We start from the raw sequence: 288,358 nt of genomic DNA on the forward strand, positions 1-288,358 counted from the left end.
TTACACACTCCAACTAAGACTTCTATACTATTTTATACCAAGCAATTTAATAGTAGTATTTATACAGACTTTAGAGGATTTAGTGACTTCTCCCCATCCCATATGTTTTATTTCCAAAACCACTTGCTTCTAACCTGGAATATGAATAATTTTGACATTAGTGAAACTGCTTCAGAGGTGGATTGATATTAATATTATATATTTTAATATTGTCAATATGTTTATTTTTCATGTGCCATATGTAACCCCATTTTTGTCCAATTCCACAGTTCCCAAGAAAAATTTTTGCTCATAACTAAAGTTTATAATTGATAAAGGACTTTACAAACTACATATGAGTGATTATAGTTTATTTGCTGATTTTCAATAGTTATTTTGGAGTAATTAAAAAAACCATTTCTTATTCCTTGTAATACGTGCCCCTTCACTGGGAAAGTGCTACATGTATATTCTCCTGAGAGATGTGTATGTACAATAAATTCCCACTGATATTATAACAATTTTCATTTTCATGTAATATTCCATTTTTCTACAGTCACGCAGTATTTCGAACATGACTAATTGTTATAATTTATAATTAGTTTCTTTCTGGTTTTACAAATTTCATAAGAAAGTCTTGGCAAGCACTTGTCTTTGCAAATCAAAATTCCTATGTGGGCATCTTGTTTGAAGATACGAAGTTTCTCTTCTCCATGTCCCTCAATTCTCAATTCCCCACGCCCTTCAATCCTCAATTCCTCATTTGGAGATGCAATGTTCCTCCTATGTCCCTTAATTCTGCCTCTCTGGCCAGAAGCCCTTTGCCATTCGTCACACTGCCTGGCACAACCCAGCCTTGAACAAATTTTACTGCCTGCTTTCTAAGCCTCTACATCAGCGCTTCTGAGCTCTGATGGAGAAAATCACACAACTGCTTGGATCGATTCCAATTCCAAGTTAATGGCTTCCACATCCACTGGGTACTCACAACTGCCTGGCAAACCTTCTGTGCTTCCCTAGGCACCCTTTTTCCCAGTCCCAAATTGGCAATTTCAAAATTCTCTCTTTCTTCAAAACTCCAACCCCATCTCCTAATCTGTCACGCTCAGCACAGGACCTCTCCTCTGTTCAGAGAGAGAGAGTGAGCCTTTACACCCTGCTTATTGCTGAGCTGTCTCTCCTCCCATGCCTGGCTGGCCCCATCTGTGTCCTGGACCCCCGAAGTCTGTCCTCCTCAGCAATTTGCTCTCACACTCAGGTCCTCTCTATCCCGCTTCTTCAACAGCGCTCTTCTGCTTACAGCTTCCTTCCCGCCAGCACTTACCCTCCCAAGTCTCACCCACATTAAAATAAATTTTCTTGACCTTTCCTATACTAGCTACTTCCACTTACTCTCCTGCCATGCATTTCTCAATTCTCTACATCTCATCCCATCCCCGAACTACTAAAATTGCCCTTGCCAAGCCACCAATGATCTCCTTTTATTGATCCAATAAATGTTTCTTAATCCTACACTTACTTGATCTTTTGGGTCTGTGTGATATATATTTTTTTCTTTCTTTCACAAAATTCTCCTTTTTGCATCTTCTATGACACTACTCCTCCCGATTTCCCTCCCCCAGTGTTTAATGCTCCTTCTTGGTCTCCAGTCAAGGTGCCCTGCCTATCCCTTTAAGGCAGCTTTGGAGACTCTCTCCTCAGCTTGCTTCTCTTCTTATTTTCCCTGGATGATTTAATCTATTTCCATAGACTCATTTACCATCTATATGCTGATAACTTCCAGAATTATAGCTCAGCTTTCTCTGCTGAGATTCAGACCCACATAAACAACTGCTCCTAGATATTTCTACTGGGACATGCAATAGAATCCTAAAATTCACATGGTCAAAGCATCACTCATCAAGTACTTATCCAGCCTGTTGCAAACCCATCTATCCTTTCCTGGTTCTCTGTGAATTTCTCTGACTTAGTAAATAGCATCCCAAACTTTCCCAGTCTCTCAAGCCAAAAATGTGCGTATGCATGTACAAATTAAGATTGATATGTTATAGTGAGGGATATATCACTCAATTTATATATATATAATTTTTCTGACATCATTTCACATTAAACACAAAATCTGTGTAATTCTTCCTTCTCCATATACCTCGAATCTGTCTGTTTCTCTCCTTGCTCTCTGCTGCTTGCCTAGTTCACACCGCCATCATGCCAGGGTAAGTGCTGGTGGGAAGGAAGCTGTAAGCAGAAGAGGGGTGTTGAAGAAGCGAAGGGAGAGGACCTGAGTGTGAGAGCAAGCTGCCGAGGCAGCAGACTTCTGGGGTCCAGGACAGAGGGGGGACCAGCCAGGCATGGGGGGGAGGGACGGCTCAGCAAGAAGGAAGCTCTATAGGCTCTCTGTCTCTAAACAGGAGGAGAGATCTTGTGTTGAGAGTGACAGATTTGAAGATGGGGTAGGAGGTGTGAAGAGAGGGAGGATGTTTGAAATTGCCAATTTGAGACTGGCAGAGAGGGCACCTAAGGAAATCCTCTGCTAGATTACTGTCACAGCTTCTAGCTCATCTCTCTGCCTCCTATGTGGTCCTCTTACATACTGCACACTGCAGCCAGAGTGATTATTTTAAAACACAAATGTCCTTTTCAAATACTCTGCTCCCTTTCCACCATCCTCAGGAATTTCTAACCTTCTGAGCACGACATCTCAGATCATAACAGGATGGTCCCTGCTTAGCCCTGCATCTCATCCCTTGCCACTGCTAACTTCTTCACCCACTATCCCAGTCAAACTGTACTCCTTGAAATGCCCTGCAAGAGCCATGTCTCTTTCCTCGCAGGCCTTAGCACATGTCAATATCTCTGTTTAGAATGCCTGTGTCTACCTACTTAGCCTGTCGTCTTCCTCTGTATTCCTCATCTTCCTATTTCCTCAGTCTTAATTTGGAGGTTATCACCTGCAGAAAATCTTTCTGTTACACCTCCTGCCATAGGTTAGTTGCCCGCCAACCCCCAGTGGTCTCTCAGTACCCTGTGCTTTAGCCCTTTATTAGCACATATACTGCATCATGATTTTCTGTTAACCTGCTTTTTTCTCCCACTAGCGTCATGACAAGGCCAGAGTGAGTGCTAAGTAAATAGTTTTGAATGAATGAAAAATGAAGTCATCCCACAGGGAGGTATTTATTGTACAAGCGTTTATACCTTATACATGATTAACTTCCAGGGAAATCTGGAAGAGAAAGCAAAATTTCTGTCTTCCTTAGACAAATAAGAATATCCATTTTAAAACAGAGAATCAAAACACATGATAATCTCTCAGCATGAGGGGCCTGGATGTGGTTTAATACTGCTGTACTCAGGCAGCTCAGGAGCTGGGGGCCCTCTGGCTTGCCATCAGTAGTAAGGCCTATCAACCGATAGGTTGACAGTAGAAATGTCAGCAGTCACAATATACTAATGTATGGCTGATGCTATCTAGCTCATAGACTCAATCTACTACATATATATTAGATTAATAACAGAGAGCAATATAATAACCTTCTGCACAAATGCATGCCCATCATTTTTTGCAAGCAGCTGAGGATTAAGAAAATTTGGGGACAGCACCCTAATTAAACGCTATACTTGTATAACACTTACTAAAACTTTTAAATTCTTCTATTAGTTTTCTGTCTCCATGTTAGTATACAAACTACAAAGTTATTCAACTCAGTTCCTAAGCTGGACACAATTTTAGTATTTTCTGCTTTAAGTAAGAAGTCTGATAGCATTTTTTTTTTCATCTAACTCTTCATCTGGTAACTGACGTTTCCCATCTACAACTCTGTGTAGAGTCTTAGGTCTATTCAGGGATTAGCCTGGTGACTTCTCATGTCAGTACTAAAATGTCACACAGCTATTTTTTATCATAGAAGTGGTATTACAACCTGGGCAAAAAAAGAAAAACTGACACCTTCCCCACCCCATGCTGCACAGGAACCAAACAACCACCTAGCCTCTGTCTTTACAAACTGATGTTCTATTTTTTGCTAAGATGTCCTACTTGCCCAGCCCAACTTGTTGAGACAGACTAGGTTGTTAACTACTGCTATGTGCAGTTGCCAGACAAAATACAGGACACCAAGTTAAATTTGAATTTCAGATAAACAATGAACAATTTTTGCATAAGTATATTCCATGAAATATTTGGGACATGATTATACTAAAAATTTTTCGTTGTTTGTCTGAAATTCAAATTTAACTGGGCATCTTCTAGTTTATTTGCTAAATCTATCAACCTCGTGGTGAGGGCTACAATTGGGAAGAGACCTCTCAGAAATTTCTTTCTGTGTCCTAGCCAGCCACATCCCACCCACACCCACCACCATTTCACCTCCTTACCTGAAAAGTCCCACCATGAAAGCCGCCAGTCAGAGATGCAACAGGGGAAGACTTAGCTCTCCAAGTCCAGGTCCAGCCTCCTCATTTTCCGTTGAGAGAACAGAGGTTCAGAGTTCAGAGTTCAGGGCCTTGAAAAGGACACACAGTAATGGGATAGCAGAGCTGGGAGGGGTCCTAGTGTTGTAGTTGTTAGCTACAAGCATAGTGTTCTAAAGGTCTTAGACAGTTTTTTAAAAAACTGGAGTCCTTTTCTTCAGGATTCCACTAACAAAATGCAGCTAAGCTTGGTTGGGTAGGAGATGGTTATGGATCCTTTCTCAGAACGTGCATAGGTCATAAAATATCCTCCTAATTGATTTTCATGCAATATAATGCTAAGCAAACCAAGGGCTAAACCACGAATAAGGATATGGGTGTGGAGGTGCAGCAAGAGTGCACAGAAGAGGGAGTTAGGAGCTGGAGGTGTCTACATGTCTGTGGAAATAAACAAGTCCTTGGAGACCCAGACAGTTTCTCCTCAGGACTGCTCAGGAGCCTTTATATCCCAGTCATGGGCTATGTGTAGCATAGCTGATACTTATAGATGTAAAGGCAGATCAGAAAACAATCAACATAAAATGATACAAGTATATCCAAGTCTGGGCCTGCTCTTCCCATGAACTCTCATTCTACTTCCCCACAGATAAAACATCCATCTATATAACATCTGTTATATTTTCCTAAGATGTCATGTAATTTTAACACTGTAAAATCTCAGGAATATCATTCTCAAGATCACACTCCCTTGCCCCTGGGTTCCTGGAGGATGCAGTCATCAAAGAAATCAGTGATAATAATAGTCTGAACAGAAAGGCTCATCATACAAGAAGCTCAGAACCTGTCTGCTCTCTGTCCTGCAAGGGAGCTGAAAACAGGCAGCTTTCCTCAATCAGGAAGTGAGAATTTAGTAGGTAGCCATGTGTTTGGAACAAGAAGGAATAATAGGTTTACATTCTGCTGGTGGCTGGAGTGATGCTATGTAGACAGGCACAGGGACAGGCATAATCACGGGGACCCAGGATTATGTAGACCATGCAGAGGACCTGGCTTGGAACTAACCAGCCAAGCAAAGAGAAGATCCTGTCACTAGCAAACGTAATTCATGAAAATTAAAGAAGACAGGGGCTGGCCCCGTGGCCGAGTGGTTAAGTTCGCGTGCTCCGCTGCAGGCGGCCCAGTGTTTCGTTGGTTCGAATCCTGGGCGCGGACATGGCACTGCTCATCAGACCACGCTGAGGCGGCGTCCCACATGCCACAACTAGAAGGACCCACAACGAAGAGTATGCAACTATGTACCAGGGGGCTTTGGGGACAAAAAGGGAAAAAATAAAATCTTTTAAAAAAATAAAAATTAAAGAAGACAAAGAGAAATGGATCAGGGGCGAAAAGGCATAGAAACATCTAGGACTGAAATTCAGAAGCTGTCTGTAAAGACAGACATACATGGTGCACTGGAGCCGCCTCTTACTGGTTCCTGGAGCCAATGGTGCACCTCTCTTCCCCACATCACTTGTACTGTGTGCCATCATGGCGGTAGCTTGAAAGTGGCCATAGCAGGAAAATTTATACATGGAAGTTGACAAATGCTACTACAAGCACATCACTGCCCACTACCTAAAACCCAGCAGAGGAAACATGACAGAGGCAATATAGGACCAACAGTCCCAGGATCCCTTCAAAGATGTTCTGGGGCCAGAGAACGTGTTCACTGGGACAGAGGAGGCAAACCCAGAAGTAGACTTGGAAAACAGAGTCTGGCATAGTTTCCCCAGACCCGGAAGCCCTACCTATCAAAATCCAATTCAGCATAGAAATCTAAAAAGTTTATTTCAAATTATGTTGAGGCAGAGAAGAGAGAGGATGTGTGAACTTTAAATAATATTTAGAAATCATTGTCTGTAAACGTGCGCATTTTTATTTTGTTTGCTTCCTGATTTTTCTTTTGAAAACTTCAAATCCTGTGTTTGCTGTTCTAACGAGGACCATTTCTAAACCTTCGGCCTGATAGTTCCCAATGAGGGTGCTGGAACTGGGGCAGCGAAGGGGAAAGAGATACCGGAACAGGCCAGAAAGACATCAAGTGAGACTCAGCCCACCTCCAAACAGAAGCTAATAGCTATTTGACCAAGCACCGCTGTACCTGGAATTTGCAAAACTGCCTCCAGAGGCTCCCCAGGACACCCACACACCAGTGAAGGCCTCAAATGTGATAACAAGGCCTCAGCCTGCATCCTCAGGGATAGCCCTGACTTTGCTTAACGATATCAAAATTACCCATTAATTTGCTTTTCCTGTATCTTCAAGACAAGGACAAACCTTAAACAATCTGTGTTTGCATAGGCAGCAGATAATTGCTTTTGCACTTTAGCAGGAGGTAATTGCTCAGTCTATCTAAAGAACAAGAAAGGAACACATTTCCTATATTTTCTGTACCAAACGTTTTGCCAATTCTGATAAAGAATTTTAAAGACAACTCTGATTATGAAATTGCTCTGTATGTGTAAAAGAGAGTATTCATCTCTGTGGCTTTGATAAGAAATTATTTTTTTAATTAACTAATTTATTTATTTTCGGATGTACATCATGATATATTTCGAATTCTGTGTAGATTACATCATGTTCACCACCCGAAAACTAATTATAGGCCATCCCCTCACATGTGAGGTTAATCACCCCTTTAGCCCTCCCCCTCCTCCCTTCCCTATAGTAACCACCAATCCAATCTCCAATGCTATGTGTTTGTTTGTTGTTGTTTCTATTTTCTACTTATGAGTGAGATCATATGGTATTTGACTTTCTCCCTCTGACTTATTTCACTCAGCAAAATACCCTCAAGGTCCATCCATGTTGTCACAAATGGCCGGATTTCATCATTTCTTATGGCTGAGTAGTAGTCCATCGTGTATAAATACCACATCTTCTTTATCCATTCGTCCCTTGATGGGCACCTAGGTTGCTTCCAGGTCTTGGCTATTGTGTATAATGCTGCAATGAAAATAGGGGTGCAAGTATCCCGATGCCTTTGTGTTTTCAAGTTCTTTGGATAAATACCCAGCAGTGGGATAGCTGGATCATATGGTAGATCTATCCTTAATTTTCTGAGGATACTCCATACTGCTTTCCATAGTGGCTGCACCAGTTTGCACCCCCACCAGCAGTGAACAAGGTTTCCCTTCTCTCCACATCCTCTCCAACATTTGCTGTTTCCTGTCTTGTTAATTACAGTCGTTCTGACCGGAGTGAGGTGATACCTCATTGTAGTTTTGATTTGCGTTTCCCTGATAGCTAATGATGTTGAGCATTTTTCATATGCGTGTTGGCCATCTGTATATCTTCTTTGGAGAAATTTCTGTTCAGATCTTTTGCCCATTTTTTAATTGGGTTGTTGGTTTTTTTGTTGTTGAGCTGTATGAGTTCTTTGTATAATTTGGATATTAACCCCTTATCTGATATATGTTTTGCAAATATCTTCTCCCAATTGTTAGGTTGTCTTTTCGTTTTGTTCATGGTTTCCTTTGCTGTGCAGAAGCTTTTTAGTTTGATGTAGCCCCATTTGTTCATTTTTTCTTTTGCTTCCCTTGCCTGGTCAGACATGGGACTTGAAAATATGCTGCTCAGACCGATGTCAAAGAGAGTACTGCCTATGTTTTCTTCTAGAAGTTTCATGGTTTTGGGTCTTACATTCAAGCCTTTTAATCCATTTTGAGTTGATTTTTGTGCATGGTATAAGGGAATGGTCTACTTTAATTCTTTTGCATGTGGCTGTCCTGTTTTCCCAACACCATTTGTTGAAGAGACTCTCCTTTCTCCATTGTATGCTCTTGGCTCCCTTGGTGAATATTAGCTGTTCATAAATGCGTGGGTTTACCTCTGGGCTCTCAATTCTGTTCCAATGATCTGTATGTCTGTTTTTGTGCCAGTACAATGCTGTTTCGGTTACTATGGCTTTGTAGTATATTTTGAAATCAAAGAGTGTGATACCTCCAGCTTTGTTCTTTTTTCTCAGGAATCCTTTGGCTATTTGGGGTCTTTTGTTGTTCCATATAAATTTTAGGATTCTTTGTTCTATTTCTGTGAAAAATGTTGTTGGAACTTTGATAGGGATTGCATTGAATCTATAGATTGCTTTAGGAAGTATGGACATTTTAACGATGTTAATTCTTCCAATTCAAGAGCACAGAATATCGTTCCCTTTCTTTGTGTCTTCTTTGATTTCTTTCAACAATGTTTTATAGTTTTTGGCGTATAGATCTTTCACCTCTTTGGTTAAGTTTATTCCTAGGTATTTTATTCTTTTTGTGGCAATTGTAAATGGGATTGTATTCTTAATTTCTCTTTCTGCTAATTCATTGTTAGTGTATAGAAACGCAACCGATTTTTGTACTTTGATTTTGTATGCCGCAACTTGACTGTATTCCTTTCTTGTTTCTAAAAGTTTTTTAGTGGAATTCTTAGGGTTTTCTAGATATAAAATCATGTCATCTACAAAAAGTGACAGTTTCCCTTCTTCTTTTCCAATGTGGATCCCTTTTAATTCTTTTTCTTGCCTGATTGCTCTGGCTAGGACTTCCAATACTATGTTAAATAAGAGAGGTGACAGTGGGCATCCTTGTCTGGTTCCTGTTCTTAGACAGATAGCTTTCAGTTTTTCTCCATTGAGGATGATATTTGCTGTGGGTTTGTCATATATGGCCTTTATTATGTTGAGGTATTTTCCTTCTATATCCATTTTATTTAGAGTTTTTATCATAAATGGATGCTGTATCTTGTCAAATGTTGTCTCTGCATCTATTGAGATGATCATGTGATTTTTATTCTTCATTTTGTTAATGTGGTGTATCACATTGATAGATTTGCAGATGTTGAACCACCCCTGAATCCCTGCATCCCTGGAATGAAACCCACTTGATCATGATGTATGATCTTTTTAATGTATTGTCATATTCGATTTGCTAGTATTTTGTTGAGGATTTTTGCATTGATGTTCATCAGTGATATTGGCCTGTAATTTTCTTTTTTTGTGTTGTCCTTGTCTGGTTTTGGTATCAGGATAATGTTGGCTTCATAGAATGAGTTAGGAAGCCTCCTCTCCTCTTCAATTTTTTGGAAGAGTTTGAGTAGGATAGATATTAAGTCTTCTTTGAATTTTTTGTAGATTTCACCAGGGAAGCCATCTGGTCCTGGATTTTTATTTTTTGAGAGGTTTTTGATTGCTGTTTCTAGCTCCTTACTGGTGATCAGTCTATTCAAATTTTCTACTTCTTGGTCCAGTTTTGGAAGGTTGTATGTGTCTAAGAATTTATCCATTTCTCTAGATTATCCAATTTGTTGGCATATAGCTTTTCATAATATTCTCTTATTATCTTTTGTATTTCTGAGGTGTCCATTGTAATCTCTCCTCTTTCATTTCTGATTTTATTTATCTGAGGCTTCTCTCTTTTTTTCTTGGTGAGCCTAGCTAAGGGTTTGTCAGTTTTATTTACCTTTTCAAAGAACCAGCTCTTGGTTTCATTAATTTTTTCTATCGTTTTTTTAGTTTCTATTTCATTTATTTCTGCTCTGATTTTTAGTATTTCTTTCCTTCTGCTGATTTTGGGCTTTGTTTGTTCTTCTTTTACAGCACCTTTAGATGCACTTTTAGATTGTCTATTTGGGATTTTTCTTCTTTGTTGAGGTAAGCCTGAATTGCTATAAACTTCCCTCTTAGAACTGCTTTTGCTGTATCCCACAGATTTTGGCATGTTGTGTTTTCATTTTCATTTGTTTCCAGGAATTTTTTGATTTCTTCATTGACCCAATCATTGTTCAGTAGCATTTGGTTTAATCTCCCATTTTTGTGGCTTTTCTGGTTTCCTTCATGTAGTTGATTTCTAATTTCATACCTTTGTCGTCAGAAAAGATGCATGGTATTATTTTGATCTTCTTAAATTTATTGAGACTTGTTTTGTGACCTAATATGTGATCAATCCTGGAGAATGTTCCATGTACATTTGAAAAGAATGTGTATTCTGTGGTTTTTGGATGGAATGTTCTGTATGTATCTACTAAGTCCATCTGGTCTAATATGTCCTTTAAGGTGAATGTTTCCTTATTGATCTTCTCTTTGGATGATCTATCCATTGGTGTAAGTGGAGTATTAAAGTCCCCTACTATTATTGTGTTACTGTCTATTTCTCCCTTTATGTCTGTTAATAATTGCTTTATATATTTAGGTGCTTCTATGTTGGGTGCATAGATATTTAAAGTGTTATAATTTCTTGTTGGATTGTTCCCTTTATCATTATGTAGTGCCTGTCTTTGTCTCTTGTTACAGTTTTTGTTTTAAAGTCTATTTTGTCTGATAAAAGTATTGTTACCCCCGCTTTCTTTTCTTTGCCATTTGCATGGAATATCTTTTTCCATCCTTTCACTTTCAGTTTGTGAGTGTCTTTAGGACTGAAGTGTGTCTCTTGTATGCAGCATATACATGGGTCTTGTTTCTTTTATCCAATTGGCCACCCTATGCCATTTGATTGGAGCATTTAGTCCATTTACATTTAAAGTAGCTATTGATAAATATGTATTTATTGCCATTCTGTCCCTTTTTTTTTCTGGGTGTTTTAGTAGTTCTCTGTTCCTTTCTTTTTCTCTTGCTCTCTTCCCTTGTGGTTTGATGGCTATCTTTAGCAATATGTTCGATTTCTTTTGTCTTACTTTTTTTCTTGCTTGTTATAGGTTTCTGATTTGTGATTACCATGAGGATCCTACTTAATATTCTAAGCATATAACAGTCTATATTGAGTTGATAGACTCCTTAGTTTGACCTCTTTCTAAAAGCTCTCCTTTTTCACTCCCCTCCTCCCACATTTTATATTTTTGAAATCATATATAGTCTCTTGTTTAGTGTGTGTCTATCCATTACCCTCTTATCATTGAAATAGGTGATTTTAGTACATCTGTCTTTTAACCTTCATACTATCTTGCACAGGTAGTTGATCTGCTACCTTTACTATATTTTTACCTTACAAGTGATTTTATTGCCTGTTTTTTTTGTTGTTGTTGCTTTGTTTTTTTGATAATTTTTTTTATCTCTATTTGTGCTCATTGCTTTCTCACTTAAATAAGTCCCTTCAGCATTTCTTGTAGAACTGGTTTCTTAGTGATAAACTCCTTTAATTTTTGCTTGTCTGGGAAGCTCTTTATCTCTCCTTCCATTCTGAATGACAACCTTGATGGATAGAGTATTCTTGGCTGTAGGTTTTTTCCTTTTAGCACTTTAAATATTTTGTGCCATTCTCTTCTTGCCTGTAGGGTCTCAGCTGAGAAGTCCGCTGATAGACTGATGGGCTTCCCTTTGTATGTCACTTGTGGCCTTTCTCTTGCTGCTTTTACGATTCTCTGTTTGTCTTTAATTTTGGACATTTTAAGCATAATATGTCTTGGTGTGGGCCTCTTTGGGCTTATCTTGTTTGGAGCTCTCTGTGCTTCCTGAACTTGGATGTCTGTTTCCTTCCTCAGGTGAGGAAAATCTTCATCTATTATTTCTTCAAATAAATTTTCTGCCCCTTTGTCTCTCTCTTCTCCTTCTGGGACATCCATAATCTGAATCTTAGCATGCTTGATATTGTCCCAGAGTTTCCTCAGACTGTTCTCATTCTGTTGAATTCTTTTTTCTTTTTCCTGTTCTGCTTGGGTGATTTCCTCTAGTCTTCCATCTAGCTCGCTGATCCATTCTTCTGCATCCTCTACTCTGCTATTGAGTCCCTCTAGTGAATTTTTCATTTCCAGTATTGTATTCTTCATTTCTGATTTTTTTTTTATATCTTCCAGTTCTTTGCTGATGAGCTCACTGTGTTCATACATTCTTCTCCCCATATCTGTGAGCATCCACATGATATTTTGTTTGAATTCTTTGTCGAGTAGGTCGCTTGTTTCTGTTTCATTTAGTCCTTTTTCTGGGGTTTTGTCCTGTTCTCTTGCTTGGAATCTATTCCTTTGTCTCCTCATTATGCCTCTTTCACTGTGCTTATTTCTATGTATGAGGTGAGTCAGCTATGTCTCCTGATCTTGGAGAAGTGGCCTTATGTATGAGATGCCTTATGAGGCCCAGCAGCATGCTTCCCTCTCATCACCAGACCGTAAGAACCAGGAGTGACCCCTTTGTGGGCTACTTGTGTCCTTCTGCTGTGGCAGAGTTTCTCCCACTGCAGGTACCCAGAGAGTCTAGTCTTTCCTTCCCTGGCCAGCTGTTTGTAAATACGGTTTGGGGAGCCTCAGCACTGTTGGCTACAAAGTCTATCAGCACACTCCTATTGCAGTTTTCCTCTTAATTGGGTTGGTACCCAGTGTAGATGTTTGCTAAGCTCAGGGCCTTGTGATAGGCCTCAAGCCTAAAAAAGGCTGTTGTCAGTTCTCTTAGGAGTGCAGCTGAGTGGGGCCGGCCCTTGGCCTGGGGGCACTCCATTCTTTCAGGCTTTGGAAGGTGGGGCTGATCCTTTTTACTGGTATTTGTGAAGCAAAGGTCTTCTGCCACTGATAAGCTTCAGCCCCCACAGGACCACACACACCCTCAACACAGTCCTGGTCTGTGCACACTTCTCAACTCCCTGGAGCATACATGACTCTGCACTGCAGAGGCCCCATCCCTCCACCAATGCCTCCTGCAGTTCACCTGGTCCTCACAAAGGCCCTGCCACACAGAGGCAGACACCTGTACCTGCCTGTAGAGGATCAAGGCACCCAGTCAATGCAGGCTGAAAAGAAGCCTGAGGGCTTGCTGTTAGGTGGGGCTGATCCTTAGGGCCGGTTGCCTGCCCTGGCTGACCTGGATTAAATCTGTGCTCTAGTGGGTGTGGCAGACCCCTGGGCTAACAGGCCAAGGGATGAACCTCAATGGTACCCTCAGGGGTCTGTGTCAGCAGGCCTGGACCAGCTCAGAACAATGGCCCCCACCAATGTCTCAGTCTCCAGAGAGTTCCCTCCTCTCACCAAGATGAACCCAAGCCCAGGTAAGTCTTCTTTCACCAAAGGACTGTCAGCCTTCTCTCTGGTGATTTTAGGTTGCTGCAGTGAGTGTTTGTGCATGGGCCCTTTAAGACCTGGGTCTTTTCGGCTTTCAGCTGATAGCTTTTCTGGGGTTATCCTCCCTGCAGTTAAAAGCCAGACAGTAAGACCTCCGTCTCAGTTGGGCTGAGTCCGTAGGATGCTTATAGCAGTATCACCCCTGCTCCAGACCTCACTCCTCCAGGTGAAGTGGGGTCGGTGTGCCGAGGAGTTGAAAGAAAGATTTCTTAGACTCTTAAGATCTGGCAGTAGTGCTTTTATTTAGAGAATAGAATAGCATGGGGACAGGACCCATGGGCAGTCAGAGCTTCTGCTGCTGCCGGCATGGGGACAGGACCCATGGGCAGTCAGGCTGCTGCGTGGGGACAGGGCCCACGGGCAGTCAGACATGCTGCTGGCATGGGGAGCTGCTGCTGCCGCCACTGGCATGGGGACAGGACCCATGGGCAGGCAGAGCTGCTGCTGGCATGTTGCTGTTGCTACTGCCGCTTCTGCTGCCTCTGCTGCAAAGTTGGGTGGAGAGTAAGGCTAAATTTAAGGCATAGGTATGTGAGCTATCTCTTTACAAGACAAAGAAATATGTAAAACAGTTAAAATGGTGTCAGTGCCAGTAGGGTCCCACAACTTTTAGATAAGAATCAAACCAGATTGAGTAAATGGCAGAAGTCACCCCTTGAATATTATCCTCCACTAAAGACAAAGGAGGATTTGGGGGGGGGGGCTCAGTTACATGAGTTTGCCAGACAGTAAACAACTTAAGTTCTGGCCTCTGGCATTGATTAAGAGTTTCTAGAGATAAGGCCATCCCCCTTCTTCCTGGCACAGAGAGGGCGGCATCTTCACAGATAGAGGTTTTCCTTAGAAATGTAAATCTTTCCCAACAAAGGGACAAGTAAATTCCACTCCTTGGAGCCTGCTTCTCATCTGTAGTTTTAAAAGTAACCAGCCTAAAAATCCTCATCATAAACCGTTTTAAAATTAAGCAGCCTAAAAATCCTCATCACAGGGAGGGCTGCGTACCTTAGGGTGTCTCCCACCTGGCCAGCTGAGAAGCTCTGCTGTTCCCAAAGGTGGCTTTTTTCCTCTCCAGCAGGAATTTCTGCCTTTGTCAGGACTGTCCCTTGTTGTGGAGGTTCTTTTAATCCAGTTTTCAGTTTCTGATCCAGGGTAATTTTTCCAAAAATAATTGTAACCTGGTTGTGTTCATGGGAGGAGATGAGTTCAATGTCTGCTCCCGCCACCATTGTGACAAGATCCCTGATAAGAAATTATTTTGTGTACTATTACACATATAATAATCATTTTACAAAGGATTCGTAAAAGAACAGTTAAGGATAATATCAGAATTAAGTATAAGGTATATTTTGTGTGTGTTGGTTTTTCTACTTTGAGCTCATGAGAAAGCCTTCTTTAATGTTTCTTTTTAAAAATTCATACTTAAATCATAATTCAAGAAAATCTCCATTTTAAAGTAGATATATATATACAGATTTAGAGCAGAAAAATTATCTCAATAATCAATTAATTTGAAGCCTAAATGCTACAGATGAGGAAACTCAGCCAGTTTGCTAATGGAAAAGCTCAAATCCAGTCTCCTGGCTCGGAATCCAGTGTTCTTTCTAGGACTATGAAACCCTGCTTCCCTGAGAAGAAATAACCTAAGACCTATTGACTGAGGTGTATAAAATATTAAAGTACGTGATATAGTCAACAATTCAGATGGAGTGAGGGCATGGCAGGTTAACCAAAAACAAAACACTACGATGCCTGGATTATCCTGACCCTTCTCTTCAGCAACCCAGGAGAGCCTCAGCTGGCAGTTTCAATTAGGACTATCTGCAATCTCTAATCATTCCTCCTAACTTCATGCTGAGTGACTTCAACCAAGTAACCACAACTGGTAATTGCAAGAAAAGATGGTCTCAAAAATGGCTTCTATTCTAAAACGTTCATTGTTAACTGCAGGGTCACTTGCTTACCCATTCGAATAGTTTCCTATTCACTGTCTCACCAGGGAACTGGTGTTAGAGAACCTGTATTGCATTTGCCTGGTATTTTTAAGAAAATGTCCCACTCTCTTTTGGTGCCTGAAAGGTCTTTACACACACCAACAGAGAGTGTTTTAACTATGTTTCTACAGGGATAACCTTGCTTTAAATTTCTTGCCCTTAATATTATTTTATGTTTTCTGAAACAATGACTCTTGGTGCATCAAATTTTTGTATCAATCGTTTTCACAACTAAACGCAAAGTTCAGAAAGAGGTTTCTAATCCAACATCATTTATTCTATTTCTAGTTCCTTGACCTGTGCTTGAAACCACTTGTGATTGTAAATGTTATATAAATATTAAGAAGCAGCTGCATTGGATTATGCAGCTGTGGCTGTGCACAATTCCAGATGCTGCCATTCATGTTGCCATGGGTGTGGATGGTGCCGCCTCTGGAGCTATGCCACATACAACCTGCGTGGCTATGCATGGTGGCATCATCTCCTTGGGGGCTCGTTGTCCTGTAATTATTTACGGAGTATAAGAGGCAGTCTCGTGTGTTTTGCACTCTTCAGCAACTACTTAATCTTTTGCCTGGTTTTGAGATTTAGCCCATTCCTTGATTTAAGAACCACTATTCATCCATGTTAACCTGAGGGACTCAAGCAAAGCAGGCTGCCTACTCATGGAGAAACCAATGTCAAAACTTGAGGAGACTGTGGAAAAAAAAGTGTGTAAACAAATTATAATAAGAAATATAAATTAATAATAGATATGTGTAGTCAACCTCACCTGTAATTATGAGAGTGCAAATGTAAATATCAATGGGAAAATCTCTCTCACCTATCGAATTAACAAATATGAAAAAGAAATTAATGTTGGAAAAGTTGAAATGAGATACCATCACACATCACCGGCAGGATAATAAATGGCATCATTTTTTAGTAAAGCAATATGACAGCAGGACCCTGGACCATTAAAAAGTTAGTGCTCTTTGACTTAGGAATTCCACTTATAGGAATAATCCTAAAGACATAACCAGAGATGTGCACAAAAAGACATGCATGAGGATACATATGCCTGGAAAAAGTTGGCCAAAAAAGAACTTATACTTCCAATAAAATCATGGTATATCTATCCAATTTAATATAATGCAGAAACTAAATAATATTTAGCAGAATGTTAAATGACAAGAAAAATGCACCCTACACAGTGTGAAGTGAGGAAGGCAGAGTAGACTTCCAATTTAAATAATCACCATATTGAGTGTACTTTGTAAAAGATAACTATAGTCAATGGCAGTATAGATCATAAAACCATGACTGAACTATTTTTCTAAAGTTCAAAAATAGGCAAAAGTAGAGGCTGGCCTGGTGGCACAGCAGTTAAGTTCGTGTGCTCTGCTTTGGCAGCCAAGGGTTCACGGGTTTGGATCCTGGGTGCGGATGTATGTGCCGCTTATCAAGCCATGCTGCGGCTGGCGTCCCACATATAAAATAGAGGAAGATAGGCAGAGCTGTTAGCTCAGGGCCAATCTTCCTCAGCAAAAAGAGGAGGATTGGCAGCAGATGTTAGCTCAGAGCTAATCTTCCTCAAAAAAATAAAAAATAAGCAAAATTAAATTATGGTGTTAGAAGCTAGGACAGTCCTTACTTTTAGGGGGAAGTAGAAAAGGGATAGTGATTAGGAGGGGCTTCTGGGGTGCTAGGAATGTTTTATTTTGTTTGGGTGGTGGTTACCCTAGTGGCTTCACTTTATTATCATTCTTTGAACACATTTGCAGTTTAACTCATTTTTCTGTACTGTGCCATATTTCCTTAAAAGTGATACATATATTATTTGTTAAACTGCAAAGAAAAGCAAGGGAATGTTTCTTATACAATTCCTAACAGTGGTGAAAAGAACACAGAATTCCTAACAGTGGTGAGAAGGACGATGCAATCCTTAGAGCTACATAGATTCCTTCAAATGTATTGATAGTTTTCTACTTCCTAAGATGTGTGGAAGGTACATGGCTGTTTTTTTCTTAAATATTTGCTTTTTAATATATACAATAGGATTTTAACTCTTAATATGCACATTTTAGAGTAAAAAGTTTTTAAAAATATTTTTCTTAAAAAAAAGATATACAGGGGTTAGCCCAGTGGTGTAGTGGTCAAGTTCACGCACTTTTTTCAGCGGCCCAGGGCCTGTGAGTTCGGATCCCAGGCGCGGACCTACGTACGGCTCATCACGCCATCCTGTGGAAGCATCCCATGAACAAAGTAGAGGAAGAATGGCACAGATGTTAGCTCAGTGACAATCTCCCTCAAGCGAAAAAGAAGGTTGGCAACTGATGTTAGTTTAGGGCCACTCTTCCTCACACATACACAAAAAGATATACAGAACTTTATAAAGTGTATCTATGAACATCATATCTGTATAGTTGTGTGTGTGAAAGAGGCCAAGAAGAGGGAAGATCTATTTATTTTTTCTCTATCCATAGTAAAGAGACTGCAAAGATATGCACTAAAATGGTCTTAGTGTTTCTCTTTAGAATATAGCTATTTTTTATTTTTATGTACATCTTTTTGGATTTTCCAAATTATTCTTAACAATCATATCACTTTCAGAATGGGAAAGGAAAAATACAAACTTTTTTTTTTATGATTGAAAAAAACATCAGGCGCTGCGCAGGAGTTACGGGAGCCCCTGGGGCGCCACAGCTAGTGGGTGGGGCCGCGCGACAGGGCGGGTGGGTCGCGCGGGACGTGGCGTTACAAACCTGGACGCCCCGGGAGCTCCCAGACCAGGGGGCATCGGATCAGGACGCTTGGAGCCTGAGGTGGACAGATGCTGCCCCTGGCCGGAGTCCAGAGCTTTCTCACGCCGCTGCGGGGCTGAGGCACGACTGCGTGGGTAGGAGGAGATTCAGGTCAGCTCAGCTAAAACTTTCCGCCTTCACTGGCTCAGGGGGAACGAAGCGGCCTGAGCTTCAGGGGAAAGCTCGAATAAGTTGGGGGACAGCGGGAGCTCCTTTCTTCCTTCCCAACCGAGGAACAAAGAACGTTGCTTGTAGGGAACCCTACTAAGGAGCCAAGAAATCATTTCCTGCAGGCAGTTAGAAGACAGGGAATTCCAAATTGGTTCCCTGTCCCCAGTGTGCCACACTCTTGTCCCATTCCCACTTTGATGAAAAAGGAAAGGCCAGGATATTATTTGGTTTCTGAGTAACATTTTTTTTGTTTTTGTTTTGCTTTATCTTAATATTTCTTAATAAAGTGTATAGTTTGAGGACATCTACCTCTGGTCAAGTGAAAGATGACTTTCAGAGTTCAGGTTTTTTAATCAGTTGGGATATGAATTGCTGTCTCCTTAACTCTCATAACTGTGGACTGAAAATGTTGAATGTCACTTAATAGGGTAGAGAGACAATGTGAGCTCTCTTTCTCTAAGACACAGACCTTGTCTTCATCTGTGTATTCTAAGATCATGCCTGGCATAAAATGTGTGCTCTGAGGCGTCTCATGTAGGAGTGAGTGAATGAATGAACGAATGAATGAATGAATGTCTTTCACAGGAGACTGCTGTTCAAAGATGGTTCAGCATGAGCAATGCAAAATAGCTTTCAAGCTTGTTTAAAATTTGCATTTCACATTCCTTAAAATATATACCTATCAAATCTTTGTAGGTATCAGTAAGGGTCTCTGTTTTTGGAGCACCAGCAAAGTGTTTGCCATTTTTAGTAAGCCAATAATTTGAAATAAGTGCATGAAAACTTTCTTTGTATTGAGAAATATTTTTAACCTCTTATGATTGAATTTAATGTGCTAATAGTGTTATTATAAACAACAAAGTGCTTTGGGTCTTTCAGATTTCATCACTAAGACATTGGATGTCATACACATGCTCTGTTTGAAATATTATTGGAGGCTGGATGTCCTCCAAATGGAAAAATAACTTCAATTAGGACCCAATAATAATATTTTACAGGTTTTTTTTTTTCCTTGTGTGTGACAAGAGCTCAAGGATTTTTGTAAAGGGGAAGGTAAATAAAGGAAAAAGAGAAAAAGAACGCACTGGAAGCAGAGATGCGCCAGAATCCTTCACACTGCCCAATCTATCCTGTGGTTATCTTCATGGTCTTGATTGGAATAAGGAAAGAAATATTGATTCTCATATGGGGGACAGGGATACAACTGGAAGAAGGACTGTTTTGTGTAGTGTTTCAGAGACGTTTAAAATAATTTTTCAGCCTCTTTTTCAGATGCATAGAACCAGCCTAAATTGGTGAGTTGTCATGGTGTGCAACACAAGTACATAATCAAGGTAGAACTGAAATTTTTTTTTCTTCCTGAAGTGGACTTTTCATTGAAGTACCTGTTCAATCTGTTACTCATCAGTGTTATTATAACCCAATGGCTAAAACTTCTAATCTGGTCATTTTCAAAGGGATTTCCAAAGAGAAATAATTTTAAAGCCATTTAGGAAAAGTGCTCTTTTTTTTTCCTTTTCTTTCTTCTTTTTTCCACACAGTTCAGACTGGAAAATAACTGCTTGTAATAGAAATTGTCCTAAATTCATAAAGTTATTCATCTTCTGTGCAGTGAAACTAGTACACTGGAAATTGATTGCAACTTAAAAGAAGACAACAAGTAAACATGAGTCATAATCATGAGATCCAGACCCTTAAAGTGATCTCTAGGCATAAACCCACAGTTTATTCCTTACTGCTGGAGAATTTCTTCTAATTAAGATACACAATGACTAAAGCCACGTCTCTCTACACAGAATTTGACTGCAATTTCTTTCTTTCTTTCTTTCTTTTCCTTTTATGTGACACATCAGTTGAAAATAGATGAATAGGTACCCCAACAATGGTAGGCTATGGTAACAAAAGCCATGTAAACACCATATGCTCAAGGAGTTTGAAATCCTTTTACATCGGGGAGCCCAGAATATTGTCTCTCAACTAGGGTAAAATATATTGAGTCATCTTCCTGGAAAGTAACATTCAAGTTGTAACATTTCGTACCCATGAAGAGCCTCGTTGAATTTTTTCAGGGACGTTAATAAAATAAAATATTCCAGCAGTCTAGCTTAAAGATCACTGAAGTAGAGACTATAACTTATCACAGCTCTGGCTAAATTTCAAAAGATACATGATGAATGGGCGTGAGCCAGGTGTCCAATAGAAAGAGCATTTTTCTAATTGTCTACTTTTTTAAAATTGCTGAGCAATAATAAAAATGATGATAGCAGTAGCATAATAGTTCACCTTGATCGAGCACTGACTATTATCAGGCAGCCTTCTGCTGCTGCTCTTCTCCAAAACCGCATGAGGCAGATATTATCATTAGCCCTATTTTGTAAATGAGAAAACAGAACCCAAGGGCCATGACGGTTACCAACATTATTCCAAATTCTCTATATGATGGGAAAAAATAGTGTAAAATGAGTGCAATAGCAACGATTCAGCTTTACCTGTACGTTTTGAAAAACCTTAGGGGTAAATTTATTTATATATCATATGATGTGATGTACATCTGTGTACAGCTGTGGATATCTACTATGAAAAGTTCAGGATTCATATATTTGATCCACTAATATTTCACAAAGTTTAGGCAACTTTGCAAGGTAGTTGAGCTGATTTGACACACGATAGATATTAGAATGCGTCTCCTTAAACTTAATGAGTGGAAGCTGAAGCTGAAGTCACACTGCAATCTAGAATTGCATGACAATAGGGAAATTGATATAGTTTTAAGTGGATCCTTTAAAAGAGAATGTTTCAGGAAGACTAGTGTTATAATTACTAATGGGAATTAGAGCTCTTGATTTCAATTCCTTTTCACAGGTGAATTAATTGTTATTTCTGGCTATTTACTGAAATAAGATTTATTAAAACATAATAAAACATTAAAATTAAATTGTCAATCAGTAAATTAAATTTCATTAATAACTAGGATTTATTAAAGTAAATAAGATTTATTTACTTAAGTTCTATGAGTGCCGTACATTGAACCAAAATTAAGAAAGTAAGATTAAATTCTCTTCAACAGAGAAAGGAAGTTGTATATAACTTTGTTTAAGCTGATGTTTTTTAAATGTCTTTGAAGATATAGCCTTGAAAATGTTGGTCTTGCTTTTCTTCGGGCACGTTTAGTTGTTAACTTAGTAGGATGATAGCTCCACATGTTGGTTTAAAAGTTGCTGGCACTCATCCTGAGCCTGGTTTCTCTGCTAGAATAACTTTCCTTAGGAAATTCCACATTGTGGGTGTTCATCTGATTTCCCATGCATGAATGCTTCAATGCTCTCCCACCAGTTATCACTTAAATTCCTATTAGCCAGCATAACTCAAGCAGAAGAATTCAACGCTATCTTCAAAGATCACCTAAGTTGTAGCTTGAAAAGACATTGTATTGTCACCCCCCTTCCAAAACGTGTGTGCATTTAACTTGTTAGAAATCAGTTCAATTTTGTTAACTTGAAGGTGTAAGGAGCAAAACTATGACATAATAACCACTTCACATCCCTGTTGAACAGACATTTGGAAACCTAAGTTTCAGTTGTAGGAAAAAAAAGGATTGCAATGGCCCATTGCCTCCACAGTCAGCTCTCAGCAAATATTCCCAAGGCTAACTTACCTAGGCTCTACTTTAGGGAGATGTGTGTGTGTGTGTGTGTGTATGTGTGTGTTATAAGTCCATGGAATCCTACTCAGAGAAGGAAGATAATGGAGGAAGGAACACATGGAAGGCATCTAAATCCTCTTAGGTACTGGGGACAAGGCTTAATTAAAGACTCTCAAAAGTCCAGACCTCAGTGAATTCCCCCATCTTTTATATGCACTGATGTAGTTAACAGTGAAGGAAACATCATGTTAAACGTGAGGGTCATTACCAGACTGAGGGACAAGACTTGATTTACATTAAAAATGACACCATATATGAATTTAAACTTTTCAAGCTAATCATGTATAGAATCCCTTCAGATGTTACCCATACGTTCATTGGCCAATCCCATGAATGTAGAAAAGGAAGGATGATCTGCAGTTCATGGAAGCTTTATCTTCTTATGCAGTTGCCATTTCTTCCCATTTTCTTCCCTGAGATTCTACCTTCCATGGGCCTTCATGTCACTGTCTATTGTCACAGAATTTGTTCAGTTAGGGCCCATACTAAACTGGGCAGCTGGCTTTGTTCCTATCTTCTAATAGCAGGTGACTACCTCCATTTTCCACTTATCTCTCCATTTCCCTAATTCTCAATATTTTTTCATTTTTCCAGATCTTTCATATCTACAATATGCTCTCAAGAATAACGGGATGGAGTTAGGGTATGTGGTAGGGGAGAGGTGTAGTTTGAAAAACCCGCTCCAGGAGCCTGATTCATCTCTTCCTCCAGGCTTGAGAACTTCAGTCTAGGACATTCATACCAGGAGATGTTGCCCTATGCTGGTACAGTTGTAATGTGAGGGCAGAGGAAATTTCCATTCCCTGAATTTTTTTGTGTGTGTTTGAGGATGATTTGCCCTGAGCTAACATCTTACCAATCTTCCTCTATTTTGTATGTGGGAGACATGCCTCAACATGGCTTAATGAACGGTGTTGTAGGTCCCTGCCTGGGATCTGAACCCATGAACCCTGGGCTGCTGAAGCAGAGCACAAGAACCTAACCACTAAGGCACAGGGCCAACCCTCCATTTCATGAATTTTTATAGCAGAATTCATTGAGTGAGCTCTTGGACCCCCATTTCTGCTAAAGTTGGAATGTGGGAATGGAGAGAGGAACTATTTAAACTTTCCAATCAGAGATAACTCAGTAATGATTTCAAATAGCTTCTTCAGGTAAATAGTTAATAAAATTGAAATTCAAATTCTCTTTCACAGCTATTTCTCCACCTCAAGTAGTTCCCCTTTTTTTCCTCCTGCTCAAGACAGAGGACAGGGGAAACTTATTCATCTTCATGGCAACCAAAGTGGGAAGGGGTTTTGTGTCATTGCTGTCTCTGGTCCTCACTGACCTCTGTTGATACGTCTTTCTTCCCAGCTTTTCCCCAGGATTGAGTGTTGACTGAAGTAGGGTTGATCCTGAGGTCATTGATCTGGTCATCAGAAGATCATACTCACCAATGAATATAACACAAACAGTTGTAGGAAGATTGGGTCTTGAGAGAACAAGCACAGAAGGATTTTTTTCCCTTGACCATAACTGAACTTTAAAAAATTATGATAAAGATAGAAAGTAACTTCTGCATGTCCAGTTCAGTTTGTTCAGACCCTTTGGGGCCTTCAGAAACACAGGCAGAGAATCTCTTCCGTGCTACCCATCATATACACAGTTTGATCATTTCCAAGCCACTCGCATGAACTGCATTTCATTTGTTTTGTGTGGTTTTGACCTCTTGGAGAGTTTTGTAGAAAAACACTCCTGACTTACTGTCAAATTCTTTCCCTGCTGTATCACTCACATTTTCAGACAATGCAGAGATTGTAAGTGGGGGAATAGAGGACATGTGTTTAGGCAAGTCTTGCCTTAAGTAAACTCAAAGTTTCTGATATGTAAAATTTCAGGCTGTCCTGACCTGTGACTTTCTTGAGGCTTTTTTTGATGTATAACATATGTTCAGTAAAGTAGACAAATTGTAAACATACAGCTCAATACTTTTTTTTTAATCACAAGATCACACTTGTGTAACCAGTTCTCAGATCAAGAAATCAGGGTATCGGTAAACCCAGGAACTCCCTCCTGGCCCATTTCCGTTACTACCCACCTGCCCATGGGTAACCACTAGTATGACTTCTAACACCACAAATAAGTTTGCCTACCTTTGACCTTTATGTAATAAATCATACAGCATATATTCTTCTTTATCTGTCTTTTTTCACTCAACATTTTGTTTGTGAGTTCCTTCCATGTGGTTGCTTGTAGTTGCAGTTCCTTTATTCCCACTGTCATATAGTATTTTTCCATTGTATAAGTATTGCAGCATTTATTTATCTTTTCTACTGTTGATGGGCATTTGGAATATTTTCAGTGTTTTGTTGTTATGGATAATGCTGAGAACATTCCTGTCCATATATATTTTTGAGCATATGTATACATTTCTGCTGGGTATATGGGGAAAAAAATTACCCAGACATAAAATATGGGAGGACGTAGATGCTGCCAAACAGTTTTCCAAAGTAGTTGTACAAATTTGTATTCATATCAGCAGTATGTAGGAGTTCCGGTTATGCCATAGATTTGTCAGCACTTGGTATTGTCTATCTTTTTAATTTTAGTCATTCTGGTGGATTTTTTGTTGCATCTAACCTGGGATTTCAATTTGCATTTCCTTAATGATTAATGAAGTTGATAACATTTTATAAGTTTACTAGCCATTTGTAGATCCTCTTTTGTGACACATCTACTAAAATTTTTGGCCCATTTCTCTACTGGGTTATTTGCCTTTTCATATTTATTTATAGAAGTACTTTACATACTCTGGATATGAGTTTACATCAAATATATGCATTACGAGTATTTTCTCCCGTTCCATGAATTGCCTTTTCGTTTTCTTCACAGTGTGTTTTGATGAACAAGAGTTATTACTTGCAACATAAGGAGTTATTACTTATAACATAACAGTACATATTACTTGTAACATAACCCAATTTATTATTCTTTGTATCCTGCCTAAGAAATCTTTGCCTACCCCGAAGTCATGAAAATATTTTGTTTTCTTCTAAAAACTTTAATGTTGTTTTTTACATTGAGTTTTACAATTCATTTGGAATTGATTTTTATGTATTATGTAAGGTAGGAGCCAAATTCATTTTTTCCATTTAACTTAGTCAAGTACCATTTACTAAAACAACATAATGTTCCCCATTCTACGGTAGGGTCACTCTTCTCATAAATTAAATGGCCATTTATGTTTGGGTCTATTCCTGGACTTTTTATTCTGTTCAAGTGGTCTAATTGTTTTCCCTTGCATCAAAACCATACTGCCTTAATTATTTAAGCTTTATAATTATTCTCAATATCTCACTGTTTGTATCCTCCAGCTTTGTTCTTCGAGTTTAACTTGGCTATCCTTGACCCTTTGTATTTTCATGTAAAATGTGAAGTTGGTTGTGGTTTGACTTATGATTGAGCCATGGTCCAGTCTGGTAAAGGTTTCAGGTGCACTTGAAAAAGAATGTGCATTCTGATGTCCTTTGGTGCTGTATTCTGCACATATCAATTAGGGTAAGTTTGTTACTTGTGTTACTCAGAACTTCTATGTCCTTGAAGGTTTTTTTTTCTTTTACTTTTCTTTCTTTCTTTTTTTTGGGTGGGGGTAGCCCTGAAATTCCATCAGCTATTGAAATAGGTGTGCTAAGATTTCCCACTATGGAGATTTGTCAACTTCTCCTTTTATTTCTGTGAATTTTTTGCTTTGTATATTTTAAGGCCATGTTATTGACTGAATACAGGTTTAGAATTGTGTTTTCTCCTCCTAGTATAGTCTTTTTTGTTATAAAATATCCTTCTGTATCAGTTAAGGTATAGTCAGAAGATAGAAACTACATTATTCAGATTTGCTACAAAGAATTAACTGGATTAAAAAGTGGCTAACTACTAAAAGGAACAGAAAGAGAGCTCCAAGGATTATAGAGGTAGAACCCGCAGAGTGAGGGCTTCTCCTCGTAGGACTGAGGGAAAGTGAACAAAAAAGGAACCTGGAACCTTAGGAGAGGTCCTGCAAGGCTAAGATTCAGACCTCTGAGAAGAGGGCGCGGCTGCCCCTGGAATTCGCTGGCCACAAATGGTTAACTAAGATGAAATCACCTTGCCTCGAAACTAGGAGAGCAGCGAAGATGTGGTGAAGAAACTTGCCCAAAAAGACACATCCGCTGAACTGTGAGGGCCACCACCCGCAGAGGTAAATGCTCCCAGGACCCCTCCAAACCCATCCACTTGCTACTGGCTGAAACAGAACACCTGAGGGATAAGCCCATCATTCTTCCTCTTGCTGCCTTGTGGTGTTTCTCCAGTAACCTCTATTGGTAAGGTACTCCAGCCAGCTGAAAAAGAGAATTGTAGTCTGCAGAATTTGGTTCCAGCAAATGTAGGGTGAAGGGTACTTTTGGAGCTGAGAGACAATAAATTAATAACTAGGACACGTTCTCCATGTCTAGTAATGCTTCTTACCATAAAGCCTGCTTTGTCTGATACGAGTTTGAGACATCCCATTCTCGAGGTTGATGTTTGCTAGCTGCATCTTTCTGCGTGGTTTCATTTTCAACTTTTCTGTGTCCTTATATTTAAAGTGTATCTCTAAGCAGAATATAGCTGGGGTTCGTGTTTTTTCCCAGTGAGGACTCTTAATTGGAATTTTTAGTACTTTTAAATCTTGCTGATGCATTTTGGGTTATATCTACCATATTGCTACCTGGTTTTTATTTGATCTTTTTTCTTTCATTTCTTGCCTTTTTTTGGATTAGTCAAAAATAATTAATTTTCCCCTGTGTTAGTTTGTCACTTATATATTCTTTTACTCTTCCTCAATTTTCACCCTAGAAACCTGAACATGAATCCTTGACTTGTTGCAATCTAATACAAATTATTTTTGTGCCAAATTCATATAATTTTAGAACATTAGAATTCTTTACCTCCATTTACCCTTCTCATCTTTTGTCTCATTGTTGCCATTCTTTTAATTCTACAATGTTTTCAACTTGGTAGAAACACTTCTGTTGTTGTTTTATACAGTTAAAAACCAGTATTTATTTTTGTATGTGTATTCTCGCTTACTTACTTTTACAGTTACTCTTCATTCCTCACTGCAGTTCCTTCTTGCTTCTGCTTCATTCTCACTCTCTGCTCCTTCTGGGATTCCAACTCCACTTCTGTTAGACTTTTTCACTGCGTTCCACATGTCTCTAAAGTTCTTTTCTGTATTTTCCATTATTTTACTTTTCTGTTTAAATTCAGATATTTTCTACTGTTTCTTGAGTTTACTAATCCTATCTTCTACTGCATCTAAAAATCAGTTATTTAATCCATCTAATGAGCAAATTTCAGCTAGTATATTTCTCAGTTCTAGAATTATCATTTAATCCTTTAAGATTCTAATACTCTGATAAAATTCTTACATCTTTATCATCTTGCCCTCTGTTGTCTTGAACATATTAGAGTTTTTTAAATTCCTTAGTAGACTGCAATACCATGTTCCCCTGTGGGTATATTTCTATTGTCTTTTGGTTTTTTGATTATGTTATCTTTGAGGGAGGTTGGGGCATACTTAATAACTTTTCATTAAAGCCTGAATGTTGTGGATAAAAGATTGAGGGGCATCGAGATGATGTATATTCCTCCATAATGGATTCATCGTCCCTTTTACTAGGCAGATAACATGGTAGTTCATCTTAATTAAATTATCATGGGCTGTTCCACGTCGAGCTGGGTTCCAGTTCTGGAAAGAGTCTACCTCTGCTTCACTCTGGTTCTCAAGAGTTTTCAGCTAAAAGTCTGATGTTTCTCTAAGGCCCTTCCTCCGGTGGGTCCTTGTCTCACAAGACCACCAAAATTTTGCATCGCTTGTCGGAAACTTCCCAGTTAGGTCTTCAGCATCCTGCCTCATGTAGCCCCAGGAATTGGTGCTCTTTTCTGGTTGGTAAACATCTCTGCACTTGAGGCGCCCCAGATATCTACCCAGACTGTGCAGGTTTCTCTGTCACCCAGAGGTGCTCCTTCGTTAGTTGAAAGACTGAGATTCTCAGGGTGAAAATGGCTGTAATAGTCGGGTCACTTGGATGAAGGAATTATACCCTCTCCATTTCTCATTGCCTCCCCAGCATTCCAGTACACTCAAACAGATGGTTTGGTATTTTATCCTGCTTTTCTATTTGTTCTCAACAGAAGTTCTGATCTGCTACAAATGACTCCACTCCACCCATAAGCAGAAGCTTAAGTTTGAAAACCGAATAGTTTGAATGATCTATTTCCACAAATTCAGATTGTCAGAATAGTAATTTAAAAAGTACGTCTCCGTTTTAAGTTTGATACACATCAAAACATTGTTTTCCAAGCAGTCCTTTGACTTTACGGTTCTCTTTTCCTGAGATCACCTGGGAAAATATTAGCGGATGATTAATATACAATCAGTTTTCAAATATTTCTCAACTTCGTAAACCTGTAAATCTTCATCAAATGTAATTGAAACCTGATTGAAAAAGTAAAAAATATATTTCTAAACAATTTTGATATCCCCTCTATCTTATTTCTAAAATTAATTTCTCCCACAGACAAATGCCTTTCTGAAAAATAAGCATCATTACTGATACTAGAAAAAGATTCTGAAGAAATTTTAAAATAATAATATTAAAAAAATAAACTAAGAAATTAAATTATTATTTTTCTTTCTTTTTTTTTTTGATGGAGGAGAAGGGGCAGTCTAGGGTGTATGGTAAGAGAGGCCCAGAGAGCTTTCTCTGTCCCCTAACCCCCTTTTATATCCCAGAGGAAAGTAGCGGGGAGCTGGCTACACCTTGAAATAAGGCTGTGTGTTTCAAGCGTGGGAACAGGGCTAAGAGGGGATCTGTGCTTTGAGCAACCTGAGGCAGAGGCAGAGGGGTGTGGCGGGGGTGAGGCGAAGGTGCACCATGCTTACTGCTTTGTGCCTTTCACTGGGAAGGAAGGCAGCGGCCAATAGAAGCTCACAGGCTTGTCAACTGAGCCTGTTGGTTTCCAGAAGGGAGGCAATGAAGTCAAATTAAATGTAAAAGAGTCATTTGTTCAAAAACAACTTAAACAAATATATAGAAGACAAATATACAAGGTCTGTTTAGTTCTATTTGAAAGTACTTCATAATTATATTATCTTTAGTAAAATATCAAACTGAAAATCTCACGAAGAATCAGGTGAGCCCTACTTTTGGCTCAGCTGTTTATGCCCTGAAATGGCTTGTCGTCCATAGATGGGTAGATAAGTAGATCTCTTTTATTTTTTTCCTTAAAGATTGACCCTGAGCTAACATCTGTTGCCAATCTTTTTTTTTTTATTCCCCCCAAAGCCCCCCAGTACATAGTTGTATATTCTAGTTGTAGGTCCTTCTAGTTCTGCTGTGTGGGACACTGCCTCAGCATGGTCTGATGAGCAGTGCTAGGTCTGTGCTCAGGATCCGAACCAGCAAAACCCTGGGCCACAGAATCAGAGCACGTGACTTAACCACTTGGCCACGGGCTGGCCCCTCACTTTTCATATTTAAAAATGTTTGTTTTAAAATAAAAGTGCCTATTATTTAAATGTTTTAGTATACTTTTACTTAATTTGTGTTTCTTGAAAGCACAGGTTTTACTTTTTTTAGAAAAAGTAAGAATAGACAAAGTCAAGAAACAACAAAGTTTTGCAGAAAAGACAGGGTAAACATGTTTCTATCAGATTCTTTAGTGGTGGCCAACCATGCCTCTGAGCATTCTAGTAATACCGTGAATTGGGAAGGTAAAATCACCATTTTGCAATTATCATAGTTAACATTGGTTCAAGCAAGAACTATCAGTGCATGCTAGTCAAGAGGGAAGTTTGATGAGGAGCAGAATAATTGCATAGTCTCAAAGTGTCTCCTCAAGACAGAATATAAATTGCAATGGGGGAATCTTTAACTAGTTTGGAGAAGCTAGATAATGTCTTCACCATGTGACTAAAATGAGTATCACCAAAGAAAGGCAAGTGGACATTGTTTACCTCCGAATGTGATACCTAGAGAAAGACATAACATCATTCTGTAGTATTCTGACTGGGTGTGCTTGACCTAAATCTAATCATGTGGAAATATCAGACAAGCCCAAATTGAGGTAGATTCTATAACACAGCTGGCTCATACTCTTCAAAAGTGCCAATGCCATGAAAGACAAAGAAAGGCTGAGGAACCATCCCAGAATAAATGAAACTAGAGAGACATGACAGTTATATCCAATACGTTATCCTAGACTGAATCTTACATTGGAGGAAAAAATATTAAAGGACATTATCAAGAACACTGACAAAACTGGAAAAGGGACGATAGATTAGACAATAGTATTATGTCAATGTTAACCTCCATGCGTTCGATAACTGTATGTTATTGAATGATAATGTCCTTGATCTTAAGAAATGTGTACTGAAGTAATAAGTAATAAGGAGTAATGAGACATTATGTATGCAACCTGCTTGAAAATGACTCCAAAAAACCAAATAATCTATTATAGATGTATATGTGTGTGTGTGTGTGTCTGTCTATACCTATTTATACTACACATACGCATGCACACACATATTAGGAAGAGAATTATAGATGTGGCTAACATGTTTAAAATTGGTAAACATGGGTAAAGGGCAATTGATAGTTTTCGATATTATTCTTGCAACTTTTCTGTAAATTTAAAATTATTTCCAATAAAAAGTTGGAGATTTTTTGTTTATTTTTTTAAAGATACATTTCCCACCTCTGAATAGATTTAACTTTAAAACATGTTTGAGAAAATATAGTTAAGTAATTTAAAGAATAGGTCAAAAGATGAGAAGTCTTCATGGTTACTGTTCATTAATTTTGTGGCTCTCTGCAAGCAAAGCACTGAACTGTCCAATATATGTTTCTTCATTTGGAAATGGCAATTGTGATAACCATTTACCTTGTGTATTGTGGTGGGAAGCAGTGGAGTGAGGTAGAAAGAATTCTGAGAGCTGCAAGATGTGGCTATAAGCACTGATTTCCTATGTGACCATGAGCAGGCCATTTCACCTGCCCGTGACGCCATTTCTTCATCAGCAAAATCAGGAGATTAGATTAGAGTATGTTGAAAGCCTCTCCATCTCTACCCTCCCAAAAGTCTGAGTTATGGTTTAAGAAATAAAATGTGAAAGTCTAAGAATTAAGAACTATATCAACAGAATTAAAGAGTTGACCAAAGTTAAAGGAGAAAAAACTTTTTCTTTAGACCTCTGTACAGCCTCAGCCTCTTAAGCAAATAGAAACTTGCATCACTTTTATAGAGCGACAGAGCAGTGTTTGCAAAGAAACAGAACAAGATTCAGACTTTCTCTCAGGATGCCCATGAATTTGGCAGACTGATTGCACTTATGTTTCAAGAAGAAACGTAGCCACAGGTCTCTGAAGTACACTGAAACATTCCTTCCCTACTCTCATATTCCTGCCACAGAAAATGAGTTATTGTTTTTACAATCAAATTAGATGAAGGATTTTAGAGAAGAGCCGTCATGTCCTCATGGACCACACTTGTAAAGAGAGCAAGTTGTACCGTTATCACTTCCCAAAAATGTCTGATTTTTCTTATGCTTTTGGTTCTGAATTAGCCATACTTTATGTCAACAAAGAATCAGTGGAATTATTTACTCCCTAACAAAGACTAAAATAAAAGAGACCAAGACAGGTGCATCATAAATATTGTTGACTTAGAGTAGCAAACAATAAAAATGGAAGAAAAGAAAGAATCAGGATGCCACACTGCCTAGAGAAGCTTTCCATGGTGAAGCCAATTTGTAAAAAGCTAGCTTGTGTTTAGGTTACTCCCAATGAAACTGTCTAAACTTTTATAATGTGGTGCAGCAGGAACAAAAGAGATAATTTTAAATTCTTCATTAAGTACGCAATAAGATAAGATACAATCATCCAGTTGTCCAGTCAACAAATATTTATTGTGTACCTACTCAGTTGAACACATTCTGAATACATAGCAGTGAACTGGGCATACAGGTATATTCTCTCATGGAGCTTATATTGTGGTGGAGGAAGCTAGATATTAATGAAATATATATATATAAATAAATAGCACTAAGTGGTATGGAGAGATTTAAAATTGATATATGACTGGGAGGTGATTACTTTAATTGATCAGAGGAAGTTACTTTGGGAACAGTCATTTCGGGTATGATCTGAGTAATGTGAAACATAGTGAAGGGAATATTCCAGCTCAGCTAGTGCAAAGGCTCTGACGTGAGAATGCACTTGTTAAATTAACAGAACAGAATAAAAGTCAGGAGGTGGCAACGTAGTAGAAAGGAGGAAGGACATGTGATGAGTTTTCAGAGGGAGCAGAGGCCTGTGGGATTTATATTCTATTCTAGATGTTATGGGCAGCCATTGAAAGGTTTTAAGCTAGAACTTAGTGAGATCTGATTTTCATTTAAAAAGGATGACTTGAACTGCTGTGTGTGAAGAAACAATTGCAATAACCTAGGGAGGAAGTCATAGGGCCTGGAGGAGGATGTTGTCATGTAATCTTGTAACTCCAAACTGAATGCTCTTTCCACTACATAATACCTTGATGAAGATGCCTTTCTAGAGCTCTCTCTGATGCACCATGGCAAATGTTTACAGCACACGAGGGACAAAGAAGTACAGTTGCTTTGATGCCATTATTCCCATTTGGTGACTTAGTGATGAGCAAATGGTTAGGTAATTTCAAGTTTGAAATCCCTGGCAGCCATCCATGTGGAAATGTAGCATTCACATGAGTTTTTTCCTGAATTTAACGACTGCCAGACTATAACGTGACCATACTTAACACTTGCAACTAATGATCTTATAAAAAAACACCTAAAATCGAATGCCTTTCTCAACAAATTTGGTTCATTTACTTGTTAACCAGAAATTGCCAATTCATTTTGTTACCATTTTAAAAGGAGTCCCATACAATAAAACAGCGTAAAGTTAAATACATGGTTATTAAATTTTTAAAAAAATTTTTAATTAAGGAAAGTACAAATCCCTGTCAAATGGTGGTGCAACGCATAGGAAGATGTTATCCTGTGGTGCAGAAGTTCTGGAATTTGACATCACGTGTCCTGGGTTTAGGTCTTAGGTCCGATAAGCTCTCTTGGTAATCTCTTGCAAGTGGTTTAATCTCTTGATTTCCTCGTTAGTAAAACGAGAGCAATGATATTTATGCAAAAGAGTAGTTGTGAGAAACAAATGGGGTAATCCAGTGAGAGGACTTTGTAAACAGGGAGTACCCATTGGTTCTTATTATTTATATAATACTACGCATTATGTCTTAGTTTATATTTCTTAACATCGTGAGCCAAATTCACTCCCACTTCTGAAAATGGTGAACTATTCTTTATGGGTACTTGAATAAAAAAGAAGAAAAATTGCCCGATAGGGACACCACTCATTCTGCCTCTTCTAAAAAGCAAATTTCTTGAAACTGCATCAGTTCCACGTTCCCATAGAGGCATGCCCATTTATTGCTACCATAGTACTCACTTCAGCCACGCACTCATTTGAATAACAAATGTGCTTTGAAGGTCTATTACCTTCCAGGCTCTGAAGGAACTAGACATCAGAATAGAAAAAGAATTGTAATATATTTCCGCCTCTCCAGCAGTTCAGTCTAGTGAGAGAGTGTCTCATCTGTATAAAGTTATTTATCTAAACACCATCCTTCCCATCCTCCACCCCTAGCCCCAGCTATGAGTTCTGGAATGCCAAGACCCTGTTTGGTCATCTTTAGTTTCCTTCATATTACCTAGCACAATACATTGCTCTTAGAGGGTGTTCAATAAATAATGATTGGATTGAAGAAATCTTTTGTGATGTGTTTTAAAAAATATCAAGGTGTACTAGTGGACTAACAAGCAAGATGTTTTTCCTCATAATGTCTCTCTGGTTACATTTAACTGCAAGTTAAAATTAGATCCTTTTCTTTTTTTTGTTTAAAGAAAGAAAACCATAGCAACTGTGATGTTGAATGTTTCAGACTGCACATTTTAAGGATTCTCTTTTTCTGAATTGCCCATGTTTGAACTACCTATTTCAATTGAAATTGTAATAAATAATTTGTGGTACTAATAGCCATGTAAACTACTGATTGTATCTGTGAAGTAATAGAAATTCCCACATAGAACAGAATGCTTGATGAAATGCTTGAAGAAAAAAATAAATGCGTTGAAAGTCCATTGAATAAATTTTAAATGGTTATCCCCTAGAAATGATTGAACATTAACCTCTCTTTGCTTCTTGTGCTGTATTTATTATAAAACCCTGGAGATTGTTCAAATGTCTCCTATCAATATTTGCTGGAGATCTTTTTTCAAGGCATGTCTCTGTGAGGAAATCAATTTTATGGTGCTGTCTTCTAAATTAAAGAATGGACATTTTTACAGAATGTTATCAGTGAATACTTCTTTGACATACATAATGATTGTCTAATAGTTTTTTCTAAAAGTATTTTTATTGAAGTAATGATTAAAGTGTAACTCATTGCCTCAGGAACACTGACTAATGTCATGTTAATCAACTTGACTACTAAAAAAAAATGAAGAGGTTGATAGTTTAAATCTACTTGGTACATGATTCACTTGAACTATCAGAGAAGAAAATGTACTTTATCCAGGACCAAATTTAAAACAAAACAAAACAAAATCTAGCCAAACACCTCAGAAACAACTTCTACAAAGTTATAGTCCATAGCTTTAGAAAAATCCAATTTTGTTTCTCTTAAAACGTGTAAATTAGCCTTTGATTCACAGCGTCCATATTGATCAACATCTATTGAATGCCTACTCCATGCAAAGCACTGAACTAAAGTCGATATAAATAAAGCATATTTCTGCTTTGGGGGAGCCCATTGGAAGAAATAAGTCCTTCACGCATAGCTGCAATGTGGAAAGTCAGGGCTATAAATGCTGCCGGTATTCTGAGGAGGGAGAGATGGATAACTTCTGGCTAGGTTTGGACAGGCAGGATGAGGCAGGAGCAAGAAGATGGAGAATTCTTAGTAGACAAACTAAAAACAAGTACTTTTTGGAAGTAACAAGAAGTTCAGCTTGACTTCAGAGCGGTTTACAGAAGGAGTGCTAAATAAATCTGCAAACACACATTGGGCTAGATGGTGAAAGGCCTTGAATTTCAAATTATTTAAATGGAGTTTTATAATTTGTTTAAAAAGCTGTAAGTGAGCAGTTGCATAACTCTTCTGTAGACGTGCAACAACTTTTGTAAAGAACAGGCTCTAAATCTGAAGCTGAAATCACCTGATTTGCAACCAGTGTTGAAAAATATTTGTTGAGTTTGCCCATGGTTTTTCATTTACGCCACTTTTAAACCATAGGATATTTATTCTGGGTTTTTGAGGGAGCATGAATTATTGTTTCTTGGGTAAATTTAGAATAATTGATCTTCCAGGTGTTTGAAAATGAGACGTTTGCTTATAAATTTATTCCCCTGAGTGCTCTAGGCACCATGTACACTTTTTCCTCTCTATCATTGTTTCTTGTACAAAACTGCACTGAAGACCAAAGTTATGATTTCTAGAGTGAGGTTTAAGGACTGATGCAGAAATACTCAGAAGCCTGTTTCTTGAAAATAATAAAACCTTCCTTCTTACAAAGAAAACAGGCACAAGGAAGGGTGGGAGACAGCTAGGAGGAAGACTGGAGTGGAGGAGTTTGAAAGAAAAATAGGCAGAGGAAGGGAGAGAGAGAGAGACAGACAGACAGACGGAGAACAATTACCCTCTGGAAGAAGTGGTTATAAAGATAAACTTAATTTACGTGTGTTTAAGAGATGTGAAATAAATACAGAAGAGATAGGTAGTGCTACCGTCGAGGCTCAAAATGTTACTAATAACAACCAACTACAGATATTCTAACACATTTTAGCCACTGGTGCTTAAAGTAGAGAGAGAGTTTAGAAAATATACCTGAGAGGTACCGTGAAAATTTTGGAATAGCTCACCCACCAACATTTCCTTTTTAGAGTTTTTTGCAGTCACTTGTAAGAATGAATATGAATCTGAGATCCTTCGAATCAAATATTTTGAACTTTAAACAAGTTTCAAGAGCTTCACATCTCTTTTACTTCACAGGCAACATTGGACAAAGAGGGGAACATAAATATAATTTCTATAGTATTCATAGGAATCAAATTTTATTTGGAACTTAGCCACACTGTGGAATATAAATTTTACTCAAAATTTCACGTGACACTAAAAAAACCATACAGCATATATATGGGGTGTTGGAGTTGTGCTACTTCCGTTTCTGCATCTCTGCTACTGAGAGGAACTTGTTGGTGTAGACACATAGCCCTAGCGTCCATCCACCAGAGATCTCAATTCAAGGACTGAAGCTAACTTTTACTCAATCCGAATCATGTGTGGCACAAGAGCAAGCATAACATAGAGTCATGGTCAAGACAGTTTTCTCCTTCCCACTCTGAGTAGCCACATTAGTAGTCCAAAAGATGCAAGAATTGGATGTCAGGAATGATTCTAAGAGAGGAAAAGAAAACAGGGCTTTGCCCAAAGTAAAGCTGTCTTGATGGGGCCCATCATCCCCAGCCTTGATGGTCTCCTTCAGTACTGAGTATAACACAGATGCAAAAATTTCAATCTTTTATGTGTTTTCCCCCCATATACACACAACTCTAACATGTTAGTATAAATCAGTGGGGAATCCAGGATAGTTGTTATTGGAATTACTGGAACTCAGTCTTTCCTGTGAGATAATATGAGATCATCATAGCAGAATTTCTGATATGTCCATGTTTGACCTAAACCTTTCTGACATCACAAATGTACAATGGCAGGGAGGAGGCAAGTGCCTCAGAGGTTAGAGTCTTATGTACCATTTTGTTTCTTCCTTTGCTTCCCTTAAGAATTACTGAGTCAAAGTTCAGGGTGTTTTAAAGGGTTTCTGTAGGCAAACTGCTACCTTTCAAACAAATGAAAATAATCAACAACATTAACAAAAGCATAAATTTTGAGAAGCTACTCAAAGACTTTATTTTGAGTCAGGCACTGTCCTTGTGGTAGTTGAAAAGAAGCAAGCGTGTTAGCTTTAATCTCATTGTTGTCTTATATCATACTCAGTCCTTCTTTCTTGCATTTTCTCTTTTCTTTTTGTTCTGATATAAATTTGCTATTCGCTATCCTGAAGAACAGCATGCTTTAGAGGAAGAACCCTAGGCTAGGAGTTAGTGAGTGGAAGTCCCAGGAGAGAAATAGCAATCCAGGTTCTGCTAATGACCAACAGTGTGACTTGGATGAGCAACTTAACCTGTCTATCCTTTAGTTTCTTTGAAAAATATCATCCTTATTCCTATCTACCCTACAGAGTTGTTTCCAGGACAGAATACGATAGGTAAAAGAGTCTTAAAAAATCGGCACTAACCATACTATATAATCATTAAATCTTAGGACGTTTTATATTTTGAAACTAATATAGAAGCAGAGATAGAATGTGGAAAGCTTTGACTCAAAAGACTGTTAGTTATTATGTTGTTCTGAACATTAGTGATTTAGGAAAATGCCTCATCATCATATAAGGGACAGTATTGATACCACTGCTACAAAAATATTAATACAGTAGACTCAAGATGAATATGTGGCTGCACATCTAATGTGAGATTGAAGGTCATGTTCTTCTACTTTCAAGTCAGTTCTGAATAATAGTTATCTTTAAAGCTGCTTAAACTTGAGATTTTCTTTGCTAATAGAAGAAACTAATCGAGGAAACATTGTGCTCACAACATTTCTGGAAGCTTTTCACGGGAAGCAGCTGTGGTTTCTTTAGACTCCCAAGTCTATTATGCAGGTTAGCGGTATACTTTATAATGAGTTCTAGACCACCTGCCTTTCTGAGGAAATTAATATCGAGATGGATTTTTTTTTGTCTTTTTTGACCTCAGTGGCTAAGTATAAGATTTTCCTATGTGATGAATTTGAGCACCCCCTAAAAACGTTCATTCAATATTGTTCAGCTATAGATGATCATTCTTTAAGACATTGTCTAAATGTGTTTTCGACAAATTCTTGGTGAGTTTTGAGATGGAAACATACACTTCCTTCGTAAAACAGTCAACAGATGATGCACATGCAGCCTTACTTTAAGGTGATAAATACCTATAATTGAGTATTACAATTATAAATTGTAAATGAGTACAACAGTGTTTGAAATGAATTTCACTATAGTCTTAAACCATTGGAATTTCAAAATATTGTTTTAATTCTTTTTCTTCTTCTCACCCTTTTCATCCTTACAGGAGTTTCAGGGAGGAATAAATGGATTCAGGAAGCAGTAGGGGTTTGGAGAATACAGTTAATAAGGTCTGTCCGGATCAGCTTGTTCCAAAGATAAACACAAGCAAGAAAATGTCCACCTTAGCAAACCCACCCAGTATCCTGGAAATGTCACAAGAGATTAAGAAAACCTGTGGGGATAAACAGGTAGAAATCACAGTTGAAAGAATAAAAATGGCAAAGAGCATCAAAGAAAAACAAAGCAATGATTTAGAGAAAGTGGCCTTTAAAAGGAAGGCAGAAGGTGAAGAAAAGCCAGCTGGAAGGAAAGAGGCAAAGATAATGGAACTTGACAGCCCGTTGATGACCATGCCTCTGCCTCACATCCCCTTAAAGAACATCATGGATGTGGAGGGGAAGTTGGTCTATGTCGATGAAGAGGATGTGAGCTATGAATTTGTAGAAACTTTCGTGTCCACTGGGATTCAGCCAACGTGTCAAGCTGCTGAAATAGTAGACCCCTTGCATGTACCTCATTTCAGCTTTCTGCCTCAGATTGACAAATGGCTTCAAGTAGCCTTAAAGGATGCCAGCTCCTGCTACAGACAAAAGAAATATGCCGTGGCAGCAGGACAGTTCAGAACAGCATTGGAGGTATGGAATTAAAGAAAATATAAATTGGTGATGAGAAGCTGTGAAATGGAGAGTTGGGACTACATTGAGCAGCTCTGATCATACCATAATGAGCAGTGATTATGGGGTGAAAATATTGAATAATAACAGGATTATGTGGTTCTCGGTTTATGTAAGCAAATAAGATATGCTGAAATTAATATACCTGTGTGTACTTGACATATAGAAATCACCCCAAAAGTATGCCTTATGCTTTTTCTCTGTTAACAAACCCTGCGGTGAATGGTAGCATATATAAAAATGTAGCTGGTTTTGTAATTTAGATGTACACCTATAAAAGCCATAAAGTTTTAGTGAAACGGTGGTGGGTAGAATATAGATGCCCTAGAAGTAGGCAGTTAATGAGTATATGAATTGTCCCCTTTTAATATGTAGTCTTCATGATTAAATGTAGCCATCTTTACTTTTTAACATGGGCTGATAATTTATACATGATACTTACTAAAAACAAAATAACACCATTTTACTTTATCATCAAACTTCCCTTTCCTTCCCATTCTAGTGAGCTTTATGAATCATTATTTTTTTTCTTTGGAAACAGGTAAGTTTGCCAATATCTTGGCATAAAGAAATAGCCCATGGACTAAAAGAAACTTGAGAATCACCTTTAAAACACAAAATAGTTAGTGGGAAAATTTCTCCCTCTCATGACTCACTGAACCTATAGAAAGACCAAAGTGTATAACTAGAAGTCCCATTAGGCTGGCAATATTGGTGATTGCATATTTCATTAATTACAAGAAATTTTCAATGCATTCTAGATATGCCTGGTGGCCACTGGAGATATAAAAAATGAGTTAAGACGTGGTCCCTTTCCTCTAACAGTCTGGTGAAGGCAACAAAGCAGGAAACAATTAAATAGAGATGGCATAAAGGAGTGATTGATCCACCATGGGAAGGGGGACATGAGCAGGAGTCAAATGTGAGATGTTTGTGATGGAGATTTAAAGAGTAAAGTATTATTTCCATGGTTACTTGCCAGTTAAAATGACTGCCTCTACAGTGAATTACTAATGGACAATACCAGACAATGGTGCCCTGAAATATTAAAAAGAAAGTCTAAGAACAAAAAAGAGGCCCCTAGATATATGAAGTGATGAGCTAGCAAACCAATAGATGTGTCTAGAAATACTTGTGTCCTCGTAAAGGGTCATCTACACAAAGAAGAGAAGAGTGATGCACTATGTAAACTTGTGAACGATATAAAGCACGCCCACTCAGATTAAGTTATTCACAAACCACCGAGAACTCTGCTATTTTTTGAGTGAAAGTTCAGCAACCTCTGACTGAGGAAAGGATGCTAAAGAAGGTTGCCAGGAAGGACCCTTGGCACTTCTGCTAGGGCCATTTCCAGCTGAAATTTTTTCGAGGGGGGTAAAGGGCAGGGTTAAAGGTATAATTTTATAGATAAAGAAAAGTAATCACTTGGGCAATGAAAAAGGCATAAAATAAAAGATATATATTAATTTAACACATACTTAATATCTATAATAATGATGTAAATTTCAATATATATATGATGATACAACCTTCATATTAAGTCTAGGTAGAAGCCAAAGATATCTACATTAACTGGAAGAAAATATCCAGTTTTCCAAAATACCCAGTGTTCAAAATTGTAAAATTTGAATCAGGTTTTAATGGCCCCAAATAATTGTACTAACAAATGCTCGTGTTCTGAGAGAGTCAGAACTCTCTCTTGTGCACATTCTCTCTCTCTGTCTCTCTCTCTCTCTCCCTCTCCCCCCTCCCAAGGGTTTTTAGGAAACCTTTGGATGCTGACACTAATTATTGGTAATTAACAAAGGTAATTATTTCGGGACCAAAACTTAGCTTAGACATCTGCCCTAGCTTTTGTCTAATTATCTCGGAAGTTAACTTTGAAATCTTACCTAGACTGTCTCTTAATAAACCAAAGCTACTGGGAATGGAAAAAGATTTTTAACTCCTTTAACCCTTTCTTCTCCTAAATTTTTCTCCTAAATTTAACTTCTTCAATACTGAATGTTCTCAGGTATTCTTTAATGGATCTCTCCCTTTTAAAGGCTTTGAGTAAGACAGGATGGATGACAGATACCATGGCATAATGTTAAGTATCACACCTGAGAGACAGATCATCAACAAATATTTGAGTGTGTATAAGTTACGATTAGCTTTGTCTGCAAGTGACAGAAAATTCAAAATAATGGTGTCTAAAGAAAGATAGGACTTTATTTTTCTCACATACAAATTTAGGTTGTTAAGTGCTGGTATGATATGATCATCAAGGTGCCAGCTTCTATTTAGTTCCTCCAGATGTGGTTTTGACCTCATGATCCAAAATGGTAGCTCCTTAGTATCATCATATCCACATTCTAGCCAGGCAGAAGAGGTAAAAAGGAAGGAGAGAGGCACACTGTGTCTCTATAAGCACACTTCACAGAAGTTGCACACACCGTTTCCATTTTTTTTTCATTGACCCAAATTTAATCATGTGGCCACACAAACCCACAAGGAAGGCTGAAAAATATAGTCTATTCCTGTTGGCCCTAACATTCAGAGTCCTAATACTGAGGAAGAAGGGGTCAATGGATATTGAAAGATAACCAGCAACTTTCCCATAGAGTGCTTATTACGTGGGAGAGATTGTAAGGCATACAAAATGCTTGCCAACTGGGTGGTACAAAGTCAGCTGTACGAGTACACAGAAGGCTGGTTATGGTTAAAGGTAAGACCAGAGAAAAGAAATAGGAAAGTAAAAACTGGGAAAGGCCCTGGAGATTTATGAATATTTATTAATTGACATGATAATTTCCAATGCCTCTAAGAAACCCATTAGGAATATTCTGCTTACATGTTGGTTTCCTCGTGCTCTTGACAAAGTATTAATTCCATGCCTTCTTTTCCCTATATAAAGTTGAACCAGTTATGTAGGTAAGATTAGTCCTTGTCTCATCAATCTTCGTTAAGTTTTGTCGTTTGCTCTTGTGTTTGTATTCACGTCAGAAGTCACACCAATAGAGCAAAAGGTATAAGCTGAAGATAGAAACACAAATTCATATTAAATCATGTTTTCATGCCTAGATGCTATTCCGTGTAATTTTTAAAGGACAACTATATAAATTCACCCACCATAAAAATAGTAAGGGTTCTACAAGGAAAAATACAGAGCACTGGTCTCATGCAGTTGTATTTGCATATTAGGCAGTACACACCACTATTCAATAAATTGCTTGGCTGTCAATACAAATAGGAAGAGATTAATTAATAAACGCTCTAGTTGCACTTTCATGAGGAGAAGAAAAATTATTAACAAAGTAAAGACTTATAGAAAACATAAAGGTCTGAGAATGTGCTAATCAGATTTTTCTTGCCACTAATAGGAAAAACACTCCAAGAAATTATCAAAGGTTCTTCTAAGTTTGTACCATTCAACCTAAACAATACCATCATTTCAATCTTACTCATAGGATCATAGTAATTAATAGGCTTCCACCTTTCGAATTAGAACAGATCTATATACACCCTTCAAGATTCACAGCTTCAAACAATCTCACTGAACTAGCCAAAGAAGACAGCACACAGCTTATCCCTTACCAACCAGAACTTTCAATTCTTCTGATTTCATCACGTAGGAACCCCTGGAGGTGCTAATCTTTTTCTAATATCTTGGTGCTCCAGTCACTGATCTGCAAAGTCAGAGTAATAACTCACATTTATGGAACTCTTTCTATGTGTCAGGTACTGGATTTTACATTCTGGGAATGTCGCATTCATGGTTGCATTTTATTATCACAACAAACCTATGAGATAGGATTATTATTATTATTATTATTTTGTTACTAATGAGAAAACCAAGAGTTAAGTAACCTGCTGAGGGTCAGCAGCTGGACATGGTAGATCGAGGAGCTGCACCAGGGTGGTGTGCTTTCAGAGCGCACCAGCTTAACCACTATGCCTTTGCTACTCTAAGTGTGAGTGTGTTGGAAATACAGAACTTTGGACTGTGCCGGGCCTGCAGAATCAAGATCTGCTAAAATGCAGTGCACAAGAGTGGTCCTTGTGCATGTCGCAGTGTGAGGAATACTCTCCTCTGTCATACGTCAACATTGAACAGATTGGCCCTCTAATTAGAACTCTGTACTAGTTTGGTCCCTAATTTAAAATGTTCTATGCCCAACACTAACTTCATAAAAAAGCATTTCCTTTTAAGCAGTTGTTTCTATAACAGTGATTCAGAATTTTTGGATTTCAAGGACCCATAAAATTTTTTTAAAAATTGGGGGAGAGGGGTGACATTGTATTTGTATTGTGTAAAAACATTATAAAAATTATCACCTAATACCATTATTATTTATAAAAATCTGGAGCAGTTTAAGACCAAAAATAAAAAAAGATAGAAAACAGAAAGGGCATACTCAGAATAAAGGGTATTTTTTAAATAGATTGTATTTTAATTTTATGAAAAGTTGACTAAATTGGCTTTATTATTTTTCCCCCTTGAATCAGTAAATCATTGGTCTGAGAACCAGTTTTGGGAATCATTGTTCTAGAACACATTCCCTTTATGGTAAACATTAGGTATCCAGGACGATTGAACCCACACCAGGGCCTTATAAGATTATTTCCAGTGTAATGGAATTTGATATGAGGCAGGTCCATTTTGGAGCCCATCCAAGGGGGTTTATTTAATGAACTAGCAAGGATATCTCATTATAGGGCAGCCTCACCTATAATTGCTCTGCTGAGAATAATTCTGTAGCAAATCTCTAGGGCATGAAATGTGGATATCCCAGAAAGCTTAACTTAAATGGATTCTAACACAGTTAGTTTTTAGTGCAACATAATCATGAAATCGAGAATTCACCAAATTCTCTGAGTGCCTGAGCTGTCTTTTTATACATCTGTGGGTTTGCATATGGATTCAGCATACCTTTCTTAAACATCTGCTGGGGTCTGGGCACTTTTATTCAAATAATCGTCACAAAAACCTTTGGGATAGATATTATCGTCCCCATTTTACAGATGAAGAAACTGATGCTTGTGGAGGAGGAATAAATTTTCCTCTACCCTCTAGAGGCTGGTCTAAGAATTAGATTGACATGAGACAGAATAACAGGAGAAAATCAAACAAAGCTTAGTAGCAAGTATACATGGGAGAAACCCAGGAAAACTGAGTAATCTCCAAAATGACCAAAGCCATCACCTTAAATATCATATTCAGCTAAAGACCAAAGAAGATGTTGGGGGTAATAGTTTGGGATTTCAAAGGGCAGGAAGGCAGTTCACATGGAAATGGAAAAGCAAATGTTTGGTAAACAACTGTTTGCCATGCCTTGCAGAGACAATGGGACATGGAAAGGACTTTGATCAAATGGACCTTGCTAGGTTCCTCCCTGTCTACCACACCTACTTCATATTATACTATAGTTATCTAAGGTGATAGCTCCTTCCTGAAATAGGCCTTCTATTTTAAATTCTTTTAGCCAGTTAGGGGGAAGTTCAAAGTTTCTTCCTGAGTCTTTTGTTCTTAACAATAATCAAGCAAGAGACACATTTTGGATAGCAAATTCTACTCCCCTACATGCTCTAAAAAGTCTTAAAAACTTACTTAAAGTTCCACAACCAGTTTGTGGTAGGGCTGAGGTTGAATTCTAGTGCCCTGATTTCACATCTGGAATTCTTTACACTATTGCTTTTTATACTTTAAAGTACATAAAATTACATAGGAATATCACTAAAAATGCAGATTCTGATGTGTTAGGTCTGTAGTAAGCACCAGATGCCTCTTTTCAAATAAACTCCCAAATGATGTCCATGCTGGTGGGACCATTCTGCGTAGAAAGGATTTATGCCACACCACTGGTCGGTTCTCAAATGCCTGCCGTTGCCCCTCCATCAAGTTAGCAGTAAGCACTTCCATCTATCTGGCTCATAGAGCCATAGGTGGCCAAATGGGTCCAGAGCTGTGATGAGTGGAGCTGATGAATTTAAAGTCACACTATGTATTTGATGCCACTTCTGGTGATGTGTGACCTTCAGCAGCTTTCTTAACCCCTTAGAACATAGTGAAGTAGGAGTGATAATAAACAGTGCCCAACTACAAGGTGCTTTCCCATAGGATATCAGAATTACTTGTTGGAAAACTTGAAGAACTCTAAATTTATATATAAGTTGTCATTGTACTTCTCAAGTACCTCATTTCCCTGTACCGCATGTACTTAACTTAAAACTTTAGCACCCCAAAGGATTTTACCCAACTCAATGTTTATTATCATTGTTTTAATTCATATCCCACTTTCTCTTTGATTAACATTAAAAATTTAGTCTTCTTTTAATGATATTTGGAATTCAATTAAATTAAGGGGCCAAAATAATGCATTGCTTTCTACACTATACCCCCTTTCAGAAGGAGTAATCTCAATCAAACACTATTTTGAACCATTAGCTGCTTCTGACAAAAATATAAGCTCTCACTTAAACGTACAAATTATTATGCGAGAAATACTTCATTTTTTTGTAGTTGTCAGGTATAAACTGACTGCTGAACTCTGTATGTTCAGGATTAAACATTTCAATTTTTAACTTGATTGTTCCCATCTTTGTTCCATCCAGGGATACCATAACTAATAATTACTTAATGATAAGAGATGTTTTTTTAAATGCTAGCAAATTTACATAGCAGGAAAATACAAAATGAACGCCTCTCTTAACCTCAAAAATAAAATAATAAAAGTAGATATATCCCTATAATTAAATGCTAGTTAAATAAGACAAATCTCTAGAAAAGCAGGATTTGTGATTATAAGAAAAAGTGTGTTCATACCACTAACATATACTGGTTGTTTCAGCCTGACATAGTGCTAAATGCAGGGGATGCAAATATAAATAAAACTTAGTCCCTGCCCTCAATAAGCCAGAGTTAAGAGACAAGGAATAGGGTCTTGCTGCCTAAGTTCCCAGATTTCATTTGCATTTTCAGGTTATGTATTTTCTTACTTTTAGTTTAGTGTTGTTATTGTTTATATCCTAAAAGATTTTTTTTCCCTGAAATGTATCCTTTAAGTGGCTATTTAGAAGGACTTTACATATTTCATTGTAATTTAATTAACTTCAGTGGTCATCATCCTGACCCTAGTGGAATCAAAAAGATTAAATGACTCAAGTTACACAAAGGAGAGTTGATAACTGGTTTAAAGGAACACAATATTTTTCAGGCTAAGTATTATTAAAAAGAGACGAGAAATGGGAAGACGATCTGAGATGTTTCCTCAATTTGAGGGGCCCCTGTTACTATCAAGTCTTTTTATCCGGATGGCCGTGGCTCCCCGGCGCATCCACCCTCTAACTTGTCTGAGTCCTGCTAAGCCCCCCTCTGTTTCCTGCACAAGAGCAGCCATTGACGCAGCAAGGAAAGGAGCAACAATTCTTATTTGTATGCGGTGCCCATAAAATGGGAAAGCTTGTGCAGAGGGGTGTGGGGAGAACCAAAAGGAGGGGAAGTGTGGAAAAAGGGAGCAAGTAAGGATTGCAAGGCAGGCATTGGCTATCTCAGGGAGAACTGAGCTTTCCCATTACGTAGATAGTGGTAGAGTGTGCGGGGTGAAGGGAGTAGGAGAATTTTTAGTAAATAAGACTATACTATAATTTGTATCACTTTACAAATGAAAGGAGAATCACATTCCATATAAAAAGATCATGAACCTCATAGATTCTTGACATAATTCCAGTCACCTGGGGGAGCTATTAAATATATATGGATGCCCAAACTTATCCTCAGAGAATCTGATACAATTGTCTGGGGTCCAGACAATGAGCATGCCTGAGGCATTTTTAAGTTCCCACGTCATTTTATTAAGCAGCTAACAATTAAGAAGTGCTCATGTAGAAGATGCTCAACTCTTCCTTCTTCTTTAAAATCACCTACAATAGGTCTTAACCCACATATGCCTTTCTAAAGGGCATAAGAGAAGTAATATCTAAACATTCTAAAGCCATTAAAAAGCATCAAGAAAAATGTAAACGTCATTGTCATGAAAACTTATTCTTTGGCAATTTACACTTATAACCTTCTCATATTCACTCAAAAAGCAAATTAACTTAATGCTTACTTTCCTATTAACACTAAGAAATACATTTATACTAAATTTCAGCCAGTGGTTAGTATGTGTCTCTAAAATATTAAATTCATCCCATGAGTGAAGATTTGATGAAAAATGAATTATTAATCCATAGGAAGCTGAGAGAGATCTTTCTAATGAGCAGGATCATTTCCATAGTTTAGAGGTGGTGGTTATGTGTTTGATTCAAATGATAGTAAAACAGAAATCCTCTCTTTCACGCCACTCCTTTCCAGCCTTCATACACAATATAGTGTGATGTTCAAACTGATTCTGCAGGTACCGAGTAGATGAGATCCTCTTGAATTTGTTTGCAGAAACGTAACACAGAGTGAGGTTGTGGTTACTCTTTTGATTCAGATTATCGAGAAGAAAGGGGAAAACTTTTATTTCAGCATCTAGTTATTTGTTTAACTCTTCTGTTGCCTCATTTGACATTCACTAAAATAGAGAAGACTGTTTCCATCTGGGAAATGATTGTGTTCCTATCATAGAATAGGATGTAGTTAGGCAGGGGGTAAGAAAAAAAGGGAAACAGACAGATTTTCATTGCGCTGTCTCAGTGTGGTTTCCTTATTTTGTATGAATTGTTATGAGTACCAATAATATTAGATTCATACGTACTTGAATGCCACTACCAAAGTATATTTTATATCCAAAAATAAACAACTTCTGGAGTACTTGTTTTGGTCTATGATGATGGTGATGATGAATAATTCAACACTGATTTTGTGGAGTAAGTTATACCAAGAAATCAAGCACAAATTACTAACTGACCACTTTCTCACTTTTCTCTCAACTTTCTATCTCTTCTCTATCTCTATTTCTCTCACTTTTCTATCAACTTGCTGGGTGACATGGGGTAAGAGCACATTATATGACAGGGGTTTGGTTCTCAAGGAATTTAGAGTCAAGCTTTAGACAGAAGTCCTACAACTGTAAGGCAATTAGAAATCTATCAAGGGGCCAGCCCAGGGCCGAGTGGTTAAGTTTGTGCGCTCTGCTTCGGCGGCCCAGGATTTCGCTGGTTTGGATCCTGGGTGCGGACATGGCACGGCTCATCAGGCCACACTGAGGTGGTGTTCCACATGCCACAACTAGAAGGACCCACAACTAAAATGTACAACTATGTACTGGGGGTCTTGGGGAGAAAAAGCAGAAGGGAAATAAAAAGATTGGCAACAGTTGTTAGCTCAGGTGACAATCTTGAAAACAAAAACCAAAAAAACTATCAAGTGTTCAGTGATCTGCAATGGTCACATAGAGCAAAGGTTTAGGATGGGAAAGTTCAAAGGAGTTTGCAATACACGTTTATGAGCATGAATTATGTGGCAGGCACTTTATCTGTATTAACTCCTCTAATCCTCACAACAACCCAGTGGGTCAAGAACTATTATCCCCTATGAAAGATAAAGAGAGAAAAATGCATAAAGTACTCATGGAAATGATGAGACAACTTTGGGTGAATTTAGAGGTATAACTGGATCTCAAAAATAAATAGCTGAATGGAAAAGTGGCGTGGGTAGAAGGGATGGAAAATGAGTATAAAATGTGAGAGAAACATTGCTAGTAAGATGGAGAACTTGAGGAAAGAAGCATGAAACAGAAGAAAGACAGCAAAGAGATGGGCAGGCCAGGGAAGCTGTTATTATGAAATGAGAATGGATACACAACCAGAAGGACCATAACTACAATACACAATTATGTACTGGGGGGCTTTGGGGAGAAGAAGAGAAAAAAAGAAGAAGAAGATTGGCAACAGATGTTAGCTCAGGTGGCAATCTTAAAAAAAAGAAAAAGAGTGAATAGATAGAGCCACATCTGGGTGGTCTTAAAAATCAGGTAGAAGAAATTGGAATTGGTATTGAAAGCAAAAGATTGGTTCTTAGATAGGGAAGTAATAATGTAGGGAAGAAAAGATTAATTGAGAATCAGTGAAGGAAATATTGAATAGTTACTATTTTATCAACACTGTGCTGGTTACTACAGGAGCTACAAGGAAGTATACGATTTCAACCCCCAAATTATAGTTCTTTACCCTTTCTTCAGTTATCTCTGAAATCTTATTATACTCCTGTTATGGTAGACATTTTATTTGCCATGGCCCAAGTGTTGATTTTAGGGGAAAATGGCGATGGAGATGAGAGCATGAGAAAACCAGAAAGAGAAAACTCAAGGGTAAAATAGGAAGGAGATGAGGGTTGCTAGGGTAGACAGTGCAGGACAAAATGGGGAGAAATGAAGTTTGAAGAGCTGGCAAGTTGCCAGAGGGTCATGCATGCCTTGTCAAGATCTTGGACATTATCCAGTAGGCAATAGGAGGTCTCTCAAAAGGATTAATGTGGGAATGGTAGAGTCAGGTTTTTGTGTTTGCTATATCACTTTAGCATATAGAGAGAGCACAAAAATAGTGCTCAATCTCTGGGTTATAACCTATAACAGGATTGTGAAATCAATTTAATGGGTTGTGACCAGCGTTATGTTTAATTGAAATCAATAGAACAGAATAGAATAGGAATACAAAACAATAGGAAATGTCAGAGTTCATGGAAAACTGGAAGATGTTTTACTTTGTGAAAATTTTGTTTCTGTTGTGTATTCAGGTATATCTATATCTATCTATAAGTGGAAATATAGATAGAAAGAAGAGAGAAAAATAAATTATGTGTGCTCCCTATCTAAATGTGTGTATGTGTCCTGGTTGTGATGTAAAATATATTTCTTACTTTTTTTACCATGGATCTTGGTCAAAAATATCTGAAAGCCACTGGTTTAGAGGCAAAGTTGAGAGGGAAAAGACTAGAGGCCACTGAGAGATTATACTCATTGTAATCTAGATGAGAAAAGTAGATGGCAGAACCAGATGAACAATAGTAAGTATAAAAAGGAGAAACCAAAGTAAAGGAAAGAAGGAAGGAAAAAAGGAGGAAAAATTTTTACACCTTGGTGGCAGGGGAGAAACAAAAGAAGCATTTTCTAAGGATCAAAGTGCCCCTAACTCAGGAACATGAGCACATTTAGAAGTAAAGTGGATGAATGCAGTTTTGGTGTGCTTTGTATGAAGGTTGGTTGCAAGCTCAGTTGGAGCAGCACATTTGTTAGCTAGAGGCATGTAAGAAGCACAGAGGAGAGTTTATGACCACGGATGTACATTGAGGAATCATCCATACCTGATGCCACCTGAAGTGTAATAAGCAAGAGGGATAAAGAAAGAATCCTGGAGAATGTGAACAATTAAGAAAAGACTATCTCTCAGATTAAGAAATAATGAGACTACACAAAGGGTGAAGGGGTGCACCTACAACATGACTGACAACAATAATGTACAACTGAAACTTCACAAGATTGTAAATTATCATAAACTCAATAAAAAAATAGAAAAAAGAAATGAGACTAAATTAATTAAGAGGAAACTCTAAGAAGTTACTCCTCATGGACTGAAGCTTTGGGAAAATATCTATTTACGTAGGTTCTAGAGGTAGCATTAAAAGTGAAAAATGACCTGTTTGATTGTCAAAGGTCCATGGAGAGAAAAATTTTAATGGTTATTGCCACAACTCAACTAGGAAGCCTTGCTTCCTCAAGAATGGAACTGGACAGAAGGTTGGATCAAGGTGACTGAGTGGGAAGATGCTTAGTTCATCTCCTCCCACTGACACGCCAAAACGACAGCTACGTATAGAGCAATTGTCACTGAGAGCAATCTGGAGACTCGCAGAACTAAGGATATAAAGAAAGAGCCACCTCAAGAGGCAGAGATGCAGTCTAGTCAGGACCCACATACCCTTCTCAAACTATTCCAAAAAATTGAAGAGGAAGGAACACTTCCAAATGTATTCTATGAGGCCAGCATTACCTTGATACCAAGACCAAAGAGAGTACAAAAAAAGAAAATTACAGACCAATATCCCTGATGAACACAGATGCTAAAAATCCTCAACAAAATGCTAGCAAACTGAATTCAGCAATACATTAAAAGGATCATACATGATGATCAAGTGGGATTTTTCCAAGGATGCAAGGACGGTTCAACATCCACAAATCAATCAACGTGATAAGTCACATTACCAAAATGAAGGGTAATAATCGTACAATCATCTCAATAGATGCAGAAAAAGCATTTGACAAAATTTAAGATCCATTTATGATAAAAACTCTCAACAAAGTGGGTATAGAGGGAAGATAACATAATAAAACCCATATATGACAAAACCACAGCTAACATACCCAATGGAGAAAAGTTGAAAGCATTTCCTTTAAGATCAGGAACAAGACAAGGATGTGCACTCTCAATACTTTCATTCAACAGAGTATTGGAAGTTCTAGCCACAGTAATCAGACAAGGAAAAAAAAGCACCCAAATTGGAAAGGAAGAAGTAAAACTATCACTATTTGCAGATGACATGATACTATGTAGAAAACCCTAAAGACTCCATCAAAGAAACATTAGAATTAGTAAATGAATTCAGTAAAGTCGCAGGATACAAAATCAATAATCAGAAATCTGCTGGGTTTCTATATGCTAATAATGAACAATCAGAAAGAGAAATTAAGAATACAATCCCATTTGCAATTGCTTCAAAAAGAATAAAATACCTACAAATAAATTTACCCAAGGAGATGAAAGACCTGTACTCTGAAAACTGTAAGACATTGATGAAAGAAGTAGAAGGTGATACAAATAAATGGAAAGATATACCATGCTTATGAACTGGAAGAATTAATATTGTTATAATTTCCATACTACCCAAAGCAATCTACAGATTCAATGCAATCTCTCACAAAATACCAACAGCATTTTTCATAGAACTAGAACAAATAATCCCAAAATTTATATAAAACCATAAAAGACCCTGAATAGCCTAAGCGATCTTGAGAAATAAAAACAAAGCTGGAGGTATCATGCTCCCTGATTCAAACTATACCACAAAGCTATAGTACTCAAAACTGTGTGGTACTGGTACAAAAACACACACATAGATCAGTGGAACAGAATCGAGAGCCCAGAAATAAATCCATGCTTGTACAGTCAATTAATCTATGACAGAAGAGGCAAGACTATATAATAGGGAAAAGACAATCTCTTCAATAAATAGCTTTGGGAAAACCAGACAGCTACATGCAAAAGAATGAAACTGGACTACTTACACCATCTACAAAAATAAACTCAAAATGGATTAAAGATTTAAATGTAAGACCTGAATCAGAAAGCCCCTGGAAGAAAACATAGGCAGTCAGCTCTTGACATCAGTCTTAGCAGTATTTTTTTGGATCTCTCTCCTCAGGCAAAGGCAACAAAAGCAAAAATAAACAAATGGGGCTGCATCAAACTAAAAAGCTTCTGCATGGTGAAGGAAACCATCAAGAAAACAAAAAGGCAATCTACTGAATGGGAGGAGATATTTGCAAGTGATATATCTGATAAGGAGTTAATATCCAAAATATGTAAAGAACTCACACAACTCAATATGAAAAAAACAACCTGATTTAAAAAATGGGCAGAGGATCTAAACAGACATTTTTCCAAAGAAGACATACAGAGAGTCAATAGATACATGAAAAATGCTCAACATCATTAATTGTCAGGGAAATGCAAATCAAAACTACTCCGGTTAGTCTATTTGGTTTTCAGTTCCAAGAGCTCTGTCTTGAATTTTATTCTCTTTTCTTAGAATCCTGTGCTTGTTTCTCTTATTCTCTTATGTTTTAGCATCCTGTCCTTGTGTTTTTCATTACTCTTAAGGATATTAATTCTAGTTTTGTTTTTAAAGCTTTTCTTCTATTCTTTGCATTGTTTTTGTTTCTTTTGTGTTTGTTTATTTCTTTATTTTGGACAAATGAGCTATCACGTCACATCTGTCAGAATGGCTATCATCAAAAAGGCAACAAATAACAAATGTTGATGAGGATGTGGAGAAAAGGGAAACCTCATAATTGCTGGTGGGAATGTAAACTGGTACAGCCATTGTGGAAAACAGTATGGAAATTCCTCAAAAACTTAAAAATAGAACTACCATGTGATCACTTCTAGATATTTATCCAAAGAAAAGTAAAACACTAATTTGAAAAGATATACGCACCCCTATGTTCATTTGCCATTATTTACAATAGCCAAGATATGGAAGCAACAGAAGTGTCCATTGATAGATGAATGGATAAAGAAGATGTGGTATATATGTGTATATGTATATATATATATATATATATATGTGTATATATATATATATATATATATTCCACTTTGTGTGTATATATATAAAAACACAGAGTGTAATATTACTCAGCTATAAAAAAGAATGAAATCTTGCCATTTGCAACAACATGGACGGCTCTAGACAGTATTATACTAAGTGAAATAAGTCATACAAAGACAAATACTGTACGATTTCACTTATATGTGGAATCTAAAAAACAAAATGAATGAACAAACGAAACAGAAACAAACTTACATATACAAAGAACAAACTGGTGGTCCCAAGTGGGAAAGGGGATGGGAGGATGGGCAAAATAGGTGGAGGGGATTAAGAAGTACAAACTTCCAATTAAAAAATAAATGTCACAAGGATATAATATACAGCATAGAATATAGGCAATAATTTAATAACTTTCTATGGTGACCGATGGTTACTAGACTCGCTGTGGCGATCATTTTGTAATACATACGAATGTCGCATCAATATGTTGTACACCTGAAACTAATATAATAGCACATGTCAACTATACTCGAATAAAAAAAGAATGGAACTGGACACACTCTAGCAAACCTGGGGACAAAACTGTTTGGACTTGAAAAGTTAGACTAACTATGTTCATATGTCCCATGTTTAAGATGTGGACCAAAATTTAGCAAGCATAATTTGAACCTTGAAATTTCACACACTGGCACACTTAGTCTTTGCACTTGTTATATGGTTGAGCATATGATATAATCTCAGCAACTTCTGTTAAAAGAATAAACCATAATCTGAAAGTAATACCTGATTTCTCTGCTTGTAATCAAGGAAAAATTGTGCTCGTAGGACACAACCTTTCTGAACAAAGCCAACTGCCAGAAGCAGAGGTGAGATTGGAAAGGGAAGAAGTGGGCACAGTATCCAAAACATTTAACTTGAAAGGAAGAGTAGAAATGGGACGGTAGTTCAAAGAGATTGTAGAGTGATGGGCTGATTTTTACTTTTTTTAAGAATATGAGCACTAGACATGATTTTATTGGACGAGCCCACAGAGAGATAATAAAAGTAATGCAAAGATGACTGAAGGTATGAGACCCCCAAGGAAGTATGAAAAGATGGGGGTCTGGAGACAGATGGAAAGGTTAGATTTGAACACAGGGAAACTCGTTCCATTGAGACAGGAAGGAAGAATTTTTATGGGTGGAGGGTAAATTGAGAGAATTCTTAGATGGCTTTAATTGAGTTGGAATCAGTTGAGGAATTGGAGACTTGAAACCAAAGATTGGACAGACAACAGAGACAAATTAGATAAGGGCCAAATAGGATTAAGGCAGAGGATTCAGGACCTTTCTAAGGAGAGGGATTATGAATCTATAATGACAACAAACTGCAAAGTTATATGATTTTCTACAATGTGTCTCTGAGACTCCAAAATTTTTGATTAACTCAGATTTGAGGTTTTGATGAGGATGAGATGAATGATGAGAGAAGGGTTATAATGGTGGACCGTAGGGCTGGGCTGAGTAGGAAAGACAGAAGAAAGCTGTCAGACTGAGAGAGTGCACAGTGGTCCAGGTACTGATGGTTCAAGGAAAGCATCTGAGGATAAGAGAGTGAAAGAGCTGAAGGCTAGGAGGTTTGGTCAAGAAGTAGTACTGGAGTATAAGATTTGAGAAGTTAAAGAGTTCCATGGGATTGGGTCTCTAAATAAGAAGAACTGAGGAGTAAAAAGAAATGAGAGGCCAAGATATTACATGAATCATCCACACCCATAGCTGAATTCACTCAAGATGATGTTGGGACTAAGAGAAAAAAGGAACCATAATCCAGGTGTCAACTCTTGGTAAATGTGGGGAAATAATCAGGAGTCTGGTAGATGACAAAGTTCGAGAGGACAGAATAGCTAGATGATGCGGTGTTCTGCCACACTGTGCTAAGGGACAGGAAGGGACAAAACCCTCCATGTGACAGAGGCTGTAGGGGACAGATGTGGGCTCCTTGGAGGGCCTAACTGAAATTGAAAAACCTGGAAAGAATATTCAACATCTTTGTTAAGGGTCCAGAGTAATTGGTTTGCAATGAAGGGACCATCTACGTGAGAGTTTGCAGCAGAGGAAGGACAGATTTCAGACGAGAAACCACAGAGCAGAACTGGAAGGAGACTTTGGGAGTATCTCATTCAAAGAGGGGTTGGAACTTGCTTGAAGCAGCAAGTATTAATTACCCCCGCTCCATTCTGATGGGTCAGTGGTCTAGCCCAGTATGGTCAGTATGGAACCCACCTGTCCTCAAACAGTCTTCTCAGAAAGCTCAGCAGGCCTTAGTCTGAACGAGGAGAAGACAAAAGGGGGCTTTCAGACCCAGCAAATGTAAGGGTAATTTTCTTCTTTTTGTTACTTGTACCTTTCCTGTATCCTTTTTTCCTATGTATGTACAGCACTAATGGAAAACCAGTAAGGGTTATTAGAATTATGTTAACTGCTGCAATGATAAATTGCTTTTATAATACACCTTTAAAGTTAGTCAGCAAGGTTGTTTGTATATTTTGGCATGTTCATTTATATTTATTGGATTTTTCTCTTATTTTTGATATTTGAAATATTACTGAATAATTGTTTATGACTACTTAGGAGGAAACGTATCAATACATATAGTGGTAAGTACATCTTTTTAATGAAAGAATCACCCTAATTTATCTTGAGTGTTTAATAGATTAATTTAAAATATTGATAAATAAGAATTCTCAGTGACTTTATTAACATTCTGTGTGTGTGTGTGTGTGTATGCTGTTTTCTCTTTTAATTCACTCTATTTTGGGATGTTTCCTAGAGCACTGGCTTTGAGATAAGGCGATAATTATTTGTTGGCATGTAAAGTTTTAAACACAACAAATAAATGTTTTTAAATACCAGGCAGAATGGTAAAAAATGAAAATTAATGAAACAATCAATATTCTCACTTTCTGATGCCCTCGTAAGGTGTGAATGTTGAAAGCTGGTAACTTCACACCAGTTGGTTCCTTTGTTTTTGTTTTAACCATTTTGTAACTTTAAAACTTCACTCAGCAATGGACCAAAAAAAGATACCCAAAGTAGTTTGAAGTAGCTCAGCCCTGATATTCATCTCAAATTAGGAATGAACGGAACGTTCTACCATTTGTATGGGTTATGGGAGCAGCAATCAAGCAGCCACTTAAGCAAAAAAAGAAAGTAAAATATTATGCTTTCTAACGCCAGGGACATATGTCATCTTAGACTACAGGAAGCCATCGTTGGCACTAAGGGGCCTGCTCAGCTTTTCTGGCTCCCACAGAGAGTTGTCCTCACAGCTACTTTAAAATTGAGTTATCGTATATTTCTCTCCGCTTTAGTGTCATGAGCACGGAGGGTGCATTCTAAAGCAGGTCCTGACTGCTAAGTGATGGGTTTAGGCAGAGTTCTTCTCAGAGGGGGCATCCAGAGAACACGATCTGACATGTGGGGATGTCCATTTAAGGGATCACACAGTTGCTGCCACTGCTACTTGTTAATTTAGGCTGTCAACAGAGGAATATGAAAAAATGAAAATGAATGCCAAAAGGCTTAGCTGAAGCTAGAGAGAGGTGTAGGTGGCTGTGATAGGTTTTTGACCTCCACTGGGGTGCGTCCTCATGACAGTGGCATGCACAGTGGAATCCTCAGGTCAGTCATCAGTTCACCCACACACAGTGTGACTGTCACAAGTGGGAGGTGTGCTATGCCACTCACTACGTTAGTTTTATATGTTTTAAATTTCTCACTTAGTTTTTTGAATTGGTAATATAGTCACATAGTTCAAAATTCAAAAGCTACAAAATAGTATGCAATAAAAAGTCTCCTTTCCAGCTGTATCCTCCAGCCACTCACTTTCCCCTCATAGGTAACCATTGTTTATCTTTTAAGTTAATAAATATAAGCAATATGGTAGTAAATGATATTCTTTCTGCAACTTGATTCTTTCACTTAAAAGTAAGTCTCAGAGAAAAAAGAACAAAGCTGGAGGTATCACAATCCCTGACTTCAAAACATACTTCAAAGCTACAGTAATCAAAACAGCATGGTACTGGTACAAAAACAGGTGCACAGATCAACAGAGCAGAATTGAAAGCCCAGAAATAAAACCACACATCTACGGACAACTAATCTTTGACAAAGGAGCTGAGGGCATACAATGGAGAAAAGAAAGTCTCTTCAATAAATGGCACTGGGAAAACTGGACAGCCACATGTAAAAGAATGAAAATTGACCATTCTTTTTCACCACTCACAAAAATCAACCCAAAGTGGACCAAAGACCTAAAGATTAGACCTGAAACAATAAGGCTTCTAGAAGAAAATATAGACAGTACATTCTTTGACATCAGTATCAAAAGGATCTTTTCGGACACTGTGTCTTCTCAGACAAGGGAAACAATAGAAAGAATAAACAAATGGGACTTCATCAGACTAAAGAGCTTCTTCAAGGCAAGGGAAAACAGGATTGAAACAAGAAAACAACCCACTAAATGAGGAAAAATATTTACAAGTTATATATCCAACAAAGGGTTAATCTCCATAATATATAAAGAACTCACACAACTCAACAACAAAAAATCAAACAACCCAATCAAAAAATGGGCAGGGGACATGAATAGACATTTCTCCGAAGAAGATATACAGATGGCCAATAGGGACATGAAAAGATGTTCATCATCGCTGATCATAAGGAAAATGCAAATCAAAACTACACTAAGATATCACCTTATACCTGTTAGAATGGCAAAAATAAACAAAACAAAAAGTGACAAATGTTGGAGAGGTTGTGGAGAAAACGGAACCCTCATACACTGTTGGTGGGAATGCAAACTGGTCCAGCCACTATTGAAAACAGTATGCAGATTTATCAAAAACTTAAAAATAGAAATACCATATGACCTAGCCATCCCACTACTGGGTATCTATCCAAAGAACTTGAAATCAGCAATTTCCAAAAGTCCCATGCACCCCAATGTTCATGTCAGCATTATTTACAATAGCCAAGACACGGAAGCAACCTAAGTGCCCATCAACTGATGACTGGATAAAGAAGATATGGTATATATATATATATATATATATACTATGGAATACTACTCAGCCATAAAGAAGGATAAAATACTCCCATTCACAACAACATGGATGGACCTTGAGGGTATTATGTTAAGTGAAATAAGCCAGATAGAGAAAGACAAACTCTGTATGACTCCACTCATAGGTGGAAGTTAAACATGCAGACAAAGAGAACTGATTGGTGGGTACCAGGGGAAAGGGGAGTATGGGGGGTTGGGCACAAAGGGTGAAGTGGTGCACCTACAACATGACTGACAATAATGTACAACTGAAATTTCACAAGGTTGTAAACTATCATAATCTTAATAAAAAGTAAAAGAAAAAAGTCTCAGGCTATTCTGTATCAGTGTATAACACATTTCCTCCTCTTTATCATTGCATAATATTCCATCATATTGAAGATATATATTCCCCATTGATGAACGTTTGGGCTGTTTCCACTGTTTTGCTCTTAGAAATAGTGCTGCAATTAATAACCATGTATACATGTCATTTTTCACTAATGCAGGCATGTCTGCAGGATACATTTCTTGAATTAGAATTCAAGAGTTAGCAAATTTGAATAAATATGCAAGGCCTTCTCGGCTGTGTGAGAAGACCTGTTTTCCTTTACTCTCACCAAATCACAGTGTCATCAAATTTTTTTATCTTTTCCAAAATAATAGATTAACAAAATCAGAGTATAAGACCAATGTGCATTTCTCTGATTATGTGTGAGTTGAGAATCTTTTCCTATGTTTAAAAGTCATTTGCTTTTCTGCGTATTTCCACTTCTATATCTATATACCCCAATTTTCTAATGAGTTGTTGGTGTTTGTCTTAGGAGTGCAATGGTTTTAAATTCAAAACAAATTTGAAAAGGTCCTTTTGAGCAAATAAGTTTTTTCCTATATAATTCTGGTAATTCTCTGCAGAGTAGGAAAAAACTACTTCCCTTTAATTTGTGTTGGGTTATAAACTTGCATTAGAACCCAATTACCATCCTTTAGTAGCACCAGTGCTGACCTGAGTGGCCATTTCTTACAGTGTGAGGTAAATGTCTCTAAAATGAAGTGCATGCTCATATTTTCAAGAAATGGGATAGTAGTTAAGGAATAACATTTAGAAAAAATATTCCTAGTCTATAAAAATCAGAAAGCTCTTTATTAGTAGTAAGGTTCTTATATAAAAGCATTATTTCTCTTATGTTTGGAGATTGTAAAATCTTTGGCAATTTAGGAATTGTTTATTATTTGAGATTGCAACATGTTAGAATTTGATGTTGTTTCTAACGTACTGAGTCTAGCATTGTCATCTCTCCTAGAAAATTCTAAGAGGAAAAATAAATGTGGTAGAGGTTAATAGCTAGCTAAAGGGAGATTTCACCTGGAATGTTCATTTAATAATGCGTTTTATAGGTAGCATATGGTAGCACAGTTATATTAATTCTGGGTGAATTTTTCCTTGTTAGACTTTGTTGAAAGTGTTACATTTTAATTACCATCTAGTATAAACCATTGATTTCAAATAGCAAAATAATTTGATTCCTCCTACTACATATTTACTCTAGAACAGGAAATATGAACACTGTCAATAATGGCTAGGTCAACCAAGATACCCAACTTGGAATTCTTTCCAACTGGTGGCAGTGATTTGATAGAAAGCCTATTTTTCCTTCATGACATCAGAAGACTAGGCTGGACTAGTCTAGTAATACTGTTTAAAAAAAAACCCTGAAATTTATAGATGGATTATAGATACATAGGTAGATTTTAAGATTCTTTTTATTCATTCTTCATCTCTAATACGTAAAGGAGAGGAAGTATTTCTTCACTTTCATATCGAGTTGAAAAAGAAAAAAAAGGATAGTTTTCTATTATTGTCCTAAAAATGCTTCCATTCAAATACTTAGAGGACCAGCCCCAGTGGCCTAGAGGTTAAGTTTGGCACACTCTACTTCGGTGGCCTTGGTTTGGTTCCTGGGTGCGGACCTACACCATTCATCAGTGGCCATGCTGTGGCAGCAGCTCACACACAAAAAGAGGAAGATCAGCAACAGATGTTAGTTCAGGGTGAATCTTCCTCAGCAAAAAGAGGAAGATTGGGATGTTGGCTCAGAGTGAATCTTCCTCAGCAAAAAAAAAAAAAAAAAAACAGACTTCAAGGTATGGTCTTAATTCTGATTTGGTTTTCTGTTTGTGTGCTTAAGTCAGTTAAGTGGTTAGTGTGTGTCAGCAGTTTACTTACTACATCTCCTTGAATTATCACAACAACCCAGAGAGGTAGGACTATCATTAGTCCCATTTTGCAGATAATGAACCTAAGGCTCTGGGAGGTCAAATAACTTGCTTAAGATCATCCTACCAGTAAGTAGCAGAGTTAAACCTTGACCTTAAGCCTCTGTGATCCCAAACACATAGAAACTATAACCACTAGGCAGTACTGCCTACTCAGCAGGGGAGCCATTTTGCAAATAAAATCTTACATAGAACCATGAGTGATATGCGAAATATTCTGTAATCAACATAGCCAAATCACTGAACAATCATAAAAAGGGCACACACTAAACTGAACAGCCTCTAACCAATGGCTGAATATGAGCTCCATACATTTAGACAAAATGGAGCAACTCTAAGGTGACTGTGGAGTGCCTATGACTCACCCCAGGGGACTGCCCATCACACCCTTCTGGAGGAAGCTTCTTTCATCCTCATTTCCCCTTCCAACCCCCACCTCACAGAGACTGGGGTTTGATATTAAAAGAAAAAAACTCTCATAAAGCCTCGCGCTGTTTGTGTTAACCCATAATCTAATAGAAGAGCTCACATTCCTCTTCTTTGTACTCCTCATGAGTGACTGGAGATAAAGATTTAGATTCAGTCAAATCCCTTTAAAATATCTTTTGACTAGACCTAATTCTAGTATTTCTGGTATCATTTCATAGGGAAACCTGTCCTTGTACATTTTAGCATACACCTGCTGGGAAATATATGTCTGTTCTTTATGGTCATTTACAGAATGTTCACTTCTATATGATTACAGTTCCCCTTTAGCTCAAAATTACTTTCCTTTTTAAAACATTATACAGAGAATGTAATGTCCAAGAGGTGATTTGGCTTTAAACATTTATGATTCATTTATTTACATAGTTACCAGGTGAACTACACAGTGGGAAGATGACCCTTGGATAGCTCTTAACACAAGAAAATCAGACAAAGTCTGGAGGAAAGAGGGTAGGACAAGCCCAGCAATTGTGAGAGTTCATGTATTGGGCCTCAATATATCAGTGGTTGAGTCAGTTAGTGCCTTAATTTTTTTTTTCCAGAAAGTACTTGTAGTGGCTTACTATACAAAGAAATACAGCTAAAATAAGAACAAAGGAACACAAGTTGAAAAGGGAATGGAATAGAGAAGGGGCAGAGGGAGTAGGATAGGAAAGAGGAAATGGAGTAAATCAGAAAGCCTGTTCTGTGCTCCCTGGTACTCCAAATGAGCACAAGGAGGAGCCGAGGTGGAAAGAGAAATGGAATTCATTTAGCTAGCTCACATCTACCAATTTTAAATAATACTGATCCATGAGAAAAGACCATTTTTTTACTACTACTGAGCTCTAGAAGAATTTTATTATATAGGAATCTATACGAGAAGCATCAACATCTTTTGAAGTCACTGATTTGGGAAAATAAATATAATTTTAGGAGCATGCTATATGCAAAAGCAATGGCTCTGTTTTTGTCTCAAATGCATAACTTTTGCAGGTTTTTATCTTCGGGTGTTTGCGTGGTGAATATGATCTTAATACTTAGAGTATCATCATATACATGTTAATCTCTTGGAAATTTTTATTTCCCAATTCAGTGTCACTCAACAAGTTTTTATTGTGTGCCCATTCTGTGCCAGGCACTGTGTTAGGCTCTGCGAATGTAATCCAAAATAGTCATGTTCTCTCCCTTTATGAGGATTCTAGTTCAGAAAGGAAAAAAACAATAAAAGTAAAATGTGGTGTGTGTTCCAATGAAAGAATAAGATGTTATGACAGTACATGGCATTTGACAGCATCTAGAGCTGTGGTTTCCAGATTTTTTATTTCATGAATCAGTACAATTTTTTCAAATGGGGATCAACATAGGTTTCCAACATTTTATTAGCCAAGAAAAGACATTTAAAAGAGAAAAAAAGAAGGAGCTACTACCTTCTAACAACATCATTTCATTTAAAGGATGTTTTAAGTTAAAAACATAGGAAGTACATAGTCTTAGAATGAAGGGCAAACCTTCACCGAAAAAGACAATAAACGAAGACAATTGTCAATCTTAATCCGAAATATTATAACATTTTAGCTGCAGAAAAATTACAACAAAACCTGATTTTAGTTACGATTTGCAGAAAGTGCTGCAAAAAGCATAGTGCTATGATAGCTAATAACAGGAGGGACCACATCAGAAAGAGAACAGGGACCTCTCCTTAGAAAAGGTAGGACATTGACACTGAGGCCCAAAGGATAAGCATAAACCAGACAGGCAACAAGATAAAAAGCAAAATTTTCCCTGTCAGAAATGTTTAACTCTTTCCCCCTGTGTTAGTGTGCTGTGGTTGCTGTGAAAAATTACCACAAACGTAGCAGTTTAAACAACACAATTTATCATCTCTTGGTCTCACTGCATGAGACTCATTGGACTAAAATCAAGGCATCTGCAGGGCTTGTTCCTTCCAGAAGCTCTGGGGGGCATCTCTTTCCTTGTCTTTTCCAGCTTCTAGAGGATGCCTGCAGCCCATGGCTCATGGCCCCTTCCTCCGTCTTCAAATCCACAGGGTAGCATCTTCAGCTCTCTCCCTGACTCTGACATTGCCTCTTCTGCCTCCTTCTTCCACATTCAAAGAACCTGTGTGATTACATTCAGCCCACCCAAATAATCTAGGATAATCTCCTTTTCTTAAAGGCAGCTAATTAGCAACCTTAATTCCATCTGCGACCTTAATTCCTTCTTGCCATGTTACATAACATATTCACAGGTTCCAGCGAGTAGATGTAGACATCTTTGGAAGGCCATTATTCTGCCTGTCATACCCGCTGACTAATGGAGAACACTGTATGTGCTAAATTGCTTCCTTCTCAACTCCTGGCTTGTCAAGAACTGTGAAGAGTCTGAGGTATTGCTGCACACGCAAGCTAACAGGATAGCCTGCCAGAGTTCATGGATGGCAGTGGAAGGCATGAGACTCCTGGGTCACAAACAAAGGATTTTATTTATGGCACAGCAAGGAACATGAGCATCATCATATTTGCATCAGCTCCCCTTGTCTCCAAGTCCCGTGGGGTGATACGTATGAGACCCGATGGATGCCCAGACACATCATGGACTGTGTTACAGGCAAGGAACCTCAAGCTTAGGGAAACTGAATCATTTATAATGGACAGTAAGCATGCTTTCCCCTTTTTCCAGAGGGAAACACTCCAGTTTTCTTCCAAGGTGTTCATTATACAAACATCCTTGAAAAGATAAGCCAGAGCAAAGGGTGGTTCCTTCCTTGTTTGCAAAATGTGCAAAAAAGCTGGAAACCCTTCGAATATTGTCCTCCACTATCTTTATGCTGCATCTGCATTTGATAACTTGGTCTACAGCTTCTCAAATGTAGGGGCTAGTTCTTCGAAAATCATTTCAAAATCACTGAGTGTGAAGTTAAAAGATTTGGTTGTCTCTTTTTGAATACCATTTCTTCAACTTCTTTACTTGTTCAACGGAACCTCCATTTATTTATACATTGTATTTAAACATTTTTCTAGTGCCTACTCTATTCTTTGTTATTGTCTTATCATTAGATAATTTTATATGAAAATGTTGACTTTTTCGCTAATTTAATAAGCAAGTGACTAATGCAAAAAGTCAACTTGACCTCAGTTCGTAATGAAGAAACAAATATTAGCAAATTTACTAATTACAGCCCTGACACAAACAGGTAATTACAAGGAAAGAGCGGGTGCTCATATTACCTTGATGCGAAATGTCATTGTATGAAAACAGCAACTGAGAGGGGGCCTTCACTAAGAGGTGGGGGATAGACGTCCATGTCTATGTCCTAAATTCAGACTCATTCAGGGAACAAATAATGGCTTCAATGAGTTCAAGAGACCCAGTTAAATAAACAAATGATTGTATTTGACATTAGAAGTATCAAAATTTATGCATTTGCTTATGAGTCTCTTCCCTTTTTTTCTGATATTCTCCTAAGTTAAAGCTACTGACTACATATGTTTGTAGTGGTTTTTTTTAAACATTTTATTTTTTTTCCTTTTTATCCCCAAAGCCCCCCGGTACATAGTTGTATATTCTTCGTTGTGGGTCCTTCTAGTTGTGGCATGTGGGACGCTGCCTCAGCGTGGTTTGATGAGCAGTGCCATGTCCGCGCCCAGGATTCGAACCAACGGAAACACTGGGCCACCTGCAGCCGAGCGCGCGAACTTAACAACTCGGCCACGGGGCCAGCCCCCATATGTTTCTTGTTTTAAGGGCAAGGAAGGCTACAAGGAAAAGAGTAAACTATCTAATGATAAAAATGAGCTAGGTCACAAGAAAAGATAAATAAAAAGAGATACGTTCTATCCTTTATGTGCAGAAATGACAATAGTAGATGTGTATCAATAAAGACACCTTCATTGAGCAACCTTTTCCCCAGAAAAAAATATGTAAAGTGAGTCGTCAATGTCCTCTCATGTAATAGTCCTGAGACAACATTATGATGTCAGGCCAGGGGAAGGTGGCAATCCTTATTCATGAAGGAGAGTCACTCAGAAGCCAGCTAGGTATTTATACTTTACATATGTAGTGACTATAATCTTGCCACTCATAATTTTTTATCCCATTAATGGTTCCGAAAAACTCAAGTAAAGCACCCTCCCTACTTTTCCTCTATCCTTGTGCTGTAATCGATCATCGCTCCTATGTTAAATTTGTCCATGTGGATATACCGACGAAAGAAGCACTCACAAATTGCCGAGGAGCGTGACAAACTGCAGCAGCTCTCCTTGACAGGGAAATCGCTGCAGCAATTCAGGGGAAGGCATTTAGGAATTGCAATCGGAAAACCTGCGTTTTAGATCCGGCTCCTCCCGGTCCAATCTCTGTGAGCTGTAAGCCTCAGTTTCCTCATTTGTGAAGAAAAGATGAAAATATGTCGCTCTGTCTCTGATCTCAAGGTGACGTGATGTGGTGTTTGCGAAAGCACCTTAGCATATAAGTGTAAGGCTCTTTTTTTTCAGTCTGGGTTTTATCCCCTTCGTTTTATTTTTGTTTTGGAATTTTCTTTGAGGGAGTTCTTCAGCACCCATTAACAGTAGGCCTTGTAGTAGATAACACAGTTGAAAAGCAAGGAGTGTGAGTCCAATTCAGAATTTACGACGTGCTTAGGTCAGGAAACTCCCAGTGAGCAGGTCTCACAATCCCAGCCCCGCCTCAGACCCTGCTGGGCACAAAGGGCTGCAAGTGCTGAGTCAAGGAGGTGCCACACTTCTGCAATTTATTGGCACCTTCCCATTTCCTCCTGCCTGGTGTCCCAATCCCTTCCCTCTGGCTCATTTTCCCATTAGTGTCTTCCTCACTCCCCATTTTAACAAGGCTCAACATAATACACCCCTGACTGTGACAGCTCCTCCTTCTTTCCTTTCACATTCTGACACAAACTGCCACCACCATTTCTTCAGGTCCCCACAAGTCACAGACTCTCTCCTCTTTAGAGCCTCCACTGCCTGGCTTCCTGCAGAAACTAATGGGCCCTTATCCTTGTCTTCACTGAGGGCTGTCACCGATACAGGCAATCACACTCTCCATCTCAGCCGTTAACTCCACAGCCTCCTCTGCCTCCCACTTCTTTCCTGAAGCTTACTTTTAGGTACTGATTTCCTCAGTCCTCCACATTTCGATAGCTAAACTGAGATAAACTTGCAGGGGGCATCTGATGTGGCCTTCTGCCTCTGGAGGAGGAGAGAACGCGCCACACAAGATGCGTGTTTCCACGTCCTCTCGCCGTGTTTCCTGTAACTTGTAGTCACAACGTGAAGTGAATTATTACTCTGAAAAGAAGTTCTTCCCTTATGTCCAAACCACTTCTCTACTGAGGTAGTTTAGTCTTATTGCTCCTCTTTGATCTGCTCTAGAGAACTCGTTTCTGATTTGGGCATGAGATAATGGGAATCTCAAAATTCGAAAGTCATCTGATCCAATTACACATCTACTTTTTAAAATACCACCACTGCCAGTGAGTCGTGCAGCCTGAAGGGGATGTAGGTGTCTGTCCGTCTTTGAACAGCTCTGACCAGGAGAAATGTCTAACCTGAATTTACTGACATCTGCCTTCCTGCGTGCTCCATCCTCTGGCTATACTCTCTAATCAGGATGTGACAATGGCTTCTGTCTAGTACCATTCGTCACTGCTTCTCCAGCACCTACCACAGGCTCCTAAAACAGAGTAGGCTCTTAAGAATCATTTTTTGAATGAATGAATGAATATTTGTGGTCTCTTCTACAGGATACTTTGTATCTAAGCCACTTAAGAAATATAAAATATTTCATAAGGAAGAGTTTCAAGTTCAACGCAATTTCCTTTTTCTGATCTTTCTCCAGCGTGTCTAAATTCATCTAGGTAAATTCATCTAGGTAAAAAAGATATGAAGTATACATTTATATATACAATTGTATATAATCATGTGTGTGTGTGTGTATCTATATAAAATTCAGTTAATCTACTTTTCTAAATAAAGCTACATCAAAGTGTAGTGCATGAGTAAACAAAAACTAATTAAAAGCAGTCTCATTAACTTATTAAAAATATACTTTGGGGCCAGCTTGGTGGTGTGGTGATTAAGTTGGCATGCTCTGCTTCAGCAGCCCAGGGTTCAAGGGTTCAGATCCTGGGTGTGGATCTACACACTGCTCATCAAGCCATGCTGTGGCAGTGTCCCACATACAAAATAGAGGAAGATTGGCACAGATGTTAGCTCAGGGCCAATTTTCCTCACCAAAAGAAAAATAAAATATAGATATACTTTGGCACTCAAACTCTACTCACAGCTAGGTGGTTTTATTTATATTATTAAATTAATTTTTATTTTTGGACAGAAACTTCGTTATATCATTAAACTATTTTTAAAAGAAAAATTTGAACCACAATTCTACCACCCTACTGCAGCTGTTACATTTTTCTGCTTTTCCCTGTCTCGTTCATATACAAAAATAACTTTAAGTTACCAAATGCAGAGATAAACATTTTGCATGGTACTTTTTTCACTTAGAATTATATTGTACATATTTTTTGTATTATCATTAATCTTCATTATTGTAATTTCATTGGCTTAATCATACTCCATCAATCTGATATACCATAACCATTTCTCAATTAATAGTGATTTAAAATGTTTTCAGTTTTCTTTCTTACAGAAAATGTTCTTAGGAATATTGCATACCTATAGATTTTCTTTCTAAATCTCTTTCTATATTTAGAAATATTCCCATCTCTCTATTGTCATTTTAAAGGATTTTTCAGTTTCTACATGTATGAGTTTTGTTTATATGTATGCTATTTATTTCTAGTTTCATATCAATGTAGTAAAAAGTCAAAGCCTATAAAACTTGACTTTTAATTAAAATTATTCATTAAGCCCTAAATCCTTATAATTTTTATAAATGTCACAGGTACACTTTAAAAGATGTAGTCCCATTTAAAAATGAGTAGCATTTTTTTTATTTCCAAAATATTTATGAATATCTAATTGATGCCAGCCACTCTGCTACGAACTGGTGATGTGAGAATGAACAAGGGAGATCTCTGCCCTTGTGGGGTTTAAAGTCTAGCAAGGAATAAGGAAGTGAAAATAAACTGCAGTAAGTGCTGTGATTGGACAGTCCAAGGCACGCCTACCCTTAGACCCAGGCCAAAAAGGCCTTTGCCCTTGGCCCCAGGTTTCAGGGAACCGCACTCTGGCCCTCCCACAGCTGTACCCCTTTTCACCAGGCAAAGAGACTGTGGGCATCTGTGGGGCATCCTGAACACGCCCATCTGGAACCCACAGCTCCCGACAGACCCACCTCTGGGTAGCAAGGGTGCCAGAATTCCCCGTTCAAACAGTTCAAACCCACTTCTATGGCCAGCACAGACGTCTTTAGATCTACTCTCCTAAAGATGGACACATAAGCACAATGCTTAGGGGAGCTTGTGAACAGGGTTTGAATGTGTCATCTGGGTTGTCCCCACACATGGAAGAGAAGCCCCTCATAGTTCTGGATGGAGGCAGGAATGGAAAGGGAAGGAGAAGAGGCCACAGACTGAGGACAAGGGGCTGGGGCCGCTTCTCCCTGAAGTCATATTCTAGTACAGAACTCTGAAGATTCTGAAAATTCTAATTTGAATCCAGTTTTCCAGGTGGTTTTGAGGATATATTTGTCAAGGTAGGAAGATGGAACATATTTTATTTAATGGTTTGTTAGCTTGATTTATAGTTTTAAAATATTTAGACATATGGGATGTGGGCCTTCATTTGTATTCTCGCCCCGGGCCCTGCAAATGTTGGGGCAAGCCTGGTACCCAGAGCTATTGGGACACCTAACAGGGATATCTAAACTTATATGAAGGTTGCGTAGAAGGCCTCTTAGAGTAAATCTGTCTTCAGCAGAGTAGGCTCAGCCACAGGATATTCTATTTATGTAATCCACTACATTTATAGGCATAAGGTGGACAAGTCATATGCTCATCTTAATAAATGCCAAAAATGCATTTAATGGAATTCAAGAAACAGCCATGTTCAAATTAAATCTTACGATTCTAAAATAACAACATGCTTATATTATCTATATACTATTCATATAATATCTATATGAAACTAAATATTGACATCTTACTTAAATGGTGAGTACTGGCAGAGTTCTCTTTAAATTTAACCAAAGACAAGAATGCAACTATAACACAATTATTTAACGTGGATCTTAAATTTCCAGCCAGTTCATTTTGGCAGATGTTAATTTCTTTTTCCTTTTCTGGTGGTTTAATGACAGTTTTAAGTGAGAAGAACTGTGTTTTCATTTACTCCACCCCTTTTTTACAGTCTTTTACCTTGTTCTGGTTTGTCGTCATTGTTGCTGAAGGTCTATACCCTGTCTTGAAGGCATGAGTTCCATAAAATTACTACCTACTTGTTAAAATACATTTTTATTTGTCTTGAATTTTCCTCTTTCAAGATTCAATGGGAGCCACCATTTTCCTCTTTATGATTTTGTATTTGTTTGGTCAACCATCGCCTGGAGCTGGTGTTTAGACCAGGGAGTGACTCATTATTCTCCCAAATAGTTCCTGTGTCTCAGGTATTAATCTGCATCAGCTAGAGGCAAATAGCGTTCCCCACACCCTCCAGTCCTAACACATAATCAGGAACTTGGCATCGGGAGAGGAGAGTGGTGGTGGAAGTGCTGGCCTGGCTGGCTAGGAGGAACAAGCAGTTAATCGAATATAAACAAGTCATATGGCATTTTTAATTTGAGTAAGAATACAAGTCTATTTTAGAGTTGTTTGTCTGGTCACTGCCAGGCATCTGTTAGTTAGTGTGTTTGCGGATTTATTCTCTCTCCCTCTCTCCCTCTTTCTCTCATATTTCTAAACTAGAAATCCCCAGATGCGATTTTGATATTTTGGTATTCGATATTTGATAAAGGGTTGTTATTAAGCAATGACTAGTGGAAAGATAAGACATCTTTATGAAACAGTAGTTTTGGTGTTGCTTTCCAACTCCTTCTCAAATTTTACAATAGAACCGTTGCAAACTGGGACACTGCCTCTTCTCACAGTATATTTGGAGAGAAACTATCCCATTCCAAACTTGTGTAAGATATAATTCTTTTCTCCCCAACAAGTTAGGAGCCGTGTTAATGTTTTGGCCATCAAACATGTTTACGCAGAACTCTCCTACGTTAACGAGAAGGCAGGACTTTAGGATGCTTGCATTTGATCATCCCTGCAGCGTCGTTTTATAAGTTCATAAATCAGGGAATCCATTCAGGATTTGTCTCCTGGTGCCCCACTTGCTTAATGTCAAACACTTGGAAAGATCAGAAATTGCCTGAAACTGATTCCTCCGTTACTCATGAAGGACGATTTTGACAACAAAAGGGATCTCAAGATACTGTTTCCATAAAATAGCAAAATTCTCCACGTGGCTTCCCAATGTGTCTCCACGGGGCCTCACCTCCCATCGCCCTTGTCCTTCATTTCTCTCCAGTCCCGTCACATCCACAGCTGTAGGTCTCAGAACAATCAAACGACAAGTGAAGAGCACCAAGATGGCTTCACCTAGCGTTCTAGAGTTTGAACACGAAAAGCCCATCCTTGGTTTCTCCTCCTCGAAGGAGAGCTCTACAATGTGCTCGCCTGCCTTCTGACGCTCTCCAGTCTTTGCCTGATCTGTACCTGCTTGATCCTCTGAGGAATTTCTTCATTCTTCTTTGACTCCTCCCTTCTGAAGAGTACGTCAATGGATTCTGGTTAAAGAAGTCCCGGCCTGGGCTTAGGAAACTCCTTACCTTAGGGCAGTCCCATAACGCAAAGCTTGTGTTCTGTCCTCCCCCAGACTTCTGTTCTAGAAAATCAAGTTGCATACAACCCCACACACTGAGTGGACAATCAAAAGAAAGAAACAAAATCTCAAATAATCCCATGACTCAGCAATGATAAACATTGTTGATACATTAGGGTCTGGTATGGCATGGTGTGGTGTGATGTGGTGTGATATAGTATAGTATCATATTAAGCAATTATTCATTGTTTATGTAAAATTCAATTTCAACTAGGTGTCATGTCTTATATTTGCTAAATCTGACAACCCTATAATAGCTCTAATCCCAGCAGGCTTTTCCTTTACACATACCCTCACTAATAATCTCACATTTTCAAATGTTAAAAATCAGTAAAATAGCATTTCGGGAATAATTTTGCTCGGGAAATTCATAACATTTTGCTACTCATGCACTGGGTGGAAAAATTTTCTCTTTTATTAACTAGTAGTATGTTAATGAAGAAAATGAGAGTGATGTTACTTTACATTCTTGTATTATTGATTGGGAGTCATGGCTTCAGTACGTACTAATTAGCTGATTAGTGTAGACCAGTTGTTTCAGTTGACTCCGAGTACTAAGTGATGAAAGCTTTCTATTTAAAGGTAAATAAAAGACGAAGTTGCCAGACTAAAATCTTACAAAAAGGCGATAGAGTAAGTTTATGTGGAAAAGATATAATAATAGCATTACCTTTTCTTCCCTAATGCATGAAAAATGTGAGAAATGCAGTTTCTGTAATCCTCTACAAAGGAACAGAAATGTTATTTTATCAATGATCATGGGGTTCCATTTTTGGGAAAGGGATTGCAGGTTGTTTTATTTTATTAATTTTTTGGCTTATTTTAAATGAGGAGCTCATTATAGACACGAGTTTTCCTATTTATGTTCACCATAATATTGTCAACAATGCACTTGTTGAAACTAGAAGTGACTTCAAGTCATAATGAGGACTGCATATAAGATATTTGTGACTTGTCAAGCTCACAAGAAATACAGAGAATTGCACCTGAACTTCTGCCCTATCTATATCAACTCACTGTCAATCTTTTGACAGTATCATATTTCAGACAGTAACTTTGTAAATTTGGGCACCTGGAGAAATTCCTTTAACAAACTAAAACATTTTCAGGGTGACATTAACTACAGACATTTTTAGTTACCACATGCAGGCAAGAATTGCAAAATGTGTTTGTACCTCAAACTCTTCCCAGTACTTGTAATTAGGGTAATCATAATAGATGGAAAATAATATGAAGATTTCCTCCTGCTCATCTGCAGACCTGTGTCCTTCTATTCATCACCAAAGACCACTGTGGAAGACAGTCATACAGGTTGGACGTTGGAGAGAGTCTGCAGCTGCTCATTGGGTGTTTTTGCAAAGTGACATGGCATCAGGGCTCACAAGGAGCCTAAAGGAAGATCTGCAATACTAATTAGGGAAAAAGTAATTCTCATTCATCTGGCTTCTTCTGATGTCACTTCTTGGCAGTAAAAGAGACTAAGAAAATATGCAAATCTGACAACTGGGAAGTTGATGAGTTACAATGGATACTTGATATCATCTCTCCCTTCTGGTCATCGGGCATCTCTGCTATTTTGAATATCATTTTCAGTGTTGAAATGATTTTACATGGTCAGAATCACTCAGGTATGGTCCACAGTAAATATGTTGCAGCAACTAAAATCAGAACCAAGGCGTGTTTCTAGTTGGTTCAGTCTTCCACTGTATTTAACCAGACTATATTTTAACTTTTTTTCCTCAATTCATCTGTCCTTTTGACTTTGCCACGTGGAGGAGATCCTTGAGAGGACATGACTACCAGTTGACCCGCAAGCTGGACCTGGGCCGTCAGAGGCTCCTCACCCCCTCCTCTGTTCTTGGAATATCTGTTCTGCCCACTGTTCCCATAGCTGAAGCCATTTCAAGGATGCAATCTCAAGAGAGTAATGCGTTGTTGAAGCCATCTGGACTGAATATCTGACTGAACCCAGTGAAGGCCTCTATATAAACTTTTAAGATTCTAGCAGGTAGATGCAGAGATCTCACCTTGCGGCCGCCCAAAATAAGCCCTGTATGTAAGTTCCCTTGCTTATTAAACCTACCACTTCCCTATCTGAAGTGGTCTGCCTCTTTCTTCTGTCTCTCCTTGCCTTGGTTTATGGGACACCAATTTGCAAACCAATAGCCTTGACTGATAAGGGGCAGATTCTTATAGAAAGATGCATACATTTCCTGTCTGGGAGCCCATACTGTGGTACCAGTACTGTAGTAGCCTGTACTTAAATACAAGAGTATTTAAGAGTGGAGTGGTTGCGAGAATACTCTCTGGGCTCTGAGCTATGTGAATTTGAATCCAAGCTTAGTTGTTTACTATAGCTTTGTGACCTCAAGGAAGTCACTTAAACTGCCTAAGCCTAAATTCTATCTGTAAAGTGGGAATTATATTAGTACCTATCTTGTGTGGTTATACAAGTAAAGAGTTTACCACAGTTCATGGCACATGTAAATATTCAATAAACAATTGCTATTATTGTTACTATAAGAGATATTAACAAATTTAAGTTACATTATAGTATAATTCACTATAGAAGTGTTATAATTATCCTATTTCCTCATGAGTTTTCTCCCCTTACATATGACTAGCTGAAATATTGTGGCCGAAATATTTGTTTCCTTCAGATGTTTTCTCTCAGGGGCTGACACTGTTCGTAGCATAAGGCAGACAGGAGATGGGAAGCGATGTCTTCATGTTAAACCCCTATTTCCTAGCCAGGTCAGTGCAGAAACTCACTTCCAATTTGTCGGGGTGAATCTTTCCCTTTCTTTGAGAAATGGAAAACATTTTCACAGAGCCTTTAGGAGACTCTGATATGAGAGTCTTAGTTGGTGAGAGAGAGTCGTTCCCTTCTTGTTCACTTGGACTGAGAGCCATCAAACTAAGTTATCACCTGTTCTCATATCCCTTGAAATCCTGATTAGTTCTCTAGCAAAACTACTCCTTTCTGTTATGTCTCACCACCAGTTCTGGGAAATGGCATGCTGGCTTTTACATCGAAACTTCAGTGGTGGTGCTTTAAATAAAGTTTGATCCTGGTGTGGAGGAATGACTCGCATGTACTATAAAAACTTATTTTCCTCTGCATGGATCCATAAATATTGCTTTAAAGTCCCTTTCAGGATTCAGATCCTCTTATCATTGCTTTTATGCCTTTTTTCTCCTAAAATATTTAAATTTGAAAGCAACACTTTTTTTTAACTCCCAGCCCTTCTTCCATTTTTCAACTAAAGTCATGAGAGAGAGATGAAGTGTAATTTATAATGTGAACTATATACTTGGCATCAGAAAACAAACCTTGTGAACAAAACGTTTCAGAAAGAAATGCACAAATATATGGGGAAAGCACTGAATTTGAAATCAGAAGAATTATTTTTAATTTCTTCCTCGGCTGTTTATGAACTGTGTGCTCTTGGACAGGTCACTAGATCTCTCTGAATCCCGGTTTTATTACCCACAAAATGAGAGTCAGTGCTTGCCTGACCTGCCCCTTAGTGTTTCAGTTAAGAGAAAGTAAGATAATATATAGAAGTGTTTTATAAATCCCAAATCTCATTCAAATATTTTTAGCAGCACAGGATTAACTGTCCAGCTGCTCTTCAGAAACTCTCTTTAAAGGTTCTGAAGAGTTTGCTGCCTTTTATGATTGGGGACCAGGCACGTCCCCCCATGTTGGAGGACTTGAGTTCACTACTGCAGAACATCCTACGCCACACAATCTTCCTTTGAACATTAGGATTTATCGATAAAAGAGGGATTATGCAAAAACATACTGACATTTTACCTGAAAGATTAGTGAACAATTTTCCTTTATCCTATTTTTAAGAACAAGCTCTTAAAAAGTCACAATGTTGACTAATATATTCTCCTCATCTACATAATATAATATATTCTTCAAACTTTTTATTGTCCCTGAGTGGCTATAAAATCTCAGCTGTTTAAGATTTTCTTTTCAGATTTATAACATTCCATAAAAATTTTAGGTGTTAAAAAATATTTTCTACTGTGCTAAAACCGTCCTAGCCTCATGAGTATATTTTTTAAAGTGTTATCTCCATAGCATAACATCAAGGTGTTAATTTTGACATGCATTCTGGAAAGAGAAATATCCATTGGTATTGCTGATTAAAAAAAAAAAATGTATACTAACCGGAATTTTACACCTGATATAACAGTATGGATTAAATGACCCCAGAACTTCATTCTTTCTGGGCCTAAAGGTAGAAATCTCTTAGGATCCGTAAATGTTAATCTGTAGTATCCTTTAAACATGCACATAAACATCCCTGAAATATTTAAAAAGGGAATTTTAAAAGACAGATATGCCTGGATTTGACCAACTTGAAAGTAACATGAGTAACATGTAAGTTGAAATAGAGTATACTAGCTCCTATCCATAATATAATTATATTGTCTTGTGATCAGATGTGCTAAACCTGTTTCTTCCCATCCTCAAATACTTTTTAGAAACGTTTATCTCAAAATTGGGGCATTAGCCAGATGCTAGCCCCATCTGAACTAAGAAGTAAGAAAGATGGAAGTTGCCTTAGGACAGCATTTCCCAAAATGAATTCCACAAAACTCTAAGCCCTCAAGATGTTCTTTAAAAAAAATGAGACTGTTGGAGAAAAGGGATTCTACGGTCAAATAGGTCTGTGAAATATGTATGCCATATCTTCTTCTTGGATATTTACCATATGCATTAGTATGTTAAGTAGTCTTACTAGCTCTGTAGTCTAGCATATCACGAGCTTATTTGATCTAAGAAACTTTTCTGATATAATAACTCCTCAAAATCCTGTAGAACATACAATTTCAGAACTGTTTCTGTCCCAAAGGAACCTGTGGTACTAAAAGAAAAGTAGTATAGATCCAGACTTTTACCTCATGTCACAGCCCATGCTGCACACCTCCACGTGAGGATGTATGGATGAGGAATTTGGAAAAGAAATTGAGACATAGATCTATTTCTCTGCTTGTAGTAAATTAAGCTGTTGGTCCCACCTCTTCACCTCCCACCCTGACCCAGTCATAGCATTATACATCCTCACCTTGACGATGGTCTCAGCCCCTGCTGTGGGACTTGGTCACGTGACTTGCTTTGGTCAATGGGATGTTAGTGGACCTGAAATGAGCAAGGCTTCAGATGTATTTGTCCAGTTGTCTTACCCTCTTCTACTGCCTTTTCTATGAGAAAAACATGCCTCTGTTGACTAATGTTACAAGTCCTAATTAACCCGGAGTTAACTGTCATCTGAGAGCTCAGCCTAACTGAACACAGCCTGAATTGACCAACCTTAGCCAACCTATAGATGCATGAACAAGAAATAACTGCATATTGTTGTGTGTCATTGAGTTTTGGGGTGGTTTGCTTTGCAGTGTTTTTGTGGCAATTCCTGACTTATATACTGCTCCATAAGAGTTTGTTCCAAAATAATTAATACTGCTATAAAGGTCCATGACAACTGAAAGAGAACATGAGAGTCAAATCAAGTGATGTATCACAGGGCATTGAATTTGTGGATTATTGATTTTTTTAAATTCCCTTAATTCTTAAGTTCTTGAAAACTAGATCTTTCAAAAGCATATAATTTTTTGATATCTCACTTATCTTAGAATGGTTTTCCCAACATTTCTAAAGACACCCAGCTTTCCCCACTTAAACACAAAGAGGTTATGAAAAATATTTAATTAACATGAATATGAATTAGAAAAGAAATAAATCTGCTGTTTATATATTAAGACCAAGGGTCCCAATTATTATCAAATGTCCTCAAAATGTTCATTTTAATTTTACTGCTATTCAGCAAAGAGGATGAAGAAATAGACCAGAAACTCCCCTGCTTGGGGAACAACAATCGGCCCAGCAGGCTCCTCACTGCTACCAGCTGAGGCCTTCATCACTGGACCCAGACAGGGACCCCTGTGGTCTTGACAAGAGCTGTGCTCCCTTTCTCCCTCTAGGGCCTCCACCGTCTGTTCTTTTTCTCGTTCGTATGCACCCTCTAGTCATTCTCCTCTCCATTTCTATGTATTCTAGCCTCCTCTACTTCTTGAATTAGTCAACTCTCTGCCGTTGGAATTAAATGACTCACGGATGTAAAAGCATATTACCTGATTGCTCAGCAAATGTTGACCTATCTCTCTCTTTTCCTGCCTATCCTACCTATCCTACTATTTCTTAAGGGGAGTCCAGTGAGCTAGAGATATAGGTATCTGTAAAGATGAATGCAATGGCATAAATAAGAAACCAGTGTTATGATAGCTCTTGGGATTCACATTGATCCTTCTAGGATTTGACTGTAGCTAACATCAATGGCCAGCTGACGAGCACACTATCTCAGGAACACAGGATCTAAGTGAGACAGCATATCTGGATTTGAATCATCACTCTAGAACTTACTGTCTGATAAGTTAGTACCCTCTCTTAAACCTAAACCTCATCTGAAAATTGGGAATAATAATATTTAATAAGATACCATCTATAAATGATGGTATCTTATATCTATATCTATAATATCTAATGCAATACTATATATAAAGAGCTTAGCACAAGGCCAGGCACATAGCGCTCAATAAATACTAGCTATTACAGTTTGTATGTGATAATATATTTACTTTATGATGCAAATATATTTACTTTATGATAAAATAACTACCTTAAAACAAGCATACCATTAACATTATCTTCATTTTAAAATCACTACCTTTATGATCTGAAATGTAAGGACAAGAAGGAAGGAAGATTTATTGTATTAATTCATCTCACTCCTGCCACGTTTCTAATCTGCTTTACACATCACATAGCTGAAGTTTAGGGGTATCCCTGAAAAAAACTGAAGGTTAATGTGTATCATCTACATGCTTCAGAGCATAAACAAATTACTGGCTGGTCAGATCAAGGTGAAACACAGTGGAATGAACCTACTGAGGCCACACCTCTATTTTAAGGCTACCTGGGAAGAAAAAAAAAAGACTGAAACATGGCTATTTTAACAAATACAAGTAGGAGTGATTAATTACTTTTTACTGTCATTCAACACCTTGTCACCCAGGGAGTAACCTCATTTCTCCAATTCCCATAAATTTAATAGAGGTCACATCATGGCCTACTTGGCTGAAAAGCACTGCTCCTGAAACCCTGATGGTACTTTTAAGTCTGGTGATGTGTGAACATAATTCTCTGCATCTCTTAGCCCCACACACTCTGTCTCTCCCAGGGAGACACTTTAGTAGATCTATGTGGCACCATGTGGAAAGTTACAAGTGATGGGCTCTCTGATTCATTCCTCTTTCGTGTAACAAGGCGAGAGAAAATTTAAAACCAATGGGTGTTATCCTACAATGTAGAACTTCTTTCCACACTGTTAGGGGAGTATAAGAAGATATTTATTGAAATTGGAAACTGTTAGTTACAAGACCCTTGCAGTCTGAACATTTAGTTTGGCATATAAAAAGGAATTTTAAAGATCCAACTGAAAAATTTGCATGAAAAATTTGCAGGATGGAAATGATCTGTTGTGCCTAATTCATATGTGTTAACCCACATGAAGAGATTTCTAAAAAGTAGAATAGGGGCGGGCCTCACGGCCTAGTGGTTAAGTTTGGCACACTCTGCTTCGGCAGCCCCAGTTTGGTTCCCAGAAACAGACATACACCACTCATTAGCAGCCATGTTGTGGCTGTGACCCACATACAAAATAGAGGAAGATTGGCAACAGATGTTAGCTCAGGGAAAATCTTCATCAGGAAAAAAAAAAAGGGATAACTGCAAAGATCTGCCAGACACTAGGTAGAATTTCCAAAAAACAAAGCCCCAAGGAAGAACATGATAAAAAGCAGATTATTGCCTATATCTATTGCATGCAACCAGAATGCCAGTATTCCCTCACTTTGTTCAAGGACTCATTTCCAGGGCTGTCAGTGCTATTTCACCCCCTAATTCCACTATTAGTAACTTTCTTTTTGTATCTTTGCACAAATGTTAATCCCTTTAACATTTGGGGAATGGAAATTGGAAATTGACAAGCAGTGATTTACTTCACCTTGAGATATGAAGTTGATAAGAAGAGGTAGCGAACGAAAGAGCAGTGAACTCTGAAGGTTGAAGTTTGTTTTGGTTTAGTTTTGTCCCCTTTCAGTTCTCCTGTCAAAGTGCTATATGTAAGTTCTAACAGCACCGGGATGAGCTGCAAGGAGAACCTAGAAAAACCACCAACCTAATCTCTAGCAAACGTGTGGCTTAGACCAGTCTCTTATACAAAGGCAGGCCTTTGGGAAGATTCTATACGGTGAGAAAAGGAAAACATTAAACTCAAGTGGAATCCAGAAGCCATATTTTTCAAAAGAAAATCATTGGAAGTTGTAATAAGAAGATCTACTGAATGTCTAACAGAGGTGATAGGTACTAGGATGTTTTTTTTAATTTTAGTGAATAGACTAATTTAGGACAATGAGCCTGATGTAAAGCAAAGAGAACTTTCCATTAAAAAGAAAATCAGTTCTAGACTCTGCTACTAACTGGGGGCAAATCACTCGACTTCTTTTAGTATAGACTTTAATACCTGCCAAATGGGGCAAATTGTTTTATCTACTTCATGGAGTTCCTAAGAAGTTAAATGTAATTGTATACATGAAAATGTCTTAGAAATTATAAAAGATCACTAGTAATGAAGTCTTTAATATTTTTCACTTTTTAGAGATTTTCCTCCACATATCTGATTTGATTTTGTAACTTACTGATTCTTTACTTATTGCTTCCAGTTTAAAATTCGTTCTGCAATATCATTTTTAATTTCTTTATAATTTTATTTATTTCCTCCAATTCCCTAATCCCACTTTTTCAAAATAACCAAAGAATACTGCCTTTCAAATTATCTTTCATATTTTGATTCAAGAGATCATCCTCAGGATTCAGTGTTGGGTTTTCCAGCTTCTCCATCTTTGGTTTCATTCCTTCTATACTGGCTTCATTCTCAGACAGATGTTTGTCCAATGTAGCAAAAAAGGGTCCCCAGCACTGGGTTCCTGCAGTCATAACATCCATGCCTTGAAAAAGGCTACCACATGGGGTACAGGCAGTTTTCCAAAGGAGTTCAAATCTGCAGGATGGAGAAAAAAATGCAGAACATGCCAAAACACCAGGCTTCCATGACTGAGCTCATAGAAATTAACAAGAGAAATAGTAAGAACATAGAAGACAAATGATAAAGGATCTGAGCAGATAATTCATAAATGATGAAATAGAAATGACTAACAAATATGCAAAAAGGGTCTAGTCTTACAAGTAACTAAGGAAAGCAGGTGGTAAAGTTTTAAAGAATAATAATAAGCCCACACTTTCTTAAACAGCTGTTGGCAGAAGAGATAGAAATAAAAGCTGTGATTTTTTTCTCAGTAAAGCACAGAAGCATATAACAACCTTTCTTTTTGTTTTGAAGATTGGCACCTAAGCTAACATCTGTTGCCAGTCTTCTTTTTTCTTCTTCTTCTTCTTCTCTCCAAAGCCCCCCAGTACCTGGTTGTATATTCTAGTTGTAGATCCTTCTAGTTGTGCTACGTGGGGCGCTGCCTCAGCGTGGCTTGATGAGCTGTGCCATGTCCACGCCCAGGATCCAAACCGGCGAAACCCTGGGCTGCCAAAGCAGAGCACAAACTTAACTACTCGGGCACAGGGCCGACCCCACAACAAACTTATACATTAGAAAAGCTAAAATAAATGAGCTACATATTCAACTAAAGATGTCAGTAAAAAGAACTACGGAAAAAAAAAGCTAAGGAAAGCAAGAGAGAAAAAATAACAAAGCCAACACAAAAACCAAAGTCAATGAATTAGAAATTAGAATAGGAGAATTGATCAATTAATCTGAGTTTGTTGTTTTTAGAGGAAACAAAATAATCAAACCTCTGGCAATTCTAGTTAAGAAATAAACAGAGAAAACAAAATTACACAGTACTGAACGTGAGATGGGGAATGACACCGCTAGTAACAGGCATTTAAAATGTTCTAAGAATATAATGTTCTCCACTGTCATGACAGATTTTAAAATCTGAGTGAAACTGATAATTTTCTAGGAAAATATAAATTAACAAAATTGATGCAAAACATCAAAAACCTGAACAGAAAAATAATCAAATAAGAAAAAAAAAAAAACAGGTGAAAGGAGCTGGGCTCAAATTTTTTTCAACTATTTATTTCAAAATGTTCCAGAGTATTCAAAAAGGTAGGAATCTTTCCAATTTGTTTTACAAAGTTAGCACAGCATAAGCCTGATACCAAAATGTGATAAACAAAACTCAAAATAAATTGCATATTTGGAAAAAATCTAATTATATATTTACCAAATGAAAATAAGTCAATAAGAATTAGAACAGCCCAATTTAAAAATGAATAAAATTCTTGAACAAACAGTATACACATACAAATGCCCAATAAATATAAAAGATTGAGCTAGTAATTAAACTAAGATGAGGTGCTATTTTTGCCCATCTGACTAGCAAAGAATAAATAGGTTAAAACATTGCTAATACCCAGTGTGGGCGAGGCTATAGGGAAACAAGAACTCAATACCTTGTTGGTAAAAGCGTAAAACTTTTCTGGGAAGCACTTTTATGATGTATATTCCAAAATATGTTTTTGGGATTGTAATGTATCCTCCTGACTTGGCAGTTCCAATATGTAAGGATACATTATAACAGATAGAATATAACAATTTGGAAATGATCAAATGTGTGGGCAAAGATGTATATACAAGGCTGTTTGATGTACATTATTTACGACGTTGAGAACTTTCAATGTCACTAGAGGAATTTCTCACTAGGGAAAACATTAAATGGGGATCTAGTAAAATTAGGCAGCCATTTTAAAAATTTAAAAATAAAAATCTTTTTTTATTAATGTCCATAATGTATTCAAAGAAACAAACAAAAACGCAGGTTACATGATAGTATGAATAATGAGTAATATTTTTGTAAATAGAAGGGTAAAGAAATTGATAGATGATAGCTAGATAGATATAGGTAGATATGGGTAGATAGATATATCCACACCCCTATCTAACAGGGGTCATTTTTTAATAATAGAATTGTGAATGTTTTTTCTCTTTATAATTTTTTAATCATCTAAATTTCTAACAGTTTAGTAGCATTCTTTTCACTGTCTGTGGTGAAGAACCAGTTCTGTTTGATTTTGTTTTTGTCCCAATCTGTTGTCTACTGATACTTTATTAAATATAGTAAAAATAAATTACCAGGAAAAAGTGAAGAAAAAAAGATATAACAACACAAAACCTAATTTTTTATTAGGAGATTCAACAGATACAATATTTCTCTGTCGAATTGGTACAGAAGTTTCTAAATGCTTACTCTCTGCTTCTGTACTCGTGATGGATCAGCAGTGCATGCAATGCCGCTATGCAGCACTGGTGTGGTAGCTAAAGACACAGCCTCTGGGACCAGACATCGAGGCCTAATTCCCAGCTGTGAACTCTGTAGTATGAGCAGATTATTTCAGCTCTTTGAACTTCAATTTCCTTATCTGCAAAATGAGTGCTATGGACTGAATATCTGTGTCCCCCCAAATTCATATATTGACGCCTAATCCCTAATGTGATGATATTTGGAAGTGAGGCCTTTGGAGGTGATTAGGTCATAGGGTGGAGCCCTAAGGAGTGGGATTAAGTGCTCTTATAAAGCAGCCCCTGGAGAGCTTTCTGGCTCTTTCTGCCATGTGAGGTTAGGATGAGAAGTCAGCCATCTGCGACCTGGAAGAAAGCCTTCACCAGAACTCAACCATCCAGGGACCCTGATCTTGGACTTCCCAGCATCCAGAACTGTGAGAAATAAATGTTTGTTTTTTAAGCCACCACATCTGTGGTATTTTGTTATACCAGCCTGAACTGACTAAGATAGTGACCATGAAAATAGTGCTTTGTATTGTGATTATTAAATGAGATAAGAGATGGAGAGCACTTAGAACATTGCTTGTAACACAGTAAGCACTAGTTAAATGTTTGCATTTATTATCATGAGTATTGCTGTTATAAAAAGAAGTAAAGTTAATAATGGGGAAAATATGGGCCAGCCCGGTGTCACAGCGGTTAAGTCCGCACGTTTGGCTTTGGCAGTCCAGGGTTCACCAGTTCGGATCCCAGGTGTGGACATATGCACCAGTTGCCGTGCTGTGGCAGGCATCTCACATATAAAATAGAGGAAGATGGGCACAGATGTTAGCTCAGGGCTAATCCTCCTCAAAAAAAGAAAATAATAATGGGGAAAATAAAGCCAATGATAGACAATCTTGAGACACTCTCCTAGAATGGAGAGGAGAAAAAAATCAGGAAGCCTTAGAGGTAGGAAGAATAGAAACAGAAGGTGCAACTTAAGAATTGCTTTCTTGGGGCCAGCCCTGTGGCGTAGCATTAAGTTTGCATGCTCCGCTTAGGTGGCCCACAGTTCTCAGTTTCAGATCCCTGGGGGTTCAGATCCAGAGGGGACCTCTGCACTGCTCCTCCAGCCATCCTATGGTGGCATCCTACATACAAAATAAAGAAAGATTGCCAGAGATGTTAGCTCAGCGGCAATCTTTGTCAAGCAAAAAAGAGGACAATTGGCAACAGATGTTAGCTCAGAGCCAATCTTCCTCACCTCCGCCTCAAAGAAAAAAAGGGAATTACTTTCTTAAGAAAGAAAACATGGCAGTTGGAATAGTATCAGTAGTCAAAGATGTAACTGAAAGGAGCGTTTCAAAGTTAAAAAAAATACCTGAGTATGGAAACATAAAGATCTTACCACTTTCCAGGCAAAATAGATGAAAATAGAGCACATCTGGACTCACGGTAGCAATAATTTTTAATTACAAGAAGATGGAAAAAAAATACTACGTGCTTGAGGAAAGGAAGAAATTTCAACATAGGAAGTTCTCTTAAATTATGTCTATTTTTATTGAAAAATCATTATAATTTTTTCTCCACAAACTAAATACAAGAATATAAATGGAGAACTATGTATTTACAGAGAAATAGTATGTTTCAAGAAATGTATACTCAGCTACATTCATTTACAAATGTAAAGTCAACAAAAATACTTTCTCAGCTATGCACAAGCTCAGAAAAGTTACCATCCACGTAAGCCCTCTTGAAAGAATTACTTGGAAGATGGATAACAGCAAACTGAAAGATGATTAAGAAGAAAACAAATCTTGAAGTCATTATGCCAAAGGACTTGCTGACTTCCCTCTGTGACTATCAGTTAATACAACCCTCATCTTATGGCAAATGTCCTCAAATAAGAGACTACGATAATCAGAAGGTGGAGGAATTGACGCATCCTTTCACAATGGCTTCTGAATAAAACTTCAGAGCAAACCTCATTATAAGTTATTACCCTTCTGTATAGGAATCAGTCTATAATTTGACAAGAAAAACGCTATGGAAAACTCTTTCCCTCAGATATAGTTTATGTTCTCATCCAAAACCCTAGTTAAACATGATCATAATTGGGCTAAAAAGAAGGGGGGAGGGGAATAAAATGAAAGACGTCTAAATCTTAACACGATTATTTTTAGTTAAACTTTACTTTGAGATAATTGTGGATTTGTATGCAATTGTAAGAAATAATGCAGAGAGATCCTATGTACTCTTTATGCAGTTTCTCCCTAAGGGAGATCTTAAAAAACTATAGTACAGTGTCATCATCAGAATACTAACATTGATACAATCTAGCGAGCTTAAGATTTCTCATTTTACCTGAATTTGTGTGTGTGTGTGTGTATTAGTTCTGTACAATTTTATGATGTATAGACTGTCTATCCACCCACCAAAGTCAAGATACAATACAGTTCTATGGCTGCAAGGATTCTTCCCTGGTGTTCTTTTATAACCACAACACCCATCCTATCCGCAACTCTTCACAATCACTGATCTGCTCTCTTTTCCTATAATTTTGTCGTGTCATCATAAGGTATATAACCTGTTGGGTTTGCTTTTTTTCACTCAGCATAATTCCATAGAGATTCACATAAGTTGTTGAATGTTTCACTCACTTTTTCCTTCTTATTGCTGAGTAGTATTCCATGGTATGGATGTACCGCAATTTGTTTAATCATTTACCCATGGAAGGATGTCTAGATTGCTTCCAGTTGGGGGCTATTATGAATTAAGTTGCTATAAACATTCATATATGGGTTTCTATGTGAACTTAAGTCTTCATTCCTCTGGGATGAGTGCCCAGGGGTGCAATTGTTGAGTTGTATAGCAGTTGCATGTTTAGTTTTTAAAGAAACCGCCGTATTGTTTTCTCCACCGGCTATACCATTTTACATTCCTATCAGCAATGTGTAAGTGATCCAATTTCTCACCATTCTCAGCTTTTGATGTTGTCATATTTTTTCTTTTAGCCATTCTGATAGGTAAGTATTGATATCTCATTGTAGTGTTAATTTGCATTTCTCTGACTAATGACGTCAAACAATGAACATCTTTTTATGTACTTATGTGCCATATGCATGTCCTCTACAGTGAATGTCTGCTCACATCTTCTGCCCACTTTCAAGTTAGATTGTTTTGGGGGTTTTTTTACTGTTGAATTTGGATTCCATTATGGTCAGAGAATATACTCTGAATGATTTCAATTTTTTCAATTTGTTGAGGTTTACTTTATGGTCCAAGACATGGTCCATATCAGTAACTTTTCCATGGGTACTTGAGAAAAATGTGTATTCTGCTGTTGTAGGGCGGAGTGTTCTCTATATATGTCAATTACGTCCTGTTGCTTGATTGTGTTGTTTGGATCTTCTATATGTTTGCTAATTTTCTTTCTAGCAGTTCTATCATTTGCTGGGAGGTATTTCAAATATCCATTGAAATACTCAACTATAATTGTAACAAGAATATATTTTAATGTTTTAGATTTTTAATTGAAAACATATAAAAAGAAGCAGAGCATATGAAAAAGGAATGCAAAAGTTATAATATACAATTTATTACAATACAAAAATATGAAACATATAAAAAGAAATATGCCAAAAATTAATGGCAATTATACATGGTGACAGGATTATGGGTAGCTTACTCTCCAACCTTAGGTTTTTTTGTAATTTCTAAAAACAGTGTAAAAACCTCAAAAATTACTGATTGGATGAATGATATGTACTCTTAATTGTAGAAATTTTGTAACTCAAATAATGCCACGTTTTTCAAGATATATTGTTATCTCCTAGATCTTTAGGGATCACTCAAAGTTATGTCCCAGAAATATAGTGGGAAAATACTCATCATACAATTTTCTAATAATGGAGAACCTATTAGTAACATTAATCTTGCTTATGATGATCCCAATTAAACAAAAATATGTGGTTGCGTTTTTAAGAATGGGACTCACAATACAAAATTTAATATAATACTAAATACACAAATATGTAATATAATATTAATATTTAATTTAATATTAGTTATTTCTGTTATTATTGGGGTTTCTGTTATTTTATGTTTTCAAACAAACTTTGAAATTGCTTTGTGCCACAATTTCTGAAAATAGGTTTGATATTTATTTTTTAAAACAACTTTGAGATACCTTAGAAAAAGTGTTTTGTAACTCCAAAAGATTATTATTTTGTTTTCAAAAAATAAGTGAATGTATTTTGTAAAATATGTATTTTCTTATTAAAATTTGTGCGTGTGGTTCTAATTTACTACTGAAACCTCATTTTAATATCTAGCTTCTCATCAAAACAACAATTATACTCATAAGAGTTTTCACTACATTTTCCCTTAAACATTATGTTTTTAATTTGTCTATGCTTCATTCAAAAATATTTTAGGCTTCCTTTTGAAATAAAAAGTTAACACCTTAAAAACTAGATTATTGGTGGTGAATATGATGCAGTCTATACAGAAGCCGAAATATAATAATGTACACCTGAAATTTACATGATGTTATAAGCCAATATGACCTCAATAAAATAATTTTTTAAAAAGAGATGGAAACAAAAAAATTAATGCCTAATATTATTTTTTCCTAATTCAAAGTCTTCTCACTGACATACTGTAATAGGTAGTTTAAAAGTTTTTATTCTAGCTCAGTGACTTATTTCACCAAAGAGGTAAAGTGTATAGTTTTAGACAAACATAACTTGAACAAAGTCACCTTTCCTACATTCAAACAAATTCCTTTCCTACATCCAAACAAATTCATACCACATTAAAGTCCTTCCTCCTCTGCAGAATTAACTTCTTGGTCTTTACAAATATCTGCATGGAAATTTAAAAGTTCAGTAAAATATCTGGAATGTTTTTTATAATCCTGATACCAATATTATATATACATTTAACTATAATTCTACTTTCAACTTCAACTTATCTTATAAGAATTTGCCTTATTGCAAAGCTTATTTTAAAGATGCACCATTTCGGCAAAACAAAGCAATCTTTGATAAATGGCCGATGCATTCATCCCACAAAAAGTGTGCCCAAGAAAGGAGGCTTGTCCATTTCATTGCATCAGAGAGAAACACAGACAGCAAGGGGCAAAGAATACATATAATATGTGTCTTGTTTGTTTCTTTGTTGTTTGGATAAAATTTTATATGAAGAGTCCAGGAGGTTTGGATATTTAAGACTTGAAAAAAATGCTTATTTCATTTAGAAGATGAAATTAATCAAGAAGGAAGGTCTGGAATTTTAATACTACGATATACTAACAAATAAAACTACACCATTTCTACTCATTTTGTTTTGTACTGATTTGGGCTTCATAAAGAGCTATGCTATCCAAAAATATTTTTTTCTGAAAAACTTTCTCTTTAGGTATTTCTAGGTCCTGTGGGATCAGATTAGTGGAAGAAGGGAGATGTTATCTCAAGCTACCATGTTCAAACTACAATGCTCTCTTACATTATTTTTTAAAGTGTGTTTACAATCACGTTGACATTTGTTAGGTCACACTTCAGGAATAGTTCTGAATCAGTGTTAAATGTTTATCTCTTTTATTACCAATTTTATAAGGTAATCTTTTTAAAGCATCCAAAATTAGCATTGACTGAGGTCATTTACATTGTATCTTCCACAAATGGTCTTTGCTTTTTTCTTTTTTCAAAATAATTAAGAAAAATGTTTTATAGTGTGTATTGAGAGTCCTCTTAAGAATATGAATAAAAGTTGACTCTTTTCTAAAGCATAATTTGGAGGCGAAAAACTCTTACATTTGATCGTGTATATATAGTTGTTACCGGAAAAGGGATAATTGCCTATATATAAAGAACTCATAAGTAATAATAAAAAGATTAACACATCAATGGAAATAAGCAAGGAATAGAAAACAGAAATTTACACGGAGCAAAATAGCCAAATTTATGAAAAAGACGTATAATTCAAATTAAAATATGTAAAGGCAGTAATTTTTGTCTGGAAATTAGTAGTAGACAGTCAATAAATATTTATTGACTAAATGAATGAAGTAGCATTTTTCACCCATCAACTTGGAAAAGAGTTTAAAAAATAATATGAATTCGCAGAACTGACAGGATATTCAAGCAAAAGATACCAGCACCATGTAACGACCAATTCAAACTAGGGATGTTAAACATGTAGATTCTAGATTCTCTTTTAGCTTATAGTTTTGGGATAAAATTAAGAAGAGAAATACATTTTAGAATAAATAGCCCTTCTCAACCAAATTGCCTTAAAAATATAATTGACAATAATGTTAACGTAAATGGCAAGCCAATCTTGGCTTAATCTATAAAAGAAAAATTAGTTAAACTATATCATTTAAGCAAACAAGATTTAGAATAGGGGAAATTTTATATTAAGGTATATATAAACAGGTATTAACTCCAAATATTACTATCCCCAGTGAGAAAATTTCCCCCAGTACATGCGTAGAGGGAGATAGAAAAGAGTAAAGAAGCGGATATCCTGAAGAAGGTCATTAAACAGAAGCTGGGGTTTCTCCTGCCCCATCAGCCTTGATTCCAAAGAACAGTAGGAAATTCTGAGGGGGAAGAGAAAGTGCTGATCTATCCTTGTTATATTATGGACACTTCTTAATATTTGGGGTTCGCCAAAAAAAATAATTATTTTATTCCTCTACAGTTTATCTATGGTGCCCAGAAACAATTGACTTCCTGGAATTTTTATTAAGAATTTCACATTCTTGCCATTTTTTTCAGATTCTGTGCTGTCTGCCAATAGATTCTAATAAATTTTCTCTTCTTTTCTTTCAATAACATCCTAGAGAATATGATTTAGATTCAAATTAATCACCGATCATGTTAATGGCTCCTAGGAGTTTACTTCCGATACCCCTTATTATATTAAATCAAACTTGATAGTATGCTAGATCATTGCTCAGCTGGGTTTTCATAAAAGCACTGGTATTTAATGTGATTTATACCTGGTTTTCTGTTAATATCTTTGCTTATTGTGTGCTTTATTTTTAAAACAGACATTGTTAGCAAATAGCAACTCTTTAAACTATAACATACTTTGAAAATATTTTACAGGAAGCATTTTAGAGTAAAATGTGTTACTTATTTTATATTATAGTCACATAATAGTGAAGAGAAACAATTTATTTAATTTACAATCAAAACATTAATATTTTACTTATAGTTTGGAAAAGTGTATGTACATATACATGTTATGCTTATTTACAGGATCAATTACATGCCAAGATGATTAGGAAATTTAAAGTATTGTAATTTTTTTTTAAGCTTTGCAGCAAAGGGGCAGCTCTTGGAAAACCATTTGAAGCCTCTGCTGAAGATATAGCAAGTGTGGCAAGCTTCATTGAGACAAAGCTTGTTACGTGCTACCTACGCATGAGGAAACCCGACCTTGCCCTGAATCACGCGCACAGGTAAAATGAAGTATTAATGACTGTAAATAAGTACGATCCATGCAAGGAGAGAGGACACTACGTGAGCTTCTATGACTAGCTCTCATTCCACGTAAATTTAAAGACAAAACAGAAAACAGTTCTTTACTACTTGATTTGTGTTAAGCTAGACAATCATAGAGATCACAAAGGGCGTCTCAAAACCTAACGGAAGAAATAGACCTAACTATTCATAATGCGGGGTAAAATAAGTGGCAGATAACTGTAGTAGTAAATTACTGCAGGGAAAAGAGGGAGCAAATAAGGGAAGTAAGGGGTGAGAAGGATTTCCAAAATTGCACAAGATATGGAGAATGGTAGAAGGAGACGACGACTGTAGCCATCAGCAAAGACTTGAAAGTTCGTGGCTTATTTGGTGACAGCACAGCTGATTCAAAGGACGCAGTGCAGCAGTGGGTGTGACAGCTGTCCAAAGGTGTGAAACGCTTTTTATCTATGTCCTTAAAGATTTCTTTTTCATATATCTATTCCTCTTCAGAACTCTGTATCATTACATTATCTTGTGGCTTCTTAGAATCCCCAGAGTTACTCCTGCCTATCTTTTTTTCTGTAAAAATGGACCTTTCCTATGTCCTGTTTCCTAAAGGCCTTGCTCTTATAGTAGGTAATATTCAGTTTAATCTACAGCAAAGATGAAGTGATTATATTGTGCCTTTCAAGCAATTCTTTCCTTAGAATTATGATGCTTCTATCCCTCCCTGTCTGACTTAGAGCGATTTACCTAGAGATTTTGTTTCGTCCGTTCTCTGTTCTCACACATCCTGTGCTTCTTTTGGATACAAATAACAAAACTAATATCTACATGAAAACATGATGCCTGCGTTGTAAATAATCACTGGGAAACATAACTATCAGTTATATTAAGACCCATTACATAAGTGGAGATCTTCCAGCATGGCGACAGTAACTTACATGTCTACATCGACGAGGATGTAAAAGTTCTACCCAACGTTCTTCACAGCCCTATGGAGACCTCAAGCTTATAGGCTTAAGCTTGACATCAAGGACCTGCAGACAACAAAATCACTTTGAAATTCACAAGATAACCGTGAAACAAACTTTCCTGTTTAAGTAAACTACAGAACCTAAAGGCAGATGCTTTTGGACACCAAAAGAAAATTCAGCTCTATATTTTCTGGAAAAATTTTATGCAGCCATAATTTCCAAACCAAATATCAGAACATATGGTCTGTCAAAGAATTTTATTCCATTTCCATTTGAAAGGACCAATATTGGAAACGTAACATGTATTTCAGTATATCAAAATACTGGAATTTCTGGGCTACTTGGGTGACTTGTGAGCACAATGGGAAAAATATTTGAAATTACAACTAGCCCAGGAAATCGACAGGCATAGGTAAACAATAATGAATTGAGATGCATTGAAAGTAATTATATATCACCTTCTTCGTGGCTTTCACTACACAAAAGAAGGGCCATCAACATGGCCTACATTCTAGGGAAAATATCTCCTAGATATCAGAATGGTTGGATGGGTTTTCAAATCTTTTTTCTTTCTTTCCTTTTTTTTTTTTTTTTTTTTGCTGAGCAAGATTGGCCCTGAGCTAACATCTGTGCCAGTCTTCTTCTATTTTATATGTGGGTAGCCACCATGGCATGGCTGATGAGTGGTCTAGGTCCATGCCCTGGATCTGAACCAGTGAACCTGGGCTGCCAAAGCATAGCAAGCCAAACTTAACCACTCAGCCCACGGGACCAGCCCCAGAAACTTTTTTTAAAACAGAAGTATTCTTTTAAGACCTTGAAAACTACTGAGGGGAGGATATAAAATGGTGAATAGTAAAATGATTTTCCCTATTATGCTAAGATTAACTTTTGTATAATTTTTTTCCTATTGTAAAATAACTTTTGCTTCTGTTTCTAAGTTGAACATTAAGTAAGAAATGCAAATCAATAGAGGTTAAACAGTCAATTCGTACAATTAATAATGCACCAAGAGAAGTAAATCATTTTTCTGGGCTTGTCATATTGCAGAACTGCAGAAGTCAGTGCATATGATTCTAATATTAAAATGTTGTAAAGACCTCAGATTTAAAAATAGAACCTGAAATATAATCAATAAATATATTTCTCAAAATAAATGAATTAATTAATCAGGATACTCAGTCTATAAATAGCTTACAACCACTGAATGCAAAATTTTGCTTTTGTATTATTACCACATTGTGATGGTTGATACTAATCATGGATCAAAATTAAAATATTCCTTTTTTGCATTTATTTGCATTTGTTGAAGCATCCTTTCTTTAATTTTATGTAAATGTGAGGTCTCCTGCATATCTTTAGGGATTTGTTAACACAAAAATTAGCTTAAAACTATCGTATAGTTTTGCCTCTGATAAAAATAAGTGCATATTATTTTTTTCATGTAAAAGACTACAGGAACCATAACTTTATGGTTTTAAGTTCAACAAAGATACATTTTGAAATTAATCAGCTGAGTATTGCCATTTAAAATATGATAATAAGTGATACAAAGTCTCTAGAAACAACTATTAACAAAAATGGTTTTTCTTTTTTTCTAATAACATATCCAAAATGGCAAACATGGAAATCATTATTGTACTTCAACCTAGAGCGATGCCTAGATTCACCAAACCCATCAACTCTGTGTTCACTTCATTAAACGACTGCCCTTGTTTATCAGCAGGTGTTTTGAACATTCCTAAGACTGATTTCTAGTTACTGCTTTCTCATCAAGACTAGAAATCCTGCTGTAACTCTTTTCTTAGCATATAACTACATTTTGATGCATGTAATGATAATTCTAATGATGCATATCACTTTTTTGCATATTTCTCCACCTTTAGATTTTTGTTTGTTTTTGTTGCATAATTTTGATGCCACAAGGTGGCAGGCAAGATGAAGTGTAAAAATACCAAATATGTGGAATGGATTCTATTTTCAAAATTATTTTATAATGGTGGCATCTACATTCATTCATTCAATAAATATTTATTGAATGCCTACCAAAAACCTGTGATAGGTAATGAGGAGGCAGTTGTAAATAGGAAATGTATGGTGTTTTGTACAGTAGAAGAAGTAGCAAGTGAAATGTAAAAAGCAAATAATAAATATATGAGAAAAAGAGAGTGTGACAAATGCCATGAAGGAAATAAAAATAATTTCATGTTGCAGAGGCAGTGTAGTATTTTGAATCGGAACACAGAGTCTGGAATCTATCTGCCCAGGTTCTGACTCCCTGACTCACTAGTTAGCCTGAGGTTAATTCTCTATAAAATTGGTTATAATAATAGTACCTACTTCACAAATACTCTCTCACAAAGTTTTGTGAAAATTAAATATAAACCCTTGGGTTTTTTATTCCAGCCATGACAGAGTTACTGGTACTGGACCTGCCTTCCTACTGTAAAAACCTATAAAGCTGGACAGAGTATATGAGGCAACTATTTGCAGGCATTGGACAATGGTCACAGCAGGACTGTGATCCTTGGGAGAAGGGAAATATACATAGTGAGCCTCACAATTTTCTCAGCTTTTTGCTGGCATTATTTTCCTGCCTTAATTCAGAGTTGAAAATCAAGTTAAACTTCATTCCCACTGAGCTGAGGAGGCAGAAATTAGAATACTAGAAAAGCTGTAATTTACAGGGAAGGTGGCAAAAGAAGAGGTAGCTGTGTGAGAAGATTGGGGATAAAGGTGTGTGCATGAGTATGTACTGCAGATCCTTGGTCAGTGTGAGGAGTGAAACTTCATGTAGCAGAGATTGCCTGCTACCGGACTAAGTGCTAAATGTAAATACCAGAAGACCTGCTGTGATGGGAGATGCTGAAGTACCAGTGTGAAGAGACCTCACTGAGTACCTCGGGCATTCAGGTGAGACCCCAGATAGGCCATGCTTCAAGAGTAAGGACCATGACCTCCAGAAAGGATCACACATTAAGACTGAGCTCAAAACCAAAATAGATCTTCCCTAACAAAGACTAAAACCAAGCATGTTTCATCATTCAATTACCTGATAGGAAAAAAATTCAACAAGTTTCTAGGGATGATGTCAAAATCCTGATTCTCTATGATGTCTCATCCAAACTATCCAGCATAAAATTAAAAATTACTACAGATGCAAAGAAGTAGGAAAATAAGACTCATACTTAAGAAAATAAGCAGTTCATAGAAACAGATTCCTAGATGACCCAGATGTTGGAATTGGTAGAGAAGGGTTTCAAAGAAGCTGTGAAAAATAGGTTCAACGACCTTGCTGTAAAGACAGTGATAATAAGTAAAGAGATGAGAATTTCAACAGAAAAATAGAAACAATAGAAAAGAACTAAATGGAGATTTAGCATAAACTAATAAAATATCTGAAATAAAAAATGTGCTAATTGACCATAACATCAGATTGGAGACTATTAAAGAAAGAGTTAGTGAGCTTGAAGACAAATCAGTAGAAATTACCCAATATAAAAATCAGAGAGAAAAAAGAGATTTTAAAAAATTAACAAATGCTTCAGTGACCTATCTTCAGGGACAGTAAAAGCAATATAGCATACATGTCATTGACCTCTCAAAGAGAAGGGAAGAAGAGAATAGGACATAAAAGTAATTTCTGGAAATTTCCCAAATTAGGTTAAAAGAAAGGAAGATCCAGTTAGTCCCAACTAGGATAAATACAGAGAGAACCACATCTGGAAACATCAAAATCAAACTCTTGAAAATCCAAGATGGAGAGAAAATATTAAAGGCAGCCAAAGGAAAACAAAACGTTACGTACAAGGGAACAATGATGCATATAGCAAGTGACTTTTAATCAGAAATAATGGAGGACAAATAAAATGAAACAACTTGAAAGTGATAAAAGAAAAATGATGTCAAACCAGAATTCTACATTCAGCAAAAATTTTCTTCAAAAATGAAAGTGAGATAAATACATCTTTAAATAGATAAAAGTTTAAAAATTAATCTTTAGCAGATCTGCACTTTGAGAAATGATAAAGAAGGTATTTCAAGCTGAAATAAATGACAATAGGTAGAAATTTGGATCTACAAAAAAGGATGAAGAGCACCAGAAATGGTAAGTAAGTAAGTAACTATAAAACGCTATTTTTCTTCTCAAAAGTTATATTTAAAGATGAATAACTATTTAAGGTAAAATAATAGCATTTAATCATATTATCTAAAGTAAATATAATAAATAATAAGATTACATATTTCAATGTGAAATATTTGAATAAAATATCAAAAAGTTCTGTGAAAGGGAGCACAAATGGAATTTTACCATTGAGGTTTTTATGTGAGGTAGTACAATATGAACTCCAAGCAGCCTGTGTTAAATTAAGGATGTAAGTTATAATCCCCAGGGTAACCATTAAAAAATATAAAAGTATAGCTGAAAAGCCAATAATGGACTTAAAATTATATACTAAAGAATATTTAATTAACTGAAAATAAGTCAGAAAGGAGGAAAAAATAATGAATGGGACTCTGGAAGATAATAGAAAGATGGTAGAGTTGAAGCAAATCATACTAATAATTATATTAAAAATGCATTGGTCAAACACTCCAATTGAAAGGCAGAGATTGTCAATCTGGATTAAATCACAAAATTCAACTATATGCTATCTACAGAAAGGCATAGGTTGAAAGTAAAAGGAAGACACATGATATACCATACAGTAAATATATAAAACCAGTTTTTATTTCAGGTTTGGCTATGTTAATATCAGAGAAAGGAGACTTCAAGGAAAGGAGTATTACAAGAGATAAAAATAAGGCTCAATTAAATTCTGAAAATGTGACATCTGACACATAGAGTTTATTCTCTAGCCACAATGGAATTAAATTAGAAATCATCATGGTAAGATATCTAGAAAATCCCTCCAGATACTTGGAAATTAAACAATACACATCTAAATAACCCATAGGTCAAAATGTAAGAAAATAAAATAACCAAAGGCATGGATTTGAATCTCTGCTTCATCACTTACTACCTTTGACTTTCACAGGTAACTTAACTTCTCTTTGCCTCAGTTTTCTCATCTTTAAATCTCAGTAAAATGCTTAAAGTCATTCTTGAATATCAAAATATATGATTTGTATTTTATTTCAATCTCACCACCAATAACAAATGCAAATTATTTTCAATAGTAATGATACCACTAAATTCTATATACGCATAGAGATGATTATTTTTTACATACCCTTTTTGAACACAACAGATACTCAATAATGTAGACAATTTGAAAACTTCTATGAAAATTAATTTTTTTTTTTTGAGGAAGATTAACCCTGAGCCAACATCTCCTGCCAATTCTCCTCTTTTTGCTGAGGAAGACTGGCCCTGAGCTAACATCCGTGCCCATCTTCCTCAACTTTATATGTGGGACGCCTACCACAGCATGGCTTCCCAAGCGGTGCCATGTCCACACCCGGGATCTGAACTGGCAAACCCCGGACCGCCAAAGTGGAGCGTGCACACTTAACCGCTGCGCCACCAGGCTGGCCCTGAAAATAAAATTTTTGAGGTGTCATTTTCCACAACTTTGAGGATAATCAAAATGCTTAGAGGTGATATGAGTTTAAAGTGTTATAGATATTCATGAGTTTTACGATGAACTGGTTCATAGTAGAAGTAACAGAAATTTTGCACATTTCTTGCAGATCTCATGAAATGAGATATCTTAAATAAAACATTCTCTTCTTTACCATAACTGAAAGTTTAAAATTTGGCCAGGTGTGACATCAGCATGATGACAGAACAGGAGGTTCTCAGCTTGTATACTCTCTCAGCATCAATAATTTGGCAGCCATCCATAGACAGAAAAGTGTCTTTGTATTAGCTTTGGGATTCAGGTAGGAGACTGTGAAACCCTTGGTGGGGTCCAAGACCAAGGAAGGCTGTTTTAATAAGGCAGGCCCACACCAAGGGGGCTGACTTACCTATAGAGGTCCCAACTACAGACTTGGGAACAGCTCTGACCCCTGGGGACTTGGGTATAGCCCCATTTAGTCTTGATCCTTTGACCAGCACCATATACCACAGGACCCAGGAGGAGTCACACCTGCTTATGCCTCAGATAATAGGCCTGCAGACCTTGGTCCTGGCTGTGGGCATTGAAGTGACTCATAACCCAGTTCCAGCCCCTCTCAGCCACAGTCTATGAGCAGTCTTGCCAGCCCAGAAACGTGGGGGGAGACACACTCATTTGCATCCTCAGAGATCCTGAAATGTTCTTGTGACACAGCTTCAGACCCTCCCCACTGCAATCAGGCAGAAGTCCTACTCACCCAGAAATCTGGCAGGAGACATGACCTTCCATGCCTCCAGAGCCAGGACCACAGACCTCAGTCCCAGCTATGGACCCTGAAATGGTGCTGAGACTCAATTCCAGCCCCTATCAGCCACAGTGTGGAGCCAGCCTGCCAGCCCAGGAACCTACCGAGTTATCCAATAGAAGCCCTCCCAAGAACCTAGAAGAGCCAGATCTCTCCATGTACCTGGTAACAGGGCCACTGTCTGCAGACCCAACTGCATATGCTATCTCAGTTAATCCCTCCAATAACTTCCTGAGATTTCCTTACTACCATTTTGCAGATGAAGGAACTACATCCCAGCAAACCTAGGACATTACAGTAATTTTTCTTTCTCCTAAAAATTCTGACTGTCACCTCATTTCATCCTGAAAATGACGAAAATCATAGCATCTTTAAAATCTGGAGGAGTTCCCATGCAGGTTGAGGTGGCAGTGGGATGCAGTAGGCATTGTCCCTGAAATCATACAAATCTAGGTTCCACTACCACTTCACTGATTGTTTTGAAAAAGCCTTGCTTTCCTCTTGCATGATTTATAGCTAATAATATTTAGCAAGTCTACTGTACAATATCTATGCAACACAGCTTTTGAATCACAAGCCTCTAACATACATTGCCACCATTTTTCTTCCTTCCTTTTACCTGAAGCTCTACCTTTTCTTCGTGATTATCACACGAACTAATGAAATAGTCTTGCAATATAAACACATAGCCTTACTTCTGTTAAAAAAAAAAGCATTAAGTAAAAAAAAAAGATAATGAAGATTAAAGCAAATAAATTCCAGAAAATAATTAAATATTAATTAAATAATTCGACATGAAATTGTACATTATGCAAAGAATATAAAAGGAAAATATAAAAGTATCATCATTTGCTTATCTTAGTAGAAAGAAGACCCTGATGGCTCAGACATCTTATTAGAAAAAGAAGAAGGAGAAAGAGAAGAAGCAGAAACAAGAGAAGAAGAGAGGAGAGAGGGAGAGGATGAGGAGGAAGAGAGGACAGGATGGGAGGAGGAGACAAGAGCGAGGAGGGGCTGGATCCGAAGCTGGATCAGATTCCTTGAGATGCTGTTCAGGAGGCAAAAGATGTGATAAAAAGACCATACTCTATTTACATTGAATGTATTTACAAGCTTTCATGCTTATGTGTGTATTTTTTTCATTATAACAAAGCTTGCAATAAATTAATTAAAATAACCCTGCCTACAGCATTCCTGTATTGCCTCCAGCACACTTCACCATTCCTCCCACGTTCTTCACCCAGACATGTCATCTTCTATCCTTATACTCAAGCTGATTGCATTCTAGTTTACAATCATCTTCTTTGATGTTTTATGTCTCATCCTAGCTTCCACTTTCTCTTCTAACAATGCAGCCTCATCTTAACTCTGAGGTCAGTATCCATTGGCTTTTATCTTTCCTTCCCATTTACTCATTGATATAAAAATGGTTAATAAATGAGGAAGCAGTATATTAGTGTAATGGAGTGACATTCTCATGCAAAAATCCATCTGTCTATTGGGACCTCTTTAGAATGTAAATTTACTGGTTATTGTTGGTTTGTTCCCCTGCTTTTGAAGTCCATGTGGTTCTCGGAAAACAGACCAAGGGTGCTAATGCGCAGTTCCTGTGCTGAGTACTGCCTTCAGGAAAGGTTCATTTTGTTCTTCCAGGCTGGCAAGAAGGCTGCATAGACACTCCTGGTGGGTTGGTATATTCCTATGTTATTTTAAGATGGTCCTCTTATATTTGCTTCCGACTTTCTAATACACCAGCTCTAAAATCCATTCTGATATGTTGAACAGGTCACTTAGCCTTTCTGCAACTTCTTCCTCTGTAAAGTCTCACTGGAATATGAAAAGCATTCACATACTTAAGATTTTCAAATATTCTAAAACATGTAAGTGGTTTGGCCTGAGGTAAGTACAAATAATGAAAACAGAAGAGATATGTTTGTTTCTACTTCCTGCAAGGTGAATAGATTTTTTTTTTTAAGCTCTAGACTTTCCAAGATTAATTCTGTAACTACAAATGAAGAAAAGAAGAGAAATTATAAGTTCCCTTGTAATGTAGTGAAACAAGCGTCAGCAAGCGAAGGCTTAGATTGAATCCCTGCAACATCACTGACTAGCCTTGACTTTCACAAGTCACTTGACTCCTCTTTGCCGCAGTTTCTGCATCTCTGAACAAGGGATAATGGCAATATCTTCCTCCACACTTGTAAAAGGGAGTCAAATGATATTATAGATGTGAAACTGTTTTGCAAATAGAAAATATTTGTGCAAACCTTAACCTTAAGGTCACCACTGTTTTATTTTCAAACACATCAGATGACCAACCTGAAATTTTACAAGATTCTAGAATTCACAAACTTCTTTTCATGAGCACATTTGTTCTGGTTGACACTTTGAGTGTTATTCTATCTAATGCTCATCAACAAAGTGAAAACTATTTTGATGGTCCCCATGGGGATGTTTGTTTTTAGCCTCCTAATTTGTTGCCTCTACACACAAAAAGATTTTCAGACAAGTAGTTAGAAAATGGAATAGGTCAAGACCAAGACTAATACTGAGGAAGTCTAGCGAAATACAAGGAGCTGGTGAGTACTGGATGTCCAAAATTGTTAAAAATAATTAACTTTGAGGAAAAATGGAGGACTACCCACATTTCCAAATTTAGCCAACACAGTTTTAAGGGACTAAAGCTTATTCCCACTGCATCTGCCTCAACCAGGCTCAACTGTAAAATTGATGTTTGTGTCTTGTTCTCAAAGCAACTTTCCTCGATGTTTTCCCACCCTTTCAGTCTTAAAGATCTTTTCTGGGGTATTTGGCGTGGAGAAGTCACCTATATAGGCTACCACATATAGGGTGACAAGTAGCAAGAGACAACCTTGGAGCAGACCCGTTTTTGTTTGAGCAGGTAAAAAACATGGCCTAGATGCCAACTCCTCTTCATTTTATAGCTCTTGCCAGCCTCTGTTTGATATTTTGAATTTTCTCTTTGCTGCTTTTCCAGAGAGAAATCTCTTGTTGAGTGTGCCTGACTTGCTCTCACTCTACGAGTTCACCTTAAAGAGCTGACTACCTCACAGATATAAGTACCACCCTACCATCCATTTTACTTTCACAATTCCTTAATGTATATTTCATGGCTATGGATATTTTCATGGATATTCCATGGATACTTTATATGAGTGACAACATAGTGCTGGCCTCACTAGCATTCAGAAAATCCTGGGGTTATACTGTTACTGCTGTGTTTACCTAAACTCTCCCTTATTTCCCCCTCTGTTGCTATGGCAAGAATTCCTCATGTTCACCCTCTATTGGGCCTGTGACCTTTCTTCAGTTTTCATAGAAATCTGAAGAGCAACCATATGTTCAGTTATAACACTTTCAGTTTGAGAAGAAATGTCTCCTTGATGGCACTGCCAAAACTTTGCTCACAGGTTATATCTGTGACATACATTTCTTATGAAATCTTCCTCACTGGAGGAAATGCAGACCATGTGCCTTTCCCAGGTTACCTGAGGCAAAATAATCCTGTAATTGGATATAAATGTTCTTATGATATTGCCGATGATTAAAGCTTTTGTTAGCAAATATGACTTACACACAGACGACAGTTGATTTCACTAATAGTTTTTTGTTTGGTTTTATTTTTGGTGTTTCACAGTAAGAGATTAGCAGATGAAAGGAGTCTACTACATAACTTTACTGTATATTTAACCTCAAGCTTTCTGCTCTTTTAGACTTTTAGTTCCTGTAAACTTTCCTTGTAGATCCTGTTCAACACATAGAGGGTCTGAGAAAGTTTTTGTAGTAAGAAAATAATGTGAGAATAATGTTGAGAAGTCACATGTATTTACCCTGAAAAAGCGGAGAGAGGTATTTTGGTTTTAGGAGAGAGAGCAAAAGGATGGTATGATGTAATGAAAATTATTAAACAAGTATGTCCCATGTGCCTCTTCATCTTCCTTCTTACAGTTAGAGCCTCCATACAAATTTTGAGTATTTACTTGTACAGTGATCCTCAAACTGGTCTTATGACCCCATTATATTTTTAAATATTATGGAGGATCTCAAAGAGCTCTTGCTTTATGTAGGTTGTATCTATAAATATTTACCATATTAGAAATTAAAAGGTAGAAATTTAAACGTATTTACTTATTTGTGTAAAAATAACAATAAACATTAGAAATAACATTACGTGTTAGCATAAAATACATATTTTGTGAAAAATAACTATATTTTCCAAAAAAACATGCAAAGAGGAGTAGCATTGTTTTACATTTTTGCAGATGTCTTTAAAGTACAGAATCATAAAAGAAAAGTGGATTCTGATATCTGCTTCTGCATTCAATCTGTTGAAATATGATTGAACTATATTAAGAAAATCCAGTCTGACACAGATGTATAGTTAGAAAAGGAAAGAGAATGTCATTAGACTTTTCAGATTACCCTGAATATTCTTCTTTGATACTACACCAAGAATTGACAAGTGATAGCTTCTTAAAGATTAACTGCAATTTGGATTCTGAAACATTATCAATTAACTTGTACTCTGTTACATGAAAAGCAAAGCCATTGGTCTTCCTTACACTTTGAATGGATTGTTTACCTACGCATGAGTTACTAACATTTTACCTTGGTTAGCTGGAAAATACTGCATCATTTGAAGATTTCTATTAATTATGCAATTGTAAAGTTAAAAAATTGCACGTTAGTATCACCAATCTCATCAGAAAAGTCTTTAAGCATTGGGTGGCTGTCAAGCTCACAGTGACAGATGTAAGTTTTCCAAAATTCTAATTTTTGCCTGAAAGCTCAAACTTTTACCAGTGGCAATAAATACTGTCAGTTGTGTTCCTTTAAGTGACAGGAACACTTATTTCATTTTGGAGAAACGTCTGCCAAATTCCAAGTCTGATCATCATAGTTTCTTAGTTGTTCTTCCAAGGAAAGCATGGTGTTCCATAGAAACAGCGGGTAAGTCAGTTCACAAATGCAAACAATGTCACAAGTGCACAAGTGCTTTTCTGCAAGACAGCCATCGTACCTTGCTATGTAGGAAAGAAGCGCTTTATGCATATATCCCATCTCATCATACCAAGTCTTAAAAAGACATGCTCAAGGGTTGAGATTTATAATTGGAGGATGGGGGGCAAATGCCTACAATGGTGAAGAATATGCTCAATGACTATTAGAACGTTTGGCATTACTGATCTGATTCCTGCAAAAGAGCCAGCAGTCTTACCCATCATGGCTTTTGCAACATCACTGCAAGTGTCAACACAGTGAAAAAGGAAAATAATATTTTAATGTTAGTATGAAAATAATAATATTGTGAGCCCCCTCAAAGTGTCTAGGAACCCTTGGGAATCCTCAAGCCACACTTTGAGAACCACTGTACTAGATTATAGCATCCTTAATATCCTCCCAGCTTTTGTATCTCTCATCTTCCTTCAGAGTAGTTGTAATGATTGTCTTCTTAAAAAATGTTTCCATCATGTGCTTGCTTAGCAATCCCTGTAGCATTAGTAATTTCTTCCATAAAATTACAAATCTTTTAACTAATGAACAGATCCTTAATAGACTCCTGCCTTCCCCGATGGTCAATTTATTGCTTTAGTAAAACAAATTTACATGGCAGCTGTTAATATGGTCTACCATCCTCTATCACCAAGTCATTTTGGGGCCACTCTTGCGGTCTGAATTTTCTACCTCTCATCCCTAAATGTCACGATTTCCAAGTGCAGCTCAAAACTCACTTTCTCCTGATTCGTTTCCAAGTTTTACATTTTCTAGTCATTGCAGACACTTTTCACAAGAACTGTTCTTTTTTCTATCTCCTTTGCATGCATCCCCCAGTTTAACCGGTTCAAGTTTTATTCACTTGTTCTTCATTATGTATGTATTTTAATGATTTTTCACAATTGGGTTAATATGTCTATTTGGGGGCTAGTCACTTAGTATATAACATAGCTTTTTAAACAAAAAAGCACAATATATGCTGTTGTCATCATATTCATAGAAATGCAGCACTTTTTAAGATATCTGGAAAACGTATTATTTCCAAAGTAATGTGCTATGACACTTTGGTACAAATCACAACAGGTTCTGTGACTCATTGCTTTGAGCCAAAGAGGATGCTACGTCAAATGGGAAATTTAGTCTTCTTTGTCAATAAAGGATTAATACAAACATTAGAAAATCCCTTTGTATTTCAAAGAGAAACCTTTAATATTCTCATTTATAGTATTAGTAATCAGCAGACTTCTCTACCCGGAGTCATTTTGAGGAATGGTAATTTGGTCTATAACTAAACATTGAACCCAACACTGAGAGCTTTTCTCATAATCAAAGTCCATATCCAATTCAAATTTTCACTTTAAACTTACAAATTACAGTACATAATCTAGGGATTCAGCTGGGATGGACGTTGCATACATCAATACATTGCCCATTGTGCTACAATCCCTCTAATTCTATTAACTTAACAAAGGGAAATCACAGACAATTGTCAGCAGTCCAATTGCTTTATAAAGCATGTGAGTTAACATTGATATTTCTCCTTTGGCATAGGCTATAGTGGGCTATATTTATAGTAGTCAAAATAGTGTTATCTGGATGTCATTTATTAGTCTCCAGACAGAAAAATCATGATGTTAATATGAGCAATTGTTTTTCCTTTTTTTTTTTTTTTTTTTGGCTTGAGGAAAATTGTCCCTGAGCTAACATCTGTGCCAATCTTCCTCCGTTTTATATGTGGGTCCCTGCAACAGCATGGCTTGATGAGTGGTGCATATGTCCATGCTCAGGATCCGAACCTGTGGACCCCAAGCTGCTGAAGCAGAGCATGCAAACCCAACCACTATTCCACCAGGCTGCCTCCAATATGAGCAATTTTAATGCTTGATAATGAACAATTGGTTTTGATTTAGCTATCAAAAATCCCTCTAATTTTCAGATTCTATAAGAAATAAACATCGTATTTCATTATCCAGTGAAACTACATAGTAGAATCCACTATAATTTACTTCAGTTCATTTTAAAGATTCTCACATAATTGCCAGTTAAAGGCAGCATAAAAAGATAATAGAATGCAGGCAGACATTCTATTTCCATACAATAGGGCTATTCAAAATATTAGTTTAAGTCTGTATTTACCCTTCTGGCTCTTTTCTTTAGAACCTGTACAGTGTCTGGAATGTGGCTTCCACTCAACAATTGTTGCTGAATGAATCATAAGTAATTTCTGGCAGGTTAGAACAGAGGGGAATTTATTAATTGTACTTTTCAAAGTAATCATTCTAAAATGCATCCCACCCAAGTAACACAGAGAATAGAAAAAACTTGTGAAATTCGTCATGCTGTTCTTGAACCACCACTGCCACTGCTCCACCCCTCTCCCCCTCAGTATTACACAGACAGATGAATAGGGCCTTACATCTACATCTTTGTTTCTGAATCTTGATGGCTTCTCTACAAGAGAGTTCACAGCTGGTATTTGGTTCACAGACCCAAAAGAAAAGATAATAGGGCCAACACTGTATTATTTTTTAAGAGAAAATGTCAAGAACAAAAAATGAAAATGTCAAAAGATAGGTTGATATACTGTATTACTTAAAGACTGTTTTGCTGGGAGAACTGACCAAGTGATTTACTAACAGCTTTTACTGGACAGTCTTTGGATTACAATGTAGATGAAAAATAAATGGGAATCCATTTCATGTTTACCCTATCCGGGCATTTGACAGATGGAGAGAATAATGGGAAGATACAACTACAGTCTACAAAAGTGCAGGGGTTTATTCTTGTCTTCAAATTATGAAAAATTATTTTTTATTGGAAATTTTTTTCCAAAGGGCCTACTTATCTATCTCTCTCTGTATATCCTTTAATTACATAAACTGCCTTTCATTCCTGATCACATCTGCATACAGCTAGGGATTAAGAGATTGTAGAAATCTGACATTCAACAGGGATATAGGTGCAAAAGTCAGCAGAGAGAGGCCTTTGGTATATTTAGGTCATCATAGATGTAGATCTCACTGGCGAATCTTAGGTAAGATTAGGTTCTCTGGTGGTTCCTGAGGAAAGGTGTCTGGAGTCACTCAGTAACGTCACTCTATTCCATCAACACTCCTCAAGTGCCCATTATGTGTCAGGCATTTGGTAGATGCTGTGCATATAAAGATAAATAATATTGCTGAGCGTTACTTCTCATTAAGGAGAGGTCTCCAATGGATACAGAGTAATTAACCAGGTAAAAAAGTTAAAGAAATGTAGAGAAAAAGAAGTGCTCTCCATTGCTCAAAAAGGCATATTCCTGCATGCTTCTAAAGACCCAATAAAGTGTCACACTTATTTTTGATCATTATTTGATGCACATTGACTGACAATATTCCTTTTTTTTTTAAAGATTGGCATCTGAGCTAAAATCTGTTGCCAATCTTCTTCTTTTTTTTTCTTTTTCTCCACAAAGCCCCCCAGTACATAGTTGTATATTCTAGCTGTAGATCCTTCTGATTGAGCTATGCGGGACGCTGCCTCGACATGACTTGATAAGTGGTGCCATGTCTGTGGCCAGGATCCGAACCTGCGCAACCCTGGGCCACTGATGTGGAATGTGAACTCAACCACTCAGCCATGGGGCCGGCACCCTACAATATTCATTTTGATTAAGAATATGGAAGACCAAAAGCCCTAGGAGGCATTCTCCTATAGGTTCCTATTTCTTGGTGCTGATGACCCATTAAATTTATTTGCATCCCTTAATGTTCATTCTATTTTTCTAAACAAAGAGATGTCATACTCAAATTCTAAAGTGAAATATACCTAAACATAGATCCTAAGTATTCTTTAGGGTGTGTTCCTTATTAGCTCTATAAAGAAGACAGACAATATAATATCTCCATTCTGACTATATATTTTTCAGTACTGTGACAATATTGTAAAATTTTTTTTTAAGATTTTATTTTTTTCCTTTTTCTCCCCAAAGCCCCCAAGTACATAGCTGTATATTCTTCGCTGTGGGTCCTTCTAGTTGTGGCATGTGGGATGCTGCCTCAGCGTGGTTTGATGAGCAGTGCCACATTTGCACCCAGGATTCGAACCAATGAAACACTGGGCCGCCTGCAGCGGAGCACAGGAACTTAACCACTCTGCCACGGGGCCAGCCCCAATATTGTAAATTTTTAAGTATTTATCCTATTGACTCTTGGTCATGTCAAGAAATAAGGTATTTGTTGCTCACTTGAGTAATTCCATAATTTAATATTTTCCACATATAATTGCTTGTAATTTGGGGAGCAAAACATTAGGCATGATATTTGAGTTACTCTCCTGTTTGGCTGCTTCTCTAAACTTGCTCTCTTCTGCTATGCCATGTACATGTCGGAATCTCAAGAAATATTTAAGAATGATTTCTTGTTATTGTTTCCATAAAAAGTTAGATTTTACTTTGATGCTTTTGCAAAGACATACTTTGCAACTGTTTTGGCAGAGGTATATGCTTTATGACAACAATCTACTGTAATTTTCTTGTTTCAAAAAGCAATGCCTTTAATTCTAGTTTTATGCTCTAATACTTTGTAAAATAGTTCCATTTTTCCCATGCAAATCAAAGTGGGTCATTCCATTGTTCTATCTTACTTGTCAATGTAAGATATTTAAAGTGAGTAGATGGGCTTCTCACTTCTCAATAAGTTGAAGACTGTTATACTTTATTTTAGTTTTTAATTCTAATCAATCTTTTTGTAGTGAGCCAAGTGACCAAATAAGACACAATCACTAAGATTTCACTGAATCCTTGTGTAGTGACAGCACTATTGCGTAAGTGTCCTTTACTTTCCTATTCCTTCCATCTACCCCAGAATGTATGTTACTAGATTGAGATTTTCAATAGCCCATGTTGAAAGAAGCTCTAAGAAGCAACCGTATGGAACACTTTCTGATTTTTCTATAAATCTTTCACTGAGGACACAAATTGTTACATTATACAGCATCTTTGGATAAGGTTATCTTTCTGATTACACTACAAGAAGTATCTGAATTGAGAAATTGGCTTGTTTAAAACAAACTACATGTCCCTCTTTCCATCAGCTACTACAAAACCTAGAAGAAAATGTATAGGCCATCTCAACCAAACTCTTAGGATCTTATGACATATATTTTCTGTACTAACCTCATCCAGGCTTCATCTTAACTCCCCTACTTATTTATTTACTTATTAGTGAGGAAGAGTGGCCCTGAGCGAACATCTGTGCCAATCTCCCTCTATTTTGTATGTGGGATGCTGCCACAGCATGGCTTGATGAGCAGTGTGTGGGTCCGTGCCCAGGATCCCAACTCAGAAACCCCAGGCCACCGAAGTGGTAGGTGTGAACTTAACCACTATGCTGCTGGGCTGGCCCCTTAACTCCCCTACTTTTAATCTTGCTTTCCTCATTTAGGTATTTTTTGTTTTATTTTTAATCATGATAAAATACATGTAATATAAAATTTACCATCTTACCCTTTCTTTAAAAGTACAGTTCAGTGGTATTAAATACATTCACATTGTTAAACAGTGAATCTCCAGAACTCTTTTCATCTTGCAAAACTGAAACTCTATATCATTGAACAACAACTCTCCATTCCCCTCTCACCCCAGCTCCTGGCAACCACCATTCTACTTTTTGTCTCTATGAACGTATTTACTCTAGGTACCTCATAAAAATGGAATCACACAATATTTGTCTTTTTGTAATTGGCTTATTTACCTTAGCATAATGTCCTGAAGGTTCATCCATGTTGTAGCATGTGTAAGAATTTCCTTTCTTTTTAAGGCTGAATAGTATTCCACTGTATGGATATACAACCTTGTGTTTATCCATTCATCTGTCAGTGGACACACGGGCTGCTTCCACCTTTGGGCTATCATGAATAACGTTGCTATGAACATGGGGATAGATCTTCAGAACCCTACTGTCAATTCTTTGGGGTATATACACAGAAGTAGAATTGCTGGATCACATTGTAATTCTATTTTTAATTTTTTGAGGAACTGCCATACTGTTTCCCATAGCAGCTGCACCATTTCACATTCCCACAAACCATGCACAAGGGTTCCAATTTCTCTCTATCCTTGCCAATACTTATTATTTTCTGGTTTTTTGATGGTATTCATTCTAATGAGTGTGAGGTGGCATCTTAGTGTGGTTTTGATTTGCATTGCCTCAGTGATTATTGATGTTGAGCATCTTTTCATGTGCTTATGGGTGATTTGTATATCTTCTTTGGAGAAATATCTATTCAAGTTCTTTGCCTATTTTTTAATTGGGTTGTTTGCTTTTTCATTCTTGAGTTATAGGAGCTCCTTATATATTCTGGATATTAACTCCTTATCAGATAGATGATTTGCAAATATTTTCTCCCATTCCACAAGTTGCTTTTACACTCTGTCGATAGTATCCTTTGATGCACAAAAGTTTTTAATTTTGATATAGTCCAATTTATCTATTTTTCCTTTTGCTCCCTGTGAGTTATTTTTATTTTTATCTAACCTTGTAAGTATTCTATAAGCTGCCTTAGACGCTTCCCAGAACAGAATATAAATAGATAATAATTTAATCACTCACTCTTTAATATTAGTTATCCTGTCATATTCCTGTGATATTTTAATTTTTTGTATGTTGTGATGAACTTTTTTCGTTTGTTAATAGCATGACTATAACAAATAGTTCTTGCATATCTAAACAAAAATTATCTCTGTAGGGAGACAATTCTCCATGGGTCTCCTGCATTTTTGCCTGTTCAATGAACAAGGCGCTGACTGGCCTTTGCTTTGGAATATCTTTTCAAAGATGATTGTGTGGTAAACAGCTTTAGAAGAAAACGTAAGTCTGCTTACAGCCTTGGAAGATGGAGATAATGTCTCCCTCTAAAGCTAAGGACAGGCATGCTTACAGTCCATTCTAAAAGATTTACATTTCTTAAGCTCAGGATTCTTCTGCTGTAACATAACCTACTGCATGTGAAGGTGTCACCTGGCCTTCTTTCACTGCCATCTGGGAATTGTGGCACAAGGAACCAGGACAACAAAAGACTTATACACTGGCTACTGCTATTGCTGTGAGTAAAAAACTTTCCTTTGTCTCTGGCCCTGGAAGTTCATGTCTTCTACAAGCATCCATGAAACTATGTCAGGCTAACTCATTAGCTTGTAAGTAGGGAAAAACTCAGACCCTTCACAGTACTCGACAATATATTACAAGGTATTTTTGTGAGTATACTTGAAAGTCATTTAGCCTAATCTCCCACTCAGTCAAGAATTTCTTTTACACATCCTGACAGATGGCATTCTAAATGTCACTTAAGTGATTCCAGTAAAAGGAAACTCCTCTCAAAGCCTGTTGCATCATTGGTAATTAAGTCCCTCCTTATGTTGAGCTGAACTATTTATAGCTTCATAATATTGATTTTTTTGCCTGGTCTTCATCTAGTATTACATAGAATAGTTATTCTACTTTCCACATGGCAGATCTTTGTATTTGAAAGTACTTACTTAGTCTCCACTAATCTTATTTAACTCTCAAAGCATATCGTTTTCATTCCATTTTCTTCACATACTATCTTCTCCGAACCCCTTGGAAACTCTAGACACACTCCAACAGTGATTATTCTCATAGACTATAGACAAATTCAAGAGATTATATGGCTAAGGCACAATTCAGTGAAAATATCATTTATTATTTGGACAAATTACCTTTGACTGATTTCATGTAAATTTGATGTGCAGTTTTTGTAGCTCTATCATATTATCCTGTCACATTTAGCTTGTGATTAGTTAAAATATTCTGACTTTTTCCATATGGTCACACTCAAGCCATGATTATATTTGTAAAACTGATTTTTTAAATCCATAGCATAAGATTTTTATTTTTAACCAGTCCTGATCATTTTGAATTTTGCGTCTGTAATCATTGATATTAGTTACTCATTAGGTAAACTTATGCCATCTGAAAATTTTATAGATATCCTTTCAATCTCTTAATCCTGGTCATTAATGGAAATATTGTCCACAAAAAGGGCCAAGGACAAGCCATTAAATTCTTCTTTCTTTATAATCCTGACCACATTTCACTAGTATTGATTAGTTGTTCAACTAGTTATAATCTACTGAATGATGCCATTATCCAGCATAAATGTCACCATCTTATCACAAGGTTATAATGCTTTAGTGAAATTAAAATATTCCATATTCCTGGCATTTTCTAGATCTACCACTATTTCTAAAGAATATGTCAGCACTTTACTAAGAGAGTAAGAAGAGTGTCATTCAGGAGGATGAATCAATTCTAATTTACTTTGCTAATGACCAAGCAAGGTAAAGGGAGCTGGACTTAGGCATCTTCACCTAAACAAGAATTTGCTTCTCTGATCTCTAATCTCACATAAAGCCAAAGTCTTAAGCCCCTGAAGGAGTGATAGCTAACATTCTCATTCACAGAGTCCAGGCAAAAATCCATGGCACTGGGTGGAGAAGTACAAGCAAAACACATCTGTCTCTGGGGGAACAGGTAGGAGACTCTCCTGCCTCCTTTGCCACGTTTTGGTGTGATTGGAAATATTCTGTATCTTTATTGTGGTGCTGGTTATAAATTTGTCAAAACACTGAACACTTTAAAAAGATCAATACAATACCACTATATGTAAATTATACCTCAATAAACTGACTTAAAAGTATATTAAAATAAGTTAATTTCCTAAAAATTAGAGATTAAATGTAAAGGTGAGAACAAAGAATATGAAATCAACGTTGCCTATTAAAACACACTGGATTTTGAAATGGTAATAATGACCATTTAAAATTTAGGTCTAGAAAGCCCTCCTGAGGAACTTAAGTGAGGTAAATGTGTCTATCCAGCAGTTTTATTTAGATCGTTGAAAATCGTCCAAGTTCTCTTCCAGAGGTTCCAACAATATCTTACAAATGAAAATGTATTTTCTTCCACATGCCATTAAAATAGTTGAATACCCCATCATTTATTACTCTTGATGTATATGAAAAGCAGAAATGAACAAGATGTTTTCTATTTACATTATAATAAAGTGAGAAATTAACAATAAAAGTTATGGTAAGAAAAACTACTCTTTGGAAATCAAACAATGCTATCCTAAGTAATTTTTCAATCAAAGAGAAATTAAGGTCTATAATTAAAGACTAGAGAAAAACTATGAGAATGAAACATAGTCTATTATTCTTATGCATACTTGTGGTCAAAGCTACAATCAGTAAAAGAAAAACATCATAGCTATAAATGCTTTCTTTATTTAGAAAGGAAACATAACATAGATTGAATATTAAGTTAAGAATGAGAAGAAAAATAATAAAATAAAATCCAGAGAGGACAAAAATGTATTAATAGATGTAAAAGTAGAAAGGAGTGAATTGAAAGACAAGAAGAACAGAAGAATGTAGTTTGGTTGAAAAGACTAACAAAATGCAAAACCTCTGGCAGCTCAATTGCAGCATAGTATTTTATAAAAATCACAGTATATAAAAAAAAACCTTTATTTTATGTTTGTTCACTTTTTGTCCTGGATGTAGTTCTGTTTTATTATTCACTTTCTTAATCCTGACTTTAATACTCTGTTTATTAATTTTAATGCTTTTCTTGAATCAGTAATTAATCCAAATCATTCCTACGAAAGATCAAAACACAAAGTCCACAAGATCATGTTGACAGATCCAAAGGGTATTTGAAAAAATTAAACATTTATTTCTGATAATAACTCCTGGGAAATAATAATTTTTTTCTCAAATCAATCAAAAATCATAATTATCAGTGAAACATTGAAGCATTCCTTGATCACCTCACTTATTTAAATTCCTTTTAAAAACAGCCTATACAGTAAGAAGATGTAAATATTGAAAAGCAGTTACAAACATCATTATTTGCAGATGATGTGAATAAGTAAATTATTGCAGTGTTAAGTCAGAAAGATACAAAAATAGGTATTTTTAAAATACTTGTCTAAATGCTAGCAATAAGAAGTTAGGAAATATAATGGAAAAAATCCCATTCTTATTATGCATATATGTAGTTCCTCTCAAACTTTAATGTGAATACAAATTACCTGAGGGTCTTGTTAAAATGCAGGTTCAGTTGGTTTGGGGTGGGGATCAAGATTTCACATTTCTAATGAGCTCCCAGTTGCTGCTGATCATACTTTGAGTAGAAAGGTGTATACATACACACAGACACCCACATAAACATATATACATACATATGAGCATATACATATGTACATATATATTCTCATGCATAATTTTAAAACTTAAGAATTAACAAGAAATTAGTAAAATTTTTATTTTTAAAAGGGTTAGAGGAGGGGTAAAATATTACTGGGTGATATAAAAGAATGTTTGAATGCAGAAAAGAAATGTCACATTCCTGGATGGGAAGACAATAGAATAAAAATGTCTATTCTTCCTAAAATTAATCTAATGCCCTTATTTTAATACCAGTGAAAACCACGAAATGCTGTTTTTTGCAACTTTAAAAAATGAAGGTTTTAAAGTTCATCAGGAAGAATAAATATGCCATATTAGGTAAATTTTTTCACAAAGAGAACATTAAGCAATTCTTTTCCTTCCAGAAATTAAAGTACATTTTTAAATGACAATAATTAAAACAATTTGTTTCTGTCACAAAAATGGACAAATCAAAAAGTGTGGACTACAAAGTCCAGCCACTGATCCAAGGGCGCATATGAACTTACTGTATAATAAAGGTGGCATATCAAATCACTGACAGAAGGATAAATTATGTGACAAGTGAATTGAGACACCTTGAATAATCAATAGGCATATTTGGTCTCGCGCATTATGAACTTAAGACTTAGTAAAGCAAACGTACATGCATGCACACACGTTAACTTACATAAACTTTAATATAAAAGATAAATTTTAAAGGAGTCACTAATAGAAGTCATAAAAAGCATAAGATATACCACAGGTAACAAATTGATGAAGAAAATAAACTTTATCTATTATAATATTTATTATTTTACATGATCCCATTCTCTTAGAATAGGGCTAGTCAATCAAGTGAGCAGTCATGGCCCATTAGTAACAGTATCTCCATTCTTCTGATGAAAATTCAATTACCTCTGTTATTTAGCTGTTCTCTCTAACATGATTCGTGTTGTTTTACCAAAAGCCCAATCAGCATAGCTAAATCACAGTTATTTCCTCTTGGATAAAATCAGACCAACGATCACAGAGATCTTCTCTGATTATAACTGTGGGAGTGTTTGTTGTTTTCACTCCAGCCCCAGTCAGAGTGGCCCTTTTGGTCTTAGACTGCCTCCCGCAGTTCTCTAAATGGCATCAAATGATAAATGATTAAGAACTCTTTAAAGCCTAGATCAACATTTCCTCTGCAAGTTGTACACAACATAAAACACATCTTTAAAAGGGTATGTCATTTTAGAAAGCATCAAATAAATTACTAAAAATGTAAAAACTAGGCTTCACAATCACCACTAGCATTTCCTTGCCAACTGTCTCATAGGACATATTATAAGCACACAGAGAACACTCCAATAATTACAAGAGCCAAAAATAATAAATTGCCAAATATCTCACTCCAAATTTCTAAACATTCTTTTATCATCATACCTCCATCCCTCAGGGTAGACGGGGTCTGGGTCTTCTTTGTGTCCCTCTTATGAAGCTGTGACTCACGTGGTTCCAGGAAGGGTGGTGTGATGGTTAAAAGAACCTAGTCCAGTGTAGCAATAGTGATTTCCAAACTCATGCCCTTTACTTGTATTTCTTCAACACCATAGAAAGGATTTTTAATTATAAGCAATTTTTAAAAATCTATCCTTTTTTAAAATCACACTGAAACATTGTTTACCTCACCAACTCTCACTACCCACAAAAATCTTCTCCTCCACCTACTTCCAAAGCCACTCTAATGACTCTTCCTCTCTCTCCTCCTTCTCTTTTACTAAACCCTTCCCTCCCTACTTCTCCTGCCCACCACACCCCATCCTTCTCTCAAGTCTAATCCATCTTTGTCAAAAAAAACTTGTCTGGCAAAGCAAGATTCTTGGAGAATAGCGCAGCAAAACCATAACACTACAGCATGGGCAGAGATGTCAAAGCTAGAAACATCCGTTCAGTAAGGATGTTACCCCTTCACATTTGCAGGCATTTACTAAAAATGCATAAGTGAATGAATGATTACAAAGTAAGAGGGGAGAATTAGCTGTAATGTGGAGGAAAAAGTTCTGGTCAGAGTCGGAAGACCCAGGCCCCTAGGCAGAGCTCTGTTCTTTTCACTCTGATCTACTTTTACAAGATTACTTTTACAGGGATAAAACATATAAACATGCTTTGAAAACATACTTTTTTCCTGAGTCAATATAAAGTATTAGTAATAAACATTAATAGTTCAGTATTGATATGGAATAAACTATGTAATAGGTTTTAAATTTCCAACATTTTAATCAGAAATCACCAAAGTAAATGATCTGTGTTCTTGGGGGATTAATGTATTCATTTGTACAAATGATTAGTCATAGAATACAATAAACCTTCATTAACTTAGGCCCCCTAATTCAGAAATCATCCTAGGAGAGGCAGGAACATATAAAACGAAGTGTTGTGGCTAAAGATGAGAAATACAATAAACTTGAAACAACGCTCCAACTAACTAGTTGTGTTTGATTTTAGAAAGGTCCCTTACCTCTCTAGATTCTATTCACTTATGTTTATAGTGAGCTAAATTATTCATTCTATCCATCTCATCATCATATAATCTATGATTCTACATGGACCAGACAGATATTTCTTTTCTGCTTTATTCTTTCCTTAAGCAATGTTTCTGGGAATGGAAATTTTTGCCTCCATGTTTTTTAATCTGGAGTTCATCAATAGCTTTACAGGGCTATTCCCTAAATTTGGGCAATTATATTTATGTGCATTTTTCTGGATAGAGGGCCGTAGCTTTCATTTGATTTTCAAAAAGCTCTGTGAACTTCTCAAAAAAGATTAAGAACCACTTACTTCAATAATGAATTAATTCCATGTGATTCTCATCAACTTGTAAAAACAGGCTGACAAGAAATTTGCTTGATCATCCCATGTTGGTTCTATAACATTTTGTATCCCACATCAATAACACAACACACTCTGCTACTATAAGCTACATTTCAGACTTTCACTAATGACTGTCTCCCCACTGGGTGATGGGCAATGGCCTACATCTGTCTAGTTTGTCTCATTATATCAAACGCCTTGAATAGTGCGTGGCTCTCAGTGAACCAAGCAAGGGGAATGTCTACCCGCTTATCTCTGGGGGAAGAAGGCAGCTGTGGAGTGATCATCTTCTCATCTGGACTTGCATTGAAACTTCAGAACTCTATGAGATGATGGAAGAATCAGCAAGTAAGGATAGATAGATCATCTTATCCACATATCAAGCTTTGTAATTTCACTAACAGAAAATGGAAGCCCAAAGTGAATAAAGGCCTTACCAGAAGTGGCAAGGTCAGGACCAGAGTCCTTAATGAGGGATCCTTCCATTTTACTACATTGCCCAGGTAGAGGAAAAAACAGACCCAATTATGGAGTGCAAATGAACATGTCACCCAAATGCCAGTTCCTTTCTTTTAACTGAAATTCAGCAGCTAACAACCTCCTCCCTCATTATAGGAAGATATGCCATAAATAAACCGGGATTTTTGCCTGATTTATTAACGTAAGCAAATAAAACAACGTCGTATCTTATATGTAATATAAGTTGGATTCAAATTTTTTGTCATTTGTCATAACTACAAAAGATATCCAGTGCTATAAACAAAATTGCTTTTACCATGCAAACTTAGTTAGTTTTTCAATAATGCTTGTTTATTTGTCTTAACTGATAATTATTAGAAGAAAAGGGCTTCAATCATTAGTATCTTTTAAAATATATAGTATATAAAATTGAATGGATGCTATTTCATTCCTCTAGACTTCTGGTAATTGACTTTTCAAACCTAATAACATTTGCATTTCTTTTATCTTTTTCCAGGAGCATTGTTTTAAACCCAGCCTATTTCCGAAATCATCTTCGTCAGGCAACAGTGTTTAGATGTCTGGAGAGATATTCAGAAGCTGCCCGGTATGTTTGTTATAACTTTTGTGAAGATTGATTTCAAGTTAAATTAATTTTATTCTCAGCTTCTGGTAATAGCATAATACAACTTTCCATTTCTCTCATGGAATATGATTTTACCAGAATTATTGTCTTATAAACGTCAAGCCAACAATTATTGACTATCTTTTTCTTTAATTAAAGCCATTCTGTGTTCATAGCTCTTAGTAAAATTCAAACTTTCTAGCCATGAGGTCACTGATAATGATGGGAAAACTTCCATGGAAGATTAGAAATGAACTTGACCTCTTGCTTTCAATACATTCCTGATCCTGGTTGTAATGACACAATTCTGTGCCTATCTCTTTTTTGAGCTCTGGAAATAAAATCCAACCACATAAAAAGGACCCCAGGAGCCCATTTCTAGAAAAGATGGCATCAGTTATAACACCGAGGGTTGTTAGAGGTATCCTAAAGTATTGCCTCTTGGACTCCAATATGTTTCATAAAAACCTAGTGAGGCAATTCTTAATGTTCTCATGCCCAGAACCTAGACTTATGGCAAATACTTGTAAGAATTATGCAGCAGCCTCAATGTTACACTCAGAATTCCTCCTTACCTATGACAACCAAGGCTTATTTCTTCCTGGATCAAGCTCATCGTATCAGACTCCCCTTCCCTTTGTTAAACTCTCTCAAAGAATTTTCCTCATCTCCCAATGTATAGGTACCTGCTGTTTCTTGATCATCCACTTTAGCACCCCAGGAATTTATCAAGAAATTGTGGGTGATTTTCACATTTGGTCCAAGCATAACTCCTAAGAAATCCACAGTAAATAGGGATGAGGGGCCTAGGGTGCAGGTGGCTACTGTCTCTAGAACATTTGCAAATAACACTTTCTTGGAAAATGGAGTTTAAGGAATTTAAGTGGATAATAAAATGGTTCCATAAAATTGATACGATGTGGTTAACAACAATTGCGTCTGTATCAGATGGCCCTAGAAGTTACCTGAATTCAATTAATCTTTTTATATAGTCCATTTTTCCTTGTGTTCCTTCTCCAATATGTTTTAGCTTACATACTCACATATGACTTCTTCCTGCTTTTTATTTTCTCCACTGAGTTGTCCCTGTGGCTTACTTTCTGTTCACACACTTTTCCTAACTATGTGAATGAGAGGGAACTTACAACGATAGTAAGCTTCCTTCTGTCCCAGCTGTTTAAAGATCACCAGTTATAAATGAAGCTAATATATTCAGCAAAAACAGACAGTTATCTGTAAAATAGTTTTCCTTAAGAGGTGGTTTATTAATTGTCTTCTGAATCTAATCAAAAGATAATAGGAGAAGGCTAGATGCAATGTCAGAACTAGATTGCAACTAGTAAAAATCTGCTATGGGTGTTCTGGAATCAGTTTGCACAAACTCTAGAAAGCTGGTTGTTAAGTATTCAGGAATTTTGGGAGAGCTAGATGTTAAACTATAGGAGAAATTAGCAATGCTGGGGAATTTACACTATGGAAATGGCAAATGCTGCAAATCCAGGCTTTTTGGGTTTAGGGGAGAGCCAGATGACTAGCATATCATTGACTATAACAATTATTATCAAGACTAATTGTTTGAGCTAAAGTGGTGAAGACAATTCCTTATGGGTTCTAAAACAAATAAACAATGAGAACTTGAAAACTAGAAAATTGTCTGTATTTACCATCTAAAATTAACACTGAATATCCATTGTCCTTGACATGTATATTTCTGCAGTAAAATAATTACATCTGTTTAATATCATTTGATGACTGACCTGACAGTGCTCCTTGAGAACATTCCCAATAACTCTTGGTTATGCTGGTATGGACTTTTAGCAGAAAAGCAGATAGAATGGCTTTCAGATACAAGTGTTTTTCATCTTAGTTTCCTTGGCTATTAGATACATCTTCAACATGTGGTTATCAGTCATCCTCTTTTTCCCCCCAAGGGAAAGAATGCTATGAACGATGAGCATGAATATCTTAGTATCTCTTAGCTATTAGATTTCCAATGTAAAACAATAAATACAATTCAATATATAAAGTATTCATGTTTATCAACCAATTTCTTGGAGATTTAGGTAGTTTGGTTCAGGCTTCTTACAAGTACATTATATTAAAACTCAATGGAAAAGCCAACGCATCAAGGTTATTTCCTCTTGGATGCCAAGTAGTCACGTTTCTGAGGTTGAGAGGCATCTACCACATACAAAAAAATGCGATTACTATGTGACTTAGGAAGCCTTAAACCATGATTCTCGTGGAACTGGATCGTCTTCTATCTGATCCAAGAGAGAGTATTTACAATCAGTCCCTGGAAATTGGGCTAAGGTTTCCTGAGCCAAACCAGCTGTACCCGGGAAGGAATTCCTAGTGCATAGGCCAGAAAAGAGTCTCAGGACAGACTCATAAAAGTTCAGATTCTCAACCAGACAGGCCAGAAGAAAGGCTACTCCCTGTGACTGAATAGAAGGTATCAGTCTGATTTACATCAATGGACAGGTCCTTTTATTTTAAGGGGAAATATCTTTTTAGTAACAGCCTACCAGAAGAAAGAGCAAAAATATATCGATGGTAGAAAACTGAATAAAAATAAGGATTTTTTTTTTTGGTTTAGGCTCTACAGGGATGCTGGTCATCCTTGAGGAGACAACTGGCACTGGTAAAATTGGTGAAATCATATTTTCAGACCGCAAATCTAAATTGAGATTTCTGTAACGCCCCAAGAAACAGCCAACCTGTGAGGCCTTAACCGAAATAGCAAGCAGCCTAGCTCTTTAACATCTCATTGCTTCTACACATGCAAAAGTATATGTGTTGAAGTAGAATGTCCTTGCTCAAATCTGTCCCTCCTCCCCAACACTCACACTTATATGCGTGCGCACGCACACACGCACACACACACATTTGGCCTACTTTCATAAGAAAGATGATAAGACAAAAAACAATAAGCACAGATGTGAAACAAAAGTCAAGAGTGAGTGTTTTGTGAAAAGAACTAATGACTCTTGATAATATGAACGGCATGATGTCGCTCATCTCTATATGCTCATTGACTTAAGCATAGCGCTTGGCATATACCAAGCACCAGTTCAGGTTTGAAAATTAAATTACCTAGTTTTTGAGTTTATGGTTAATAACAATTTAGCTACATCAATAAGGAGACATTACATGAAATTGTTAGTAGAACCCTGGTTGAAAGATAAATATGAGAGTGTGCACACAGTAAAGTCATGTGATAGTATCATGCCTCCTATAATGGAGATCCGTAAGGCAAAAATAGATGACATTGCACAGAATCTTTAGTTAAGACCACGCTGTGTAAGAGGACAAACAGGAGGTAACACTAAAGGAGAAAGCACAACAAGGCCTCTTTATCCATCACTGAGGAAGAACAAGCTGTGTTTTTCTACATACATGAACTAGGATATACTGGAGCAGGAATAATGCATTCAAATGCTTACAAAGCCCAGGCAGATGGTGTGTGAACGAGGCCAATTATAAGATTAAAGGATGTTGTTTGAACCACAAAAAACTGGAGATAACTAACTAGAGTGACCATATAATTTATCTTTCAAATTGGACACTTGTGATAGTGAAAGTGAGCACCATTAAGGATTATAAAAGGAAAACAGGCATAAACGGAGATTGTCATGAGCACAGTGGCTACATGGTCAACCTACCACTGGCCCTTCCGAAGGGAGTGGCCGTATTCAAGTCCAGCTAATGTTGCTGTATAGGAATGTAGTTGCAGTGTTGCAGCTTTTTGAGTCTTCAAGAAACAGTATAATAATTCAGAGCTTTCCAAGAAATTTCTTCACTTTTAAATGTTGGCAATTATTTCAAGTTTTTCAAACACAGTGTCGTCTTAAGAAAACTGAAGTAGTCCCATTCATGAAAATTTGATTCACTGAAGAATCAATTTGCCAAATGACCAATTTGTAGAATTCACCAAATTTAAAGTTTACTAAAACTTATTTTAAGAAATAATCTTATTGAATAATTAATATGAATATATTTTCTTATGTGCATATTCCTCATGAATACATTCAGCAACTTTTTTTTAGTTTTGGAGAATTTTCCAATTTTCAAAAGCTAAAGTCATAGCATGGTTTATTCTCATGAATATGTTCTTCCTGTGTTTATAATTATTACTCTACTGTTCTTGAATATACTCTATGACTATTTTCTCAAGAATATAACCAAAATTTTAATTTGGAAGTCTAGCAACTTATACTCATTTCTTTCTGAAATTTTAAAAGTCATTTTTTGTTTTTAACCTTGTATCATTTATAGGATTCTTTCCCCAATTTTTGGAGAGTGACCAAATTTACCTATTTGATAAAATGTATTTTTAACTGTTTATAGCATTTACAACAATTCATATTTAATCAGACGATTTTAACAGCGTTCTTCTTTATCTCCTGAAGATAGAAAAGCCAAGATAGGGAAAAGGGACAGGAAGCAACACCACACAATCTGGGGAGACTGAAGAACAGAGAGAAAGTGAGGGCCCTAGAACCATGGAGTTCTAGTTTCTTTCAAATCCATCTGTAGGATTGCTGTAAATTTTCTAAAGAGTTAAATAAACTAAGTTTAGTAAGTAAATATATTTATAAATTTGACAAATTGGTCATTTGACCAACTCATCATCCGATGAATTGACCTGGAGCCCACAGAAGGCTGTGGACCACATCAAATCTGAAGCCTGGACCAAGTCCTCTTTTCCAGCTCTAAATGAATACTGGAGTTGAATCCCTCCAGGGTAAATGCTGAGCTTCCTTCTACCAACATGAGGTTTCCTTCCCCGGTCCAATTTTGTGCTAGGCCACTTCGGGAAAGATTTTAGTCTAAAACCAGCAATCCACTGTCAGAAAAAGACGGTATTTTACAGAGTTCAGTAGCTTCAGTTAATTTACTTTCTGCAACAAATCTGATCTATTCTAAGTTTTATTTTGTAATATTACTATTTAATATCATGTAATATATGTAATATTGTGAGAAATAGATTAACTAATAAAGTAAGTAGTCTTAAATTTTTCTTTATCTTCGCACTTAAAGTAATGCACTAAATGACAAGCTGAATTTCAGAACTATTTTATGTTACACGTGACTTTTAGAATTAAAAAAACAAATTGATGAGATGCCGCCAAGTTGTATCAGTCCGCTTGTTGCTAGGCTAAGAATTTTCTCCCTCATAGCTAATTCTCAGCTTTGCCTCTCTCTCTCTTCACCTCTGACAATGTCTTTTAGTTTACTCCTGTTTTACATTTTGGCTACCTGCCACTCTCATCCTGCTTCTCTGCACTCACCTCTTGTTTCATGCCTCTTCCCTCTTTCTGAAAAATTCCTTCCTCCCTTGTGAGCATCCCCTTCCATCTGGTCATTAAGATGCCATCCCAATGCATTTCATTCAGTCTGTAAGACTTTGGCTCTCCTTGGTGATCACCACTGCTATAACTGATCAGTGATTACATTTGCTTTATCTTGTATTTTATACTTGGAATTTGAGACAGATTAGGATATTTGAATTTTCTGGAAATCTGCTCTCCAGATGAGGATACAATGAAAACCTCAAACCATAAATCCCTTGAAAAACAGATTCTTTTAGAAATGAATGATCAGCCATGCCTAAGGTGTGACACATTAGAGCATCAATTTTTGAATGAGAATTAGTATAAACACTTAGGGTCTGGGCTCCGTATGAGCATAAAGATGTCCCAGTGTTTTTCTTTTGCCTGGAAGTATGTTTCTGCTAAGCCAAATCAAAACACAATACTCCAAGATGCATTGATTCGTGGCTACCCTCAGTGACAAGTAAGATGGTAGAGGTTAGTAGAGGTGAGAGTAGGTGGGTTTCTTGAGACCCAGCGTGGGATTTGAGGGTTTTGTTCTTTGTTGCTGTTGTTTTCTTATGAAAGTTGATCCTACAGGAAATTGGGAAGAATGCATATATAAATCACAATCTGCCGAAAGAAAAGAGATCCAAAAATAAACTGAAGTGTTCGTTCAGAAATCTGGTAGCATAAAGTACTGGTGCTGTCTTAGACAAGCAGTCACTCAGGAGTAGTCCTACAGCAGCAAGCAGGAAGAAACTGTGTCAGCTTTTTTGGTGTCATGGAACTCTATGATTTTAAATGAGATTATTATGTATCTTGCAAGGGAGGAGAATATACTGACAGGTAGACTCGAGACAAGTGATTCTGAAAAGATGATAGTAGTGTTGGGAGTTTATTTTAACAGTTCTGATTCAATTTGAAGTGTAAAACCCATTCATTCACCATTCAAGGTGCTAAAAATATAATCACAGATTTTTTTGGTTAAAATAAGTTCTCATTTATGTCTACAAATAGATTAAATGAAGACTGTAGGATAATTTTTGTTCTTAAACTGGTCATCTGCCTAAAGGGTTTTCTGTCTCTTTCTTGGAGGTAGTTCACCATTGCCAGAACAGCTTTAGTGTGGTCTGGCATTAGTCAGTCATATATGACATATAGTTACATGTTGGAAGACGGACATGATCATTCTACCATTAAGTGACCGTCCTTTCTCTAGATATAATAAGGCTATGTGAACCCTAGACACTGTAAAAATGTTGCTTCTTGGTGTATGATTTCTAAAACTGACATTAGTAAAGAGATACCTAGTCATTTCACGTGGCTTAGGTTAAATATCTAAGACTACAGCACATCCTATTTTTATGTGTGTAAGTTGTACTGTTTGTGATTTCAAGGAAAAAAGTGAAGGTTAAAATACACTGGAGCTTCAAGTTTCTAGCCGTCCCTTATAGCTTAAGGATTTAAAATTGCAGACTTATAAATGGCTAATTTCATAACAAAAATATTAATTTTAGGGACCAGCCCTGTGGCATAGTGAGTTCGGCGTGCTTCACTTCAGTGCCCCGGGTTCACAGGTTCAGATCTCCAACACAGACCTATACCACTTGTCAGCCATGCTGTGGCAGCAGCCCACATGCAAAATAGAGGAAGATTGGCACAGATATTAGCTCAGGGCTGACCTACCTCAAGGCAGAAAAAAAAAAGGAATATTGGCAATGGATCTTAGCTCAGAGCTAATCTTCCTCAGCAAAAAATAAAAAATAATTTTAAGGCTGCAATGACATCAGGAGGCTAAAAAGTAATTCTGTTGCCTTAAGAAGAGTTGAACCTTTTGGACATAATCCAAATTATAAATAAATTATTGCAAAGATACATAATCTTACATAAAAATAGAAAAAAAAATTATTTAGCTGAGACTGTTGAAAACAACATCTAAAAATTCATGAGAGAAAAACAAACATTGACTGGCCTTGTGAATCCCTCCATCTTGCTGATGTTTATCATAATAATTATTTTTGTCCCTTTTCTCTTTTGTATGCTATGCTATGTATTTGCATTACGTTTAAACATTTCTAAAATAATTTATAAATGCACAGTTCTAAATGGACTATGTGCTTTTTCGGCAAATATTGGTCTAGAAAACTGTGGCAGAGTATAGAGAAAGATTTTTTTCTTTGTCATGGATCCAACCTTGCATCTTAAAAAAGTGGGTGGACGGTCCACTCCAGTCACATAGCGGTTAAGTTGCACACTCCACTTTGGCGGCCAAGGGTTTGTGGGTTCAGATCCGGGTCATGAACCTAGTACCCCTCGTGCGGCCACACTGTGGTCGCATCCCATATAAAATAGAGGAAGATTGGCACAGATGTTAGCTCAGCAACAATCTTCCTCAAGCAAAAAAAGAGGAAAGTTGGCAACAGATGTTAGCTCAGGGCCAATCTTCCTCCCCTGACCAAAAAAGTGGGTGGAGCAATGATGAGTACATAAGAGAGAATGCAGAAAAGCTCTAGGATGTGACATTTTAAGTGTGAAGAAATAGAAATCTTCTCTTTCCTCTCTTCTTTCCTTCAATCAGATGTCCACCCAATTCCACATTTTCTACAATAATAGAATGTAGAAAACCAGTTAAACATTACAAAGCTTAGTCCAAAGGAGCTGAAGTTTAACTCTGAGAGTTCTGTGCAGTTTTCTAATATCTAAGTGTTGCCAGGTGAATGAGAGTTTAGTCTGCAGATGCTAAAATTATGACAAATGGATCAAAACCTCCATGTTTTTAATCTATAAATTGGAGGTAATAATAGCATTTATGTCACAGAGGTTATTATGAGGATAAATGAGACAATTTATGTGGTGCACTTAGCACAGTGCTTGGCACATCATAAACTCAATAAAAAATGAGCTATTGTCATTGTTTTTGTTCTTGTTGACAATTAGAGCTCTTTGAAGATAGATGAAGTTACCTCAAGAGACAATGAGTTTCTCAGCATTGAAACCAGAATATGTCAAGCAGTCATTTAGCTGAGGTATTGCACTACATGAGGTAAGACTATGCCATGGGCTCTTTGATCCTGTCTCCCTCGGAAAGTCAATGTCAATTCTGTATTTCTGGAAAGCCCAGCGTTAACATAGGGACTGAAGGGCAAGATTCTGATGGGTTTAAGGTGTTAAAAGGGACAAGATTTTGACTTTTTAAAAAATTCTGTGTAGGACTAGATCATTAATTTTAGCATGCTGTTTCATTCTGAGTGATGTTCCAGTTATTCCTGAAGGGTAAGTTAGAGCATCACGTCCCCTGGGGTGGGCAGGTGGAACTTCAAATTACGTAGAGAAAGAGAAGAGTTCAGGTCACCTGATCCTAACTCCAATCCTCTCTTTTTCTTCCTTTCCTCATTTCTGTCAAAAATAGCAAAACCTTGATAAAAGATTAGGCTGGAAATCCTAACAACACACTGCCAGAAACTCTGAAGTTTTTCACCTTTTTTTTTTAATACCGGCATTGGTTCATCACACTATTATGCACATAAATTAATCTTGATGCCACTAATTGTGAAAATTGCTTCTAAGTCAAAAGTTCTGTTTCTGTCTCTGCCTGCTAAAGAGGAATCATCTACACTAGAGAATTATAGTCAAGCCCGAGAGACCTGGGTTCTACTCCGAGGGCTACAAATGACTAAGTATGTGTGACCTTGGGCGAGCGAATTAAGTAAGCTCTTTGAGTTTCCATTTCCTCAACCATAAAGTGGAGATAATAATACTGCTTTACAAAGTAAGCATAAGGATTAAATTAAATAATGAATATAAAACTCTAAACTCAGTGCCTGGCACACAGTAAGCCCTCAATTCATTATTGCTGCTGCGGCTGTTATTGCTCTTATTGTTACAAGCTTGGAAGAATGATGTCTAAAACCCTAATACATTCACTCTGAATTAATTCTGTTAAGTGAAACTTTGTTATAAAAATTATATTCCTGGACTTCTCCCTCAATTTATCTCAATTTTAGCAGCCATCATCTATGACCTCCTGCTCTTTGCCAAGCTTTATGTCAGATGCTTGTTGTGCATATCTTTGTTCCTCACAACTCTGCAAAGAAATTATATTCTGCATTTTGTAGGTAAGGCAACTTAAGCTAGAGTTTGAATAATGTGTTAAAGATCATGCCATTGATAAGTAGCAAAACTTGGATTCGACTTTAATTTTATCATCAAGACCCCGACTCTTGCACAAAAGGATACACATGATATTATGAGACTTTGTATTTGCCATTTGGGTGAGTTTGAAATGGTGTTACTTTGTTGTGATTTACATTTTCACTTTTTTTATTACTAATGAGCCTGTGAATTTTTAATATATTTATTAGCCAATCATGTTTCCTATTCTGTAAAATGCTCATTTGTGTATTTATCTTTTGCTCATTTCCTATTGGATTGTTTGTCTTTTTATTATTGAATCTTAGGATTCTTTTTTTTTTTCCCAAAGATTTTATTTTTCCCTTTTTCTCCCCGAAGCCCCCTGGTGCATAGTTGTATATTCTTTGTTGTGGGTCCTTCTAGTTGTGGCATGTGGGACGCCGCCTCAGCGTGGTTTGATGAGCAGTGCCATGTCCGTGCCCAGGATTCGAACCAATGAAACACTGGGCCGCCTGCAGCGGAGCATGCAAACTTAACCACTCGGCCACGGGCCCAGCCCCTAAATCTTAGGATTCTTTATATATTCTGAGTGCTAATAATTTTTGGTAATATGTGTTACAAATAATTTCTTCTAATTTAAGGTTTATATAATCATACTCATGTATCTTTTGATAAAAAACACAAGCCTAAACACTTAATTTTAGTTTAGTTAAATGTAGTCAAATTCCTTTAGGATTTGCACTGTTTGAGTTTTAAGAAATACTCTCCTATCCCAAGCTCAAGAAGATAGCTGCATATATTATCTTCAAAAATTTTAAAGTTTTCCCTTTGCCTTTAAATTTTTGACCCAATGATAACTGATTTTTATATATAATGTGAGGTAGGAATCTATTATCATGTTTTTCCCTCAATGGATAGCCAATTGTCTTGACATCATCTTATTAAATCCTTTTGCTATTGATCTTCAATGTTGGCTCTGTCTCTATCAGTTTTCCTTATATGAATATGTTGATTTCTGGTCTCTATTCTATTCATTCATCTATTTGTCTGTTGCACTGCCAAAACCACACTATTCTATATAGGCTGGTTTTGTAATAGGTCTTGATATCTGGCAAAGCAAACCTCCCTAACTGATTCTGTTTTAAGAATGTCCTGTCTATTCTTGGCCTTTTGCTCTTCCACATAAACTGTATAAAGTGTGAATTTGAATTCCAAACCAAGGAGTGTAGGTTCTGGTTAGGAATTCCCAAAGAAGGCTTTCTTACTTTTTCTTGTGCTCCACCATCTTCCAAGGTCAAGACTAGCCTGTAGTTCCTCTATTTTGCTCTGTTAGAGTTTCTCCGAGTTCTTTCACTGAACATGTTATTTCTTAAAGAAACCGTGATGGAAGTGGTCTTCCATTCGATCTTCACTTTGCTCAGACCTCAGGCTTTGTCTCCTTTTCCCCATGCACATGTCCTGTTAAAAGACAGTTACTAGACCAGTAAATATTGACAGATAACCTCAGAAAAAACACCAACTTAGTGCTTGCTTACCAAACTCCTTTACTTATATAACACTACCCAAACATTAAAAAAAAAAAAAGCCTATTTGACACAAAGGCACTCCCAATTACCAGAAATGAAACAATTTGAGTAACAAAGTAAATATTAATAGTATCAAAGGTAAACCCATAAAATTACATGAAGTTCATACTAACATAAAAATGAATAAATAAATAAATGTATAGGGAACAAAGAAAAACTCTTGCTTACAGAAGAATATCAATTAATAAATGTGGAAAGAATGGGAAAAAATCAATATAAGCCAACAGCACAGTAATAATTGTTGCAGGCAAGATCCAATAATGGACTTTCAGTTTCTAGTCCAGCATATAAGGAGCTTAGAAGTTGCTACTCGATCCTAACAACAAGAAAATAGCTGAACAAACTGAAAAATCAACAACTCTTCTTAGATCTGTAAGAGAAGCGAGGTCACAGGGTAAATCAGCTATCCCAAAATTGGAGAGACAGACAGAGACAGAGAATCACAACTTACTAGAGGATAAATCTCTGATTAAAACCTCTGTGGGCGGGGCCGGCCCAGTAGAGCAGCGGTTAAGTTCCCACGTTCTGCCTCGGCAGCCCAGGTTTCACCGGTTCAGATCCCGGTGTGGACCTTAGCAGGTGCACCGCTTATCAAGCCATGCTGTGGCAGGAGTCCCACACATAGAGTAGAGGAAGATGGGCACGGATGTTAGCTCAAGGCCAGTCTTCTTCAGCAAAAAGAGGATGATTGGCAGCAGATGTTAGCTCAGGGCTAATGATCCTCAAAAAAAACAAAAAACAAAAAAACGAAACCTCTGTGGGAACCAGTGCTGGAGTAGAAAAACCTGAACTATAATTGACAAATTGCTAGAGGCTCAATGTGGACAACTCTGAGAGCTAAAAGTTCCAGGGGGATTCAGTCATAAGGAGGCCCCTACAGTTTTGTGAGTTTTACCTCCAGGATCCCTACCAGGTCCTCACAGTGAATATGGGAGAAAATTCCCCTCACACTTCCAGCAGAAGGAGGGAAAGAGGAACCATTTTGAAATATGCCAGAGCATTCTGCTCTTCTTAACAAGGCCTGCCCTCAAGAGAAACTATTTTATCAGAATCTGACATAGCTGGAGAAAGGGAAATACCCAACTCTAGCCTCCTCTAGCCACTTTGTCACACCTAAGGGAGGGGGACTGAGCAGCACTATGAGGTCCACAGCCCAGGGGCACAGACTCACCTGATGTAAATCATTGACAGAGGCTTAATCTAGGACTTCATGATGCTTCCCGTCCCCTCACACCTTACCACTACGTGGCTAAAAGTCTATTTACTGCTCTTCCTTATACCCAGTACATCATGTCCACCTTTCAATAAAAAGTTAAAAAGCATACTAAAAAGCAAAAAAAAGAAAAAACACCCATAGTTTGAAGAGACTAAACAAGCATCAGAACCAGAATCATATGTGGCAGGAATGTCAGAATTATCAGAACAGGTATTTTTTTAAAACTATAATTAATGTGCTAAGGGCTTTAATAGAAAAATAGACAACATGCAAGAAAAGATAGATAATGTAAGCAAAGGGATAAAATTCTAAAAAAGAGAATCAAACAAACACTAGAGATCAAAAACACTGTAATAGAAATGAAGATTGCCTTTGACAGGCTCATTAGTAGAATAGATAGCCTGCATAAAGAATCTCTGAGCTTGAGGACATGCCAATATAAAGTTCCAAAACTGAAAATCAAGGAGAAAAAGGATTGAACAAAGAAAAAGAGCAAAATATCCAAGAACGCTGGGGCAACTACAAAAGGTGTACATACATGTAATGGGAATAGCAGAAGGAGAAGAAAGTGAGAAGCAAGATTTGAAGCAATGACTGGGAATTTCCAAGTATTACTGTCAAACAGCAAAACACAGATTCAGGAAGCTCAGAGAACAACAAACAGGACAAATGCCAAAAATCTATACCTTGGCATATCATTTTCCAATTATATAAAATCAAAGATAAAGAAAGAATCCTGAAAAAAGCCACTGGAAAAAAAATCTTACATATAGAGGAGCAAAGATAAGCATTGCATCCAACTTTTCCTCAAAAACCATGCAAGCAAGAAGAGAGTGAATGAAGTACTTAACGTGTTGAAAGGGAAAAAAAAAACCTAGAATTCTGTACCTTGTGAAAGCATCCCTCAAAAGTGAAGGAGAAATAAAGACTTTCTCAGGCAAACAAAAATTGAGGGATCTGCCTCGCAAGATATGTTAAAAGAAGATCTTCAGAGAGAAGGAAAATGATATAGGTCAGAAACTCTGATCTGCATAAAGAAAGGGACAGATGAAAGAATAAACAACTGAAGGCAAAATAAAAACTTTTATTTTTCTTATTCTTAATTGATCTATCAGATATTTGTTCAAAATAATGATAGCAACAATATATTCAATTACATAAGCATATATATGATTATGTATATGTATATAGGCACTATGTGTGCTTATGGATAAGTGAAATGAATGACAGCAATGATACAAGGGATGGGAGGGAAGAATTTGGAATATTTTGTTATCTTAAGGTATCTTCACAATCTGTGAAGTGGTATAGTGTTATTTGAAAGTGTGTGTGCATTAGTTGTAAGTGTATATTGCAAACTCTAGGGCAACCACTAAAAAAAATTTTAGAAGAAGTTTAATTTATATACTAAGAATGGAGAGAAAATTGAATCATATAAAATGCTCAACCAAAACCACAAAAGGCAGAAAAAATGTGGAAAACAAAAATAGGAACAAGGGCAACAAATAGAAAACAGTAATGATATGGTAGATATTAATCCAATTATATCAGTAATCATTTCAAATATCAATAGTCTAAATATACCAATAAAAGACAGAGATTGTCAGAGTGGATCAAAAAATAATACTCAACTGTATTCTGTCTGCAAGAAATTCAATTTAAATATAAAGGCACACACAGATTAAACGTAAAGGGATAGAGAAAGATATACCATGCTATCACTAATCGAAAGAAAGTGAGAGTATCTATATTAATTTCATACAGAGCAGACTTCAGACCAAGAAAAGTTCTCAGGAATAGAGAGGATCATTACACAGTGACAAATAGGTCAATACTCCAAGAAGACATAATAATCCTTAGTGTGTTTGTGCCTAACAACAAAGGATCAAAATACATATGACAAAAATGACAGAAATTCAAGGAGAAACACGTGAACCCATTATTATAGTTGGAGACTTTAACACCTCTTAATTAGACAATGAACAGATTCAGCAGGCAGAAAACAAGTAAGGATGTAGTTAAACTCAACAACACCATCCATCAACTGGACATAATTGACATCTATAGACTGCTTCATCCAACAGCAGCATATTATACATTCTCCTCATTCTCACATGGCACATTCACCAGAATAGACCACTTCTAGGCCATAAAATACACCTTAACAAATTTGAAAGAATAGAAATCATCCAATATCTTCTCTCAGACCACAGAAGAATTAAACTATAAAAATAAGAGCAAATTAAATCTAAATCAGAGAAAAGGTATAAAAAAATTAGAGCCAAAATCAATGAAATTGAAAACAGGAAATCAATAGAAAGATAAATAAAATCAATAAGCCATTAGCCAGGCTAACTAAGTAAAAAAAAAACAAGGATACAAATTATTATATCAGAAATAAAAGAGGGAACATCTCTACAGCTTCCATGGACATGAAAAGAGTATTATGAACAACTCTGTGCCCACAAGTTTGATAACCTAGAGGAAATGGACCGATTTTTTGAAAGACACAATTTGCCAAAACTCACAAAGGAGAAATAGGCAATCTAAATAGGCCTATACCTATTTAAAAAATTGAATATTTAATAACCTTCCAAAACAGAAAGAACCAGGCCCAGATGAGTTCATTGCTGAATTATGCCAAATTTTTTTTTTTTTTTGCTTTTTCTCCCCAAATCCCCCCAGTACGTAGTTGTATACTTTAGTTGTGGGTCCTTCTAGTTGTGGCATGTGGGACACCACCTCAACATGGCCTGATGAGCGGTGCCATGTCCATGCCCAGGATCTCAACCAGCAAAACCCTGGGCCACTGAAGCGGAGCACATGAACTCAACCACTCGGCCATAGGGCCGGCCCCAATGCCAAATATTTAAGGACGAAATTATACCAATTCTCTATGATCTCTTCCAGAGGATACAACCAAAGAAACTACTTCCCAACTCATTTTATGAAGCCAGAAATCCTTAATCCCAAAATAAGACAAAGACATTACAAGAAAACTACAGTCAATATCTCATGAACATAGATGCAAAATCCTAAACAAAATATTAGCAAATTGAATCCAACAATATATAAAAAATCTATACACCATGACCAAGTGGGATGTATCCTAAGTGTACAAGGTTGGTTCAGAATTCGAAAACCAGTTAATTTAACCCATCATATCAATAGGCTAAAGAAAAGTCACATGATCATATCAATAGATGCAGAAAAAGCATTTGACAAACTCAAACATCTGCTCATGATAAAACCTCTCAGGAAGGGGCTGGTGACGTGGCAGAGTGGTTAAGTTTGTGCACTCCTCTTTGGCGGCCCAGAGTTTCACTGGTTCGGATCCTGGGCACAGACATGGCACAGCTCATCAGGCCATGCTGAGGCGATGTCCCACATATCACAACCAGAAGGACCACAACTACAACATACAACTATGTACTGGCAGACTTTGGGGAGAAAAAGAAGAAAAAAAATAAGATTGGCAACAGATGTTAGCTCAGGTGCCAAACTTTAAGAAAAAGAAAACTGTCAGTGAACTAGGAATAGAGGATAATTTCCTCACTCTGATAAAGAATATCTACAAAAAACTTCCAGTTAACATCATACTTGATGAGAAACTTTAAACTTTCCCACTAAGATGAGGTACAAAGCAAGGACGTCCCCTTTCACAACTCCTTTTCAACATTGTACTAGAAGTTCTAGCTAAAACAATAAGACAATAAAAGGAAATAAAAGGTATACAGACTGAGAAGGAAGAAATAAAACTGTGTTCTTGGATGACACGATCATCTGTGTAAAAAATCTGAAAGAAGTGACCAAAAAAACCTCCTGCAACTAATAAGCAATTATAGCAAGGTTGCAAGAATCAAATTGAATACATACAAAATTCAATTTCTGTCCATTACATCAGTAATAAACAAGTGAAATCTGAAAATAAAAACATATTACCATTTACATTAACATCCAAAGAAATAAAATACTTAGGTATAAAACTAACAACATATATACGAGATCTATATAAGGAAAACTACAAAACTCTGGTGAAATATATCAAAGAAGAAGTAAATAAATGCAGAGAGAGTCTGTGTTCATGGATAGAAAGATACAATATTGTCAAGGTGTCAGTTCTTCCCTCCTTGATCTATAGATTCAACTCATTCCCAATCAAAATTCTAGCAAGTTATTTTGTGAATATCAACAAACTAACTCTGAAGTTGATAAGAAGAGCCAAAAGACCCAGAATAGCCAACTCAATATAAAATGAGAAGAGCAAAGTTGGAGAGCTGATACTATTCAACTTCAAGACTCACTCTAAAGCTGTAGTAATCAAAGACACTTTGATACCATCTAGACACAGACCTTACATCTTTCAAGAAAAATTAACTCAAAATGGATCACAGACTTAAATGTCAAACACAAAACTATAAAACTCCTAGGAGATACTACAGGAGAAAACCTAGATGACCCTGGGAATGGCAATGAGTTTTTAGATACAACACCAAAAGTATAATCCTTGAAAAAAAGAACTGATAAACTAGACTTCATTAAAATTAAAAACATCTGCTCTGTGAAAGACGTTGTCGAGAGAATGAGAATTCTTCCACAGACTGGGAGAAAATATTTTCAAAAGACACAGATAATGAACAGTTACCTAAAACATACAAAGAACTTTTAAAACTCCACAATAAGAAAATGAACAATTTGATTTAACCAATGAGCATAAGACCTGAACAAACCCCCTACAAAGATGACATATAGATGGCAAGCAAGCATATGAAAACATGTTTAACATCATTAGAGAATTGCAAATTTAAATAACAATGAGATACCACTGCACACCTATTAGAATGGCCAAAACCCAAACACTAACAGCACCAAATGCTCATGAGGATGTAGAGCACAGGAGCTCTCATTCATTGCCGGTTGGAATCAAAATGGTACGACCACTTTGAAAGACAGTTTGGCAGTTTTCTACAAAACTTACTGTTACCATATACTCTTACCATATGATCCAGCAGTCACACTCCTTGGTATTTATCCAAATGAATTGAAAACTTATGTCCACACAAAAACCTGCACACCGATGTTTATAGCTGCTTTAATCATAATTGCCAAAACTTAGATGCAACCAAGATGTCCCTCAGTAGATGAATGGATAAATAAATTCTAATACATCCAGACAATGGAATATTATTCAGCACTAAAAAGAAATGAAAAAACTTAAATATATATCACCAAGTGAAAGAAGGCTGTCTGAAAAGTCTACATATTGTATGATCCCAAGTACACAACGTGCTGTTAAAGGCAAAACTATGGAGATAGTAAAAAGATTAGTGGTTAACAGGGGTTAGAGAGGTGGAAGGAATGAATAAGCAGAGCACAGAGGATTTTTAGGCCATGAAACTATTCTCTATAATACTACAATGGTGAATACATGTCATTATACATTTGTCAAAACTCATAGGATGTACAACACCAAGAGTAAACCGTAATGTAAACTATGGACTTTGAGTGATAACAATGTGCCAATGTAGGTTCATTGATTGTAACAAATGCACCTTATGGTGTGGTATATTGATAGGGAGGGAAAGTGTGACTATATAGGGACAGGAAGCATATGGGTTATCTCCCTTTAATTTTAAAAAATTTTTGAATAAATTGTAAAGAAGATCCACTAATGGATGCTAAATTTAGTAGGCAAATGTTTGAGGAGATGTATGATGTTAGCATAACCCCAAAATATCTCCCCCAAATATTTATCAATTGGAAAGGGAAACCTGGTAACTTTATAGTGAATAAACTCAGCAAATATCACCTTAATCAAATGATGAAGGTTAATATCACCAGTAATAAAATATCAACATGGTACCCCCTGATAGTATGCAATGAGAAGGATACCATATCACTTCTATAGTATTCTTGCCTAAAATTCATAATTTCAGTCATAATTAGACTTTCTCAGGATTAGAGAAAACATCAGACAGATTCAACTTGAGAAACATTCTACATAATAACCAGTCAGCATTCATTAAAGGTCAAGGCTGTGAAAGACAAGGGAAGAATGAGGAAATGTCAAAGATTGGAGGACACTAAGGAAACACAACCAAATGTATTGCAGGATCCTGGAACAGAAAAAGAGCATGAAGGAAAAAAAACTAGTGAAATCTGGAAAAGTCTGTAGTTTAGTTAATAGTAATGTACCAATATTAATTTCTTGGTTTTATTCATTGCACTATGGTTATGTAGGTTATTAAAATTAGAAGAAGCTAGGGGGAGCTGGGTGTAAGGATATACATTAACTCCGAACTATTTTGGCAATTTTTCTGTAAATTTGAAATTCTTTCAAAATGAAAAAGTTTAAAATAACACTTGTTTGCTATGTTTGTTTTTAGTCCATCTTGTTTAGGAGTATCAGCTGTTCTGGGTAGAGTTTTTCTGATCATCTTATCCACCGTAGTCCCAAATTTGAAAGCCAAGACTTAACATTTTACAGACATTTTCATCATCTTTCTCTCTCAGCCTATTTTGGGATATCCTTTGCCTGCTATAATTTAAGAACATGTTCCTTTTCTACATATTAAATCTCCTACAGATTCCATCTTAATTTTAGCTTCTGAAGCTTATTCTGTTATTCTTTTATATTCTTCTTTAATTACCTGAATCATAAAATCCGATGCTAACCCCATTAGAATTGGGGCTAGACATTCAGGATCGGCAATCCAGTTTTCTCCCTTACAATTATGTTGGCCTTGGTCAGACCTTTAGCTTCTCTGGATAGGGAATAATAATAATAGCGGTACCTAGTCTCATCTCTCCAATAGTTGTTATGAGAATCAACTCTCCTTTCCCTTGGATTCTCTGACATCACACTCTGGATTTTTTCCTACCTCTCTGACTTTTCCTTCCCAGTCTCTTGTTCCTCAACCCACTGCTTGAAAATCAGTATTTCTAAAGGTTCTATCCCCTCTACTCTTTTTTTCAATTGTGCATTTACTTTTCCTTGGCCATTAAATCCCCTCTTCTGGTTTCAACTAATCAATATACTAATGATCTCAAATTTATGCCTACATTCTCAGATCCTGCTTCCAACCTCCACATTTATATTTTCAAGCACCTTCTGGATATCCCCATTTGGGTGTATTATAAGTGTCTCAATCAAAACATGTTCCAAACTGAACTCTTTATTATATCTTAACTGTCTAACTTAAGGGATTGATTAATTAAATAGTGAAAATACCCATGGAATACAATGCAATTATTTTAATTAATGGACAGATAAATATTTACTAAGTGGAAGGTATCCTCACCATATTGTTCATTTCTAAAAGCAGGTTAAAAAAACAATATATGTAGTGTGCTTTATTTACAGAACAAATTTGAACACATCTCTCTCCAGACTAATTACTTTAAATGGCTCTCCATAATCTACAAAATAAATCCTGGCAAAAAAAATTAAAAGGTCTCTTATAATTAAGATCCTGTTTGCCTCTCCGGCCTCCTCTCCACACACACGCACACACACACACACGCACACAGATACTTTTCAATATTGAAACACTACCCAAGCACAACATGCTATTTCACCCTCACACACATTGGCATATCCCATCTTCTCTGATCAGAATAGCTTTTTGCTCTTTGGTCAATTCTCATGCTTTTCTTGGGGCCCACCTCCTTGGGAAGGTTTCCCTGACTCCATTTTCTCCCAATAAGATTACTCTTTTTTCTGTACTGCTTCTATGCCTTGTCTTTGCAGCTACTAGTGCATATACCGGCTCATAAATATTTCCTTAAATGTCAATTTATCTTAAAAGGCTCTTGGTTTCTTGAAGATGGAGAACTGACCAATTCACCTTTTTTACCTTCACTACCTGTATTCATGACTCAATAACATTGGTCACAATGTAAATATTTGTTGAACTGAAATTAGAATGCATATGAAAACACATAGCACAGATAGTGTTCTGAAATGACAAATAGTATTATTGCTGTTTAAATTCATACTATGACACTGGCATTTTAAGTCAGCATTGTAAAGAATAAATTCTTCAAAAAGGGGCTTCTTACTTAGATTAACATAATCTGGGTGTCAAAATCTTGAACCTAATAGTAAAGTAGGTGAGATCCCCTTAGACCAGGTGTCTATATAGAAAAATACAGAATAGAAAAAGAAACTTTTTCTACAACCTTATAAAAGTTAACAAAAGAATTTATTGGGAATAATGTGGCCCAGATTCTGTAATGAAAAATTTATGTTTTTACTTATATCTTACATGACTTGAATTTCCCCAAGTCTTATCAACCCGTGAACACAAATCAAGTGATAATAATGGCAACAACTCAATATACTGGCTTATATCCCCACAAGACTTTACCTCTCCCCTAACTCACTTGGGATTCCTGAGGGCTGACTCACACGCACTCCAGAAAAGGATGGAGTGGAATAGCGTGATATAAAGAGGTTAGTTTTTAATGTCAGCATCTAATGCAAAAAAAAAAAAAAAAACAGGTAAAATCAGAAATATCCTTAAAAGTCCTTTGTATCATTCACTATCATCATGTACATGATTTTGTGTATACAATCTATGTGCAAATATGCTCACAAAAAATTTAATGTTTATTATAATGTCCAGTATATAATTCCACCAGATATTGTAATCAGAAACTGTCATTCAAGGATTTCTTTGCTTGAAATATTTCAGCCAGTTAATGATTCTATTTCTGTCGGCCCTTGCTGTGCATCGTCATCATTCCATGTTCCGTTGATAACTTTACCAATCCATCTAATTCTTCCTTAGCCCTCAATTAATTATCAAAATTCTTCCTGTATGGCCTGAAGGACCATCCACTTGCCTGGCAGATGTTTGCTTTCTTTGCCATTGATCAGGGAAACCCTTAACATGTCTCTCACGTTTTAAAAATGGGTTTAAAACTTGCAATGATTATTGCTGATTTGACTGACTCCATTCACTGCCTGTGGGCTTAAACTTATTGAATAAAATGGTCAGCTGGCATTAGGCACTATTTAAATTTCCATCTTCCCTTTTGTCTTTTCATCAATATTTTGGAATCCATCTAGGTCAAATGCATGCATGATGTGACCTTGCTGTTACTGAGGTTTCACATCAGTCTTCAGTCTCTGGGTTCCTCACCAAAGGACTGGAAACAAGCCCCAACCCCAGGGTTAAGGGAATTCCTTCTCTGCTGTCATAGTCTGGATACTCTCTTAGGGATCCCATAGCATTCTTTCCCTAGATTTGTTGTGTTTTAAGTGTAATTGCTCAACAGTGTACCTTTGAGTCATGAGATTCTATCAATTGACTTTTGCCAAAGATTTTGTCTTCCTCAAATAAGTTCCGTAAAATCCTGGCCATGGCAGCAGATTCCTAAATCCCCGCCTCTCCCTGGGCTACAAATGACTGCATTGTGTCTTCAGGGAAGCAAGTCCCAGCCCTTTGCTAGGAAGAGCCCTTTCCTGAATCAGGAAGAGCTGAAATGGATCCCATTTGTACAGGGCCTTGAGACTTCTGGTGTCTCACCTTTGATCATCCCTAAGGCAGTAGTAGCTGCTCCGAAGTACATTAACAGTGTTACTAATAAATCTCTTCTACCCAGAATCAAGTGGATTATATGAGCGCAGTAAGAAGCAGGGTCTCCCCTACACTCACCGTGAGTATTTATCCTTGTAGTGCGTCTAGCCCTCCGAGATCTCACTCCCCCTACAAGCCCTAGACACACCCTAGAGTCCCACACCTTCCTTCAAGGGATACACTTATTCTCTTCAGGTTTTCGGAAAATTTAGAATTTTAAGAGGCTTTTGCTGCAGTCTACTCTTCTGTGAACTTGTATGGTTTGTTTCTTCGTGCCCACAGAACTGTTTCTTTCTTTCCTTAAAAACAACTCACATGAAAAAATACTTGCCAGCTGTTATTGCTTTCCAAAATTATTTATTTATTTTTTAATTTATAAATATGCTACCATTACTTAATGCCTCTGGGCACATTTGAAAAATTAAAAACACAATTAAAAAGATAAGATAAACATCATGCAAACTGTGGTTTAGGGAAAAAAAAAAGAGCATCATCTTTGCCCACATTAAACCCCCTTCAAACAAACATCTAAATAAACAGATGGATATTGTACTGTGCCCCAAAAGGGATGTAAAAGTTTCCTAAAATCAGTACTGTAAACCAGTTCAAAGATGCAAAAGCTTCTCCTAAGAGTGAAAGGGTGATTACCTTGTAAATTCAACAGTTGTAGTGCTAGACTCTAGCATCTGACTTCTAAGGCCTTCCATGTATTCTGTCCCAAAGGGGCAACAATGTAAAAATTACTCAGAATGGGCACATAGTAAGGACTCAATAAATAAATAGTTGTTTGCTTTTAATATGCATATCATTTTAATTCCCAGCTCCATAGCTTTCCTTACACTGTTCAGATCTGGAATTCCTCATTTTTTTTCTTCAACCAAACTTGTGTTCCTTTTTCGTCTAAGGAAGTATATAGAAATTTTACTTTATGTTAGTGTAGTTTTGTGTGTGTGTGTTGGATAATCTGTGAAGAAGAGAAAATACGTTAGCCAGGCTTTCTGATTCCAATCTATAAAGCAAAAGCCACAAAATGACCATCGCAAAATGTGCATTGCAGCATAAAAATTAGGGTTTCTATGGATTACAGTTCCTGATAAATTCTATAAGAAATCACCCAGCAAGTTGACTGAGGATAAATACATGTACTCCAATAAAATATATATCTTATATGAGAAAAAAGTATACATACATATGCATTTTTCCATAGAATCTTAACTCAGGGAAAAAGTTGAATATAATAAGAATTTATTGCCACCTGCTATATAATCAGTTCTTGCCAGAAAGAAGGAATAGAAGCATAAAATGAGATTCCTACCCTTCAAGAGCTTACAATTCTGCTAGAGACAAGATAGACAATTCTCTTTACAGAACATTAAACAGGTTTACTTAACCATGAGGATGGCTATGCCACACGTGTTTGTGCTCTAAAACATCCTCTCTGAGAGAACAATGGGGACCACATCGTTTACCGTCTAAACCACGACAGTTTTGAGGGTGAAAGGGACCCTATTAATTACCCTAGGACAACAGGCATAGACTAGGAGTGTCTTGGGAAAGCCTAGGTGTATGTTCACACTAAGCATGGAGCCAAGAGTTTGTGTATCACGGTCTGACCACTCTCTCCTGATGTTTTCTCCTGAGCCAGAACAACCATAGCAAATGGATTCTCCAGGTGTTTATCCATCAAGGCAGCCTACAGTGAAGAGGAAGATGAAAGAGAGGGAACCTAGAAGGAGTGGAGATCACTTTGTTTTTCTTTTCCATTCTCCTCTTGCTACTCACTGATTGTTTTTTTTTGAATGCCCTAGTTCTTATATATCTGTGATTGCTAGTCATGCGTGTTTTGGCCAAGATATTTGGCCTGGGTTATGTCATCAGTCTCTATAACTTGACTGCCCATCCTAGTCCAAATAGTAAGGAGGATCATGATTACCTAAACCTGCTCCTTCATCAGGAGGCATAGGCAGGCCATTTCTCTTAGAAGTGAACTGGATGAGACTGTCACACTGTATTCACAATGGGCAAGAGCACTACACTTTATTTCAGCTACTCGGACATAAACTCTCTGATCAAGATCTTTGTGGATCCTTCCTGCCTCAGGCCACCCATCATCAGCCACAGAGTCTTTCATGAACCAAGGGGTCAATAGCTTTAGGTTGAATGAATGAATGAATGAATGAGGTGGTAGCTATGGCTAGAGACAAAAGAATATAGCTAATGGACAGCTACTATTACTACCCTCCCCTACCTGCAGAGAAATAATCTCCAAGCAAATGTCCTAGCCTAGGTGCCATAGTTTGCTTCCCCAAAGCACATTTTTTTCAGGAGGAATAGACTTCAAAATGTTTAATGTAATTCAGTGGAAAACTTGGTTTCATATATAGAATCCCATTTTAACTTCAACCGCACATCTGTTTCTCCCTTCATTTAACAAAATCATCAGCAAATATTTATTGACTGCCTACTATGTGCCAGTCACTGTTCTAGATGCTTGGGGATACAGCAAACCTTCACGACTCTCTGTCCTTATGGATCTTCAATTATTCATTCATTTGACAATCACGTAGCAAATGCCTACACAAGCAAGTCTCCAGTGAATCCATAATAATGAATGAGATGTGATCCTTGCCCTCCACAAAATTATCCTATATTGGAGATGCCTTTAAAGAATACCAACATTTAGTCTACCAGGGAGAATTAAAGGGCTCTAAGAGAAGACATAAGCAAAGTGTCACGACAGGGTGGGAAACAGAATAATTAAGTATAGTAAAGGTTAAAGAAGATTGCACCAAGGGAGTGGCATGCTCATTGTAGGCTTGTATAACTACACTACCTATATTGGTGATAAGCTTCTACAAGTTTTTTAAGTGCAAGAAAAAACTAATAAAAATGAGGAAATCAATATACTTTTGAAGCAGTCTAAATAAGTCTAAATAAGCCTGTTTGGGTATAAGCTTCTCAACAAAGCAATGTGTATTTCATTTTCCTAAATAGCAGTATTAACACCTGGGCAGAATAATACTTTGCAAACTAACACTTATTGAGTGCTTCCTAAGTATGAGGCATTGCTTGACATGCGTTACATATAAGAGAGCGTTTAATCCTGCCAATCCTATGAAGTATCTGTGTGATAATGTGAAGAAACTGAGGCACAGCGAGGTTAATTAACTTGCCCAAAATCATACAGATGGCAAATGGCAGAGTTGGGATTCAAACAAAGGCAGTCTAGCTCCTACATCTGAGTTTTCAATCTCAGTGCTGTATCTCCATTAATCTGATTAAAATAATTCATTTAAAGTTATTAATGAGTGATAATGCCTTTACCTTCAGCGAAAACACGGATGTGCAATACCATTTAATACCTCAACCTAAAGATGTGACTAATGTGTTTTTTACGGCACTTCAAGTCATTGAGGGAAACACATTTGGGTCAGATCTGTCGATGCCTCACAAATTACTCTTTATCTCTAGATGTACAATTGCCTCAAAAAAATTAGAAGCAGAATGGATATGCTTGAAGGAAGGAAGGTATTGAAAAAGGGAGAAGTTGAATCCTGTAATACTGACCTGAGGCCAGTGGAAGGTGCATTTCACCGTGGGAAATCTTTGGCAGCCAGAATACAAGCAGAGTGCAAGTGGAAAAAAAGAAAAGAGATGCCAGAACAGAAGCATGGACTACTGAAAGGGGCTAGGAAAACTGTAGAAAGCAAATCTGAACGTATCATAATTTTGCCTGTGTCTACCCCAAATATGCATCACTCATAAAAATCAGCAGATGTTTATATATTAGTCTTAGAGCCCTCAGCGATCTCAGAAGAGTGAGCCAGTCCTCCACCAGGGAGCTGTTAATACTTGGAGAACAAACTCATTATTGCATCTTCGTGGGATTTTTATAAACAGGTTTTATTGCTAGTGGTGGTGTTTCGTTGTAGTGGTTCTCCTAGCTGGATTAAATTGAGAATGCTACATTAAAAGTGTTTTAAAGATCCATTCTCCTTGTGTCGCAAGTGTCCTGTGTAACAATTTTGACCATATTAATATGGAGACATTCCCAGGTATAAGCTACCTGTCTCCCAGCTCTATATCCAACTCATTCTGACTTTTTACACCATTCCTATCTATCAGTACAAGCACAAAGTTTGCCTGAGTTGGGAAGCTCTGACTCAGCTTCTGACTCTCACCATCTCCACGTTCACCCTCGGGTTGATAACCACAGTGTGAATAACAATAGTATCAACCTAAAATGTGTAGATCATTTCATAATTTCAAATTATTTTGTATGTAAAATTACTTACACACACACGCATCCCTCCAGAATATAGGTATTATTAAAATCATCTCCATTCTAGAGATAGACCATAGAATGCTAGGATGAAGACTTGGATTAAGTGATTTGTCCAAGGTGAAGCATGTGATGAGAGAATAAGAGGCATGGCTCCACGGCCTGGGTTTAGCCTTCACATAGGACCATGCAAACAATGCTTCCTCCTTGTTTTTTCTCTCTCCCTGTCTGGTTCTTAGGTTATTACACCTCAGGGAACCTTTTCTAAGATGTGCATGCTCTTCCAGCATCGGACAGTTTTCTTCTGGCTTGTCTCTTCCATTTCATTTGGGAGCCAAAAGGTTTTCTGGTTCAAGACTGATAAGAAAAATGCTCTTGATAATATGGTCTCAACTAAGAAATATTATGAAGTAGAACTTAACCTAAAAACAAAAATCAAAATCTGTTCCACCAACCTTTAAAGTGCCTATGGTTTCATTTCAGAATCTCTGTAAACATCTGCGAGTGGTTCTCAGTCCCTCTCCATGTCATGGAAAGTGAGTGAGGGTGTTTGGGTTGTCAAAATAACTCGCAAGCACTATTGGCATGTAGAACGGGGTTCCCAGAGATGCTGAATCTCCTGCAATGCACAGGACATTCCCACACAGCACAAAATGTATCTAAAATTGCCAGGAGTGACCACTGTTGTGAGATGCTGAAAATGACACCTGCTTCTGCTCAGTTAAAAGTTCAGAAATATTAAGCCACTTAACTCTTTTAGTTAGGTTTATTTTATTAATAAAACATTGCATAATTGTTAAATGTATATCATTTCAGTAAACCATGGTTTAAATGGGCGTCTGTAGGCTGCCTTGAAGACCTCACCACAGTGTATGTATACTTTGGTTCTATTGGAAAATTCATTCCAAGTTCCAAGGAACCAGCTCACCACATTGGAGCCTGCCTAGGCTCACTAATCACTCTTTTCCTCACTCTCTCCCCCTTTACCTGTAGGTCTCAGGCTCTTGAGAAAGAGGCAGCTGAGTTTATGATTGTGGTCCAATTGCACAAAGTGCTAAATAATCCAAATCTTCTATCAGACACTATAATCTGTATAGATTCTGGGGCTTTTTCCTACCCACGCAGAGATCAGGAGATAGAATGGCAAGCAGTAAGATGATACGTTTTCCTTACTTCTAGGGATAACATGACAGTTCTGGCTACTTTCACTGTAAACTGTTCCTCTGCCGTGAATGGGTTTATTTTCTACTCTGGAGACTTTCCTTTCCAACTGCTTTACATTTTACATGGGCTCCAGGAACTGCTGGTGTGAACTACTGAGAGTAAAATTAGATTCAGGATTGCCTGTTTTTGTACAGCTAGACTCTCTAGTTTTTGTCCCTTTTCAGGATGACCTAAAATGACGTTCTTTGTTTTTGCCACATCTTTCCCCTTCCTTTGATACCACAAGAAGTTGGATACAACATTATAATCCTGTTCAAGATGAGAGAAATAGATAATCTAGATTTTCACACATACCAAAAGGTGAGGATGCCCTCTGCTGGTGAAGACGTGTTCCAAGGATGAGGGCTCAATTCTCTGTCATGGGAGAGTGACCTGGAATATTGGTGGGGCGGGAGACAAGTCACTGGCAGGAACATTGCCCAGAGGAATGCTCCAGAAGGAACCCTCAAGAAAAAGCACTGAGAAATCTTGTCAGGTGTATCAGGTTCCATAAACGCTCTTGAGAACGTCAGGGCAGCATATTATTTGATGCTGGTTTCTGATACCAGTCAGTCTCCACCCTAGCGTTATATTGTTGGCTTCAAGCCAAGCCCATTATTGTATTATCATTATTTATGATCTCCTTGAGACTCAGATATTAGTTCATTCATCTGGAAAAGGAACGAATTCGGTTTTAGATTTATCTTTTCTCACATGACTAATAGGATACTCCTTTATGGAAACTGCCCCTAGTGTCTGAATCTGGGCCACCGCTGGGCCTGGAATACTCAAATGCCTTCTCACATACCTTTGTCATTTGACTTTGTCCTTAGGCATGGTGCCAATATCTTAATTTCCTATTTTCCTATACTCACTGTCTAGTTTAGGCTGGTCCATTATCTCTTAGAAGTTCTGACAATGACTTCTTCTCTCTGGTCTTCTCACTCTCAAGTGCAGCCTCTAAAGAGTTGACAAGGTTCTGTCTCTAAACTACAGAACTGCCCATGTCATTCTGCAGTTGAAACCCACAGGATAACATCCAAGCTCCTTTGTGCCTTCTCCTTGCCTTCATTGCCTGCTCCAAACTCAGCAAGATGGTCCTGTTGGGGTTTCCCACTCTCCCTCCTACTTCCAACCTCTGCACGTGCGTTCAAGCTGAACCCTATACCTAGAATAGCCTTCTCAGTCTTGTTCTCCCTCTGCTTGGCTAACTCCTGCTCATCATTTTAGGCTGGTCCAGATTCTCATCTCCTCTAGGTCTCCCTCCCTAAATGCACCAACTCTCTCAGCTGCCTTAATGTGTGTATCAATTATTGCACTTTACTCATTGTGTTATAATTATCTTTGTGCATGTTTGCCTTTCCATGAGACCTTAATGATGGGAAATGCCTTATTCATTTTAGATTCTCCATCTTTGTGTAATGAATGAACTTATGAAGTATGCAAATATGAGTATAATAAAAACATATACTCAGACGTCTTCCTATATTCATATGGCCCTAGCAGGACCCAGGTTCCCCAGACCATCTTCTGTATCCTAGAGAGTGAGTGGAGTCCAGATATCAAGGGATGCTGCTTATAAACCCTTACTTAAAAAGCAATGAAGAGACACCCCTAGAATGTTTCCATTATGGTCAGAGACCGTCACTGTCTCTGGTAAACACGAGCCTGAGAGATCTTGACTGGAAAAGATGTCCTCCTCATCATGGAATCCAGACAGGTAGTGGCTGAGATTTTAAAATTAGAAGTTCTCGGGGTGGCCCCATGGCCAAGTGGTTAAAGTTCCACACACTCCACTTCGGCGGCCTGGGGTTCACAAGTTCAGATCTCAGGTGTGGACCTACTCCACTCATCAGCCATGCTGTGGAGGTGTCCCACATACAAAATAAAGAAGGATTGGCACAGATGTTAGCTCAGAGCTAATCTTCCTCAAGCAAAAAAAAAAAAAAAAAGAGGAGGACTGGCAATGGATGTTAGCTCAGGGCAAATCTTCCTCACCTCACCAAAAAAAAACCCAAAAGACAAAAAAAAATCCCCAACATAATCTCCAGACAATCCCCAACATAAGCACCTGGCCTTTTCTCTCCCTCTTCTTTTACACAAACCCTCTGCTTCTCCTCAGATCCTGCATTAACATTTTCCATCTTCAATGCTCCTTGCATGTGATATGTTTCTGGTAACAAAATAAAATAAAATAAAATAAAATGCTCCATTTTCTTCATCAACACTTAAAAATAATGCCAGCCATTCTTCAGGTCTCAGCACTGAATCAGTCTATTACAGCCAAAAGTAATCATTTCAGCCTTCAAAATGCTCTAACACTTATGCTCTGTACTTCTTAGTTAACATTATGTACTTAACATTTGCATAGTTCTTTATGGCTATAAAACTGCCTTATATTTTGATTACTCTTTTCAAATATGGATGTCAAATCAATAGACAAATTGCTCAGAGAGTTCAGCATCATGTTCTTATACTTTTGCATGTTGCCATGACTCCAAACATACACCCATTGTAACAAACATAATAAACATTTGCTGATAATGTTGATAGCCCCATTTTTTGGCTCCACACAGGAAAAATAATAATCAAAAATGAAATCAAACCTTCATGGATAATCTGGAATGAGTCCTATTCATCTAGGCCTCTTCAACCAGCCATATATTTTCTATAAAAGTAATAACACGTCTCTTGACATTGTCGGGCAAAGAATCGTTGGCTGTATCAGAATGAATAAGCCAGAAGTAAGAAGAAGACATGTCTGCTGGTGAGACAAGCTTGAGATGGGGATAGGGAGGAAGATCAGCCATCACTAGGCAATAATAATTACCCCTCTGTTTAATCAACCATAGAAATATGGTTTTTAGAGAGTGTACCAGTGGTCAACAGTTTGGCAAGAAATTAGCATCAGGGAGGTCCAAGAAAAGATAATAGAATCTCATAAAAGATTCACACGAAAAGAATGGCAACATGGAAGTAGTGTAGAACAGTGATTAAGAGGCCAAAACTTGATGACAAGTATATGTGCTTAGATCCCAACCCTGCAACTGACTTGTCGTAAAATTCTCCTCAATTTGAGGAACTTCATGTTCTTCGTTTCACAGGCTTGATTGTAAGAATTAAATAAAATGTAAAAGCATTTACTATATATATGGTAAACACTCAGTAAATATTGGTTGCTGTTACAAATAGTATAGTAATGCTATTATTGTTATTGCTTGTTGTTGTTATCAATTGAGAATCTAAGGATAGGCAATATTTGAAATGCCAGATTAGCAGGCAGGTAGTGAACTTCAAGAAAAATTCTCATCCATTCCTGGACAATCTTGCTGGAGCAAGCATGGCTAGAACCTTAGCAATAAAAATCTGGAACTACAATCAAGGCAGGAACACATTAACTAGATTTGGTCTGCAAAAGGTAGAGACTTGGTCTCAGGGACAACTTTTAGCTATTAGAATTTGGCAATTAGTCACAGAGGCAGACTTGTTACAAAGGTTCAGAGACAAAGCTATAACTTCTTCAATGTCCATCAACTACTGAAATGCATGAACCCAGAGCACGGTAGGGACTGAGCCTGCTGATGAACATCAAATGACTAGGGGTAGTGGGGTAGGGGGAGAGGATGACCACGACAAAGTTGAAACAAAAGCACATAAATAGAATTGGATCCATATACCCAATAGATGTGTAGCTGGCATGTTGGAGACTCAGGAGAGGCAGGGGTATAGTCCCAATCTGAATCCGAAGGCCTGAGAACCCAGAGAGCTGATGGTGTGAGTTCCAATCCAAGTTTGTTCGAGTCTAAAGGCAGGAGAAGACTGAGGTCCCAGCTCAAAGGCAATCAGAAAAGCAAATTCTCCCTTACTCAGCCTTTTTGTTCTACTCACGCCTTAAGTCAATTGAATGAGCCACACTCACATTGAGGAGAGCAATCTGCTTTACTCAGTCTGCAGATTCAAGTGTTAATCTCACCCAAAAACACCCTTACAGACACACTTAGAATACTATTTAATCAAGTATGTGGACATACCATTGCCCAGTCAAGCTGACATAAAATTAGCCATCACAAACACCTACCATTTATCAGGTAACGTGTGAGGCACTACAATGGTAGATTCCTGTGGCCTACAGTTTAGACAGTGCTGCCAATAGGACTTCCAATGTTGATGGAGCTGCTCTGTGTCATTCAATATAGTAGCTACTAGCCACATGTGGCAACTGAGCACTTGAAATGTGCCTTGTGCACCTGAGAAACTGAATTTTAAATTTTAACTTTAATTCATTTAAATATAAACAGCTACGTATGGCGAGTGGCGACCATATTGGATAGTGCAGGTCAAGGGAAAGAAGTTTGCAAAAGAGTAACCCAACGAGTAATTATAAAATGTGAGACTTATGCAAGAAAAGGTTAAGGTTCTGGTTGAGGGATGGTAGGGCAGAACTTACTTAGATAGAATAGTCAGAGCAGTTCTCACTGAACAGGCCATCAAAGTTTAAGCTAAAGCCTAAAGAACCAAATCTTGAGAAGGCGCAGTCAGATGGAAAATTGAAGACTAGATTCCAGGCAGGAAGAACCACATACACAAATGCCCCAAGGTAGGAAAGTTTGTGTTTGCTTTGAGCAACTGAATAAACCATAGTCGACTGGAGAGTGATGGAAAAACGTGTTTAAGAGGAAAACAAGGGCAGCCTCTTACAAGAGTTGCAGGCCGCAGTAGGAGCTTGGATTTTATTTGAGGTAATTCACGTTTACATTTTTTAAAAGATCATTGTGGCTGATTGCTGTGTGGAAGATATATGAGCCTTTGAATAAACACTTCATGTATGTGCGCGCACGCATGTGTGTGTGTGTGTGTGTGTGTGCGCTTGAGTGATTTGCTAGTTCAGTTCTCCCAATCAGAATATAATCTCTTCAATATTAATGTGTATTGTATTCAAATGAATATACACTTTGCATCAATATTAATTCATCTATAATTAATGACATGTATATACATATGTTCTTGAGCTTTTTTTAAGTATAGAAGGAAACAACCTCCTAAGTATGTCGATAACAGGGAAGGATTCTGTAGTTAGGACTATCGACACACTTCTAAGTACCTATACCAGTTACATAAATGAAATAGCTGCGTAAAAAGACCACAAGATTATCCTTTGACTCTTGAGAGAGGTCAATTTCTGGCTGTAGAAGAAAGAAAAGGAGGAATTTAACAAGTTAAAAACGACAACCGTGAAACTAATCTCAGGTAAAGGGGACGCATGGAGAAAGATTAAAGCAACTGAGGTTAATTAATTAACCCAGAGAGGAGAAGATTAATGAATTATTGTGAGGATGATGTAGAACTACCATTCAGAGGATAACGTCTAGTTGGGTTGCATTAACACCCAAGAGAGAACCGAAGCCAGCAGACTCCAACTGCAAAAGGTGCTGTTTATGGCTGTGAAACTCTGGAATCGGTGAGGAACGCAGAGCCCTGTCCTGTGGAGGTCTTTAAAACAGGGTAGATTCTCATCAGTCTCATTTAAAAGGTTTAAGTGTGATCCTGCCTAAAGGCAAGGTGCTGAAGGAATGACTTTTCAAGGTCCCAGCCAGTCAGCCTGATAAGACCACACACAGCTGATTCTGTGCTGATTTTCTTTTGTTTACCCATATCTTATTGTTTTACACCACCATGTGGCCGCGCTGAGTAGAAATGTTATAAATTTTGAATCTGAACATAGGCCTTAAGAAATATCAATAGCGTATTTTCATACCATTAGAATTGCAGTCTGGTTAGAAATATTCAATCTGTAAAGTCACCTGGCATGAATACGCTTATGTATCATGATCCTTTCCTGGTATTAGTTTGGAAAACAAAACTGGTACCTATCCTATTAATAATAACACGTCAAATTCTTTTATTGTGCATTTGCCATTCTATAGGAATGGGATTTGATTCACAATAAGCTGAGTTCCTGACATAAAAATCTTTTATTTTAGATGCATATATATTTAAAAGCTGGATTCTGAACCTTTTACATTTAACAGATGTATTAAGTAAATTAAATATGACTTCAGAATCAATTTTGTAAAATGAATTCAAATTTACTATGAAAAGAATAGTAGATTTTCTTGCAGGAAAACAATAACCATTGACAGCTGACTGAGGGCATCATGTTAAAAATAATTTTAGATATAGCACATTAGGCCACTGTGCTTCCTGGTACCCTTCCTCTTTAATTTATGCAATAAATACATCAGCATCCATTAGCATATTAAGCTCCCATATGAGCTAAATGTTGCACTGGGTTCCACGTTGGACAAATTGAATTGACAAAGCCGTCTCTATCACTCCACTCCCAGGCCGCCTCCACTATAAAAGCCTTCTGTGAAAAATGGGCAATGAGGTAACCCTAGGGCAGACCGCTTGTCTTAGAATTCTAGTCACTCTGTAGGCCTCAAGTTCTTTGTAACAAGAATTTCATTTTTTTTATTTTAAATAAATAAATAAGATAATGTTTGGTTATTAAGTCAACAGATATTTGTTGGGTAACTACCACACCAGGCACTGTTCTGAGCACTGGGGATAGAGCAATGAATAAAATAGACAGAAATCCCTGCCCTCGGGAAGCTTACATTCCAGTAAAGAGCCAGACAGTGAATATTTTAGGCTCTGGTATGGATAGTATTGGAGTGTGATCAGGGCAGTCCTCACTGAGAAAATAACACCTGATAAAGACCTGAAGGAGGTGACCAAGGAGGTGAGAGGGTATCTAGGGAAAGAACATTCCAGGACAGGGACTATGAACTGCAAAATCTCAGAGACAATGGTATACTTGTTCATTTTGAGGAACAGCAGGTGGACAGTTTGTCTGGAGCAGAATAAGTGAAATGAGATTAGAGAAGCAATGTGTGACCAGATGGCATACGGCTCAAATGCCATTTTAAAGACTGATTTTTACTCTGAGTGAAATAGGAAGCCCTTGCAGTTTTAAGCACAGGAGTGACCTGCTCTGACACACTAATTTTAATGGAATTGTTCTGACTGCTGTGTTGAGAATAGATGATGGGGAAGCAGGGAGTCCAGTTTGGAGGCTGTTTGCAATAATCCAGGTGAGACCTGATGGACCAGATGGTATGCTAGAGGTGATGAAAAGTGGCAGGATTCTGATATAAGTTAAAGGTAACCTGACCAGAATTTTATCTTGGATTGGATAGAGAATGTGAGAGAAAGAGAAGAGTCAGTGATGACTGCAAGATTTTTTGCCTGAGAAATTGGATAGATGGAGACCACTAGAGACTGAGGGAGGGGAAGTAAGGAGAATCAGAGTCTTGGGTATGGGTATGCTAAGTTTGAAATACTTATTAGGTGTCTAAGTAGAGATGTTGAGAAGCCAGCTTCTATAAGAGTCTGGAGACCCAAGAAGAGGTTTAAACTCAGCATGTAAATCTGAGAGTTGTCAATCCACAGAGGGCATTAAAACTATAAAACTGATGAGCTCATCAAGGGATTGAGTATAGAAAGAAAGAGGAGTCCAAGCATTGTGCCCTGGGGTGCTCCAAAGTTAGGAATCCAGGGAGATGAGGAGATACCAGCAAAGGAGACGGAAAAGAGCAACCAGTAAGACAGGAGGGAAACCAGAAAGAGCAGAGTTGTGGAAGCGAGCGGGAAAGCAGACACTGCAGGGGGGAACAAGCAGTTGCATCTCTTGCACCTGAGAGTGTGTGGAAACTGAAGACTGAGAACTGAACCATGGCACGTACAGCATGGAGACCACTGGTAGCATTGACAAGAGCAGTAGCGTGTGAGCAGAGTGAACCAGGAGGAATGCGAGCCTTGCTGGAGTAACTTCAAGAAGAGTGTTTTGTTTTGTTTTTAGAGAAGGAAAGAACTAAGATGATAACTGGAAGGAAGGAGATCAAGAGAGGCTTTTAGGGTGTTTTGTTTTAAGTTCATAGGAAGAACAGCATTTTTGTGTGCTGGTAGACAAACTCGAGGAGAAAAGGAGAAATTGAAAGAAAGGGAAAGAGAGGGAGGGAGAGACAGGGGCGAAGAGAGAGAATTGCTGGAGCAGATTCCATGGGCAGGCACAACAGGCTGGGATCTGGTGCAAGAGTGTGGGTGGGATGGGTTTATTCTACTCTGTAAAATGCTTTACATGGTGTTTAGCACTTAGTAAAGGCTCAAAACTGACGGATGTTAAACCACCAACTGTCAATTAAAAGGGTTTGGCTAACATGATCTTACAGTTCCAATGCAGCTACAACATTCAATAGGTAAGTGTAAGTAAGTTGAATAGAACAATAACAACAAAATGAAACATTTAGAGGCAACGTTGAATTACACTGACTAGCATCTAGGACATTGGTCTAAAAGGTAAATAGAGATACCTGAAGGAAAGCGGGAAGAATGATGGGTTACTGTTTGCACTCGAGTCATGAAGTGAATCAGCCAGAAGCACGATCCCACTAGGTACCTGACTCCTTGTAGATGCCCTGCGCTGATTAATTAATTACTTTGCCCTTTGTAAATTCAGCATGATGAAAACCTCTATCTCCTGCCTCACAAATATCACATGGTGTCATGTTATTTCCATGCTATTTTCATGTTCTTCCACTGAATTTTATGCTGATTCATAAAGTCTAAGCTGTAGGGCAGAGCTCTGGTGGGACCCAGACAGAGGAAGGTGGGGGGTAAGTCATAAATGCCATTTCCACTGGGAAGAAAATGGAATTGGAGCAATTACAATCTCAACTGTGTTCCTAATATGAACATAGCTTTCCATAAAAAGTATCTCAGCAAACATGTAGCTTCATGAAACCATATTTTGTTATTTAATACTAGCACCTTTTTACTATTATAATAATTGTGCTTCCCTAAGGGCAGGTAATAATTTCAATGATTCTTAATTCGTCACTTATTTCAATATAAATTTGGAGATATGTTCCTTTGGAAAAAGATGAGCCCCCAGGTGTAATAAAATCATCCTTAAGAATGTAATAATTTGACAACACGCCATTACAGTAAAAGCAACTTTGGAGAAATATTAATAAAAATACTAAAACTTCTACTTTTACGTTGGCGAACTCAAAACCAAATCACTAAAAGCATTAAAAATGCAGGAAAGCCCTAGAAACCCACTGTGGCTATCTATCTCCCCTGTTCTCACAATCATTCCACTCCAAGGATGGCAATCACTAACATGATAGAAGCAATCAGTTTATGTTCTACCCAACTCAAGCCAGTGGGTCTGCCATCCAGAACTACCTTTCCTGTTTTCTGCATGTTTCAAAATTGCAAAGTTTCTTTCCTGAACTCTGCACAGTAATTTTAGTACAACGTATGTATTGTCCCTGAAGAGGAAACAGTAAACTGAAATATTTAAAGGGGCCTGTGGCCAGAACGTGTAGAAGCTGACGTCTGACTATTGATTGACAGTTATACCAGTGCTTTTCACCTGTTGCTCAACCTAATAATTTGTTTATCTTAGAGAAACTATGTCAAATCTGGCCCACCACATATTTTTGGAAATAAAGTCTTGCTGCAACACAGCCCCACTCATTTGTTTATTTATTGTCTATAGCTGCTTCCGCAAGGCGAAGTTGAGGAGTTATGAGACCACATGGCCCACAAAAGCCTAAAATATTTACTATCTGATCCTTTACAGGAAAAGGTTGCCCAAGCCTCGTTTAACTAATGGCTGGTGTCCTCATTAATTGTTGGGCCGTAGTTAGGTATCCAAATGCTAACAGAAGGCGGAATCAGAGTACAGAATCAAGTCATCACCTAAAGAACCCAACTTCTATAAGTACAGTGTGTGCTGTCCTTGAGAGTGAGATTTTTACATTTTTCATTGATTTCCTAAATTCAGAATTTATTAAATGAATTTCTATTAGGTGACAGGCACCCACATGTCAAGCAGACTTCCTTTTGAGGTTATCATGGGAAGACAATTTTTCCAAGTGTTTCTATCAAAATGCAAATGTTTGAAATTCATTTTTGTCCCTCTTTAGTCTATGATTTTTATAACTTGTTTTCTACCTCACACATATTCACACAGCATCAAAACCTCCTAGCTCACTTTATCGTATTGTTAAATTAGGGTTTTGAAAAATATAAAAGGATTCTTAAAAGATTAGTTATTCTTAAATTATTGTCATTTATTTTGAAATGTCAGTGGACAGATGCTTTCCTATACCACATGTGTGAGAAGAAATATATTGAACTGAATAATCCTCCAAATGGTGGTATTTTTTTTCCACTGTTAATTTTTAAAGTCCTAATTTTTGTCTGTCCTGAGCAAGAATCTAAACATTTTAATTTTTTCAACAGAGTACCATAGTAAGTTTATAGCTGCTGTGCCTTAGACAACCTATATTTAGGGAAGGAAAATTCCTAATGCAGTTTACAATGATGTCAAGAAACAACATGTATCTGCAGGCAAAGATAAGAAAAACATTCAGGGGGTACACAGTGATAGCTCTACTTAAATAAATAAACTTTTGGTACTAGTGATTAGGTACACAGGATTATTATATGTTTAATTGGCCAATGTGACAATTTGGAATTACTTCCAGTCTCATTTAATTGGATTCGGAGTCTCTGGGGAAAAGAAATAGAGAGGCCTAGCAGAGAAACAGTCATAAAAGTAAACTGTTTTTCTAAAGGGTGCTAAGCAATGAATTAATATCCATTTTTAATATCCCCTCAGCTTAATAAGACTAACGCAATGATTCTACAGACTAGATACTAAAACCAATTCAATTAAACAGAAAGGTTGGGGGAGGGGAGTGTCTGTTGAATTGGAAAGTTTTTATTTTCAATTTTAAGGAGGCTAATTTAATCAAAGGTGAATAATCTTTAACTCAAGTAAAGTCTGAGATATGCTTAAATACCTGCATAATCGTTAGCTATACATGCTGTGCTAGGTTTGAAGGTATTTTGGAGTCCATAAAATATGTTACTCTATAAATGCTTGGAAGCTTAATAGGAAGCCACCAGAACAAAGCGTTCTCCCGCAGTCTTTAAATATTCTTATACTGTACAAACAGAAAAACCATCTAGAAGACAAATGGCTTGTTGCTACTCTTACAGTTTTAGTTTAGCTACCAAAAAACAAAAAACCTACTTTCTACATTCTAAAACATGCCTTATGCTTTGCTCAATATTAGTCTAGTCAGTACATTAAAAAATCTTCTTCCTGAGTATTTATATATACTCGCTGTTGGGTTTTCCTTCTGTCCCATAAATTTGTTTTTTAAAAAAATCTGTCCTTGTTCTTAGGAGTGCCATGATTGCTGACTACATGTTCTGGCTCTGTGGAAGAAGTGACCAGTGTGTAAGCAAGCTCATCAAACTGTATTGGCAGGTAAAAATTGATGCCCCAACCAGGGAGGAGGAGCCCGTCTCATTTTTAGAACCAAAATGAAGGATTGGTGCTTAAAAGACTGCTGAAAAGGTAGCTCTGGGCATATCAATCAGAAGGACACCACTCAGTAGTAATGTATTTATAATGAAGTAGATGTTCTGAGACTAATTTTAAGGGCAAAATTCAAGGTTGTTAACCCTTGGCCCATACTTCAGTTTTACAACCCAATAAAAATTTGAGGCATCCCAGGAACTGTTTTCCCAGGCATGCTGCTGTAATGACATGATCTTTTAAAATATGAATATTGTATTTTCATAGATTCTTCTTGATCTATGACCTATAAAAGCAGATGCTAGAAGTAATACTAATTACATAATAAAAGAAAATGCAGAGGCCAGTCGTATTTCTTGGGTAACATTTAGTATTTGGAAACATAACCAATAACAAAGTGCAGATGTTCTTTCTTCTTCTTATTCAAAATGGCAGCAAGAACTCATCCCAAAGGTCAATGAGATGTCAAGAAGAGAGTCATTATTTCTTAGAGTTATAAGGAGAATTTAGAATTTACTGGTTCAATCTCCCTCACAACATACAAAACTGTTCTCGTGCTATCCTCCCCCCACAAGTTATCAATGACTTTCTGCTGAAATATGTCCAAAATGAAGAGCTCACTTATCCCCAAGAAATAACATCCAATTTGCTAATTATTGAACTGTTTTCCTCATTTAAAGTAGATTTCTACTCCCTTAAAACTTCCATCAAGTGGGTCCCCAGTGAAACCACATGCACCAAATGGAAATTCATTTCCAAATAAAATATTTCAAATATTTGAAAATCGACAACAAAAGCCAACTGCCTCCTCTGTGTCTTCTCCTATCCAGACTGTGTGGGGTGTTTTCTTCCTTGTATTTCAAGATGATTTAATTTAATTCGATATGAACCTTTTGAAACAACTAGAATAAGATCTGCTAAAATAGCAGTATGAAAGTAAGAAATAATCAGCAACAGTGACACACCCTGATTTTCCTCACATTTTCACTGTTGTGTCTTGGTCCCTAGTATTCTCTCTATATATTGTGTGTTATCCTCATTAGACAGTAAAGTCTTAGGTTTACCATATAAAATTCTCTGTAATTTGTATGGTCTATCTAAATATTTGGAGCTCAATTTACATACTACAAAAAATAAGCATTTAAATTAGTCCTAGTATACTTGAGACCTATAATTATTATGAAAAAAAAAGTTGACCGTCAGGTAGACAAAACTTTAATATCAAAAAATTATTAATTTGCTGATAAGTTTAAGATTTTCCTAAGGGAATCTAGAACAGTAGTAGTTGCCTATAGGCATGTGAATAAATAGTTGTAAAGAATTGCTAGATATGAAAAATAAGCAAATCATATGAGAAGTAGATATAGTAAAGGAAGGACTTTTCATTAAAGGATTTCAGAGGCTTCTGGAGAGAGGTGGGGAAGGAGTTAAATCTTGAGGATTAGATAATATTCAGCAGGCCCAGCATAGTCTAGGTCCCAAATGATCGCTTGTTTTAATTTATTCATTCATTAAACAAACATATATTAAGTACCTATTGTGTTTTCTACATTGAAATAGGAAAAGATGTGTCCAATGTTGGTGCAACCCAAGACAGATTAAGAGCTTAAAATTTGGGGCCAGCCCTGTGGCTGAGTAGTTAAGTTCGCTCAATCCACCTCAGCAGCTGGGGGTTCATCGCTTCGGATCCTGAGTGTGGACCTACACACTGTTCATCAAGCCACGCTGTGGTGGCATCCCACATAGAAAAACTGGAATGACTTACAACTAGGATATACAACTACATACTGGGGCTTTGCGGAGAAATAAAAAGAGGAAGATTGGCAAAGATGTTAGCTCAGGGCCAATCTTCCTCACCAAAAAGCATCAAAAGAAAAGAGCTTGAAATTTTTGTAAATAATTTTTTTTGTTTCCTTCAGCTTTCAAAGAGCATCTCTATTTTAAAAGAGTATCTCTATTTTATTTACCTCAAACTAAGAAAAAAATCTCCACTTACCAATACATGCATGTTTGCTATATAAAAAAGGAATAAAACAAATACTATTATTTTACTACTGTGCCTTAATAATAGATAAGAAAAACATATTTCTCTTTGTGTTCTCTTTTTCTCCTTTAATCCGAAGCAATTTGGTATATCGGGAAAAAGCCCTATTCCGGAAGTCAAGCCTGATTCAGTCCAAGTTCTAACACCAAATAGTTATCTAATCTGAGGCAAGTTAGTCTCTAGAGGAGTTTCAACTAGAAAATAAGAGATCACTAGCATAAAGTATTTGAGAAGGTCTATTCTTTAGCACTGAATCTCATATTTTTAGGCACATCCAAAAATGATGCCACAAATTTCAAGAAAAAAAGAAGTAATGTAATTAGAAATTGCATCCTGCAAATAAATTCCATAAGCTACATCCCTCTAGCCAGCCCCAACATCAGCACACCACACCATTGTCTCACCAGTTATGTGCTTCCTTCTGCCAGCCAACCTCTCCCTGATGTCACTTCAGACATATACACCTTCCCCCCAAACTTTATTCTGTCCTAAATCCAAGTGAGTTTGGGGGCATTGCCAGAGAGTGCCTAGTCCATGTCAACTTTAAAGACAGGGATGCCCCACTACCCAAACCGCCATCAATTACACTGGTGAATTTAAGAATGTCCCCAAACATCACAGACTGGAAGTTGTATCTGCATGTATAGACATTTATAGACATCCATTAAGGCTGAACAGACAGGGGCTATTTTCACTACCTTTCTAAGTGGAGAAGTTACTATACATCTTTCTTTCAACCACATAAAATCCCAACCACTCTGGCCAGTGATACTTTTTAGAAATCTTAAACAGGAAGTGGAAAATTTCAGAATGTACGAATTTGAGAAGCGGTCTACACCTACTCTCATAGACCATTGACTTAAAAAACTCTTAGACGCAAAAGAACAGACCTTTGCTTTGGTGAGCAATTTGGTGAACAATTTGGTGAACACCTTTCAATTATATTAAGAATATTTTTCATATCATCAACCCAGCAAGAAAAAAAAGGCATAAAGCTCTATACTATATGACAGCTCACACTGGGATACAGCCCTTTGAATAAAAGTGTTTGCACATAGTATTCTATAATAGCATCACTTCTTCTAGAGAGGGTTGGAAATAACTTGTTACAACTGTACTTGCATGCATGTCTCTGCAACCTAATACCTGTCTTCTGTTATCAGCGACCTTCCTCTTCTCAAACACACCTCCCAAGACCTTAGTACAATTCTGAACTCATAAGCAAAATGGAAAGTCCCTAGTCAGACTTAGAATTAGCTATTTTGAAGCAGCAACCCTTATTTATTTATATGTTGCTCCTAAGTAATAATATTATTCCAAGAAGAACTTTATCATAAACTCTAGTCCTCCTCCCAAGCCCTCTTAGATCCATGGCTAGATTCAGGAAATAAGCCAACAAGACTCGATCTTCCACTCTTATTTTCCCGCCTTCACTTTCAGCCATGCTCTCAGCCATGTGGGTTGTCTCATGCGTGGCTTTATCTCCTGCAGTGTGAGTAACAGAGCCAACTCTGGTCCACATGGCTCAGAAAAGTGGAATGAAAAAAGGTGATAACAGCTAATTTTGTTGCAAAACTCCCACAAGATGATTGCAGAGGAACCCCACTAAACAGAGGCAAGCTACCTGATCTACTCATTCCCTATCTTAATTGTTCTTATTCCTTTCTTTTCCTTTTTTGAGTCAAAAGCCTTCTAAGGGGGCCAGCCCCATGGTGTAGTGGTTAAGTTCAGCACGCTCCACAGCCTGGGTTCATGGGTTCAGACTCCAGGTGTGGACCTACACCACTCATCAGCCATGCTCTGTGGTAACCCACATATAAAGTGGAGGGAGATTGGCATAGATGTTAGCTTGGGTCTAATCTTCCTTAAACAAAAAAAGAGGAAGATTGGCAACAGATGTTAGCTCAGGGCTAATCTTTCTCAGGAAAAAAAAAAAAAAAAACTTCTAAGCATCTAATTCAATTTACAAGCATCCACCTAGAAACAATACTCATAAACACACAGAAAAAAGTGTGCTTACTATTTATCTGATTGCATTGGAAAGTGATCTCCTACACATAGTCAGAATACCAAAGCAGCATTTATAGAGAATTATGGCTTTCTCACTCTTCAAGAAGGTTGTACAATTCTTCTGGAATAAGAAATTGAAATATCATATTTGACATCACATCAATGACAATGTTTCATTTTAATGGCAATAAGAGGTAAAACCCTGATTTACAGTCTCTAATAGCAAATGGACTCAGAGCTCCTACAGCTCACAATCTCTCAAATGGGTAGGTATGTGTCAAGAAATACCAAAATTTGTATTACATCATTTCCCTTGTCCTCAAGTCAATGAGATTATCTTTGTTAAGTCCATATCATCAAGACTGTGTCAGCATTTTGTTTCAATTTTAAAGCCATCTGAACAAAAAGTGACCTTCATAAAAGATAATCCATTTTCTGAGTGTCTGTAGATTTTTGTCCCTAGAAACTCTCAAGACTGTCTGTCTCACTCCCAGTATTGGAAAATTCATGTTATTATTTGACTCCAGCAACCTCATTTAGAGTAGGAGCTTGACTAAAAAAGCTCATGGTTTTTCAGCAGCATCTTTAGGAGTAAATTCAGCATTTCAATCAAAAGATTTGCCTCCTTTATGGGAATAAGATATCAGCCATGATACAGCTAATCCTGGAATGAACTTCTCACTATCAATTTATTCTAAGAAGGGGTTTTCTTTTCTGTTAAAAAATTTTAAATAATTAACCAAACCAAATCACTTCTGAATCTCTTCTCTGGGTTACCAACAAACTTCTCTAATAGAAAAGAACTTCATGGTATGCTCTTCTATCTTGACAAAGATCTACTGAAAAGGCACTGATTTGGGTTCTTGGCTCTGAAGAAGTTGAAGACTTTCACAGGAGTAAAAGACCTCTTTTGGGATTGTTGGAAGGGCTGTTGACACCAAAACAGGCCCATGTAGAAAGCCTGACGTGCGGAGCATCTTTCCTCAGTGAAGCAGCAAAGGCTGAGACAGTGCCAACTTCACAGGTCCTCCATCTGTGCAGAGAATACCAAGACTTCCCATCCAATTCAAGTGGTATTTGGCATTGAAATGTTCACCATCTTAAAGATAGCAATGGCTTAAATGGTTTCCAAAGAGGGATCACCAAAAAGAAATACTTCTTTTGTGTAATTAGTCTACTTTCAAAGGATAAAATCAGGAGCTTGTTGCACTGAAAGATAAAAAATTTACCCAGCCACGTGCTTGAGGAAGATGGTGCAGTCTGTGGGTCCCTAAAGCCCTCCTGTGGCTTTCAGGGGTTCACAGACCACAGGTTAAGACTCTTGCACTATTCCTTCTCTTTGCAGCAGCCCTTTTTCCCTTTGGTATTGGACCTCACAGAAGACACTGCTTCTAGCACTCAGAGCGAAAAATAGCACCCAGACTGTTGGTGTCATATATGCTTCCTTAAACTGCGCTGTGGTCATTCAAGCTTGAAACCTTCCCATTCTAGTGTCTTCAGGCTCCTCTTAAATTAGTGGACACCCTTCTTCTTTACTCTTCAACTGTACTTGTCACTGATACTCATTCAGCAAATATTTATGGAGCACTTATTAGTGACTATGGGTTAGACACTGTGCTATGTGTTGGAAATACAGCAGTGAACAACACAGACCCACCCTGTCTTCAAGGAGCATGGATTCTCCAGCGCAAAATATTTACCAGGAAAAACAACTCGTACTCAAATTAGATACCACTGCTTCTTAATCTGTTGTACTTCCACGGTACCATCAAAGTGAATTGCAAAACATCTCAATACATATTTGCTAAATTAAGCAATCAACCAAATTAAATATCGGTTTGACATAAAGCTCAAACCAATAATGTAGAGAATATTTTGGAACAGTTTTGTTTACAATTAAAAAATTCAGTGCTCGTATGAATTCAACAAGTATTTCTGTGTGTGTGTGTGTGTGTTTTAAGTTGACAATTGTGGACAAGTTTTGTGCTTTAGTGGAGTTTGGGATTCCTCAGAATTTTTGAGGTTGCAGATGTCCAAGAGTCTTTTCTCTCATTGGTTTAAGTGCTCACAGATATCTCCATGCAAATGCTAAGGTCTTAGCTATTAGCTTCTTCTTTCCAATGTGGCAATTAAGACAGCAGCAAGCTAATGGATTTCTCTGCACTAACCAGAGAATGACGTAGGATAGCTTAACACTGAACGTACATCAATCCCTTATACTAATAACAAAGACTAACTTTTTCACTCCAGTTCTTTGTTTTTCTTCTGGATATTGCAAAGTCATCCTAACATTAGTCATATACTTGGTAAAAATTTGTGATATTTCAATGTCAGAATAAAAATAAAATCTTAAATATGAAATAATAGGCAAAATAAGGTCAAGGAACCAGAATTTTTTTATTATCTTTAACAAAACACCTACATATTCTAGAGAAGAAAGATGTATTCTCTCTAAAGATTTGCTTCCATATGAAAAATTTTCCACAGAAAGGAACAAAATAGAAATACTATATGAACATTTTTCTTAATGACCTATATTTATGATCTATTTATCTATTTATTTGGCCTTGTCAGGCAGAGAGTTTACAAAACATTTGGACAAGGAGTGTCTGAAAGCAGCCCAGGTCTTATAATATTTAGATTAGATATAATTTGAGAAGCACCAAAGCCACTCACCTAAAAATATTTTTCCTGTGAATTGCCATGTATCATGCTTAAATTCTCACCATTTAGCATGGAGTCTCTAGTCATCCCCAAGTCATATGGAAAAGAAATTTTATTTGAAAGTGTTTAAGTCATTATTGAATGACCCCTGAACACAGTTGTGTGAATTAGTTTACATGAGACTTCTTAGTCTCTTTGGAAACATGAAAACAGAATCCTGAAGGAACAAGATGGAAGGAAAGGTAGGCTCTGATGAGGAAAGGTGACAGAATGTTCTGGAATATAGGGAATGTAGGCTCAGCAGAAGGACCTTATGAAGGCAAAGGATATCTGTGCTTAACACTGTGAAGGAAAGGAAGCAAAAGAATATAGGCAATAAAGAGCAGTAGAAAGAGGTCGGGCCTGAAATTCCCAAGATGTAACTTCTAGTTCCAATGCTAGAATTTGATTTGGGATAAGTCGTTTCATTTCTATATTAGTCAGCTATTGCTACAATAATGCTGTGTAAACAATCACTCTAAAACTCAGTGGCTTATAATAATAAGCAGGCTGGCTTGGATTTGACTGATCTAGACTGGTCTTGGCTGGGCTTGACTAGGCCTAGCTCCAAGCTGCAGAGAGGCCCAACTGTGATCCACATGTCTCTCATCCTCCTTTGACCAATGGCTACCTGATGTCTGCTTTTCTTATGGCAAAATGCAGGATTCAAAGAGAGAAAGCAAAACCGTATAAGCATATTCCAACCTTCTGCTCATACCATGCTTGCTAACATCCCATTAGCCCCAAAGCAAGCCTTGTGTCAAGTCCAAGGGCAAGGGATAAGATTCTTCTGCTCACACAAAGCCAAACAAAGGTGTTGGCTATGATATTGCTACAGGTAGGAGGAATACTGAGACCAGCAACTCAATCTACCACAGCTCCTCTAGACTTCAATTTCTGCTGCTGTATGCTGAAGAAGTTGGCCTAGGTCAGTGGTTCTCAGACACTGCTCTAGTGACCAACTGCATCAGAATCACTTGGGAAAACATTTACAATATTAGATTCCCAGAGTTGGATGAGGTCTTAAAAACTGTGTTTGTCTACTGATTCTTAGGTGATTCTGATGCATGAATCTTGGCTAGATGGTCTCTTAGGCCACTGACAATTTTTTAAGTTGATGACCATAACGTTTATCTGGGGCTTCCCTAGGTACAAAAGTAGAGCATCAGATGACCTGCACAAGTAATGCTGCCTGACAAGGCAACTGATAGAAATCCATAAGCCCCAGATTCTCCCCTTAGTCTTCCCACTATGTAGATGCCTCCCGTAAGTGAGACAACCTGTGCTTCCCATTTTTAAAGGTTAACAACTGCTCCCCTCTTATCGCCGTGATATAGTTGGTTTTCTTGCCCACCTCCTATCCCCAAAGCAAACTCCTTGGCTGTTTCAGGATCCTTCCCTGTGTTCAGTGTTACATCTAGATAACAATGAGCATTGCAATATTTTCTAGTCACTTGCCTACAAAGAGATTTGTCCATTAAGCTAGGCAATATTAAAATTCTCATTTCATGAATTCTCATATTTTTCAGTTAGAAGACAGGCTAAAGAGGAAGTGTCCAAATTGAGATGAGAGCTTCCTTTCCTGGATCTTGAAAAAGATAAATGTAGAAATGAATTTCTCATCTAATTATTCATTCCTGTTTATATAGTCTTTAATGATATGTTTCCATGGCTACCAGCATTGTTAAATGCTGCCTGTGTTTCATTTTGCTTTGATGCTATTTGAGGTAGTATGCCAGTAGGAGAGGTTCACTTTTAAATGAAAGATGTAATTGAAGCATATATTTGATCCAAGGTTGAGTGTTCCTGTGAAGGAGATAGTGACCGTGACATTATTTTCTGTTTATATAGCTTTGTATAGTTCTTCTACTGATGTTCTGTTGGTGTACCAGGCAATAGGAAGGAAGAAAGGAAGGAAAGGAAGGAGGGAAGAAGAGAGGGAGGGTGGGATGGAGGAAGGAACCTAAACCACACATATTAAATTCGTGTGTACATTTCAGTACTATTACATATATTTGGTGACACTCATTTGGCCAAACTGTCAAGTAGGTGAGATTTTCTTCTCCCCTCACTGTCCCTCCTCATCAACCCCATGTGTACATGCCAAGGGCCAAAGCCTTCTTTCAAAAGTGAGTTGACTTCCGTTACTTCACCTCAGTGTGAATTTTGGTCCAAGTGCCACCTTTCCGGAGGTTGTCTGCTTTTGAAGCCCTAATTCTGGGTGAGAAACAAACAGCTTTGTCTCCTGCTAAAACAGTGTCAGGCATCCAGATCATGTAAGAATTGGGGGACAGTGCCTCAGAATGTGCCCTGCAGGGGGCAGCACACTTCATTTGTACGTCAGCGTTCTATCTGCAAACTGACTATTGAAGGTCGCTCGTTAGAAAATAGTGGCATCATATCAAGCAAGAAAATTAATCCGCAGGCACTCCTAAGAAATATTTACTTAGTACTCTTCTTCAGAAATGTTTGTAGATATATGTGTGTGTATGTATATACACACACACACATATGTATAAGTTTTGTAAAATAGATATAATTTTTTTAACAGCGCTGGCTTGGTTTTGCGGTAATCTCAGTAGGTGCTGGAGGAAGCCCACACCACTTAAATAGAGTCAGCCTTTCTTTTGCTTTGTTTCCCTTCTAAAAAGCTTTTTGGGTTTCTGACAGTTCTTAATGGAGAAAAAAGTAACCTCTAAATTTCTTTTCATTTTTTCTTATTTGAGAATGATACAGGTGTCAGAGATTTAAGGCAGTTTGGGCCGCTTTTTACTTGAACAAATTTAGGTTTAGCAGTTGGATTCCCAGGAGTCCCATGGCCATTCTGCTAGCTTGCCATGAGGATGATTTTGTTTACATAGAGGCTTTGCCTTCCAGCTTAAATCTGAGAACATGTTGATTCCTTTTTTTGTTTTTGTTTGCATCTAAAAATCAAAAATTGTTATGAGCAAAACCAAACTTAGAGGGTTTTATGGTTACCTTCTATATTTCCCATAGATTTTTATGGGTTATTGATTTCTAAGCTTGCAGAGAAATTGAGGTCACTTTTCTTTAGCAGTGGAAGATATGGAATAACTATTCCATAAAATCATGAAATTTTTTAAGCTGTGTTCACCCAGGTATAAGAAAATCTGTAAAGCTCAAAGCTTTTAATGTTTTTCATTTATATTCAGCCATCCTTTTGATGGTATTGCAAGCCAATTAAAAATAAATTCTCCTCTTTTCTTGAATTCATATGACTGCATTTTCCTCCCTAATTTTTGAAGACTGCCTACTCTACCTGTGCTATAGTTCCTGGATGAATCATTTTCTTTTTCATAAGCTGCCCTCTTCCAGATAATGAGAGCTTGGCATTTTAAATGTCAACCTTTAACATGTGGCATGATTGGCTTTTTTCTCAGGATCATAAAGTAACTGTTAAGCTAACCTATTTTTATCCAAGAAAGCATGGGTGCTGTTTTGTAGAGTGCAGTCTAAACTGGGAGTCAACAACCTATGAGAGACAGTAACCTCCAGAAAACCTCGGGAGGATATTTCAAGCCTAAACATAAAGGGATAGAAAACATCATCATTAGCATGGCAAGTCCACATTTTATTCACTCTTCATCGGGGGGGGGGGGGGGGGGGGGAGGGGGGGTTGACCTGCTTTAACATCCATATTTAAGACACAAATCAGAGATAAAACTGGAAGCATAGTGGCAGGTCTCTTAAAGATAGCACTTCATTTTATTTCATTTACTATCACGTGAAGCTGTAGTTTGTTGTTGCTATCACAGATAAGTGTGTGTGTGTATGTATATATATATGTATGTATTTATATATGTACTTTAGCAAGTCCATCACATTTCTCACAGGTGCAGTTATCCCCCTCTGAGTCATCTTAATGATGGGAAGTCACATATAGGAGGACACCTGCCCCATAATATCATCCTCCTGCAATCTGTTACCTTCTAAGATACAAAGTCTTCTGGGAGGAGCCACAGCCTGGAAGATGTTAATTACAGGCAAATGAGTGAAACAAGGAAGAAAAAGAGGTGTCTGGCTGCCAGGAAAGCTAAAACTTGAAAGAGAAAAGAAATTATGGGGAGGTACGAGTACACCACAGACAAACGCTGAGTAATAGACTCTAGCACTATAAAGACACCTTTTCTTTACAGTTGCTTTTACTGGATTCCAGACAGGCCATCATCCCTCCTTGGTCTGTGTACCACCAGGGCCATGGGGCTACCAGCTTCCAAGTTGAACACCTCTCTCACTGGAAGGCTCTATTAGAATTTTTTTTCCTTCTGCTAGATTCTGCTTCTGCCATCTGAAGCTTAATTGAAGAGCCCTTCTTATATTTGGAATCCTCTCGTGGTGCTGGTCAGGACGATAGGCCTCATTTATGAGTCCACATTGCATAAATGGCTCAGAGCAGGAGGCTCTGAGAGAGAACTGACTTCAATCCCAGCTCTGACACAAAGTAGCCATGTAGCAAAGTAGCAAAGTAGAACTACTACATATTGTACATATAAAAACTGAATTTTCCTCATCTGTAAAATGGGATAATATTGCCTCTTTCTCAGTGTTATCTTAACAAATATACAGAATAATTTATCTACAGCACTTAGCCATTGCACAATGAACACTCATTTGATTAATAAATGAGTTTTACAGATTTATTAATGAATTAAACCAAGTCTACGTAGGCAGAGTATAAGAGCAGGTTGCTCTTTGACGACAGAAAGTTAGTCCCTGCAACTCACATCTTGCCTCCAAATTAAGCATCTTTGGATTCTATCAATTTCTGCTCAATATACCCTTTTCAAGGGCATCCTTAACTTTTCCACTCAGAGTCATCTTGCGTAGTGGCCCAAAAGATAAAACAAATGCTTGGTGGAAAAAGCAGTACAAGTCTGGGTTATACGAGTCTAGGAACCAGGTCACCAGGTTCTTGTCCCAACCCTACCATTAATAAGCTGTGTTCACTGACAAGCCATACCCAAATCTAAATCCACCAGTCAAGAAATACAAACAGGAAACAACATACAGTTAGGGAAAAGAATACCTACCTTCACATAACTAAATGAAGCATAGAGATGAAACGTACAATGACAAAAAAGGGGCCCAAACTGTGTTGACATTTACCACTGAACATAGAGGCTGAATCTCATTAGTAATACCCAGTTGTGCTTATGAAATAATTGTGGGTAATGTAGCTATTTATTCCTGTAATACCTTTTGGTGATTCATTTTAAGTCACCAAGAATAAAAGCTCTGTGGCGTCCTAAAGAGTCTGGAGGCTGCTGAAACCCACACTTGTAACTCAGTTTCTATCAGCTGGTGTTTCTCTAATGTGCAAGCAGAGAAGTACTCAGGCCTTTAGAACAAGAATGTACTTTAAATTCTATTTATAAATTATATGTGCTTTGCCATTAAATAAGCTAGACCAACCCAAGCACATTATTATTTAAGTTCCCCCATCAGGAAGCCTTTTATTTAATTTTTGTAAATGTTTCTCTTTGAGACGGGCATGCTAATTGTTGGCATATCCTAAATCTAATGAGTGGCTGGTGGACAAAACTGTCTTATTGTGCCCAGTAGGTGTGAAGGGTGACTATTCTGTTTTGTGTTAGGATTATTGCTGTGAAGAGGATCTTGACCTGATTTAGGTTTGATGTGGTCCATTTGTTTCTCTGTTAGGTGTTAGATTCAAATTCTTGCTGTCTGTGAAGACAGGAATAAGATAGTCACGGAAAAAGGAAAAATGAATGTAATACTAGATCTTATGCTTCTAGGAATGTACAATCTAATTAGAAGGATGAAGAGTCGCTCAGCGTAACAAAGCATTGGTTTAGGAGACTTGGGTTCTTGTTTTGCTTCCATCTCTATTTTTGTGACCTCAGGTGAGTCACCAGAACTCACCAGGCCTCAATTTCCTTGGTTATAGAGTTGTGTGACTTTAAAATAATATCTTAGATCCCTTTCATATTTTTAGTTCTATGCTGATGGGACATGAAATAAAATTTTGCTACAAAATATGAATGACTAAAAATTAATACAGGATAAATTTTAGGCATTAAATGCTGAAGTTATTCAGCTAATGGAAACATCATATATAATCAAAACCTTAATCCTACCCCTACCCAGACTGGATAGTGGACAGCAGTGCACACACTCTTACACATAATATATAGAGATATATATATATATATATATATATATACACATGTTCTAAAATTCTATAGCATTCACATACACTTCAAAACTAAAGTAAATTAAATACTTTAGAATTTAAAATGATATTTATTAGGACTGTTTTTAAACAGGACGGGTTGCAAAAGTAGAGAATTCAAAACAACTATATAAAAATTTCCTTACCTTGGTACAAGTAAACTGTTCATAAAATCTTTGGTCATTTTCAGACAATGCAAATAAAAATTTAAATATCTTTATTCAAACTACATGAAGATATCTATAACTTTCACGTCAGTAGGCTGATAAATGTAATGGCAAAGCTGCCAATTATTCCCTTCTATTAGAAAAATACAGAACTCACAGTGAAGGCTGTTTAATAAAAAACTCCTATAAAAATCCAAGGTAATATTTCAGCATTAAAATGTTGATCATCAAGGCAAGGGCAAACAATCAATTATTACATATTTTATTCTGACATACCGTTACATTAACAAAGTCAACGTAAGAAATGGCAATCCTGGCTCTTGCATAAATGAAACAGTGAATAGGTTTATTCAAGGAAAGTCTCAAGGTAAGATATTCTGCTCTTTAGGAAAATCTGCTCTTTAGGTTAATTCTAAATTTCAAGAAAATTGAAATCTTTCCAATTAAATCTACATATGTTTAAATGGATTAAATTTGCAAAATATTTCTCATGAAATTTTATCTTTCCCTTTTCTAGAAAGTTCTAGTCATCATTCAAAATTGCATCATTATTAATGTAGTAACAAAGTGCCATATTAGCCACTAAAGGCTAAAGTCTCCCATGTCAATCATTTATAACCTTGCTTCCTTTGAATCTAATAGTGTTAACTCAAAATAAAACAGTCATAATATTCATGCATTAGTAGTACCTTCTTAGATGGATTTTATGGATTAAAGGAAATAGGATATATGAAAGCATTTATCACACTGCTAAATGAAGAGTTATTTTATCTCTTTAAATACCACTTTCTTTACTTTTTTTATGATACATAAGGCTTAGCAGAAAAGAAAGACTACGAGGGAGATTCCAATTTTCCTTTATTATTGTTTGCATATTAGGGTAGACTAACTGCTACAACAAACAACTCCAAAATTCCAGTAACTTAAAACAATAAAAGTTGATTTATCTCTCAAACTGTAGTCCAGTGTGGGTGTTCCTGATTGGTTCTCCTCCAGTCAGCAACAGGAGGACCCATGCCGATTCCATTGTGTAGCTCCATCTTCCTCCATGTCCTAGGAGCCCTCTGTCTTCAGGCAGCTGATACTGAAAGAAAATATAGGGACGTCCTAGGCAGGGCTTTATGGGCTAAGCCTGGAAAGGGTATCATTCCTGCCTACATTCCATTGGCCCACACCCAACCACATGGCCACATGTAACTACAAGGGAGTCTGAAAGATGCCTAACCATGTGCCCAGGATATACATACACATCTACATTCCAAAATTCTGTAGCGCTCACATGTACTGCAAAACTAAAGTAAATTAAATATTTTAGAATTTAACATGATATTTTTATTACTGTTTTTAAACAAGAGGGTAAAACCGGGAGATAAAACCATAATTTTCAAAAGAGAACGTGGAATATAATAGTTGAAGTCCTAATTCTGAATTCTATAAAATTAAAAAGCTGTTCACCCTTAGAAAAGTCACTTAAACCTCTCCAAATCACTTTAGTCATCTCCAATTCAGTGAAGTGGGCTGGAAAATTCCCAAGGTTCCTTCCAGATCCAATCTTGTAAGTAAAGCAATTTACTGCAATTATGGTCAGCCCTGATATTGGGAACATTAAAGGAATAATTTGATAATAATCCATAATAATTTGATCACATTTTCTAATTAGAAGTGACAGGACTTCTACTTACTGAATCACCACGACTGGACACATAGTTAAAAGGTTACAATTTGTCCAAATCCTCCAGCAAAAAGATAGAGGGGGAAAAGTCATAATATCATCATCCTGAAAATGGTTGAAGTTTATAGTTTCTGCCAGATTTATCCTGGGCAACTTGAGTGCTCTTAAAAATTTACCAGGAAGAACCAACCTCTTGGGTTTAGAAGAAGGAGATGAATTTTGTTTCTTTCTTTTTTGCTAGTCGTCTTTTCCCTCTACTTTGATTCTTTTCCTTTACCATTGATGGAGTAGCTCTCTCCCCCTGTCTCTCCCATGGTCTTTCTTGTTATACAATCTTCCTGAGCAAGTTGATTTCTCAGGTAGCAAGTAATTCTTTTGGCTTAGCTAAAGTACAAGGAGAAATTATTATAAGCTACTATTTGGAGAGGAAATGAGTTCCCCACATACACTCTTTGTTTATGGAACTATAAGCTTTAAACTTGATAAATATGAGGCTAACAACAAAGAGTTATTAGGACCCCCAAAGGTAAACACCTAATTTCAAAGCTTCTTTTTCTGTAACAGCAGAGAAAGCATAATTAATACTAGTGCACACTTAACAACAGGACACGTGGACTGATTGTTTTCCCCATTCTCTACATGACACTAGAGAAACTCACACATTGGGAAAGAATGACTCAATTGCAGAAAATTTTTGTCAAATTAAAAACTATCGTTTGCAATCCACCTTCATTTTTAGGACTGCTTACTTTTTTACAAGCTTTAATTCCTCTTCTGGGCTCTTCCTCTATTTTCAAAATGAAGAAAAATCTTTGATGGTAAAAAGTAAATTAAAATCTATATTTTAATATCTATGACTATTACAAAATATTCCAGTTTTCAAAAACACAAGTATAATTTTTCATATTGCACATATTAGACTCTTCATGAAAGATAAGCCCAACTCTAAATTACCAAATTATTGCCATCACAAAATGGAAACCTGATATTTTGGTGTCTAACCCAAAACAATAAAAGATTCCCATTATTTTAACTAGGCTCATTTTTTTCTAGATTGTTTCGCTAATGAGTTATTCAATAATATTCCAGAAATGTTATCTATATAAAATGTTACCCCAGTCCTTTACAAGAGCAATGCAGACAGGTTCAGTGCCTCAAGCTTGTCTATCTCCAGAAGAACAAAAAATATTAATACATTAAAACACCTCAAGGATGTGTCAGGATCTGGTACAAGCATAATCTGTGTTCTCATTTCTGCTCTATATTGCGATATTTCTTCTTGGGGCTATAGTAACTTCCTTTGGGAAAATATCTCCATGGAGACTTCAAACAAAACAACTCTTATTCTTCTGTAGACACTTTACTCATTCACTTCCTTACCCATCTTCAAGATGGGGGGCCGAGGCCACAAAAGAACCCCATTTCTATTGACTCTGCGTGGGGAGGGAGGTTGCACTCCAGCACATGCCCTCCTGAGTAGAGAACTCTGTGAAAGCCTGAAGGCAGGGCCTTGAGCATCAAGCCAAGAATACAGAGCCTTAAACAAGCAGATCAAGGCACCACACAAAAACTACGTTGTTCCACTTGCAAAACAACTGGTGTAGGCTCTTGGGCACAAGCTATGAGATGGCTAAGCAAAGCTACCCTGCCAGCAGTCACTTAAGCTGCCAGCAGTTGGAAAAGAAATGGGACGGAGAGAGTGTTTTCTTCTGTCCTGGCCTTACTGGGATACTATTAATGTCCTTCTCGAAACAAACTAGAGGATTAAATACCTTCACTAAATTTTTTGATCCAGAATTTAAAGCAAAATACTCTTCACCAAGATGTTCAGAGGGAGCATCCAAAAAGCCATTTGGGTGTTAGCAACTGTTATGGGCTGAATTGTGTCCCCCTAAAATGCATATGCTGAAGTCCTAACCCTGTGCTGGAGATTGTGATTGCATTTGCAAATAGGGCCTTTAAAGAGGCAATTAAGTTAAAATGAAGTCTTTAGGTGGGCCTTAATCCAACATGACTGGTGGCTTTATAAGAGGAGATTAGGATACAGACACACACAGAGGAAAAGGCATGTGAAAAACACAGAGAGACGCTACACTGCCATCTACAGGCCAAGGAGAGAGGCCTAAGAAGAAATCAACCCTGGGGAAACCTTGATCTCAGATTTCTAACCTCTGGAACTATGAGAAAATAAATTTCTGTTATTTAAACTATCCAGATACTTTCTTACGGCAGTCCTAGCAGCTAATACAGGAACGAATAGCTTATAAAAGGCAGTAAAGTCAGATCGTGACCTTAAAACAGAGATCTGGCATAGCTTCCCTCTTCACACATCACTCCACACGCATCTAGGTATGAGTGCTTACTTCTTTGGCCTGGACAGGCCATCCAAGGATTGGTTCCAGCAGCAAAGATATGTAAGCACGAAGCTGGAGAAATTCTTCTCCTACTCCATATAAAGGATCTTTATTTTTGCTGGAGGACCAGAATCTGGTGCCTAAACACCTTGTTTGGGTTCTTAATCCACATCTCTGGATTCCATAACTGCTGCCTGCATTACCCTTGTTAGCCTTCCAAATTGGCATCCAGGCCTCAGCATGCAGGCCCTGCTGCATGCTCACAATTCGTTGCTACCTCCGTCGGAGTACTGACTCTGGGTTTGGCATCACAGTCATGTTCTTTGTCCCCCTTTCGGTTCCTCAGACCTGGAAAGGACAGTGTTGTGGGCAATGTAACTTCTTTCACTTAGCTATTTAGAAATTATCCCACAACAGATTTAAAATGTAGATTAGGAAATTTACATAATTTTTTACTTAAAATCTCAGATAAATCCAGAAAATTCTTGCAAAGCTGCTCTTCTACACATAATATGGATGATCAAAGAGGCTATCTGAAGTCAATGAGGAATGCAGTGGGCAATGAACAAGTAAAATTAGGCTTCTCAGTTTAAAATCAACTCCTTATGGCTTTTGATATCAATCTGAAACTTATTCACAAAATTCTATGCAGATAATAATATAAATTGCTATTTGTTAAATGATTTTTTCTTTGTTGCAAAGTTCAAATCTGTTATTTTTTCCTCTTGGTTGTTGGCACTCATAGTCATTAGAAAAATAATTTATTCTTATAAATAAATACAGATTTTTATAATATGCTTTTATGCTATTTTCAGAAACGAGATAACTATAAACACTTCCACTTTTTATTCAATGTTCAAGGCTCATTAGAAGGAAAAGTTGTAGGAAAAGAATAAATCCTTTTTAAAACTTTACATACCTTTCTTCTTGGTCTGTTTCAAATAGTAATGGACCTAGTTAAAACAGGAAGCCCAGGGTGATGGCAGGCTTCATCAAGAATGGTACATGAGCAAAGAAAATTTAAAGAAATTCTTAAACAGCCGAATCCAAATCAAATGGCTCTTGTGATCTGGAGGGAAGGGAAGCTTTGCTGGGAGGAAGCGGAGAAATGTTCTTTTTATTCTAAAAGGCTTACTCAGGTATGGGAGGAAGAAAAAAACTTGGTTTGTCTAGTTGGTCATGTTATTTATAGAAAAATTCTTAAATCTAGATATTTCAATTAGTTTCTTAAAGTACAAATTGCTCATCAATGTCTGTTCTTGAGCAAGATAATTATGTTAAACTTAAGAATTTGATTTTTAAAATCAAGTGAAAAGTGACACCTTAGAAAACAGAATTTTTATTTTTATCTTAAAGCAAGCTCAGATTAGAGGTATCTGTTTACAAACTTTCTTCATTTAACTGGTTTTCTTAATATGAAATAGTATTTCCAGAACTAATTAAAATTTCATTCTAATGAATATTCAAGACCAAAATGTTATCTTTGCAGTACAGTATATAGACTTTTAAATCATCCATAAAGGTAATTATGTTTTTTTACATTCTTAAAGAACTATATATTGTTATTGATGCCAAATGAGTTGTTTGCTTCCTCTCAGGCTATGCTTGAAGAAGCCATCACCAGAGCGGAATCTTTCTCGGTTATGTACACACCATTTGCAACAAAAATCAGAGCTGATAAAATAGAAAAAGTAAGAGAAGTTTTCACAAAAACTCATCCTGCATATGTGGAATATATCTATACAGGTAAGATTCAATGTCTTTAAGTTATCAGCTGATACTTTATTTCCATTAAAACAATGCAGGGCCATGTCTGTTTATTTGTTTATTGTTGCAGTTTTAGAGGTATGTTGTTTTAATCTGATAAGTTGAAAGGGGAAGTTATTTTAAGGTTTTAAGTAGGGCTCGCTGTATGGGTCTAGCACAATATTCCTTGTGCCATCATGTTTCTATATTTTAAGAAAAGGAATAAAACTTAGAAATGCTAAGATTTTAAAAAGTGAAGGAATAACCTGTGGTGAAATGGCACCTTTCTCCATATCCTTCGTCAGTAAGCTAGATGATTATAGTATTTTCCTGAAAATGGACTTTCTTTTCCCAGTGCCTGCTATTTCTACTTTCTTTCCTCCATCCACTTCACACAGCAAAGCTGTCATCCAGATCTCCCTCTTTCCTTGTGTTCCTGAATCACTGGCTTCCAAATGGGGTCTGGATAGCCAAGTGTACACGGAGGACACAACACTGGCATTATCCTTTCTTTTTCTTTTTGTCTTGGAAACCACTAACTTTTATTCATTCATTCAAAAATACTTTTGCTATCTACTATGTCCCAAGTGTTACTGTGAACTAAGACAAGGATTTTCTTGTACTAAATTAAGAGCCACTCAACAATGACTACCATGTTAAGCTCAATCTCCAAATACACATACCAAATATCCACCATCCTTTGAAAGCTCTTTTATTCCTTTTTCCAGGGCTTTGGGGCCAAGTCATTGATTTTTATGATTAATAATGTACTCTGTTAATGATCACTTTTAAGGTGCCAGCCATTCTACGTTCATCATCTCTTATTACTCCCATAACTTATGAAATGAATAAGATGATTCTCATTTATAAACAAGAAAACAGCAACCAGAGAACACAAATAACTTTTCCAAAGATGCACAGCAAATCAGTAGTGGCAGGCCTTGGATTTGAACCTATGTCCTTGCTAGTGAGCTACACCATTTCCATCTGATAGAGCAGAGGTGTGATAGAAGCATTAAATTTAGGTCCTAAGGATTCCTTATTTTTCTCCACAATGCCTCATGCTCTTCAGAGGAAAGATATTAAGTAATCTAACTAGTGATAGCTGAGCAGCGAGTCCCTAAGGAACAGTAAGAACTTGAGGGCAGAGAAGGGGAAGAGAAGAAAGCACAATGCAAGTTATGATGACCATTAATGCTGAGCATTAGTTTGAACATTTTGTAAGGAAGTATATAAAAATGTTTCAGAACTCACATTTTCTGCTAATTGTTAGAAATCATTTATTATTTTGTTATAGATATCTTAAGGGTTTGGGGGGTGGGGGGGACGTTAATAGCACACAAATTTGCGTCTACATAGCGTCATAGAAAGTTAGTCACATTCAGCTACTTCCATTCCCACTCCCAGATCCATTGGTAATGAAGACAGATTCATTGAGAAGATCACCAGTTTACCAATTCCTCTACTAGGAGAATGAGTTTAGTTATATTTAACCTACTTCACAGAGAAGTCATGAAGATTAATTAATACTTAAGAAGCACTGTTGCTGCTGAGAGTTTAAAAACAATAATAACATTAATGAGCCAGATTCGTGTCTCATGTAACTCCATCAAACCTGTTATCAAGATGAATTATGATCTGTTGGCAAGACGATTCGTGCTAAAGAATCTTATGCTTTGGAAGAGAAGATAATTATAAGTTACTAATTATTGTTTCTATTATTTTATAATTACTAATTGCTGGAGTATGACAGTGCTATATGAGAACCTAGAGAGGAAAGACACAGCTTCTGGAGGGAGAAGGGGAGGTAGAGAAAGCAGTCTAGAATTTTAAAGTTCGTTTAGGCTCTTTGCTCTGTAGAACCTGTACTTTGGTCTAACAAGGCTGTTGCATTGATGACATTACTTGCCTCTGTTGCAAATGATTAAAGGGTCTTCCCAAAGCCATTGCTGAAATGATGGTGAAACCACTGTTGCTAACTGTATGGACACAGTCTTAGTGGTATGGTTTCTATACCCCCAGGCAATTCCAAGGTGAATGAGAGCACAAAGCACAGAAAGAGGGAAGGTCAGATGTTATCTTTAGTATCCAGATATCTCCAACAAGAGGTAGAGTGGTGATTCGGGCAGGCATCAATAGCCAAAGGCAGTAGCTAGAAAGTGAGTCACAGGAAGAGAGATAGGGCCTGGAAGAATAGCTACCTTCCCTTAGCACTTCCTCAAAACCAGGATTCTCCTCTTATCTACCTTGTAGATAGAATTTAAGAAGCTTCTATCCTGCCAAAAATTTATTCAGTTATTTATTTCAACAAATAATCGTGCAGCATGTATGACTGGACAATCACACAGCAGACGTGTAGAAACTTTTCTTTTTTTTACTTACACTTTTAGGTCTTCAGTCTACCCAGAGCCAAACATATATTCTATCCCATCCCAGGGGATTCAGTCCTATCCAATCATTTCTAAAATTTAGTCTCACTTCAGTAAGTATCTGATCAAATTCACCACTTCCTCCCCCTTTTCACAGGATTTTCATCTCCCTCTGGTCTGGTTTCAACTTTCACAGAGCTCAAGCATACCCAATGTGCAAAGGGGTCAGTAGGCATGTGAAGAAAGAGTCCTCTTTCAAAGTCTGGTACAGTCTGGTACAGCTGCTGATTATATGGCTACATGAACTTGATTACATGAACTTAAGATGAGCTCTGTCGGCTTGAGCGGGATCTGATGGGCTCATTTATGTGACACGTTAGGTGACCCAGCGGCACCTGTATGAGTTCCCTATGCTGCCTCTTGGTGTAGATGCTTCTCTATATGTACGCCAACCACTCCTGCCACACAAGTTGGCGCAACCTAGAGCCATTCTCTGAGACTCCCTCTACCTGCCAGAATGGTGGCTTGTGAACTCAGTCACCTTCTGGGTCTTACTGCAGAAGTCCCCTCTGCTCCACTGGCTACTGGAAGTAGTTTGTTCTTGATATGTTAACTGTTCTTGCTATATTTCAACTTTCTGTGTTCTTCTACCATTTCTTCTCTCCCTTTCTCCACGCTTCAGAATTCCAAGATCCTCAGGACAAGAAGAGGATCTGCAGTGGAGATGGATGCTTTGTTCACCTACTCATTTATTCGTCAAAGATTTATTGAGCACATATATTGCAGACACTGTTCTAGGTAGTGCTAGAATATACCTGCTCCTAAGAAAGGATCTGACTTTAGTAATTTATACTTCCGGGTAAATATCAGACTATATTTTTCCTCTCTTCTAGAGAATATTTTCAATTAAAACCTAAGCTCTAATTGTGGAATGGAAAGTTGACTTTAATTAAAAGAATGATGGAGGAAAAAACAGACAAGGGAGCAATTAGGAAATAGAAGTCCTTTCCGCTGAAAGTGGCAGAGACTGTCTAGTTGCTTACCAAATTATTTTCTTTTCCCCTCATGCATGTAACTAGAATACAGTTAGTTACAGTTAGGTGAGGCTTGTGACTGAGTAATGGCTAATGGAATGTGGACAAAAATAACGTATACCGCTTCCAGGCCTAGCCCGTAAAAGCCTACCATGCAGAATTCTCTTTCCCTAGCCACTGACTGAGTGGGTAGGACCATGGAACTAAAGAAGCCCCAGGACAAAAGAAGCTTGGATCCCTGCCGACCATGTGGAAGGTCACCACTGAATACCCATGTGTGCATAAACAAAATTCTCTTGCTTTAGATGGCTGAGATTTGGGGGTTCTTTGATAAATCAGGTAGCTTTACTCTAACTAATACACTGCCTTAGAGCATGACAGCTTCCTACTCCATCTACAGTGTACACAAATAAATTCACGCAAACTCAGTGACTGAATAAACACTCTCCATATGCAAGCAATTCCATCCTCAGAAACACTCAGTTTGTGCCCATTCTCTTCTACCTAACACTCACTCACCTTCCATGGACAACTACAGGTGGTTGCTCTCATATGCATGTGTCTGTACTCCCCACAGAAAGATAACATTTCAGGAGAGACACTGATGCCCCATGGGAGACAGAACACAGTTATTTAGTTTTCATTGCAGCAAGAGAAATTGAGGCCATAAGTAAGAATTTCTAAATTATAGAGGTCATCTAAATAAACAATCAGCAGATGAAGGTCATAAAATCCATACCTTGAAGATCTTGGATGAGGAGTCTACCTATCAAAGTTTTGCTGGATAAGTAGTTCTTATCATTAAAACTTGGAGACTAACACATTTAATTCTCCCAGCAGGGGCTGGCAGACAAACCTCCAACTCAGAAACTCTTTCCAACTCTAGGTCACCTTCATCAAGCCTAGATAGTACTGAGTTCATTACTCTTTGGTCACGTGATGGTGCTGTGAGCCCAGCAATAGCTGGCAGAGGTGGTGGTGATGAGCAGGAAGAGTATTCACCATAGAGATCCTCCAGGCAGTGTATTCTCACTAGCCAACCCCGAATTCACAGTCACCCTTGTCAGGGATTTCCACGTGAAAAACAGATGCAGGGGGAAAAAGCTATAAAATAAATTCATTTTGAAATCCAATAGGCCTAAATATTTTTAGTTTATTTATTGAATGGACCAAATAAATTAGTGATTTATTATGAGAAAAACCCACTTCATCCTCAGTGGCAGGCACTAGGACTATAAAATGCCCTTGTAACTTCTATAAGACTGGTTGGGGGTGGGTTAAAATTCAAATTGGCCTTGTGGGACAACCAGGCTTATATATCCTCAGGAACTGTGCATCCTTTGCTATTTTGGGAATACAGTAAGACCCTCCAAAATCTCAAAGCCATTTTATAATAGAGCTGTATTGTATTATGTTTCACGGAGAAAAATTACTGAATTTTTAGCAGTGTAGCTATCCATTTTTCTTATTTAAGGAAAAATTCAGCTTGATTCATGCAGAGTAGTCAGGGTATATAAAACAAATAATAATTCACCAGCCCCAGAATTATTATGTTTTCATTTATAAAGATTTTTCTTGAGATTTTTATTCATATATTCCAATGAAATAATGCAATTCTGTGTAGTTCTTATTCTTGCATGGTTGTATTTTAATAATAATAAAGCAATACAATAAGCATATCCTGTCTTCTCTTGATGAAAATATCAAGATTTATTTGCTAAATAAATAAATATTCAGTAATGGGTCTGTGCTTAGTAATGTTTAATAGAAAAGTTTTCTGGATCGGATATCAATTACTTCAACACTTAGGTGGGTAGAGTCATATTTTGTCTTTCCAATGCAATTTAACTCCCAAGAGTAAATATGTATGTTCAGAGGAATAATATATTGTTTTAAAATAGACCTTTAAAAATTGCTTTTCACTGAAATTTATAACCTTGTTCTTGTTCAGTCATCATTTACCAGTAAGGATAATACATTCTTGTGCTCTCTAAAACAGGAAGTTAAAATTCCTCATTTTACTCTTTCTACTTTAAAATATTATAATTTTATCATGATCAAGAGTTTTCAAGATCAAGCTGTTTTCCTCTTGGTAACTCACTTTCTCAAATGGAAAAGATTATAGAATTAAAGAGCCTACATCCCCAATATTATTATGAAAGTATTAAGGCCAGGTTAGTTGTAAAGATGATAAATCATCTCAAATTTGTACCACGGAATTCTTGTTAGAAACAGAATCATTCCCAAAGTAAAGAAATCCCTCATAAATGGGGCTAAAGTCTCTGTTCTTAAAATATTAAAATCTTGGCCTTCCCAATGGGTGGTGCGGCGTTCTGGCACTGTTCTATCTAATGAAAGTAAACCTCCTCAGTGAGCAGTTCTCTTGTCCTTTGCAGAAGCAGGTTACAGCCCTGATTGCCTCTGGTCTCCATCATCTACTGACCCTTACCTTCTTTCATGGCATTTCTCCTGGACCGCCCTGGAACTATAATGCATCCTGCTTAGTATGTCTTCTTGTGGGATCTGACTAAAGAAAGACAGGATGGTAGTTAAAGAAATACCATTCAATAATCCAAAAATAAGTGGAAGTAATGTAAATTTTTACTGCAGCCTCTCAGGAAAAACCACTGGGTCAGGGCAAAGTGGAACAGTTGGAATGGACTATGTGGCAAGAAGCAGGTATTATAGGTCTTGTATCCATAATGCTCAGCAAAACCTTGTAATGCACACACACACACAGAAACACACACACGCTTATGCAGCAGCTCCCCTCCAAGTCTCCTCTTCCACTCTAAGCTCTCAAGATACACTCCACAAATGTATTCCCTCATAAATAGGTTAGTCCCTTTCCAGTGTCAGTCTTGGTACCAGTTTCTCAGGTTCTTATCTATCACCAGTTACTCCAGTCTGTACAGAAAAGCTTCACAGTCATTTTAAAACAAACACAGCTCCTCTTAGCAGGTAAGGGAGTAGTGAGGTAAGTACTCATGTTATGACATTATTTTTCCTGAAACGCTTACTTATGCTATCTAGTCTAGCCACTCTGTAGTATTATAGCTAATTATTAGACCCTGCCGTCTAATAAATCGTGCAGCTGAGCATTAAAATCCCTGAGAATTGAACTCCCAATCATATAAAACAATGTCTCCACTTTGTCAATTTTAAATTCTACATGTCATTTTTGTGTAGCATTAGAAATTTCTGTTTTGTACTGTTATCCTTTTTTAAATTTAACTTCATATATTCAACATTCAAGTCCTATTTATTTCTGCTTTAATACTTGGCTGACAGTTAGCTTACATCTTATAGGCAGGAGTGTTTCTTGACGACCTTGGGTCCTCAGATAATCACTGCGTTTCACACCTAAAATAGAGCGCCATCCAAGCCATTTGTAGCTGTTTCCTTTTGTTTGTTCTTAAAAAACATTTTTATTGTGAAATATCACACATATATAAAAATACATAAAACAAATGCACAGCTTTAGTAATTATTACAGAGTAAACATCTGGTCAAAAAATGAAACGTTGCCAGCTCTCCAGATACCTCAACTGGTCCCTTCTCAATCCCAACCCATTTCCTACCTCTACCAGGGTAAATAATCTCCTGACTCCTAGAATAACGGATTCTTTACCTTTCCTTACCTATCACCTAACTATGCATGCCTAAACTCTGAACTTTAATTTGCCTGTTTTGAAACATTATAAATATGAAATCATAGAGTAGATATTCTTTTGTGTCTGGCTTCTTTTGCTCAATATTTTGTTTATGAAATTCATCTATGCTGCAAAAAGCATTCGTTGGTTCATTTTTATTGCTATATAATATTCCATTATATGAGTAGTCCAAAATTTATTAGTTTATTCCACTGGTGATGAACATTTGGGTTGTTTCCAGTTTGTGGCTATTACAAACATTTCTATATATTTTTTCTATTGCAATATATCTAGGCATAGAATTATTGAGTCATACGGTATATATATGTTGCCTACACTTGTTATTTTCTCTTTTATTTTGTTTTGTTTTTAATAGCCATCATAATGGGTGAGAAGTGATATCTCATTGTAGTTTTGATTTGCATTTCCTTAATGATTAGTGATGTTGAGAATCTTTTCATGTGCTTCTTGGTTATTTGCAAATCTTCTTTGGAGAAATGTTTGTTCAAGTCCTTTCTCATTTTTTAATTGAGTTTTTTATTGTTATTGTTCAGTTGTAGGAGTTCTTTTTATATTCTGACATTAATCCCTTATCAGATATATGATTTGCAAATATTTTCTCCATTTCATAGGTTGCTTTCTCACTCTTTCAGAGTGTCCTGTGATGCACAAAAATTTTAAATTTATCTGCTTTTTCTTTTCTTGCTTGTTGTTTTAGCATCATATTCAAGAAATCCATTGCCAAATCCAAAGTCATGAAGTTTTTCCCTTATATTCTTCTAATCTTTTTAAAATTTTAGCTCTTACATTAAAATCTTTAGTTCACTTTGAGTTAATTTTTGTAAATCATGTGGAGTAAGGATTCAACTCCATTCTTTTACATGTGGATGTTCAGATTTCCCAGCATCATTTGTTGTAAAGACTATCCTTTCTCCATTGAATGGTCTTGACACCCTTTGTTAAAAATCGTTTGACCCACACATGCAGGGTTGGTTTCTGGGCTTTCTATTCTATTCCATTGGTCTGCCGTTATGCTAGCACCATTGCTGTTTTGATTACTGTAGCTTTGTAGTCAGTTTTGAAATTAGGAAGTGTGAGACTTCCAACTTTGTTCTTTTTCAAGATTGTTTTGGCTCTTCACGGTCCACTGAGATTCCATGTGAATTTTAGGATGGGCTTTTCAATTTCTGCAAAAAACCGTGTTGGGATTTTGATAAGAATTGAATCTGTGGATCGCTTTGGATGTTATTGACATCTTAAGATTATTAAGTCTTCCAATCCGTGGCACAGGATGTCTCTCCATCTATTTGTCCCTTCTTTAATTTCTTTTTCTTTCTTTCTTTCTTTTTTTCTTTTTGCTGAGGAAGATTTGCTCTGAGCTAACATCTCTTGCCAATCCTCCTCGTTTTTCGCTTGAGGAACATTAGCCTGAGCTAACATCTGTGCCAATCTTCCTCCACTTTTTGTATGTGGAGTGCCTCCACAGCATGGCTGATGAGCGGAGTAGGTCCCTGCCTGGGATGCAAACCCATAAACCCGGGCCACCAAAGCAGAGTGCACGGAACTTTAAACCACTCCACCATGGACCAGCTCCTCTGCTTTAATTTCTTTCAGCAACATTTTGTAAATTTCAGTGTACAAGTTTTTTCACTTACTTGGTTAAGTTTATTCTTAAGTATTTTATTCTTTTTGATGTTATTGTAAATGGAACTGTTTTCTTAATTTCCATTGTGTATCCTACTTATACATACATTTTACTATATACATATATGGATATACATATGTGTATCTTTAAAAGATATGCAGAATTGTCCTCCAAGTTTTTTGAAATTCTTATAAATGCTATTTTTACTGTTTGCAGATTCCTACAGATTTCTTTTATTCAATATCATACTTATAAGATTCATCTATGTTTATATAACAAGCTCTAACTCATTTATCTTCAATGTTTGTATGATTTGCCAAAGCTTCTATGTGAAATCTAATATCATTTAAGTTGTTTCCGATATTTTCTTATTACCAACAAGAGTGATGGGAACATTTTTTATGGTCTTCTTTTGCACATGTGCAAGAGATTCTCTGCAGCATGTACTAAGGAGTAGAACTGTTCTCTGTGTCATAAAGCATAAGCATCTTTAACTTGTGAGACATTGCCAAACTGCTTACTAAAGTGCTTTATTGTTTCACCATCCAAATGCCGGTGTACAAGCTTGCCTGTTGCTATACATCACCATCCATTTAGTACTGTCAGACTTTTAAAATTTTGCCAATCGGTGAGTGGGAAATACTATCTCACATTTTTTCGAATACATATTTCTCTGATTATTAATCAAGTTGAACATCTTGTCATGTCATTCGTTGACCTATGGTCTCACTTCCTTAAAGGAGATATAAAACTGTTCTCAAAATTTTTCAAATTCACAAAAATGGTATTTTTACTGTTTATATATTCCTGTAAGTTGCTTGCTCACATCCTTTGCTCATTTGGTTTTCTGAATAGTTTTGTTTATTGGAGTATTGTATATCTTAGCCCAATAAGAGGCTTGCCTTTTCTATGGTGTCTTTTGATGAACTAAAGTTTAAATTTTAATGACATTTTATAAAATTTTAATTACTTGTGGCTTCATATATTGTTTAAGAATCCATCCCTAATTGAGTACATAAAGATATCCTTCATTCTTTTTCTTGTCCTATCGTTCTGCCTAGGACTACAGCACGGTCTTGAACAGAGGAAGTGATAGTGGACATTCACATGTTGTTCTAGATTTTAAAGCAAAAGATTTTTAAGTTTCACCATTAAATATAATTTTTACTGTAGGTTTTTGAAAAACATTCTTTATCAGGTTAAGGAAGTCTCCATCTACTTATGTTATGCTAAATGTTTTAGTGTTGGTGATCATCTCTATATTATCTTTTTTTTTATTTCATTACTTTCTTCTATTTATTATTTCCATTATTTCACATTTTGAGTAGTTATTCTGTTATCATCTAGTTTCTTTCATTGCATTCTGAGCTCATTAATTTTTCACTTTTTTACTTTTTTTAGTAAAGACTATAAATTTCTTTCTAAGAATGATTTTGGTTACATCCCACAAATTTGGGGAAACATTTTCATTATATTTTATCCTAAAACATTTTCTAAGCTCTAGTATGAAATCTTCTTTGAGCCATGGCTTACTTAGATATGCCCTTCTTAATACCTAGATGTAAGGCAATGTTTTGCTATCTTCATTATTGATTTTTAACCTAATTGCCTCATTTTCAAAAATGTAATCTAAATTATAATAATTCCTGAAATTGCTAAGACTTGGCTTATGGACTAGTATACAGTTAACTTTCATTAATATTTCATTTATGCTTGAGGAGATGTATTTTTCTCATTGTCAGATGCAGGGTTTCTATGTGTCCATTAGCTCAAGCCTGAAAATTACCTGTATCTTCTAAATATGCCTCTAATTTTTTATCGCCTTCATCTGTCAATATATATAAAAAAGGTTAAAATAATCCACAATGGTGGGTGGATTTTTCCATTTATCTTCATAATTTTGCCAATTTTTACTTTTTAAGTTTTGGCTTAAAAGCATATACACTTAAGATTGCTACACTTCCCTTATGAATTGAATGTTATCATTACGTAATTATACTCTTTAGCCTTAATAATGTTTTTTGTATTAAATTACATTTTGTCTGATATTAGTATACAAACACTAGTTTTATTCTGACTGGTATTTTTATGGTACTTATTTTCACATCCTGTTACTTTCAACATTTTGTGCCTTTAGATTTAAATGTTCTCTTTAACACATAGCTGAACTTTTATTTACTTGTTTACTTAGTCAATCTCTGTCTTTTAACAATTCCTGACTTGCTTGAGATTTTAACCAGAATACAAGTTCCTCAAACACAGAAATCTTGTCTGTTTTGTTCACTGATATATCCCATTGGGTTAAATAGTGCCTGGCACATGGTAAGTGCTAAATAGATCTTTGTTAATTTAGTTTATTTCTACCATGTTATGGGCTTTTATTCCATGGGCTTTTCCCTCCCTCCTAAATTGCTTTCTTTTATATTATTCAAGGTTTTTTCCTTCATCTTCCCTTTTTACAGTTTTGCAAATTATAAATTATGCTTCTACTTTTGAGTTACCTTTCACATTTTAAAATGCATAGACAGCTTAATAGAATTGAAATTTAATAATTCTTTTTACTGAACAAGATACAAGTCTTAGAATATTTTAACTCAAATTACTCCCCTAACCTATAGATCCCATATTTTTATTCTAGTTTGATTTTTTCCCTTACTCCTCCAATTAATTATTGTAGTCATAATTGTTTTCACACAGTCGACATTTATCTATAGTTATCTTATACACGTCTACCAATTTTTTCTTAAATTTCAGTCCTTCTGAGTTTCATTTCCTTCTTTCTAAAATACATCCATTAGAAGTGCTCATAGTGAGGGTCTCTTGGTAGTAGACTCTTCATTTCTGATTGTCTAAAATATCTCTAATTCACCCTGGATAATAGTTCAGCTGGGTATAAAATTCTAAACTGAAAAATTAGCACTACGAAAATATTGTTTTACTATCTTCCAACTTGTATCATTGCTGTTGAGAAGTCAGATCTCATTCCTTTATGGATGTTCTTCTTGTCTTTCTGGTGCCTTTAAGATTTCATCTTTGTTTGATGTTCTACAGTCAACTAAGATGTGTTTAGTTGTAATTTTTTTTTTCTCTTAACCTGCTCAGAAGTCATCGTGCTTCATAATCTAAGGAATCACATCTTTCATAAATTCTGAAAAATTGTCAACCATTTATTTTTTCATACTCCAGTCCCTTAATTCTTGCTATTCTTTCATTTAAGAATTTTAACTGGACATTTGTTGCTTCTACTCCTTCTATCTTCCATATCACTGAAGCTGTTTAGTACATTTTCTATCTCTTTGTCTGTCTATGCTGTCCCTTTTACTTCTCCCATTTCTTTTCTGGGTTTTTTTTTTGAGTGCCAATCCTCTTCTTTTTGCTGAGGAAGATTGCTCCTGTTCCCATCTTCCTCTACTTTATATGTGAGATGTTGCCACAGCACAGCTTGATAAGCAGTGTGTATGTCCACACTCAGGATCCAAACCAGCGAACCCTGGGCCACTAAAGCAGGGCACATGAACTTAACTGCTACACCACTGGGCTAGCCCCTCTCCCATTTCCTAATAACTGTCTAAAAATTTTCACCCTCCTGACCTGAGTCCCTTCATCCTCCCCGACTTACCCCCTTGTTTCATTCCTATCAATGTTTGCTTTATTCACCCCATTTCTTAATAACTGTTAAAAACTTTCCACTCTGCTGGGATGAGTCCTTTGACTTTCCCTCTGTCTCTCCCTATTCTCTTGTTAATTATTCTAATGTTGTGGGAAAATAATAATTATGATATAAATCAAGAAAAATTATGCTAAACATTTATTATTTTCCATTATTATCTCATATAGTTAAATCTAGTTTTCAGTAATAGTATCATAATGTTATCATAATAATGGCATCACCAAGATGTATTCGATTTTCCTATCTTTTAATTTTTAGCTGTAAAAATTAAAAATTCCTAATCCTCAAACTGTTATGTTTCTTAATTAGGGAAAGTATTTTTCCAAGATAGTCAGTTTGAAGAGTTTATGACTGTCTTACATCTCAGCTACGATATTTTAAAGATTCCATCATATTTGTAGATACACTGAACTACTAGCTAAATCCCTCTATCAGAAAGCTTTGGTTTTGAGTGGTGGGAATCATAGCTCAAAATGATTTCAGTACATTTAGGTTTTAAAGGGGGAGGGGAGGCATGAAACTCATTGATTTATATAAATGAAAGATCCACAGGTAAGACTGTCTTTAAGTACAGCTTGATTCAACAGCTCACTCACTGCTCTATTTTCTGCAGTCAGCCTTGTTCTCCAATTCTATCTGGTATTCCCCTATCTGTATCACACCCTCAAGTGCTAGGATCTTGAGGAATAGAAAAATGCTCAAATGTCATTATAGATTTCAAATCACACTGTCCAAGAAACAGTGAACGCCTTTTCCACACAATTCCTAGGACTCACTCTTTCTCATTGGCTCAAATTGCATTATATGCTTATGATTGAAAGAAAACTGAGGTCAAAGTAATGCCATGAATTGGTTGGCCTAAGTCAATTAGGTCTCACTTTTAGAGCAGGTAAGGATTGAGAGAATTCTCCAAGGGAAGAAAATGGGAGAAGGGAATGCAATAAGAATTCCAAGTAAAATGAAAATGAACTGTGCATAAAAATTCTATGGAATTACTTGCTTTTCAAATAGATGGGTTATGAGAGGAAACTTAAATATACAAAGATTGGTTTTGACAAAGTAGACCAACAGCCTGAAGTGAAAATTAGAAATCTTAGGAATGGAAACCAATTTTTTCCATTTCCAACTTGCATCTATAATTCTGAACTTACAAGGAAGGTCAAAGGGAAAATTGAATTTATCATATGAAGATTCATTATACATATAGCTTTCTCATACATCAAATGTAAAAATCAAAATATGCTATCTATGTTTTTAAAAGTAGAAACTGTTTTATTATTTATGGGGGGCAATAATGATAACTTAGCTAAAAAGTTGCTGCCTTTTGCGGTATTCTTGCTGATGTGAATTTGTGGATAACTTCCAAGATAGAAGTATTGACATTAAAAAGAGTACAAGAGTACAAGATAAAACTCAGAAAATGATTGGGAAAGAAGTAATGACAAAGTGTTGGCATTATGAAGGTACTGTAGACGCTAAACTCTGAAACTGATCAGTAAAAAGAAGTCATATAAAGCTGACATGGTCCCATCTCACACTGAACAATTGGGACCTTTAGAAATGAGATTTTGCTCTAACCCAAAATGTCAGAACATTTTGTTATGGACAAAGGGCAGAGAAATGACATAGACATCAGAAAATAGAGAAGGAAATGAAACTTAAAGAAAGGTGTTGCTAGAAGACTAACAAATTTGCATATTTCTTAAAGAGTTTTAAAGTCTCTATGATTTTTCTTTTTAAAAAATTTCTTTGAAAACTTCACTCGCAATCTGTTGGCTGTGGTTATGATGAGGTGTCTAACAGAAAATACTGATGATGACGGCATCTATATTTTTTTACTTCCAGAGAGCTCAGATTTTATTTTACAGATATTTAACTTCATAACAAGTAAAGTTATCCCTCATCTATATAGATGAGTCTGCTGATCTACAATAAATATTTCAGGTTTTTGCGAATGTTTTTCTGGTGCTGCCGACAGTTTCACGAAGTCAGACTCTCTCTGTTAATCCAATCTTCTTTTGTGACTAAGAGTCCATATTTCCCGGAGAACAAGCTGCAGCAAGGTTTCAACCTGAATATGAAACTCATTTTTCCAGCCAGGCAAAGCTGCTCTGTTCATTTGAGCACCTACTCCACCGAGTTATCGGATACAGATTATTTTACTTGCTCACCCTTTGTAGGTTGAACAGAAACTTCTTCAGGTTTGTGTAAAATAAAGAACAAAGACTGTGTAATATTCTTTTCTAAGCTTAGTGACCAAGAAATAAATCATATCTCATAAACTCTGAACATTTCATTAGTTTTGATTTTTTGAAGTTCTGTTTCTTATTTGGATGATTAAAAATTCAAGATTTGGAAAAGTTTGTTTTTAGTTTCAATTCAGGGATTGATTGAGCATCTACCAAGTGCTTGGGGCATGAACATAACTTGAAGCTGTGATCTTCAAAAGGATAAAAACTTGTTAGAGAGATAAGACATACCTCCATGACACTTTAGGAGATTCACTGTGGAATGAATGGTATGGACATGCTGTAAGAGTTTGGAGGGGTTACTGAAATATTTAGGAAACCCTTAGGCACAACGTGGAACTTAAATTAGCTACACCTGGATGGGTAGTGATCAACCAAATAAAAGAAAGTTGGGGAGAATAAGTAGGTGTTTCTGGGTGGAAAACCACAAAGAAAAGTTCAGAGGCAGGATAAGCACAGGTTGGTGCAACTTAGTGAAATCAGCAGAGCTGATGATAGAAGTTTATGTTGGAGAAAACAGAGGAATTAGGTGTAGGTTGTGAAACACATGCACACAGTTGAGAACCTTGAATACCAGGAAGGAAGTCACTGTAGTTCCTGAAGAAGGAGATGACGATGACAAAGGCGATGCTCCAGAAATATTTATTGGGTGGGGGTGTGGACATACAGTGGCATAAAACAATACTGGTGGTGGTAAGGCTGGTTGGGAAACTTTTTCTGTAATCCAGATGTTAGGTAATCAAAAATTTTCCCAGGGTGGTAGCAATGATAATGCAAAGAAAGGAGCTAATATGAGATGTATTACAATGCTCAGATTTAATTAGTTTTTGAGACTCACTAAATATCAGGGAATAAGAGGAAAGAAAAGTCAACAATGGTTTCAAAATTTTAAGCCAGAATAATTGAGTGAATAATGGCTACCCTTAGAATATATTGGTGAAAAGCAGGGAAAAAAGTTGTGGAGATTATAAAAATCACTTTTGAGGAATATATTTGCTTTATTTGAGGTCACTTTTTAAATGATGAGCAAATAGCAATGTCCCAATAGGCATTTGGAAACGCTGTGTTTGAATTTGGTGAAAATTTTCAGATGACACTATAGCTTTGATCCTCAATATTTTGGTTAGAAGCAATAGTTAAAGCCACAAGAATAGAGAAATTCCCCAAGAGTGCATGTATGAAGAACACATTAGTGAGCCAGAGACGGCTTTCAGGAGCACTGAATGAGAAGACGTGAGCAGAGAGGAAGAAAGAAACCAGTATGTATGTGTGCGCGTAGAAGAGGGGAGACAGAGAGAAAGAGAGGAGAGACAGGCAGAAGGGAGAGAAAGAAAAGAGACTCTCACTGAACTCCGGGGAGGTGACTGGAAGGAGGAGGTGGGCATGAATAACTTGAGGACCTCAAAACTGGTCAATTCCAGCCTTCTGTGGCACAATAAAAGCTTCTTGATAAAGGGCAAACTTTAACCTCTTTTGCAAGAAATAGACATCTTTCATTCGGGCAAAAAAGATTTGAGATTATTATGTTTCTGCAAGAAGTTTAATCTGCGTCATCTATCTTTGATATTCTTTTTTAAAGCATCTGCTTCCCGAATGGTAAAAATTTGGAACTGCATCATACCTGTAAACTGATTTTTTCTTTTTTCTTTTTTTTTTTTTGCTTGAGGAAGATTGTCCCTGAGCTAACATCTGTGCCAGTCTTCCTCTGCTTTTTGTATATGGGATGCTGCCACAGCATGGCTTGATGAGTGATGTGTAGGTCCGCGCCGGGGTTTCGAACCCATGAACCTGGGGCCGCCAAAGCAGAGGGCCAAAACTTAACCACTATGCCATCAGGCTGGCCCCTAAACTGATTTTTTAATAATAAGTTCAGTCATAGTCATCTACATTTTATCTCTGTCACAAATTGTAAAGGAATGCGTTAAGGGAGTTATTTCTTCCAAGTTTTCTTTTGACATGACAGAAGCAAAGAAGACATTTTTAATCAATTCAACTTCCCTACCAAAGGACGATATAGTCTGGTTAACTTTCATATCTGTCAGAGGCGTAGGGCTTTTCGGACGTAGGTAGAGGTTTATGAGCATAAAATTGAGAACAATTAGCACTCAAATTAATGTTACATGAGATTCAACATCTGGTAAGCGTGTCGTCATTTTGGGTCATAGACCACCTGCTAGGCTAAATGTTCATACAACTGCAATTTGCTCGGCATACAAATCGAATAAAAATGATACTTTAAAAAATATTTTTTCTAAATTTATCGGTATGTACATAGGTGCCTCTCACATTTTAAAACTTGACCTATAAGTTAATAATGGGTTAAACACTCACAGGATGAAACATATAGGATCAGAAGAAACAGAGGAAACATATTTTTGAATGATATTTTGTAATAAATTAGTTAAAGGGCTAACGTTAGTTTCTCTAGTCGATCAAATCACTGCCAGTATTACTATAGATCTCTTTATCCACCAAATATTTAAGAGCAAGAAGAGGTCATCTCAAAGTCCTTGTGTTATTTATATAATAGAGCCCTCAAACTTCTGGCTGCTTCCGGCAATAGAGCTGCACCAGAAAATGCCAAATCTCATGATGCCTCTTGTGACCCACTGCAAACACCAGCCCGTAGGCAGCATGCATTACTCTATTCAGAACTTTAGGCCTCGAGGGCCTCCAAGATCATTTCAGTGTAAGCCTTAAAGTCTTGGAGGTGTCCTGCAGGAAACCTCTGAGCTGAAAGCTTCAGGGTACTTGAGATCCAGAAGCTTCTATGTCAACAAGCTAGATACACTCTGGGTCTGTGTGGAGGTCAAAGCAGCCATAAAGCCTACCCCCCTTCATTCAAGGGGCCTCTGGACATCCAGAGTTACCCAGAAAGCCAAGGACCTGTACCAGACTTTGAAAGACGACTCTTTCTTCACATGCCTACTGACCCCTTTTCACATGATTGGTTATTTGCAATTTCAGTAAAACTGGTAAATTCTGCCCTTATTCTACAGAGCCAGAGAGTGTTAGGTTGGAAGCAGAGGGTGTGTCTGTGATTGTCTGCCGCAGACTTCAAAAGCAGAGAAACTTCCTGCACTTTTGCAATTAAAATCCAAAAATCACATTTTTGCCTTGTTTATAGAAATGAGCCATCCTTTAAAAAGAGGCAGTTTGTATTCAAATACCAACTAAAGAAGCATCTAATTCTGCAGTCTGTGCATTAAGGTGCCTAAAACTTACTCTATTAGTTCTTTGAACTCGTGGACCTTTGCTATACTTTTCTGGATAGAGAGTAGGAAGTGCTCTATCTAGAACTGTGTCTGTTAAAACCGTCTATTTATTGGCATTGCCCTGCTTCCATAACATGCTTCCCACTGATTTCAGAGGTCATGGCTAACCTGTCACGGAGATAGTTTTGCGAGTTAACTTTAGCTTTGATGGCCACTGCCTGGCTTTCAGTTCTGGCCGCTACATTTGCTCATGGTGTGACCTTGGGCAAGTTTGTAACCTCTTGAAGCTTCCATTTTGTCACCTGTAAGGCAGGCATAATAATATATGTGGGCATAATAACACGCCCTGCCTTACACAGTTGTTGAATGAAAAAGATAATCCCGGAAAAAGTGTATGGCACAGAAAAAGTGCCAGATAAACGTGAGCCCTCAATACTATTAAGGGCTTACTTGATCCTGGAGTCACCAAAGTAAGACTAAAGCATGTTCCATGTATTTTTGTTCTGTGTTTATGTTCAAAACATATTTTGTGATAGTTTCCTTTTTTCAGTAATCAACATACACATTAACTCTCTGACAGGCATATGCTATTACTTAACTAAAATGTGTCAAATAGCTTACTGCAGTGTTTTCCAGACTATGCCTTGAACAACTGGGACCCCGTGGAGGGGTTCAAGGTGGCTACTGCGTGTGGGGTGTAGAGTGGGGTACAGTGATGAGGGTGATGCTCAGTGTTCCAGGCTTCAAACAGCTCTACTTTCATCGGCTGTAAATGTGGGGACTCCTCAGTACATTTTAGTTTGAAGAAAGGGTTCTGCAGCTTAAAGGGGAAAGGGGAAGTGGGGAGGGAGGCGTTAAAACACTTATGGTTTACTATGTCTATTATTTTTTAATGAAATATTACAGATAAATAGTGAAGGCTATATTTGAACATTACCATTTGAGATCTACTTCTATATTAAAAATTGATCTTTAACTAAACCACATCATTCCAGGATATTTGGAATTTCATCTTTTTCCATTTTTGGCAAACTTAAGTAGGAGGGCTCATTAAACCCTCTGTTCATCATCCTTCATTTGAGAAGCCTGTTACAATAAACCAAAGCATTATCACTCAGAATGGAAATGAATTAAGTGAATCAGGCTTCCACGCCCCCATGGCTGACATTTGTCCCTATCCCAAAAGTAATCCAGAGCCAACCGAGCCTCACGCGGAGTGCAGAGGTTCTCCCCGTGTCTCTGGAGTCAGGCTGCCTGGGTTTGACTCCTGCTTTGTCCGCTTACAGCCTGTGTTCTTGGGCAAGCCACTTCCCATCCCTGTACCGCCACTTCCTGTGCGTAAAATCGGAACAATAGCACCAATTTTGTAAGGTTATTGCAAGGATTTAAAAAGAATGCACCCAAAATACTTAGAAGAAGGGAAGATAGAAAATAAGTTCTCAGTAAACATTAGCTCTTAAACTTAACTAAGTTTGTTTTAGAACCATTTTCATGACACTTGAATTATCTCCACGTCTAATTACAAAAGTCAGTACACTTATCCTTCCAAACTTCCTTCTACAGCTATAGGAGGGATGTAACTAAATTAATTAGCATTATCTTTTAATTCTCACTTGGTAATCTTTCTCTCTGCTCGTCTGTAACATTATTTCCTTATATCTTACACTATGAATGGAAAAATCAAATTCTATTGAAAAGAGTCACACAGAAAAATATTAAGCCTGAAAGCTGCTCTTGTATTTTCCATTATTTTGAATATGGGGAAAGAAGACTACATAAGCTAACTATATTTTATGGCTATGCTTTGTGTGTGTATACATTTCAAGAAAAATATAAATAATGAAACATAATTTTGATATATCATCAATTTGACCTTCTGATGTACATAATTTTACTTTGTATATTTAATGTTTGTATTTATCATTTTTTCCAAGAACAATTCCTGAAATCTATGGAAAAAATACCCTGAAAACAATAAAATGGTAACAAACTCTTTAGTTCTTTTTCTGTCGTATTTCAGATCTTCAAGGACTCCATATGTTGCCTCAGACAGTTGACTGGTCATCTTTTCCTCCCCAACAATATCTCTTGACTCTTGGATTCAAAAACAAAGAAGACGGGAAATTTCTGGAAAAAATATCAAGTAGGAAGCTGCCAACATTTACAGGTAAGTCACCTGGACTTATTATGTCTTTCAATACTGTTAGAAGGCAGCAATTGTGCATTATTCGTCTGTCTTATTCATCACAAAGCCTAGCATGTAGTAGGGCCTGGGCCCCAAAGAATATTTGTTGAGTTATAGTTAACTCCTTCCCATCTTTTTTGTGGGTTAGTTAACAATACCTGGAATCAGGTTCCCCCAAGACCACACAAAGTCCTAGAATACCCACCCCCCTCACTCCCACCACCTCACCCCAACCACAGTGTGATCAATGCCTAACCATAGGACACTGAAAGAATACAAGCTTTTGTCATCATCAACTAGCAAACGTAGGAGAAAATTATGCAACAAAACTATTATATGAAATCAAAAATATAGCCAATGACAACCTTAAGTCACTTCAGTTATCTGCCATTGTATTAATATCTGTTCTACTCTTTTCTTATGTAATTAGCCAAAAGCTTAGCTCTCCTGAAGAGTATTTATTAAATGGTGTTCAGTAATTCTAGTTGAAACTTTCAAAAGTCAAGAAAATATTCACACGGAGTTGAAATGTCAGACCTGTGGGCTGAATTCATGACCACGTTGAATTTATTCCTTCAGCTCTACTTACATAATTAAGGATTTGTGTTTTGTCTGGCACTGTATCCTCTGAGGCTTATCTCAACTTCGAGCTACATTCAAAGTCAGTGGGATCCGCACACTTGAATAACACCTGGGAGGAACAAGACAAGAATCAGACACATTTATGGCAACATTTTTTTCACAACTCAGGAAAAATGTGCTCTGCACAGGGAGGTGAATTGTTATAGGCTGTCTCTTAGATCTCTCAATCAGGGAACACAACAAAATGAATAAATGATAGTCCCTAAAGGGCAATGTCTCCTCTGCCTTTCTCCTCATAGATCTTTCATTGTTATACATGTGGGCTAGGGATGGACTAGTTTCTATACTAAAGATTTCAAATCTGTTAACATTGAGATCTGTTTATAGCTTGCTAAAGAAAGCACTTTGATATGGAAGTCTGGAAAAAATAGTAAGAAGTTTTATGTTACAATTTTTAGAACATAAAACTCCCTTCGATCTACTGACCAGAGAAGACACAGTGAGACACATGGAGACAATGGGGAAGCGAATCTTGCCAATACTGGATTTTATTAGAAGCACCCAACTGAACGTAGGTATATGAGTTTTTATATTTGTCCAATGTACGAATTTTAGACAATTCTAGACGTATGGAAAGGTTATGGTGTATATATTGCAAATATTGGAAGATTTTAGAAACTATCAGTAAATCTCATTTGTAAAACCAAGCAAAGTTTAGCTAGTGATTTTATTCCTTTTATATTTTAAAATGTATTATAATGCTAAGCTTTGCAATTTCCAGCATTTATTATGCTAGTGTCTCTTTCAAGAGCCTTTTTGGGGGGTCTTCCTGATATCTAATTCCAGTTGGCAGTGAATTTCTCAATTCAAATCATCAATTAAATTTTAGCAAACACGATGTTTTGCCTATTTCATATATTGGGCTATTGCAAATAACCATCTCATTACCCACACAAGGACTCAGAGCTTTTCAAGCTAGTGCCTCCGTACCACACTGGTAAATTAGAAGCTACTCTAAACGTTGGCAATTGATCTTTGTAAACCCTTAAGGTAAATTATCTGATCCCTTTCTCTAATCCAGGGAAAATATGTCCTTTCTACTTTTCAATCTTAAAAAGCCCAAAATAAGACCTGAATTATGCTGTGCTATTTCACAAAATTTAAGCCGTTGTACCAAAAGTACATAAAGGGAACTTCTCATAAACAGGCTAAAAGGCTGCAGATTCCCCTCTTTTAATATTTTTCAAAAGCTCTGTAAGCTGGAAATTTTAAAAAATTTTCTTTTTGTGGCTTTTGTATTACATCATTGATTTGATGTTCTTACCTTACAAGGAGAACCAAGGGGGTCATCACAGAGAGCGACTTAACATCTGCTCAGCAGTTTATCTGCTCAATAACATTATTCGGCATTTTAGAAAAGCTATAAAACCTCTAATCTATTTGCATGATCTGTAATTCTATGCATTACAAATACAAAAGCACATTTTTACTGATATTCCGACTACTTAGTTTCTCCCTCCCCACAACTGTGTTCTATTCAATTCTCCCTCCCATATTTTTATTAATAAGAAATCCATCTCTGGCTTAGTCATCTCAGACTGTCATAAGAAAATACCATAGACTGGATGGTTTAAACAACAGAAATTTATTTTAAGATCAGGGTGCCAGCATGGTCAGGTTCTGATGAAGGTCCTCTTCCTGGCTTCCAGTCAGCCAGCCACCCTTTTTCTGCGTCTTCACATGGCAGACAGCAAGCTCTCTGGTGTCTCTTCTTATAAGGGCACTAATCCCATCATAAGGGCCCCACCCTCATGAATGACCTCATCTAACCCTAATTACCTCTCAAAGGCCCCAACTCCAAATTTCATCACCTTAGGGGTTAGGGCTTTGATACAGAAATTTTGGGTAGACACAAACATTCAGTTTATAGCAATCTCATTGGCTCTACTACAAATTTTGGGTCCTGTTCTCCAATTCAACTTCTATTGCAATCTCTTCCAGACACACACACACACACACACACACACACACACACACACCCTCACCATTTTTCCCATCCTAATTAGAGGCCCACACATATCATCATTGTCACCTTGAAAGCAGTGGAAAAGTCGCTAACAAGAACCGTCACTATGTAGCATTATTTCGTCTCAACTGCACACGGTTAGCCTAGCAGAGCCAGTGTGCTGGATGTTGTGCAGGTGACCTGGCTGTGACCTGGCTCCTTGGGGCAATACCTGCCATACCTAGTTACTTGTCAGGAAACCGACTACAACATCTCTTGCCAGCTCAGTCTCACAGTGTGTTGTGAATGAAGGTTGGGCCTCTCTAGGTATTGGACACTTTTCAAATGTTCTTAACTTGTTTCCTTCTCACCTTTCAAAGGGCATTCTAGCCACGTGGACATTTGTGCATGTATCTTTATGTGTGTATAAAAGAGACTTGAAAAACATAGGAAACAAGATTCTTAGCATATAGTCGACAACTCAATCCTCTTCAGAATGAGTCAGTACCCCTTTGCTAACTGCAAGGAATTTCATCAACTTTCCTATGTTTGATTCTATGAGAAATAACAGTTTTTGGAAGATTATCTCAGAGTTTTAATGGAATTGAAGTGAGCAAGCCTGAAGGGACCACAGGTATATGCAAATATTGGCCTCTAGGTTTCTTATAATATGCCCAAACACAGCTTCATAAAGCAGAACTAAATAAAATTGGCTGCAAAGGTAACCTAGCTTAATGAAGCAAGTAATGAGTCAGTAAGTAGAAATCATTCCTACGTGGTACCATTAACTGTGACCGAAGCAGCCCTCAACAGTGTTTTTAAGATCCCCTGAGGTGCATTTTTTCTTGTCAGGTATGAAATGCTATCCACTCAAATGTTTAGACACTGCCTTGTCCTTATTAGCTGTTATCCTAGTTTGTGACATCTGTAGATGAAAACTTCTGTCCAAGGCTGTGCTCTGGCTGTGGAACCCTCGGGCAAGTCATTTAACCCCTGAGCTCTTTCTTTCCTATTTATAAGATAGGCTGATATCTGCCAGGCACACCTCACAGAGTTGTTGTGAGACCAAAAGAAGGTGATCCATGTTGAAGCACTTTGTAAAGTATTATGAATTTTAGAAGTTTTAATTATTTGAATCGGTTTTAGTTAGTTTGCTTTGACAAAACTACTGTTTCATAGACTTTTCTTCTCCATTATACAAACTGTGTTCTTTGAAATTACTTATTCTTCTAAAGTGAAGATTGTGCAAATGTCCTGTGGATTTCAAACTTTTTTCCTTAGATCACTGATGTGCTCAATGTCACAAATGTTAGGTAGCTTTGTGTCACAAAGACAGAATTAGAGGCATCATCTCCAGCCATGGAATAGATCTACTGCCCAGAGTAGAGCTTCCCTGGGAACATGAATGTTCACCTCTTGCCATGAGGTGGTAGACATAGTTGTGAAGGAGACAAAGGACGTTCTGGTGTGAGAGAGGTTTCTATCTCTCAGGCAATGATTCTCTATAAACTCTGACACCAGTTTCTTATCTTTATAGATTCCTTTGCTAGGCATACGACACATGGCCAAACAAGAATGACTCTGGCATTTTAAGAGTTATAATCTAAAATATTCTACCATCTTCCTATCTTGTGGCTTTTAATCCCACTGAACATCAACCCCATTCAACCAGTAGCTCTGCCCTAATGGTATTTTTCCTTCTCTGGATCTTTGTCCTAATTATTTCACATGCTGCCGGATGCCCCTATGCTTTTCCCTTCATTAACTTTATTGGCTGCTGTCAGTTTCAAACCTTGTGTACTGTGCTTCCTGGGCTAAATGTTAAAAAGTTAAAATAATAAAATCTCTTGCATGCATGAAGCCTCTTTCACAGGCTGACTTGCCAAAAGATGACCTAACTAACCATGTTTTTAATATCTCGTTAATTTTACTTTTAATTTCCTCCAAGTGAAGCATAAAAAAATGTTTACATATGCGCATTTGAAATGAACAATAATATGTGTTCGTTACCCCTTTTTTTTGCAATTAATGTTTCCACATGTTATGTCAAATGGAAATATATTCCAAATATTTGGGCTCTGCTTTTCAGCAGCATTATATAGTGCCACTTATTTGCCAAATATTTATCCATACCCACTTTTGGATCTAGGAACTTCTCTGACTGAAGCCTGCATTTGAATTTACTGTTTACCCAGCTTTCATTGTCCCTGTGTGAGGTTTCAGCTTCAGTCTTGGCTACTTTATTACACTCTCTTCCACAGCTAAAGAGCCTTTGATCACTCCTGAAGACTCCTTGGGAGGGCTACTTCCCTTTAGATTTGGCACTTGCTGGCATTGCATGTTGAAGCTAATTCCTTCATTTTTCATTATTTCCTTTATTTTCTTAAAGCAACAGCATTAAAACCTTCCTGCTGGCGTTACCTATTGATTTCTATTTCTTTTTCACCTCGTCTCTCAAAAACCCCTATCTTGTATGGGTAAAATATTAATCTATAGCTTCCTAATAACCAAAAGTGCATTTGGCTTAGGGCAGTGGGAGGCTGGGTGACTATTAGCAGTCAACTCTCTTCTTTCCCTAACGTCTTATTTGGATGGAGCATTTCCTGTTTTGTTATGCATCTGACAATCAAGCTAACAAAGCACCATTGCTTTCCACTATTTCTATTTTCCTGATGTTTTGGAAAATTACACTGATTATGTTCCTGAGCAGGCTGCCGTTGTTTCTGCTCCTCGGAGTCGAGTCACTACACCACTTTCCTACAACTAGCCCCATTGTTTATTTTAAAGAAGGACAAAGAAAGCAATTTTTCTTCAGAAAGAAAACTGTTTCTCCCGCAACCTGCTTTCCTCTATTTGACAGAACCCCATTGTTTAGCCACATCTTAACACTAAATGGGCAGGCTGGCTATTTCATCAGTTCAGAGAAGGGATCCCAAATTCACAATTTGCAAGCATCGCTCCTATAGGTTTATAGATTTTCAGATAAATGATTAATCAGAAGGAACAAATTAGCAGGGGCAGAGGGACATTAGTCAAATGGCATAGATAGGTATTAGAGAGAAATAAAGCAAATACAATGCAGCGGTGCTCAACCTTCCTTTATTACCACGATTCTAGAAATGTGCCAACTTCTAGAGGTCGGTGTCAATCAAAATATGAGTAACATTTCAGAAAGAACAGCTTTCAAAATTCAAGTTGAAATTCACATGCTCTTTAGTAATGCTAGTTTCTAATAATTTCTCTCTTTGGAAGAAATTCTATTTTAAGACAAAAAAAAATGTCTGCCTTGTCTAATTTCTGGGGGGCTGGGAATCTGTTTTACAAGTATGCACAAACTAAAATAGTCCTTGCTCAGATACTAAGCTTTAAGGTAGTGGTTTGTTCTCCAATTTCTGTTTGAAATATTTGCATATTTTCAGGCACACCTAGCTAAAATCCATATTTCTAGGGCCACATATCAAGAGATTGTGATTCACTGAGTAAGGCCCAGTACTCTGCCTATTTAACAAACAAGCCTAGCGATTGTGGTGCCAGTGGTCCAGGAGGAACCCTGTCATAAAGGGATGCAGGTCATCCAGGCTTCCACTTCTGAGCACCAGCATGTGGAATACAAGTGCCAAACTAAATCCTCCTGCGACTTCCCATTTCTCATCACACTCCAAATGTAGCAGAAAGCCAAGGCTTTTCTTTTAACTCTTAGATTCCACCTATGTCAAAAGTACTTTTTCCTCAATATAAATGTGAGAATTTTATGATAAACTTTGTCTCTCCTATGAAGCATTACAATGTGTATTAAACTTTTTTAGAGAAGGTAATGTCTCCCCTTGTGTGATTGGCAGCAAACGCATATGTGGGCCACCTTATTATAAGTGTGCTTCGTTTTGAGAAAGCCGAAAACACCAATAGATTCATGGGGATTGGTGGTCCTTACAAATGTGCACGATAGTTATTTCAAAATGGATCATGTCAGTTGCTGGGATGGTCCTAGAATGAAGTACTGTAATGATAGAATAAAACACTATAATGCCACAAGGAGGAGCCAGAGTCCAAAACCATCCAATGAGAACTAAAGATGAAGCAGAACTGGAGGTTTAATGTAAGCCATTGGGGTAAATGGACTTCAACTTGTATACAGCAGACAACTGTTAGCTCTTATGATGGCTTGGTGATGTGGATAAAGTCACCCCTTTAAACTAACACAGCTCTGTGGATCAGCACCGGGAGAGTGGAGCACAGGTTCAATTCCAGTCCCCTCTTTTCTCCTCAGCCCACCTTCCTTATGCAGGGCCCCCTGCATATCCTTCTCAATAGTGCTGTAAAGTGTTCCCTTTTATACATATTCATCTATTTGAAAGAAGGGTACAGACAATTCTCTAAAATGGTGGAAGGAAACATTTATTTGTACTACATACCATTGCTTCAAAAGAGGTAAATACTTTATAACAAGCCCTGGTTTCATTCCCCAGGGAGAGGTCTTTTTCTGTGTTTTTTTCCTAAAACATTTCTTTTCCTGGGAGACTAGGGGAGTTTCTGCGCGTGCTCAGGTGTGGTGGAGCAGTTGCAGTACGCCAGCCTCCTCAGCCAGCTGCAGAGAGTAAAGGAGCAGTCCCAGGTGATCAATCAAGCCATGGCGGAGCTAGCCACCATACCCTACCTACAGGACATCAGTCAGCAGGAGGCGGAATTGGTATGTAAGTGTTTTTCTTTGTTTAAGGCTTTCACAGGCCGTGATACAACAGAAGAGTGATATGGTCTGAAAAACATTGTGATAATAAATGTAGTCTGAGGACGAACTCCCCAACCCTCATGAAGCTTTCTAATGAAGAAACTAGAAAATGTAGAAAGGGGTGTGCGTCTGTTTTTTAATTGCTCACATTCGCTAGCATCCATTTTTTATAGCAAGAACTTCATCATGTGTAAAAACATCGAAAGAGGATGATTATTCTTATTGTGTTTAATTGTTTCACGTTACTTGAAACAAAAAGCTTCAAGTAAGGTGAAATTTTAATAAATTGTTTTGTAAACTCCAAGATACGTTAATATATGATTCTCTTCTATGACAAAGTGACAAGTCAAAAGAGTTAATTGCTGTTTAGAAAACCAAGCCTACAAAATAGTGTTTAGAGTTTCTTATTCACTTACAAGGTCACATATATGTTAGCAGTGTCAACACACACACACATTTGTACATTTAGATTAAAAAGTTGTTTTATTTGAGGGGAAAATATGCTTAGTCAAATGGCTGGTTTTTGAACTGAATTGACCAGTTAATTCAGAAAACACAGAGCCAGTCAAAAACTAGTTGAAAGACTATCTCACAGAAACAGTCTTCAAACAGATGTGTATATTATAATCATAATTAATATTAGAAATGATAACACCTTGTTTGAAAAACAATTTCTGAACAGTTGCAGGCCATTTGGGGAAAGGTAAAATTTACTCCATAGGGAGATCCCAGTGTATTATAGGACAGGGCTCTTTACATTGAGGCTTTCATTGAAAGTAGGAGAAACTAGTTATAGACCTGAATTGAATTCACAAAGCAAGGATGAGAGCAGCCCAGACCTAGCACCTGTAATTTTCAGATAACCAAAGGAACCCTCCCTCTTTGAACTTTTAAAGTTGTAATAGCCCATCAAGAAATGAACTATCAACATTCATGTTCATCTGAACCTGTAAAAGTGTAATGAATACATTCTCATATTCAAAGTAAGTGTATAAAATGGTCTGACTAGCCAAATAATAAAACTAGGCATACTAAAGATGAAAACTATGAAAAAAAGAAAGTCTATTAATCAAGGAATTACTAAGTCAAAACTGGCAATAATACTTTCTCAACTTTTATGGTGTGTGCAGCAGAATGCCTTCCAAAAGGCTGCTTACTTATCCTGCCATTCATAAGGCATGCAGGAGTGTGGTACATGGAGCTTTCAAAGTGCATATGATAGCCAATTTTAGATGCTTAACGCTCCTCTGAGATAAGAAGAAGCAATGAAAATGTTAATTTAAGAAGCTGCCACAATGTTGATCCTGTCTTCCTGAAAAGCACATTCGAGATTTAAATGAAAAATACCGGGGAGTTTTCTGCACTTACGTCTTCTTAACCACACATCTGTGGCTTTCTTTTTTCTGGAAATACTTATATTTCAAAATGTACACAAAGAGCACCAAACTAGCATTATTGACATCCCTCACGACCAGGTTACTGCAATATTCCACTATCCAAAACCTTAGAAAATAGGATTTCACGGGATATTTTCATAATTTATAAGCCTACTAGAAAAAAGTTTCAATGTATATGGATGTATACGTGCAGGTCAAATATTTAAAAATCAGGTCTCTTGTAAGATTTCATCACCTTAAGTAATAGTTTGTAGTTTCCAACTTCCAAGCACGGGTTAACCTAGAAAATAAATCCTCGTAATACTTTTTGTGGTGCTATATACACAGTGACTGCTCAAGAGAAGAGTTTTGAGTGACTCAACTCTGCCTTCTTCCTTAAGCTCTGCAATATCTAAGATACAGAAAGATCATCTAAGAGTTCATACTGTTTGATGACGCGGAACTGAGCTGGCATTTGTTCTTTTTTAGAGAACGTCCTTTTTTAGCTTTGAATATCACAGGCTTAATGTGGCTTCTTTACTTTGCAGCCACATATGTGTCATGTGTGCAGGATTGTCTTAAATTGGCATAGGGCAGTTTGGGGCAAAGGGTGGAATTTTAAAACTTGCCTTTGAATGGAACCTAAAAAGAAAGCTTGGTTATTTTGAAATTTTAGGAAAGAATAGTAAAAGAACTGAAATGAGCTAGTTCCTTTAAAAGGCAATAAAGCAGTACAATTTTCGTATTGTCCTCTAGTGCGCTTTTGCACGATGCCTGGAATTATGATACATCAGCCTCAGGAGGAAATACTAAAAGGCATTCATGTACTACATGCCATTTCCTGAGAGAATTAGCTACCGCCTTCATTCTTTACAACCCAAATCTGTTTTTACAAAACATCAACACTTACTACGTTAAAACCTATACATTTTCTACAGATTTTCAAGAAGTACCTTTTCATTGTTTCAGTATTTTATATCTGCAATAATACTCGGTAATGACTGAAGCAAAGATGAGGTGGCAGTGTTCATTGTCGCAAAGATGAGTAATAAAATCATCCGCGTACAAATGATTTTTTAATTAGGTTTTAATCTGTGTATTTAGAGAAGTTATTTCTGTGTGAATTCCACACTGATAATTTTTATCTTGGTGCCACAGCTGCAGTCACTAATGGCAGATGCTATGGACACCCTTGAAGGAAGAAGAACCGATAAAGAACGTGTGTGGAATACAATCCAAAAGGTAAAACTTTCAACTGAAGGAAAAAGATATATTGTTCTCAAAGAAAATGTCTATCTTGGGTCAAATCTGTTTAGAAGATAAAGGGAGTTCTTCAGTTCGTTTTATTGTATGTTTTCTTTTTTTAAATAAATGCAGCTCTCTCGACGGAAGTGTAACCAAAATCAAATATGCATTTATTTAATCTGTTCCCTCAGGACTGCTTCTTTTCCAACAGACTGTGGTCATATGCTTTCAAGAGTCTTCTTATCATACTCATTTTCGTATTCTATTTTTATTATCTGCTTCCTCATTATTGGTTATTATAGATTTTTTTTAAAGCCCTTTTATCAGTGTTTTAGTCCACTCCCCAATTCTTTCCCCCAAATTTTGTCGCTTGAGGAATAATGGCTACATTTCAGAGAACTACAAAGAAACTAGCACATTGATGTTTTGGGTGGAGGAGTGACATACTGGTGGTTAGAAGTAGAAGAACATCCCCTCACTGGCTACTGGAGTTTAAATAAAACAGCACTGAGAGGCGCTTGGCTCAGAAGACTTGTGTGACACTACAGGGCCCTCTGGCAACATAGCAGGGAGTAATGTCAGGTGTCCAGTCCAGCTCAAGGTAATAAGTTCTTGTCAATCTACTCCGCACTCCGTCTCCTCCAATCACTGTAAGAACCCACAAAGGGAGAACTTGTGTCATGGGATGTGAGAGGAGCAAACCAAAGAAACCTTTACTTTAAGAGGTAAGAGTCAGCTGTGAGGGATTCTGGTGCATCTGAGGAAATGTGTGTCTTCTGTAATCAATCCAGAGGCCCTATGATAAATTCATATTTATCATAGACATCAACTGAAGTCAGCAAGTATTTGTTGAATAGCCACTGTGCCTGAAAGAACACTAGGTGTTTAAGGATATTGTGCTGGGCAAGACAGACCCAGCCCTGCCTATATGGGCCATACCATCTAAGAAAGAAGACAGTCATCAAACAGTTACTTATAAATCTACTGAATATCACAGTAAAAAATTGGATGTTCGATGATCTATGGAAACAAATAGGGGAACACAATTTGGTCTGGGAGGTCAGAAAAGCCATTTCTGAGAAAATGATATTTATACCACATTTAAAGAATGTTAGTAGTTATCCAGGTGAAAAGGGAGATTTCAACACAGAGGGAACAGTTTGTACCAAGAACGCAAAGGAAGTAGAGCATATTCACAAACTGACAAAGGAGCAAGGAACTTATTTCAAAATGCAGGGGAGAAGCAGAAGAAGTCAAACCACAGAAGGGCTTATCAATTACCTGGAGGATTTGGAGTGTTTCAGAACCTGATTTTCAGACCTCTCTAGGGCTGTAGTGGGGGAACCGATTGAGAGGCTACAGAAATGTGAGGAAGTCAGTGGTAAGGTGTTGGCTTGATCTACAGTGGAGGTCATACAGATGGAGAGAAGCAGACAGATATAAGAAATATTCAGGAAGCCAAATCTGCAGACCTTGAGTTCACTGATTGTATATGGGAATTTAAAGAATAGAAAAAGTTAAGAGTGTTGCCCAGATATTGGGCTTGAGCCATTGGGCAAGGGATAGGGAGAGGTGGGCTGGTGCCATTTACTAAGGAAAGAAACACTGTCATAGGGACAGATTTTGGCTGAGAATATAAATTCCTTCAGAGTCCAGTTGAGAGACTGAGACCATGCCAGATATTTGAAAGGGAATTTAATATAAAGAATGGTTAACCAGATATGAAACTGTTAGTTAGGTAACTGAGAAAGCAAAGTCAAACAATGATTTATCACAGAGGAAGCAAAGGAAGCAGCAACCACCCCTTAGCGCTCAGGAATCAAAGAGAAGAGGTTGGAATTACTAAAACTTTAGAAACTTGGAGCAGGGACCCTGCTGGGCCAACACTCAGACCTCCCAGTAGGAGGCGCTGCTCAGCTGGTACTAGTGTCTCTGAGCCTGGAGGAGGGGTCCTGAAGGGCTGAGACCCAGACTTCTGAGGAGGTGGCACTACCCCACTGTGCTGGGCAGGGTGGGGGCGGTGAAAGCAGAGAAGAAGTGGTAATGAAGGTAATTCTGCAACTTTTGGAAAAACTAGATTCAACTGCTACTATAGAAAAGAACGTATGTTTCTATAGTAAAAGAGCTTTGCTGAAGAGATGCTCACAAGAACCCCAAGCAGAGAGGAAGTCAGCAGCAAGTAAATAGGAAGCAGCAAGTCCCTCCTTTCTCCTTTGTCATTGCAGTGTCCCTCTATCGCCCACTATTGACAGAAACCCACAGCTGGCAAAATGGAAATGGGGTTTGCAGTGTTCCAGCCCCAGCATCACAGAGTTAAGGTAGAAAATGGTGGTTTTGGAGTTGACAGACTAGAGACTAATAAATGGCACAAAAGTGCATTGAACTTAGGATGCTGGCAAGATATGAATTACAAGAGTCTGGAATTCTGGATAAAAGACTGCATGAAGATAAAGATTTCTTAGTCATTGGCAAATTGAATATTAACTGAAATCATTTGAATGGATGACATGGCAGAGAAAGAGCTTAGAATAAGAAGAGAAGAGAGCCTTGAGGAGCACATTTCAAACTTAGGAGGAAAACTCTACAAAGGCAACTAAGAAGGAATGACAAGAGGAATTGGAACTAGAGGTAAACCGAGTCCAGTGCTGATGAGAGTCAAGCAATATAGTCAAATATCTCTGCTGGCTATAGAAAGAATTGTTTAGCACAGGGGTCAGCAAACTGCAGCCTGCATGTCAAAGCCAGCCAACCGCTAAAATAGGTTATTATTTACAACAATATGTAAATAAAGTTTATTGTAAACAGACATGCCATTCGTTTACATATTGTCTATGTCACCTTGACCAAATTGAGTAGTTGCCACAGACCATATAGCTCACAAAGCCTAAAATATTTACTATCTGACCTTATACAGAAAGTTTGCTGTACCCTGGTTTACAGCATTATCTCTCCCAGAAATATTTACATTTGTACAGTAAATATTTGTATTTACAAGTCCAAGTGATAACAGAGCAACAATCCAATTATGAAATTCCAAGGACCAGCCAAAAAGATGGAAGAGAGATTGACATTTGTCTATATTTGTCCACATCTTGCAGACAACCACCAATTCCACATCACTCTAAGCTAGTGTTTTGATGCCCACGTTCACAGGAGCTCTCAGCCTGTGGCTTCCCACTTTGCCCCTATTGCAGTCATCCATCGCTGTGTTACAAATCACCCCAAATATAGTGGTTCGGAACAACAATTTGATATTCCCTCTCACAGTTGTATGGGTTGATCAGACTCAGCGAGGTGGTTCTTGCTCAGTGCCTCTCATGTAGTTCAATCAGATGGCTTCTGTGCATGGGGCTGGGTTATTTGAAGGCTAAAACGGACTGGACTCCAAGATGGCTCATTCACATGGCTGACAGTTGACACCAGTCAGCTGAGACAGTTGACAGAAGTGCCTAAACGTGTCCTCTCTTTGTGAATTAGGCTGGGTTCCAAGAGGAAGTATTTCAAAGAAAGGAAGTGGAAACCATCAGTCTTCTTAAAAACCAGGCCCAGAACTAGCAGAGCAACTTCCACCATATTCTATTGGTCAAAGCAGTTACAAGCCAGCCCAGATTCACAGGGTTAAAGGGATAGACTCCACTTCTCCCTGGTGCAGGGTATGTGCATTCAGTGAGAAAATGACATGATAGCGCCCATCTTGGAGACAAGCTCCAGCAGCAGACCTGTGCTTCTGTGTCCGGGCTGGCAAATATACCTGCAAGCAAGCAGGAGTCAGGAGGATAGTCAAGTCAAGGCCTTCGAGGCCTCCAAGGCCACTGAGATTGGAACACTGCAGAGCCACTCCAACCAATGACTGGGCATCTAGAACGACTCACTGGTGAGCAGCCAATCTCTCCAAATTAAAAGCCCTGATAATGATCTTAGCTTTCTAAATGGAAGCCCCTGAAAGGCCTTTAGGAAGATGTGGATGGGAAGGAACAGGGTGCCAAATTTTTCCCAAGGGCTTTTAATTTGGTTAATGTGACTCTACAAAGGATGATTGTATCACTTCCAGACAATTCCAGTAGCAAGTAGGTAATTTCCTTTTACTGCTACAGAGTTAATTTGCATGTGCAGAAAAAAAAATAATTAAAAAACTAATCGTACAAGCTACACTGTGTTCTGAGCCGACTAGAAGTTGACATCCGTATCACCACCTCTGAGCTCTGTTCTCTATAATAGAAACAGCTGTCGGACCTGATGAAAACACTTGAAATTTTCATCTGAAGCCCCAGAATTCTAGCAGCACCTTCTATTCCACGTAGTGAAGGGGTCCGTCAGAAGCCCTATTACCAGCACAGTTTGCAGGGCTCCACTTTGTTATAGGTCTATAAAGAGCCTATCAAGATGAAATCTGATTTATGAGTGCTGACCTCCTATTTACGTTTTGTTGTCTTTGAGATTTCTCTAAGAACCCAGAAAGAGAAAGAATGAGACAATTAGGTTTTTTCCTCATTCACTAGAACTAAAATATATTCTTTATAGAGTTTTAGGCAAGTGGTCCTTGTTTTGGTTTGGCTTTACAGAGCGTTTCCTTTCCGGTAATTAACTCAAGAAAGATATATGTATGTTGGCTTAGCTGTGCACACACAAAAATAAGCAGATTATGTCCAAAAAAACGGTAAATTTTCTTGTGTTGGAAAGTCCCATGCCACAACAGGACTCTTTAAAGAAGAGCATCACACTTTGCTTAGTTTTAGTCTGTCGCAAAAATACTTGAGAAAACAGCCTTTTGAACATCACACCGGTCCTGCTGACACACTGCTCATTCACGCACTCCTCAAGCATTCACGCCACGTCCTCTTCGCCGGATACTGTTCCAGGCATTGGAGATCCAGCCATGAAAAAGCGATGCCTTCATGATGTTTGCGTTCTACTAGAGAGAAGGAGGCAGTAACCCACCTAAAGAAATATGGAATATGTGATAGGTAATAAAGGCCGTAGCGGGAAGAAGCGGGAAAGGGAAATGGAAAGTGCCAGATGATTGCAACTGTGGAGAAGAGTCAGACCAGGATTCACTGAGGTGACACTTGAACAAAAATTTGGAAGAAATGAGGGAACCAACCATGCAACTATCTGTGGAAAAGCACTCCAAGTGAAGGAAACAGCATATGCAAAACTGAGATTGGAGTGTGCCCAGCATGTGCAAGGAACTGCAAGGAGGGCAGGGCGGATGGAGCAGGACAAACAAGAGTCATAGGAGATGACTGCAAGAGGAGAGGGTGTAATGCTTTGTCAGACAAACCAACAAGAACCCTCTAGGCTCCTGAGTTGAGAATAGATTAAAGAGGGCAGGGAGACTAGTTAGGTTATTGCTATGATACAGGAGGTTAGTTATGGCAGCTTGAACCTTGAACCCTGGTGGTGGCAGTGGATGTGAGAAGCTGTCAGAGTCGGTCATCCATCCAGAAGAAGAACAAAGGCTTATTTAGAGGCAGGATAATACAGTAAAAAGCACCCTGACCTAGCCATTCAGAGGCTTGGGTCTGTCCCAAATTAGCTCAGAAGCCACTGCCTTTCTCTGGGCCTCACGTTTCTCACCTGTAAAATAAAGATATTGAACCGGAAGATGTAAGTCCCTTCCAAGCTCTGAATGAATGGATCTGTTGAATCCAGACCATCAAAATAAAAAATTTGAGGTAGTATCTACTGAGCTCTTAATAGGTGCCTACTCTCTCTTATCTACTTTACATCCACCAATTCACTAATCCTCACATGAAGTAAAAGGTGTGATTTATTAAATAGAGAAGTTTAGCAATTTGCTTAAAGTCACACAGCCAGTAAGTTCTGGAGCCAGAACTTGATCTTGCCCTAGAGGCTAAACTCTCTTTTTATTTTATATATGTGTATATGTACATATATAATTATTAGACAAGGTAGTGCATACCTGCTTCCCCTTCCCATTTACCACCTGTGACAGCCTGCTGGCCCAGCCCCTCCTGGCAGTTTTTACTCCTTTGCTGGAGCCATGCCCACATGCACTGGGAGGGAATGACATTTCCCTCTGTGTGAAGACGCACAGGGCTTTTTTATTACTGTGATTGAGGTACAATTGACAGATAATATATTTGTTTCAGGTGTACAACATACTGACTCAGTGTTTGTATATATTGCAAAATGATCGCCACAGTAAGTCTCGTTAACATCCATCACCATACACAGTTACAAGATTTTGTTTTCTTGTGATGAGAACTTTTAAGATCTACTCTCTTAACAACTTTCCAAGATGCGATACATTATTGTTAACAATAGTCAGCGTGCTGTACATTTTATCCCCAGGACTTATGTTATAACTGGAAGTCTTTCTGACTCCCTCACCCATTTCACCCACTCCTCTAAATTCTTTCTTGCTAGAAGCCCAAACTTTGTGTTGCCTGAAAAAACCTGACTGGCTAGCGTTGTTTTACATATAGTTGAGCACTGGTGTGAGGCCAAACTGGGAATAACAGTGACTTCCAACCAAAGTGGAATTTGGCCATAAACTAGCCCAGCTTGTATGTCCAATTCTCGAAATGAAGTTCTTTCAATCTAAGCCAAAAAAGCCACTAAGGAAGGATTTTTTTAAAAAAAAAAAGATTGGCACCTGCGCTAACATCTGTTGCCAATCTTTTATTTTTTTCCTTCTTCTTCTTCCCAAAGCACCCCTGGTACATAGTTGTGTATTCTAGCTGTGAGTGCCTCTGGTTGTGCTACGTGGGACACCACCTCAGCATGGCTTAACGAGCAGTGCCATGTCCGCGCCCAGGATCCAAACTGGCGAAACCCTGGGCTGCTGAAGTGGAGCACACAAACTTAACTAAACGGCCACAGGGCTGGCCCCAGGAAGGAATTTTTAGTCTACCTTTGTAATCCACCTGAATAGGATCCTCCTCCTCTGTTCCTTAGCACTCCATCTATAACCAGAAAGAATATGGAGCCGAAATCTGCAAATACTTGATTGTTAATTTAGCTCCCACTCATGGGATCTTGGGCAAGTCACAACCTTCTGAGAAACATAATGCATCCAAACCCTTACCACCTGCATAGTCTATGATTTTGTGTTACTTAGCATTGAATCCTAAGTCCCACTGAAGCTTTATGAGCTAGGCCTGAAAACAAATAGAAAAAGGAGTCTTTAAAAAAAATGTGCCAACTGTTAAGTTGGAACATTCTATTTCTTCTCACCAGAGAGTCAGTTAAGAGAAACAGTTAAGCAACACTCTGACTGCAACTTAGAAGAAAAAGTTATTTGCTATTCATTTACAGAGCCTAAATTTCACACTGAGGCTATCAGAGTTTAACCTGGTATAACATAAAGTATTGTCTTATTCTGATATGCCTCTGGATCACTGATTTGAGACTAAATGAGGAGAAAAGAAGCTTTGTTATTTTAAAAGTAATGAGAGAAATGCTCTAGCATATAATCGTGGCCCTGTGAATTTTCATGAGAAGAAATGCTACTTTAAAATTTCATCAAATATTATAACATAATACATCATAATCCTCAACGAATCCAGGTGATGGAGTATAGGTGGATATCTTTAAACCACCCATATGAACTTATTCAAAATTATTTAGCTTTTTATGCTCCTTTTTATCTCAAAATCTTCACTTAAAAATCATGCTCAATCATCATACAGAAATGACATTCATTGATATACTAATTTGATCTTCTAAGGTGAAAATGGGATAGAATTGTATGTCACTTAGCATCTCTGTCATGTTCAAGGCTTTCGATGGAGGCAGACAAGCAGGGGAGAATGCAGATTTTGGAGATGGGCCAGGGCAGTTGGTTGAGGAGCGAGAGGGCCAGAGCAAATTGGAACATTTTATTTACTTTCCACATCAGCATTCAAGACTGAATCCTTGAATCCAGAAACTCTTCTGAGAGAGATGGCACATGTGGCACTGTGATTCATTGGCTGGGCATTTGGGCTGCCTAATACAGGGTGAGGGGGCACAGTTGTGTCTCTCTGAAAGGGCTGCTGTCTTTTCAAAGATTCAGCCACCGTACCACTCATTTGCGAAGCAGTTTTTCCAGCAATCAGGCTTTTCCTGTGTGTCTTGTTCTTTAAGGAGTCTCCACAGATTTATTGCAATTTGATTATGAATCTTCTCAGCTTCTGGTTATGGGCTTCCTCATTAGCATATCCCCAAATTCCTTTACAGTGTGTGCTCCAAGCACTGCCAAGCAGTTCTGTTCATGGCATAATGCAGATCGTGTAGAGAAACCTAAGTGCTGTTGTTGCTGACCATGCTTGGGGGAGGAGGGGAAGAGGCTCTGTGGACAAGGAGGAGCAAAGCAAGGCTCAGGGCGCTGAAGAGGCCAGATGCCTGGGATAAGTCATCATGGTTCCTGGGATAAATGAGTCCACACCAGTAGGTGTCCAGGCGGCAGCTGTAGTGAAGGAGCATCCACCAATAGTCCTAGGAAACCTCCTGACTGTGGTCAGAGGCTGGGTCCTGGGGCAATCGGACCTGGGGGAGGTCCTCCTCCTCAGAAGTTAAACACTGCAAAGCCAAGTCTAGCCTGGGAAGTAGAGAAAGCCAAGAGCCTTGGTCTGGCCATCCTCTCCCACCACAGTACAATGCTCCAAGACTAGAGGGCAAATTTCAATTATCATTTAAGCCAAAAAAACATTTTTCTTCTCTGACTTAAAGGAAAAACTTTGTGGTTAATTTGCTAAACATTTTCAACAGCTGTATTGCTAATCATTCACCTCTCACCTGTTCTTTGTTTTTCCTCCAATATTGGGAATACCTCTTAGATACTTTGTTGGCTGAAAGTATTCTAAAACTGATGATTTGGCAGGAAATTTCTGCAGCAGAAGCATTTCTGTGCAGGAGTCGAATGCCAGCATGGTCCTCATCTAGGGAGCATGTATCCAGAAGCTTTGTCATGTTAAACCAGAAGTTTATCAAGGAGCAGATGAAGCTAACTGCCATTGTGCTCACATGCCTAATAAAATACTGTGTTACCCCACAAATTATGAGACTGTGTTAGTCTGTTTGAAGCCTGTTTTTGAATAACTATCACAACCAAAACTAGCTATAGAAAAACTTATTTCAGATAATTAATGTGATAACAAATATTATCATAATTACTATTGATCTTTAATATGTGCCAAGCACTTGAACAAGTTATCACATTTCACGATCGCAACTCTAAGAAAAAGAGGTCATTATCTCTCCTTTGAAAGATGAGGAAAAAGAGCTTTGAAGAATTAATAAGGAAGCAAGCCCAAATTTGTAGTGACGGTTTGGTTTTGATCAGATTCATTTGGGTCAAAGGCTCTGTTCCTAATCATTAGTTAGAACACTTATGTTAAACCAAATGCAGCTACTAAAAGTCAATGGCACCAAGAACATAACCTTGCCGAAGCTCAGATTCTGTAAGACAGAATGAGATAAACTTTGAGTCTGTTTTGAGTGAGATAGGAGCATCATAGGCTACAGTAGCCATCCTCCATCCTTCTCTAGATCACAGCTGTCTAGCCCAGGTGGGGACTTATCCAGACTGCTGTGTGGCAACTGCCTGACCAAATCAGAACCTGGCACACACTATCCCCTGGATCATGCTGCTCTTACTTCCTCCTTCACCATCCCTCCCTTTATAGACAGACCATGGTTAGGTTTGCCTTAATAGCTTAGCTTCCGTCTTCCTGCACTTTTAGAAGTTCAAGAAAACAGCTTGGCAATCTAGTCATCCTTGTAGTGTATTTACTGTTGCTCTGCACATCATTCTCGGGGGAGGTATCTGAATTAGCATTCTATAATGCACCAAGCAGGCTCTCAATGAAAACATAATTTCAGAAGCACATGTTACCATAACCCCTCCAAGCTTTACCCTCACAGCACAGAGCCCTCAAGCCTGGGACAGGACAGCACATTTACTGCTTCACTTCCTGGCTCTCTCCCTGCCTGTTCCACCAGTGAGCTAAAGTAGAGAGGGGACTAAAACAGAAGTTGAAAATGCTCATATTACTCCAACCCTACTAGAATTTTTATCTTTATAGAAGCTTTTCAAAATGCCTCTTTCAGAAGTTCAGTGAAATATTCTGAGATGAGGGAGGGGAGCATATATCTCGATTGTAGTTTGAACTGAAGAGAGAGTTGCAGTTCATTCTAAAAGTTACTCTCTTTAAATTACCAAGAGTGTCGTCTTTGCTTGGCAGCCCAGCATTTTATTGCAAGTACTTTATACATTAAGTTTTGCAATCCTTTATAATTCTGGAGAATAACAGAATAACAGCTTACACCACTTGGTAGCTAAATGAACCATAGGACATCTTCCATTCTGTATTGAAAGTGGGATTAATACAGAGTTCAGAGCAAGTGACTTGCAGCTCATTCAATCATTTATGGTGTACTCATTATACCTTTCATCTCTTGGAGAAGGGCAAAAACGAAAACACCTTTACGTGCAAGCCTAAGGGAAGGTGTGAGTCATTTATCATTCTGTTTATTACTTTCTTAAAATGGTGCACATGGAGGAGGGGACAAAACTGTCATCTAAAACACATACAAATGCCATAAGCACAAACACACCCATATCTCTTAGCATCGGTAAAACTCTGTGCATGTAAAACTTGTGTGTACTCTGCTAAAATGGCCTTCTTCTGGAGAAAAGACTGTGGAGAGGAGTGTGAGATGGCTGGTGAAAAGACGAATATGGACCTATGTTAGATCCTTACCTAGAGATAGGATAAAGTTAGGTCCCTCTCTTATTGAACTAAAAGGAATTCAAGAGGCTTTTAACTTCTCAAGTCCTCTTAATTGGAGAGAAGATGTCTTCAGCTTCACAATGATTCACTTCATCCTACTGATGAAGATATTTAGAAGCAACTGAAAACTGATTCAAGAAATAAAAGTACATCTCCCTAAGGTACAAGAATCAAAAATTACTCTTTAAAAAGTCATGATAGAGGACTTCCTCTTCCAGGAATATGGAGTACACGTGCTCTTCCCCATTCCTCCCATTAAGTACAACTAAAAACACTGGACATTATATGTAAAATGAATATAGGACTCTGAAAGATAGAATGAAAAAGCAGACAACCTAGGGACATGGGGACCCAAGGAATGACATGGTGGTGAATTCACTTGATTTTTTGGGGTGGGGGGCTTGTATATCCCACACTTGTACTGAAAAGCCAGTGACCCAGAAACAGTAACATGTGCAGATAAAAAAAAAAAAAAAAAAAAGACAAAAGCCTGCTTTCTCAAGCCAAAGGAAAAGGAAAGGGGCAGTCTAGGCAGACAGAAAACTCAGACAATAATCATTCCACTCCAGCCAAATACCACAGAAAAAAGTGGTGGTCCAACCCCACCCATGACAGGGTGTCTTAACCTTCCCACACTAATAGGGTGGCATCACAGAATAACAAATAGGGAGCCTGTTTTTCCATCCACACTGGGTGGTTGGCACCCTTTCCCACCCCACTAGTGTGATATCAGAGGAGGTCTAGTAGAAAGTCAGGATTCTCACCACCCACCAACAATCATGAGCCTCCCTCCTCAACGTGATGTGAGTGGAGGCCAATGGGGAGCAGGGATGAGGTACTACCAGCTGGACAGGTATCATTGGAAACCTAGTGAGGAGTTCAAATGCTCATACCCACCCGGAAGTAATGAGAAGCCCCTCCCTCAGATGTCAGTGTAGGCTAAGCAGAAAACTTGAACTTTTATCCTCACATGGCAGTAATGAGGCAGTGCTCCTCCCATTTCCTGCCATAGCAGTGTCAGAAAAATATAGCTAAACCCGAAAGTTTAAATAAGTCCACAGTTTCATAACATAATACCCCAAATGTCCAGATTTCAACTGAAGATCACTTATCATACCAAGAACCAGGAAGATCTAAAACTGGAAGAAAGACAATCAACAGATGTTAACTCAGAGATGTTAGTGATATTAGAATTATCTGATAAAGCTTTTAAAGCAGCCATCATAAAAATGTTTTAATAAGCAATTACAAACACGTTAAAACAAATGAAAAAAATAGAAAGTCTCAGAAAAGAAAGTATCAACAAAGAAATAGAAGATATAGAACCAAAGAGAAATTTTAGAACTGTTAAATATAATAAATGAAATAAAAAACCTCAGTGGAGGGACTCCACAGCTGAATGAAGGGGAAAGAAGAAAGAGTCAGTGAAATGAAGACAAGACAATAGAAATTACCCAATCTGAACAACCAGGAGAAAATAGGCTGGAAAAAAATAAACGGAGCCTCAAGGACCTGTGAGATTATAACAATAGATCTAACATTCCTGTCATCAGAGTCCCAGAGGAGAGGAGAAAGAGGATAGGACCAAAAAAGTGCCCATAGAAATAATGGCTGAAAACATCCCCAATTTGGCAAAAGACATAAAACCATAGGTTCAAGAATCTGAGTGAAGCACAAACAGGATAAACTCAAAGAAATCCCCACCAGGATATCTCATAGTCAAACTTCTGAAAACTAAAGACAAAGAAAAATCTTGAAAGCAGCAAAAGAGAAATGATACATTACTTATAAGGGAAAAGCTATTTGAATGACAATGAATTTCTCATAAGAAAATATGGAAGCCAAAAGTAAGTGTAACAATATTTTTCAAGTACTGAAAGAAAGAAATTGTCAACTCAGAATGCTATCACCAATGAAAATATCTTTCAGAAATGGAGGAGAAAATTCAAACATCCTCAAAAGAAGGAAAACTAAGAGAATTTGTCAACATCCAACCCACCCTAAAAGAATGGCTAACGACACTTCTCTAAATAGAAAGGAAACAATGAAAGAAAGAAGCTTGAAATATGAAGAAAGCTGAAAGAATACAGCAAGCAAAAATGTGAGTAGAAACATTAGACTGTCTTTCTCCTCTTTGTTATGTTTAATGATGGAAGCAAGTATTATAGCATCATATAATGTGGTTCTAAATATATTCAGACTTCCAGTTTCCAAGTCCTCATGTAAGCAGCTTGGAAGTCACCACTCTGTCCTAACAACAAGTGAAAAACTGAACAGACTAAAGAATCCAACTCTTCCTGGATTTATAACAGAGGAGAGGACACAGAGCAAACCACTGCCCCCACGATCAGAGAGACTGACAGGTGAATGCAGGGAGACGTGGCTTCCCAGAGTAGAGACTCACCTGGGGACACTGCGACAGGAACTGGTGCTCGAGTAGGAAAACCTGAACTGTAACTAATAAACTCCTGAAGAATCACTGCGAAAAACTCTGAGAATAAAAATTCCAGGGGAACTCAGTCATGGGGGGTTCCACACAATATTATGAGATTTACCTCCAGGAGTTCAACCAGGTTCTCATAGTAAATATCACACAAAAATCCCCCTGGGCCTCTAGCAGGAGGAGGGGAAAAGGAACCATTCTGAAACATACCAGAGCACTCTGTTCTTCTTAGCAAGGCCTGTCCTCAGAGGAAACTAGTAACCAGAGCCTAAGTGACCCAGGGAAGAAAAATACCCAACTCCAGCCCATTCTAGCCATCTTGTCACACCTAAGAGGGGGGAGAAAAAACTGAGAAACACTTGTGAAGTTCACAGTCCAAAGGCATAGGCTCACTAAAAGACCTAATCATAGCGCTATAGAATGCTTCCCCTCACCTCACAGCTCACAACCACATTACTAAGGCCCTATTTGCAACAGTTCCTTTTACCCAGTACATCATATCCAGCTATCAAGAAAAAATTACAAAGCTTACCAAAAGGCAAAAAGCACAATTTGGGGGACCATCCCCATGGCCTAGTGGTTAAGTTCAGCATGCTCTGCTACAGCAGCCCAGGTTTGGTTCCTGGGCGCAGACCTACACCACTTGTTGGCAGCCGTGATGTGGCAGTGACCCACATAGAAAACAGGAAGATTGGCACAGATGTTAGCTGAGGGAAAATCTTCCTCAAGCAAAAATAAAAACCAACAACAACACAATTTGAAGAGACAAAGCAAGCATCACAACCAGATACAGCAAGGATGTTGGAATTATCAGACCAAGAATTTAACACAATTATTATTGACATGCTAAGGGCTCTAGTAGACAGCATGCAAGAACAGATGGGCATTAATAATAGCAACAACATACAGGCATGCCTCAGAGATATTGTGGGTTCAGTTCCAGACCTCCGCAATAAAGCAAATACTTCAATAACGTGAGTCACACAAATTTTGGGGTTTCCCAGTGTTTACACAATACTGTAGTCTAAGTGTACAATAGCATTATGTCTTAAAAAATGTACATACCTTAATTTAAAAATATTTTATTGCTAAAAAATGCTAACCATCATCTGAGACTTCAGCGAGTCATGATATTTTGCTGGTGGAGGGTCTTGCCTCAATGTTGATAGCTGCTAACTGATCAGGGTGGTAGTTGCTGAAGGTTGGAGTGGCTGTGGCAGTTTCTTAAAATAAGACAACAATGAAGTTTGTAGCATCAGTTGACTCTTCCTTTCAAGAACGATTTCTCTGTAACATATGATGCTGTTTGATAGTTTTTTTCAGAATTCTTTGAACTTTTTTCAGAATTGGAATCAACCATCTCAAACCCTGCTGCTGCTTTATCAACTAAGTTAATGTAGCATTGTAAATTGTTTGTTGGCATTTCAACAATCTTCACAGCATCTTCACCAGGAGTAGATTCTATCTCAAGAACCACTTTCTTTGCTCATCCATAAGAAGCAACTCCTCATCTGTTGAAATTTTATCATGAGATCACAGCAATTCAGTCACATCTTCAGACTCCATTTCTAATTCCAGTTCTCTTGCTATTTCCACCACATCTGCGTTACTTCCTCCACTGCAGTCTTGAACCCCTCAAAGTCATCCATGAGGGTTGAAGTCAACTTTCTCCAAACTCCTGTTAATGTTGATGTTTGACCCCCTCCAATGAATCACAAATGTTCTTTGTGGCATCTAGAGTAGTGAGTCCTTTCCAGAAGGTTTTCAACTTACTTTGCCTAAATCCATCAGAGGAATCACTGTCTATGGCAGCTATACCCTTATGAAATGTATTTCTAAATAACAAGACTTGAAAGTCAAAACTACTCCTTAGCCCATGGGCTGCAGAATGGGTGTTGTATGAGCAGGCATGAAAATATTAGTCTCACTGTACATCTCCATCAGAGTTCTTGGGTGACCAGGTGCATTGTCAAGGAGCAGTAATATTTTAAAATGAATCTCTTTTCTGAACAGTAGGTCTCAACAGTGAGCTTAAAATATTCATTAAGCCATGTTGTAAACAGATGTGCTGTCATCCAGGCTTTGTTGTTCCATTTACAGAGCACAGGCAGAGTAGATTTAGGGTAATTCTTAAGGGTCCTAGGATTTTTGGAATGGTAAATGAGCTTTGGCTTAAAGTCACCAGATGCATTAGCTCGTAACAAGAGTCAGCCTGTCCTTTGAAGCTTTGAAGCCAGCATTGACTTCTCCTCTCTAGCTATGAAAGTCCTACACAGCATCTTCTCCCAATAGAAGGCTATTTTATCTACATTGAGAATCTGTTGTTTATTGTAGCCACTTTCACTAATTATCTTAGCTAAATCTTCAGGATAACTTTCTTCAGCTTCTTATCAGCAGTTGCTGCTTCACCTTGCCCTTTTATGTTATGGAGATGGCTTCTGTTAAACTGCATGAACCAATCTCTGTTAGCTTCAAACTTTTCTTCTGCAGCTTCTTTACCTCTCTCAGGCTTCACAGAATTGAAGAGAATTAGGGCCTTGCTCTAGATTAGGATTTAAGACAAAAGGAATTTTTTGGCTGGTTTGATCTTCTATCTAGACCACTAAAACTTTCCCCAACTCAGCAATAAGGCTGTTTTGCTTTCTTAATTTGTATATTCACTGGAGTAGCACTGATAACTTCCTTCAACACTTTTCCTTTGCATTCACAACACAGCTAACTGTTTGACACAAGAGGCCTAGCTTTCAGCCTGTCTTGGCTTTTGACATGCCTTCCTCACTAAGTTTAATCATTTCTAGCTTTTGATCTAAAGTGAGATATGTGTGACTTTTCTTTCATTTGAACACTTAGAGGCTATTATAGGGTTATTAACTGGCCTAATTTCAATACTGTTAAGTCTCAGGGAATATGGAGGCCTGAGAGGAGGGAGAAAGATGGGAGTATGGCAGGTCACTGGAGTAGTCAGAACACACACAGCATTTATCAAGTTCACCATCTTATGTGGCTGCAGTTCATGGCATACCAAAACAATTACAATAGTAACAAAAAGATCACTGATCACAGATCACCATAACAAATATAATAATAATGAAAAAGTTTTAAATGTTGCAAGAATACCAAAAGGTAACTCTTCAAGGTTACCAAAAGGTAACACAGAGAAACAAAGTGAGCAAATGCTGTTGGAAAAATGGCGCTGATAGACTCGCTCAATGCAGGGTTGCCACAAACCTTCAATCTGTAAAAAATGCAATATCTCTGAGGTGCAATAAAGTGAAGCACAATAAAATGAGGTCTGTCTGTATTCAGTTATGTGTGCTTATGTATATATCATATATATCTGCTTATGATTGCTTATATATAAGTAAAATGAATGATAGCAATAATACAAGGGATAGGAGAAAGGAATTAGGATTATTTAGTTAGTGTAAGGTAATCACACAACGGTGTAATGTTATAGTGTTATTTGAAAGAGAATTTGGATTGATAGTAACTGTATATTGCAAACTCTAGGTCAATCACTAAAAAAAAGTGAAAAAAGAAGAACTGATATGCTAAGAAAGGAGAAAAAAATGGAATCATACAAAATGCTCAATTAAAACCACAAAAGGCAGACAAAGAGTGGAAGACTGTTATGACTTTGTTAAATTAACATTTAAGTAGAGCACAAGGTTCCAGATGATAAGCCCTGGTTTAACCAAAGACCCCAAGAAAAATTGAAATAGAGAAATTTATTACTCATAGGTCCTGGAGGAACCACGAAAGGACACACAGAGAGATTGAGGCAAGGTACAGGCAGGGAGAGAGATAGGACCTGGGGCAAATACATTTATTAGGGTCCATGGGTGAAGTGCTTTGCAGGTGCCTGGCTAAGTCCAGATTGGTCAATTCAAACCAAAAAGAAATGGGTTCTGGTAAGCTCCATAGAGGTCTTATCTAAGGAATGCACAAAAGGAAGGCCCTGGGAAGTGGGGGAGAATGTTGATCACAAGGACTGTTGGGAAAGTCTTATCAGGAACTTACATTTGCTTGTGATTCTGTGGACTATTATCTATGACATGCACTTGCTTGAGGAGGCTAGTGTCACTTTAAAGCCCCCCACAGGCCACTTGGCCAAACAAGATGGATGCCAAAGCAGCAATACCATGGAGTAGCTTAGCCAAACTCTCGGCAAAGATAAAGATAGGAACAAAGAACAAGGGAAACAAATAGAAAACAGTAATAAACGTGGTAGATATTAATTCAACTATATCAATAATCGCTTTCAATGTCAAGAGTCTAAATGCACCAATTAAAAGCTAGATTGTCAGAGTAGACCCAAAAACATGACCCAACCATATGTCGTCTACAAGAAACTCAATTTAAATATAAAGACACATTTTAAAAATAAATAGATGGAGAAAAATATGACATGCTAACACTAATCAAAAACAAGTGAGAGTAGCTATATTAATTCCAGAAAGAGGAGATTTCAAAGTAAGGAAAGTAATCAGGGGTAAATAATGGCATTACATAATGATAAAAGGGTCAATTCTCTGAGAAGACATAATGTTTCTTAATGTGTATGTGTCTAACAACAGAGCATCAAACTACATGAAGCAAAAACTGATAGAACTGCAAGGAGAAATAGATAAATACTCTATCCTAGTTGGAGACTTTAACACCCTCTTTCACAAATGGACAGATACAGCAGGTGGAAAATCAGTAAGGATATAGTTGAACTAAACACCATCAATCAACTGGATATAATGGATATCTATGTACTACTTTATCAAACAATAGCAGAATACACATTTTTCTCAACTCATGTGAAACACTCACCAAGCTAGACCACTTTCTGGGCTATAAAACACACTTTAAGAAATTTAAAATAACAGAAATCATATAATGTCTGCTTTCAGACCACAATGGAATTACACTGGAAATCAGTAACAGAAAGATAACAGGAAAATCTCAAAATACATGGAGATTAGACGACACACTTCTAAATAACATGTAGGTCAAAGAAGAAATCTCAAGGGAAATTTAAAAATATTTTGAACTAAACAAAAATGAAAACACAGCTTGTCAATTTGTGAGATGCAGTGAAAGCAGTGTTTAGAGGGAAACTTATAGCACTGAATGCATATATTAGAATGGAAGAAGTATCTAAAATAATCTAAACTTCACCTTAAGAAACTAGAAAAAGAAGGTCAAATTAAATCCAAAGTAAGCAGAAGAAAATAAATAATAAGTATTAAAAATCAATGAAAATGAACACAGGAAATCAATAGAGAAAATCAACAAAACTGAAAGCTGATCTTTGAAAAGATTGAAATAAAATTGATAAGCCTCTAGCCAGGCTAAGAAAAAAGAGAAAGGACACAAATTACTAATATCAGAAATGAAAGAGGGGACATCACTACAGATCCCATGGAAATTAAAAGGATAATAAAGGAATACTATGAACAACTCTAGGCCCACAAATTTGATAGCCTAGATAAAATGAGTCACTTCCTTGAGAGACACAATCTCCCAAAACTCACACAAGAAGAAATAGACAATCTGAATAGGCCTGTATTTATTAAAGAAATTGAATCAATAATAACCTTCTAAATGCATGTAGAGAAAATGAAGGCAATTATAAATGAGTGAGGGTAAAAAGACATTAAAGAAGGTAAGGTTTCCATACTTCAAATGAAGACACCAGTAGACTGAAAAATTATATACATGTACATAAAGGAATTGAACTATGTGTAAAGATACATCAGAACACTCTGGATAAATCAAAATGGAATTCTAAAAAATAGTCAATACCTATAGGAAAGTAAGGGGAAAAAATGGAGAAGCAAAAACCAAAGAGAACAAAAATAAAACAAAAAATAAAATGGCAGACTAAGTCCTAACATACCAATAATTATATTAAATGTAAATAGTCTAAATATACCTTTTAAAAGACAGAGATTAGAAAAATGGATTTAAAATCATGATCCAACTATATAATGTCTACAAACTCAGTTCAAATATGACATAGGCAGGGTAAAAGTCAAAGGACGGAAAAAGATATATCACACAAATATTAATATTAGTTAAGTAGTAGTGGCTATATTAATATCAGACAAAATAAACTTCACAGCAAAGAAAATTACCAAAGACAGAGAGGGGCATTATATAATGATAAAACGGTCAGTCTACCAAGAAGACATAGCAATTCTGAATTTGTATGCAGCAAACAACAGGGTTGCAAAATATATGAAGTAAAATATAGGATAAAAGGAAAAATAGACATTTTCACAATTATGTTTGGAGATTTCCACTCCTCTCTTTCAACAGTCAATAGAACAACTAAACAGAAAAATCAACAAAGATATAGAAGTCCATAACACTGTCAACTAATAAGATCTATTTATAGAACAATCCATTCACCAACAGCAGAATACACATTCTTTTCAAGTGCCTATGGAACATAAAACAAAACAGACAATATCCTGGGTCATAAACCTTGACAAATTTTTAAAAACTGAAATCTTAAACAACGTTTTCATCAACTGCAATAGAATCAAACTAGAAATGAAGAACGGAAAGGTAACAGGGAGATCTCTAAATACTTGGATAGTCCATGGATCAAAACAGAAGTCACAAGGAAAATTTTAAAAATACATTGAACTGAATGAGAATGAAAATACAGCGTGTCAAAATTTGTGAGACACAGCTAAAGTAGGACTGAAAGACAAATTTATAACACTAAATGCATACATTATAAAAAGGAAAATATCAAATCAAAGATTGAAGCTTCGCCTCAAGAACCTAGATAAAGAAGAGAAAAATAAACCCCAAACAAGTGTAAAGAAGGAAATAAGAAATATGACTAGAAATCAATGAAATTGAAAACAGAAAAATAGAGAAAATCAATGAAACAAAGAGCTGGTTCTTTGAACAGATCAATAAAATTTATAAACAGATCAATAAAATCCATGACTAATGAAGAAAAAAAGAGAGAAGACACAAATCACCCATGTCAAGAATGAAATGGGATATCACTATAGACCCCTTCAGACATCAAAGGGATAATAAGGGAATACTATAATCAACTCTACACATACAAATTCGACAAATTAGATGAAACGTACCAATTCCTCAAAAAACACAAACTACCAGAACTCAGCCAATATGAAATATCTTAAATCACCCTATAACTGTTAAGGAAGTTTAATTTATAATTTAAAACTCCCCAAAAAGAAATCTCCAAGCCTAACTGGTTTGACATCAATTCTACACAATCTCTTTCAAAGAAGATAAGAGGATGAAACACTCCCCAATTCATGTTATGAAGTTAGTATTATCTTGATACCAAACAGGCAAAGAGTACCAAAAAAAAAAAAATCCTGGGGCTGGTCTGGTGGCATAGTGATTAAGTTCACACACTCTGCTCTGGCAGCCCAGGGTTCGTGAGTTCAGATCCCAGGCACAGACCTACACACTGCTCATCAAGCCATGCTCTGGTGGCATCCCACATATAAAATAGAAGAAGACTGGCACAGATGTTAGCTCAGCAACAATCTTCCTCACCAAAGAAACAAACAAAACTTCCTGTAAACCAATATCACTTATGATTACAGATGAAAAAATCCTTAAAATATTAGCAAATAGAATTCAGAAATATGTAAAAAGAATTATATGTCATAACTGAATGAGATTCATTCCAGAGATTCAGGGCTGTTTGAATATTTGAAATTCAATGTAATCTACCATATTAACAGGATACAGAAGAAAGAAAATCATATGATCATATCTATTGATGCCAAAAGAATATTTGACAAAATTTAACACTCATTCATGATAAAAACTCTCAGAAGTCTAGGAATAGAAGGGCACCGCCTCAAACTGGTAAACAGCATCTGTGAAAATCCTACAACTAACCTTATAACTTTAGTGAAAGACTGCTTTTCCCCTAAAAGGAAGAATGAGACAAGGATGTCAGCTCTCACCACTCTTATTCAACATTGTGCTAGAAATTCTAGCCACTGCAGAAAGGCAAGAAAAAGAAATGAGTCATATAGATTAGAAAGGAAGAAATAAAATGTCCCCTACTTGCAGATTGCATGATTGTCTACATGGAAAATCCCAAGGAATTTACAAAAAAACTCTCAAAATGATAAGTGAGTTCAGCAAAGTTGCAAGATACAAGATAAAGGTACAAAATTCAATTGTTTTCTTTATACTAGCAATGATCATAGATGCTGAAATTTAAAATACAGTACCATTTACAACTGCTCAAAAAAAGTGAATACCGTAGTGTGAATATGACAAAACATGTATAGAATTTGTATGCCAAAAACTACAAAACAGTGATGAAAAAAATCAAAGATCTAAATAAATGAGGAGACATACTGTATTCATGATCAAAAGACTCAACATAGGATAGATGTCAGCTTCTCAAAATTGGTATATAGGTTCAATGCAATCCCTGTTAAAGTCCCAGCAAGATTTTTCATTGATAAGGACAAGAATATCCTAAAATTTATGTGGAAAGGCAAGGGAAACAGAATAGCTACGACACTTTAGAAAAAGAACAAAGTGGGATTAGTCAGTCTACTTGATTTCAAGACTTTTTATATAGCTATAATAATCTAGACTTCATGTCATTGGTGGAGTGATACACACATAGCTCACTGAAAGAAAATAGAAAACCCAGAAATAAACCCACATAAATATGTTCAACTGATTTTTTTATAAAGATGCAAAAGCAGTTCAATGGAGGAAAGATAGTCTTTCAACAAATAGTGCTGGAGTATTTGGTCATCCATACACCAAAAAAAGAAGAGCTTGACTTAACTCTTACACTTTATATAAAAATTGACTGAAAATATGGAATTATAAAATTTTTATGGAAAAAAAAACACAAGAGAAAATCTTTGGGATCTTACTCTATGCAAAGAGTTCTTAGACTTGACATCAAAAGCATGATCCATAAAAGTCTAATTGATGAATTAGACTTCATCAAAATTAAAATTTTTGCTCTATGAAAGGTTATTAAAAAGGATGAAAAGGCAAGCTACCAAGCAAGAGAAAATATTTGCAAACCCACGTATCTGACAAAGGACAAGTATTTAGATTATATTTAAAAACTCTCAAAATTCAACAGTAAAAAACAGTTAATCCAATTTGCAAATGGGCAAAAGATGAACAGACATTTCACCAAAGAGAATGGGCAAGTAGGCTCATTAAAAGACATTTAACCTCATTAGCCATGAGGAAAATGCAAATTAGAACCACAATGAGATAAAGCACTACACACCTATCAAAATGGCTAAAATAAAAAATAGTGGCAACACTAAATGCTGGTGAGGATGCAGAGAAATTGGGTCACTCATACATTGCTGGTGGCGATGTAAAATGGTACAGCTACTGTGGAAAACAATATGACAGTTTCTTTGTAAAACTAAATATGCAACTTACGTGACCTAGAAATTGTACTCCTGGGCATTTATCCCAGAGAAATGAAGTCTTATGTTCACACAAAAACCTATACACAATTGTTTATAGCAACTAAATTCATAATAACCAAAAATTGGAAGTAATCTAGATATCCTTCAATGGGTGAATCGTTAAACAAACTTTGGTACATCCACACCATGAGATATTACTCCACGATAAAAAGGAACAAACAGTTGATACACACAACAACCTAATAAATCTCCAGAGAAGTATGAAATTATATACTATATGATTCCCTTTATATAACCATCTTAAAATGACAAAATTATAGAAAAGGACAACAGATTATTGATTGCCAGGGGTGAAGGAGGGTAGAACCAGGATGAAAACAGATATAGTTACAAAAGGGCACCATGAGAGATCTTTGTGGTAAGGGAGACTTTCTGTATCTCGACTGTATCAACGTCAGTATCCTGGCTATTGTATTCCACTATAGTTTTGCAAGATGTTACCATTGGAGCAAACTGCATAAAGATTTCGCAGGTTCTGGGGCCAGCCCAGTGGCACAGTGGTTAAGTTTGCACATTCCGCTTCTTGGCAGCCCAGGGTTCACCAGTTCGGATACTGGGTGCCGACATGGCACCACTTGGCAAAAGCCATGCTGTGGTAGGCATCCCCTATATAAAGTAGAAGAAGATGGGCATGGATGTTAGCTCAGGGCCAGTCTTCCTCAGCAAAAAGAGGAGGATTAGCAGTAGTTAGCTCAAGGCTAATCTTCCTCAAAAAAAAAAAGAAGAAAAAAGATTTCACAGGTTCTTCCTGTATTGCTTCTTACTCAGCTTGTGAATCTATAATTATCTCAAAATAAAGAGTTAAAAAATGTATTATATATTCAAACCTTCAGATAAATTATTCCATTAAATGTTGAAAAATAATTTTTTAAAAAGCCGTGATACATGGTTTCCTGGACAAAGTGATAGCAAGGTGTTATAATTGTTTTTAACACTATACTAAGCATAATAAAAAGTGTTACCATTATTGGTATTTTCACTCAAGAGTTGGTAATATGGTTTAGCAGAAAGGTTTTTTGCATGGTTTGTAACATCTTGGGGGTAGGTGTGTCAGATTTTCACATTGTATTTTTATGACTAAAATACTGAATAACATACCAAATTCACTAATTGAAAAAGGAGAAATATGAGGTTTGTTTGTCTGTTTGAATGCTAGCCAGAAGCTAAAGGAAACTGCTATATTATGAATAGCAGAAACAACTCCGTTTCAGAAACTGTTTATTTTAGAAATTAATTTCAAGCCTGTTTGAAAACAATTGTCATTCTAATAAGAATGAAAATTCAAAACATTTTGGATGATAAATATTTAAAAGCATTTGGTTTGGAAACTAAACTGGAACAGAGCAGGGAAACTAATGTTAGCAAATCCACTGTGGTGGAGTGACATGTCTCGTTTGCCGAGAGGATTTTGGTCCACACTGCTAATCGCTGGACATGCATTCTCATTCTATAACCACCATCACAGTTGTATAAACCTCATATTTGTCCCTGAAGAATCCAATTCTCATTTCATCTGCCCTTTTTCTTCTTAAAAAAATCTTTAGAACTTTACTAAAAAAAAATCCTTTGAGTACCCAATTCCTGAGTCATAAACATGTGCAAACAAACCCCTATAAACATTCCTAATCCTCTCTCCTTGGTCCAGACTACTTGAAATCCAATAGGAAGTCCCAATTCATGCCCAGCATCTTCCTTCTCAGTGTAATTTACCCAGGCTTTTGTGTTCAAGGTCAACTTTCTCTTACTGCCTTCACCGGAAAGAAACCACCTTAGTTCCCAAGGTGTGCACTAAGCCTGTGCTGGAGGCACCAACAAAATAGGGAGCATCAACCAGTGGGGAAAGTGAATTTTAGAAAGCATCAAGGTCATGTTTGAGAGGAGAATTAGAACTTAATTGAGCTTCCATTCACTATATGGCTTAGTAGTTGTATTAGTTTGCTAGGGCTGCTGTAACAAAGTACCACAACCTGAGTGACATAAACAACAGAAATTTGTCATCTCACAATTCTGGAGCCTGGGAGTTAAGAACACAGTGTCCTCGGGGTTGGTTCCTCCTGAAGGCCGTGAGCAACATCAGTCCCATGCCTCTCTAGCTTCTGGTAGTTTGCTGGCAATCTTGATGGTACTTTGGGCTGTTGGAGTATCACCCCAATCTCTGCCTTCATCTTCACATGGCACTCTCCCTGTGTGCATGTCTGTATCCAAATTTCCCCTTCTTATAAGAACACCAGTCATTTTGAAGTAGGGCCCACCCTAATGACCTCATTTTAACTTAATTACCTCTATAAAAACTCTGTCTCCAAATAAGGTCACATTGTGAAGTATTGGGGATTAAGATTTCAACACAAGAACTTTGAGGGAACTCAATTCATTCATCCCAGTAGCATTTGATTTTAAATGGCTTTGGGAGGAAAAGGACCACCCAGATCGTCACAATGAATCTCCTTCCACTCTACCACATCTGAATGAGTCCCTTTCAAAGTTCTATTAGGCCACTGCCGTGTAGTCCCTTGTGATCATCTCTCACCAGCGTTGCTCATGTTGAGCTTCTTTTCATTTCTTTCCTTAGTTTGCCCCATTCCTAACTCTATTGGCCTAAAATTCAGTTTCTTCCTCAGGAACACCGTTGGTCTCATGGCCAGCCTTCGCATAATAAATGGAAGGCAATAGCGTTGTTTTCACCTCTGGCTCACATGCCTTCAGTTTTGTTGTTGTTAATGCCATCAAGTCGATTCTGACTCCTAGCGGCTCTGTGTACAGCAGAGCAGAACCCTGCCTGGTCTTTTTGCACCATCCTCTCACCTTCTGCTGCTCTATCAGACAATGCTCCACTGCCATCCATAGGGTTTTCATGGCCAGTTTTTTCCAGAAGTGGGTGACCCGGTCCTTCTTCCTGATCTGTCTTAGTCTGGAAACTCCCGTGAAACTTGTCCACCATGGGCAACCCTGCCCTTATTTGAAATACTGGTGGCATAGCTTTCAGCATCACAGCAGCACGCAGACAACACAGTAGTCATCCTATGGGTGGTGTGGTTCCCTGACTAGGAAACGAACCCAGGCATGGCAGTGAAAGCTTGGAATCTTAACTACTAGATGGCAATGCCTTCAATTACCGAATAAAAATAGGTTGAATCTATGTGCAAATGAAGCCACAGTCAGCACCACAAAATGGAGGAGAGTCAATAGCAATTCTCCTTCACAAGAAAGTTCTCAAATGAAGAGAAGGTCACCTGATCCAAAGACATCCCCCATACTTTCCACTTACACGTAAGATACAAACCAATTTTACAGGTAAAGGTTATTGGAGTAAATGTTTGAGTACCTTTTAGCATACCTATATTGAAAGTGATTATGGAATAGTTGTATCTGGGAAAGCATATGATTTTAATCTGTAAAAATTCTTGCATTTTATCCTGGAATAGAGTAGAAAAATCATAAGTTTTGATATCCTGAAAAAATATAAAATCATTAACTGAAAAGGAATATTTTAGTTCCAGTGAATAACCTGGTGCAGTTGTAAAACAAGAAGGAAATGAAGTGTACTGTGAACTACCTTCTGCTGTTAAGCTAACCTTAATAGGGGCCCGTTGGATGCAAGATAAAATTTTGATACATCTGGAGAAGAAAATATAGGTCTTATAGATGTGATAATTTTATGCCTGGGATAGAGGGGAGGCCTAAGAAGCCCAGTATCTATGGGTGTTTATATTAACCAGTTCAGTACCTTTCATTCCGTACAAACTACAACAGCGGAAGTGATTGGATCCCTCTCGTTTCCACAGTGCTTCTCCACGTGGTACAAGGAAGATTGTAACGTGTCTTCCTCTCATTGAGCATCTTTCTGTAGAGTGAATCAAGGCCAAACCTACATCATAAAATTAGTAATTTAAAGTTGGAATGGATTTTAAAAGTTTATTTAATCCAATCCCCAGCTCACACACAACTCACAGATACTTCCTGCCTCCAAAGGTGTGGTCTAGGGTTTGATTTTCAGTCTCTGGTGATGAGGGTCACCATGCCTCAGCCTGAAATCCCTTCTGTTTTTATACAGTTGTGAAAAAACAGTTATACCTAATATTGATATAATAGCTACTTTTCGATTATTTGACTACTCATTCAATTATTCGTTGATTCAACAAATATTTATTGAGAACTTACTATGAAACCACCAGGCACTGTACAATGTACTGCTGTTACAACCTTCATGAGTGCTTAGCCATTTATGAAGAGATTTTCACAAACATCAAGCCATTTAACCTTCACAAAAACCCTGTAGATTATGATTATTATTATTAATTTGTTATTTACACTAGAGATGAGAAAATTAGAGTTCAAAAGTTAAGTCACATCACTAGTAGAAGAATTGAGTACCAAACACATCCTCTCATTCTGGATAGCACTCTCTTTCCAATATATAAGCTACACAAAACAAATCCATCACTCTTTCCACAGAAGAGCCTTGATATAACCCAAGACACCACAGATTCCTGATACATTTTCTCTTCTCATATTAAACACCCCCATATCTTTCAACTTTTCTTCCTATAATTTGGAGTTAAGACCCAGGGCACACCCAGAACTGAGCATGATAGCCCAGATGTGATATGACCTGAGCAGAGAAGGGAGAAAACCATTGCCTCCTTTGAGACAGACATTGTCGTCTACAATCAGATCGGATTTAGGGGAGGGAACCAGAGAATACTGTGATTTATGTTGAACTTGCAGCTAACATATGCTCTCAGAAACTCACATCTCTCCCCTCCTTTCTTGGCCCCCTCCTAATTCTGCCTTTTGTATAGTGGAATTTTGAGACCTAATCACAAGACTAATTTCTGTCAAATATCTAGACTTAGCACAGTCACTGAGGCCGTATCCCTCACAGAGTAGAGACCAAAACACAGTGACTTAGGTAAAGTTGCTTAGCTTTTTATCTTATTTCACTTTTCTATGTATTTTTTTCATTTATGTTTTTCCTATTTGCTGGGCATACAATTCCAGATTCAAGTATTAATACTATTACTGAATAATAGCAATTCAGACTTATGCAAATGCTTCACATAAATTGTTTGATTTAATCCCACTAGAACCCTGCGAAGCAATTGACAGATGAGAAAACTTAGGTTACAAGAAGTTAAATAAGTTTATCCAAAGTCTCACACCAAGAAATTGCTGAAACTGGGATACTAACCCAGATATATCACTTCAACCCAGCAGGTCATATCTCTGCCATGACCACTTTTTTGTTCCAAATAACTAAAAGCATCATTTTTTTGGCTTGTTTTCCTTAGCGCTTTTTAACTGCTAGAATGCTTCTCACGTGGTGGACTACAAAACGGTGGGTTGTTTTTTCTCTTCACTTTGGAGTTTTGCATCATTCTGCCTTTTAGCCTAGTACTAGGCTATTGTTACAGGTCCGTTTTTTAACGCATTCCTGATTATGTGAACTTTTTTTGATCCCTTGTATTTGTCACTAATCGAACTCATTCTTTTTCCCTAAAACTGTTCATCTAGCTGTATTCCTTGCCTCAGTAAGATATCATCATTATCTCAAGTTAGAAACTTCACAGTGATTCCTAATTCTGACTGTCTTCTTATCCCAACACAGACTTTTTCATCAAGACTGCAGCCCCCACTTCCTAAATGTCTCTTAAATCCTTGATGCAGGCCCTCATAGTATTTTTCATATCTTATTGCTCTGGTCCCCTAATTAAACCACTGGCTTCTAGTCTCCCTGGCTGCATGTCACTCCACAGAATGGCACCAGATTGCTCTTTCTAGCCACATAGGTAAATATTTTTCAACTTTTTGCAAGCGGACCCCAATCTATATTTCCTGCTGTATATATCTCTACTCCCAGTCCCCTCATGCCCACATCTAGGCTATAAGCAACTCATCCCTATCAAATAACCCATGTTCTTTCACAGCCTTGCTTCTATGGATGACGTTTCCTCTGTCTGGAATGCACTTCTTGTCCTGACAAAGACCTGGCTCCTCTCACCTCCAATATACCTTCATGTTCCTTCAGATAGAATTCACTATTCTGACATTTTTGCTAATAGAACTTTTGTACGTATCTTTTTTTTGAGGATGATTAGCCCTGAGCTAACATCTGCCTTCAATCCTCCTCTTTTTGCTGAGGAAGCCTGGCCCTGAGCTAACATCCATGCCCATCTTCTTCTACTTTATACATGGGACGCCTACCACAGCATGGCGTGCCAAGTGGTGCCATGTCCGCACCCGGGATCCGAACCCGTAAAACCCGCGCCACCAAGAAGCGGAACGTGTGCACTTAACCGCTGGGCCACCGGGCTGGCCCCTGTACATAATTCTTATATAAACATTTATGCATTGTTGCAATCATTTTTTTCATTAACTGCCTTTCCTACATGAATGTGAGATCCTCACAAAAATCATCTTGACATTTTTGTTTCTCTCTCCAGTATAGCGCCAAATACATAGCAGATGTTCAATAAATATTTGCACGAATGTACTTCCTTTGAAATCTGCACTGACTAGAAATTTTCCTGTAATATATATAGATCTATTTAGTTACCTCCACATTTCTCCCTAATTAGCATTATTTGTTTTTATACTGTTAGAATTTCAATTTTGAGATCTCCTGTACTTCTCAGCCTGTCTTCTCTTTTAGAGTTTCATATTCATCTTTGTTCTGAACTTTTTGAATCTACACTAAATTCTCACTGATAGACTTTTGTGTTAATGAATTAAAAGGTCCTGAGAAACTAGTTGATGACAATTTCCTTACTTTTTGATGTGGATTATGACTGATAGCCATGTGGTACATGAGAATCCACCCTTCTTCTGAACTTCAGTTCCCCTCTATCATCTGACATCCCAAAATTCTCTGAAAGCTCATTTGGTCTGACGTCCATGTCTCTGTAATGCCAAGTCAGCTTTGACACATAGATACACGAGAAAATGTTACGTGCTCTTCTTGTAAATGGGAAAATTAGATCTAGAATGACCAAGTAGCCTGTCTTATATAGTTAAGCAAGTAGATTCTGTATGGAAAAGAAAAACTAATAAAACCTCTGCTCCAAAATCTGGCTCATTTCCTTCCTGACATGCTTACATATTTCTTTGTATTTTATTTCCCTAAGGGCTTTATAGGACTTTCTATCACTTGCAATCTGTTCTTCTTAGTTATATGAATCTATTTTCTCTTCAACCAGCATTTTTCTTTCCTTGACTTAAAAAAAGAACATAAAGAACTAGCTTCACTAAAAACATGTCGCAGCTCTCCCACACGTCAGTAAGTACAGAAGATAAAATTGGCTCACTTTACTGCATATTGTGTCATTCATCTAATGGTATAATCTAAGAGAATAACCTCTGATTTGAAAAATGTGAGGGCTCATCCTAAGACTGGACTACTTAGATCTGATGTCAGTACAAGTCATGGAATTTTTGACTTGGTATGTCCTTGGAAATTATCCAGGCCAACACTGTCTTCACCAAAGCTGGGTGAAAACTAAGCTCAGAAAGGCCAAGTGGCTTCTCTGGGGTCACAGATTGGGGTTATAAGCCAGGCCAAAAGCAGACCTCAACACTCCTGACTCCTTATCCAGTGCCCTGTCTACCTCTGTATGTTTCAAGTATGGAGACCACACTTGGTTGTTACTTTACCTCAAGAGTCTCAAAGCTAAACAATGGTAATAGGATGATGGCATATGAATGTAGTGATTAATTTGTAAAAGAAAAGAAAGCCTACTGATATGCTCCCCACCAGGCAGCACTTTGATTGGGGAAACACACATTGGTTTCTGAATGTCTTCACTCTGTTATCAGAGAGTGGGATTGTTGAGGATCTACCATATCCTAGGTGTTGGGAATAGTGAACAACGTGGACCTAGTTCCTGCCTTACGGAGCTTAAAACCCAGATGAGAAGACAGTATACAAATTATTGTAAACAGTTATGTAAAAAATTCAATATGCAAAGAGATGAATGAGCTGTTACTGAGAGAACCAACCCGGTGTGGGTTATCAGGGAAAACTTCCTTGAGGCACTGATATTGAACCTGAAATGCAGGCGATGGGTAAGGGTTCCAATGGACTATTCCACCAGAGGCATAGCATTAAGAAAATACACTGTGCAGAGAACACTACACAGCTGTGCTCAGATAACTGAGAGACATACCACATGGCTGAGGCAGATGGAGTGATAGGAGACAGAATTAGAGATGCAAGTGAAACCAGATCAACCAGAGCTATGTAGGCCATGTTAAGGACTTGGGAATCCACTTAGGTATTTTAAGCAAGGGAAAAATGTGACTGGATTCACATTTTAAAAAGATCATTCCAGTGTCCTTAGGAGAATGGGTTGAAAGGACAGGGTGTAGACAGACCAGGTAGGAAGCAAACACGTGGGCCAGGTGAGCCATGCATGTAGCGTGTACTCTAAACCCCCCAGCTTAATTCAGTGATCCTCTCTATTCCAAAGACACGTTGTGTTTCTTCTTCTTCCTCTTTTTTAGTGAATAGCAACCCAGTTAGTCAACACTGCTCTTAATAAACACAATGAAGAAAAAAACAGCAGCCACCTAATGGATATTTAAAAACAATTATTTTTCTGTATCATTGAAGGAAGCCTTTTTGTTGCATCAGGATTGTAATTTTAAATTGTATTTGGGCTAATTGCAAATATTCTAATTGTAAAGAGCTTTGATTTAAATGATACATTTTCAGTGCAAATAACATGAGTAAGTCATCAACTTTGAAGTAACAGTAAAGTGTCATCCATTATGTTTGTTTTGATTGTGCTCTATGTTAATTTGTTACTTATGATTTTGGTGTAATTGGATGGTATAAATGTATGGAATACATAGAATAAAGCATTGACTTCATGACCATCCAAAAATATTCTGTCAAATTATTTTGATGATTGCCGCAATGATTAGACATCATAAACAACAATGCGCTTTTGGAAAAATCTAGCTGAAGTAATTTTAGGTTTTCAAAAGAATTATTTTCACATAAATAAGTTACCTTTTTTTCTTAATGAAACCAGTGGACGGTTTACGTCACCTAGTGTGATATAAGACCCAAGTGTAACATATAGATGAGTGCTACCATTTATTATTCTCTTTCTGACAGTCTGAATTATCTTTTGGATACTACTCTGAATGATAAATCAAGTGATTTAACGGTAGAACTCAAAATTGGAAAATTGAAGTCGTAAGTGCTTTTATCTTAAGCAGATGATAAGTTCACGCACCGTGAATAGTAAGTGCCCCAGCTTTGAGCTACCTTTATGACAGTGGGCTCTTCAGTGAGCGACTTGAGGTTAATACAATATGCAGGTCCTGGGAGTCAAGGTTAAGTATGAATTGTTACATCTGCAGCCTTTCATGAGGGCCCAACTCAGCATATATGTAAACTGTTTTATTCTGTAGTTCTTTCTGACAAATCGTATAATACATTCAACCAACTGTCATTAAATAATTCCAAGTTTCCTTTGGAGAAAAACTAATAGTTTATTTTTAAGAATTATTGTTTTGTATATCATGATTTTTATCTTATTCCCTAAGGTGTGGCATTTTTTAAGGAAATGTATTTTTTCAAAATTTCCTTTTGATTTAAAAGAGAAATGTTTCTTGCTCAGAAAATCTGGAATATTCATTTTTTCTCCCAAGTTGGCCAGGGGCATACAAACGCTAGAATCTCTGGCTTTGAGTAGGGTGAATTTGTTTGTTTTCATTCTTCTGTTTGATAACAAATTAATTTTTCACTATTCATTTCTTTTGGAAATCCCTGGTTTACCAACCATTAAAGACAGCAAGTGATAAGAATCCTCATCCCCATACCCAGTACATAGGATTGTGTGATAAAGCAAACTCCTGGATCTCTGCTTCAGGTTCTGAAAACAGGGGACCTGAAATGGACACAGGAGGTTTTTATGTTTAACTGTGTCTGCCTGTGCCAGTTCTGTTCCCACGTGGACCTGTATGTGCCATTTAATTTTAAACACCTCACCATTTTTGTAAGTATACAAAACCTGGGAAAACAACAAATCTTGTTGTATCTGTTTATTTCTTCTAGGTTGGACAAATTGAAGACTTTCTATACCACTTAGAGGATAGTTTCTTAAAAACTAAAAAGCTGAGAACAGCTCGAAGGCAAAAAACAAAAAGGAAGCGGCTTCAAACTGTGCAGCAAAGCTAGTCACCAGGGAACAGGTGCTACCACCAGGACCACCCAGGATGCAAGGGCGTCCCCCAGCCTGACTGTGACAGCCCCGTGACAAAGGCTTAAAGAGGGAAGAGGTGACACTCCCCTCGGCTCATCTTTAGCAAAGATGTTCTATACTTCATTAATCTCGACTGGCAGCAATAAATGTTCTCAGCAAGTTTGTCTCGGCTCTTGTTCGAATTCATCTTGTTTACTTAAATAGCTTATAAAATAACCATTGCTCCCTCTTCAATCTGCTTTGTTCTTTCAAAATTGGCTAAGATATACCAGGTTTACCCAAATATGCTTACAGTGTATGTATATATTCAAGTATATTTGTTAAGAATTATTCACATGCCAAATACAGATATGCACAGACAATATAAATAGAAATGTAAAAAATTATAAAACTGATAATATGCTTTCTCGATCTTATAGAGATAGTTATGTGGTATGGCTGATATTGTCAGTTATCTCGTTATTCTTTCCTCTGGACCCTTTTTATTCCCTCCCCTTCAATGACTCAGCACAAACGCACATATATGAGAAGGTGGTGAGTCGATAGCCATCACTCAAGACCTCAGCTGACACCAACAAGGGGCCTTGAAGATAGGACAAGAAGGAGGAGCTCAGATACAGAGTAAAATAGACAGGAAAACATAATTTTTAAAAATACTGGAAAAAAATGAATAGGATCTTAGAGTACATTGATAATAAACAACATGAAAAGGAAAAAGGGAATAAAATACTTAGTGCTGAATTTTTAATTATGTAGTGAAGTTGTAAAAGAATCAATAATTTAGTCTTAAATGTATGTTAATTGTATAGTCATAATTATGCAGGATATAAATATTTAAAAATTTTGACATAAAATAGGACGTTGATTTCCTTGGGGACTATTTGCTTAATTCTTATCTTTGTCAAATTGTCCCCTCTTTTCTACCCCACTGCACCCAGAGAACACCACCGTTGCCACCACCTTTCCTCAGGTTAGTTATTAATACGAATATAGTCAGTTAAAGACAATGGAGTTTAAGAAACTCATGTTTCTAAACTCACACTAGCATGATGTCTCAATTCTGTTCTCATAAGTACTGGAAAATAATTTCTTTCTGTGGGTGCTTGAGTCTAGCCAAATGTGGGAATCTACGATAAATGGCTCAGCCTCCCATCTGACCACTTCTGCTCTTATCACTTCTGACCATTGTCCAGAAATTTCCCGTTATTAAAAAAAAAAAAAAATCCTTGCAACATGTCTAGGAAACAAATCTTGTCAGCTTGGAATTTTAACTTAGTGTTAAAATTTTACTTTCCAAAAGGATTTCTACGTTCCATGAGCAACAGTTGTTTTTTTTTGTAATTGGGTTGGAATCTTAGTACTGCCTGTTTATTTACTCAGCTATTTTCTGAAAGGCCTGTTGATATTCAATAGCTGTTCAATTGCTTTATCTTTGTTCTTTGAAAATTAGGCTCTCTCGTTCCACAGTGCCTAAAGATTGTATTTGAAAATAGTATAATTACAATTATTAGATTACGGCTTTACTGTTTGACTATTTCCCCCATATCCAATACTAAATATCCATCGGTTATTTTGACCGGGACTTGGGTAGAGAAAGTTAGCTGGTCTTAGGAAAGATAATATAAAATGGAAATTCAAAACTTTCAAAAGAAATTTTTTTCCAGAAAACAAATAAATACTCATAGCTCTTCAACAAGGCATCAAATCTTTAGAATTCTTAATAGGTTCAGTAGCAATGTCCATAAAAATGAATTTTGTTCATGGTTTCAACATTAGTGTCAAGCCTTGAATAGCAATAATGCAGCATAATTTCCTGCACCTGGCCTCCCATTCCTTATTTGTTTTTAGGCTGTCTACAGAGGAAGGATTTATAAAGCAATATGATATTAGTAAAAAAAAAAAATTAATACCAGAGAAAGCAGAGTTTACAAAGTACTTTCAGAATGCTGGTTTTATTTCAACTTGACAAGAATTTCATCATGCATGCATTTTCTCCATTTTGCAGTTGAGGAAACCAAGACCCAAAGAGGTTAATGCCTTGCTTGACTCCAAAGACGTGTTCTGTCCCCTACTTGCTCTTTGAAATGTGGTCCAGGGTTCAGCAGCATCAGGACCACCTGGAAATATGTGAGAAATGCAGAATTTTAAGCTCCTTCCCCAGATCTACTGAATCAGAATCTGCATTTTTAACAAGACCCCTGGCGAATTATCTGCACATTAGAGTTTGAGAATTGCACCCTTACCATATTGGAAACTGTTTTCCTGTCATCTCAACATTAACCTGACACAAGGGCTGATGACGTAGCCACTCTTAGGTTTTTGTCCAAATAAATGTCTCCTAATATAATCATTTCTGCAAAGGTTTATGCACCAAAAGAACCAAAAGTTAAAAGTTTAGTGATATATGTGCTCTTTCTCTGCCATTTTCTTGAAGATATATGGGATTTTATCTGTAACATTTCAAAGACAGTAAGTGAAACAAAAGGAAGACATATTGGCTGAAAAGGAGAAGTGATAGACACTTGATGATCAGACTGATTTGAATAGTATTAATTGTTTAGCTAGTCCATGCCCTAACTGCTTCAATAATCTCAGCTTCCTGTGTCTCCCACTGCTTCCTATGTCCCTCCATCATTTTCTGATGCATCTGGATGGGGAACGTTGCTCTGCTGATCTCTACTGCTGGGAGCAACTTGTCTTTCAAATATCGAAACAGATTCTTCCCAACTTATCTACATTCGGGTGATAAATTGTCTATAAAATGTATTTCGAGGGACTGCCACTGGATATTCTTCTGTAAGAAATAGTTTAAGCTCTGAAGTCCCACCCCCAAAAGAGGAATCCCAAAGGAGGTCACCCATGATCACATGAAAATCATATGTGATCTGATCCATGTCTACCTTAATGCCAGCCAGTTGATTGTGCTCCATCATTCCTTGATCATTCTTCAAGACATTTTGGTGTTGTTTGCACGTGTAGGGGTTAAGAATATACCACCCTAAAATGTACCATGTTGGCATATTGATTATTGTGAATTAAAGGTACTCGAGAAACAGCCAATGCAAGAAGGACACTCTGACCTTCCTTTGTCCTCCTGAAAGCAGGAAATAAACCTCCTATGTGAAACGTACCCTCCCTGTGCCAGGAGAGTAAAGGACATCTATATCAACTGAGACTGGGAATTTAAGGCCAAGAAGGCTATAAACAAACCTATTAATTCTTCACCATTTACTCCCCCTAGCCGAAACCCCTCTGCCGTGTCAACTTCACACAAATTTGTTATTTCTTTCTTTGTCTAAAAACTTCCTGCTCTGGTCACTTCTTTGAGTCTCATTTCTTTGTGGGGCTCCCGTACGTGTGTACATAATTAAATTTGTTTTTCTCCTGTTAATCTGTCTTTTTATTACATGGGGGGCGGTCTCAGCCAAGAACCTAGAAGAGTGGAGGGAAAATTATTTTCCTTCCCTACTGATGTTTGTTTTTCTCAGCTTTTCAGTTTCAAACTTTTCAAACCTACAGAAAAGTAGCAAGAATAGTACAATATAACTAATATACCCTTCGCATATATTTCCCCAGTTATTAACATTTTGCCTCATTTGCTTTCTCTGCCCCTAGTATCTCTCTCTCTCTCTCTGTTTCTCTCTCTCATCAAATAAAATCCATTATCACAGCATAGAATAGCACAGAATTTGTAGAATAGCATTCCATAGGAAAAAAACCTTTTTTTTTTAATAAAATTACCTAACCATGAACACACTATGCTAATACCCTGTTTGCAGGTCTAAATTTGTTCTCTGTATCAGATTAGCCAAGTGACCACAGTCCCTTAGAAACAGCCAGGGGAAGAGGCTGTGGACAGCACACACCACACCACCCCTCTCCTCCTCCTCTCTGCCGGCCTTTCTGTGGCATTTCTTCCATGGTCACAGCAGCACTGAGCGGGGCAGGGTCCTTAAAGAAGGAAAAGCAAGTAGCAATTGTTTCCTAATTGCTGGCAAGATACAGCCTCAGAGCTGATAACACACAGCTTTTGGATATCTTCAAGGGGGCCAAACCTTTATTCTTTGAGAACTGACGATGCAATTTTTAAAAACAGCCAAAACTTACTCAGAACCAAGATTAGTGAATAGAGTAGATGGTCAACTGAGTAATGCTACTCTGTGTCCAAGATCACGTGCAGCTGTGAAGTGGTGTCACACACGAAGGCGACTGCATTGAAGAAAGCCTAGCTTCCCAAGGTGCCTCCTCTGAAGAGAACCACATGTACCTTGGTGTCGACATGCTAGTGTGTTTGTTTAAAAAATATCTTGCCAGGCACTTCTATATGCTTCTGAGGGAACAGAAAATTGAATAAATTAAAAAACCTGCCTAGAAAGCAATTTGTCAGTGCGTATCATGAGCCCTAAAGATGTTTATAAGTTTTGCCCCAGTAATTCCACTTTTAGGAAACTATACTAAGGAAATAATCAAATTCGTATTAAAAGATAAAAGTTCAAAGGTGAGGCGAGCCTGGTGGCACAGTAGTTAAGTGCGCATCTTCTGCTTTTGTGGCCCGGGGTTCGCCAGTTTGGATCCCGGGTACAGACATGGCACCGCTCATCAAGCCATGCTGTGGTAGGTGTCCCACATATAACATAGAGGAAGACGGGCACAGATGTTAGCTCAGGGCCAGTCTTCCTCAGCAAAAAGAGGAGGATTGGCGGCAGATGTTAGCTCAGGGCTAGTCTTCCTCAAAAAGAAAAAGTTCAAAGGTATTCATTACAAGCTTATTTTAAATAGAAAAATAAAATGAACTCAACCAAAATTTTCCAACATAAGTAGTAGACTAAATGATTTACAACAGTCTATCCAATGCTTAACCTAATAACATAAAAAATTTTGTAATATTAAAAGAAAAACTAAGATATAAAATTATATACAGCACAATTATAACTAGGTCATAAAATATATGCATATAAAAGACGAAGGAAATACAATAAGATATAAAGAATAGTTATCTCTAGTGAGGGCAGTTATGGGTGATTTTATTATCTTTTTCTTAATATTATGCAATAAGTGTATATTCCTTGATAATAAGAAAAAAATCCTCAGAAATATTCTCATTATTTAGTATCACTCTGTAGAAAAAAGCCGATTCATATCAGCTTTTCCTTGCCTATTTGCAAGAAAAAATTATATATTCTGATACTTGCATCCCAGATAATTGCTGTTGCATAGACAGAGGTCAGTGGAAGCATTTTATTTACAAGATTCTTTGTGGCGAAAAAATTTTTATGACTACCGCCACCAAACAGCCCCAGGACATGCTGTCCAGAAGGTCACTGGAGTAGCTATTACACAGAACACCAATTAGGGTGTTTTACCTGCCTTTACAAATAACAGCATGATACCACATGTGGGTTGACCCTCTCCCCTGCTTGTGTTCCTCATCACTTTCTCCTCTGATTGTTTGGTTTCATTCTTTCTCTGTACTCACAGGATATCACCTAATAAAATATGGGATGATCACAGACCAAACTCCCTTAAATCAAAATGTATTGAAAGTTGAGAGACTACTGGCAGAGCAGAGCTTTGATTTACAGTGGCTTGATCCGCTGAGATGGTGTGATGGAGTCCAAGTTCAATCAGATATTTCACAAGTTGCCTGATCCACTCAGCACTTCCCTGGGCTCCTGGGACATGGATACAAAGGATTATTGTGCAACTTTGACAAGCAGCTGTTGTCAAGATGTTAATGGAATACAATGCCGCCTTGGGGTAGGCACCTATTTTTAACAAGTTATCAAAGAGAAGGAAAATCAGAAAACAGACCCAAAGAGCATCCCAAAAGTTATAAATGTAAGCATATTCTGCTTGTGCCTTAATGAGACGAAAACTCAGACTGCTTGAGATATCAGAGTTCAAAATCACTCTGCGTGTACACTCTTTAATAAATGGTATGGGAACTTGAAAATTAAATATTGAATATGCTCTTTTGTTGTGATCGTCTATCAACCCAAGGCAATGTGCAGAACTAATATGCATTAATAATCAAGCCTTAGCTTTCTTTTTAAATAAGTGTTTGGGGAAGTAGAAAAGCAAATATTTAGTGAGAAATGGGAAGATAGAATCCTTGGTATCGATAGCAAGTCAGCCTTTTCTCTAAGCCTTGTATGGCAGGTTTACAGATGTGAGCAGCTCTGTCAGGCCCCCTTCCTTAAAGCCACAAGGAGGAAATTGGTGTAGTACAGCTATTAAACATAAAGCCCTAAGAACAGATACCGCTCAGTTCAAGTTAGCTGATGATGAGGGTAATCAAAATATGGAAAACAAAGCGGGCGTAGATTTTGAAGACTTGGGTTCAAGTCCTAGCTCTGTTGTAAAGAGGGATAAGAATTCTTTCCCTACCTAATGAGGTTTCAGTAAGGAGCAAATAAGATAATGAAATATAAATACTTTTTAAAAACTGACGCAGTAATACCTTGCCGTTATTGACAATTCACTATAAGCTAGGTGTTGTCCTATTTAGTCGTCACTGCAAAGCTGAGACAGGAAATATTATTATTCCCTTTACAGAAAAGTAGCCTGAAGCCTAGGAGGTAAAGACTATCATAGCTAGAAAGCAGCAAAGCTGGAGTTCAAACCCAGGTCCCTTTACTCCAGAGTTGGGACTTGATAAAGGGGCTCTCTGTTTTATTCTTAGATTACTGTTTCTAAGACCTGGTAGCTCCCAGGTAACGTTAGCATTATACATACCTGGGATTGCCCAAAAATGACCCAAGGAGCTTGCTCTGTGACCAGTACAGGTGCAAATAGTCACATAGGACTACGGAGCCCCTGAAATGGGCCCAGTACAACCAAAGAACTAATTTGAATTTAAACTCCCGTTTTTTTAACTTAACTTTATAAAGTTAAATTTAAAAACTGATAATTCAGTTATTGGAAGAATTTGAAGTATATTTGAAACAACTTGGGCATTAAAATCTACTTCTTAACTGTAAATTCTGTGAAATCTAAATACAGATCAAGGATTTCCAAAGAAAATTTAGCATTCAAGTTGAGAGATTCTGTAAGTGTAAAATACACACCTGACTTCAAAGACTTAGTATTAAGAAAAGAATGTAAAATATCTCAATAACAATTTTTTATATTGATTACATATTGAAATGATCATATTTTGGATATAGTGATTCAAAGAAAATATATTATTAAAATGCATTTCACCTGTTTCTTTTTTCCTTTTTCTACTGTAGCTAATAAAACACTCAAAATTGCATGTGTGGCTCACCTTGTATATCTATTGACCAGCATTGGCCTGGGCAATAAGTCAGCTGGAACTGGGAGCTCTCCCCTCTTCTCTGCAGGAGGGGCTGAAACAGGAACTTAGCCTTCCTGCCCTGGCTGTAAGTTAGCTTAGGCCCCAAGGTCCTCAGAGGCAGGGCAATGGGCTTTCCCAGACAACTGTCTATGAAAGCCCTGGAGTCTGTTGGTATCCACCGGAGAGTTTGTTCTCCTGCTTGCCCTATAAGATGAGAGATCAACAAGGAGGAAGGTCCTGCTTCTGGAATGTACACCCTCAGCATGTCCAGCATAGTGCCCCACACCCAACACACCTTTCTGTAGATGTCATGAATGCCACATCTTGCTGAACCTTGCTTTAAGTTTCCCTAATAAAGCCTTTCTAACCCGCAGAACTGTAGAATTTGCCTTGGCTCATGATGTTGACCACAAACGTACCCACCTTGCACAACAGGGGCTCTGGGGAATACTTGGAAGGAAGATACTCAAAGAGAACTGAGATTTGTGGCCTTATTGTAAATGTGACATGTGTACTGACCACAGGAAAGCCAAGGACATACTGGTTACATCTGTAACCAGTGTTAGTTCCCTGAGTCACATTATCCCATAAACACTTAAGTGGCCTCAAAGTGAAATTCTTATACTAACACACAATACTGCGTTTAACCCAGAATAAGGCTGAAACACACTACCATTTATATACTCCAAGGACAGGGGAATCCCTATCCACTAGCAAGCATGACAGAGAGCTACCTATTGATGAGAAAATCCACCAGTGTATAAACGCTAATTAAACATCTCCTGAGAGCATCCAACTAGAGCATCCAACGTAGAACAGACATTCGGACAGTAATATAAAGTAATAATAATAAATTATGTGATCCAGGTCTCAGTTGCCTAATCTATGACTAGATGATAACAGTCCTCATTTGAGTATTGAGAGTGTTAATTTATCAGAATTCTAGATTTTTGTAAAGTAGAAACATCCCTTCTCCCTTATCCTTTACAACTAAGCATGTTTCTTTTTCCATTCTATCTCAAAATCTCAAATTTGTCCACCCCACTCCCTTGATTCTCATGGTCACTGCCTCAGTCCAGGCTTTTTATCATCTTCCATGAGTTACTCTTACTCCTGATGGGCCCCATTCTCGCAGTCCCTCCTCCCTCCAATCCCTCTTCCACAGTGTGACCAGAGCAATCTTTCAGAATCCCACAGGTGTCAGTTGCTGCACTACTTTTCACACCATCAGCAGCTCCCCATTTCACAGAATAGGCCAGACCCCTTGGAATGCGCAGAGACTTCAATAGCCAGTGTCCATCTCTAGAGCAGCCCAACCGCAGACCACTCCATATTTCATTGATGCTGGGCATCACTCCTTTACAATCTCTTGCCTGCATTACCTTTCTCTCACTCTTCCTTACGTCCTTTCCTTTCTTCTCTACTCAGCCTTCAATGCCTCAACTCAAAATGTCACTTATTCTTTAGAACCTTCATCCATTCAATTCTCCTTCTCCAACCCCAGAGAGACTTTATCACACTTTTCTCAACATTCAGATGACAACTTTGTTCATACCACTGGCATAACTCTAGTCATATCATATCTTATAAGAATGAATTGTATACACATCATTTTTCTCCATTACGTTGTACACTTTCCGAGGAAAGAAACATTTTTTTTAATCCCCAAGTCTCCTTTGAAGTGTCTGGGATAGAGTGAGTTCTCTGAAAGTATTTATGGAAAAGAAGGAAATAGGGATGGCAAAAAAGGAGGAAAGAGAAGGGGGATGTTTAGCGATCGAGCTTAGAATTTAACGCAACTGGTTTTTAGTCTATTTCCTAGAGCTAAAGTTTCTCTGCTGTGACCAAAAACAACCCACATGGTTTCTCTGAATGTCACTCATCCCATGTGCAAAATGGAAATAATAATAACAGATCTCACCTCCCTGGAACTGTCATGGAAGTATGTAAATGACTTGAAAGAGTGGCCATAAAATTCCAATTTTGAATTGAATCCAAGGTCATCCTATTTTTTAAAAATGTATTTTTCAGAAAAGGAAAATTGGAAGTTTGCTCTAAAATTTTTATTGAAAAAATGTTCTCTTTTGTTGAATAATGATAGGAGATAAAACATACCACAGTTCCAACTCATCCCCCTTTATTAATGAATTAAGCCACATCAAAATGCGATAAAAGGGTGTAAGAGGCTCCTAAGAATCATTCACATTTTTATCAGTCATTTTTCCTTCATGAAATGACCATTTCTATTAAAATGATATTACATAAAAATGGAACTTTAATGTGTGGAGATTCTTTAAAATCACAAGACCACCTGGTAAAAGGCAGGCAAAAAACTATTTTTCCCTCCACAGAAATTAGAAATGAAAGAAACACAGAAATGAATGAAATTGGAAAATGCAAAACCAAAATAGCCACCAAATAAGATATGCCCCCCAAATGTGGAAGTGTCAGGACATCCATCTCAAAGTGCACATACTTAAGAGTGTTAGGCTCTTGGTCAGCAGTGACCACAGGAAATGAGAAGTTCTTCATGCAAAGAAAGACCAGATGAGTTATGCAGAAAGACTCAACTGCAGGTGAAGGAGCAATGTGTGACCAGAAAACAAGGATGTTGACCTCACAGCACAGTCAAAAATATGAATTACTTGCCAATAAGGTATATGCCATGAGAAAGAGTCACAGTAGGCAAAAATGCAATAAAGTCAAAAGGATGGCAGCTCTAGAGAGAATTGGGCTCCTGAAAGGACAGGAAAAGGATGCATTTGATAAATATGTATCAATAGGCAAGTTTTGATATGATTTTCAAAATATGAGTATGGTGATGAATAGAAAGCATTTCAAATTAAGAACTGTTCAGATAATAAGCATAAAACTTCATATACTGTATTTGTAAATATTTGGGGATGTGAATATTTATCTTGATTATCTCTGAAGAATTTCAACTTGAAAGAAAAAATGGAAAATGTATATGAGAACAAAGGACCCAACAAACAAGATTCTTCCAGGGTACAAACTCAGCACCTTGGAGAGTGCATCACCTCTATTGTTCCCTGGGACACAGCTAAGGGAGTAACTTTTCTCACTCCTGTCTCCCAAGTGTACCAGAAGAAGAACCGGGTCTCCCAAGGGACTTCACTCACTGCTAAGTCTTTTATAAACAGGAAAAATCCGGCTCAAAGCATTCAATGTACTTAAGAAATCTACAAGCTTCAAATCACTCTGTCTATTATCTCCATTTTGGCTTTTTCACCTCACTGCCAGATATCAATACTGACAACATTTTACATTTGAAAAGCTGGTCCCAGCTCCCAAAGCACCTTCAAATGCATTAGCTCGCTGGATCGTAATGCAGCTGGTGCAATAGGTAGTGCAATTACTTTCTACGTGAGAAAACGAAGGCTCAGAGAAGGAAAGTCACATTCCTGGAAAGAGACACATTGAAGGTAAAAATCCAGGTCTTCTGAGTCTGAACCTACGGCATCTCCTACTTCCATTTTAAACTGCATAATGATCATAAGCGTGGTTCAATTCTGTGAGAAAGAGAAAAACCCTCAGCAAGGTCTCCTAGAATTTTCCAGAGCCCTTGGAGGAGTAGGTGCTGTGTTTTAATCTCTTGGCGGGGAAGAGAGCACTGTGGGCTGAAGGTCTGTGTGTGACCTTCACTGGCAGCAGGCTCAGGCTGCAAATGGGCAGAGGGAGGGCAGACCAGGGTGCCTGCTCCAGGCGGGGATTAAACATCCAGATCGGAGGAGAACAGCTGCAGCCCCTTTACATTATAGTTTTAAAATTCCAAGCGCATAAAGAACTATAAAAACCACAAGTAGGCCCCGGATCATAACAGAATGAATAAGGGATTTATAATCTTTAAACTGCAAGGAGAATGGCTTACATTTGTACCGTTTCCTATTTTGATTACAATCATTGTCCTGAGAGCAGATTCACGTTGTGCCTTTTCTGATTCTTTTTGCAATCTATCACAAGGAGACAACAGAATGGCAATGCTGCTGTACATTCTTTGAAAGACAATAAAAGCCAATGTAACTTCAGACTTTCCCATTTTTTTCCTTTTGTTTTGTTTGTCATAATTTGATCGGGCAGTCATTTTCTATTGTGGCCTGTTAGCCACCTCATTAACCTGGAAGGGTGAGATGGTCTGGACAATTAGCTTCCAGAATATTTAAAAGGTTAAAGCAAAAAGCCTACTGCTTAATGTTTTTCATAAACTAGCTCGGGTATTAAATGCTGATATCTTGTTCCAGGCTCCCAGCCTGTAATCATAAGAAATGGCACAAAGCAAGCCTTTTCCTGAATTGTTTTAAAATGACATTCTTCTTCTAATGCTTTCTGGCCATATGTAGTTTATATGTCAATAAACCTGGGGGAAATTTCTATCCCTCCCTCCCCTACAACACCCTGCTACAACAGAATGTCCTTTATTCCTTAGTAGGGACTTTTTCAGCTCAATCAATTTTCCTTTGTATTAGAGGAACTTCTGTAAAATTGATAAGTACCACTATAACAACCAAAATTCTCAATTTTTCTAGAAATTCACCATTTACTAAATGCAGTGTGAAGATATCAAAGCTCACACGCAAAGAAACAAACGTGAAAGTCTTAGAACTAGTGCCTCTGGGCTCCGGCCTGGCTATTAGCTGTGTGCGCCGACCTGTATTGTTGTGCTGTATATGCAACCATCTGGAAAACCACAGCCACACCTATGCAAGAGAGGTGAAAAAAGGAGACACGGATTACATTACATTTTTCAGGTGTTCTTCAAATCCGACAGTTGGGTAAATGCAAGGATGACGTGAAAATCCAATAATTTCTAAATTAAAAAGGAAACATTAATTTTGTCTTCTCTGTGTTGATTATTTTTCACTCTTGGTCCAGCTAGAGTGCCTAGGCTTTTATAGCATAGAAAGTATATGGAGCATAAGACACTGGGAGCATGCCCACAACTGACCTGACTTTACAGAACGGCGCTCCTATCCCCATCACTTAGATTATACTCCAAGTGCCCCTGGGTGCCTTTAGACGCAGGCAACATTTGGGGCCTATCGGAAGTTTCCCCTTGGAGGCCACAAAGCTTGGGGCAAATTATACCACATGTGGCATATCTAGCAGCTCGTTAAAGCGTTTCCACTCAGTGCTTTATGACGGATTTGGCAGCCTCAGGAATTCCAGTTGGATATGTAAACAGCCTCTTCTTGTTTGTTATTCTAATTGTGGTCATTATACAAACGTAACTGAAATGTACACTCTGCCCTTCATTTGCGTGTCGATTTGGCAAGCAGTATTTGAAAAAAAAAGTCTTGTCACCCACTTCTTTTACCAATCACTACTCTTCTCAGATGATAGATTAACTCATTCATTCATCCATTCAATTATTCCACAAATATTCAACCCGCACTTACCATGCACTAAGCAATGTGAGATGGTAACAGGCATGGGATATACAAAAAGGATAAGGAGATAGTCCCTGCTCTTAAGGAGAGTATGATCTGGTGGGAGAGAAATATAAACAGATGAATTACAGGTACTATTTGTTTGTTAAATGGCAGAATTCGGGTAGAAATAAAATTCTATGCCAGGAGACCCAAGCAGGTAGGTTTAACAGAAACATTATTTGAGTTGGATTTTGAGGGACGAGTGGGACATTTCCAAATGGAGACAGCTCAGAGGACATCTTTAATAGGAGAAAGAGCAAAGGCATGGAAAAGATATGGGTGGAAGGAATGCAGTTTTAGTTCTGGTCTAAGTAAAATATAATTAAGTAAAGGAAATCCACTTTCCATTGCCTTCCCTCCCCCTTCCCTCAATCTCATAACAGGAAAACTAACAGAAATAATTTGGAACTTTGCTTCTGTTCTCTACTGTTATAAAGAAAGAGAGGATTTTGTTACTAACAACCACGAAAACAGCAACTAACTTGGGTACCATGCTATTTCACATCGCTATCTCCCTTGATCTCACGAGTCGTAGAAAATAATCAAACCAGACTTGTCGAGAATTGCTGGCTGACTGAGGCCTACCTGGAATAAGGAATATGTTTGTGCCAGGGCAAGAGAAGTTTTCCAGGAGGTCAGTCAAAATGTCAGCTACAGTGTCCTCAGCTATGCAGAAGTATTACAGGGACTGGCTGAGTACATGGTGCCTGCCTTCTCGGGTCTTATTGGACAACTCCCATGGAGTTGTGCCATGAGGTTGAAAGACAGACGACTCCTCAAGGGGCTGGTTACTGTCCCAGCAATGAAGCGGTATAGGGACTACATTTTCTAAAGACAAAATGAAAACTCGTGTCTGGTAATGGGACCTGATACCTGAATGCAAGACCCTCTAGAAAAACTGCCAAGATGGAGGGGAGCAGCAAGCATTTCCTTGAGAAGGATTCTGCTCTCTATATGAATGCTGTCCAATAAAAATGTAATATGAGTCACAAATGTGAACCACACATATAATTTTAAACATTTTTATAGCCTCATTAAAAAAGTAAAAAAAAAATACAGGTGAAATTCCTTTTAAAAATATATTTTATTTAACCTAATCTGTCTAAAATATTATAATTCCAAAATATAAACAATATTTTAAAAGTATTAACACAATATTTTACTCTGTTTTTATACTAAGTCTTTGACATCCGTATATATTTTCCACTGACGGCACATCTCAGTTTGGACTAGCCACACTGCAAATGCACTATGGCCATGGGTGTCTAGTGGTGACGGTATTGGACAGCACAACTCTATACTAAAGGAACTATCTGTGGCCCTCCCCTCCCTGCACCACTCTGTATTGGTAATAGTCCCCAGATAACCAAAGGATAAGTCATGGTTAATCAAGACTCTGGCTAAGGACATATGGTAAATCTCCTTGGTTCTTTCATTCACTTATTTATTCACTTAGTAAACATTGGTTCAGTAACCATTATTGTTAGTCAAGTTATGTACATCATGTCGTAACACAAAACGAAATAAGACTTGGCCTCTACTTTCAGAGTCTAGTTGAGGAGAAACAAGTAAAGCAATAATGATGCAAGGCCTTGAATTCTTTGACAGTGTGCTCAGGGAGCCTTGGGAGCTCAGAGGCAAGTCAGAGAATGAGCAAATAAGGGGGAAGAACTGGGGAGTCATTCACAGGGCTGCAGGACCAGTGAAAGGTTATTTGGATGGTTGTAAAGTGAAAGGGAAAACATACTTGGAAGTAAAAGGAATATGTGCAAAGATCTAAGGAACCATTCTACAGAAGTCAAAAGTAAAATCTGTAATAAGGAGGTTCCAGGGATGTCAGAGAATATGTCAGGAAACCTTGCGTGTCTGTATATGTATATTGTATATGTATATATGTATATGTATATTGTATATACCCAGCTACAGTTGGCATATCATGGAGCCAGAGAACCTGCAAGCATCCAGCACCTGGTTTAGAGTCTTCTGATAAGTTCCAGGCAAATCCCTGCAACTTGTTTTTAGACAGGGACAGTAGATGTCTGTTATCAACATTTCAGAACCAAACTAAAAATCCAACAAATGATGCTGCAAATGTATATCCTGAATGTGAATGTACAGTACTGCCACAGATGTTCAGACTTGCAGTATTTTCAAACCACAGGCTGGGGGCTTACGGTCAGAATGTCTTGTTTATAAAATAGAATTTTTTCTACCAAATCAGAGAACGCTTTGCCAAAATATTTTCAGCCACCAGCAGAATTACACTTACCTTGGCTGACTCCTTTTGACTTTAAGCGGGCAGGCAATGGGGCTGGCCCAGTGGTGCAGCAGTTAAGTTCGCATGTTCCCTTTCAATAGCCCGGGGTTTGCTGGTTCAGATCCCAGATGCTGACCTACGTACCGTTCGTCAAGCCATGCTGTGGTAGGTGTCCCACATATAAAGTAGAGGAAGATGCACACGGATATTAGCTCAGGGCCAGTGTTCCTCAGCAAAAATGAGGAGGTTTGGTGGTAGATGTTAGCTGAGGGCTAATCTTCCTCAAAACAAAAAAGAAGACAGGCAAGATTCCCCCCTTGCCTACATCTCCAGCCTCGCCTCCACCTTCATCCCATCCTGACACACACCCAAGTCCACTGCACTCCCGTCACAGTAGATTCCCTCTGACTCCTGGAATGTAGAACTGTAGACTCTGTCAGTTGTGTACCTTTGCACATACAATTCCCAAAATGCACTGCTAATTTCTTCCTGACCAGCTCCTTAACACTCAGTTCAAGCGTAACCTCCTTGAGGAAGCCTCCCATCCTCTCCACTCTCCACCCCTCTGGGCGGGTGCTACCCTCACGGGCTCCCATTCATCCTCCCATCGTGAATATCTCTAACAGCTTTTTCCTCCGTTTATTTATTATCTTCTCCCACAAGACTGTTAACTCCTAGTGGACAAAGCTTTTTTTAAAATTTCTGTATCCCCAGCACCTACTCAAGTGCTCAATAAGTGATTGATAAATGGATGAATAAATGAAACCATCAGATAATCATGTGGTCTTTAGAACAAGATGACTCAGGTTGGAGAAGTTATGTGTCGTGAATAACTCAGATACAAAAGACAGAGTAGTGGCTAGTCATTCAAATTTTTTTTAAGCAAAGTAATGCACGGTAAAGGATATAAAGGGTTGTGGCTAATTAAAGGGAGGCAGATTTTGGCTCAAAGTGGAGCTTTGTAACAACTAGGGCTGTCTCACAGAAGAATGGTCTACCTCGGGGTAGGCAAAATAGACCTGTGGACTAAATCCAGCTCACCGCCTGTTTTTGTAAATAAAGTTTTATTGTAACACATCCACACCCATTTATCTACATATTGTCCATAGCTGCTTACACACACAAAGGCAGAGTTGAGCAGTTGAAACAAAACCCTATCGCTTGCAAAGCCTAAAATATTTACTATCTCTCCCTTTACAGAAAAAGTGTGCTGACCCCTGGTCTACTAATGAGGTTGTGAGATTCCTATTATAGGAAGTATTCAAGTAGAGGCTAGACCTGTCCAGGATGTGGAAGGAATAGGTTGCTTAAAAGTGAGAATGGTAACCTTTACATTTCCTCCCCTCTGGGCAGGTCTATGATTATAGGCCTGCTTTTCTAGGACAAAAACAAGTCATACTCTCTAATTTGTCTTTGACTGACAGCCCTATAATGGGCAACATTACTAGTTGTAGAAAAGGAAATCATCACCTTTACAGCCATGGTTTAGGCAATGCACCTGGCTTCCTAAAGACACTTTACTGCCACTCTGAATAACGAAGAAATATATTTTCAGCTTTAAGGGTCACCAGGGCTCTATCATGTGAAGAAGTCAGGAAAGATTCAAAAGAAACCAGGAGGACAGTGATCTGACCTGCTGCTGACTCCTTTGGACCACAGGTGTTAATCAGGGGGCAGCCCTTTAGCGTTGGCTGTTCTTTATGATGCTGGATGCTCATTGGTGGGAAGGGAGCCATCTATGAGATTACCTCTTCTGCTTGTTTTATTCTTATTGACTCCCCTCCACAGTGCTCGAGGTCAGGTCTCCAAAACTGCTTTTTCATCTTTTGGCAGGTTTATTTACTAGGAATGAAAAATTCTCAAACTGAAGCACTCTGGATGGAAAAGGATTCCTTTTCAGAAATCCTTGCATTTTCACATATTAAAATGACACTATGCAAAATGATTTTAACGTTGAATTAAAGCCACGTGTGCACATTCATTTGTTCTTCATTAGGAGGGTTGAAACGTTTGCATGCTTCCATACTGTCATTTCCAGAGGATGTACCTTTAGGTAGGTTAAGGAAGGAGCTGCTGCACCAGGAAGAGAGAAGGAATTCCTGTTTCCCATCACGCTGGAGGTATTGCTGCAGGAAACTGGCCACAGATGGTAGGTTGGGAGGCAAAGTGTGTATTTGCTCCCACTACTGCATCAGTAAAGCTCAGCAGTCATCTGAGCACATTTCTGTATAGGTTTATTGTTCTACAAATAAAAGAGGGACAGAAGCAAGTCCTGAAGACTCCATTTTAAAATGGTTACATGAGCTATCCCCAAAGATACTTATATTCATTCCATCCCTCTTCAAATATCTCCTCACCAACCATGTCCAGTCCCGGAAGATGCTCAAAGATGAAGGCAGCTGAAAAGACCACAAAACCTTTGTGGTAGGAATTATTTATTGCTGCTGTTTACTTCTTTCCTGTGGTCTCCTTTGAAAATGCTTACAGGTTTCTAGTCAACCCTCCTCCTTTCTTTCCCGTCCTTTTACAAAGTGATTCTCTCTCTCCTTGTTTACCGTGGCTGCTGTGCCAACGAGCGGCACCCTTGCTCTCAGCTTTCTGCCGACTCTTGTTATCAGTCTGGAGGAACTAGCTGCTTTAGAAGGAAAGAGAAGCAATCTCTCCACCATTCTGTGTATAAAGGGAGGATCACAGAAGTTATAGGTGTCTGGGGCCAACTTGCACGGACACTTGGCTTTCGTTCTTTCCCTCCCCTGTGCTGGAGGATACCCGCTGTAATAAAAAATGATGGAGAAAATTTGCTCCCATAAAGCCTTATTGAAGTGCTTCGCTGGAAGGAGTGACTGTAGGTCGGGAAGGGAAACGTTGGGTCAATGGAATGCAGAGCCATGCTCCCTCTTCTAAACTCCCATGGCACCAACTGGCTAAACCATTCATGGCTTTTATCAAATCCTGCTCTTCTCTGTTGTCTGTGCATGTCTGTCTCATGCATTCAAAAAGTGTGTAAAAATTCCTTAAAGGCAGTATAATTCCACATACACTCCTTTGTACCTCTAATAGATCCTAGCCCAGGGCCTTGCACTGTGAAATCATCAGAAATTTCTTCTTCTGTTCTCTTTTTGAAGCCTGTGAACTACATTGAATATATTTTAAGAATTTTTAAAAATTTGAAGAGTAGGGGCCAGCCGCTTGCCCGATTGGTTAAGTTGGTGTGCTCTGCTTCAGCAGCCTGGGTTTCACCTGTTCAGATCCTGGGCGCGGACCTACACACCGCTCATCAAGCCATGTTGTGGCAGCACCCCACATAGAGGAACTAGAACGACTTACAGCTGGGATACACAACTATGTACTGGGGCTTTGGGGAGGAAAAAAACAAAGAGGAAGATTGGCAACAGATGTTAGTTCAGGGCCAATCTTCCTCACACATAAAAAAAATTTGAAGAGTAATCAGAACACAGAAGAGAAAGGGGCAGAGTTTTTCATCCTTCCTCACTGTGATAGGCAGAATGATTGTACCCCCAAAGATGTCCAAGTCCTAATCCCCATGACCTGTGAATATGTTGTGTTGCATGGCAAGAGAATTACAGCTGCAGACAGAATTAAGGTTGTTAATCAGCCGACCTTAAAATAGGGAGATTTTCCTGGATTATCCAAGTGAACCCAATATAGTCACAAAGGTCCTTAAAAGCGGAAGCAGGAAGCAGAAGAGGACTTGGGGCCAGAATGATGCTATGTGAGAAAGAGTATACTAGCCATTGCTGGCTTTGAAGATGGAAGGGGATACATGCCAAGCAATGCAGGCAGCCTCTAGAAGCTGGAAAAGGCAAGAAAACATATTCCCGGGGGCCTCCAGAAAGAAATGCAGCCCTGCTGATCCCTCGCTTTTAGCTCATTTCTGACGTCAGAGCTGTAAGATTATAAGTTTGTGTTGTTTTAAGCCACCAAATTTATAAAAATTTATTACAGAAGCAATAAGAAACCAACAGACTCAACTATCCAAGACTTACGTAAAAGGAAGGGAAGTTTAATGTTGAGGCATTTTCTTCCTGATAGTTTCTGCCTCAAGAGGGCCTTCGATCCTGTTTTACCAGAACATTTCTAAGTGTTAGGAACTAAGAAGGAGTCAAGAGACCATAAGGAAAAATCTCTGGCCTCCGAGGCCCTTGTATGTCTCAGGTAACACCTTCTGTGGGAGGCAGAGCTGGCCTTGCTCCCACATGAAATGAGCAACTGTTTCTGTAGTTTTACTTCATGGATAAGTTTCCACGACCAACTTCCCCAAACATATCCCTCCCACTTCCCAACTAGGTCCTGAGAACTGGGAGAGTAATATCACAGCCAGCTGAATAGGGCACCATCCCTGTTTTTCTGTAAGGAAATCTTATATCTGTAGATATCAAGGGTCTAGTTTTCACAACGGAAAACCACTTGCTACAGTGCCTGGACAACAAAATGTCACCTGAAAGTGGTGTCCCCAAACCTAATAAGCAGTGGCTGTTGCCAAGTGAGATAGGCTCAGAGCCAACGATGCTGGCTGGAAGCACAGAGGGACGCATGGAGACATCGGTGTTTGCCAAGCCAGGGAGAAAAAGTGAAAGAATTGGGTTCCAAAGACCATCTTTGCTAATATCACAATTTTGCTTACTGTCAACACTTAAAGGGGCAGGCTCCCCAATTCAGTCTTTATCAAGTTCATTAGCCTGGAAGAGCTGCAAAGGCTGCCTCTGTTACATCCTCCAAGTGAAATAGGAGCCTCCAGGGTTCTTGTAATTGTTCAGTACTGAGGTACAAGTTGAACACATTTATGGGAGTTGGTCTCTAGCCCACTTCTTATGAATGCACATAAACACACCTTTTATTGCTCAATAATGTTTTCCCTTTTGCAACTTTTTATGAACCACTAAAAAAAAATGGGCTTATATTTTAATTTTTTCAGGAGCAGAAACCACAGAAATACCAAATCTTCCAAATGGGAACTTCTCTTGCCTGCTGCCTCAACCAAAAATTATATGTCAAGGGAGCGGTTGAAGCTTCAGCATCAACAACTCAAGATATTAATTCGATCCAAATCCAACCAACTTGCTCTCCAGACTGAGTTTCTGCATTCCTGTTTACGAGCCCAACCTTGCTCTCTAGGGTGCCTAAGGTGCAATGCAATAGAATTCATCAGTTCTATATGCCTATGGGATGTGCTCCCACACCAGCTCTATTACAAATCAGTATTCTCTTGCCCTGGCTCCTGTCTGGAAGAGCAAGGAGCTTTTTCATCCATGCACACCTTTTCATTGCCACTTCCACACCATGAGTCCAGGCGTTTGTGATCTCTTGCCTGGACAATTGCAATAGCTTCCTAAAGGGTCATCTTGTCTCCAATATCCACATTCTCCAATGTTGCTGTTAGACTAATCTTGAAGGAGAGATACAATCATATCACCCCAGTTTAGATGCTTCAATCGTTCTCCATTTTTCACCAAGTGAAGTTCAGTCTCCTTAACCTGGCATTCAACCTCATCCAGCCTGGCTCCAAATTACCTTTCCAGATGTTATCTCTGACTACTACTCTCTTTCACGCATTCTGCACTGCTGACAATCTGGACGGTTTGGCACTCTGCAGGGTACTCCACACGTTCCTTTATTCTTACCATTTTGAGTTGTTTGTTACAAGCCACAAAAAGTGACTTGGCCACCTTAGGAACAAGGAGATGTGCTGGAAGGATGTGTGGAAATTCACAGAATCTGAAGAGCAAGGCACAGAAAGGACTGGAGCCAGAGTTGTTCGGGGAAGACTGCGCTCAGTAGCAGGAACTGTTGGACAATCTCTTCAGGGCACAAAGTGAATAAATAAGCTCCAGATTTTTGAGTTTCTTGTTTTGGCCTGGTTTTTTGTCATTCTGCTCATATTCCAGCTCCAGAGAGTATTCAATTGACCTGGCTTTGGCTAGAGAAAATCAGAGCACCTTGATAGATAATTTTATAAACAGTATTCGATAGGAGAAGAGAATTCCTCAAAAGTAAATTACAGTGGGAGTACCAAAAGAACAAATAATAGAGGCTGGGCAGCCAAAAGCAACAAATATCTGTGACACATTATATCTCTGGAACATTCATTTTCCACCTACCATTCTATGCCTGTCCTTCAAGAGCCAGTTCAGATATCATTTTGAACCCTCAGCTCATCCCTCTTGTCGTGAACTTCCGGTTCAGAGTGTGCTCCTTCTTTCAGTCTTCTTTACTTTCTTCCTTGTTTTATAATTTTTATGTCTTATCCCCTTCCTTGCTAGCTTGTAATGAGAAAGTCACATCCCTTCTCGATGCTCCAGTTTCTAGATCTACAAAAAGGAGATAAAATAACTATTTCACAAAATCATTGTGAGTAGGATTAATGTCTGTGTGTAATGGAATTAATTCAGTGCCTGACACACAGTAAGACCTCAATATATTGTTGTTGTTATTTTTATTAGCCTGCCATTATCATCATTATCAGTATATAACTCTTTCAGACTGGGAACCATAGTTTATTCATCTTTAATAAGCAAGGATTATCATAGATATTCCAAGAAATAGACCAGAAGAGAGCTTTCTACTGAACATTTCATGGTTCTGAGGCAGCTGGAAATACAGCCCCAGTTCTGTTCTTTTGCAGCAATAACCTGTGTCTGCAGGAGGTTTTAAAATCGATAATCAAAAGAAGGACAGAAGGAAAGAAGAAAGAAGAGGAAGAGGAGAAGGCAGGCAGGCAAACATTAATAAGAACTTTAGGGTGACCCACAGTGATAGGAAACAGATATCCCCAGCCGCAACTTAGTTTTCTAACTCTGTCAGTGTTTCCCTCAAGAGCCATTCTTGGTACTGCTACTATGTGCAATAGTTAGGGATGCTCCTTAGGCCCCCTTATCTCCCGAGGTTACCACTGTGGGTCTGTCATCTGTGAATTTATCTAAACCTATTCAAATCTATTTATATGTCCAGCCTTTGTCTCTTTCCACTTGTATCTTAAAGCTTTGCTTTAAGTCTCATATAGATGGCTAGGGAAAAATGAGAAAAAACTAGCCCTTCCAACAGAGAACTGGAGACAGTTCCATTTTAAATCTTGCCACCCACTCAACAGCCTTAGGCCAGGCATTTACCCTCCCTGCTTCACTTTGATCCATTTAAAATTGATATAATAATCTTCAGATTAGGGCATTAAAGGTTAATTAGATTTTAACTTTTTCATGCCACTCAGAATATGAAGGAGATTATACAAATGTTACATCTTATTATAGATTCTGGATAAGAATCCTTTTTTAATTTGACTAAATTAGTATCCGTCCCCATCACTCCCTTGTCCTCCACACCACTATATTTTTTACACACTTTTGATAACCCCTGTAAGGCCACAACATATGGTTGTATAGATTATGCATTGCACTACGCTAGGAGGGTGGCATTCATATCCTGTTTATCATAGATATGTCCATTCATTATGAAAATTTTCAGACGAACGTCAGTAACATGTCTCAAGGAAACATTACCTTTTTCTACTTTACACAAAGATATTAGGAAGACATTATGGCTAGATTTGAGACATCAGTATGTCTTCCCCCCACTTTATCTTTGAGTCCTTAATAAACTTCCATTTATTAAAGAGATTCAACAGAGCCCAGTGGTATTTCAAATATAATACACATGTAGTAGTTACCTCCTACCTCAGACTTATCACTCACAGTATACAGCCCTTTGATCCAAGTTGTTCCTCATAGAGCTGGTTTTTGAGGCCCAGCACTTCCTCTTCTAGCCATAGTTTAGGATCCAGAAGATACACACTTTAACACAGTCTATAAATTCATCAGGCTTGAATGTCTTCTCTTCAGATCCCCGATGTCTGGCACAGGAATCTGTCTCAGGTTGAGTGTGAAGACACCAGGCAAATCAACAGAGCAGCGCTAAATCGTGTCCCAATTAACAGCATCCTTTGTTTTCTCCTCAAAACGAGGTTGGCCCCTGGATTTGGCTCCTTTTGGGCACTGAAAAGTGTATTCTTAACCCTCAGTGTGGAGCCAAGAAAAGCATCTCTTGTTCTGTTTCTAGATTTAATATTTCCAGGTGGGTTTAAGAAAACCACTATTATTTTGTTCCAGGTACATGCATACACACACACACACACACACACACATACATAAGATCATCTATGTAAAACAAAATTTAACCATTTTAACAGAAATGGTTATGCATTTCACAGAATTGGGAATCAGAATTCTCAGGATGACGCAAGCAATCATCCATCAAGTATTCACAGGGTCTTATGTAAAACTCTGCTTTTGTTGAAATCACAGGGGAGGCAGAATTCTTGCCCTAGGATAACAGTGGAAAGATGTCAAGTTACTTACTCTACTAAACCTCATTTTTCTAATCTTTAAAATGAGAATAATAATATCTACCTCACAGACCATTAGTTAATTGAAATAATAGACATAAAATCTCCTAAGTGGCCAATAAATATTCAACAAATACTTAGGGAAAACCTACTGCATTAATTAAAAAGACAAGCATTGTTCTTGCCTTCAGGAAGCTTTTACTCTTATTAGAGTCTTTCTTTTCTTTGAGAGGTTCTTGAGCAAGGGAGCAACCAATGGTGTGCAGCATGTACTGGCTTGCAAGAACCAATTATTAAATGTTCAGAACTAGTTGCCAAACCATTGGTAGCTTGAAATTTGAATTGGTTGTTAAACCATTGGTAGCTTGAAATGTGAGAGTATTTACTCCACAGAAATTGCCAAGTACTATAAATCAGGCTTTTTTTTTTCCCAGAAAGCCAGTTTTCTAGCACACCATTGGGAGCAAAATATGAAAGCATGAGGAATTCACTGCAGTGGTTAAGAACAGGAATCTGGAATTGAAGAAATATGAATTAAAATCCTAGTTCTAGAATCTGCAAGCTGCAAGAATTTGAGCAAGTCATTTAGCAGCTCTGATCCTTGTTATAAAATGGGATAATATTGTATCCTACCTATATTAGCCTGCTCAGACTGAGATAATGAAAATGGACTGCATGGTTTAAACAATGGTTTTCTCACAATTTTGGAGGCTAGAAGTTCAAGGTCAAGTTGTTAGCATAGTCAGTTTCTGGGGAGGGCTCTCCTTCTGGCTTGCAGATGGCCACCTTCTTGCTGTGCCCCCACATAGCCTTTCCTTGGTGCATGTGCACGGAGGGAGAGAAAGAGAGTGAGATCTGTAAAATCTTTTCTTAAAGGACGCTCATCCTATTGGATCAGGACCCCACCCTTATGACTTCAATTTAACCTTAATTACTTCCTTAAAGGCCTTATCTCCAAATATAGTTACCCTGGGGATAGGACTTCAAAATATGAATTCTGAAGGGACACAAATGTTCAGTCCATAACACTATCTTGTAGGTTTGTTGGAAAAATAAAATGAGACACAATATGTAAATGCAATGCCTAGTGCTTCACAAGTGCCCGATAAATATTAGCTATTATTACTATTACTTGTTAGAAGAGTGAGTCTGGCTTTGTGGGGTGGTGGAATGGGAGACTAGAGAGAGAAAGTCTACAATTAAGAAGATCATTGAGCAGACTGTTGGAAAACCTCAGACAGAGTTTCAGCAAACACAAATCCTATTTAAATGAAAACTTAAGAAGATATAGAAACTGACTAGATATGGAGGCAATAAGAAGAAACTATCAGAGATAGCTCTAAGGAGTCTGGGTGAAAAATAATTGATGGAAAAAAGACACTGTAAGATGAGAATCAGTTTTAGGAGTTTTAGACAATAAACTAAAACATTTGAGAACTTCAGATAACAGCCAAAAACATCCAAAACCCCAAATTTCAAATTCAGAGAGTATGCATTTACTGACTAAATATTTCTTGAGTTTTTACTATGTTCAAGGCAGTATAAAATATACAAAAATGGTCAGTATATGGTCTCTGTTTTTGATATGCCTATGGCCCATTAAGGGAGAAGACAAGAAAAGAAAATTGTCACACAGCCTCGAAAGAGATTCAAATTAGGTGCAATGGATTTTCAAAAGAAAGGGAGATGGCTTCTTGCTAGGGATAAATTAAGATTCCATGAAGGCAAAGGGATGGAGCATGCAGGATAGATTGGATTTAAATAAGTAGGAACATGGGCATGAGGGTAGAGAAAGGCATCCTCATAAAGACTCCTGTCTAGCGTAAGAAAAGACATTGAGTTGAGAAAATGTATTCAGAGGGCAGTTCAGTTCACCCAAAGCACAGACAGTCAATTAGAGAACAGTAGAGAATAATAGTAGAGAACCTAGAAAGTTCGCCAAAGACCAAACCACAGAGGATCTTAACATCTAGGTTAAAGAATTTGAACTTGATAAAACATTTATGAGGGAATTTAAAGAAGACACAGATAAATGTAAAGATAGCAATGTTCCTGGATTGGAAGAATTAATATTGTTGAAATGTCCATATTACTCAAAATGATCTCCAGACTCAGTGTAGTCCCTATTAAAATCTCAGTGACATTGCTCACAGAAATAAAAAAATCCTAAAATTCTTATGGAACCACAAAAGACCTCAAATAGCCAAAGCAATCTTGAGCAAGAAGAACAAAGCTGGAGGCATCATACTTCCTGATTTAAAATATATTGCAAAGCTACAGTACTCAAAAGAGTATGGTTCTGGCAAAAAAAAAAAATAGACATGTAGACAAATGGGATAGAATAGAGAGCTCAGAAATAAACCTACACATCTACAGTCAACTGATCTTCAACAGGGGTGGCAAGAACACACGATGGGGAAAGTATAATGTCTTCAATAGTGTTGGACAAACTGGATAGCCACATGCGAAAAGATGAAATTAGACACTTATCTTACACCATATACAAAAATCAACTTAAAGCGGACCAAAGACTTAAATGTAAGACATGAAACCATAAAACTCCCAAAAGAAAACAGGGGAAAATCTTTTTGGCATCGGTCTTGGCAATGATTTTGGGATATGACACTAATAAAAGCACAAGCAACAAAAGCAAAAATAGATAAATAGGATCATATCAAACTAAAAGGCTTCTGCACAAGGAAACAATCAACAGAGTGAAAAGGCAACTTACAGAATGGAAGAAAATACTGTAAACCATATATCTGACAAGGGGTTAATATCCAAAACATATAAGGAACTCATACAACTCAATAGCAAAAGAACAAACAACTCAATTAAAAAATGGACAAAGGACCAGAATAGACATTTCCCAAAAGAAGACATGCAAATGACCAATAGGTATGTAAAAAGGTACTCAAATTCACCAATCATCAGATAAATTAAAATCAAAGCCACAACGTTAGAATGCCAATATCACACCTGTTAGAATGGCTATTATGAGAAAGATAAAGTATAACAGGAGTTGGCAAGCATATGGAGAAAAGGGAACCCTTGTGCACTGCTGGTGGGAACATAAATTGGTGTAGCCACTATGGAAAACACTATGGAAGTTCCTCAAAATGTTAAAAATAGACCTACCATATGATCCAGCAATCCCAAGTCTGGGTATACATCCTAAGGAAATAAAATCATGATCTCAAAGAGATATCTGCACTTCCATGTGCATTTCAACCTTATTCATGATAGCCAAGATGTGGAAGCAACCTAAATGTCCATTGATAGGTGGAGGATAAAGAAATATTACTATGTACATACAATGCAATTTTATTCATTAAAAATAAGCAAGAGAGGGGCTGGCCCAGTGGCATAGTGGTTAAGTTCCCATGCTCCACTTCGGCAGCCCGGGGTTTACAGGTTCGCATCCCGGGCGCCAATCTAGCAGTGCTCATCAAGCCATGCTGTGGTGGCATCCCACATAAAATAGAGGAAGATTGGCACAGATGTTAGCTCAGCAACAATCTTCCTCACACACACAAAAAAGAGCAAGAAACCCAAATAGACATTTTTCCAAAGAAGACACACAAATAGCCAACAGGTATATGAGTAGGTCTCGACATCACTAATCAACAGGAAATGCACATCAAAACCGCAGTGAGATATCACCTCACACCTGTTAGGATGACTCTTATCAAAAAGACAAGCGATAACATGAGGGTGTGGAGAAAAGGGAACCCGTGTGCGCTGTTGATGGGAATGTAAATTGGTATAGTCACTATGGAAAATAATATAGAGGATCCTCAAAAATTTAAAAATAGAACTACCATATGACCCAGCAAACCCACTACTGGGTATATATTTAAAGAAATGAAATCAGTCTCTTGAAAAGATATCTGCACTCCCGTGTTCATTACAAGATTACTCACAATAGCCGAGATGCAGAAACAACCTAAGTGTCCATTAACAGATGAAAGGATAAAGAAAATGTAACATATACAGATGTACAATGGAATATTATTCAGCCATATAAAAGAAGGAAATCCTGCCATTTGCGACAATGTGGATGAACCTGGAGGACATTATGTTAAGTGAAATAAGCCAGACACAGAAAGACAAATGCCATTTGATCTCACTTATATGTGGAACTTTAAATACTCAGTCACACAAGATGAATTAAGTTCTGGAGATCTAATGTACAACAATGTGACTATAGTTAATAATTCTGTATTGAATACTTCAAATTTGCTAAGAGGGTAGATCTTAAGTGTTCTAACCACAAAAAAAGAAAATTTTTTTAAATGGTAACTGTGAGGTGACAGATCTGCTAATTAACATGATTGTGGTGATTATTTCATAATGTAGATATATATCACATCAAGTTGTACACTTGATGTAGATATAAATATATAATTTTTAATTGTAAATTATACCTCAATAAAGCAGGAAAAAATTTAAAAAATAGAAACTGCCTCCCAAAAAAGAATTTGAGCTTGATTCAGTAGGAAGTGGTGAGTTACCACCACATTGTTCAAGTATAAGCATCTTTCACCCCACCCACAATGGATTTACTTAGACTCTTACATTCCCCAAATCTCTGAGTAACCTTTTATCAGCTGTGCTGACTTTTAAGGTGCCTAATTCCTGGCATTAATCCTCTTGCAATCCCTTTAGCAACCAGGCTGTCCAACATCCCAGTGCTCCATTCTCCAATCTCTGGAAAACTAAACCATCTCTAGCCTTTAGCTACGTTAACTTTCAACCTCAGAATTTTCTCAAAATTAAGTTTTGCTCCTCTCACTTCTGCACATATTCCTGCGTGCAGTATAGTTCACTGCAGTATCAGTTCATAACAGTTATTAAGCAAAACAAAGAGAAGCTAAAATATCCAGGTGACTTACCAAGAACAATTGGAAGGTCTTCTCCGAGGCCCTACTCCTCTTTTCCTCTTCACTGGGAGTATTTGGGAAGAAGAGAGTCAGGGGAAGAGCATGCAAGCAGAAGTTTTTGAGACTCCAGACCACACACATGTACACACCTGCTGTCTCCCTCACAAGCATTTGCACCTCTGCCTCTTCCTTCCTCCAAGAGAGAGACTCCCCTAGGAGACCGCAGGTCTCTACAGAACATGCCCTTCTTTGTATCTGTACCCTCATGTTGCAGGAGGTCATTGAGAGGGCGTGACCACCAGTTGAACCACAAGCTGGGTCAGGGCAATCAGAGGCTCCTCACCTGTACCCCTGTCCTTGAAATGTACACTCTGCCCACATTCCCACAGTGGGAGCTGTTTTCAAGGATGCAGGCTTGAGAGACCAATGTGTTGTTGAGACCATCTAGATGGTATTCATGACTGAACCCTGTTAAGGTCTTTATATAAACTTTTAAGATTCTAGTAGGTGTGTAAGGAGATCTACTCATCTTCCGGCCACCCAAGACAAGCCTTGTTTCTAAGTTCTCTTGCTTCTTATACCTGCCACCTACCAATCTGGAGAGGTCTATCTCTTTCTTCCATCTCTCCTTGCCCTCTGTATACCTGGGCCAGTTTCAGATTTCACTCAGGGAACTCCAGAGGTTGCAAAATAACAGCCCAGTACCTGGCTTTGGGCCTGACACAAAATCGGTCCTCAGTAAATGATTGAAGAAGGGATGGAGGGAAAGAGAAAAGAGAGGGAGGGAAGGGACAGCAAGACGACTGTGCACAGGGCTTTGGCACTGAGACATACCAGGCTGTTACTTGAGAGCAAGTTTACCTCCATTTTTAGATTTTGAGCTTAAGAACAAAGACCGTAATCTAGAATCACCTTTATTTTCTTCCAGCCAAAATGCCCAATATAGGATTAAAAACAGACTGAACGTTGAGTACATATTCCCTAAACTGAATTTCCTCAGTGAAGTCAGTCTGCTTTCTCCTTTCACTTTCATGGAGGCCAACGTGTAGGTTAGCCACACTTTTTAAAATCTACAGACTTTAGGGGGCCGGCCAGGTGGTGCAGCAGTTAAGTGCGCAGATTCCTCTTCTTGGCAGCCTGGGGTTCGCCGGTTCGGATCCCGGGTGCAGACATGGCACCGCTTGGCATGCCATGCTGTGGTAGGCATCCCACACATGAAGTAGAGGGAGATGGGCACAGATGTTAGCTCAGGGCCAGGGTTCCTCAACAAAAAGAGGAGGACTGGCAGTAGTTAGCTCAGGGCTAATCTTCCTCAAAAGAAAAAAATCCACAGATTTTTGAAGATAGGTAACTTCTAAATCCAAAATTATAATGGGTTTATTATTATTATTATTATTACTACTACTGCTGCTACTACTACTACTACTCGTGCTATTCCTACTTCTTATACCCAGGAATACCTGTAGATCCCTAGGTTAAAGGAGACCGGAGTCTTTTAAAGACTCAAAACTAAAGCAACCTGCCTTCACCTTCTCTCCAGCACACCAGCAAGAATTAATTACCTACATGGGGGAATGAACAGAAGCATCATCCCATCCAGAAGGGGAAAACTACGCCCTGGGGAGTCAGAGGGCTGCAAAGCTGAGCCTGCTAAACTGCATCAATTTAAGGAGGATTAAAATGCTTTACCTTGCTTTCTCTCTGTCAGAAATGAATCACATTGCAATGAAGAGGAAGTCTAGCAACGACAGCAAGCCATTGCATGAGGTCAGCTGGCACAGTCTATCCTAGTAAAATGAAGTCTGAAGATGGCAGCTCGGTCTCCGGAGTTAGCGCACCTTTGAATTGTTAAGAATAGGGATCAGGGATTAGAAAGAAGCCTTGTATTTAAAACAGATGGGTTTCTCTTAATTTCTAGGGAAATTAGAGATGCCCAGATGCTGCCACTGATAGAATTGACTTCTATTAGCGTACTGCAAGTTTGATGCTGCGTTATTTGTGCTTTAGTTCAGATGCTTTGTCATTTGTTCAGAGCACAGAAACAACCAGCAAACCGAAGCTGGGAGAGCTCCTTTGTCCACATCCCTCACCGTCTTCCACTTCCCCTCTTCGGCCCTGCACAGAACACACTCTGATTAAAAGCCAGTCACCCATATAGTATGCAGGAGCCCAGCAAAGGTAATGCGCTCTTTCTGTTTGTAAACTGAATGGAATTTCAATCTGTTACCCAATTTTGCTGCACACCAGTTTTAAAGCTCTTCAGCAAGCTTCCTAGATGATAATCAGTGCAAAAGAATTCACTGATTTATTCAACAAATTCTTCCTTTTTTTTATGTGTATTTTCTTAATTTAGTTATTTGATTGAGGTCTTTCTTGACCTATTGGTGTAAATAGAAACAAGAGTCATTTACCATCTTTCATACTGGCTATTCCTTACCTTTTGCAGTGCATGTGGACCGAGTACTTTGCTTATTATAGATACTGAACAAATGTTGCTCAAATTTAACCCATCAAGTCAAGCAGATTCATATACCAAAAAAAAATTCTATATACTTGCTATTGAGCAAACTACTTCTTGCAAAAAATCTTGTATATATTATTTTACAACATTCCTTAAAGTTGTTTTTATTATCCTTGATCATACAGCTGAGGAAACTGAATCTCAGAGAGGCTAACTTGCCCCAGGTCACACTGCTAATGAATTACAGCGTTGGAAATATTCCCAAGCCCATCTGATCTCCAAGCCATGTTTTTGGCTCCAGACTACTAGGCAGTGTCTCATCTTTGGTCCTGGGACTAAATTTGGCTGCTGTTAATCGCCAATAGACTCCACATGTACTTTCTAATGAAAACAATTCTTTACTATGAACGACTCCACAGAGAATTTGAAAAAACGAAGAGTAAATTTGGAAAGGTCAGAGCTTTGAAATTTTTTCCCATCATATTTCTTGAAAGCAATTGCTCAGGATGATAAGGAGGTGCTTACTTCCAGTAAAACTGTGACAGTCCCAGAAATGCTGACTCACTTGTAATGGAACGTCATTCCTGGAACCACATGCCATATAAAGTGGCCTGTCAGAGCTCTAGCAGATGTGAAAGGGCCACTTTGATCACAGCACCTCTTCCCTCACTTCAGTGAGAGTGTTCACAGGATACCTTCTGTCTGCTTGATGCTTACATGGTAGGTCTGTGTTAGAGAAGCAATACTCCTCAGGTTGCATCCTAAAATACATAGCTACCAGGGCATTTGTTCTCTTTAAAATGAACAGAGTTTGAAGTTAATAACTTATTCTGTCTTCTTTACTATTTTAGCATTTCGTTTTGTGGATTATTTTACCCTACTTCATTTCCGTGCAGTTCCCTTCCCTAGAGTGCTGCTCCTACGTCACAGAGAGCAAGAAGCAGAGCTCTAGCCAACTCTCTCTCTCCAAAACCCCTGCCCAATAGTTTCTAGTATTTCTCTATGGCCGAGCCTTTTGGCGATGCATTTCCACTCTATCACTTCTCACTTTCTCCTCAGTACTCAGCCCTCAACCCATATTCCACCCACTATAGGAAAATGGTCTCATTCATGCACCTCCAAAGAGTTATGTTGAATGGATGCTTCTATTCCTTATTTATTTTATTTCTGCAATATTTGATACCACTCTCATTTCCTCCTTGAAACTTTTATGTTCCTTAACTTCCTTGGTATCATTCTCTTCTCATTTTCTTCCTGTTTGGCCAATCCTCCTTCCCATTTTCATTCATATGCCATCTTTCATATCATTCATCCTTCTTCTTCTTTCTGCATGTTAAATGTTAATCATTCATGGGATCCTGCTTCTGCACTTTTAAGTGTACTCTCCTTAAGTGACCTTATCCTCGAGACTTCAAATGTGCCCATTATACTGTCTGCCGAATACTATAATCATAATGAGGGCGAGGATCACACCAATCTTGGCCTAGAAAATGATTAACAGATGTTTGTTGAGTGCATTAAATATCTATCTCCAGCCCAAATCTCCCTCTTGAGCACCAGACAATAAATATGTGTATGTGCACATGGGTGTATACATATTATATGTCTCCTATTGGGCTACTCCAACTGAATGTCCTACAGATACCTCATTTTTATCTTATTCAAAAGTAGCTTATTCTCAACTAGCTCCCAACCTCTTCCTTAGCTTCGATTCTCTATTTCAGTAAATGGCACCACGCCAATCAGACACCCCGGATGTTGTCTTTATGAACCCCTCTTCACTCACATGCCCTGTCCCCATATCCAATTATTCATCAAATCTATTTTTTTCCCCTTATAAATCTTTCAAATCTATCCTCTCTACTGCATCCACTCACACTGCCACAACCTTTGTTCAGGCCTTCATCATTATTTAACTACGGTGGCCTCCTAACTGGTCTCACTCTCTCTCCAGCCCTTGAGCAGCCAATGTGTCCTCTACACTGCTATTAGAATGTTTTTCCTGAAAACAAAACCAATCACACACAATTATATATCCAGTACTATAAGTCCATGAATTTCCTAATAAGCACTGCAACTGGCACCTTTCATCAAAGCCTCACTCAAGGCAGAGGCAACCATACCCTTGTAACAGGATGCCAACCTTCTCTAATGGCAATCAGAGCTCTGGGTCAAGAGCACGCTAGGTTCTTATAGTTTGCTCATGCAAGGCCAGTGGGGCTTGTACCATAGTCCTAGCCAATATACTTATCTAGAATAGTACTTAGCTCACTAATTTAAAATTATTGCTAGCATCCCTTAGGCTAGTTAGTAAGTCCTCTAGTACTAATGGAAATGGCTGAGAGTTAAACATTTACAGTAGCTACCTGATTGGAGTCTTTCAAATGGCGACTAACCTCCCCTGGAGTGTGTATTTCTGATTAAGGTACCTCAAATATTAGCAAGCTGCCCCTGGAGGTAGGTTAAACTAACTAAAACCACAAATATGTATTACACTTTCTATGCTGAGTGATTTTAAACTAAATTACAGACAATATAATGCCCCATTTTGCGGGGCCTTACATGCATGCCTAATTTGCCTACTGGGTAATTAAGCAGCGCCAGTATGTACCCAACCCTTGGCATTCTCGCCTCAGTGCTCAATACAAAAAAGGATGTACAACAAATGTTTTGTTAATGAATAAATGAGTAGCTTTACTAATCCCTTAGTAATAGGGACAAAGACTCTGGATGGGAACTCAGAATTCATTTCCTCTATCTGGGCTTTAATCTTCCATTTTTCTGACAGTCGTCAATATTAAGCTGACCCGTATGAAAGTGCCATCTTTACAGTCGAAAAACACACAGATATTGGCAATCTTATGTGGTTCAGTCTCCTATGAGGCTCCCAAGCCACCTTCAAAAAAACAAAGAGAAACTAGTTTAAAGTACTTGTAAGAATCAAGTTCTATTCTGATGCTTAATGACGAGGTCCCTGGAGGAGGAGCAGGTCCCTACTTCTCACTGTTGCTGGTGCCTCCAGCCTCTTTACCATCCTTAGTCATTAATAGGGGGCTGTGGTTGCTATGAAGTTTTCACAGATCAATTAAATCCTGGGCGCTTCTGAGATGACGTTCAGATTATTGGGAGGGTGAAAAGAAATCAATCCTTACTTTTCAGCCTGCAGGCGCCCACAGATTTCCTGGTGTGAACAGTGAACTCACTCTCATTTCAAATACAAGGCAAAGATGGCCTCTCCTTTCAGGGCCACTAACTGATTGCTGAGGTGATGCACGGAAGAATAGGAACCCCAGGGGTCTTGCCTTGCCATTAAGGGCACAGACACAAAAAGAGCTCCTTCTACCAGGAGTTAGAAAGGGGAGAGGACGGAATTCCTATTTCACCTATCCTTGAAGTAAAATTAGCTTGAGAATTTGGGCTTCAAACAGGGATAAGAGCACCAGCCTTCATTATCCAGCCAACACGCGAAGGGGAGAAATGCTTTTTGAGGATGAGCATCACTTTGGAGAGGCGAGGAGAAGGAATGAGTCGTCGAGTGAGGCAAAGTGAATTCCACCATTTAATTAGCAATCACCCCTGACCTGCCAGTCATGGTGACTGTAATTCCTGAATAGTTAAGTCAAAGTAAAAAAGCAGGTAATTAGACAGCAAGCACTAGAGCATTGAGAAGTGTCACTTTTCCAGCGTCTGTACTGAGAGCCAACTGGTTATATGTGCTACGCTTTTAATATGTTCTGCTTTCTAATCAGCAATCAGGACTGATTTGTCAGTCATTCTACCTATAATGCATAAAGCACTGGGACATAGGAAGAAAAAAAAAAGCACGTTCAGAAAATCAATTATGCTTATATTTACATTCCCTCAAGGCTGAGGTGTTGCAAAAACTGCCGAAATATTATCTTCCTCTTTACAAAGGAGCAGAAAGGAAGGGTGAGATTGCAATTCAATATAATGAATAAATCTCTGGCTGTTTGGGGAAAGGGACAATAGCTGAATATTTATGAGATTGATGATAGGAAATGCATTTCATACGGTCAGCAATTATGGAAATATTGCACCATTTTTAAAGAGCATAGGAACGAGCACTTGTTCAAGAAATATAGAATCATCTTTTACATATAGGAAGCTCACAGGAAATGTTTTAAAATTCATCCTCTTTATTGGGCAGTGGTTGGTAGAAAGGGAATTTCTCATCTCTCTCAATCAGCCACATGACAGTAACACTACACTCACACAGAGATAGTACGTAACTTCCTTCTAGCTGTCTCAAGAAGGTCCTCTCATCTCGTTCAGTGTCTCTGCTTCCTCAGCTCATATTCAGTGCCCAACCAAAGCATCTGCCTTCCTTTACCACCAGTCCAACAAAACTAGCCCTGCAGAGGCCACCAGGAACCTCTTCATTTCCAATTCAGTGACCACTTCCCAGTGCTCATCTTAACAGACTTCCTTGCAGCTGTTGCCACTGATGAACTGAAAGTAGGGTCTCAAAGAGATTTTTGCACCCATATTCATAGCGGCACTATTCACAATAGCTGATACATAGAAGCAACCGAAGTGTCTGTCAACAGATGAATGGATACGTAAAACGTAGTCTATATATACGATGAAATATTATCCAGCCTTAAACAAAGAAAGAAGTCCTGTCACCTGCTACAACATAGATGAACCTTGAGGACATTATGCTAAGTGAAACAAGCCAGTCACACAAGGACAAATACTGTATGATTACACTTATATGAGGAAAATCCTGGAAACAGAAAGTAGAATGGTGGTTGCCAGGAGGGGACAAATAGGAGTTGGTGTTTAATGGATATAGAGTTTCAGTTCTGTAAGATGAAAAAATTCTGGAGATCTCTTTCACAACAATGTAAATATTCTTAACATTACCGAATTGTGGCTTAAAAAGGGACAAGATGGCAAATTTTATATTGTTTTTTACCATAATAAAAAAATTTTTTAATCAAAAAAATTAATGTATTTTTTTCACTTCAAAATGACAAACTAAATAGGCATCTTTATATACTCTCCTTTCTGAGACTAGATTAAAACCTTAATAAAGAAATTGTTTTAACTTTTTATTTTGAAATAATTTTAGATATATGAAAAAGCCAAAAAAATAGTTCAGAGTTCGTGTATACCCTTCACTCAGCTTCCTCTAATGTTAGTAACTTATATACCCATAGATTAAGTATTAAAACCAGGACGTTAATGTTGCAACAACACTATTAACGAAACTAGAGACCTTATTTGAATTCCACCAGTTTCCCCCTCAATGTGCTTTTTTTGCTCAGGGATCTAATCAAGGATCCACATTTCTCCTTACTCTTCCCCACGTAATCTGTGGCAAGTCCTCATTTTTTCCTTGTCTTCCATGTTCTTGACAGAGTACTGGTCAGTTCTTTTGTAGAATGCTGCTCAATTTGTTTTTTTCTTATGTTTTCTCATGATTAGATTGACCTTAAGCCTTTGGGGCAAGGATGCTACGTGACATAATGTTTTGTCCGTCTCAACGCATATCAGAGGGGCATGCCTTATTATTGGTGATGGACCTGGATCATCGGATAAGGTGGAGACCGAAGTGTTTCCTCTCTAAAGTTACTGTTATCCCCTCTCTAATTCACAGAGATGGTTTGAGACTGTGCTAACATCCTGTTTCTACTCAAACTCTTGCCCAATGATTTTAGCGTCTATCTTACTTAGCGGATCTCACTACTGGGTTTGCATAGTAATGATTTTGTATTTCTTCTACATTTTTTAATTGGAATTTTTCTGTAGAGAACAGTGATCCTTTCTCTTCATTTACGTATTCAATTATTTATTTATATTGCTGTTAACTCAAGGACACATATTATTCTATTGGTTATAATCCAATATTGTGATTATATATTTCATCATTCAAATTGTTCCATTTTTGGCCATTTGGAGCTTCTTTAGTGTCGCTCCTGTGTCCTTACGACATGCCACCATCCTTTGAGCACTTCCTTATTTTCTGACACCACAAGATGTTCCAGTTTCGTCTTTTATTTTCTCTCCTCTAACCCCGGAATCACTTATCCAAGGAACTCTGGTTTCTTTTGTTGGAGAATAGTATTTGTAATCCAGGATTATGCCACAAGGTGTGCTCATGGCTACTGGAGTATCGTTACTCCCAGGCCCTCTCAGCAGATACAGCTGAGTATTATGTGTGTGAATACAAACCCACACATACACACATCTGTATTTATTTCTACATCTATCTGTATATACATCAAAAAATGATGAATTCATATTGACACTTATGATTCCGATCCAACACCATGAAGTTCATTCCAGCCTTCTCACTTTATTTATCTGTAACTTCTTTCTCCGACAGTGAGAGACCTGGCTCTCATTATCTATAATATGTTCACTTGTTTCTTCAATACTAGTATGCACATAGAGTAGTTATGCAATTGCTCATCTATATCCTTGTGAGATACGGATTTGCTAACTAGATCACAGTACGCGTATAAAGTTCTTTTTATTTTTAGCCTCACAGTATCCAGTCAAAATATGATTTTCCAAAGCTATTTAGGACAGTTCTTTTTTATCCATCTACCTCAGTGCAGGTATGCCCTTCACTTGTAACATAGTTAGGTTCATTTGTTACTGATTATATTCCATTTCTGATTTACCCCACTTCCAGGTCAATTTTAATTATTTACTGGGGAAAAGATACGTATGTGGAACATCGCTATGGTTCTAAAAGTCAAACCTATGTAAAAAAAATATAGTCAGAAGAGCGTATTCCCTCTTCATCCCTGCTAGCCTGTCCCCATTCATTCCTTCTTCCCTCACCTTTCCCGCCAACCTCTGTAGGTAGCCAATCTCTTTGGTTTCTCAGTTATCTTTCTTGCATTTCTCTTGCACAAAGGTGCAGACACATATATAGTTTCTTACATCCTTATAGTCCCTTCTTTTTCACATGAAGATAGCTTGCTATATATACTCTTTTGTACTTTTCCTTTTCACACAGTAGTAGGTCTGTCCTGGAAATCACTCTGTTTCAGTTCATTAAACTCTTCCTCATTCTTTTTACAGGGGCGTAGTACTCCATTGTGTAGGTGGGCTACCATTTATTCAGCCACTTTCCTAAATGTTGAAATTTAGGTTGTCTCTAATATTTGGCAATTACAAACACTACTGTAATAAATAACCTTGGCATATATATTTTTGGAATTTATTTGTATTTATTGGAAGTATATCTTCAAGGTAGATTCATACAGTGGGATTTCCAGGTCAAAAGGCAACTGCATATGTAGTTTTGTTAAGTATTACTGACTTTCCCTCTAGAAGAGTTACGTTGGTGCAACTCTCACCAGCAATTTATAAGGGAGTGTCTGTGTCCTAATAGCCTCGCTAGCAAAACCTGTTGACATGCTTTTTCATTTTTGCCAGACTGATAGTGAGAAATTATACCTCAGTATTGTTTTAATATGCATTTCTCTAATTATAAGTGAATTTGAACATTTTTTCATATGTTTGAAGGCTGTTTATATATTTTTGTATCTGTTCCTGGGGTTTTTTCCCCCCATTTTTCAAATAGGTGTTGATCCTTTGTCTCTCAGTTTCTACAAGCTCTGTATATATGTTCCTGTTTGTGGTATATGTTACAGAAATGTTCTCCTAATTTGTCTATTGTCCTTTGATTTTGTTTATGGTGTGTTTTTTTGTCATGGAAGATTTTTTTTTTATGTATTCAGATTTCTCAATCTTTATTTTTATTGACCCTGGATTTTGAGTCATGGCTAGAGAGTCTTTCCCTTCATATTTAATAAGATTAAAGAAGAATTTACCCATGTTTTCTTCACATATTTGTATGCTTTCATTTTTTGCATTTAGATCCCTAGCCATTTGGAGTTTATTCTTGTGTGTAGCATGAGATGTGGATCTAATTTTATCTTCTTCCAAATGGTTACCAAGTTTTCCAGCACCATTTATTAAAATGTCCAGCTTTACCCCAATGATTCGAGATGCCACCAAATAAACTAATTTCTAAAGTTACGACAACAAAGAGATCATGAGAACCATCCACAGAGAAGAAATTTCAAAAAATTATTTATTATAAAAAGCAAATAGAAAACAATTGACTGATGAAGCTGAGTTAAGGAAGCCCTGCGTAGAATGCACACAGAAGAGGGACATTCTGTAGTGAGGAAAAAAGCCAATTCATCCACACACAACGATCTTAAATGTGTATAACTATAGTGTGTCTCTTGATTGATTTTCTAATCTAAGAAAATGCTATGGCTCTGATTTAACACAAAAGTTGGGTTGGAAAATCATTTCTTTATTTGTTCTTCTGAAATTGTTTTCCGTTTTAGCCCCCAGAGTCAGAAGCATAATGATGAGCTTCCAGCCACATCTAGAGTAACATCTTGACATCTCCCACATACTTTAGGTCCTTGGAACACAGCTGGGTATAGTATTCATTCAATTCTTCCAGCTGTGAGTTTTTATCTTTTGCTTTTGGCTTTTTAAAATTTTACCAATTCATTTCCATTCTCCTAGAAAAGCTTCAGATAATGAAAACATCAATTTGTTTCAAAGGAAGTGGTTCTGGGATGGGACTTTTTATACTGAAGGATCATGAAAAGCCAAGCAAACAGCTCCTGGCTGCATTACACAGGCAATCTAACTCCATGTTAGTCCTGGGCATGTTAGTCCTGCTCTGCTTCACACCCTGCAAAAGCATTGAAAGAGGAATCATTTAATTTCAAGAACACTTTGTGTTAATTACAAACTAGATTTTGAGTTTTGCTATAAGTAGGATCAGTTTGACATTTAGGAAACTCTCCAGAGTCTAGCTTGAAGGTGTTGATGAGGTGGGTAGACTAAGTCGCTAGGATTTGTACCAAAACATTTATCCATGCCCCTGAGCTGTGGGAATCAGTGAGTCAGTCAAAATCTTCACTTCATGTTTATGAGATGTCTTTCCCCCAGGGAGTTCTCCTCACATTCATTATCTTGTTAATCATCCGCCTATTCCCTTGGAGAAAAGAAAGTGAAGAAACATGGGTTATGTTAGCTCTTTTATTCCCAGAAGGGAAAACTGAGGCTCAGAGAGAGCAAATAACTTAACAATTCAAATCTGCGAAATAATAATAATAAAAAAAAATACTGTCGTAAGAAATTGGTAGATTAATTATATAGATTTTATTATTTTAATCCCTAAAATTGATACTGAGAATAAGAGGTAAACTCTCCCCAAGGGGCATCATTAGTGTTAATTTGTAATTTAACATGAAAAGAAGTTTATAACTCTGTAGCAACAAGATTGGTCAAATAATACACAAACTTATCAGATTCTCTTCTGGCCAAGCTGCCAAAAATCCTACCCCCTTGCCCAGGCTGTGAGGACTTATGAGCTCTGCCTCAGTTAGGAATAAATCACTGAATTTTCTCAGCTGTAAAATGAGTCCTCTGGCCTAGCCCATGCCTTTTGCCCTAGGTACTTGGAGAGAATGAAAGATTTGAAAAGTTCCTTACTCCTTAGAAAAAAATAATTACATATGGTTAGTCAGGCAAATTATTAGAGGCTGAAAGCCCTAGGACTTTAAGAGAGATGAATATGCCACTATGACCAGAGTGGGAATTTTAATAAAAATGAAAATATACCATGCAAGTATCTATTGCTGTTTTGTGGCTCCTGATATTTATTTCTGGGAGACCGTGGTTATGATTCCAACCAATGAGGTTTTATAAGTTGGTCACCATTTGAAGTAATGGATATGTTTATTACACATATGAGGGAATGGAATTAATTAAGATACAGGGGATACTGTCTTTGCATGAATAATTGTAGTTATTCCGGACAGCATCCAAAAGAAGAAAACATTATTATCCTCATTTTACAAATAAAATGGGGATACAGATAAAATTACAAAAGAAACTTATCCAGGATATCATAGCCAGTAGGTGGTAGAGCTGAGATTTGAATTCAAGTCCTTTGATTCTCAAATATATGTTCTTTTGTGAGCACTTGAGAAGAATGTGGATTCTCCTGTTTTGGGATGGAGTGTTCTATGTATGTCTATTAAGTACAACTGTTTTAGATTTTCATTTAATTCCACTGTTTCCTTCTTGATTTTCTGTCAGGATGACCTGTCCAATGATGTGAGTGGGGTAGTGAGGTCTCCTACTATTATTGTGTTATTTTTGATATCTTCTTTTAGGTTTATTAATAGTTGCTGTATGAACTTTGGTGCTCCTGTGTTGGGTGCATAGATATTTATAAGCATTATTTCTTCTTGATGAAGTGTCTCTTTGATCATTATATACTGACCCTCTACGTCTCTCTTTACCTGCCTTATCTTGAAATGTGTTTTGTCTAATATAAGTATTGTGACACCTGCTTTCTTTTGTTTGCCATTGGATTGGAGTATCATCTTCCATCCCTTCACTCTGAGCCTGTATTTGTCATTGGAGCTGAGGTGTGTTTCCTGGAGGCAACAGATTGTTGGATCTTGTTCTTTAATCCATCTTGCTTTTCTGTGTCTTTTTATTGGATAGTTCAGTCCGTTTACATTGAGGGTGATTATTGATGCATGAGGGCTTCATGCTGTCAGTCTGTCACTTGTTTTCCGGTTTTCCTGCATTTCCTTTATTCCTCGTCCTGTGTGTTTTGGCCTATCTGTTGACTTCTGCAGTTTCTTATGCTGGGTTTCTCAGCTTTTTCCTTATTTATTTTTTGTGTCTCTGTTCTGTTTTTTAGTTCAGTGGCTACCCTGAAGTTTGTTTTCAGAATCTCGCGCATAACATAGTCCATTTTATGGTGTCCTTAGCCTAAACTGATTCAGTCTCTTTCCTCCTTCCCTCCTAAGTTATTATTGTCATCTCTTATTCCAACTTGTGTTGTGAGTTTGTGGTTAAAGAGACAAGATTGTCTTTGTTTCTGGTGTTTTCCTTTCCTTTATCCTAATTCTATAGTCGAATATTTGCTAGCCTATTCTGATCCTATCTGTCTCCTTACTCAGTGTTTTGTGACCCTTTTCTCCATTTTTTTTTCTTTTTTCAGGTATGAGGGCCTTCTTGAGGATTTCTTGTGTGTGTGTGTGGTGGGGGGGGAGTCTCATGGCTATGAAGTCCCTTAGCTTTTGTTTGTCTGGGAAAGATTTAATTTCTCCCTCATATCTGAAGGATATTTTTGCTGGATAGAGTATTCTTGGCTGAAGATTTTTATCTTTTAAAGTTTTGAATATGTCATTCTAATCTCTCCCAGCCTGTAAAGTTTCTGCAGAGAAATCCACTGAAAGTTTGATAGCAGTTCCTTTGTAGGTTATTTTCTTCTGCCTTGCTTCCCTGAGTATTCTTTGTCATTCACTTTTGCCAGTTTTACTACTATATGCCTTTCAGTAGGTCTTTTTACGTTGACATATCTAGGAGATCTGAAATCTTCCTCCACACACATTTCTCTCTCATTCCCTAGATTTGGGAAGTTCTCTGCTATTATTTCTTTGAGCATGCTTTCTGCTCCATTCTCCTTTTCTTTGCCCTTAGGTATACCTATTATTCTTACGTTGCATTTCCTGAATGAGTCAGCTATTTCTTGGAGATTTTCTTCATTTATGTTTAGTCTTAGTTCTCTCTCTTCCTCTGTCTGGCGCCATTCAACATGTCTATCTTCAGTTATGCTGATTTGCTCCTCTGGGAATCCACACAGGCATTCGGAGAGTCTGTATTATGTTTTATTTCTTCCATTGTATTTTTCATCTCTAGTATTTCTGATTGATTCTTCTTTATAGTTTCAATCTCTTTTGTGAAGTAACTCCAGAACTCCTTGACTTATTTCTCTATATTTTCTTTTACCTCATTGAGTTTTTTGACGATAGTTATTCTGAATTCATTGTTGTTTAGTTTGCTTATTTCTGAGTCCTCAGGACATAATTCTAGGTGCTTATTTTCCCTCTGGTCTGGAGTTTTTATGAATTGTTTGGCGCTAGAACGCTTTTTTCACATAGTGATATTATTCAGTTGCAGTTACAGCCTGTCGCCACTAGATGGGGGTCGAGAGCAGCATATGCTGAGCCATCTGCCTTCAGCTGAGACGGCAGGTGCAGGGCAGGTTGGGGGGTTGCACTTTCTCTTGCATGCAGACCCAGGTCTCCCAACGAGCTCTCACTATCTGGTGTCTTGGGGTCTTGACATGATGAGGTCACCCCCTGTGAAAGCTTTCACCTGTTAGAGGGCTTCCATCTGGGCTGCAAGGGAGCCAGGGAGTCCTGGGTGATCCTGCTGATGCACAACCCCTCTCCCACTCCTTCCCTCATGGAGCCTCCTGCAGCAGCAGTCCCAGTCTTTATGGGAGGGAGTCAAGTTCTCTCTTACCCCATTCTAGCTGCTCCAAGGGTGGCTCCAGCCTCTCCACCCTCCATCGTTTGGCTACTGTGGGTCTCTGAGGATTCCTGTGCTATTAGAATATTTTTGTTGGAATATGGTTGCTCCTTTTTGTTGTATGTTGGTGGGGAGAGAGTCCCGGGCAAGCTCACTCCACCATGATGCTGACGTCACATCAAATACACATTCTTTCCAGTACATGGAACATTTGCCAGCAAAGACATGTTTCATCTTAATTTGAATTATTCCAACATTTTAAATTATGTAATTTACAAAATGGAACTGCATCTACATTTGTTGTTCTAAAAATAATGGGCTTCTGGACAAGATGGGAGCAAAATCAACTGTCATGAGTAGAAAAGGGATATTTTTTCTCTGTGGTTGCTCTGTGGGAACACCACCCCTGGGGAGTTTGCAGCTCACAGGGACTCTCTGAAGGGTGCTCCATGACCTGGCCTGTCTGGAGAAGGAGGTATTGTGGGTATTTGTTAAATATCTGACAAAAGAACAACGTTCAAGGCTACGACTACTACTACCATACACTACGACATTAGTCTTTGACTTTTATTTTGCCCAACATTCCTGTGGCATGTGGTACTCTGCTATCAGCAATAGTCATATAGCTCTCTGCTACACCAATTCACAGCCAAGTGGGCAGCCTATCTGAATCCCTGAGGATAAGGTGGTGAGCCCCTGCAGAAATTTGCAAAAGGCCCCTCTCTCAGATGATTCAGCTATGGGAGGTGGGGCAGGTAGGAAGAGCCATATTCCCATCACTAAATAAATCTAATCCTCGTTAGAACAAATGAACCATGCCTTTGTGCAAATTATTAGAAATAGCCTGAAAAATTACAAGCAGGTCCCCTTCCTTCAGCTTGATGTAGCACCATGCCAAGGCAGGTGGCTGGATAGGTACAGGCTGTACTTCAGTCCTGATGCTCCTCTCTGGGCCAAATAGGACATGATCTCCACAACCACAGGCCGTGCCTCTGCACAGGGACCATGAAAACACAGGTCTCCACACTTCACTAGAAGCACAGAATGGCTCTAAGTACCTGCTAAAAAATTAAAACCTCAATCTTTTTGCCCCTCAATAATTATCAACAGCTCAGTTAATTCACTGAAAAAGAAAAGCATATATACAAGAGCTGTTTAACCTAACTAGAAATTAAAGAAATGCAAATTAAAATAATTTTTCACTTCTAAAAGTTGAAATTTTGTAAAGAGAAACCAATGTTGATGAAGATAAGATGTGAGACTCATACACTGCTGCTGGTGGGGGCGCATGTTAGCACAAACTTACTGGAAAGCACTGTGGCAATGAGATATGAAAGGTAAAATTAAAGGCTACATCCTGTATGATTCCAACCATGTGACATCCTGGAAAAGGCAAAACTATGGAGACTGTAAAAACTGTCAGTGGTTGCCAGGGGTTAGGGAAGAAGAAAGAATGAATAGGTGGAACACAGAGAATTTTTAGGGCAACGAAACTATTCTGTATGATATTATAGTGGTGGATACATGTCATTACACATTTGTCAAATCCCATAGAACATACAACACAAGGAGTGAACCTTCATGTAAACTATAGACTTTGAGTGATGATGTATCACTGTTGGTTCATTGTTTGTAACAAATGTGCCACTCTGCTGCAGGATGCTGATAGTAAGGGAGGCTGTGCATGTGTAGGGGTAGGTGGTACACGGGACCTGCAATTTTTGCTCAATTTTGCTGTGAACCTAAAACTGCTCTAAAAAATGAAGTCTATTTTTTAAAAAAAATTTTGGAGGCAAAGATGTCCAGACCCTTTGGTTCAATAATCCTACTTCTAAGAATGTATCTTGAAGACATACACAAGATGCAATAAAAAAGCTTTGTTAAGGATGTTTATCAGAGCAGTTGTGAAAATTTAGAGACAAACTAAATATCTACCAGCGAGGTAACAGGAGGATAATTAGTGATACAGTCATAATGAAATACTACACAGGCATTAAAATCAAGCTTTTGACGAATACATAAAAATATGAGAAAATTCTCAAGTGTAAAAATCAGGATATAAAAGTAAATGTAGTCCCCAGGGTATGCAGTCCTTTCCACCTCCTGGAGATGATAAAATCTACCTCTAGGAGAAAATGTAAAGGTTTTTCTTTTAATATTGAGATGGAGAAGGCTTTCTGAAGTATGACAATGGAAAAAGAATCCATAAAGAAAAAAGGGATAGAGTTTAATGTATATAAAATCTTTTAACTTCTGGGCATCAATCAAAACAGAAATATAAATGCAAGTAAATGAAAAACTAGGGAAAAAAATACTTTCAATGTATGTAGCCCCAAAAAACAAATAAATAAATGAATGAACTAACCTCACAATCTGTATTAGGTAAACCTGGGTACAGATCATGCTACTTACTATTGTATTAAACCTTTCTTTACTCAGTTTCCATTTCTCTCATGTGTGAACAATAACAGCTACCTCATACAGTTGTTGTGTGGATTAAATGAGATAAAGCTTTTAGAATTCTTAGCACAATTTATGGTACATAGCTCTAAATTGATAATAGCTATTACTATTAATGAGCTAAATAAAACTCTAATGAGTCAGCATTTGTCACCCAAAATATTAGTAAAAGTTAAAATTAAAAATAATACCCAGCACTGGGAAGGGAGGAGGAACTGACACTCTCATAGATTGCTGGTGGGGGGTGTAAATCTGTAAAATCTTTTTAGATGGCAATTGGGCAATACATATCAAAACTCTTAGAAAGCCCAGATAGTCGTTGTTTGAGATATTTCAATTCTAGGCAGTTATCCTAAGGACTATCACACATGTAATGAATATACAAGGATTTTATGACAAAATTGCCTATAAATTGAAAGTTGGAAATAATCTTCTGTTCAACGATGAGGAATTGATTGAATAAATTATGGTACATTAATACTGTTAGGATTTTTTCTTTATAAAATCATGCTTCAGTGGAACCAAAAAAAATTCTCAGAGGAAGCGTGAGCCCAATCATCCATTAAGATTTCCCAAAGACTGAAACATAATTTAAAAAACCAGAGTCATGCAGGAGCCAGCAACCTAAGAAACCACAGAATTTGTCCTCCTCTCATCACTCCAAATTTGTTAATCCTGACTGTTTTACTGAGTCCTGACTCAGCTGCTATCTAACTGATTCTACCATGCCTGCTAACCAACTACCTCACCCTCAACTGTGTATTATTTACCTTCCAATAACCGTAATTTCTCTTAGTCTTGGCATCTACTGCTTTATTTTCCTCCTGCCAACCTTTTCCATGAGATCTTCAACCTTCTGTTTCCATTGTCACTGACTAAATCCTTGTATACGTTGTACAAGTTCTTGGAAGAATACGATTCATTGTGTTAATTGCCATCATCTCCGGCTCAACAAGCTTTTGTGGCAGGCCACTTCATAGATTCCAGTCCATGCAATGTCCACATATTGACTGCTCTGGAGAAGGTCAGAGGTTGCACGTGGACTAAGTCTAGTCCACAGACATGATTGGCCTGAGCTTTGTTGGCGCACACAGCAAGGCAATCAGGGAATTTCCTTTAAAAATAGGAATTTTTAGCTTTTCTTGAAAATCCAAAGATCTGGGCAATGCTTAGTCTTTATTCCTGGATGACAACAGTTGGCAAAGGCTGAATGTTGGCCTCCCCCTTAAAACAGGCCATGCCGTCTCCAGTTCTTTGCAGTCTCCAATGAACTCCCTGTTGTCTCCTGCATCTGCCTGCTTACTTGCTGGCCTCCATTGGCTTTTGAGTTTGCAAACCCTGAGGTAAGTGCCCATCTTGGCTCCAATGATTTGTGACAGAGTGGTGGAGTCACATAATAAGAAACAGCTCCCTATTTGCAAAAAATGATATAGTCCTGCTCCAGCAGACCATCATGGATAGGACACCTTCAGGAGGGAGCTGTGGGTCTGTCAGTTATTCTGAGGTTTGGCTTATCCATTACACAAACAGGGAAAATGCATATATTTTTATAAATATCAATATATATAACTTATTAACATAGAGATATGGTCACAATATATTGTGGAAAAATCAGGTTCAAATCAATAAGATAGTATCCATTTATTGTAAAAAAAAAAAAAATTTATATACAGGCATTGTTTGTTATTTGAATCTAATCCTTTCCTGGTTTGAGATGTTGGGTATAAAATTTGGAAGTAGTGGGAGAATGGGCTATAAATATTCTATTATTCTAAAAGGGAAAAATTACAATCTGTTTCAAGCCCATCCAACAACCCCAACCGATCTTCCAAAATTTAACTAAATACTCTTAAACACCAATATAATAATATTCTCAAGGATTTCTGCATAAGTATATAAAACATCAACTACATAATTATTTAATACTTAACTGGCTTTTTTATCGAGATAACATTGGTTTATAACATTGTATAAATTTCTAGCAAATATATTATCATGTTATGCAACAATACAGAAGAAACTAGTTTTCCTTATGTATTGCAACAAGCATACACTATAATGTAAATTTAAAACTATATATTTTAAAGTTATGTAATATGAATAAAAATAACAGTTAAGTAAGCAAACAAGAAAACATTTTTTAAATGATTACTTATCAAATAGGGAGTGGTTTGGACCAGCCCGGTGGCGCAGTGGTTAAGTTCGCACGTTCCACTTCTCGGCAGCCTGGGGTTCACCAGTTCAGATTCCAGGTGCAGACATGGCACGGCTTGGCAAAAGCCATGCTGTGGTAGGCGTCCCACATATAAAGCAGAGGAAGATGGGCACGGATGTTAGCTCAGGGCCAGTCTTCCTCAGCAAAAAGAGGAGGATTGGCAGTAGTTAGCTCAGGGCTAATCTTCCTCAAAATAAATAAATAAATAAAAACAATAAGGAGTGGTTTAAGGACAGGAAGATGGAGGCTGCGATTAGGCAGACACTGATGCTGTTCAGGAGTGAGTAAAGGTGAGTGCGGATGAGGTGGCGGAGGGCAAGTGAAACCCCAAACACCAGTAGTTCACCTATGTTCAAGTCCAAGGACCTTGAGGACAGTCATCTCTTTGGCATTTGAGTCTCTAGAAGTGGAGGGCTGTGATATGATGATGTGATGATCTGATATGGTTGATAACCATAAACCAAAAAAAACAAAACAACGCTTGCAAGAACAATCACTTTATCTGCGTAATTCCAAGTTTTCTAAAGAACAGGCAACCAGGATTTATGGCTCTTCTTTCTCTTCCTTTGACCTAGAATGAACATCAAGTTGGGCAAGTTTCTTGGCCATAAGTTCTTTGTACCATCCACTTCACTAAACCTGGCCTTCACAAGATTTAGGAATTTTGCTTTGCGTTAATCACTCCCTCAAAACCTTGAAAGTCAGCAACAATTGTGGGACCACTTTCTCCCATAGTCCATTCATTGTTTGTTATGATACATGCCAAACCCAGTTGATCAATTTGAAGACCTTCTGAATGTCAAAACTCTTCCATAAATCCTTAATCAAGGGAGTGTTGCCTGAATCATCACACCGTATATCAGCATATAAGCGCCACATGCTGCATCACCAACTGTAAACAATATGCCTTGAAGGCTGCAACGACTCTTAGGTCCAGAGGCTACAATAATGACATAATGCTGGGAGGCAAAAAGACTTCTGCGATATTATCTCTATAATTATCAACACTAGAAGGACAGCTGGGAGCACTGTCTATTACCAAAAAAGCCTTGTTTGCAAGTTTTCCATCCTTGTATAATCTTTTATGAATAGAGACAGTCAGCTCCTCATGTAATCACTGAACACTGCCTTGGTCACCTAATCTCTACAAGTCGAATGTCACATAACAGGCAATTCACTCTTCAATAGTCCCTAAAAGGCGCTGGGGTTTTTGAAGTGATACAGCAGGAGAGGTTTTAGCTCAACATCACATTCACTTTAAAGCAGTGTTAGCCTATTTGGGATGGTTTATGTTCTGGCACTTTTGTCTCCTTTTCTGAAATGAACATACAAGATAGCATTCCTTTCCAAAATAGCCCAATTTCATCAACATTAAAAATTTACTTTGCAGTTCAATCACCTTAGTCAATAGCTTTCTGCAATTTGTGGACTCATCTACTTTCTTTGCAGGCTTTTCAGCATTCTTAGGAGATATTTTCATATAATAATGTGTGGAATCTGATGAGATAATGCACAACATGTTTAAATGGTGTAAGCACAAGGCCCCGTATTATCAAAAGAAGAGCTGAGAACCTACTGCAGCACGCTCTATATTTTCTCCTCTGAATTTGTGCACTAACTAAACAGTGTTGCTGCTGTGGCAACATGGATTTGTTATAATAAGTTTTTATTTCAGATAAATAATTTTGGGGAAAAATTTTATAAGTCATTTAAACAAAGATTTGGATAGTGAGATTCAGATGGCAAGGATTATCCACTACAGTATAAGAAGAATATAAAAGGATATAAACCAAGGTTAGTAGTAACTATGCTTGTAAGATAGGACAGAGTAATTTTAATAATTTTTCTTTTTGGCCATCAATGCTTCTAACCTGTCAAAAATGAATTTATGTGTCAATTTTACAGTTTGTGGAAAATAGATAAATCAATAGAATAAAATGCCGTCTACCTGGGCTAGCACAGTGCTTCACTCCTGAACCATATTGTTTTAGTCCTCAAAGCAGAAAGTCACTTTAATAACATTTCCCACCCACTTATACTGCAGAACCTTATCAAAAATGTAACAAGATATTAAAATGGGACTCTTTTTCAAATCTGTTTCAGCAGAGACCACCAAGAAGTTGAGAGCCAAACAGAAGATGACAAAGGAAACTGGCAAAGGAGGTGTCAGAAAACTGACTTTTTCACCTTTGGCTCAACACCATGTCAAAGGTATAAAAAGGTTTTTCAGAAGAAGAGAAGAAAGAAAACATGCAGTGCTGCGACATTGTCCCTTCCCCTATCCTTGGGAGGAAAAAGGCTGTTTCCGCTTTACCTCAAGCTAAGAGAAAGGGGCTTTCAGGGGAACATTTAGAGAGCTTGACAAGTATTTCCTGGAATGTGGAGGGCACAGCTGACTGGTGTCTGACGTACGCCTGAAGGATCCACCACCTGAGGTATAAGAGCCAAGAAGGAGCCCAAGCTGCAGGGGGTGCCAGCTACTCTTGCCCCAACAGCATGGGCACAGCACTACCAGTCAAGTAAGATGCTTCCCAACCCTGACTTCTCTTTTCTCCAAGTCAGAGGAATCCAGGACAACTTAGTCATAGAGGGTAGGAGAGGAGAGTGTAGTAAGAAAGGAGAGAAGGAAAATTTCAAGACCTTCAAAGAAGCAAGATGCAAGACCATGACCCATTTACCGCCAAAGACTTCCAGCCCAACCCAGGGGAGAGGAAAAGTTCAACTTCAAGCACAGTTCAGGGTTTTGATTATTTTAGTGGACTGAACATAATCAAGATGAAAATGAGATATTCTAGTGACTAAAAGTGAACGGAAACATTTTGTTTTCCAAGAATGATAAGAAAACCCAAGGGACCTGTCTTAAATTTCACCAAAGGAGTGGGGAAAATTGACGGGTGTTAAATGGATAGTGATTGTGGTGTGGGAACAGGAGAATAAAGGTGCTTATAAACGTACCCTATAGAGTTCTGTTTGCTCGTATTACTACAGCTCCCACGTGCATCATAAAGTCGTGTAGTACAGCATACTCCACATTCAACATGTCTTCTTTATCAGAGCCCACGGGAAGTAATTTTACCCAGGCTTTGTTCCAGCAATGGCTCTCCTCCATAGCAGATTGTTTGTTCTTGTATTACAGGCACCATGAATCAAGGAACTGGTCCTGCTTCTGGTGGGACTGGTTTTTGCTCACCTGTTAGAACGTTCAGAATAAAACGTGTGGTGCAACTCTAATGAATGCACCAAGCACTCTGTAGGCACTTGGGCACCAACCTCAATCCTACCTTCATCTTACCAATACTACTCTTTTTGCCATTGCTTTCTTTTATCTTTTTGTGTAGAGTGTTTTTATGTAAACCACCTCAAATCCTTTCTGTGATATGGTAGGGCAATAAATATATTCATCACAAATGTCTACACACCTAGCTTAAAATAATTTGCACTAAAACTGATCTTGAACACAATTTAACTTTGTTCTGATAAGTATGAAGGTGATTTGGGGTATTGTATTGCCTTAAGGACATCAATATGAGCATCAATTATTATGGCACTATAAATGTGATTAAGCTGATAAGGGGTCATTAAAGGCAGATCCAATAATAAAGTTTTCTCTGTGTTACTAGCCTGGAGTAGGTGGGAGGTGATGCTAATGTTCTGAAATCATCATCTTTAATTTTTAGGTGTTTCTAAGAAAACATTCATCTATA

At 37.7% G+C, this 288,358-nt stretch overlaps 1 protein-coding gene across 1 annotated transcript; it reads left to right on the plus strand.

The window, feature by feature from the left end:
• The first annotated feature begins 38,438 nt into the window (after positions 1-38,438).
• Positions 38,439-236,902, plus strand: SPATA16 (spermatogenesis associated 16). Its single transcript, XM_046657802.1, has 10 exons — positions 38,439-39,050; positions 89,803-89,948; positions 116,360-116,449; positions 155,053-155,137; positions 173,951-174,098; positions 193,954-194,100; positions 195,159-195,271; positions 201,228-201,392; positions 203,966-204,049; positions 236,780-236,902. The coding sequence occupies exons 1-10, from the start codon at positions 38,439-38,441 to the stop codon at positions 236,900-236,902; spliced, it is 1,713 nt and encodes a 570-aa protein (XP_046513758.1).
• The last annotated feature ends 51,456 nt before the right edge of the window (positions 236,903-288,358 follow it).

This window comes from Equus quagga, chromosome 4 (assembly GCF_021613505.1).
Source record: "Equus quagga isolate Etosha38 chromosome 4, UCLA_HA_Equagga_1.0, whole genome shotgun sequence".
In the NCBI taxonomy this organism is placed as follows: Eukaryota; Metazoa; Chordata; class Mammalia; order Perissodactyla; family Equidae; genus Equus; species Equus quagga.

Excerpts from the sequence above, each read along its gene's own strand:
- SPATA16 (XM_046657802.1), top strand. The coding sequence starts at position 38,439 with ATGGATTCAGGAAGCAGTAGGGGTTTGGAGAATACAGTTAATAAGGTC. Across the intron at positions 39,051-89,802 it reads AGTTCAGAACAGCATTGGAG|CTTTGCAGCAAAGGGGCAGC; the intron begins GTATGGAATTAA and ends TTTTTTTTTAAG. Across the intron at positions 195,272-201,227 it reads TTAGAAGCACCCAACTGAAC|GGGAGTTTCTGCGCGTGCTC; the intron begins GTAGGTATATGA and ends CTGGGAGACTAG.